Source organism: Symphalangus syndactylus, chromosome 11 (genome assembly GCF_028878055.3).
Source record: "Symphalangus syndactylus isolate Jambi chromosome 11, NHGRI_mSymSyn1-v2.1_pri, whole genome shotgun sequence".
Classification (NCBI taxonomy): Eukaryota; Metazoa; Chordata; class Mammalia; order Primates; family Hylobatidae; genus Symphalangus; species Symphalangus syndactylus.
The window spans coordinates 120490300-120735717 of NC_072433.2; the positions used below are offsets into that span (position 1 = coordinate 120490300).

Sequence of the window (245418 nt, forward strand, 5' to 3'; positions counted from 1 at the left end):
CTGGAGTGCAGTGGCACAATCTCGGCTCACTGCAACCTCCGCCTCCCAGGTTCACACCATTCTCCTGCCTCAGCCTCCCAAGTAACTGGGACTATAGGCGCCCGCCACCACTCCCGGCTAATTTTTTGTATTTTTAGTAGAGACAGGGTTTCACCATGTTGGCCAGGATTGTCTCGATCTCTTGACCTCGGGATCTGCCTGCCTCAGCGGGCAGTGCTAGGATTACAGGCGTGAGCCACCACGCCCGGCCTGCCCAGGGGTTTTCAAACCATGAAAAGATCAAGTGAATTCTTTGCAGAGCACAAGAGACTCAGCTGGGGATCAAGCCCGGGGATGCTGGACTCAGCCCCTGGAGGCCCCTGCCCAAGCCTGGGCCTGGAGGAGAAAGGCAATGGTCAAAGGCCACCTGGGTTAGCCCGGCTCAGCTAAGGCCACAGCTGCTGCCATCCCAGGCTCCCTGGCCAGCCCTGCAGCGACACATCTTGCCCACTCCCAGGGAAGGGATTATCGCCCCGAGGTCTCCAGATAATAGCAGGCGCACAGGGCTATAACGGGGACCCGCAGACAGGTGTCCCACACCTCCTGCCAGCGGCACCATGGCTTTCCTCTGGCTCCTCTCCTGCTGGGCCCTCCTGGGCACCGCCTTCGGTGAGTGTCAGGTCCTGCAGAGGCAGAGGGGTTGTCTTCTCTCACTCCCAGCCCCGAGGCCAGCAAATGGCAGCAGGGTCCCAGCTCCCAGTTCAGCTGTGCACCACAGCGTGGGCCTGGGCGAGTCACCAGCTCCATCTCTGCCGTGGGCGCTGCGAGGCCTGGACCAGGTCACAACCTCCCTCCCAGGCTGAGCTGCCGCCTCCAAGCTCAGGAGCTGGGGAGTCCCGCTCCCCTTCCTCACCCCCAGCCCACCTGAGGCTCCCAGGGGAGGAGGCGGGGGGAGGAGGCGGGTGTCCCAGGGCTGAGGCCTTCAGGAAACCCCCCAACAGTCAGTGGCCCCAGCACAGGCTTGGGTGGTGAGCGTGTGTGCAGCTGGGGCTTGGCACCGTTCAGTCCAAATCTTTCAGAACCTTGAGCCTCACCCTCTTAAACTCCCGCTCACGGAGCACTTCCCGGGTGCCAGGCCCAGAGCTGGCGCTCTGCCTGCTCACTCTACCAAACCTGTGACATCAGAAACAGCGCGATCCCCACTTTGCTGATAGGGACACTGAGTGGCTTAGCTGGGCAGGGAGGGAGCCCGGTTCAAACCCACAGAGTCTGGCCTCCCAGCCTGAGCGCCAGGGCTGCCGCCCACCACACACTCCACCTGTGTGACTTCTCTGAACTGAGGTGGGGCCAACACCCCATTCCTCAGCAGCCCACAGCCCAGTTCATTGGACTCAGTTGTACCCGGGGATTCCAGCGCTGGGGAGAGGAGAGCCAGGGCCAGCTTCTCAGAGGAGGGGATGTGGGAGCCAGCCTAGGTCCCAGACGCTGGACAAGAGTTGGGAGTGAGAGGAGGCTGGAGCACTGGGACCTGGGTGGGTGGTACACACCCCTCAGCCCACTCCCGCCCCCAGGCTGCGGGGTCCCCGACATCCACCCCGTGCTCAGCGGCCTGTCCAGGATCGTGAATGGGGAGGACGCTGTCCCCGGCTCCTGGCCCTGGCAGGTGTCCCTGCAGGTGAGGGGGGTTCTGCAAGGCGGGGGGCACCCTGGGTAGGGGCCCGGCTGGGGGTGCCTCCAGGTGGGAGTTGCTGACCCTCCCCATCTTCCTCCCAGGACAAAACCGGCTTCCACTTCTGCGGAGGCTCCCTCATCAGCGAGGACTGGGTGGTCACCGCCGCCCACTGCGGGGTCGGGTGAGGACTGGGCAGCCTCGGGCTCCGCTTCCAGCCCCAGTCGGGTGGGAGGGGAGCAGGACATGTTCTCTCACCCACAACGCTCTGCCCAGGACCTCCGACGCGGTCGTGGCTGGGGAGTTTGACCAGGGCTCTGACGAGGAGAACATCCAGGTCCTGAAGATCGCCAAGGTACCCAGGCCCTGTGCAGCAGAGGGCAGGGGTGTGGGCATGGGGGTAGGCCCCTCGGCTGCTTCAGGGACAGGCGCCCGGTGGGGCCGGGCCGGCCTCGCGGTTCCCATTCCAGCCCTGGGGATGGACTGCTCCTTAATGGGCACCAGGGAAGGAGTCTGTGTCCTCGAAACCTGCAGGTCCTGCCTCCTCCCAGGGCCTCACCCCCGCACTCTGGCCCCCACCCCCAGGTCTTCAAGAACCCCCAGTTCAGCATTCTGACCGTTCGCAATGACATCACCCTGCTGAAGCTGGCCACACCTGCCCGCTTCTCCCAGACGGTGTCCGCCGTGTGCCTGCCCAGCGCCGACGACGACTTCCCCGCGGGGACACTGTGTGCCACCACAGGCTGGGGCAAGACCAAGTACAACGGTGAGGGGCCGCGGGGCTGCCTCTGGGGTCGGGGCTGCCCAGCCATGGAGTTCCCCCGTGACCATTTGGCTTTTCTTGTTTGGCTCTAAATTCCAACACGCTCCTAAGTGCCCGTTCTTTATGGAAAATCCTCTGAATTTAAAATCCCCCAAATGCAAATAAAATCCAGGTCGGATCATGAGGAGCCTGTACAGGGGTCTTCCGAGCAACGCCCAGCCGGGTGAGCCCTGCCCTGGCTGACCTGCCTGGAGTCGAAGGGCGGGGATCCCACCGGGGCAGGGCCGAGGCCCCCTTGTCCCACAGGCACTTCTGAGGCTCCAGGGGCTGTACCCAGTATCGTGGTGATGGTGCAGGGGAGGGCAGGCGTGTCGGCCCCGGGTCTCTCCCTCCTCTCTTGCTGAGTGAGCCCAGGGGCCCTGACCCTCCTCCTGTCCTGCAGCCAACAAGACCCCCGACAAGCTGCAGCAGGCGGCCCTGCCCCTCCTGTCCAATGCCGAATGCCAGAAGTTCTGGGGCAGAAAGATCACCGACGTGATGATCTGTGCTGGGGCCAGTGGCGTCTCCTCCTGCATGGTGAGGCTGGCCCTGCCCAGGCCCTGGCCAGGCGAGCAGGGTGCAGGGGAGGTCTGGGCTTTCCACCCCTCTCTGCTCTCATCTACTAACCCCACTCCTTCCTGGTGTCAGAGTCGCCTTGTTGCAAAATTCCATGGCCAATGTCAGAGCCAATGGCTCTTGGAGTTATGCAGTGCACAATCTGGACAGTGGATCCCAGCAGGCCAGCGGGCTCCAGCAGCCCTCCCGCCCTCACACGGACCCCTTGGCCAGCCCCACCATGCTCTTCCTCCTATTGGTCAAACCAGCTTTACTGAGCTTCCATTAAAGTGTCCCATTCCGGGGCTGGCTCAGGCTTCCAGGGGCATGAACCACATAAGCAGCTCGTGGGGTCTTTCATAACCCAGGCAACAGCACATGCTGAGCCTCTGCTGCATGTGGGGTCCTGGATTGGACTCTGGGAACAATGTCCAGCGGCCCCTGGGACCAGTCTGTCTGGGCTGCCAGATCCAAGCCCCTTCTCCCTCTCCCACAGGGCGACTCCGGCGGCCCCCTGGTCTGCCAGAAGGATGAAGTCTGGACCCTGGTGGGCATTGTGTCCTGGGGCAGCAACACCTGCTCCACCTCCAGCCCTGGTGTGTACGCCCGTGTCACCAAGCTCATACCCTGGGTGCAGAAGATCCTGGCTGCCAACTGATCCCGCGGCTCCCTCTGACCCTGCTCCCCACAGAGCCTCAATAAACCCATGGAGCACACATTGGTACTGTCCGTCTTCTGTTTTGGGGCCTCCAAGGCCTCACTCCACTCCAGAACTTGGCCCCCACTGGGCTGGACTGGGCTGGGCCAGGCATGGGCGGCCTCTGGGAGGACCCTTCCTTAGTCCCCTTTCCCACCACTCAGGCTCCTGCTTCCCAGAGAGTGGCCAGGAACACACGGGCAGATGAAAAGGAGCGCAGAGAGAGACAGGGGATCTGGCTGGTGGGGACCAGGTGGACCTTGGCCCCAATCCTCAGCACCTGCCCCCAGGCGACAGGTTCTTGCCACCCACCCTTCCTCCCTTGCTCTGGGTCCTGCAAGAGGGCGTGGGCAGCGCGGGGGCGGGGGACAAACTCACTCCTGCCGCACACACCTGCAGCTCCAAGGAATCTTCCCACGGCCACTCCTAGGGCTGCCAGACATATGCTGGAGCCGGGAGCATTATCAACGCAAGGACTGGTGATGAGTCAGGTGGTGGCGAGGTGGGCCGTGATTGGTGGGTTCAGGGGACAGGATGGGGACCCTCTGACATCCCATGGCCGTTCTCTGGATCGCTGGGCTTCCCTCTGACAGTGATTTTTTTTTTTTTTTTTTTTTTTTTTGAGACGGAGTCTCGCTCTGTCGCCCAGGCTGGGGGGCAGTGGTGCAATCTCACCTCCCGAGTAGCTGGGACTACAGGCGCCCGCCACCACGCCCGGCTAATTTTTTTGTATTTTTTTAGTAGAGACGTGGTTTCACCGTGTTAACCAGGATGGTCTTGATCTCCTGACCTCGTGATCCGCCTGCCTCAGCCTCCCAAAGTGCTGGGATTACAGGCGTGAGCCACTGCATCCAGCCACATGGCAGTGACTCTTGAAAGTTCGAGGCTCAGGCAGGCTGGGATCCCCAGGTCAAACATGCCCATCTCCAGCCCCAAATGCCCAGAAGCAAAAAGCCCACCGTGCCATGTTTCATCAGGGGCACCACATCCTCTGTGGCCAGATCGTCCTCCCCTTCCTCCTCACACCCTGCCAGCTGGCCCCCGCCCCTCTGGCCGCTACCCTCACCCCATCGGCCGTGCTTGGGGCATCTGTTTCCTCCCTTCCTTAGCCCCCGCACCCTCAGACCCTCCACACCCTGCGATTCTGCCTCCTGAGGGGCTCCTGCATCCACGCCTTTTGCCCACCCCCCACCCCCAGCCCCTGCACTCTCTGGACTTGGGCAGACTCCTGGGTTTGTGTGCCCCCGGGCCCCACACCCCAATCCACCCCAGCCACTGACTCAGAGCCCACAAGAGCACAGGGACCCAGGGAGAGCCAGCCACCATGTCCCAGCACCCTGGGCTCAGAGGGGGACTGACACTCCCTTGGGTGCACAGCAGTCAGGGGAGGGGGCTGAGGACACTGCAGTGGCACCTCAGGACACTATCAACTGCCAGCTGTCCTGCCCCAACCCCAGGCTGCGGGGTCCCCACCATCCACCCCGTGCTCAGCGGCCTCTCCAGGACGTCAATTGGGAGGATGCCATTCCCAGCTCCCAGGCCTGGCAGGTATCCCTGCAGATCAGAGGGGTCCTGCCCATGCGGTGGGGGGGGGGGCCTGGGTGGTGGGCAGGCTAGAGGTGGGGGGAAGTTTAAAACAATTTTTATTAATATATAAATAGAGACTTGGGTCTCACTAAGTGGCGCGACTGGTCTTGAACTTTGGCCTCAAGTGATCCTCCTGCCTCAGCCTCCCAAAGTGCTGGGATTACACAGCCCTCGCCCCTCGGGTCCCCCCTGCCCTTGTGGGAGTTGCCAGTCCTCCTATCCTCCCAGTACAAAGCTGGCTTCCACTTCTGCGGGGGCTACCACATCAGCGAGGACTGGGTGGTCACCACTGCCCACTAGGGGTCAGGTGAGGCTCGAGCTTGAGGAGTTGGGGCCCACCAGGTGTCAGGGAATGACACTCATCCCCCTTCCCAACCCCAACTACACCCTGCAACCAACAAGAAAAGGGCCGGAAATGAACTGCAGGCTGGGGAACCAGCACCCACATCCCCCGGCCACAGGCAGAGCCGCCTCTGCAGGAGACGCCCACCCCGGGCCGTGCACCCCACCTCCACCTTCGCAGGCCACCCGGATGGCAGCTTGGGGAAACCTGAGAGGTCCTGTGCCCTCACTGTGCAGGTGGGGAAACTGAGACCCTGAGAAAGGGATGCCCTGAGATCACCATGAGATTCAGTGGCCAAGCGGGGCTCACCCCGACTGGCTCACTTCCCAGGCACCCCCACGAGCCCAGGTACCGTCTGCCACCCTCACTCTCCAGGAATAGCCACCCTGTGGTGGCCGGGACCGTGCGGTGGCCGGGGCATCTGACCTTGGCTCTCACCCGGAGGCCATCTAGGTGCTGAGGATGGCTGACGCAAGGCCACACAGGCAGGCAGAGGAGGTGGCTCTTGACACCATGATGGGACACACCCGTCTCTGGGAGAGGAGGTGAGTGGGCACAAGGGCCCCTGCCCAGCTGGCCCAGGCCTTGCCCTGCACTCTCGGCTGCCACGGCCCATGGGCACCTGCCTCTCCCAGCTTTTTCCGTCCCAACTAGTAAAGCTCCTGAAAGCACCCTGACAGGTGTCTTCGATGATAAAGTTTTGCTCATTGTAGAAAAACGTGGAAAGATAATAATTAAAAATCACCACGGGCCACGGGCTATTCTCCATCCATCTTCATAGACTCACCTGTCCAGTCCCATTCCTGTTTCTTTCTCAGTGTACCCCAGCACTCTCCAGTCCACTCATGGAGGCCTGGGCTCTTCACTCCTCTCTGCCCTCCTTCCCTAGGCCTTACATGGGCCAGGGCTCAGGCTTCCTGAACCAGGCAGGCGAGGCTGCCTGGGGACTTCCTCCTCTCCCCAGCCACCTGAGCTGGAAGCGTCAGCTCATGGGATGAATGGCGCCCTGGCACGGATGAAAGCCACTTCGCCCAGCTCCCTCCAGGAGTGTGCATGGCGGAGCTGTGGCTACCAAGTGAACCCAGGCCTGAGGACCCTGGCACAGCCCCTGCACCCATGCTCGCCATTTCTCTGCACCCCTCCCTAGACTCCGCCAGGTTTGGGTCTCCCAGGCCCTGGCACCCAGTTCCGGCCTGGAGACACCTCCTCTTCTCCCTGCAGGGTGACTCGGACAGCCCTTGCCTGCCAGGATGGAGCCTGGACCCTGGAGGGCATCGTGTCCTGGAGCAGCAGCAGCACCTCCTGTTGTCACCAGGCGTGGATGCCCACACCATGAAATTCATGCCTGGGAAGGTGTGGAGGCCGAGACCCCCCCTACCCCTCATCTGTGTAAAACACAAATAAAGCCACTGAGAGCAACTGCATACACCTTTACTTCTGTGTCCTCCCCAAGGCGGGTGGGCTGAGCATGATGTGGCTGAGCTAGGGGGACAGATGCTGTCACGGGGACCTCTGTAGAGGTAAGATCAGGAGGGCTTGCGGATCACCCAGCACTACTCCCTTCTTCATACAGATGGGGAAACCAAGGCCCATGTTCACATGCAGAACGGTCAGGGCTGGGAGCAGCACCAGGGGTTCCAGGCACCCTGGAGCTTCCATTTGGGCTGCAGCCTGCTGGGTGGGGGAGCCACGGAGGGGACACACTTGCCCAGGGCAAGGGTCTTCTCCAGGCCCCTCCCTCCCAACTCAGAGGCCAGGTCCACGTATAATTCCATGTGCGCTTCGGGAGTTCCGCAGGCTGGGACGAGATTCTTTTAAGCAGAGCTCTGGATGCAGCCCCCGGCGGTGCCCTCGGCTCACAGGAACCCGTCCCCTTCTGCAGCTGTTCCTGCCCCAATCTGCCCTCGCTCCAGATGCCAGCTGTGGGCATGGGCAGGTGCTCACTGTAGCAGCTCCCTAGGGCTTGAGGGGGCCACGCCCAGGCTGTGCTTTCTGGGCCCCAGACCCTGCAGCTCCAAAACTGCCCCCTTTCTTGGGCCCAGGCTCTGCCCTGGCTCCCAGGGCCCTGTGGCCAGCTGCAGGCCTCACCCACCTGCAGGAGACACCCAGCCTTGGCGTTCCTTGGTTTTCTTCTGGAGACACCCACTCTTCATGCGCCCTCCCGGGAGATGCCACACATGGCCCTTGCCCTCGGGTGCCTTCCCCAGAACTGTCACCCACCCCGGGCTGCTCTCATCTGCCACCCTCAGGCAGCTGCTGTTCATTTTAAAAACTTTATTTAAACGGAGACTATTAGTCAAATGATTGGAAAACCAATAATGAAAAATAGTTCTTCAGGGTCTTCTTCTGGTAAGGTGGAGGACACACCAAACTCCACTGGCCCTGTCAGGGGACATGGCACCCTCGTGGGGCCAGGCTCAGCCCTTGGGGCGGCACGAGGTCCTGCAGGCTGTCGGGCCCTCACACTCCAGCCCCCTGCCTGGTGACCCGCCCCGGGCCCGTGGTGCATGCTGGGGAAGGCCACTGGCTGGCCCATGGGCTTCGGCTCCGGAGGAGGCACGGCCCCACACCCTGCCCGGCCATAAATATATACAGATTCCTGGGCATCCAGGGCACCAGGACCTAGGCAGAGCTGGGGTCCTGTCCCTAAGCCGGTGGCACAGCGACTCTCGAGATGGGGGCCAGGGAGCTGGGACCACCGCGCCCCTCCCCTGCCTCCCTCCTGGGGTCACCACCCTCAGGCGGCTGCCAGCTGGCCTAGGACACGGCGGAACTGCTGCGTGCTGTGTCCCAGCTCCTTGACCCTCTCAACCATGTCCTGGGCAGCAGAAGGCGATGGGTACTGCAAGGCAGCGGCCTTGGTGGTGGCCACGATGCCACGCAGGAGGTCGCACAGCAGGTTGCTGTAGTGGGTCACCTGGCTGCGCACGTCAGCAGCCTTGGCCTGCCGTGACAGTGTGTCCCCGATGAACACCAGCTTGTGGGCGCTGAGGATGACGAACTTGCTGTGCGCCACAAAGATCTTGGGTGGCTGGTTGGTGGCCACGGCGGTGAAGAAGGCGTCCACGGCATTGGTCAGTGTGGTCAGGTTGGCCTCACACTGCTCCAGGTAGAAGAGCAGCAGCTGCCGGTCCGAGGGCCCCAGGCCTCCTGTTCGTCCCGGGGCCAGGGGTTGGGCTGGCGTCCAGTTGGCCAGGTCGTGGTCTATGGGCCGCGACACCTCCTGTTCCAGTCGTTCAAACTGCTTCAGCTGGGGCAGGAGGGAAGAAGGAGCAGGGTTAGGCTCTCGGGCGAGTTGGAACCACAGGCCGAGACCTGGGCACCCTGGGCTGGGCTTCTCTAAAAGGGCCGCTACTCAGAGTGCATGGGACAGTGGGGAAACGGGCAGTCTCCTCTCCCGGGGACAGGCCCAGGAACCATGGCAGGCCTTCTGGAGGTTGTTCAGTTACCTTTCCACCAATCTCAAAAGGTCAGACTCCGTGCCCTGAACATTTTTGAAATGACAAGATGGACAACAGAAAAGTGGCTGCCTGGGGTCGGGGAGTCACCGTCCTGGCTTGGGTACTGTCCCACGTGACTTGAGATGTGGCACTGGAGAAACTGCCTGAAGGGCACTGAAGACCCCTCGGCCCTATCTTTGCAACTTCCTGTGAATCTATAAATATTTCAAAATGGAAAGTTAAAAAACTTTTCTCCTTAGTTCAAAAGTAACATACACATTATGAAAAGATTCAAATATATCAAACAGAAAAAAGGAAGATGTCACCTGTAATCCAATGCCCCTAAATAGAACCTCATCTTCCAGAACCACACGCAAGTTAACACTTCCACTCCCGTGCCTAGGAGTCAGCTGAAGGGGACGATGTGTCCTCACTAGAGCCACTCTGGCCCTGGAAGTGACCAGCCACACCCAGACTCAGGACAGGTAAGCTCTGTCCCACCCTAGGCGCAAAGATCCAAGCCACAATGAGCAAAACCAATAGGAAACCTCCCCTTCCTAACACTTAGAACCTCGCACTGTCCCCCTTAGGCAGCCACTCAGTGAAATCCTTTATCTCTCCATTCTCTTAGCCAGTGAGATACATACTCCGCTTTTTTTCTTTGAAAAGCTCTGGTGAGGCAGGGTGAGGTGGCTCATGCCTGTGATCCCAGCACTTTGGGAGGCTGAGGCAGGTGAATCACTTGAGTCTGGGAAGTCGAGGCTGCAGTGAGCCCTGACAGAGCACAGGCAACAAGCTCTGTGGGTTTTTTTTTTTTTTTCTTCAATACTATTTTTATTTTTATAAAGAACGAGTCTTGCTCTGTCACCCAGGCTAATCTTTTTTTTTTTTTTTTTTTTGAGATGGAGTCTTGCTCTATCGCCCAGGCTGAAGTGAACTGGCACAATCTCGGCTCGCTGCAACCTCCGCCTCCTGGGTTCAAGCGATTCTCCTGCCTCAGCTGGGATTACAGGCCTGCGCCACCACCCCTGGCTAATTTTTCTATTTTTGGTAAAGATGGGGTTTCACCACGTTGGTGAGGCTGGTCTCAAACTCCTGACCTCAGATGATCCTCCCGCCTCTGCCTCCCAAAGTGATGGGATTACAGGCGTGAGCCACTGCACCTAGCCCTTTTTATTCTTTGACAACTCTTAATAGTTATATAATATCCTACTGCACAAATGTCCATACTTTATTGAACCAATACTCTCCTATTAGACACTTTGTGGGTGGAGATTTCAGATTCTTCACCGATACAAAAATGGGGCAACAGATGTTCTCATCACTAAGTTTTCATGGGCTTGCATTTAACATGGATTTATATCCTTGGCCTTGGAATTCTACATCTTTAGAGTTCTTCACATATATTCTTGACCTTTAATCCAGCTTCTAGCAAGTTATCTAAGTAATTCATCAGATATGTGTAAAGACCTGTATTCATCACAGCGTTGTTCACAAAAGTAAAACTCTGGGAACAGCGTAAGTGTCCAACAGCAGAGGACTGGTGAAGTCAGCGCTGGAGGCACACAGAAGAAGGATAAAGTACATGACCACTTCTGAAAACACGGCGATCCCACAGAGTTGTCTCTCTATAGACAGAGATATAGACCTATATATTGTTGATATTTCAGGAGGTTTTTTTTTTTTTTTGAGACGGAGTTTCACTCTTGTTGCCCAGGCTAGAGTGCAGTGGTGCGATCTCGGCTCACTGCAACCTCCACCTCCTGGGTTCAAGAGATTCTCCTGCCTCAGCCTCCCAAGTAGCTAGGATTACAGGCATGTGCCACCATGCCCAGCTAATTGTTTTACATTTTTAGTAGAGATGGGGTTTCTCCATGTTGGTCAGGCTGGTCTCGAACTCCCGACCTCAGGTGATCCACCCGCCTCGGCACCCAGGAGGTTTTTAAAACAATTTTTTTTTTTTTGAGACGGAATCTCACCCTGTCGCCCAGGCTGGAGTGCAATGGCGCAATCTCGGCTCACTGCAAGCTCCACCTCCTGGGTTCAAATGATTCTCCTGCCTCAGCCTCCCAAGTAGTTGGGACTACAGGCGTGTGCCACCATGCCGGCTAATTTTTGTATTTTTAGTAGAGATGGAGTTTTGCCATGTTGGCCAGGCTGGTCTCAAACTCGTGACCTCAAGTGATCTGCCCGCCTTGGCCTCCCAGACTGCTGGGATTACAGGTGTGAGCCACTGTGCCTGGCCACAATTTGTATTAATATATAGAGACTTGGGTCTCATTATGTGGCCTGGCTGGTCTCAAACCCTTGGCCTCAAGTGATCCTCCTGCCTCAGCCTCCTAAAGTGTTAGGACTACAGGTGTGACATTTGTTCTTTTCTTGGGTGTTCTCTTTAGTAGATTTAACAGGGGTACAGGTGCGGTTTTGTTATGTGGGTACACTGTACCCATTAGGTAATTTCTCAGCCCCCACCCCCTCCCACCCTGCCACCGTTCTGAGATGTCAATGTCTAGCCTCTCCTGAGTGTCTCTATGGGCCAGTTACTTCCCGGGCATCTTCCACTTTTCAGTGATTCTCACCGAGCTCTCATGAGGCGGCTGCAGCCTCAGTGCTGTGCGTCAAGGGTCTCAGGCCCCTGCCTCTGCCACCTCCTTGGTGCCCAGAAGGTGGGCGAGGGAGATTTGACAGGTGACATTTTTATGTTCACTTCGTGCTATCCTGTATTTTCACTTTTAAAATTATCTTCATAATCAGAATAAAGCTCCCTTAGTGTTTTTTTACATACCTCTTTCCTACCCTCAGGAAATGATTCAAAATATGAGGAAAATTCATTAATATGTCTGCATATAAACATAGCAGTCTATTTATAATAAGGAGCCAGATGTGTTGGCTCACACTGTAATCCCAGCACTTTGGGAGGCCAAGGCAGGTGGATCGTTGAGCCCAGGTGTTTGAGACCAGCTTGGGCAACGTGGTGAAACCTTTGTCTCTATAAAAATCAGCCAGGTGTGGTGGCAGGTGCCTGTAATCCCAACTACTGGGGAGGCTGAGGCAGGAGAATCGCTTGAGCCCAGAAGGTTGAGGCTGCAATGAGTCGAGATCACACCACTATACTCTAGCCTGTGTGACAAAACAAGACTCTGTCTCAAAAAAATAAAATAATACTAAAGAAGTGTGGGTATAATACAAACATTCAACAGATGCTACGTGGTCTTTGAAAAAATCCACAAAGAATGCTTAATGCCATGGCAGATGCTGGGACAGAAGAGTCGAATGGCCACAGGACACCATCCCGGACATGCAGGGAGCAGCTTGAAGGAAGGAGCAGGGCAGAGCCAGCCCCATGCTGAGCCTATGGCAGCTGTGAGGGATCTATTTTCTGCTCTCACCCTACTCTCTAACTCCCTAAATGTCTCCAACAATTACTCTTGAAAACTTTAAAATAAACCAAGTGAAAAGATGAAGATGGTCAAGGAGGCAGGGGGGTGGCGGGCCGGTCCCAGCTCTGAGCACTGTCAGACTACGTGAGAAGCTGGGGACCTGGGGTCGGCCCTGTGGGGCAAGAGCTGGGGGCTCAGGGGGTCTGTGGGCAAGGCTGGGCCTTGCTCTGCTCCGGGGCCTCACCTGCTGCAGCTCCAGCTGGCTCTTGCCCTGCCGCGTGATGCTGCCCTTTTCCAGCAGCTCCTTCTGGGTCTTCTCAAACTCCTCCTTCCCCTGGGGGGGAGAGACAGGGGCTGCGCTGAGGCCAGTTCTCTTCTGAGCCAGAAGCGCAGGCCAGCCCTGTGGGGGCGCAGTGAGCTGAGTGGCCACCAGGTGGTGCTGTGCACACACGCACATGCGGACACACACACAGACTGGCACGTGCAGGGGCAGACACACACACGCAGACACAAACGCAGACTGGCACGTGCAGGGGCAGACACACACACACAAACCCTCCAGGCTGGCACGTGGGGACACAGCGCCCCCAGGCTGGCACATGAGGGGACAACCCTGCCCCCCCAGGGTGGCCCATGTGGGGACACAGCCCCACATACACATACCCAGGCTGGCACATGCAGGGACACACAGAGAAGGTGGCTTCCTAGGAAGCAGCCCTGGCAGCCCCTTTCACCGCCTGCCAGCCCAGGAAGAGACTGGGCAGAGGGTGGGACACCTGCAGAAAGGCCGCAAGCTCCACCCTGCCTTCCCAGGCTCCCACACCAGGAATCAAACCCAATCCCTCCCCCTTGGCCTAAAGGCCTGCCCACCTGGTCCCTGCCCCTGGACGCCTCCCTGGCCCAGCTCAGCCTGGAATGTTCCTCACTGGGACTCCCACCCGGTTGGCACCCAGGCCTCTGCTCCAGGGCCCAGCCTGAGAGGAGCAGTCCTAGTCATCTCCCACCGCCTCCTGCTGCTCCCCCACGCTCAGAGCATCTTTGTGTGTGTGCACATTTCCGAAGGTCTGTCTCTCCACAAAGAACAGAGTCACTCCTGCTGGTCACCAGAGATACCAGCCCGAGGGACTCAACAAAAGACTCGATGACGTGGCCACCCCAGCACATGTGGCCAATGTGGGGTGAGAAGGTCAAAGTGAGAGGAGGGTGCAGGGCCTTGCCACGGACCAGGCCCCAGCTGACAACAAATCTCCCCCTAAGCACAGGAGCCCAGCATGGCAGAAGAGGAGCCGGGGCTGGGCAGGCGGCACCCACCTGCAGGTGGACGTAGTCATAGTCCTCCATCCAGCCCCCCTCACTGTTCTCGTACTGCCCATCTGGCGAGTCCTGGGAGGTGAACTTAGGGGGTGAGGGCAAGGGCCTTGACTGGATGCTGCTGGTCTTGTCAGTGGGGTTGGGGTGCAGGGTGCCACCCCCCTCAGGCCCCAGGGCAGGGGCCTTGGTCCGTCTGAAGAGCAGCGAGGCATTGCCGTGCAGGAAGGAGGCCAGCTGCTTGGCGTCCTCGGGCACAGCCCGCGAGCAGGCCACCAGCCGGTCCAGGTCCTCAGAGGTGGCTCCAGAGCCTCCCCGGCCAGCGTCGAGGGCCTGACCATGTGCCACCAGCGTCTGGTGCACGTCCTCCATCTTCTGCAGTTGCCGGCTAAGCTTGGCATGCAGGGCACGGTCAGATGTGTGGGCAGCATTGCCCACGGCGCTCCGGGCAAACTCCAACAGCTCGTGGACGGCACTCTGGACAGCGGCCACAGCAGCCTGCAGGTCCTGCACCAGTGGCTCCTGTGGCTCAGATGGGCTACGCCAGCTCCCAGTCCCACCGGCGCTGCCTGCCAGGTCCAGAAGGTGGGCAACGGTGGCGCTCACACCCTGCTGCAGCCGTGCCAGGGCCTCCACGGCAACTTCCAGCTCCAGAGGTTCCCGGCCCGGCCCTGCCACCTCCAAAGAGGACGCAGACTGGCTGCTGCGTGTGCTGCCGGTGCTGGAGGCCGACAGGCGCTTGCCTTCCGCCGGGGCTTCACGTTCAGCTGGGGGAGGCACCGCATACACACCATTGTCGACCACGCCACCATCAGCCACCTCAGGAGGAAGCACCCGTTCACGGGGCACATCGTACAGGGTGCCTGGGCCAGGCCGCCGCAAGCCAGGGGGCACGTCGTAGAGGTCAGGAGCTGGGGGCGGCACATCATACACATCCTCAGCCGGCGGGGAGTCTGGAGGGGGCGCAGCCAGGACCAGTGGGGTGCGGGCCGGGTCAAAGGGCTTGGCCTTGGTGAAGGCGGGGGGCACGTCGTAGGTCTCCTCACGCAGCAGTGGGCCGTCGGGCACATCCTTGCTCACCGATGGAGGAACGTCATAGACCTGGGGGAAAAACGGCAGTCAAGGCTGTCCATCCATCCATCTGCCCGCCCCAGGGACTGGGGGCAGCACCCAGCCACACACACACATACACGTACACACACATACAAACACACACACACGCACACGTGCGCGCACACACACAGAGGCGCGCACACACACACAGGCACACATACAAACGCAGAGGCACGCACACACAGGCACACACACACGTACACAGACGCACACACACAGGCACACACACACACACACACGCAGCCCCAGCGCACACATCCTTCACGATTCCTATCCATGACAGTTCTGGGACGAGCTGGCTCTGGAGCCAGGTGCCCACCCCTGTGCCTGACGGTGGGAGAGCTTCCTCCCAAAGAATTGCACGTGTCGATTCACATAATTGGGTCACTGCAGACACTCACTGAAAGGTTAGCTATGATATTGCCACTGCCACCACCATCATACAATGATTTCATCACCATCACCGCCGCCACCACCTCATCACTACCATCACTGTTACCACCCAGCACCACCACCACGTGTGAACTTTCTACTCTGCAGCAGGTGTGCAACTGAGCTTTGTGTGTATTATCAGGGGACCAAATTCTGGTTTGCCCAGGACAGTGCTGGTTTGTCCCTGATGCCCCCACATAATTACTGGTCCCCCCTTCACTCTTGAAGTATCCCGGGTGAGATAACACACCCCACGGTCACCTTGCGGATACCCTCTCGGGAGCTCATGGAGAAGGCCTTGCAACAGGCAGTTCTGCAGACGAAGAACCTGAGGCTCAGAGGACAGCTTGGTTTCCTCATCTGTCAACCATCCAGAACCAGGGTCTGGAGCCAGGCTCTTCCTGCCCACCACCCCTAGCCCTGCAGACAATGGTCAGCACCCCAGTGCACACATCCAGACTCCCCACAGCCTCAGCCTGGCCCTGGCATTGCCCTGGCATTTGCTCACCGCGTGGTGGCTGGACGGTGGCAGGCCCTTCTCCACGCTGGGGGGCACGTCATACACCTCCAGCAACGGGTCTCGGCCATTGGGACCCTTGACAGCCATGGGGGGTGTGTCATACACCTGGGGGCAGAAACAATGCCGGGTTAACGGCGCCAGGGCCACTTGGGGGAATGGGAAAGGTGGGAACCCCGCAGCACCGCCCCAGGCCTGGCCGGGGCTGAGAAGATGCAGATCCCGCCCCAGGGCCTAGCCGCCCTGCCCTCCCCGCGCTGCACACCCGACACCTACCTCCTGGCCATACTGGCTGGGAAGCAGCCCCCGAACTGGGGGCACATCATAGATGTCCTGTGGCCCTGGGGCCAGCAGGTGTCGCGGGATGTCGTATTCATCCTGCTCCGGCTGGGCGGCCTCGTATACATAGCCCTGCCCCACGCGGGTGGGCACCACCACCTGGGGGCAGAGAGCCGACTTCACTGCTGCCCTCGAACCGGCCCTCAGGGAGGCTCCACTCACACCTGGGAGCCACGTCCTTTTGGGAGGTGGACAGGGCACACCAGGTGGAAGGGATGGGGCTCCCCAAGGATGCCAGTTCTCACTCCCTCTGCACCATCTGACCTTCTTCTAGCAGAACGCAGTGCCAGCTACAGCAAGAACACTGGGTTTTATCCTGGGCCAGGACACCAACGTCTCTACAGCCTGTTGACCCAGAAGGCTCCACAGAGGAGCATGGGTGTGAGCTGATGACACTGGTGGGGTGAGGTGCTAAGGCCCTGGCTCCGGAGGGCACTACCCACAGGCAAGGAACCCCCCGTGACAGGGGCATCTAGCCCCGCAGGACGAGAGGCCACGTTGGAGGCCTCGGAGCCTGCTGCCCACACCACTTAGCTGTAGCCTACTTAGAAGGGTTGACCCAGCAGGGGACTGCGTCCAGCCCAGGACCAGACAGAGCCTAGCACCCCCTGCCCCACAGCGCAGCAATGGGGAGACTCTGGAGGACAGGGCCAGAGGGGCAGGTAGGGTGTGTGCTGGGGGGCGCAGCAGCTGGGACCAAGGCCCCCTCCCTGTTGCGCCTACCCCGGAGGGAGCTGCATGCAGCGGGTAAGATCCCCAGCGACCTGAAAGGATGAGGCTTAGTGGGGGAGGCAGGTCCAGGGCCAGCCCTCCCCTCCGCAGGTGCTTTTACTGTGACCCAGAGCCCAGGGCAGCCAAGGCCCGCACGGTGCAGAGGCAGGCAGCACAAGGGCCTGCCCAGGGCCACAGTGCCCCTCACCAGCACCAGCCTGAAGCGGGTAAGGGCCATGCCAGGCAGCCTCCTTCCCCGAAGGCTCCCTGCCTTGGGGAGGACAAGGCCTCCCTGGTGGGATTCTCCAGCCCCCGGGCACACTGCGCCCACACGCCTCCACCACCAGGCTCCCTGTTCAGCTCTCTCCACTGAAAGACCTTTTGTTCCCTCATCAAAGGGGATGTCTGGGACAGGGTTGACTCAGGGCCTCCCTCCACATCCCCCAGGGCAGCAGCGCCAAAGCAGCCCCTCCCCCGGGCCCAGTGCCCCTGAACCCCTAGAGGCCCTCCCAATGCAGGCAGACAGCCAGCCCTGCTCGCTGAGGGTGCCGTGAGGGGGGTGCTGGGCATGGGGGCGGCAGAGGCGCCCAGCGCCCCCCAGCAGCCCCAGGCCTGGCACAGCCCCCAGCAGCACAGCAGAGCTGGGCCCAATGGGTCTCCAGCACGCCTGGTAGCAGAGCCCTGCAGGCTGGGGGCCTCCGTGGGGTGTCCCCGCCCCCTTCCAGTTCGTCTGGGAGTGGATTTGGCAGCCGCCACTCCAGACTCATCTCCCTCCACGCGCCCCAGACTTGAGTCTCCTCCAGAACTATTTTTAGATGCAGGGACCTGCCAACAGCGGGGCAGGCGGGGCGGAGGGACGTGGCAGGTTGGCTGGGCCTCGAGGCACGGCCTGAGGCTTCTCCAGGCCTCCCAGCCTCCCAAAGGCAGGTGGGGACCCAGCCTCAAGGCTCAGCCAGGACCCAGCACCAGCAGGAGGGATGAGCATCCTCCAAGGGCACCCCGCTGGTGGCCGTCCCAACCTCATGCGGTGAGGCCCGGGGTGCAGCTGGACCCAGTCCTGCCTCCCCAGGCAAATGGCCGCCTGCCACTCTTGGAGCTGAGTCGGGTGGCAGTAGGCAGCCACAGTGACCAAATGTTTCTGTTAGAAAAACAGAGCAACGCAGCCACCAGGGGGAAAAGCTCGTTAGAGGAATGACTCAGTCCCACTGCTAATCACAGGCCACCCTGCTGCACACCTGAGACCCCACTAGCAGGGCGTGGAGGTCCCACGGGGGTTAGGGGAACACAGCCAGAGCCCAGGAGGAGGGGACAGAGGCACAGACACTGACATAAGACCCACACGGTCTCTGACACACATGCCTCATACAATGCAGAGAAAACACAGCACAGGCCCACTGCCAGGTGCACGCACAGAACCCAGGCAGCCCCAGGGCCAGGGTGCTGCCCCTCTCCTCCCCTACGATCAGGCATCAAGCGGGGGGACAAGTGAACTCAGGAATACATCCCAGCCTCCCAGACAGGGCCCCAGAGGCAGGCATCAGGTCGGAGGAAGGGGACAAGGTGGGCCCCCGCCCTGGAGCTCAGTGGCTGGTCTCCTCCTTCCGCAAAATGGGTGTTGCCCCTGACATGGGCTGCCTCCCGGCTCTGGCACTCCCAGGTCCCAATCCAGGAGCCTCGTTTCCTCCTCGGGAAATGGAGCACCACAGGAGCGCTGTGACCACGGCCACCAGGACACACCCAAGCATGAGGGGCTCACCCGACCTGGGTCAGGGTGGCCTGAGGGGCCAGCACCACAGCCCGCTCCCCTCCCTCCCCAGCTCCAGGCACCCCGGCCTGAGGTCCCAGCACAGGGGAGCCTGGGGCAAGATGAAGCTTCTAGGGCGAGGAGGGTGAAACGCAGGCCCAACAGGACCATGTGCATGCCTGACCTCACACCACGGCTGTCTCCTTGGGCACTGACCAGGGGCACTACCTGAGTGACCTCCCACAGACGCCTTCCCCTGGGGGTCCCACCTGCCCATGAAAGAGCCTCTGCCCTCAGATTCCTACAGCCCACACCCGGCCCAAAGACTCTTGGTGCCAGTGTGGCCCTCACCTCTCCCCCAGCCATACAGGCCACCAGGCTCCCACCTTAGCACCCGCTGGACCCTGCTCCTGGCCCCAGGATTCTGACCCTCCTGGCCACCACCCTTGTCACTCACCCTTTTGGCTTCCTGACAGCCAGTGTCCCTCCCGCCCACACGCAGTCCTGGCAAGGGCTCCTCCTCAGCCCAGCCAACCAATACCCTAGAATTGGGAGACTCAGTTTCCCAGGCATTTGAGGGGCAGGCCTGAGGCTTAGAGGGGAGGACCTGGAGGTTCAGACACAGATGTCCCGCAGCCAGGTGTTACCGCCGTGCCACTGTAATGAATACACGAGCAATCGGAAACTGCCCAGGGCCCGCCCCAGCAGAGGGGGCAACCCAGCGAAGTCCAAGGCGGCTCAGGGACAAGCTTTAAGAATGCAACAAAATGCTTTTGATATCTCATGTTGGATTTACAACTTTGAAATGCAAAACTACATGTACAAATCTGTGAAACACAGGGCAGATGCTAGATAAAATATGCCAGAATTTCCCAGTGATTACCTCGATTGGAAAATTTCATCTCCAGACTTTTCCATACATTATGCATTTTCCACAGCAAAAAAGCATTGCTTTTGTGATCATAAAATACAAGCAGACACAATCAAGACTGGGGGAGGTTTCCTGGGGGAGAGCAGCCAGGCCCAGGACGCAGGGCTCTCCTTCCGGGGCCATCAGCCAGGTCAGGGCCCTTGGGGCACAGGTCTGGGCAGCTCTACCAGTGGGCATAGGCAGAGAAGGACCCAGCTGGTTGAGCCCCTGATGCAATTGAGAGCAGGCCCTTTGCCGGAGAGGGAAACAGAACAGCTGCCAAAACACAGCCTCGAGGCCAGGCTCTGTCTGGGGGTCTCGATGCTGCTCCCCAGCCCACAGGGCTTCCAGCCGCACCAGGACAAGCTTCGCTGCAAAGGCGGGAGAGGAGAGGAGGGGGTGTGCCTGACCTTGGGGCGTGTGCAGTGTGGACTGTGTGCCCATGTGCATACGCACGTGCATTTGTACGTTTGTGGGATACTGGTGGGTGCACACGCTTTGCATGTGTGGACGTACACGTGTCTGTGTGTGGAGTGTGTATGCATGTGTGTTTATACATATGGGGTTTGAGTGTGCGCGTGTTCATGCATATGATATGCGCATGTGTGGGCATATACGTGTGTCCGTTTATGGGGTATGGGATGCATATGTGCATGTATTCATGCACATTCATGTAGCGCATGTGTGTGTTCGTGCATATGGTATGTGCATGGGTGTTTGTACCTGTGGGGTACAGGTATCACGCACATGTGTTCATCTGTGTGGGGTGTGGGTACACGTGGACTGTGACCTGAGGCTCCTCCACAGGACATTGCTCCCTGCCGCCTCCCCAGGGGATAACAGGACCCTGCTCCTCTTGCTCAAGCCAGTTTGGGAGCAGCCCCACCCAGGCAGCCCCAGGCCAGCCAGGTTCGCCTCTGACCAGATGGCTGAAGGAGCAGGTAGAGCAGGAAGTGGAAGCCAGTGACCCAGGTTCCCCTGGTGGCCAGGCTTGGTGGCCCATGTCCATGGAGTCCCCCACCTGCCAATGACCTCCGGCCACGCCTCCTGGGTACCAGGCCACCCATGGGTGGGGCTGGGGTAACTCCCTGCTGACTCGCTGCCCAGCTGGCACCAATGAGGTCTCCACCTCAGCCCTGGGCTGAGTGTCCAGTACTGACTCCTTCCTACAGGCAGGTGAGCTTGGGAGGCAGGGGCCCTGTGGACTTGGGGAGCGGGCTCAGGGTTTGGAGGCCAGAGGTCTTGCCCCCAGGCCCGGCATCCCTACGGCAAGAGCCCAGGAGGCTCTCAGGGCAGCCCTCCTCTAGCAATCTCAGGGGCAGCATCCTCCCAGGAGTCACATCCAGATCACCATACGCACCCACTGGCCCCTAGCATGTCCCACAAGTGGAGAGGGGTTGGCCTGTGGAGGCAGGGACGGCCAGAAGATGTGCTGGAACCCCATCTAGAGGCTGATACGGAAACTCAGACGGCACAGGAGAGCCTGAGCATGAAGTGGCTGGCCTCTCCCTCGCGGGGGCCCAGCAACTGCTGACCCCATGTGCCAAGCCCCGCCTGCCCGCTGGAACACCTCAACCGGCTGCTCCCTGTGGTGACACCACCACTTGGGTCGGCTTGGCTGAGGCCAGCGGAGCATCTCCCCTCTGGGTCCATTCACATCCATCTTCCCCGGACAAATGAACACTCCCCAAACACTCACTTCCCACTTTGACCCCAGACCAAACACACAGCCACTCCTGGAGTGCCGGTGACTGAGGGTGGCTGGGCCCTTCTGTGCCCACAAATCAGGGCTGGGCTATACCTGTGGAGCTGCACGACTGTGCCAGGACAGCCTTACCTTTGCCGGGGGCTTCGTGCCCTCCCAGCTGCGTGTGTCCATGGACGGGGGGACCTGGTAGATGTCATGTCCCATCCCAGCAGAAGGTGGCACCTGGTAAATATCCTGGGCGGGGCCTCCAGGCCCTGCGGGCACCTGGTACAGGTCTGTGGCCGGGCTGGGAAACGGGTGATGGGGCGTCTGCTTCGAGAAGGTGGACGTCTGCTTGGCTGGGGGCGACTGGAACTGAGGGCTGGGACCCGGGACTTGGTAGAGGCCTTGCTGAGCCTTGCTGGGAGTGGGCACCAGGTAGACGCTGTCGGGCTGGGGCTGGTAGGTGTTGGGGAGCATGGGCGTGTACTGGGAGGCCGGAGGCGCTGGGGCATGGAGGCCAGGCTGAGGCTGGGCCGGGGTGGCGGGGGGGCCGGGGCCAGGCCCTGCTGGCTTCTTATCATACATGCCCACCAAGATCTTGAGGCGGTTCCCAGGCACAATGCCCTGGCGCCCGTGCAGCGAGCAGAGCCACCAGCCGTCCAGGCCCTGCGTGTCCTGCTCCAGCACCGTCATGATGTCGCCCTTGCGGAAGGAGAGCTCATCCGGGGACTCGGCCACGTTGTCATAGAGGGCTTTGGCCAGCACGTTCTGGGGAGAGAGGACACAGGTGTGAGAACAGGAGGATGTGCATGGGGCATCGGGGGCTTCCCAGCTCCTGCCCTGCTCTGGGGAGGTGCCCAGCTTTGACACTGGGAACTCAGTGGAGTTTGGTGACATCATTGTGCCTTTGCCTCCACTGTCCCCACCTGTTCCCCAGCAGAAAGGCCCAGCTGATCCTGGCCTTTCTTTCAACTGCACCTGTATAGCACCTCAAAATCCTCTTGACCACTGTCACCACCAAAACTCCAGGGATGACCCTCAAGATACCCCTAAAAGCCCCAACCAAGGCCACTCTGCTACCTGGACCAACACAAGGAGAGCGGGAGTAATCACGACAATGCTGCCAAGTTAAAACAAATAGCAAATGGTTCTCTCTTGAGATGCACGAAAATAATCTGACAAAAAGGACAGCTTCTTAGGATAAAGAAATGAACAAAAATGAGACGGAGCTTCCTTAACAAAGTCCATCTACCCAAAATCCAAAAAGTCAGTAATTAATTTAGAAACTTCAAACACCTTCCCAAAGGCTGGGAAGGAAACAGGAGGCACACCCTCCCTGTCCTGGCCCCGTCGCCCTCAGCAAACCCTTGCAAAGCAGGGCATGTGCTCCATGTGGCCCAGGAGCCAACCAGTCTGAGAGGGACTTGGAGGAGGCTGTGGGATCAGAGGCATGAGTGCCGTGGCGAGGGCAGGCACAGAGCCTCGCTGGGACACTAGAGACCAGGCAGGGAGGCCTCGAAGTTTCCCACCACACTCATGCGTCCTCGCCCCTGCTGCTGCTGCCCCATCGAGGTGCCAGGCACAGGATGGGCCCAGAGAGACAGAGGGTCCCTGGCTGGAGGGTGTGGTCGGTTGCAGCAGAAGGCAGGTGTGAGGGAGGCACGGGGTGAGATAAGGCCAGGGCTGTGGCCCCTCCTAGGGCTGCAGAAGGCTGCATGGGTTCCACAGGGGCCCCAGACTTCACACACAGGGAAGCCGGGTGTGAGAACAGTGCCAGGCCAGCTGGACAGTGACCGGCACTGGGCTCCAGCCACCCACCAGCCTGGCCTCAGCTCTGGGCTGCCCTGCAAGGTCCCTCCTCGGAGTCTCCTGGGGTCTTAGATGTGCAGCCTGGTTGAGACTCTGACTCGGAAATGGGACCTGGGTTCTGGCCAGCCAGTAGCTGTGTGACCATCCCCACTTGGGCCCAAGTACCACTTTCTGGACTCCATCTGCAAGGAGTGAAACAAGGAAGAAAGGGCCACACCCCTTTGGGCAGAAACAGGAAGCAGGAGCCTGTGCCTTGGGGCAGAGGAGTGGGGGTGAGGTCTCTTTCAAGTCCCTAGGGCCCACCCTCCTCCCCTATACCAGCAGGGGCTGGACAGTGCCCCTCTGAGCTCCATCTACCTGGCCGGCATCAGAGGGCGATGGCATACCAGGCAGCGACCTGGGTAGGCAGTAGTTGCCCCAGATCCCAGGATCAGACATTCAGACCCCACGGCTCATTTGCCCTGGGTGGACATCATCAGCTGGGAGCCCATTTTCTCCAGTCCCTAAAAGGGCCAGAGGCTGCAGTGTGGGGAGCCAGGAGGAGCAACGGCCAAGGGAGGGGCCAGGGGGCAGCTAGGAGAGGGCAGGCCCAGGTGGAGTCATATTGGGGCCAAGGTGAGCATAAGGGCAGAGGCCCTGGATGGCTGCAACACTGTCCACACCACAATTACAACAGACGAAGGCACTCAAGTGAAAAGCACGCCTCAAGAAAACGTCCTGTGAAACATAAAGACAGGAGAGGGTCAGGACGCCACCAGAGATGTCTGAGACAATGGAGACACTTTCTCTTCCTGTTTTTCAGGAATGAGTGCTTCTTGCTTTGGGGCTGAAAAACTACACAAAAAGAAAAAAAAAAGAAAACGGTGGACTATGTCCCAGGCTCTGAGGCAGGACGGGACAGGCACTGCGGCGGGTCTAGGGGCCAGAGCCCCACAGAGGAGCGGGAGGGCGGGGGCTGTCCTGCAGCCCACCCGGGCTCAGGGCCCCCATCCCAGGCGGCCAGCAAGACAAGCATTTCCCAAATATGGTCTGCAGCCTGCCTCTGGGAATCACAGCCCATCAGGGGGCGGGCCACCCTTCCCTAGTGACCCTACACACCACAGAGCTGCCCCTCCGGGTCCCCCAGCCCCTGCCCTGGTGACCACAGGAAGTGCCAGCAGAGTGAGTCACAGGAAAATTCCCCTCCAGCCAAGTCAGAGAAGGTGGGGGTTTAGACAGAGGGGACCGCCCCGCGAAGGCCCCTCACCTCCTAGGAGGATGGCCCAGGAAAGGCTGGCAGAGGCCCCGCCAGGCAGGACCAGGCACTCAGGGAGGCTGAGGGAGCACAGGCAGGGAGGCCGGAGGCTCTGTGGAGGGAAGGGCCCGGCAGGGTGGGAAAGCCCGGCCCAGGTGAGCGGCTGGGGCCTCTGGCCTCACAGCCCAACCCCTCCCGGCATGAGCTCACTGATCGGCCGCAGCCCAGTCTGGGGCCGCTGAAGCCAGGCTGGGAAGCATCTCACAGGCTGGGCACGTGGCACCAGGCGCCTGGCACCAGGAGCTTCCCCGCCTGCGTCAGCTGCTGTGCCCCCGCCCAGCCTGAGCTCTGGACGCTGCTGGTACACAACCGACCACTCCAGCTGGCCAGGGCTCCGCCTCTCTGGGCCTCTCTGCCTCCTGTTCTGTTCCCTAAGGACACGCACTCCTTCTTCCTCACTGGGCAGTCTCAGACCTGGGCCCAGCTGTGGGACTTTGGGCAAATTCCTTAGCCTCTCTGAGCACCTAGATCCTCTCTGCTGGATGACAGCCCTCGTTTCATAGGATTGTTCTTTTTTTTTTTTTTTTTTTTTTTTGAGACTGGGTTCTGCTCTATTGCCCAGTAGTGCAATCATGGCTCTCACTGCAACAACCTCCCAGGCTCAAGTGATCCTCCCACCTCAGCCACCTCCCACCTTAGCCTCCCAAATAGCTAGGACTACAGGCACACACCACCACGCCCAGCTAATTTTGTGCAGAGATGGGGTCTCCTTATGTTGCCCAGGGTGGTCTCAAACTCTTGGGCTCAAGCGATCCTCCAGCTTCAGAATCAAAAAGTGCTGGGATTACAGGCGTGAGCCACTATGCCTGGCGCGCATTGTTCTTTTAACAAAAGATTCGCCTGGCCCCTGCTTTGGCTGGGCTCCGCAGAGACAGCACAGGCCTAGTGGACAAGGCCTCTGTCTGAACCGGGCCTATACTGTAGTGGGACAGAAAGACACCAAACAATTTGCTTTCATGGGGAAGAAAGTGGGGTGCCCAAAATAATGTGGGAGAAGGCCTTTGCATACAGGGTCAGAGACAGCCTCCCCAAAGAGATGACATTCTATAGGATTCCTGTCTGAGAAGAGCATGGGGCAGAGGAAGGGCCTCAGCCAGGGGGCTGGAGCAGGGAGGCAGGCTGTGACTCTGGAGCAGCAGAAGGACTCACACCGCAGACTCCATGGATGATGCGCGCACAGCTCAGTGAATGTCATCCACACAACCAGCTTCCCAAGGCCAGATAAGCCCAGACGAGCAAAGCACTCACCACCCCAAGTATTCCTGCTCTGGACATGCTCGCAGGCCCCCCAGCAGCCTCCCCCAGAACCCCTGCCATGATCCAAACTGGAGGAGAGGCCAGCCTCCCCAAGCCTACTTTCCTGGCCTCCCGCACTGCTGGGCCTGGGGCATGACCCAAGCTGGGCCAGTCAGGTGCTCTTGCCCAAGTTTTCAAGGGACACAACTGTGACCTCAGAAGGGGTGCAAAGCCAGTCCAGGTGCACACTGTCAGCCACCTGTGTCCAAGGCACAGTGGAGGCTGCTGCCTCACTAATTCTCTGGTACCTTACTCCTGCCGCACCCTACTGCCACTTCAGAACATGCTAGACTATCATCCCCTCCAGGAAGGCTCCTCCTGGGACACCTCCTCCCCTCTGCCCCCACCTCACAGTACTGCCCAGCATGTCTTGATATAGCCCAATTCACACCCCTGGACCCCAGGCACCCAGGACAGGAGGACAAGTCTACCTCCTTACAAGGGTAACTCCACGGCATGTGCACCAGAGGAACCCAGGAAGGCCCTTGGGGGCTTGCTCATTCCAGAGGGCAGGGCCAGAGGAGGAGAGCCCCAGCCTGATGCCAGCACTCCCCAAACAATATCCCAGCTGTTGCACATGGGACTGACAGGACTGCCCCACAGGCTCTGCCTGGCTCTGAGAGTGGCCCTCATTGTGTCCCCGGGGCCCGCCTGGGCACCATATCCACCCGGGCTGGACAGGCAGGCCCTGAGAAGCAGAGCGGCTAGGACCAGGGCTGCGGGTGCCACACGTGAGGGAGAGCTGCAGCCGTCGGACTGGTGTTGAAGTCTCCTCATTGGCTCTGCCAGCTGCCTTGGGAGCCCTGGATGTGCTGTGGCTGTCCCCAAACTCCTTCTCTGGGTTGGGCGGAAGCTGGTGTCAGGGAGTGGTAAGGGGAGATGCTGCTGCTCCAAGGAGCCTTCCCTGGTTGCCTGAAGGGGCAACCCAGGAGTTCTCAGGAGCAGGGCCAGCCCGAGCCAACTGTAGAGAACACTGCAGGTATCACTGCTGACCAAAACTCTCTCTGCCAGGCCTGGCTCACATCTGGCCTGCACCCTTTCACCCAGCAAATCTGACCTCAGCACCCACAAGCCAGCACAAGGTGGGAGCTGGGAGAAAATGGCAAGAACTCCTGGTCTCTGCCCAAGACCCCAGGGTTGGGGGCAGACAAGGAAATGCCTAATAGTGCCACACTTGTCACTAAGTTCACAACAATAAGAACAGCACAGTTCCTCCCTGCTGGAGGCAGAGCTCTTTCCCACACAGCCACCAGCTCATTTAACCCTCAAAACAACCCCATAAGACACGATTACCTCCATCTTACTAGACAGGAAAACCAAGGCTCAGAAGCTCCCTGACAGCCCAGGGTCACTGAGTCCAGAAGCAGCAGAGGCCGACCCCAGGCTGAGACACAGTGGAGCTGGATGGCTCCACTTTATCTCCACCCAGGGGTCATGCCTGGGTTCGTGGAAACCACGAGAGGAAATGTCACAGGCCTTTCCCACCCCTCCTGTCCACGCCCCGAACACACACATGCACCCGCCCCAGCACAGAGCCTCGCACATAGCAGGCACTTGGGAAACACTGACTTCTTTCATACCCAGAACCGTCGCAAACTTGGGCCAAGTTTATTTCTGGGGCATTCTATTTGCTTGTCCCAAAGAGCCTCCGTGGTCAACAGATGCAGGCCCAATAAGCGTGCGCCCGACTGGCCATCCGCACCCGGGACCTGCCTGGAGGGGTCCTGATCACCCCACTTGGTCCTGGCCTCAGGCTGAGGGGCACCTCCTCTTCCCTCCCCCATGTCCCCATCCTGGGTGGAACTCCAGGACCTGCCAGCCTTAGTGGCATCTTCCCCTAATACTCCCACAGATAACTGGGTAGCCAAGGTCTGGGCTCAAGTCCTGGGTGCCCAGGTGGCAGGCAGCAAGTGTGTGGGCAGACTACATAGCCTGTGCGCAGGGCCCACGTTCCAGAGCCACCCCAGGGGAGCACGGCTCCTATCCTGTCAGCCTTAGGAGGGTGTGAATCGTCGGAGAGGATGAGGCAGGGAAGGCGTGCGGGCCCTCAGCCCCACGAGTGACACTCAGCAGCAGGAGGTTTTAAAAAGCCACCCGTGGGGTGGCCACTGCCAAATGCTCCCCGACACAAGCACAGAGCACAGCCTGCCCTTGGCTGCAACACCACAGCAGATGCCTTTATGCCCAGGGTCAGCTATGGGCTGGAAGCACGCCCCAGTCCCCACTCCAGCCAGGGCATCCCAGGCACTGTCCCTAAGAGGCTGGGCAGAGGAGGTGGCATGGGGAGGGCCCTCCTGCTTCAGGACATGGAACCTGCAACCCAAAACACCCCGTGGACAGTGGGGACGGCTGGCAGGCCCCAGGCCTGTACCCCTGCAGGCAGGATCAGCGGGGTTCACTCAAGCGGACCTGCTGGAGCTCATGCTTGTGATCCGGGGTTTTGGCAGAGAGCTCAGCGTGAGGCTGACCCCTGACTTCAGGGACAGCACCAGGCCCAGAATAGGGGTAGCCCCCACCTCCAACCCCAACTGTGTCATCAAGGAGGCTAGACCCACCCTCCACCCTAGTTCTGCCCCAGGCTAGAACCTAGAGGTGGGAGGAAGTCAGAGAAGCAAGACACAGGTGGAGCCAGGGCCTCTCCTGTGCTGGGAGGGCCAGGAAGGGCCTGACAGAGGGCAGAGCCCCATCCTCTTACAGGGAGACTACCCTGCAGCCCCTTATCTGGGGGCCGAGGAAGAGGCTTGCCCAGTGTCTTTGCTGAAGAAACTTCCCTATCACCCAACCCCATGCCCCACACTTCAACTCTGACTCCAATACTGCCTCCTCCAAGAAGGCCCCCTGGAGCGCACCTCCCCTGCTGGTTGGTTCTAGCTGACCAGTTGGTTCAGCTGGCTGTGGGCTCCTGGGGGCAAGGTAAGGAGTTGTGCAGGCTCAGAAGAAAAGGGTGGTAGGACCTCCTAAAGGGACAGCAGATGCCAGGAGAGGGCCACAAAGGCACAGCCTTGGAACCAGAGGGTTCCTACCAAGTTGACAACTCCAAAAGAGCATGGTGGTCCCCCAAGGACCAAAGCTCGCCCAATCCCAGACTGGGAATTCGGAGGCCACATATGGTGCTGCACTGGGGGCCATGCCAGGAGACGAGGTTCTGGATCCAGTTCTGAGGACAACTGACTGTCTCTCTGTACCTCACTGTCCCCATCTGCATGCACCACCCGTATAATGGGAAAGGGGTTTGAGGAGCTGTCTCAGGGCCCTTCCTGCACAGACAGGAGGCCCTAGTGGCACTGTCCTTATTTCCATCCCTCGCCGAGACCTGGGGCCATGGTACCAGTCCACAGTGCTCACCCTCCTGCTCAGACAAACAGTAACGGCCAGAGGCTCCAAACCTCCTGCCCCAGCCCAAGGTGACTTTCCTGGCAGAACCTGGGACTGCCCTGCCCTGCCCTGCCTCCACCCAGCTCCTGGGCAAGCAGTGCCAGGAGGAAGTGTCAGCAGCTCCTCCCCAAAGCTCCTTTCCCCACAGCCCCACCACCCCCGTACCTGGGCCCCGATTCTCCAGGTACCCCGACACCTGCTCTCACAGGCCGGCCAGCCCCCACCACCCAACTCAGCACCGAAGGAAAGGAATGGGCACAAGAGGGGGCGTGCCCCGGCCCAGGGCGATGGGAAACATCTCACTAGCAAAGAAGAGATCAACCCATGGTCATTCTGAGAAGCTGACCAAAGCTGCGGCGGGCCCCGGGAGGGGTGTGGGAAAGGAAACCAGGGACTCTCAGGAGGGAACGGGAGCCTTGTGGTGGAAAAGGAGCTGCTGTCCCCGATCTGAAACTCGAAACCCCAACATCTTCCAGGCCTTAAGCCCCTCACCCCGCACCCCTAGGCAAATCTCAGCTTTCCCAACTCCCTCACCTCGGCCCAGCGATCAGCCTCTCGGACCCTCGAGAGGCAGCCCCGCCCCTGCTCTAGCTCTGCGGGTCCCCCAACCATGGACTCCAAAGCCTTCATGTCCACACTGCAGAATCCGGCCTGGCCCCCTCCCGCGACACTCGTGTGCGGCTAGGACTCCTGTGTCCAGGACCCGGCTTCCACCGGCGCTCGGCGAGCGGGGCTGCAAAGCCCGCGGCGCACCCGCCCCCACCCCCCGCTCCGCTCCCGGAACCCGGCGCCGGCGGCTGGAGTGAATCATTAACCGGAGCCGGGTGCTCCGGCCGCGCAGCCTTCCCCGCTGGCGCCACGCACTTGCCCGCCCGGCCTCGGTCCCCTGGAGCTCCTCCCTCTCCGGGAGCGGTGGGCAGTCCCCACGCCACACCAGCCGGACCATCCGCCCGAGGCTCAACGGCCCCTCCTCGCAGCCGAGGAAACTGAGGCTCCGGAGGCAGAGCGCAGAGGCCCAAGGTGACACAGCAGGCGGCCGTCGGCCGGGGATCTAAGGCCCCGCCAGCCACTTTCCCGACACAGGAACTCTCCTGCCGGCTGCAGGCCCCCGTGCCCGGCCCCGCCAACGCCCCCGAGGCGCACAGGCTCCGGAGCCCCCGCCGTTCCTGCCTCCCGGCTTCCCGGCCAGGGCAGAAGGAGGTCCCGGGGCCGCGGACCCTGGCCAGCGGTTCCCAGGCCCCGTAGGTCCGGCAGGAAATGCCGCTCGCTTAACCCCTTCCAGCCCGCGCCCGCCCCGCAGGCGGCAGGGCTGCCGCCTCGAAGCCCGGACGCGGCCCGGCCCCGCCTGGCGCCCTCACCAGGTGGTTCATGGTGTCCGGCGGGCCTGGGGCCCTGGCTCCCGCGGGGGCGCACACCGAGCTGCCCGGGCCGCCTGCCCTCTGGGCTCCGAGTGCGCGGTAGCCGCCCCGGTGCCGCCGCGCAGCTGCCGCCTCGGCCACCCAGAGCCGGTCCAGCCGCACTCCGCCCGCCGCCGCGGCCCAGCCGGCCCAGCCCGATCCCAGCATGCCCGGCCGCGCGCGCCCATTGGCCGCCACCGCTCTCCATGCAAATAAGCCGCCTGTCGGGGGCGCGGGCGCGCAGACAGAAGCCCGCCCAGTAGGGGCCGCCCCCCCGCCCCGCCCCCCACCTCCCACCCCGAGGCTCCAGGCCCCTGCCCGAGGCCAGGCTTCCAGCCTAGGGCGCAGGACACCGCTTTCCAACAAATGCACGTCCCCGCCTTCCACCCAGGCGAGAACGCACCGAAGGCCTACGCAAACGCCTCCACTTCTGGGAAGGCTGCCCGGTTTGCCTTCCTCCTCCAGAGGCGAGACACGGCCTCAAGTCGACTTCTGTCCTTCCCGCTAACCAACCCCAGGGCATTCATCGCGTGTCCATGGGCCGTGGGATTCAGATCTGAATCTGGAGGGAAAGGGGAGGGGGCGTGCCCCAGCCTGCAGAAGAACCACCACCACCACAGCTCCGACTGTAGACGGTGCCACCGTGTAAGGACCCCAGGAAATGAAGCCCTCAAGCAGGGAGGCTGGCGAGCTCTCGACCCAGCGCTTTTCACGGGCAGCACCTACCTTCCCCTGCATTGTGCCGACATCTGGGGACTCGCGCTGGTCCTCTAGCTGATCTGACTCCTCTCATTACTCATTCCTAGGTTCAGCCTAAAACCTGGGCCCAGTACCCTCCTGAGTCCTGCTCCAACTCATCTGCTTCGGCGACATGGGGTAGGAGAGCGGCACTGGGGGAATGCGGGAGACAGAAGGAAGAATCACCCGGGGGGAAACCAGGTGGAGACAACCTTGGGTCTCCTGAGTCGCCCCTCGCTCAGTTGCAGGTTAGTGACTGTCACCCCATGCAGCAGAACCAGGGTGCCAAAGCCCCTGGGCCGGGCCAGACCAGGGATGCACGATCTGCAGGGAGATCATAGGACCGAGCCTGGTCCAGACCAGACAGGACCCTCAGTCAACAATCCTGGGCCACTGGCTGAGCAATGGGATGCCACGAGGCAGCTCCGGTGGCAGGGAAGCAGCGGGGTAGACCCGGCTTCACGCAGCAGAGAATTCTCAAGCACGGCCTATGAAAGACACAAGCCCAGGTGGGCCTGCAGCTGCCCCTCTGCCTGACGCCCAGGGCTCAGCCTACCCAGCGCCTGGCCAGATGTGCCGCCTTGGCAGGCCCTCTCCCCTCTCTGGGCTCCTTTCTCATCTGAAAAGGGGCTAGGACAGCCCAGGTTTGGCTGCTCAGGTGCTCTGGGGAGCTTGTTAAAAAACAGACTCCTGTGTCCCACCCCTCCCAAAAAACTGGACGTCTGCATTTCCTCAATATTTGGCTTGGGAAGCATTGGCCACAACTCACAGCACAGCGGGTGAGGAAGGAGCAGTGGGATGAGACAGAGCATGACCCAAAGTCCTCAGGAGGAACTGAACAGCTAGCCAACACCCTGTGCCTCCCCGACACAGCCCACCTCGCCTCAGAAGAGGAGCCAGCCTTCAGGGAAACTGCCTGGAGCATCTCCTCCTGCTTGTTCCCAAGAGCTGTGCCGGGCCCCTCCTGCACCCTGACCCTGTCCAGCTACCCATTCCTCAGCCTGGCTGGCACGCCAGCTTCCCAGAGAGCAAGTCTGAACCAGCGGGACCCTCAGGAGCCTGAGGTCATCCCTGGGCCTCCACTTCTGTGGAGGGGAGACCAGGCCTCATGGGCAGGCAGTGGCCTGCTGGCAGGGCTGCAGGCAGCAGTCTCTGCAGGGACGGGCAGGGACACAAAAGGCCTGGCCCTCAAGGGAGCTGGCCCCTGCTCCCTCCTAGTTGGCCAAGGAGTGCGGTGCAGAGAGGAGGTGGATGGCTGGAACCTTGGGGGATGAGACCCTCCTCCCCCAGGAGCTGAATTAGAACAGCACTGGGGGTGGGGCTGCTGATGTGAGCGGGAGGCAGCAAGGGGAACAGGCTCCGACACAGGCATTTCAAAAATTTGCTCCTTTTCCCCTTAAATTCCCTCCCCTCAAAGCCTGTGCCTCCCAGAATGGCATTTCCGCTTTGGAAACAAGGCCCCAGGAGTTAAGCCCCACAGTGTTGAAGGGGATGTAGCTGGGGGGTGGGGGAGGAGCACCCACTGGGCAAGCTCTGGCTGGGGTATATGGGGGCAGAACCTCACCCCACCCCCAGTCCAGCCTCCTGGACCTCCGCTGTCAAGGACAGGGATGCAGCCCCACATACCCAGCACAGCCTCCACGCCCAGCCAGTGCCGGGGGCCCTATGCCCATGCACTTATTTTGTGCACACAGCAATCCTGCAAAGCAGGCTCATCATTAGCCCCAATTTTTTTTTTTTTTTTTTTTTGAGATGGGTTTTCACCATATTGGTCAGGCTGGTCTCGAACTCCTGACCTCAAGTGATTCACCCGCCTCAGCCTCCCAAAGTGCTGGGATTATAGGCATGAGCCACTGCACCCAGCCAAGCCCCATTTTTCACATGAAGAGACCGAGACCCAGTCTACCAACCCCTGCCCCATCCCACACATTTCGGGGCACAGAAGGGACAGGGCCAGGGAAGAAATGGGGCTGCTAGACCTCAGCCCACCCCGCAGCAGGAAGGGAATCTAGGGGCAGGGACAGCAGCACTCCAGGCTCAGAAAGCCAAAGACCCCTGTCACACTCAGACTGCAAAAGGACAGGCAACTGACACCTAAGCACCCTCCTCCCCAGTAAAACTGAGCTCAGCACTGGGGCCAGCACCACCCCCACCCCACTAAGTTTAGCCCCATTGGTGAGAAGGGGTGCAGTCAACATTTGTTGACTGGGTGGGACCTCAGAGGTGGCCCTCATGGGATAGGCTGGCCTGGGTGAAGAAATCTGAGGCTGCCCCAGTCTGGAGGATGGGGGTGGTTAAGTCACGCCTAAGTGCAGAGGCACACACTTGCATACACACAGCACACACGCATGCGTTTACACACAGTGGGACTGGCAGCAAGGAGAGAGGCCCTGAATAAGGAGGAGCTGGGAGAGGTTGTTGCCGGACCAAGGGAGACAGCTGCAGATACGTGGCCGGGGCACCAGCACAGGGCCCTCCCAGACAGTTGTGTCATCCCAGGAGTGGCCTGGCACCTCCAGCCAGGTTGAAGATGAGCTCACAGGCTGGAAGGGATGTCTCCAACCCCTCAGGGCCTGGAATAGCTGTTTGTACAGAAAACAGGTGGATCCAGCACACCAGGACACTAAGTGTCTGGAGTGGAGGGGGTTATACTGGACCCGAGTGGAAAGATAAGCCTGGGATAGGGTTCCTGCTCTTTGGGCTTTCTGAGGTCTGCCTTCAGGACAGACCGACTGCACAGAAGAACTTTTCTTGCTCGATGCTCACCAATGTCCACTGCAGCATTTATGACAGCAATGACAGCAAAACATGGAGCAAAACAGGCCCACCTATCAATGCCAATTCTAGGGGACCGGTGAGACAAACCACAGCCCCTCAGTAGAATAGCTTGCAGCTATTAGATGGCCTCTTCCAAAGACTGAAATAATGCAAGAAAATGCTTACAACAAACTAAAGTGAAAAGAGCAGGCTAAAACTGGTTTGCACAGTGTAAAGGCACACAGCCCCTTCCCCTCCTGAAGCCTCAGCCTCCCAGCAGCGGTGAGGGTGGGCTCGGCTGATGGCCGGCTCTGGGAGCGGCAGCAGGAGAGGATTTCCTGAGGCCGGAGGTGAGCACTGCCAGCCCCAGGAACAGGAAGAAACGGTATCTCTGGAGGGCCAATGAGAGCTGACGCCATCCCCCTAGGCTGGACACTCACAGTGGCAAGCTCAAAACCAAGGTGAGGCCGGGCGAGGTGGCTCATGCCTGTAATCTCAGCACTTTAGGAGGCCGAGACTAGCCTGTCCAACATGGCGAAAATCCGTGTCTACTAAAAATACAAAAATTAGCTGGCCATGGTGGCGGGCACCTGTAATCCCAGCTAATCAAGAGGATGAGGCAGGATAATTGCTTGAACCAGGAGATGGATGAAGCAGTGAGCTGAAATCATGCTACTTTACTCCAGCCTGGGCGATAGAGCAAGGCTCCATCTCAAAAAAAAAAAAAAAAAAAAAAAAAAAAAAAAAAAAAAAAACAGCTGAGTGCGGTGGCTCACGCCTGTAACCCCAGCACTTTGGGAGGTCAAGGCGGGCAGATCATCTGAGGTCAAGAGTTCAAGACCAGCCTAACCAACATGGTGAGACCCCGTCTCTACTAAAAATACAAAATTAGCCGGGCGTGGTGGCACATGCCTGTAATCCCAGCTACTCAGGAGGCTGAGGCAGGAGAGTCACTTGAACCCGGGAGGCAGAGGTTCCAGTGAGCCAAGATGGCGCCATTGCACTCTAGCCTGGGTGAGAGCGAAACTCTGTCTCAAACAAACAAACAAAACAAAACCCAGACGAAGGCACGGAACCTTTGTGGGTAGCACAGAGGTGAGCCTACTGTCACACACAGAACGGACAGCCCACACCCCAACACCAGTCATTCCTCACTGCTGCCCTGGGACCAGGACAGAATGATGGCTACCTGGAGGCAGAGAGAGGGGCAGTGCCCCACGCAGCTCCCATGGCCAGCAGAGCTCGCACCCTCCACCTCATAACCGAGGCGTGTGCCTATCAGAAAGCACCCCAGGTGACCCCAGACCGCAGAGCGTGCACTCAGGACTCAAGCTGGAGCTGTTACCATAAAGGGCTTCCCATCCTCCCCTGCTCTCGAGGGTGGAGTGACTGCGGGGCAGTGTTTGTCATTACAGTAGTGGCTCTGACTGTGGGAAGGTGGGCGTGCCCTACAACCTGAAGCCAAATCCTTCCAGTGGTCATCCCCTTTGGCATGCCCAAGGCCAGTCCCCAAAGACCCGGGGGCAGGGGCCGTATCCAAGGTGTGTGGGCAGAGCTGCCAGGTAAGGGACACAGCACAGGGGTGGGGTGGGGCCTGCCTGCACTCCAAGTCCTGGCCTGCATCCCAGTAAATCCAGCCCTACGCCTCCACTTCAGGCCTGTCAGAAACAGGACTGGAAGAGGCAGCACAACCTTCCAAATTATCTGGAAATTAACAAGCAGCAGAGGCCCCTGCCGTTGGTGCCTGCCTCAGAGAGAGGCTCAGCTCACAGCGGCCCGAGGCCGGAGTGGGCCAGCAAGGCAGCCCCAGGGTGCTGTTCAGAGGCTCTCCACCCACCCCAGCGACCCCTTCCTCTTCTGTACTCTCCTCCCTCAGCTCTCCCCTCCTGCCCAGCCTCCTGGGGCTGGCAGGTGGGGCAGGCACCAGCACAGGGCCCTCCCAGACAGGTCCTCCTGGACCAGTGGCGCCCCTAAGTGCAATGAAGAGGGGCCATGTGCACTCTGCCCCACTGCTGACCACGACCACCATGTCCCCCTCCTGAATCTGCGCCCTATGGCAGAGGCAGCCCCTCAGCACTGCCTGGGGGAGGGGGAAGAGAGGGGCTCAGTCCTGGCTGGAAGGGGGAAAGAGGGGCAAAGGGGCAGCCTCTGTCCTTGTCCTCAGAGAGGAAGCTCCATGGCTGGGGGCTGCCCAGCTCTCCACTGACTGGCCGGGTGGGCAGGGATGAGGGTGTGGTCAGGAGGCCTCCCCAGCCCAACCCAGCCCAGCCATCTGCTCTCCCATGGCAACCAACCCCAGTGTACTGGGCGGAGGGGGGTGACTTCACACATCATCTGCTGCCCACTCCGGGCTGCTTTCATAGAATACAGGTGCCCACACCCACAGATACCCACCCGGCCACTCTGCTGCGGTCAGCAGGCCAGGGGCCAGTGGAATCACAAGAGGGGACCCTGGGGGCTCTGGGTGGCAGTGACGGAAAGAGTGGATACAGGGAAGACAGAGCTGTGGCAGCCACAGGGAAAGCAATGCTTTTTTTTCTTTTTTTAAAGACAAGGTCTCTGTCACCCAGGCTGGAGTGCAGTGGCACAGTCACAGCTCACTGCAACCTCAACCTCCTAAGCTCAAACAATCCTCCCACCTCAGCCTCTTGACTAGCTGGGTCTACAGGTGTGCATCACCATGTCTGGCTAATTTTTTTATTTTTTGTAGAAATGTTGTTTCACTATATTGCCCAGGCTCGTCTCCAACTCCTGAGCTCAAGTGATCCTCCCGCCTTGACTTCCCAAAGTGCTGGGATTATAAGCCTAAGCCACTGTGCCTGGTGGAAAAGCAATGCTTTTTCTCCCTCCTTGCACAGCATCGTGGGGCTAGGCTGGGTGTCCCACTGGAGCCTACGCCGGCCTACAAATAAAGGTTCCTTTGCCCTGGGAGACCCAGGCTCAGGCTCTCACCCAGGCTTAGACTAGAGGAAGGGAGCAGATATTAATGACTCCAACTTGCCATGGGCCTTCAGCCAGTCACTGTACTGCTCAGGTCTCAGTTTGCCCATCTGTTAAATGAACCCACCACCAGCAGCCCTGCCTGCCCTGGGGCCGTAAGACTGATGGCACAGGCGGCTGGCAAGCACATGGTGGCACCCTAGTATCCCACTGCCCGCAGCACAGCCACACCCTGCGCCATCACACACTGGCCCCACCCCGCTGGGCACCAGGGCGCACCCTCCCTCGGCCTACCCCATGTGCTAAGCCCATCCCGCAACCAAGCCCTCCCTGCTCTCCCTACAGCCTGCGCAGACACCGCTCCTCAGATGCCCTGAGCATCCCTCACCTTCCCGGAAACCTTGTCTGAGAGACTGGGGCAAAATCTTTCCTTGGAGTTCTGCTGCCCCCAGATCCACCCGCCAACACTGGAGGCAGGCAGGGTCTCCTCTTGGACTGCCCTGGGGAAAGTAGGAAGTGGCTGGTTGCGGTCCCTTTCACTATGCATGTTATAAGGCAACACTCACGCATCTGCGCCTCCTGACTGAGGTCTAACTGTTGGCAGCACTGCTGTGTAAAAGCACAGCTGTGTCCTCAGGGAACTCACACTCCAAGGTGTGTGTTAAGGGGCACAAACATAAACGCTTGCAAAGCAGACAGCAGAGGGATGGGGGAGGCTGTTCTACACGAGGTGCTTGGGGGCTTCTCTGCGGAGATGACATTTGAGCAGATGTGTGAATCTTTTGCTAAGACTCGTTATGCAGAAAAAAATAACAGCAAAGATTTGTAAAAATAGCACAGGCAAGCCAACTCCTTCAGTGTGAAGAGCCAGTGTGGCCGCAGGAGCACACAGAAGAAACCCAGATGCTGGGGGCCAGGGACGCAGGGAGTCTCCCTCTACCCTCCTCAGTCTTGGCTCAGTGGTGCGTGCCTCCTGGGCTTAGGGCTTCCAGCACTGGGGCAGGAGCAGCAAGGAGTGTCTGCCTGGAGGGGTGCCTTGGCAGATGGCCAGGGAAAAAAAGAGAGAGCCCAGGAATCTGTGTGGGCTGGGAAGGAGGAGGAGGAGGGATGCAGGTAGCTTCTGCTCCATCCTCTCCCGCCTCCTGCTCTCCTTAGAAACCTCCCAACCAGGACCTCTGGAGTGGTCACAGGCCCTGGCAGAAACACAGATGACTCTACAGCCTAAGACACTTAACCTCCCACAGAACCTGCGAAGAGGCAGTTTAAACTCTAAGACACCTGGTGAGGTCTGGGACAGGGAGGAGTGTGGTCATACCACTTTCTGGGCAAACAAGTAACTTTGGTAGATCCAGGATTTGGGGGCACAGATCTCTAGGCATGCCTCAAGGCATACAATTGGATATCAGGTTTTATAAAATACTTAAATGGGGTATTTTGCCAACAACAGTGCCAGTGTTCCAGTACTTAATAACACACAGCACAAGCTGGCTTCAGTGGCTCATGCCTATAGTCCCAGCTACTGGGGAGGCTGAGGCAGGAGGATCGTTTGAGTCTAGGAGGCCAGGCTGGGCAACACAGCAAGATTCAGACTCAGACACAGCACACTAAAGGTAGAGATAGATATCCATCCACAAGGAATGGATAAATATCTTGTGGCACATCCATTACTGGAACATTACTCAGCAACAAAAAAGAATAAACTGGCTGGGCGCGGTGGCTCACACCTGTAATCCTAGCACTTTGGGAGGCGAAGGCGGGCGGATCACGAGGTCAGGAGATTGAGACCATCCTGGCTAACACGGTGAAACCCCATCTCTACTAAAAACACAAAAAATTAGCTGGGTATGGTGGTGGGCGCCTGTAATCCCAGCTACTTGGGAGGCTGAGGCAGGAGAATCGCTTGAACCTAGGTGGTGGAGGTTGCAGTGGGCCAAGATCGTGCCCAGCTTGGGCGACAGAATGAGACTCCAACCAAAAAAAAAAAAAAAAAAGAATAAAACCAATATGCTCGAGGAATAAAGCCAGTCCTGGCCTGGCTCAGTGGCTCACACCTGTAATCCTAGCACTTTGGGGGGCCAAGGTGGGTGGATCACCTGAGGTCAGGAGTTTGAAACCAGTCTGGCCAACATGGTGAAACCCTGTCTCTACTAAAAATACAAAAATTAGCTGGGAATAGCGGGGGACACCTATAATCTCAGCTGTTCAGGAGGCTGAGGCAGGAGAATCACTTGACCCCGGGAGGAAGAGGTTACAGTGAGCCAAGATCCTACCACTGCACTCCAGCCTGGGTGACAGAGCGAGATTCTGTCTCAGAAAAAAAAAAAGCCAGACCCCAAAGTGCATCTACTGTAGGCTTCCAGCTGCAGAAAGTTTAAGAACAGGCAAACTTAAGCCAGGGTGATAGAGTCTTGACTGTAAAGGGGCTTTTGAGAACTTTCTGAGGTGATGGAGATATTTGTTATTTTGATTCGATTGATGGCTACATGAAGGTCTATATTAATCAAAACTCATCCAACTGCCAGGCGTGGTGGCTCACGCCTGTAATCCCAGCACTTTGGGAGGCCGAGGCAGACAGATGAGGTCAGGTGTTCGAGACCAGCCTGGCCAACATGGTGAAACCGTGTCTCTACTAAAAATACAAAAATTAGCTGGACATGGTGGCACATGCCTGTAATCCCAGCTACTCGGGAGGCTGAGGCAGGAGAATCACTTGAACCCAGGAGACAGAGGTTGCAGTGAGCTGATATCAGGCCACTGCACTCCAGCCTGGGTGACAGAGTGAGACTCCATCTCAAAAAAAAAAAAACAACTCATCCAGCTAACTGTATGTTTAACATCTGCACATTTCACAACATGTAAAATTTACCTCAATAAGAGTTTCGACTGGTAAAAAATAAAACAAAGCAAAGAAAAAATACATGGCATTACAAATACCAAAAATAGATACTGCAAGCCTAAACTCACCATGCTACTCTTTTTGCCCTGACCATCAGGGAGCTTCAAGTTAAATTTGGATGCCTACTGAGCCTAGGCTTTCTGGGATAATTCTTCCTCCTTCCCCATACATTACATAATTCCAGATCTTTTCATGATCCCAGACTATTTGTGTCTTCTGCTATAATCTGCTTCAAATCCTTCTTGGAATTTGGTAGGGCTTAAATAATAAATTAAAACGACTGAAAAACCTTCCCAGCCTCTAATCTCCCTTGGAGAAGAGATTAACTTTAGAGCCGCAACTTGTGACCATCTCACCAGAGCAAGCATCCCTTCCGCAGCTCTACCGAGGTCCCCAACCTGTCCCCAGAACTCTTTTTCTTTTTTCCTGCAGAGAGGGAGACAATGGCCCAGCACACAAGGACTGAGAGTGAGCCACAGAAATAATGGGGCTTGACCCGGAGGACACACGCAGGGCTGCAGTGAGGTCAAGTCCAAGGCCAGGGGTGAAGATAAGCAGACAGAGGGAAGGTGGTGTGGGCCCCAGAAGACCAGGGCACCAGTGGTAGGAAATGGGGAGGTCTGCCGGTATCACCCAGGCCCCCCACTCACCCTCCCGGCTGTAGGCCCCTCCCTTAAGGAGCCATGATCCCCAGGCAGGGGTGGAACCAGCCTCCCTCAGAGGCCCTGCCTACCCCGTGCTGGCCCGGCTGCTGCAGACCACACCTGACCAGAGGCCTGCACCACTGCAGCGGCTCCCACAGCCTGCAGTGCGGCCTCATTCCTGGGGGCACTTGGAGCAGGGGAGCAGCTGCCTAGATGCGATGGGCCAGCTGGTCGCCCCAATGCAGGTCACTCTCGGTGGAGTGAAAACAAGTACCTGACCATCCAAGGCTCAAGAAGCCAGGGTCCTGCAGGCCACGCCCAGGCAGGGGAGAGGCCAGGGTCATCCCACCACCAAGGCCTTGGCAGAAACTACACTGACCGTAAAGAAAGGGCCACAGAACCCTAGGGGCAGAGGGCAATCAGCCTGGGCCCAGCCCAGCCTCCTCCCCACGCTGGCTGCCCAGGAGTCAGGAACGGGTCTGAGCCACTGCACTAGCCAACCACCACCACGTAAAGACAATAATCTCCACAGCAGTAGCGGCTGTTACTTAATCACCCTCCTTCTAACAGTTCTGGTCGCCCGTCACCAAATTCTCACAAAATCCCAGGAGCTCTGTGCCGTTAACATCCCCATGACACAGAAGAGGAAACTGAGGCTCAGGGAGGTTCAGTAACTCACTCAACGCACAGAGCCAACACTGTTCACTCTAGAGCCCTTGCCCTTGACCCACCAAAACACTCTCCCCACCCCGAAGCAGCCTCTCCAGGAACCCCTTTCAGCCCCAAGCAAGGCTCTGAGGAGAGTGGCTGACCCCAGGCTCTGCATGGGGATGCAACCACTGGCCGGTGAGGCTCCATGATACTCCTGGGGCCACACACTCAGCAGGCGGCCAGGGGCAAGCTGCAGCCGGAAGGCAGAGAGAGCGGGGCAAGCAGTCATGGATTCTGCAGTGTGAAGAGAGAGCCTGACATAACCACATCACCCCACCAACAAATGGACAATGGCAGACGGGGCCGGGAAGGCTTCCTATGGATGATGGCGCAGAGCTTGAGGTGAATGGGAATGACCTGGTGAACGAGGCAGCTGGCTGGAGATCACTTTCTACAGAGGGACGGACAGGCTGAGCCAAGGCCCAGCGGCAGGAGAGGGTGTGGCAGGGGCAGTGGGGCCTAAGCTGCGGACTTTGAACCCGGACACTGCCTCTTCGCACTCTCTCTGTCCACTGCCTGGCTGCCCAGGCCAGCTATGAACCCCCGGGCAGACCCTCATGGCTCCTTGGGCAGCTCCCCCACTCACACCACTGCCTAGCACAGAGCCAGTCCCAGGATTGCTGGCCAAGGTTTCAACCAGATGCCAAGCTGGTCTACTCATCTCCATCTACCACTGCTGGGGATAGACCCAGCCTGCTGCACAGCCCTGGGTGCTACCTGCTCTGAGCCCAAGGTGCTTTGCCTCTCAGGGACGCAGAAGAGGTGACACAAACTCATGTTTGGGAAGCCATAGGTAGAGGGTTGGCTGCTGTCCACAGCTCAACAGGCTGCAGCCCCCACAAGTAGAGGCCATGCAGGATGATGTTCATTTTATGGCTTTGGATCCTGCCACATTCGGCTCCCACCCTGGCTCCACCTCTCACTGGCCATGTGACCCTGGCAAGACACAGGCCCTCTGTGGGCCTGTGAGGCCCTGAGCCCAGTGCCTAGCACACAGGGCAGCATCCCTGAAAGGAGCCATCCCTCAACGAAGGAGCACAGGAGGAGCTGGAGGGGCCGCACTCACTTCACAGATGGGAAGCAAGAGGCAGAACAGACAGCAGGGAGGCCTCCCCGCAGCTGGAAGCTGGCCTCTTACCTGGCAGGGCCGGGGGTGGCCAGCACCTGCCACCCCTAAACATGGACTCCCAAGCCAATGCCAGCCAGAGGTCTGAGGTGGGTGGCACATTTCCTTCCAAATGTGTCCTCTCAGCTGCAGGAAGAGACAGGCCCAGGGCTCTGGGCAAGAGGAAGGCATGGGAACACGCACAGGGTGTCCAGGCACCATCCAAGCACTGCACTGCTCTACGCCTGGAGCAGAGGAAGGGGCACTGAGCAGGTAGCTGGGACGCCCTGGCTCCTTCCCCTCTCTGGGTCCGGGACTCCATGTGAGTCAAATGAAAAGGTGACACCAGCTGACCCCCCGCATCTCCCCTCCCCCAACACTCAGGGGGTCACTCCCCGCACATCCAGCCCAGCAACCTCTCACCCTGCTTCCCTCCCAGCCCCTTCTGAAGCATCTTATAATTTCTGTGGGCCAAAGTGCCTGCGTCAGCCCATCTAGGAAAAGACTGCCCAAATGAATGGGTGTGCTTAAAACCCAGATGTGTCCCTAAGCAGTCGCCACTCTGGGTTCCAAGGGCAGGGCTTGAGCAGGCAGCTCGGTCTCGAAGCCTCCGCAGGGCCTCCTCAGCACGTGAAAGCAATTTCCGAACACTTCAAGACTGTTCCAAAAATGAATTCTCCTCTTGGCCCCACCACCTCACACACTGCCCAAGGTCCCAGGAGAGAGAGCCACGGTGATCTGCCAGCCAGCCACGTAGGGGGCAGATGGCAAAGACCTCTGCCCACCCCCAGCAGAACTCTCCTGGGCTGTGACTACAAGGGAGAGGGTAGGAGGTGACTCGGGGCCCATGATGGCGTGGCCAGGCTGCAGGTCCCCACAACAGTGCCTATGTGTCCAAGTCCTACCCAGCCCGCTGTCCCTCTCTTGTTACAGATGAGGCACAGTGCCAAAGAAGGCTGCCCAAAGTCCTATAAGGCAAGGGGTCAGGGTGCCATCCCAGACTCCATGTCCAGAGCTTGGCTCTGACTGTGGACAAGCAAACCAAATCAAACGGGGACCTCCCCACAGAGGCCCGCCCAGGCTCGGATGTGGCCAGAGTGACATTCCCTAATCACTACTGCCCTGGGACACTGGCCCTCCAGCAGGCTCAGGTGGTCCACCTTGTCCCTCTGCCCAGTGCCCACAGGAGCGGGGCTGGCCGGTCCCCTGAGGCCCTGGGCCAGAGAAGTCCAGAACTTTCCAGGAGAGCAGAGCAGAAGAGAGGAAGGGCTTGGCAGGCATGCTCTGTCTTTCTTTCTGAAGACGAGACAATTATGCTCTGAACCAGAACGGATGGCGGGGCTCACATCAGCACAGTCTGGAAGCCCTCATTTTTTCATCTGTAACTGCATTACCACTTCTGGAGGCGGGCGGGAGCGGGCTCTTTAATTCTGCAATAACAATGCTTTGCACTTGGCCAGCCTCCCCTCCGGTCATCTGGACACACTCTGGGATAGTTAATGAAGAGGCCAATTGCCAGGAAGCCCCCACTGCCTGCTTCACGGAAAGGATGGGGTCCTCCGGGTGAGGAGCAGTTCCAGAAACAAGGCCAGAGTGGACAGGGCTCTGGAGGGAAAAGTCCCTAACTAGGCAGGGAAACGATGGCTGGAGGCCACAGCTCGCCAGGTGCAGATGGTGTCCCTTCCTGGCAGGACGCCGGGGTGTCCGCCTCCCACCTCCCACTTCAGTCTGTCCATCTGTCATGTGGGGCCTGCACCTGAGGCCTGGTTACCCGGGGTAGCCAGGATCACTTGCTGTCCTCAGGAGGTGAGACCGAGATGCTCAGAGATGCCAGTGCCTAAGTGTGGAACCATGGCCCGGGGGTCTGCCGAAGCCAGGCTGCCCGGCCAGGAAGAGGGGGTGTCGGACAGAAAACCCCTACGGCCAGCGGGGAGGACGCAGCCAGTCAGGGCCCCGGGTGTTCCGCGGCGGGAGGAAAACTTCACAGGAAAGTGAGCCCATCGGCCGTGGAGGGCAGGCAGGGCTCCCATCCAGCCAAGCCGTCCTGGAGGAGGGGTGGCTCCGGCGACTGGCAGAGACCGCGCCCCAACCTGGCCACCCCGGGGAAGTCCCGGGAGCGCCGCAGGGCAGCAATCCGAAGGAGGTCGTGGGGAACAGCACAGGCCTCCCACCCCCTCATTCGGCCCAGCAGTCCCAGAGGGGAGTCCCGGGAGCGGCAGAGAGCCCTCCCTGCTAGGCCTAGCCGTCCTGGTGCGGGGTCCTGGCGGGCAGCAGACTCCCGCCTGGCCCAGCTGTCCCAGGGGTTTCCCGGGGACCAACAAAGAGTCTTCCCGACCCAGCCATCTTGGGGGGCTCCCCGAGGCGACAGCACGGACCCCAGCTCGATCCAGCTCTCCTAAAAGAGGATGGAAAGGAGGGGACAGAGAGGCCGGCTTGGGGGAGGCTCCCCCAGCCTGTGCGCTCTCCCCCGGAGCCAAGTAGGCCCCAGTGAGGCGACCCTCAGTCCGGGAGCCAACGCGGCATCAGGCCCTCGGCGGGCGGGGCGAGGTCGCAGCCGGGCGGCGGGCAGCCGGCCTGGAGTCCCGGGCGGCGCGGTACTCACCGGCACGGACATCTTGGCCACCGCCCCCGGGACCTGGCGGGCAGCGGCGCCGGCGGGCTGGGGGCTCGGGTCCGCCCGCGCCGCTCAGGGGCCCCGCGAGGGGTCCCGGCGCTTTCCGGCTCCTGCGGCTCCTGAGCGTTCCCGGACGCCGGACGGTCCGGCCGCTCCAGCCGCGCCGCGCATGCGCCACCCGCGCCGCCCCTCCCCACCGTCTCCGCGGCCAGGGACGCGTTAAAGGTGAGGACCCCGGACCTCGGCCTTTTTCTGTCGGCCCAACGCGGCGGGGAGGCGCGGTCTCCTCCGCTCTTCGCCCATCTCTCGCGGGCCACCTCCAGTCGCACCAGCTCCGGGTCGCCCAACCAGTCCCCTCCCCCAACACTGCAAGTCTCCGGGAGCTGGGCTCCTGCCCTGTGGCCCTGGCCGGGCTCCTAGTCCCTGGGTCCGGGCGCAGACCGGGGAGGGCTCGGCCGGCGGAAGGCGATCGCGGGGCAGCACAGCAGGCCTCTTGGAGCCCCTCTGCCCTCCCCCAGCTGAGAGCGAGCCCCGAGACCCCCAGGGAAGAGGAGCTCCCCACTCCCCGGAAACAGTCTAGCTCATCCTGAGGTCGCCCTGACAGTGACATCTGACCTGGCTTCTAGGGAGGATCCTGTGTCCCTGTAACCCCCACTCCTGGGCCCACCCGCAGCCCACCGTCCTCCCAGAGGCTGGAAGACGAGACTTCGTGGGCCTGAGACTTCCTTTCCCCAGGCTAAACACCCCCAATTTCAGCTGTTTCGTATCTACCATGGTGCCCACACATGGCACCTGCAGCCACTGGACACGTGCGTGTTCGTCCCCATCGCTCCACTCCTGCCAGGCAGGCCTTGCTGCTGCCCCATTACATTTTATAGGCCCAGGCACTGAGATCCCTCACCCACTCAAAGGAAGGACCAGGGGTCCGACCCCTCTGTTCTGCTACCTGGGGACGGTGGGTGAACATCTAGAGCAAGTGGGGCTGGGGTCCAGAGCAGTGTCCCAGAGGTCAGCGCTGCCCACCCCAGGGAGGAAAGACGGAGCCAGCTCCATGAGGCTGGTTGGCCGCAGCCCGGGCTCATGGCGGGGACCTGGGGGCAGACAGAGAGCTCCAGCTGCCTGGGGAATCTCTGCGTGGGTGCCCATGTGGGGGGTGGGCCCTTCTGTCTGCCAGGGATGCTGTGCCAGGAGGCCACGGTGGCTGGATGGAGGAAGCAGAGCCAGGCAGCAGGCTGACTTCCCCCAGCTCCCAAAAGCCCCCAGTAGCAGGTCACCGACTGGATTTTCAGCCTTTTTCCCCAAGGGACGCGCAGCCTTGATCTTTTCTCCAGGAGTGTCCCGGGGAGGATCCCAAGAGGCCAGCAGCAATGAGGGGGTATGAGGTATGCGAGAAAGAGGGAAATCCAGGCCTCCCAGAAGAGACCCAAGTCCCTGTTCTGGCAGTGATGAGGGCTCCCTCCCTGCTCAGGTTGAGTATGGTTGCCCCTTCACCTCTTGAGTGGGGTTCCCAACTGTGCACATCAGCGTCTGCAGCCCAGTGCTCAGCAAGGCATTGTTGGAGGGGCCAAGCAGGGCCACAGCAAGCGGAGGGGGGGCCTGGACCGACAGCTGCCACCTCCTCAAAGGACGCTCTGTGCATGTCTGGAACGTGGCCCTGCCCGTGCCCGCCCGCCCACATCCAGCTGGCACAGGGGCTCCTGAGCTGGGAGCAGCAGCTCAGCCTGGTTCCCCGGGCTCCTGGCCACACGCCCCGCTGTCTCTGATGCCCCCACCCACCACCACCCTGGCCCTCTCCTTTGCTCCTCGCCCAGACCCCACCTCTCTCCCTTGCTCCTACTTGGGTCCCACTGTTTCTGTCTCCTTTCCCATCTCCCCCATTTCTAGGTGCCCCGGCCAGAATGGGGCAGGCGGCGGAGAAAGATCCCTTCCACCTGCCTGGGCACAGGGAAAGGAGGGCCCAATCGGGAGGGGCGCAGATGGAGCTGGACCCTCCAATCCATCTCGTCCTGCCTCTGACCGCCCCAGGGGCTGCTTATTTAGGGCATCACTAACTCAGCCCTTAGCAGGGAGAGAGGGGATCCTGGCTAGAGCTCTCACTTACTCTGAGGCAGGGATCCTTGGGTGTGGGCCTGGGGGCAGCCAGAGGAGCCTCACCAGGGCAGTGCATGCCCTCTCCTGACACTACCAGGTGTCTGTGAAGGCGGCGGCTGCTCCTCCCTCACCCACTGCTGGCAGGCAAATGATCCCAGGATGACTCACTCCGTCCTATAGGGAACAGTCTCTGGGGCTTCAAGGCTGGCAGTTCCAACCAGAAGCAACAGCTGGGCTGCCAGAGCAGGCGCCAGCGCCCTGAGAGGTCCTTGAGAGCTGAGCGAGGCCCTCACACCGGGACTATTGTTGTCCCTGGCCTCTGGAGGGAAAGGAATTTGGACCTGGCCATGGAGTAAATCTATGCAGAGACAAGCTTCACACCCAGCTCTTCTGACACCCAAGCTGGCCTCTGTCCCCAGGGACTTGCCATGTCTGGAGGGGCTGAGGGCTGGGAAGTGGCTCTTTTTCTCCCTGTGCCCCCCTTCAGGTGACCAGGGACTTCTCTGGCAAAGGAGCTCCTGCCCTGGGAGAGTGCAGTGATTACCAGGCACTAGTAATAATCACCTGTCAGGCGGGGCGCGGTGGCTCATGCCTGTAATCCCAGCACTTTGGGAGGCCAAGGTGGGCAGATCACCTGAGGTCAGGCATTCAAGACCAGCCTGACCAACATGGTGGTGAAACCCCATCTCTACTAAAAATACAAAAATTAGCTGGGCATGGTGGTGCGCACCTGTAATCCCAGCTGTTTGGGAGGCTGAGGCCAGAGAATCACTTGAACTCTGGAGCTGGAGGTTGCAGTGAGCCAAGATCTCACCACTGCACTCCAGCCTGGGCGACAGAGGGAGACTCCATCTCAAAAAAAAAAAAAACAAAAAAAACTCAGCATGGAACGTGTGGCATTAGTAATGAACCAATACTGATACATCTTTGTTAACTGAAGTCCACACTTGATTCAGATTTCTCTCTTTTTTTTTTTTTTTTTAAAAAGACTTTTGCTCTTCTTGCCCAGGCTGGACCGCAGTGGCACGATCTTGGTTCACTGCAACCTCTGCCTCCCAGGTTCAAGCGATTCTCCTGCCTCAGCCTCCCAAGTAGCTGACATTACAGGGGTATACCACCATGCCCAGCTAATTTTTTTTGTTGTTGAGATAGAGTCTCCCTCTGTCTCCCAGGCTGGAGTGCAGTGGCTCCATCTCTGCTCACTGCAACCTCTGCCTCCTGGGTTCAAGGGATTCTCCTGCCTCAGCCTCCTGAGTAGCTGGGATTACAGGCGTGTGCCACCATGCGTGGGTAATTTTTTTTTTTTTTTTTTTTTTTTTTTTTTTGTATTTTTAGAAGAGATGGGGTTTCAGCATGTTGGTCAGGCTGGTCTCAAACTCCTGACCTCATGATCCGCCCGCCTCAGCCTCCCAAAGTGCTGGGATTACAGGCATGAGCCACCGCACCCGGCCAATTTTTTTCTTATATTTTTAGTAAAGATGCGGTTTCACCATCTTGGTCAGGCTGGTCTTGAACTACTGACCTCAAGTGATCCACTTGCCTCAGCCTTCCAAAGTACTGGGATTACAGGCATGAGCCACTGCACCTGGCCAAAGATTTCTCCAGTTTTTACCTAATGTCCTTTTTCTGTTCTGGGATCCCATCCAAGATCTCAACATCTCCTTGGGTTCCTCTGGGCTGTGACAGTTTCTCAGACTTTGTTTTTGATGACCTTGACAGTTTAGAGGTGTGCGGGAAACATTTACAGAATGAAATAAAACATTTATAGATGTCCCTCAATTAGGATTTGTCTGACGTTTTTCTTACGATTAGACTGGGTTGTGGGTTTCGGGCAGGAAAACCCCAGAGGTCAAGTGCCGTTTTCATCCCATCATATCGGGGTGCATACTGACAACAGGACGTATGATCACTGTTGACGCTCACCCTGACCACCTGGCTGAGGGAGTGTTTGTCAGGGGTCTCCACTGTAGGGCGACTCTTTTTCCCCCTGCTTTCTGTAGGGTACTTCTTGGAAGGAAGTCCCTGTGCGCCATCCACAGCCAAGGAGGAGGGAGTTCCTATGTTCCACCTCCTGAGGGTGGACTCTATAGAGATGACTTGGAATTCTTCTGGATGAGAGATTGCCTGTTCTCACTCATTTATTTATTTATTCAATCATTTATTTAAATCAGTATGGACTTATGAATTTTTATTTTATTTTATTTTATTTTTTTGAGACAGAGGCTCACTGTGTCACCCAGGCTGGAGTGCAGTGGCGTAAGCTTGGCTCACTGCAACCTCTGACGCCTGGGTTCAAGTGATTCTCCTGCCTCATCCTCCCGAATAGCTGGGATTACAGGCACCTGCTATCATGCCCAGGTAATTTTTGTATTTTTAGTAGAGATGGGGTTTCACCATGTTGGCCAGGCTGGTCTTGAACTCCTGACCTCGTGATCCACCCGCCTTGGCCTCCCAAAGTGCTGAGATTACAGGCATGAGCCACCCCGCCCAGCCTATTTTTATTTTTTTGAGACAGGGTCTAACTCTGTCTCCCAAGCTGGAGTGCAGTGGTGCCTTCATAGCTCACTGCAGCCTCCACCTCCTGGGCTCAAGTGATCCTCCCACCCCAGCCTCCCAAGTAGCTGAGACTACAGGCATGTATCACCACCCTCCGCTAATTTTTGTATTTTTTTTTCTTTTTTTGGTAGAGATGGAGTTTCACTATTTTGCCCAGGCTGGTCTCAAACTCCTGAGCTCAAGTGATCCTCCCTCCTCAGGCTTCCCAAAGTGCTAGGATTACAGGCATGCACCAGTGCACCAGGCCACTTGTGCAATTTTTGTTTGTTTGTTTGTTTTGTTTTTTTGGGGTTTTTTTTGCTTTTTTTTTGTTTTTGTTTTTTTTGTTTTTTGTTTTTGTTTTTTTTTTTTTTGAGAGAGTCTGGCTCTGTCGCCCAGGCTAGAGTGCAGTGGCACAATCTCGGCTCACTGCAAGCTCCGCCTCCCAGGTTCACGCCATTCTCCTGCCTCAGCCTCCTGAGTAGCTGGGACTACAGGTGTCCGCCACCATGACCGGCTAATTTTTTGTATTTTTAGTAGAGACAGGGTTTCACCTTGTTAGCCAGGATGGCCTCAATCTCCTGACCTCGTGATCCACCCGTCTCGGCCTCCCAAAGTGCTGGGATTACAGGCGTGAGCCACCGCCCCTGGCCCAGTTTTTTGTTTTTACAGTAAACATACTTTTAAAGTTGTGATAAAATATACATAACAGAATTTACCATTTTCACCATTTTTAAGTGTACAATTCCATGGCATTGAGTACATTCACAATGTTGTGCAACCATCACTGTCCATTTCCAGACATTTTCATCTCTAAACAGAATGCTATAGTCATTAAATGAAAACTCCCTGCTTCCAGGCCCCTCAGTTCCTAGTAATCCCCATTCTACTTCTGTCTCTATAAATTTGCTTATTCTCTGTACCTTGGATAAGTGCAATCATATATTATTTGTCTTTTTGTGTCTGGATAATTTAACTTAACATCATGTTTTCAAGTGTAATTTTTTTAAAGAACAATTTTTGTTTTTTTGGTCTTTTTTGAGACGTGGTCTCACTCTGTCGCCCAGGTTGGAATGCAGTGGTGTCATAGCACACTGCAACCTCAACTCCGATGAGCTCAAGCGATCCTCCCATCTCAGCCTCCCAAGTAGCTGGGATCCCAGGCACACACCCCTGGCTAATTTTGTTTTTTTATTTTTTGTAGAGGCAGGGTCTCACTATGTTGCCCAGGCTGATCTCAAACTCCTGGGCTCAAGCAAGCCTCCTGCCACAGCCTTCCAAAGTGCTGGGACTATAGGCCACCAAGCCAGCAAAGAATAATTTTTTTTTTTTAGGGAAAAATGCAATTGCCAAGTTTTAGGAACTGCAAGTGTCTTGGAAAGGTTCCCATGGACCCTCTGGGGACTGGTGCAAGAGTCTTTCCCAGGGGCTGACATGGGGGGAGGCTAGGGTCAGGGGCGCAGCTAGACATCAAATGCAAATGTGGAGCCACACACACCAGTCTGTGCAGTCACCTCTCTCTCCGCCACAAGCAAGAGGCAGGGGGAAAGGGATTTGCAGGAAGGCCCATCTTTGGACAGCTGAGCTGGGGCAGACCCTCAAGCTCCTGGGACGCTGGCTGCCGGCCTCCTGTCTTCTAGGATGTTCGCAAACACCCAGAGACCAGAGCCCCTTCCAGGAACAGGCTCACATCCTCGGTCACTGTGACAAGTGGAATTTCACTCTTCGCTGGAAGCAATCCCCAGGGCATTGTGTTTCTGAACCCAGAGATGAAACTGCCCGCTGAATTGTATGCATTCTCTAAATTATTAAAGAGCCGAAAGAGCGGCTGCCACATTGGGGTCACCAGTGCGAGTCCCCAGAGCAACAGTTTCATGTTCTCAGCAAGGCTTGAATGCCAGGCACCCCCGGCAGCTGCCCTGTGATGTTGCCCGAGGCCAAGGGTCCACCCAGGGTTGAAGTGGGGGGTGGGGAGCACTAGGAAAATCTCCCTGTTACCTGGGAGTGAGACTGATCCTTGTGAAAACAGGAAGGAACTCACTGTGGGCAGTGAGGTCTGCGCTTTGGCAAGAACGCAGGCTCCTGTTGCCATTGACCACCAGTGGCAGGGCAGGGCAGGGTGGGGCTGACCTGGGTTCTGGTCCTGCCGTGTGAGCTTCAGCATGATCTTCATACTGTCTAAGCATGTCTCCTCTCCATCTGTAAAACAGGATCCATAAAGCAGTGAAGCCAGGCGTGGTGGCTCATGCTTGTAATCCCAACATTTTGGGAGGCTGGAATGGGCAGATCACCTGAGATCAGGAGTTCAAGACAGCTTGGCCAACATGGTGAAACCCCGTCTCTACTAAAAATACAAAAATTGGCCAGGTGTGGTGGTGTGCACCTGTAATCCCAGTTACTCAGGAGGCTGAGGCACGAGGATAGCTTAAACGCAGGAGGCGGAGGTTGCAGTGAGCCGAGATCGCACCAGGCACTCCAGCCTGGGTGACAAAGCGAGACTCGGTAAGAAAGAAGGAAAGAAAGAGAGAAAAGAGAAGGAGAAAGAGAAAGAGAGAGGGAGAGAAGAAGAGGGAGAGAGAGGGAGAGAGGAAGGGAGAGAGGGAGGGAGGAAGGAGAAAGCAGCAAAGTACCTCACATTGCGGGGAGCGGCCACTCTATTTTGCTCTGTGAATGGTGCCCCTGCAGTTGTGCACCACCATGGCCCTGATTGGGATAATGGCATCCACTTCCCGCAGCCCTGGAAGGACTCAGGTATAAGGTGTATGGGGCTGTCTCGGCACCTGGTATGCAGGAAGCTCTCAGTTAAACGCTGATGCTGTGGGGGTCACGGTCTGACTCAGTCTCTCCAGCCTCACACCACCAGCCTGCATTTCTGCCTCTGGAGCTCCGCTATGGCAGCAGACAGCCCTGCTCCTTCAGAAGGATGCCCGTGCGTTTTTCCATGGGGCTGAACAGACGACAGACTAGTTAGGATGCTGGAGGCTGGCCCAGGTTCTGGTATCTTGGATAACCTAGGGCAGGGCCTTTATACAAGGCCCTTGGGCTCAGTGTTCGACAGTGGAATGTCTGGCAGAAGATTCCAGACAGAGCTGTACGTTTTCCAGATGACAGACCTCCTGATGCAATGGAGCGACGCTCACTGAGGTCTTCCTGATCCATCTGGGAAACATCTCCGTGAAAGTCAGGATAAAGCCTGGATATGCGGAGATCGACTCCGACAGAGTAGCCGGAGTTGTGGGGCCTTTCCTCCTGGCCTGCCAGGGATTGGCAGAGGCTTCTTGAAGGAGGTGGCCCTGGAACAGGAGTTTAAACCATGAGTCAGGGGCGACTCACCTCCCAGGGTCTACCTCAAAGTAGATCAAGAATCTGGCTGCTTCTCCCCACCTCCGTGTCTACACCCTGGTACAAGCCACCTCAGATCATGACAGTGACCTCCAACTGGCCTTCATGCCTTCACCTGGGCCCCTAAAACTGCTTTTCTGCAGAGCCTTTAAGTAATTTCTTCTTCTTTTTTTTTTTTCTTTGAGACGGAGTTTTGCTCTTGTTGCCCAGTCTAAAGTACAATGGCACAATCTCGACTCACCGCAACCTCTGCCTCCCAGGTTCAAGCAATTCTACTGCCTCAGCCTCCTGAGTAGCAGGGATTACAGGCATGTGCCACCATGCCTGGCTAATTTTTACTTTTAGTAGAGACGGGGTTTCTCCATGTTGGTCAGCCTGGTCTCAAACTCCCGGCCTCAGGTGATCTGCCTGCCTCGGCCTCCCAAAGTGCTGGGATTACAGATGTGAGCCACCCTGCCCGGCCACCTTTAAGTAATTTAAAAAAAAAGAAAAATTATAGGCCATGTCCCTTTCCTGCTGAAACTGTCAAATGTCTTCTTTGTCCACTCAGAACAAAACCCAGAGATCTACAAGGCCTGACATGTGTGTTTCCCAGCCCCAGGCTGCATGTTAAAATCACTGGGGCATTTTAGACACGTTCAGAGGTGTTCTGATTAAGTGGGACTGGAAGTAGGATTCAGCCATCAATTTCTTCTTCTTATTCTCCTTCTCCTTCTTTTAAATAGGCCCTTGCTCTATCACCCAGACTGGAGTGCAGTGGTGTGATCATAGCTCACTGCAGCCTTGAACTCCTGTGCTGAAGTGATCCTTCTACCTCAGCCTCCTGAGTAGCTGGGACTACATGTGTGCACCACTAAATCCGGCTAATTAAAAAAAATTTTTTTGTAGAGACAGGGTCTACTATGTTGTCAAGCTGGTCTCTAACTCCTGGGCTCAAGCAATCCTCCCACCTCAGCCTCCTTAAGTGCTGGGATTACAGGCAGGAGCCACCACACACAGCTAGCCATCAATATTTTAAATAATAATAATATAGTTCCCTGGCTGGGTGCTTCTCATGTGCAGCCAGGGTTGCAAACTCCACTCTTCATGGCTTAGCCTTGCTAGCTTGAACCGTGCTGGCTCCAAGTTGGTGCCTTCCTGCCCCAGGGCCTTTGCACTGCTCTTCTGCCCTTCATACAGGCCCCCAGAGCCTCCTCTGATGCAACCTTTCCTTCCTTCAAGGTCTGCTCAAGGTTGCCTTCTCAGGAGGGCTTCCCTGATTTATTTTTGGTCATAATGGAAATATTATCTCGTCATAGGTTGCTGTGAAGATTAAATGAGATAATCTAGGTAAAACTTTTAGAACAGGGCTGGGTACATGGAAATCAACAAATGGGAGGAATTTTTATTTGTGATATTTATGACTTCCTGATATTATATATTTACTTGTGTATTCAATAGCTGTCTGTCTGCTCCTGTGAACTATAAACTCCATGAGGGCTGAAATAATCTTGGCAAATAGTAGGGGCTCAATGAATAACTTTCATTTTTATTTTTTATTTTTAGAGACAGGGTCTCACTCTTTCACTCAGGCTGGAATGCAGTGGTGCAGTTGTAGTTCACTGCAGCCTCAGGTTCCTGGCCTCAAGCAATCCTCCCGCCTTAGCCTTCCGAAGTGCTAGGATTATAGGCCTGAGCCAATGCACCTGGCCTCAAAGGCTGTAAAATAATCAATCATTCATTGTACCGGATTCCCACACCTGATTTAACCATTCTCTGCATGTGGGTGTTGCGGTTCTTTCCATTTTGGGCCAAATTATGTACCAATAATGCCGAGATGAGTATACTTGTAAGTGGATCTTTCTCTGCAATCTGATTACTGTATTTTCTGATAATAAATTCCTGGACATTGAATTACTGGGTCAAAAGTACGAATTTTTTTAAAAGTAGCAAACCATTTAATAACCTGTCTTTTGTTTTCATAAGTAACAAAAAGGCCCTAAATTCTTCAAAGTTTAAAACTATAATACAAAGTGGGTGGATCACTTGAGGTCAGGAGTTAGAGACCAGCCTGGGCAACATGATAAAATCCCGTCCCTACAAAAAATACCAAAAAAATTAGCTGGGTGTCAGGGCTGGGCGTGGTGGCTCACGCCTGTAATCCTAGCACTTTCAGAGGCCAAGGCGGGCAGATCACCTGAGGTCAGGAGTTCGAGATCAGCATGACCAACATGGAGAAATATTGTCTCTACTAAAAAAATACAAAATTAGCAGGGCATGGTGGTGCATGCCTGTAATCCCAGCTACTCGGGAGGTTGATGCAGGAGAATTGCTTGAACCCGGGAAGCAGAGGTTGCGGTGAGCCAAGATCGCACTATTGCACTCCAGCCTGGGCAACAAGAGCGAAACTTCATCTCAAAAATAAATGAATAAATAAATAAAATTAGCTGGGTGTCATGGTGCATGCCTATAGTCCCAGCTACTTCGGGGGCTGAGGCGGGAGGATCTCTTGAGCCTGACAGGTCGAGGCTGCAGTGAGCCAAGATCACACCACTGCACTCCAGTCTGGGTGACAAAGTGAGACCTTGTCTCAAACAAACAAAAAGCCTATAATACAATTCAGAGAAACGGGTGGCAACTTTAATTTATTCAAATAGCAGTTTCTCTTTTTCTTTTGGGAAGTTAAAACACCTCTCTTGGAAAATCTTTTTTTTTTTTTTTTTTTTGGTTCCATTCCATGGCTATAATGTAGGGTATGATTTTTTTTTTTTTTTTTTTTTTGGCGGGCGTGGACTGAGTTTTGTTCTTGTTGCCCGGGCTGGAGTGCAATGGTGTGATCTTGGCTCACCACAACCTCCACCTTCCAGGTTCGAGCGATTCTCCTGCCTCAGCCTCCTGAGTAGCTGGGATTACAGGCATGCACCACCATGCTCGGCTAATTTTGTATTTTTAGTAGGGACGGGGTTTCTCTGTGTTGGTCAGGCTGGTCTCGAACTCCCGACCTCAGGTGATCCGCCCACCTCGGCCTCCCAAAGTGCTGGGATTACAGGCATGAGCCACCATGCCAGAGTCTCGCTCTGTCGCCAAGGCTGGAGTGCAGTGGCACGATCTCTGCTCACTGCAACCTTCGCCTCCCAGATTTAAGCAATTCTTGTGCCTCAGCCTCCTGAGTAGCTGGAATTACAGGTGTGCACCACCACACCCGGCTGATATTTGTTTTTGGTAGAGACAGGGTTTTGCCATGTTGCTCAGGCTAGTCTTGAACTCTAGGGCTTAAGTGATCCACCTGCCTCGGCATCTCAGAGTGCTGGTATTACAGGCGTGAGCCACCGTGCCTGGCCAAATCCCACTTCTTCTTTTTTTTTTTTTTTTTTTGAGACGGAGTTTCGCTCTGTCGCCCAGGCTGGAGTGCAGTGCTGCGATCTGGGCTCACCACAACCTCTGCCTCCCGGGTTTAAGTGATTCTCCTGCTTCAGCCTCTCGAGTAGCTGGGATTACAGGTACACGCCACCATGCCTGGCGAATTTTTGTATTTTTAGTAGAGACGGGGTTTCACCATGTTGGTCAGGCTGGTCTCGAACTCCTGACCTTGTGATCCTCCTGCCTCAGCCTCCCAAAGTGTTGGGATTACAGGCGTGAGCCACCCAGCCTGGAAAACCCCCCTTTTTAATGGAACTGAACTCACTTACCCCGAGAGGTGAGAGGTTAGAGGGATTCAGAAAGCACATTCACAGCAACTCACAGATGAATGCACCACAAGGCTGGGCTTGAATGATGCCGGGTCCTTGGGGCAGCATATCCCTCCCCTGTCCAGATGCTGCCTTCAGAGACAGAGCTCTGGGCTGATATGGCAGAAGGTTCTGGAATTCAGGGACAATCTAGTCCAGTCTGTTCCTTGGATGGCCATTCTCCTCCTAGTTCAGGCAGGTCTCTCCCAAAGCACTGGGCTCTCTGCTCAGACAGGCAGGCAGGGCTTCCTCGATGAGTCCTCTCCTCTCAGAGGGTTCACATAAGAAGAGAGGGGCACACCTGCCCTGTCCAAGTGAGAGAACTCTTTCTGGGAGGTAGCTGGGCATTCCATTTTGTGGCCTTGAAAATACGTGCCCTGCCCAACACAACAAACTCACTCACAGAAGTAATCTAGAAAGAATCAGGGATGTGGATGGCTGGGCACGGTGGCTCATGCCTGTAATCCCAGCACTTTGGGAGGCCAAGGTGGGTGGATCACAAGGTCAGGAGATCGAGACCATCCTGGCTAACATGGTAAAAACCCGTCTGCACTAAAAATACAAAAAATTAGCTGGGCATGGTGGCGGGTGCCTGTAGCCCCAGCGACTCGGGAAGCTGAGGCAGGAGAATGGCGTAAACCCGGGAGGTGGAGCTTGCAGTGAGAAGAGATTGCACCACTGCACTCCAGCCTGGGCGACAGAGCAAGCCTCCGTCTCAAAAAAAAAAAAAAAAAATCAGGGATGTGGAAAATGATCTAAGGGCTAAAGCAGTGCACCACAGCATCATTCATAATCACAACAGTGGGTGACCTGAATGGCCAATGGTGGAAGATCGGTAAAATAAACCATGGCACAACCGCAAATGGCATATGCTCTGCAGCCCTTAAAAACCGTGTGCTCGGCCAGATGCAGTGGCTCACACCTGTAATTCTAGCACTTTGGGAGGGTGGATCACTTAAGGTCAGGAGTTTGAGACCAACCTGGCCAACATGGTGAAACTCCGTCTCTACTCAAAATACAAAAATTAGCCCGGCGTGGTGGTGCATGCCTGTAATCCCAGCTACTCAGGAGGCTGAGGTGGGAGAATCGCTTGAACCTGGGAGGCAGAGGTTGTGGTGAGCTGAGATCATGCCGCTGCACTCCAGCTTGGGCGACAGAGCAAGACCCTCCCTCAAAATAATAATAATAATAATGTACTCAAAGAATGTTGAGAATGTTTAATAGGAAAATGCTCGGTGCGTAACATTTGGTTAAAACTGCACACACCAGTGCAGGCTGATGGGACTGTGATAATGGAAACGTTCTGCACCTGCCTGGTCCCTTATTCCATAGAAAATAACCATAGGCCACTAATGAACACATGAGGTCTTGGGCTAGCACAACTGAAGAACTGAATTTTACATTTTAACAAATTTAACTTTTAAAGAGCTGCACGTGGTTAGTGACTTCTGTATTGAATTGCACAGGTACACTAAATCCCAAGTATGTTAAGAAAAGGTGTGGGTGGCTGGGCGTGGTGGCTCATGCCTGTAATCCTAGCACTTTGGGAGGCCAGGGCAGGCAGATCGCTTGAGACCAGGAGTTCAAGCCTGGGCAACATGGCAAAACCTCGTTCTACAAAAAAATACAAACACTAGCTGGGCGTGGTGGTGCACACCTATAGTCCCAGCTACTCAGGAGGGTGAGGTAAGAGAGTCGCTTGAGCTAAGGTCGAGGATGCGTGAGCTATGATTGCAGCACTGCACTGCAGCCCAGGTGACAGACTCTGTCTCAAAAAACACAAACAAAAACAGAAAAAGAAAGAGGTATGAAAAACACATTAAACACATAAAAAGTGGCTGAATATTCCAAAGTGTATACAGTGGTTTTCTCTGTTAGGAAGGCTATAGATTTAAATTTTCTTTCATTTTTCTGCTTTCAAATTCTCAGACAATGAATAGATTTCTTCTCCATCAGAACACTACAGGAATATCAGGAGGAGAGAGAAGGAGGTAAGAGGAGAGCCCGTAGAACTCAGGTTGGCAGGAAGAGCCCAGCGGGGCTGCCCTGGCTGAGCTGGCAGGAGCGAGAGCCGGGAGAATCCACCTAGCACAGGGCTTGTTTTGACAGGAGTGTGGTGCGTGGGGGTTGGGTCTTTTCCAAGAGGCAGGGCAACCTAGCTGACACACGGCAAACTCAGCTTCGCTGGTGTGAGTGTGGTCCTACCATCTGTTGCCCACCTGGCAGGAAAGTGTTGTCTCTTCAGCTGTATTTGTTGGGTCTTCGGTGGATTTTGTTGTCTGAATTTCTCACTTGCTTCTTAGGCCTGACTTCAGCTGTTTCTCCAAGTTACCAACACCTTTTTTTTATAAAAACATTTGAGACACAGTCTCACTGTGTCGCCCAGGTTGGAGTGCAGTGGGGCAATATTGGCTCACTGCAACCTCCACCTCCTAGCTTAAGTGATCTTCCCACCTCAGCCTCCCAAGTAGCCAGGACTACAGGTGTGTGCCACCATGCCTGGCTAATTTTTTTTTTTTTTTTTTCTTGAGACAGGATTTCATTCCTCTCACTCAGGCTGGAGTGCAGTGGTGTGCTCTTGGCTCACTACAACTTCTGCCTCCCGGGCTCAAGCGATCCTTCTGCCTCAGCCTTCTGAGCAGCCGGGACTACAAGCAAACACCACCATGCCTGGCTAATTTTTGTATTTTTAGTAGAGATGGAGTTTCACCATATTGGCCAGGCTGGTCTTGAACTCCTGACCTCAGGTGATCCACTGGTCTCCCAAAGTGCTGGAATTACAGGCATGAGCCACTGCACTCGACCTAATTTTTGTATTTTTTTGTAGAAACAGGGTCTCACTATGTTGCTCAGGCTGGTCTTGAATTCCTAGACTCAAGTGATCAGCCTACTTTGGCCTCCCAAAATGCTGGGATTACAGGCATTAACCATTATGCCCGGGCGCCAACCCCAACAACTTTTAGGAGACTTCAGCCAAGCTCTTCGCAAAATAGGAGGAAGTTCCTGCAGGTGAGTCTCAGCAGATATCGGGGATGGAACCTAGGCTGGCTTATTCAATGTGGCTTTGCTGGTGCAGCAGCTTAGGAATTTGAGTTATTTGAAGTGGCAAGGATAAAGATGTAATTTTCCTAAATACATAGCTGGAGGCCTTTCAATTATTTTACTGCTAAGGAGGTCATAAGCACTGGTTCTCAAGCGTTGGACTGCCGAAGAATCACCTGGCTGCTTGTTAGAAGTGGAGATTCCTAGTGTTAAGCCCCAGGGTTAATTTAATCAATCCCCTCATTTTATAGACAGGCCAGGGGAAGCAGAGGGCCAAGCCATGTGCCTAAGGGCACCAGCTGGTCAGCAGCGCCGGGATTAGGATCTGGGCATCTGATGTGGGTGTCTTTCACTAATTGCCTTGCTTCTCATTTCGCCTGTGTCAGTTGTTTGCCTTAAAGGAACAGTTAGACAAAAGTGGGCTGCGAGTTTTTTTTCCCACAACCAACCAATTCTCCATCACCAACTGGATGTCCAACAATTCAATTCTGACACTACCTAGAATTAGCATACACCCCACAGGTTAAGGACTTGGTCCCACAAGACTGCCCACACTTCTGACACCAGCTACAAATGGGGTGTCCAGGCTACCCATACTTCTGCCCAGCTGACTATAAATTTGGAGGTTCCCATGAACCCTTCTTCCTATTGGGTTTTTTGTTTTGTTTTGTTTGAGACAGGGTCTTGCTCTATTGCCCAGGCTAGAGTGCAATGGTACAATCTCGGCTCACCGCAACCTCCACCTCCTGGGCTCAAGCAATCCTCCCATCTCAGCCTCCTGAGTAGCTGGGACCAGACAGCTACCATGCTTAGCTAATTTTTAAGTTTTTTTTAAGAGACAGGGTCTCACTATATTGCCCAGGCTGGTCTTGAACTCCTGGACTCAAGCTGATCCTCCTGCGTTGGCCTCCCAAAGTGCTGGGATTACAGACATGGGCCACTGTGCCCACACTCCTATCAAGTTTGACAATTTACTAGAATAACTCACAGACTCAGGAAAGTGCTCTACTCACCATTGCAGTTTATTATACAGGATGAGAATGAACAGCCAGATGAAGTATACAGGTGAGGTCTGGAAGGGTCCTGAGGGCAGTAGCCTTTGTCCCCATGGACTTGGGGGTGCAAGGGGGTTTGGGGTTTTTGTGAGGTTTCATTACACAGGTATGATAGATTAAATCACTAGTCTGTGGTGACTGAGCTCCATCTCTGGCCCTTCTCCCCACCCTGGAGGCTGGGAGGGGAGGGCTGAAACTCCTGTCCCCCTAATCATGTGGTTGGTTTTCTGGCACCCAGTCCCCATCCTGAAGCTATCGAGGGCTCCCCTATGATAAGCCATGGTCCCTCATTAGCACACAAAAGACAGTAAATTCCAAGGGTTTTAGGAGCTCTGTGCCAGAAACACAAAAGCTAAATAATTAATTAGTAGTTAATTAATTGAGACAGGATCTTGCTTTTGCACACCCAGGCTGGAGTGCAATGGCATGATCCCAGCTCACGCCAGCCTTGACCTCCCAGCCGTGATTCCCCTGCCTCAGCTGCCCGAGTAGCTGGAACCACAGGCACGCGACACTATGCTCGGCCAATTTTTTGATTTTTTAGAGACGGGATCTTAGTATGTCACCCAGGCTGGTCTTGAACTCCCGGGCTAGAATGATCCTCCTGCCTCAGGCTCCCAAAGTGCTGGGATTACAGGGGTGAGTCATATTTTTTTATCATAACACATGGGATATTTGCAATGTTTTTTTGGAAAATACTACTGCATTGCAAAGACAAAATAAGCCTTTATAATGATAATGCTTATTCTGGTTGTCTCTAGCTCAGTTGTCTATAGGTGGCTCAAGGGCACACATCGGACCCTGTTGGAACAGGAGGGCTGGGATGTGGGGGGAATGGTGACTGTGAGATGGGCAGGTTTTCCTTCCCATGACTCAGGACCCTGAACCTCAAATTCAAGGATCCAATAATGGAACTCAATGGCAGAGTGGTAACAAAATTGTGAGCCTGCTAGAGACAACTTGACAGGGTGTCCGGTACAGAGAGGGTTCAGCCTGCTGCAGACAGTGCCCTTAGGCACCCAATGAGCTTAAAGAATGTGTTCCATTTGTCAGTTGGGGTGCCTCAAACTCTGGCAGGCCCAGGTTATAATGCAAATGTGTTCAGTGGAAGAAGGCATGAAATCATTCACAGAGATGAATGGGGCTGCTCAGTGGACCTGGGAGAGGAGGGCTCTGCCCAGTAAGACTCCTGCACATCCTCAGGAGATCTGGCCATACCTCCCACTGAGAGAAAGTACTCACAGGAGGTTCAAGGCACAGCCTGGGCCTAAGGGCCCAGGGACAGCTCATGACACCGGGCAGTTTGAAGACAGGCAGCCCCATAACTTCTGCCAGAAAATCCAGACATTGAATGTAATTCGTTTCGGTGTCTTCACATTTCAAGCTCATTTATCCAGGTCAGGAACCACTTATTTTGCATCTAACAAGTCAAGGCCTGTGCAGCATCCTTCTAACATATGGCCTGTTCATGTCCTGCCTCTGAGCATCTGTCACAGCCATGTTTTGGGAGGAGGCTGACTCGGCCAGTTTCGCATCGTCAGCTGGCAGGGGCAATCCCACTGTGCAGCTGCGTGACGAGGGGCACATGGCCTGGCCCAGCCCCTTGGCTTCCCCAGCCCCCCAAAACCTGCTTTTTAGAGAAAGAAAGGGGGGCACCTGGCAGGCCACTTGTGAGTCACTCATCTCCTGGGAAACGTTCCAGGTGCCACTTGGAGGAGATCACTCTGGAAAGCTCTCTGATGCCCAGCAAGCCCATCACCATGGCAACCTATCCATCCTGAGCTGCTCCTCCCTTGGGACTCCAGAAGGGAGGCTGACTGAGGTGATGCAAGTTTCTCGGAGGTGAGGCTCATCTCTCATCGAAACAAAGCTATCTTGAAATATTTCAGATAAATAGATACAATGAATAATATAAGAAATACCTGCGCCGCGGCCGAGCGCAGTGGCTAATGCCTGTAATCCCAGCACTTTGGGAGGCCGAGGTGGGCGGATCACTTGAGGTCGGAAGTTCGAGATCAGCCTGACCAACATGGAGAAACCCCGTCTCTACTAAAAATACAAAAAACTAGTCGGCCGTGGTAGCCCATGCCTGTAATACCAGCTACTCAGGAGGCTGAGGCAGGAGAATCGCTTGAACTCGGGAGGCGGAGGTTGTGGTGAGACGTTATCGTGCCATTGCACTCCAGCCTGGGCAACAAGAGCGAAACTCCATCTCAAAACGAAAAAAAAATAAATTGTATCGCTACCTCCCAATTTAAGATATAAAACCACAGCTGTAAATAAAGCTCCTTTTTTGTTTAACAGAGGGTCTGGCTCTGTTGCCCAGGCTGGAGGGCAGTGGTGTGATCTCAGCTCACTGCAACCTCCGCCTCCTGGACTCAAGCCATCCTCCCACCTCAGCCTCCCCAGCAGCTGGGACTACAGGCACACACCACCATGCCTAGCGAATTTTTTTTTTTTTTGTATTTTTTTGTAGAGATGGGGTTTTGCTATGTTACCCAGGCTGGTCTCAAACTCCTGAGCTCAAGGGATCCTCCTGCCTCAGCCTCCAAAAGTGCTGGAATTACAGGTGTGAGCCACCGTGCCTGGCCCAGAGCTCCTTTATTTAGGGGGGACAGGGTCTTGCTCTGTTGCCCAGGCTGGAGTACAGTGGCATGATCTTGGCTCACTGCAACCTCCACCTTCTGGGCTCAAGCCATCCTCCCACTTCACCCTCCTTTTGTACCTGGGACTACAGGTGTGCACCACCATGCCCAGCTCATTTTTTTTTTCTATTTTTTGTAGAGACGGAGTTTCACTATGTTGCCCAGGCTGGTTTTGAACTCCTGAGCTCAAGGGATCCTCTTGCCTTGGCCTCCCAAAGTGCTGGGATTACAGGCGTGAGCCACACGCCTGGCCCAAAGCTCTTTTTTGATCTCTTATCATATGGCCTTCCTTACCCCACAAGAGGCTTCCTCTATGCTGAGCTTAAGGTTTATCACTATATATATATGCATGTTCTGAACCACAGAACACAAAACCATTTTAAAGTGTATTGAATTATACATCACAAGGGTGGGCAACCAATACCTCTATATTTGCATGTTTTAAAATCTGGACAACTGGGATTGTATGACAGGTCTTTTGCAATTTGATTTTTGCATCAATGCTGCTTACAAGGTTCATCTGTGTTGATGCAGATAGCTGCCAGCTTGTGCATTTCACTGCCAAATCGTATACCATTGTGTGACTACTTTACAATTGACCCATTCTCCTGGCAAGCATTGGGCTGTGAACATGCCACCCCAAAATATGCCACTCTGGCCTATTAACTATTTTGAGTTAAAGGCACCTATGGCCTGGTGAGGTGGCTCATGCCTGTAGTCCCAGCACTTTGGGAGGCCGAGGTGGGAGGATTGCTTGAGTTTGAGACCAGCCTGGCCAACATGGTGAGACCCTGTCATTAAAAAGAACAAAAAAATTATCTGGACTTGGTGATATGCGCCTATAGTCTTAGCTACTCAGGAGGCTGAATGTGAAGATCACTTGAGCACAGGAAGTTGAGGCTGCAGTGACCTATGATTCCACCACTGCACTCAAGCCTAGGAGACAGAGTAAGAACCTGTCTCTAAAAAAAGGCACCTGAAAAACAGGTGTAAGAAGGACACTCTGACTGTCCTTTTTCTTTAAAAACAGATGAAATTGTCATGTGAAATGTATCCTTGATTTTTTTTGATATGGAGTCTTGCTCTATTACCCAGGCTGGAGTGCAGTGGCACAATCTCAGCTCACTGCAACCTCTGCCTCCTGGGTTCAAGCGATGCTCCTGCCTCGGCCTCCCAAGTAGCTGGGATTACAGGCGTGTGCCACCACGCCCAGCTAATTTTTATGTATTTGGTAAATATGGGGGTTTCACGATGTTGGCCAGGCTGGTCTCAAACTCCCGACCTCAGGTGATCTGCCTGCCTCAGCCTCCCAAAGTTCTGGGATTACAGGCATGAGCCACCATGCCTAGCCAATGTATCCTTCCTTTTTTTTTTTTTTTTTCTTTGAGACAGAATCTCACTCTGTTGCCCAGGCTGGAGTGCAGTGGCACAATCTCAGCTCACTGCAAGCTCTGCCTCCCGGGTTCACACCATTATCCTGCCTCAGCCCCCCGAATGGCTGGGACTACAGGTGCCTGCCACCATGCCCGGCTAATTTTTTTGTATTTTCAGTACAGACAGGGTTTTACCCTGTTAGCCAGGATGGTCTCGATCTCCTGACCTCATGATCCACCTGTCTCGGCCTCCCAAAGTGCTGGGATTAAAGATGTGAGCCACAGCTCCTGGCCCAATATACCCTTCTTATACCAGAAGGAAAGAGATGCTTTTATCACCAAGGAGGGGAAGTTAATTCTGAGAGAAATCTGTACGAACCTTGTTAACAAACCTGCATCCTCCCACTTTTCCAACCAATGTAACTCCCCTAGCTCAAGCCCTTTCACCTTGTCACACTTACTACTCTTTGCCCAACTCAGTATATAAGCTTTCAACTCTTGTTTCTTTGGGTCTTCATGTTTCCTGTGAGGACTCCCATGTACATGTAAAAAAATAAAAAAAATAGAGTAGAAGATAAATTTTTCCTCCTCTACAGTGGTTTCCAAATTTTTAATAATTACCAATACAGGTTAAGCTTTCAAATCCAAAATGCTCCAAAATATGAAACTTTTTGAGTGCCGACCTGATGCTAAAAGGAAATGCTAATTGGAGCATGTTAGATTTCAGATTTTTGGATTTGGGATGCTGGATCAGTCTAACGCAAATATTCCAAAATCCAAAGAAATCTGAAATCTGAAACACTTCTTGTCCAAAGCATTTCAGATAAGGGATACTTTTTCTTTTCTTTTTTTAAATAGAATGCTTCACGAATTTGCATGACATCCTTTATTAGTCCATTTTCACACTGCTGATAAAGACACATGCGAGACTGGGAAGAAAAAGGGGTTTAATTGGACTTAACAGTTCCACATGGCTGGGGAGGCCTGAGAATCATGGCAGTGGGCGAAAGGCACTTCTTACATGGCGGAGCCAAGAGAAAATGAGGAAGATGCAAAAGTGGAAACCCCTGATAAATCCACCAGATCTCCTGAGACTTATTCACTACCACGAGAACAGTATGGGGGAAACCGTCACCATGATTCAAGTATCTCCCACCAGGTCCCTCCCATACACGTGGGAATTAAGGGAGTACAATTCAAGATGACATTTGACTGGGGACACAGCCAAACCACATCACATTCTTGTGCAGAGGCCATGCTAATCTTCTCTGCATCATTTTTTTTTTTTTTTTTTAGTATATGTGCTGCCAAAGTGAGCACCAGATGAGGGGTACTTAACCTGTACTCCTGTCTCTTTGTGCATGTGCTGATGCTTCTCCAAGATGTATCTCGGGAGTACAGTTGCTGCGTCTGGGGCCAGGTACAGCTCCGGATTTATTAGACATTGCCAAAGTGCTCTGTAAAGTGGCACTAATTTATACTCCTGTAAGTTTGGTTGTCTTGGGGAAGGAGAAGCCAGGGGCACAATTTAATTATAGCAACATGGATGGTGTATTTCACTTAATAAAGTGTTGTGAGGTAGGCAGAGCAGGATTATTCACCATCCTCAGCAACCTTTCAAAGGTGAGGAATCCGAGACGCAGGGGTTGAGGCATTTAGCCAGATCCCAGAGATAGGAGGGTTAGAAGCAGGATGTCAAGCCACGTGTCTGACCCGACAGTGCTCTCATTGTTAGTTTCTCTCCCTCCTCCTCCCTAGCACAGCCACCTTGTACCTTACAGGAGCACAGACTCAGCCTACTCATCAGCTTTCTGAGACCACAAACAACGAAAGTTGTCTGCATAGGAGGGAGAGAGGCCCCAAGGAGGGGCTCTGTGGTGCGACCCTGCTGGACTTCTCCATCCCAGTTTCCTTGCTGGAGTCAACTTGCCTGTGTACAAAGATTGCATCTGGTAGTATTTTTGGACTTAAGTTGCTCTAGGAGGGCATAAATAAAAGCAATAGTAAAAAAGACTTAGCAGGCTGGGCGTGGTGGCTCACACCGACTGCTTGAGCTCAGGAGTTGGAGACCAGCCTGGGCAACATGGTGAAGCCCCGTCTCTACCAAAAATATAAAACTTGGCCAGGCGTGGTGGTGCATGCCTGTAGTCCCAACTACTCAAGAGGCTGACGTGGGGGGATTGCTTAAGCCCAGAGAGGCTGAGGCTGCAGTGAGCTATCACCCCACTGTACTCCAGCCTGGGTGACAGAGCGAGACCCTGTCTCAAATAAAGAAGAAGCAGAAGAGGCCAAGATGGGAATCTCCAGCCCAGAGAAGGCGGGGCAGGGGAGTGGCACTCAATGTCCCTGAGTTGCTGAACCTCCCACACACCAAGTGGCTGCAGTCATCTGGGCACCTCCTCCCTTCACTCCCTAACCCCAGGCAGTGTCTCAAAGAGGGAAACACCCTCCACTCAGAAATGCTCAGCACAGAAACGTGACCACGGAACAGACCTTAGACATGGGTGACACCGGCCACCAGGCCTGTATGAAGCAGGGCTTAAGTCCTAGGTAAGGACTTCTCAGCAGTACTCCCTCTCCCCTGCAAAGAGTGGGTAAGAAGCTGCCCTAGACTGGGCGGTACCAGAGCTGAGGCCAGGGTGCCCACATCTCAGTGAACTCTTGACACAAAAATTCGGTACCAGAAGGCAGCTCTTCATCTGCAAGAACCTTCCCAACCTTTGATTTTTCTGTCTCCTTGCCCTCGGGTCTTTCCTTTCCAACATGGCGCTGGGATCCAGGGGGTGATGAGAGGCTGTTCAATCTTGCTGCCTCCCACATCCTGCCCTCCAGCCATGCCATGTGGGTGCGGCCCTGGCTGTGTTACCGGATGACCTCAGGCAAGTTTCCTCCTCTGAAAGGGCAGAGGATCTAACAAGATAGCATGCCAGGAAGCACCTGGCACGCAGGACCAACTGATCGTTTGCTGATGAAGCTAAAAGCTTCTGATCCTTCCCAGAAACGCACCATTCTCAGCCCAATTCCTGTTTATTCACCTGTGCTTTTTGGTAATTAAAAAAGTCCTAAGTCTCACCCAACATGCCTGAGCAATTCCAGATCTGGCTAAGGACTGACACCAAAAAGCAGAAGACTGCTCTTGAGAGCCTGTTCTAGCCCTTTCCACCACCCCGTATCAGACCGCAGACCACATCACACCACACCATGCTAACTACGACACACCACATACTCCCATCTCGCCACACCAACCACATCGCCTTGTTCTGCTGCCACGTTCTGTTCGCCATTGTTCTGCTGCCACGAGGCAGCATAGCACCTGGAGAGCCTGTCACTGGCCTTCCTGGTCCCTGCCCGGATGCCAGAAGCACCATCACTCCACTCCTGCCCAGGAGGTCTCCTGGCCTTCGCGGTGCCAGCCACTCAGCTAACCTGCACTACCCAGTTCTGAAGTCAGGTGACAGCTAAGTGTCTGTCAGGCCTTAGTCCAGCGCCTCCATATGGGCGCTGACAGTGTACAGCTCACTCAGGATTTCCTTCTTAATGTGTCCCCTTTTGCCCCTAGAGACCTTATGCAGAGTTCCTAATTAGAGCACTGTGTTCCTCAGGAAATAGGTGAACAGAGCACATCAAGAGGCTTATTTTATTTTTGACATTATCCTGTTTTAGGGCAGTTTTTTTCAGTAATGAGAAGGTACCAGATGCCCTGGAAATCTGACACACCCATTTGGGCCTTGGACAGGACAAGAGCAAGGCCAGGAAAGTCAACTCCAGGGGAGTCTCTAGACTCCGCAGGACCAGCTAAGGCGTCCTTGGACTGTCCTTGTCAGCCATTCACACCACAGAGGGGACAAGCACTGTGCCCTGCAGAAGGCTGCCAAACACCTCTTAGCACTGACTCACTCTTTCTACTTCCCCCTTCCTGCAAACAGTTTCCTTGACAATTTCCAACTCCTGGATAAAGGGACATCACTTCCTTTGGGAGTTAGACAGATGAGTTTTCACTAAATGTGGATGTGAGAGCTAGATAAAATATTAAGTCACTTGTTCTTAAAACCTGTGGGCAGGATAGTCTGTCATGGTTCAAATCAGACTTGTAATTTAAAAAAAGGTAATTTTGTTGTTGTTTGTTTGTTTTGAGACAGGGTCTTGCTCTGTCGCCCAGGCTGGAGGGCAAGGGCACAATCACAGCTTATTGCAACCTTGACTCCCTGGGCTCAAGTGATCCTCCCACCTCAGTCTCCCAAGTAGCTGGGATCACAGCCATGCACCACTATGTCCAGCTAATTTTTAAATTTTTTGCAGAGATAGGGTCTCGCTATATGTTGCCCAGGCTGGTCTCAAACTCCTGGCCTCAAGGGATCTGCCTGCCTCAGCCTCTCAAAGTACTGGGATTACAGGTGTGAGCCACTGTGCCTGGCTGAAAAGGTGATTCTTGATTGAAGGCAAACACACTTTAATCAGTCCCACCCACCAGCCTGGTCTCGGTGGGTCCACTGAGAAAGGCTAGACATTTGCTGAGGAGGCTCAGTTCTTTGAGCATGAGGTAGGAAGAGGACGGGACAGGTAGCAATGCTGGCTGAGAAGGCAGGTCCTACTGAGGGCACAGATGGGCTCAGGCAGCACAGATGACCAAGAGGAATACCCAAGAGTGGTCCATCCCCGTCTTAGGCACCCCCATGGACACCCACCTGCTTGGTCCTCTGCCTGGGTCACTGGCTGGTGCCAAAGGCCTGCTCCATTTTGCAGCCACAGCACCCAGCCCATGGGGATGGTCAGGCAGGGCTTGAGAAGACTCCTGCTTCCTGGGGCCTGGCTTACACCTACAAGAAACAGCCACCCATTTGCAGATACCCACTGCTAATGCCCAAGGACCCTGTCTTGCTGGCCAGTTCTCCTGTCCCTTGAACTTGATCCACAACAGTAAGGAGTAAAAAGGGTCAGAGGAGGCCCTTAAGAGTTTGAGAAGATGAGGTGTCAGAATCTGCAAAGCTTGGTTTCCAAGTTGTTAATATAGGCATAGTTAAGACCAGCCTGGGCAACACAGTGAGTGCCCAGCTCTACAAAAAATTACAAAGTTAGCTAAGTGCAGTGGCGTATACCTGTGGTCCCAGCTGCTTGGGAGGCTGAGATGAAAGGATCTCTTGAGCCCAAGAGGTTGAGGCTACAGTGAACCATGATCATGTCACTGCAGTAATTGGGCAACAGAGCAAGACTCTGTCTCAAAAAAAAAAAAAAAGAAAGAAAGAAAGAAAAGAAAAACAGGCACAGGATCTTAGGAGGCAGAGAGGACCTCCTTCCTGTACCAGGGTCCCCTCTACCACACTCATGGCCATTGTAATCCCAACACTTTGGAAGGCCAAGGTGGGTGGTTCACCTGAGGTCAGGAGTTTGAGACCAGCCTGACATACATGGTGAAACCCCATCTCTACTAAAAATACAAAAATTAGCCAGATGTGGTTGTGCACACCTGTAATCCCAGCAACTTGGGAGGCTGAGGCAGGAAAATCACTTGAACCCAAGAGGTGGAGGCTGCAGTGAGCCAAGATTGCACCACTGCACTCCAGCCTGGGCAACAAAGTGAGACTCCATCTCAAAAAAAAAAAAAAAAAGAAATTGTCAGAGGCTCTAAGGAAGGACTTTGATGTGCTCAGGCTGTTCTAGGAGAGTGTGGGCAGCCCCCCAGGGCTCACCTCCCCACCCTGCCTTGCCTGTTTTCCATGACACTCACTTTTCCAGCCTTCCCTACAGCTAGAGGTAGTTCAGTGACCCAGCTATGGCCAGTGAGACATAAATGAAAGTCTGATATGAACCCTCATTGTAAGATGACACATGTGTACATAATACATACACACAGATGCACATGTATCAGTCAGAGGAAGTGGTTTATCAGTGAGATGAAGTGAGGTCAGTACAGGAGGCTTTTAAAGAGGTTCCATGTAGACCAAGAGAGTGACAGCTGAAGTCAAGGCAACCAGCATAGTTTAAAGTGGGAAAGTGTGAGACTCCTAAGCATGGATCTACAAATTGGGAAACAAGCCACCTGTAACAGGATCGATGCAAATAGCCATGTATTCCCTGACAGGCAGCCAGAATCTGTCAAAAAAGACTAGACTAGAGGGGCTTTCTAAAAGATTCATGGAGAGGTAATGGGTGATTGTGTGGAGGTCACATGTGGGCAGCAACCCTGCTGGGAAAAGGGGCACCAATCAAGAGACAGCAGAAAGGAACCGACCTTTCTCCAGAATTGTGACATTAACTTAACACAGGTACAGATGGAGAAACCTGTGTGAGGGCTGGATCCTGACAAGACAAGCAGGGCCCAAGCACACAGTTACAACTTTCACTGACACATCTGACTTCTCCTTTCATGGCTTGGAGCAAAACAGGAACAGCAAACCCACCTGTGAGAAGAACCCAGCAGGCTTTGCAGCTTTTGTCTTAATCCCTTAGGCTTCACAGGTGTTAACATTTGTTAAAAAGAAAAACCCTAACTTACTATGAACTCAGCACCATTCATTCTATTGGATTCCAGATCATTTTTCAAATAGGGAGAGAGCCAGCTCACGTGTTGCTGAGACACTGGCTGCTGAGATGAAGAACTTTGTGAAACGCAATGGAAGAGGGACTCAGAACTCCAGAGAAAAGTTAGGGAAACAGTTGCCAAATGGTGGTGAATGACGGATGATGAGCCAGAGAGTACCACGTGGGAGGACATTCACATCAAATCTTGGCTGCTACCTCCTGAAGGTCTGGATGTCCTCTAATCAAAATACTGGCAGCTCTTAGGTTATTCTTTTTTTTGTTTTTGAGACAGTGTCTCACTCCCTTTGCCCAGGCCGGAGTGAAATGGCACGATCTTGGCTAACTGCAGCCTCAACTTCCAGGGCTTAAGTGATCCTCCCACCTTAGTCTCCTGAGTAGCTGGGACTACAGGCATGCACCACCATGCGTGGCTAATTTCTTTTTGTATTTTTGGTGAAGACAGGGTTTCATCATGTTGCCCAGGCTGATCTTGAACTCCTGAGCTCAAGCAATCCACCTGCCTCGGCCTCCCAAAGTGCTGGGATTACAGGCATGAGCCACCTCACCCACCTTCCTCAGTTATTATGTCCCATTTGGGACCATAACTAAGACCTCGCAGGCCGCCTGTTGTGACGCTGGCCTGAAATGCTCTATAATCACTTAGAATTATTTATCAGAGGGGATGTGAATAGACATTGTGTTCAAATTTAGCTTGTAAACTACCTTTCTGAGTAATAAGGCCCATAGCCCATAACCATCTAGTGTTGACAGTCGGGTCTTTGTTGCTATGAGTTCCCACCACATTAGAGGCCTAGAGTGGGAGATCTGCCATAAACTAGTACTCACACCTGACAGGTGTGTCATTAGCTTACTCTATCCCTTGGAGATACTGGTGTTATTCATGCCATTTGCAGACCAGAAAATGGAGGCACAGAAAAATGACCTGTGGTCAGGGCCACAAAGCTGGTATAGCAAGAAATGGAATGCAGTCTTAGGGATCCTGTCATCACCCAAACCTGTCATGTTACTCGGTAACACACGTGCACATGCAGGCACACACACCAGGAGCAGGTTGTGGGGTTTCCTGCTTTATTAATATGAATGGTCTCTATCCCTCTTTCCCTCTTCACTGAAGATGTTACTCTCTTACTCTCCTCCCCACTGTTCTGCAAAGAATGTCTGACTCTAAGCAGGAAGTTTGGAATTCACATTTTCTTATGAGTATAAAAAAGAAAATCCTTCAGAATATTCTTTGACAAACTAAAAATTAATGAATTATTGAAGTAGGAGCATATCTGAATTTAACTTTTCTTTGGGAAGAGGAAAAAGGCTGAAGGGAAAAAACAGCTAATTCAGCAATAATATATCCTTATTTTCAGCCTTACATCCCCTCAGTAGGAATCCATTCAGGAGAGAGATCAGAAGAGAAGCCCAACTGGAAATGAGAACAAGCTGCGAAGGGGCCTGGCGTTCCAGTCACTCTAGGGAGCCGCCTCCTCTAGGTCTTCGGGGCAAGGCTGGCTGCAGAAAGAGCCTCTTGGCCCCAGAAAATTCACACCCAGGTTGGTCAGCTGTCTTCACCATGCCTGGCAAGACCTCTGCCAGCCTGGACAGACCTGGAATGTGCTGTCTTGAACTGGGTGGGACTTTGCAGCAGAATAAAGGGAAGGTGAGTGAGGTCATCATCTTCATCATCCTCTCACAGGACCAACTTTTATTTTATTTACTCATTTAAGGACAAATTTTTAAAAGTAAAGTGAATGAAACCATTTGTGATTAAGATACATAGACAGAACTTCAATGTAGAAAAAAAAAGACCTTGCTGGGAAACAGATGATAAGAAACACTGTAAAACATTTCACAGACGCACAAAAAGCTCACATTGTAAACAGGATTAAGCTGCTCTTGATTTTGCCCGTAACATCAAGGTTTCATTTTGCTCAGCCTGAGATCTCGCTCAATTTCAAACTGCCTGTGATCCACTCGGTCGAGGAAGGCTTTCCGTTCAATGTACCTAGAAGAAGATGAAAACAGTGTTTGTCAGTAGAATCCAGGAGGAGAAACTCCTCCCCTGCATGGTCCTGTCCCCCAGGGATAAACTAAGTTACAGTAAATGGTGCCGAGAGTGACCACCCATGACTCTTCCAGTACAATCCAAACCACTCACATTTGGTCTAAACAAGGATGGTGAAAATAAAAGGAAGGCAACAGCTTATCAATGGGAAAGTATATTAGAGGCTGGGTGGCAGGAAGATCTTGCAATTTTCTAAAAAGACTTTAAGAGAAGAAGAACGAACACCGGTTTACACAAGCATGGGTTGAAGTCCTAGCTCTAGCTCACTGATTAGCTGGGCAAAGGAATGAACATCTTTGAGCCTCACTTTTCTCTACGGCAGCATGGTGATGCTGTATTTCTTGGCTTTAGTGGTGTGTTGAATTGGTGGGTAAGAGAAAGCTACACCTGCTGCATACATACATCAAAACGTGAAAAGGGGGCATGTGGTAATGAAGGAAAGAAGACAGTAAAAATGACCTCACAGGGCTGCTCTGAAGGTGAAGTGAGCTGAGGTTCATAAAGTGCACACTTTAGAAGCGATTTAACTGCTTTGAGCTCTTTTCTTCCCCCCATCCTTTTCTCCTCTCTGCGGTATCCTCCACCCTGTTTGGGTCTAGGTTGCTTCTGCTGACAGGAGAACTCTTCCCCTAAATGCCTCTAAGAGAATGAGGTTAAGGGCCTCTGATCTCTCCTTTCAAGGATCCCCTTGAAAGGTGGACACTCTGCTCCCTAATCTGGTTGGGTTCAGCAAACTTTCCCTTTGTCCTCCAGGCAGGACAGGAAAGCAGCAAGGGCTGAAGCACAGGCTGGCTGCTTAATGAGACACAGCTGCATCTTAATGCACCTCCTCACCATAAAGTGTGCCGCGATTGGCCTGGGGGGAGGAGATCTCTGCTGCTAATTAATCTATTGAGAGAGCAAAAATTGCCACCGAAAATGGGAGACATAATTGAATCTCTGCACTAATTTTTTTGTTGCACTGTGGAAAATATGCATCTGTCATTACAAAGTCATTACATTTATAGTGAGAATGCTACCAGGTTCAGAAACCTGTGTTCCCCTGCTGAGTCCAGGGCCTTGCTTTCCCTTCCAACAGCATCCTAGGAAGTACCATCCATCCTACCTCATTTCCAGCTAGGCCTGACTACCCTGACCCTTCTGGAGGGCTGGCCAGAAATGTACAGGCTCTGAGGCCAGATGGCTGGAGGTTTGAGTCCTGTCATTTGCTGTCTGTGACTCTGCAAGTCACTTAACCTTGCTAGTTCTGTTTCCTAATCTGTAATAATGATAATAAATAATGGCTAGTCATCTCCACTCTGAAGGACTGTTGTGTGGATTAAATAAAATAGTGTCTACATCACACGGGGCACAGAGCAGGTGCTCAATAAAATGGTAGGTAATGTTGTTATCATGGTTTTAGGAAGCCAGCTTCCAACAGGCTCCTAAGGACAGTATATGGCCCAAGTCTGGACTTATGGTTTCACCAGTGAGGAACCAAAACACCTGGTCTGGCTCAGGTACTAAGCTGCTGTGTCAAAACTGTCAATGAGGCCAGAATGGCTGGAAACACAATGACAGGGCCTGCTCTTAGGTTTGATAAAAGCCCTTGGGGTCAGGGTTGTCAGATTTAACAAATAAAAATACAGGCTGCCTGGTTGAATTCGCATTTCAGAGTCCCTGACAGTCAGGGAAGCTGCAGACAGCATGGACCCCTTTAGATAAAAAGAGAAAAAGGGAAGATAGGTAGGTAAGTGTAGACATCTAACAACAAACTCACTTCCCACCTCCCACTAAGAGACCCGTTATTCTCAAGGGGGGGCTGCTAACCAAAATGGCCTCAGAAGCATGTTCACTACAGCTGGTCATCTTTCCACTCCAGCCCCACCAGCCCAAGGGAGGCTCACTACCACGGGGACCAGGATTTTGACAGCACTGCACTTTAACTGTCCCTTGGAAGTGCTAGCAGAAAAAAGAGAGGTGAGCCTCAGCATGAGATCTTGCTGTGCTGTTGTTGGCCCGGGGGTGTAAGAGGAATTTAGGGTATGTTTCAAGAGCCATCTTCCAGTGCTACCTGTCTGGGAGATCAGGTGGAGGGAAGGAGTAAGTATGTGGCTTTAAGCATTTGGGGTCTTTCTTCCTGACTTTATTTTTTTGAGACAGGGTCTTGCTTTGTGGCTCAGGCTGGAGTGCAGTGGTGCAAACACAGTTCACTGCAGCCTTGACCTCTCAGGCTCAAACAATCCTCCTGCTTCAGCCTCTCAGATAGCTGGGACCACAGGCACACACCACCACACCTGGCTAATTTTAAATCTTTTGTAAAGATAGGGTCTCTCCACGTTGCCCACGCTGGTCTCAAACTCCTGGGCTCAAGCGATCCTCCCACCTTGGCCTCCCAAGTGCTAGGATTACAGGTGAGAGCCATCAGGCCCAGCCCTGACTTTCCTGTAAATAAGAAGTGACACTTAAATGAGGATGCTAACTGGGTATGAATAAAGGTCCTGCACGTTTCCAGAAGCTGTGTTGGGTCCAGCTGACTTTGAGACTATCAAGAGTGAAGCCCAGGTTGGGTGTTAAACAGGCAGGTGCAGTCGGAGTTTAGGTTTAGGGACGCCTCAGGCAGCAGTGAGGGGAACACATGCAGGATGCAACTGAATTCTCAAGGGCAACCCAGACAAAGGCCATCAAGGCAGGTCTGGTGACTATTCCCCGATTCACAGCCATCTGCAGGTGCTAACAGGATGCCTGTGATGGCCTTGGTTTACTGCCAAGAGCTGACCATGAACAAAACTACTTGATATGGACTCTCCCACTGCCAAGAGACAGAAAAGGTGCTAAGAATGACAGTAGCTCTGACATTTAGTTTTTGTGTGACTTTGGGCAAGATACTTAATTTTCTGTGCCTTTTTTTCCTTCTCTGTAAAACAGAATAACAATTACAATAACCCTCTGGCAATACAATGAAACTGTGAGAAGTGCTTTGTATACAATAAAACAAAAAATAGCTATGGGAGTTGTCATGGGCTTGGGGTTCTTGCTTCCCATTTCTTTTGTGTGTGTGTGTGTGTGTGTGTGTGTGTGTGTGTGTGTGTGTGTATGTGTGTTTTTAGTAGAGATGGGGTTTTGCCATGTTGGTCAGGCTGGTCTTGAACTCCTGGCCTCAAGTGATCTGCCCGCCTCAGCCTTCCGAAGTGCTGGGATTACAGGCGTGAACCACTCTGCCCGGTCTTGCTTCACATTTCTTCTGACTTGACTTTACCTCTACAGAACCTCAAAACCCAGGGCAACTGGAACAGAGACCAAGAGACTAAATGTCCCTGAAGGAGGATGGGCTCATTAGGAAGGCCACCTCCTCAAAGGTGGCCACTGAGACTCAGGACATTTTCATGCACTTTAAGTGGGTCACGGTCCCAGAACAGACCCACCTGAGGAAAAGTGCAATGGGAATCAAGGCTCTTGCTCTTGATGTATCCGGGTGCTTTTCTGGCCTGTGTGCAGCCCTTTTGGGGGCCCAGCATGACTCAGCCCAGTCCACAGAGAAGCCCAGTGGTGGGGGGTGCCTCATCCCTTTCTGCTCCCATTGCCTTCTGTGGCCCATTTAAGAGGCTCTTCACTTTCTTTAATAAAATATGCTAAGAACCTAAGGGATTTTCTAGTTTTTCCTTTTAGAACCAGGTTAGGCACAACAGGCTCTGACATCTTTTGAATCTTCCAACCCAAATTATTTATCTGTCACCAATTTCCCTGAGATCTAGGCCAATGAAAAGGGAGGGAGAAATGGAAGAAGAGGACAAGAGAAGGGTAGAAAATGCTACTAGGGAACATGTCAGTACAAGGCGAGCATCCCAAATCCAAAAATCTGAAATCTGAAGTCCTCCAAAATCAGAAACTTTTAAAGCACTGACAAGACACAAGTGGAAAATTCCACACCTGACGTCTTTGCTTTCTGATGGTTCAACGTACACAAACTTTGTTTCAAGCACAAAATTATTTAAAATACTGCATAAAATTACCTCCAGGCTTTGTGTATAAGGTACATATAAAACAAATGAATTCTGTGTTTGTTTAGACTTAGGTCCCATCCCCAAGATTGCTGATGATGTGAAAGCAAATATTTCAAAATTGAAAACGGTCTGAAATCCAAAACACTTCCAGTCCCGAGCATTTCAGATAAGGGATATTCAACCTGTATCTAGAACCCACCCTGCAGGAGGACAGAGGGCCTTTGAGGGTGGTAAGGCCCAACGGAGCGCTGACCCGACGTGGTCACCCTGGCTGAAGTCCCTCAGATGCCTCCTGCACCGCTGGTCAGGAAGAGGGAGAGCACAGGGAAGTGCAGGGAAACCTGAGGCAGTCACTGAGGACACTCCAAAGCTGCATTACTATCATGCTGCCCAGACAAAGCCAGCATTCTGTTCCCCAAGTGAGCATTCAAGGCAGCACAGATACAGGACAAAAAGTGGGTAAATGCATTTGCCAACACCACAAAGCAATGGGCTACGGAAGCACTCTGAGGCTAGAATAAAGCTCTGGGAATGATGTACAGAGATATGGACTTTGCTGCCTCGAGAAATGCAATTGAAAGAAGCAGTTTGCCCAATAGTACACCTACCCCCTTCCACAGAATTTAACTTGCAAACATCTCAAGGGTTAGACTGGAAGGGCAGTTTCTAATTAAGTTTCTTCTCCACTGCCTTCTTCCCCTATCACCTCCAGGTTGTGCTGGTTCTGAAAGAGTGACCCTGAGAGGTCATGAAAATAGATTTTTTTGGAGAAAGAAAATTATTTTCTCCAGTCCCTCCTTCATGCCTCTCCAACTCACAAAAACACCTGGTCTCCAATTGTAACCTTCAATTGATTGGTCAGACAGCAGCAGCTGGCACTAGCCAGCGTTTCTCTTCTCTACGCATGGATTCCTCCCCCAAGTCAGTTTGCCCCCGCCTTAGCACTGCTAGATGCCAAGCTGCCGCTGCTGATCACCACCAAGAAACCTGTGTAATGGGTTACAGGACTGCAGGGCTGATCCTGGAATGCTGTACTGGGCCCTGGGAGTCTGGAGCTCAGAAGAAAAGCAGCAATTCTTTGCTGGACAGATGACTGTCTCTGGTACAGGCACTTCAACCAACTCTGCTGACTGAAATGACGCCTGGATGGAAACATCATTCTGACATATTATGCTCTTCTTTTCTGGGTGATTAATTCTAATCCTACTTGGCCGGGTGTGGTGGCTCACGCCTGTAATCCCAGCACTTTGGGAAGCTGAGGTGGGTGGATCACGTGGTCGGGAGATCCAAACCATCCTGGTTAACATGGTGAAACCCCATCTCTACTAAAAAAAACAAAAAACAAAAAAAACAAAAAACAAAACAAAACAAAAAACAAAAAAAAACAAAAAATTAGCCAGGTGTGGTGGCGGGCACCTGTAGTCCCAGCTACTAGGGAGGCTGAGGCAGGAGAATGGCGTGAACCCGGAAGGCAGAGTTTGCAGTGAGCTGAGATCGCACTACTGCACTCCAGCCTGGGGGACACAGCGAGACTCCGTCTCGAAAAAAAAAAAAAAAAAAAATTCTAATCCTACTAGACCGCCAAACAAAAGCCATGACTATCTGCTAGCTAATGGGATGGGTGTTTAGACACTGCCATGGTGCAGCACCTGCTCTGGGCTGGTAACAGAATAGGGAACAAGATGTTGCCCTCAGGGGCTTACCATAGATGAACAAAACATGACAACATGCATCAGATGATAGTGTCATGGAGAAAATCAAACAGGGTAATGTGACTGAGGGTTCCTTGGGTGGGGGTACTCTAGAATGCCATCCGCATAGAGCCCTGGATGACAAACCAGAGCCTCCTGGGGGAAGAGCACTACACAGAGACAGTGAGGCTGGGCTGCAGCGAGCTGGGGGAGAAGGGGACAGAGGTAGGCAGGGAACAGCTCGGGGAGGGCCTGGTTAACACTGATTTGAAGGGCCACCGGGGAGTGTTCCGCAGGGAAGAGATGAAAAATGGTATTTTTAAATGACTGCTTCCGCTGCTGGATGGAGAATGGATGAACGGGTACAGAGGTAGAAGCAGGGAGCGGAGCAGATGTCTGCGGCCTGTACTGGGGTGGTGGTAGTGGGGCTGCACGAATAGAAATAAGCTGAAGTATTTTGTGATGAAACCATCAATTGGACTTGTGGGATGTTGGTGGAAAGACAGGAAATCAAGGATGAAGCCCAAGTTTTTCTTTTTTTTGAGACAGAGTTTCGCTCTTGTTGCCCAGGCTGGAGTGCAACGGCATGATCTCGGCTCATTGCAACCTCCGCCTCCCGGGTTCAAGCAATTCTCTAGCCTCAGCCTCCCAAGAAGCTGGGATTACAGGTGCCCACCACCACGCCCGGCTAATTTTTGTATTTCAGTAGAGACGGGGTTTCACCATGTGGGCCAGGCTGGTCTCAAACTCCTGACCTCAGGTTATCTGCCTGCCTCGGCCTCCCAAAGTGTTGGGATTACAGGCGTGAGCCACCATGCCTGGCCCCAAGTTTTTCTTTTAACAGTAGGGTAGACAGTGATGTGCCATTTTCTAAGAATTCTGAGGAATGAGGGTTCTGTTTATGAAGGGAAAGCAAGTATTTGGTTTTGAAAGTTAAGTTTGATGTGTCTTGGACAACCAGAAGGAGATGTCAACTAACAGCTGAAATGTAAGCCTGGAGCTCAGTGGAATGGTCAGGGCAGGGGATACTTTTTTTTTTTTTTGAGTCTTCGGTAGAGAATGGTAGCTGCAACTTGCAACTAGTGAGCTTTCCTGGGGAGGAAGACATGACTGCCTAGGGCCCAGCCCTGGGATTTCCCAAGTTTAAAGGCCCAGGGAAGGAAAAAAAGCCAGCCAGGGATTCTGGGAGGAGATGCCACCAAGCTCTACTTCCCACCACTGTGGAAAATATTCCTGAAGAGTTGGCAGGAACACATCAGGAAGAAACTTAAAGGAATAAAGCATCTAGCTTTCCAGTAAGGCCCGAGGCGTGGTGGTCAGTAACGGCAGGTGGGAGAAGAAAAGCGAGCACAGGACTCATGGAAAAGGGAGAGGACTCCTATTGATAAACATGCCCAGCCTTTCCTCTACTTATTTAATTCCCGCAATAATCACGAGAGGTATATTAAAATGTTTGTACTTTATATATGAGGAAAATGGGGCTAGTACCTATGGTATGGGAAGAGCCAAGATTTGAATTGTTTATTGTAAAACATAATATAAATACAGAAGAGTGCATGAACTGGGCAAGGGCAATGAATCATTATAAAACAAGTGCTCGTGTGGCTCTGACTTGGTTAGAAGTAGAAGGCTGGAGCCTGGAGGAGGTGCCTGTGTAATTCTTCCCCAAAAACCTGCAGCTCACTCAGGTGACAGCCTGCCCAGAGCCTGTGTCTGTGTCTTCATTTCCTTGCTTTAAGTTTCTTTTTTCTCAACATTAGAGTTTTGTTGTGTCTTTTTTTTTTTTTTTTTTTTTTGTAAAGAGACAGGGTCTTTCTCTGTTATCCAGGCTGGAGTGCAGTGAGTAGCTGGGACTACGGGTGCGTGTCACTGTACCTGTCTTATGCCTCTAGAATTTTGAACCTGTGGTCTAGTGATTCTCAACCTTGGCTGTGCATGAGAATCACCTGAGAAGTAAAATTTAAAGATGCAGATATTTGTGACCTACCTGTTCTAGACTCTTGATTCAGCAGCTCTGTACAGAGGTGGTCACCTGAACTTTGGAAAATGTCACCAGAGGATTCTCATGCTCAGCCAAGGTGAGGAACAGAGCACCAGTCCCTTCGCTGGCCTAGGGGCTGGGCTCCTTTAATCCATCTGCAGGAGCCAGAAAAGGATAGTGAGTGGAGATGTGGGGCTGGGCACTGAAGAAGGCAGGTGAGAAGGGCTGAGGCAGAGCACAGAGACAGTAGATCTGCACTGGAAGCATCACATCTGTGGAATCTGGCTGGGCGAATGAGGGGAGAAGCCTCAAGCAAAGGAGGGAAAAGCAGAGCATAAAGGAGGATGATATTAGTTAGTTGTTCCCTAACCCAGTTATGTGACTTTGCACTGCCTGAAAAGTTCTCACTAGGCAGATGTTCTTTTTAATCTTGTTTTCTCTTCCAGTCTACATTTTGTTAACTCTTCCTATCTTTAACAGCACCACTCCTTACTTTTTTTTTAATTGAAAATTTTTATTTTTTGGGACAGGGTCTCACTCTTTCGCCCAGGCTGGAATGCACTGGTGCGATCAGAGCTCACTGCAGCCTCAATCTTCTGGAGGTGAGCGATCCTCACGCCTAAGCCTCCCAAGTAACTGGGACTACAGGTGTGTACCACGCCCAACTAATGTTTTTGATTTTTAGTAGAGGCAAGGTCTTGCTATGTTGCCCAGGCTGGTCCTGAGCTCAAGCAATCCTCCTGCCTTGGCCTCCCAAAGTGCTGGGATTGCAGGAGTGAGCCACTGCTCCCAGCACTCCTTACTTTTCTAAGACTTCTATTAACTCAAAGCAGAGTGAACACTGTCCAACTCATATAATCAATATTCAGAGAAGCAATAATGTGTAGCACACACTGATAGTTCCTCTGCTGTCTCAGATCACTGTGCAAGAGTGGAGAACAGGACGGAGCTGCGAGTTAGTGGAGCTGAATCTGAATGGAGAAGTATGGGGCGCATGTCAGAGCTGCCACTCGTGAAGAGACAACACTGCACTTCATCCGGGGTCTTCCCCTGATCACTCTGGCTCCCTCTCCCTGTCCTGTAGCATTCCAGCTTAGACTGATCTAGAAGTCTGCTAGTTAAACAGCTCAGGAAGCTGTTTAAAATGTTTTTTTTTGGGCTGGGCATGGTGGCTCACGCCTGTAATCCCAGAACTTTGGGGGGCCGAGGCGGGTGGATCACGACGCCAGGAGTTTGAGACTAGCCTGCCCAACACGGTGAAACCCCATCTCTACTAAAAATACAAAAATTAGTTGGGCGTGTAGGCGCGTGCCTGTAATCCCAGCTACTGGGGAGGCTGAGGCAGAAGAATCGCTTGAACCCGGCAGGCAGAGGCTGCAGTGAGCCAAGGTCATGCCATTGCACTCCAGCCTGGGTGACAGGGTGAGACTCCGTCTCCCAATAAATAAATACATAAATAAATGTTTAGGAAAAAAAAAACCATACTGGTCAGCTTCCAGGTTCATTTAGATAATCTTGAAGCCTAATTTAGAAATATGACCCCCCCAAATAAATCCTTTGCCTGTCATTAATAACCTGAATGAGCTGGGTGCAGGGGTGTGCCCCTGTAGTCCTAGCTACACAGGAGGCCGAGGCAGGAGGATCATTTGAGCCCAAAAGTTTGAGACCAGCCTGGGCAACATAATGAGACCCTGTCTCTTAAAAAAAACTTGAATGACTTGGACTTAATGCAAGCCTTTATGTGACAGGTGTTCTGTAAAGTGCTTTATGTATATTACATATACGTAAGCAATACATATATTATCTCATGAGATTATCACAACCACATAGTGAGGATGGTATCATTATCCCAGTTGTATTGGTAAAGGAGCTGAGCCTCAGAGGTGTCCAGTATGCTGGTGGAGAAGAGCTTACTGGTAAGCAGCAGAGCTGCCGAGCAGCCAGGGCTCTCTGGTGGGACACTCAACATTTCCTTTCATGGCTAGGGGTGAGGACTGTTGATTTTGAGCCATGAAGCCATTTCTGTGGTAACTTCCTTAGTGCCTCCTGAGGTCCGTAAGTACTTATGAACACCTTTTCTTTCTTTTCTTTTCCTTTCTCTCTCTCTCTCTCTCTTACTTTCTTGAGACAGAGTCTTGCTCTGTCACCCAGGCTGGAGTGCAGTGGTTCAATCTTGGCTCACTGCAACCTCCACCTACCGGGTTCAAGTGATCCTCCTGCCCCAGCCTCCCAAGTAACTGGGATTACAAGCGTGCACCACTATGCCTGGCTAATTCTTGTATTTTTAGTAGGATGGGGTTTTGCCAGGTTGGCTAGGCTGGTCTCGAACTCCTGACCTCAAGTGATCTGCCCGCCTCGGCCTCCGAAAGTGCCGTGATTACAGGTGTGAACCACCATGCCTGGCCACCATTTCTTTCTTGATTTTTTGTTTAATCACCAGTAAGACAAATATGACAAGGAAAGGACCCTTTTTACAACTGAATACATAGGTTATGAACATCCTCTTTGTATTCCACAGCAAAGAGAAAGAGGTGCAAGTGATGGCCTGGGGTGCTGTCTGAGGGCGTGGCCTATCACACAGGCTATAGCCAAGGGTAAAGCCCCACCCTGGGCCATAATGACACAGACAAAAAAAAATTCACAATAATGCAACATCTAGGCATTCCATTGGCTCAGTTTTTGATGGATTTGAACTAGTTTGGCTTCTCAGAAGGAAAAATGATTCAGATAAGGCCAAGGCTGCTACCGTGGGCCAGATCCAACCACTAGGCAACTTACAGTTCATTGGAGCTGTAATTCAGCAAATTTAGCTTGGCAGACATGACTGGCCCTGAGAGTACTCCTCATATGCCCCGCCTTCCCTCCACCCGCAGTGGCCTTCCCAGTGACAGGCCCTGCCCCACACTGGAACAGAGCCTTACTGACAAACCAAAGTGCTCACATTTTTAGTTCCATCATGAAAAGCTCCTGCTTGCTTACAGTGGGCAGTTTGTCTCCAATAAATCATTTGATTTCAGGGTTCTGAGGATTTTCCAAGGCATATAACCTACTTCTTCTTACCCCTCTTTCCCTCGATTATGGATAGCCAGTTCTTCACCAATTCCCTCTTCCTCCTTGAAGTTCTCCCAGTCCAGTTTGGACTTCTCAAGGGTGCTCATTTTCTGCTTCTTGGCACCAATTTTCCCCAAAAGGCTGCTCATGCCACTTGATCTTTTTAACCTAAGGAAAGAAAATATGAAAGATGTAGCAGGTAAAAACTCTGATCTCTAGATTAACAGTTTTTTTGATGCAAATGGGAATCCCCTAGATTGGAGCCATTTACCTTAGTGGAAGCCATGTTCATATTTGGGGCATTTCCTTCCTGGTGTGGAGGGCACTGTAAGTAAACTGGAACTCTAATGTGCTTTTCCTGCTTAACACCACTGTCTGCTCTCCTGACCTGCGAACAGGAAATCCTGCCTCCTTCAGACCTCTGTGGGCTCTGTGTGGCAGGTCTCTGCTTGCAAGGAGGGGAGGAGCAGCGCTTCAGGCAGGGCTTTGGAGTCACATGCCAAGGTCCAACTTCCAGCTTAACTGTGTGACTCTAGGCCAGTTATTTACTGCATGTTCCTTGGTTTCCTAATCTACAAAGCAAATGCTTACTCACAGGCTGTGGTGTATCTTACACGTAAAGGGCTAAAACAGCATTTGGCACAGCGTCAAGGTGCAATAAGCATGAGCTACTCTGAGTCACTCTCATCGTTTAAGCTTAAAGCCCCAGGGGGTTCTTTTAAGAGAAAGAGAACCAGTTCCCAACACTGATGAGTGAAAAGTCACAGTACTGTAAGAGGGTTCTAAAATCAGTTTCCTTTCAACTCCTGTGAGTTGAGCCCTGGTTTTTTCCAGGAGGTGGAGAACATTCCTCACTCCGAACGCTCACACGGGGAATGTACAGCCTGTGCTCCACTTGCTGGTGATGCTATCATGGACAGTGGGAGAAACCCCAGATGCCCAAATTCAAGTCTTGGCAGGTCAAATGTTTCCAGTCATTGTTAAACATATGAGATAAAATAAGAAAAGCAAAATGCAGGTAAGATGGTATGAGGGAAGGTTTGGTCTCTTTATGAAATGAAACGAAATCATCTACCAGCATGTAGGAACTTGGAAGTTATTTTCAGCCTCATGGGGATATGCAAGAAAGTTAAACATTTTTTAAAAACTATGAGCTAATGTCACATGGTCTACTGATAATAATACCTTTACTTGTCTAGAATGTTTGCTCTCCAAGTGCTTTTGTAACCATGATCTCATCTAACTCTCACTAAGGCCTGTGACACAGGACCCAGTCTCAGAGTTGGAAGGGATCATCTTCGAAATAACCTAGTATCACCCTAACCCATTCCGAAACCCCACGTCCCTGCCGCACAGCAAGGTGAACGACTACTCACCCCTGTGCCTGGGGTGAGCCAACAGGCCAACGTCCACACTGAACACCAGACTGCTGGGACTGAACAACGACCCTAAACATTCTCATTCTATTAACTTTAGTAGAGAGGATGTCAGCTTCCCTGTTTGTGTCACACGCCAGTACATGCTGAGCTTAAGATCAACTCAGAATAGGCTGGGCAAGCTTCATCATTGTTGTATTAAGTTGGACAAATAAACAAAGTTCAGAGAGGTTAAATGATAAAACAAGGGTCAAAGCAATAGACAATGCAGATCCGGGACAAAGCAAGATCTCTCTCTCAACTCTCAGAGTGGTGCACTGCGCTATCTCGCCTCCAGATGAGAAGTGACTTGAGAGATTTTCTCATTAGTTACTTTACTTCCCAGTTTGCTTAAGAGAACTCCAAATAGCTCTTTATGAGCTTTCAATTCACATCTTCTAAGCACTGTTTTCCAGACAACTCAACCCTTATAATGTCATATGTGCGCGTGAGCGCACGCACACACACACACTCTTTCTCTTTCACCATTTTACCAGGAACGGAGCATGAGTGGGGATATGGAAACTTACTGTGTCTCAAATCTTTTTCCTTCTCATCTTCCTTACTGCTACTGCCCGACTTCTCATTTTTATATCACCTGGATAATTGAACAGCCTCTTTACTGGTCTCCCTGACCTGTTTTTCCCCATCCTCACTCAATGGCCCTATCCTGGTATCTACTGACATGCTGTAATTAGACTGAATTTTCCAAAACACAAAGCTTATCATGTCTTTCTGCTTAAATGTCTCTTCACTGACCCCTTTTTATTTTTATTTATTTTTATTTTTTGAGACAGAGTTTCTCTCTTGTTGCCCAGGCTGGAGTGCATTGGTGTGATCTCGGCTCACTGCAACCTCTGCCTCCCGGGTTCAAGCGATTCTCCTGTCTCAGTCCCCCAAGTAGCCGGGATTACAGGCGCCTGCCACCACACCTGCCTAATTTTTTGTATTTTTAGTAGAGACAGGGTTTTGTCATGTTGGGCAGGCTGTTCTCAAACTCCTGATCTTGGGTGATCTGCCCACCTCGGCCTCCCAAAGTGCTGGGATTACAGGTGTGAGCCGCTGCGCCGAGGCCCACTGACCCCTTTTTAAAACATAATAATTAAAATAAATTTTTATGTATTTACTTTTTTAGAGACAGGTTATCACTCTGTTACCCAGGCTAGAGTACAGCAGTGAAACCACAGCTTACTACAGCCTCAACCTCCCTGGGTCAAGTGATCCTCCCACCTCAGTCTCCTGAGTTGCAGAGACTACAGGTGTGTGCCACCACGTTCAACTATCTTTTTTATGTTTTGTAGAGACAGGGTCTTGCTATGTTGCCCAAGGCTGGTCTCAAACTCTTGGACTCAAGCAATCCTCCTGCCTTGGCCTCCCGAAGTACTGGGATTATAGGCACGAGCCACCATATTAAGCCTTATCTCAGCTTTAAAACCACTTCCTCCAGGAAGCCTTCCCTAACCTCTGGATTAGGTGCCCCTGGTGGTATTTCTATCATACCAGTTCTTTTCATATGGGAACATTGATCTTTTCTTTAGATGCTTGTGAACTCTTATTTCAGCTGCAGCTGCACTAAATGGTTCTGGGCAAGTGCAGACTCACTGTTGACAACACCCCAACAAAAGCATATGCCTGAGGACTTTCCATTTCTGGCTGCAGGGTCTCCTCTGAGCCTGCCTGCATGCCACAAGTACTGCCCGGACAGGTGGTGGAGCTCAAGCCACTGGGGCTAGCCTGAAGGAACACAAAAGCTGGTGGTTAAATGGCCAGCCTCCTACCCTCACAAGGTAGTTGTAGGAGGTGGAATGCTTCTCAGAAGTTCTGGTGGCATCAAGCCCTCATGGCCTTGGCATTGTACTCTTATATTGACTTTTCCTCCTTCCTTGTCTCATTCTTTCCACCACTCACACCTGCTTCCTGGGATCACTTCCCAAATAAACTCCCTGCACTCAAAATCCTTGTCTTACGTTCTGCTTTGAGGGGACTCTAACTAAGGCTTTTAGGAGAAAAATTATTTTCCTCGGGTAATCTTTATCTTTCTGTGGCTATTTAAGTCCCTGTGTCTCCAAACCTCTCTACCCATTGATAGAGTTCTGCGAACAGTGAGCACTCAATTAAGTCAACAATGTCACCTGGATTACAGAACCAACTCATGGAAGAGAATCAGATCTTTGTAGAACAAAGTATTTTTTAGAGCACTTCTACACTGGAGATTTTAAGGGGAACAATTCACTTTCATTCTCCCATCAGCTCTCAACAGCCCAGGGTTCCCCATTTAATTTGGGCAGCACCACAGGCTATGTATGCCACCTCTCCCCTTCAGCCTACAGCCCCAGTGGTATTCCTGGGTTGGGCCATCTTTTTGACGAATTACTTTGAGAAGTCTATGAGAAACTTGATTTTTTGATGCACAGCAGTGAGAAGGTTTCCAGAAAAGGAAAAAAACCATAATACCCCTTTGCCTTGCTCACCATTAAACATCAGTAAAATGTCACCTGTGCTATTATGCTTTTGGGGAAGGCTTCCAGCTCTCCTTTCACTGGGTCATTAACAAGGTGTAAGATGTCCTAATGTGACAGTCTCTAAAGCAAAATGATCTGTCTTTTATTTGAGGCTAAATCAAAGTGAATGACACACTGATAGCAACAGCCAGAACACACAGGGGGTTCATCATAACCAGGAGACCAGCAGCTTCTTCCTAGAACCTGGTTGTGGGCTCCCTCAGGGTTCTCAGCCCTCCCACTCACCCTCCCACCCTGAGAGGGGTTTCAGTGTCCTAATCCTGGCGTCATTTCAGCACAGCTTTCAGAAAGGCAGATTTACTGTGATCTTGCCCCTTTCTCTGCCACGAAGGTACAACAACCAGGCTTTCAGGAAGCCCAGGCGGGAGAGAATCAGTCTCTGGGCAGGGGCCGCTGACCCTATTCTGAGAAAGAACACAGGAAAGCCTACTTCAGCCACGCACCTCCCTCTGAGAACTATGGCTAGCAGGGGACAAATCAGCACTGGCTCTCCAGGCATCTGGCAACTGTGTATATTGGAAAACTGTAGAATGGGGAAGTCAGAATTCCCTTGGAGATTTGTTTTCATCAAGAACCAATCCAGCCGGTGCTGTGGCTCACACCTGTAATCCCAGCACTTTGGGAGGCCAAGGTGGGCGGATCACGAGGTCAGGAGATCGAGACCATCCTGGCTAACACGGTGAAACCTCGTCTCTACTAAAAATACAAAAAATTAGCCGGGCGTGGTGGCGGACGCCTGTAGTCCCAGCTACTCGGGAGGCTGAGGCAGGAGAATGGCATGAACCCGGGAGGCGGAGCTTGCAGTGAGCTGAGATCACGCCACTGCACTCCAGCCTGGGTGACAGGGCAAGACTCCATCTCAAAAAAAAAAAAAAAAAAAAAAAAACCCAATCCAGTTCCAGACCAACAGAACCACTGGTTTCTTTGTTCTTTATCCTAAGCCGTAGGGCAAGGTACTGCCAGAAAGTCTGCTTTAACAGACCACTCTCCAGACAACAGTACTTCATTGAGTCAAGAGACTCCTCACCCACCTGTTGCAAGTCAAAGTTCAAAGAAATGCACCATGCATTTGCTCACCCAGATTACATCCAAATGTTATGCTGAGGCACTCTGGAATGTTATTACCAAGATGTTTCCAATGTCACAATGGCATTGCAACCACCTCCTCCTGAACATCACATGACTTTGTTGACCTTACTACCATAAATTTGATGTAAAGACTAATCCTGTTCAAGGAGTGTGGACTTTGCTCTCACCAGCCAGCTTCCGTGCCATAAGAGAGAGTGGCTGAGTGCAGCTCATACTGGTGAAAGAGACACTTATTTTCCAAGCTTATCTTTCTTGCATATTTTGTTCAGTTATCCATCAATCAGCAATTATCTTCAACTCCCTTCCCACCATGCCAGACCAAGACCTATCATAACACCAGACACCAACCAAGACCTTGATTAAGAAACTCAGAAAAGTAAAAGAGACCCAGAATGTAAAATGACAAGTCATCTTTTTCCTTTCTAGGTTCAAAGTTTATAATGAAAATTTTCTAGAACTTATTCTGCTTCTCTTTAGCAAAAGAAATGTAATTTTAACAAAAATGTCATATTAACTAAACAATAAACTTCATCCTGTTGAGTCTGTCATAGAGATATTACGGTAACTTGTTTACTATGCTCCATGTCCATCAGCACTGACTTGGATTTGTCCAACCGATTTATTTTGTAGCAAGAGCACTGTTCTATCTGACCACTCTCAGCAATGCCTGGGATCCTGCTGTTTGTTTAAAAGAGGTACTGGAAAGGAGCTGGGAGAGTAACTTGCCAAGTGGAAAGGCTGACAGGGCTTACCAACTGTTTGTGAAGGATGGTAGAAGATCTTTCCTGGTGATCTTTAAAATCATCCCCAGGTACCCAGCTGTCTCACAGAATAGAATTTTAGGTTTGGAAAGGAATTCAGAGTCATTCATTCATTGTATTCATTCAACAGAGATTACTGAGAACTTACTCTCTACCAGACACTGTGCTCAGAATGGGGATATAAAAATAAACAAAGCTTAATTTTCGGCTTCAAAACAAAAATCTAGTGGAGGACAGATCAACATACAGGCAAACTGTAACCACATATTATGAGCGCACAAAAGAAGAAGAGCTGAAGGCATGTTTAGTCTAATCTCCTTATTTTATAGATCAGTCAACTAAACTCCAAAAGGTAAAGAAACCCGCCCAAGTTTACAGCAGGAGACTTGGGGTTAGTACTCAGTGCTTTTCACGCCCAGACTACTGTCTTTTCCACCTTGCTTGGTGCTAGATTTAAGTCCAAGTAGCTGGGACTATAGACATATGTCACCAAACCCAGATAATTTAAAAAACATCTTTGTACACACGGGGATCTTGCTATTTTGCCCAGGCTGGTCTCGAACTCCTGGCCCCAATCATCCCACTTTGGCCTCTCAACGTGCTGGGATTACAGGTGTGAGCCACTATGCCCAATCTACTACATTTTTAATGAATTAAATCCTCATTATTTGACAATGGACTTACCCAAACACTATTTTTCTCATAACAAAATATTCAACACTACACTTGAACTGACAGACCAGTACCAAAAGTGGACCAGCAAGGATAGGGTTAACATGTGTACAGAAGCACCACTGACCTTTAATCCAAACTTCAACAAGTGAAGGCTGGATTAAGTCTATGCCTTCCATCTAATAGCCTGCATAATCACTAAAATGCAACTTATTTGGAACAAAAATTCTCTGGCAGAGATATGCAGTTTCCTTAGTATTTGTCATCTGCTTACAATGTAGGAACGGACCTTTACAATTTTTTTTTTTTAAAGAAATAGAGTCTTGCTATGTTGCCCAGACTGGTCCCGAACTCCTGGGCTCAAGCAATCCTCCTGCCTCAGTTTCCTAAGTAGCTGAGACTATAGGCTCACATGACTGCATCCATCAGGAATTTTTTTTTTTTTTTTTTTGAGACAGCAATGTCGCCCAGGCTGGAGTGCAGTGGCGCGATCTCGGCTCACTGCAAGCTCCGCCTCCCGGGTTCACGCCATTCTCCCACCTCAGCCTCCCGAGTAGCTGGGACCATAGGCGCCCGCCACCACGCCCGGCTAATTTTTTGTATTTTTAGTAGAGACGTGGTTTCACCGATTTAGACCAGGATGGTGTCGATCTCCTGACTCTGTGATCTGCCCGCCTTGGCCTCCCAAAGTGCTGGGATGACAGGCGTGAGCCATGGTGCCTGGCCCATCAGGAATTTTTGTAGCTCATTCATGAACTATTAACATTGTCCAGAGCCACGGAAGGTCTGACATTGGCCTGGAACTCTGAGAAATAGGAAGAAAGCAAGCTTATGAAGATAATTCTTCGTTGAGGGCTGTCGGTCTTGAACCAATGTTTCTCTTTCACATTTTCTCTGGAGTTAGCTAAAATCTGTAATACTAAAAAGTACAACTCAAATCCCTAGGCAAATTTCACTACCCACCTGTATAAATCTCTAAGTAATCTCCCCAAAGCCCAAGATTAGACCACTCAAGGAAATGGACTGGAAGCCACTGATGGCATATTAGGGAGCTAGTTTAACTCCCATTCACTTCTCAACGCTGTATTGACAGTACTCTACGGGACAACGGCCTCAGGAAAGCAGAAAACCAGAAGTATGACAAGAAGTTCCAAAGATTTTTAAACCTTTTGTGGCTTGAAAAATTGTCAGTACTTTTAGATCTATTAATAAAGTTGATAACAGTGCCAGCAAAAAAAGTGCCATCTATCAGCAAAAGGCAAAAAGAAAAGCTGGCAAGTAGCAACAGCTTTACCATTTTTTTATACAAATAGAAAATGATTTATTCCTCAGTTCTATTGTTCTTTGCTAAGCCAATAATGAAGGGCACTTACAGTTGTCTGATTTGATTTCAGCTGCTCTACATCTTTATAACGTGTGTCTAAAACATACCTGTTTTAGTGACAGAAGTCCTGAATTCTAATATCTCCAGAAACATATTACAGGAAGCCCTTGCCAACCCTTCCTTCCAGGTGTTGTTGAGCAAAGGTGTGTTTTGCCCTGTTCTGGCCTCTCGGCTGACTGTCAGGGAGAACTAAGAAATTTTACCTGACTTTGGTGCTATTTAAATGAAGAGCTCTTCCTATATAAGACACCACCATCCATTTGTAATTACTAAGACATGGACTGTTTTCCCAAAAGCAGTAGAGGTACTCTAAATGCACAGACTCCTAGTCTCCTATTATAATCAAGGACATTCATTCTGAGAATGTCACATAGGTATAGGGGCTCTGAAGTGACAGTGAAACGGACTTTTTCTCTGGGACAAGCTAACTAACCTGCTGGGCAGTCTCAGTACTAGCACCAAGAGAAAGCTAACATTCTGCTCTGTGAAGAACAGTCCTTTACTGGTCTATTGTTCCATTGCAACCAGCCAACTCAGTGGCTTTGTGTCTCTTGCCACAAAGAGTAATGTGTTGTTTGTGTTTATTACTCTGCTTACTTCAGACCTTTCAGAGAAGCTCTACGTTTGATAAGTGTCAGGAAAGTGCAGAGCCTCTTCCACACCCTTCCTTGGTGCACGTAAAACATCTGTGGTGCTTGGTTCATGCATCTAATGCAGAGAGAAATGCTGCAGGAAGATGTAAAAGAACTTGTGCTACCAGGTAGGCATGTGAGAGTTTTTTTCGTTTTTTTGAGACAGGGTCTCGCTCTGTCACCCAGGCTGGAGTGCAGTGGCGTGGTCTCGGCTCACTACAGCCTCTGCTTCCTGGGTTCAAGCGATTCTCCTGCCTCAGCCTCCTGATAGCTGGGATTACAGGCGCCCACCACCACACCCAGCTAATTTATGTATTTTTAGTAGTGATAGGGTTTCACCATGTTGGCCAGGCTGGTCGCCATGAGGCCTGGCCTCAAGTGATCTGCCCGCCTGGGCCTCCCATAGTGCTGGGATTATAGGCATGAGCCTCCCTCCGCGCCTGGTTGGCATGTGAGTTTTAAGGTGTGCGAATGTTCATTCCACTCTTGCTTCTGAGGGATATTATATGGTGAAACATGCCTTAGTTCTTCAGAAAGCAAAATATCATCAAGCTGTCTTCTCTCTTTGCATGTATTCCCTTGAATTACATTAAAAAAAATTCCATAGAGAATCTCAAGTTGAAAGTTTGAGTTGCTGCCCCTAACTAAAGCAAATGAGATGTCTTAAAGTCAAATGAGTGAGTGTTCAGTGTTCATTGCTTTTTTATTTTTTTTAGACGGAGCCTTGCTCTGTTGCCCGAGCTAGAGTGCAGTGGTGCGATCTCGGCTCACTGCAACCTCCGCCACCGGGGTTCAAGCAGTTCTTCTGCTTCAGCCTCCCGAGTAGCTGGGGTTACAGGTGACCGCTACCATGCCTGGCGAATTTTTGCATTTTTAATAGACATGTGGTTTCGCCATGTTGGCCAGTCTGGTCTCGAACTCCCGACCTCAGGTGATCCGCCTGCCTCAGCCTCCCAAAGTGCAGAGATTACAGGCATGAGCCATTGCACCTGGACTTGTTCATGGTTATATTTGTCTATTTGAACAGAAAGAAAAGGAAGTGAATAACTACCTTCAATGGCAGTAAGATAAGTTACTTAATGGGCTACAAAAAGGAATACCAATACATGGAAGTACCAATACCTGCTACAACATGGATGGATCATGAAAACATTACGTTACGCAAGAGAAGCCAGGAACAAACGACCATATATTGTATGATTCCATTGATATGAAATGTCCAGAACAGACAAACCTACACAGACAGAAAGTAGATTAAGGGTTGCCAGGGTCAAGGAGAAATGGGGATAGGAGTTGAGGGTGGTAGCTTCTGACAGCTAATGACAGATAAAGGGTGCAGGGATTCTTTTTGGAGTAATGAATATGTCGTAAGTTGTAGTGATGCACAATTCTGCAAATATACTAAAAGCCATTTAATTGTAGACTGGTATGGGAATTACACCTAAATAAAGCTGTTTTGAAAAATGATAAATGACTACTTTTTCTCTGGGTACTGGATTTATATGCTCAATTTATCTTTTATCATTCAGAAAAATAAAAGGAAATAAAGGAAAATATTTTTATTTATTTATTTTTGACATGGAGTCTCGCTCTGTCACCCAGGCTGGAGGACAGTGGCGCAATCTCAGGTCACTGCCAACGCTGCTTCCTGGATTCAAGCAATTCTCCTGCCTCGGCCTCCCACGTAGCTGGGATTACTGGCACCTGCCACCATGCCTGGCTAACTTTTGTATTTTTAGTAGAGATAGGGTTTCAGCAAGTTGGCCAGGCTGGTCTTGATCTCCTGACCTCAAGTGATCCGCCTGCCTCGGCCTCCCAAAGTGCAGAGATTACAGGTGTGAGCCACCATACCCGGCCAGGAAAATATTATTAAAGGAAAAATGTGTTTCCTGGATTCACAAAAGCATCACAAAATTGGGCCATCATTTGGCCAACCTAAAGAAAGGCTTCAGCCTGGGCGACATGGCAAAACCCCGTCTCTACAAAAAATTTGCCGGGTGTGACGGTGTGTGCCTGTAGTCCCAGCTACTTGGGGGCTGAGGTGGGAGGTTTGCTTGAGAACGGGAGGCGGAGGTTGCAGTGAGCAGAGATCATGCCACTACACACCAGCCTGGGTGACAGAGTGAGACCCTATCTCAAAAAAAAAAAAAAAAAAAAAAGAGAAGGGTTTCCCAGCACAGCAATTTATAATGATGATACTCAATAACGAGAAATGGGGCGCTGGCATTAATGAACCTTGAGGCTGTCTCTTGCTTTTTCTTCTTTGTTTTTGTAACCTTAAGGTGGTAACTCAGAAGGGTTATGTACAAGAATTCCAGTATGGTCTGGTGAGGAATTCCAATATGGTCTGGTGAGAAAATCCCCCCAACTTTATAGTTTGAAAAATGTGAAACTGAAAGAAAAGTTGAAAACAGAACCACTATTTATCTAAATATGCTTCACTTAGATTCAATTGTTAACATTTTGCCACATATAACTTTTCTTTCTATATATAAATTTACTTTTCGGTGGCCGTGTGGAGCCATTGCATCATTTCACCTCTACACACTTTAGCATGTATCTCCCAAGGACACTTTCCAACATACACCCAAGAAATGTAACATTGATATAATGACACAATATATAGTCCAATATAAAGTCCAGGTTCAAATTTCCTTCAACGCACCTCCCAAAATGGCCTCGTCAGTTGTTCCCCATTCTCTCCCATCATGCATCACATTTGAAAGTTTCTTTAGTCTCCTTTAATCTTGTAATCTAGCAGTCTCTTGCCTTTGGTTTTGTTGTTTTGATTTTTGGTCTTCAGTATCTTGTTAATTTTTAAGAGTCCAGTCTGGTTGACCTATTAATGTTGCTCATTGGATTTATCTGTTTCCTATGACTAGATTCAGGTTAAATATTTTTGCCGAGGATGCTAAATAGATGAGGTTGGGTACTTCTTACTGCACCATCATCAGGGGCACTAGTGTCAGGTCAGCCCATCCTGGCAATGCCAAGCATGATCCCTTGGGTAAGGTTGTGACTGCCAGAGCTCTCACTTTAAAGGTACATTTTCCCTCTGTAATTAATTTGTAATTCATGTATAATATGTGAGATAGTACTCTCAGGAAGTTCTGACTACTTATTTCTTATGCCTCACTCTATAACATCTTTGGCTATGTCTACAGACAGAGTAGGGTGAATTAATAGTAAAGAATCCTATTTGAAAGGCCAGGCAGTGTGCTGGCTCAAGCCTACTGGGAGGCCAGGGAGGGAGGATCGCTTGAGCCTAGGAGTTAAAGACTGTAGTAAGCTGTTATCGTGACACTGCGCTCCAGCCTGGGTGACAGGATGAGACCCTGTCTCAAAAACAAACAAACAAACAAAAAAAAAAAGTTCTATTTGAAGGATAAATATACAAATATTCAGGAAATCCCCAAAGGAGAGTAAAGCTGTAGCTGTAAAAAAAAGTCTTTAAAAAGTAAAAGAGGCCGGGCGCGGTGGCTCACACCTGTAATCCTAGCACTTTGGGAGGCCGAAGAGGGCGGATCACCTGTGGTCAGGAGTTCGAGAACAGCCTGACCAACATGGAGAAACCCCGTCTCTACTAAAAACACAAAATTAGCCGGGTGTGGAGGCGCATGCCTGTAATCCCAGCTACTCGGGAGGCTGAGGCAAGAGAATCGCTTGAACCCGGGAGGCAGAGGTTGTGGTGACCCGAGATTGCACCATTGCACTCCAGCCTGGGCAACAAGAGAGAAAACTCCGTCTCAAAAAAAAAAAAAAATAAAATAAAATAAATAAAAATAAAAATAAAAAGTAAAAGAGCAGTTAACTAGAGAAAAGGCAAAAGGCTATGGGATCTTCAGCAGAGTCCTAGATTGGACAGGCATGCGGCGAGGACAGAGGCCTCTCTGGCCAACATGGAGGCCCTCGCCTAGATGAGTGGAGACTTCTCAAGGCCTGGTGCCTGGTACGTATGAGGGTTAAATGACATGAAGTCAGCAGCAAAGAAAACCTCTTCTGACCTGCCGCCAGACCTCTAAGAAAATGATACTTCTGAATTTCCCTTTCCCTTTGTCCACTCAAATGTGGTTTCATCTCCTCCCCGGGAAAGAGATAATGCTGCAGCCCTTCCCACCTCTGCTCTAGCAATTTCCTTCCTTGAACCACTCCCATGGTGGGGGAGTCCTGGCAAAGCAGAGAAGGACACTCCACCATTTCACAGCAGTGTGGGAGTAAAGAAGGCCAGGGGGCTCTCCAAGGAGGAAATGTTGAGTGTAATGGAAACTAGATTCTGCCTGGGGAGGAGATGCTTTGCCCCTGAGGTGCAAATGCTGTTGCTGGGGAGAATAATTTATTGACCAATGCAGACAGACAATTTACATTTCTGAGACACAATTTTAAAGGAATTATTAAATACAGCTTCTAACAAAGACCATAATGACAACTTTCTTTATGCAGAACCCTGTGAGTTCAACAGAGGAAGACACAGCTTATTTTCCAGATACTGGTTCCATATGGGCTCCCACCAGTCACAGCCGCAGAGGCCAAGAAAAGCTGAGGCAGAGTCAGCATCTGGCATTAAAAGTCAATGACCTGGCCAGGTGTGGTAGCTCACCCCTGTAATCCTAGCACTTTGGGAGGCCGAGGTGGGTGGATTACCTAAGGTCAAAAGTTTGAGACCAGTCTGGCCAACATGGTGAGACCCCACCCCGTCTCTACTAAAAAAATACAAAAAATTGGCCAAGCATGGTGGTACACACTTGTAATCCCAGCTACTCAGAAGGCTGAGGCAGGAGAATTGCTTGAACCCGGGAGGCAGAGGTTGCAGTGAGCCGAGATCACGCCACTGCACTCCAGTGTGCCACTGCACTCCAGCCTGGGCGACAGAGCGAGACTCCGTTATCACAAAAAAAAAAAAAAGGTCAATGACCCTTCTCAAGGAGAACTGTGCTGTGCTGTGACTGTGACTGGTCTGTACTGGTCTGATAGCTGGAGCCACACACTCTCATGAACATTCCCATGATCGTTCCCATCAGGGACAACATGGTCAGGCAAATAGCACATCTCTCCAACTAAGTCAACAGGACAGACAAAGCACTGGGCAGATGAGCAATGTGCCTCAGTGGTGTGTTGTTTGGCTGACTGTTGACTACGGAGTTGGCATGCTTTCTTTCTTTTTTTTTTGAGATGGAGTCTCACTCTGTCGCCCAGGCTGGAGTGCAGTGGCGCAATCTCGGCTCACTGCAACCTCCGCCTCCCAGGTTCACACCATTCTCCTGCCTCAGCCTCCCCAGCAGCTGGGACTACAGGCGCACGCTGCCACGCCTAGCTAATTTTTTATATTTTTAGTAGAGACTGGGCTTCACCATGTTAGCCACGATGGTCTCGATCTCCTGACCTTGTGATCCGCCCGCCTCGGCCTCCCAAAGTGCTGGGATTACAGGCGTGAGCCACCGCACCTGGCCGGCATACTTTCTTAAATATCAGCATACTGCTTTTAGACTTTCAGCTTTCTTTTTTCTCCCAGGGATGCATGTCTCTGTCTCTTCATTAAAAAATCTGAGGATGTTAACATAAATTTTAAACTCTTGGGCACCTCTCGGGTTGAGATTAGGCTAAAGTTTCAGGATACAGGGGTGTCCTCAGTCAAATAAGAATAATTCCTTACATCATAGACACCTCTCTTAAAACAAGTCATGCCTGCCCCTTTCTAGAAATGAGTAGGCACATTAAGCACACAGCTTTAAATGAAACTCATATGAGCTGAACACATTTTGCAAAATTACTCCCTCTCAATACCAAACTTTACTTTATTTATTTTTTTGAGATGAAGTCTCCGTTGCCAGACTGGAGTGCAGTGGCACGATCTCGACTCACTGCAACCTCTGCCTCCCGGGTTCAAGCAATTCTCCAGCCTCAGACTCCTGAGTAGCTGGGACTATAGGCGCATGCCACCATGCCCAGCTAATTTTTGTATTTTTAGTAGAGATGGGGTTTCACCATGTTGGCCAGGATGGTCTTGATCTCTTGACCTTGTGATCCACCTACCTCAGCCTCCCAAAGTGCTGGGATTACAGGTGTGAGCCACCACGTCCAGCCCCAAACTTCTAAGTGCTACTAAATAAGCATGCAACATTCCAAATGAGGAGGAGATAGACATTGGACATAGCTGTGATCCTTGACACCTCAAAGTTACATCTGGGGTTGGGGGGGAGCGTGCTTTATGGTCCTTGCATTACACGAGGCTGAAGTGGTGAAGGTCATTTTTCAGCACTTAGCACTCCTGCTAGGGTCCTGACTCCCATATCTATTTTCTCAGTGGCATCCACAACATCGTTTGCTCACTCAGTTGCCAGGGTAGCATCTCTGACCTCCTAGAAGCCACAATTCTACTAACATCAATGGGAAAACTTAATGAGGCTCAGATCCCAACCTGCCCCTCTTCCTCCAGAGGCAGCTCCCACTTCTTCTCACAAAGCTGGGATACGGCATCATCAGTGTTCCCCTGTGGTGCCACCCCTCACAACCCAGGATTTAAAGAGCCCTTAGGAAGCAATCATCTATACAAGGGCGATCACAAGAATGGGGTTACTTAAGCATGAGCCCTAAGTGTCACTTTGCTAAGGCAATACAATGGATTTCAACAAAGAAATATTCGTTCCCATGTAGTTTGATACTGAAAGCAGAAAACTTTCTTTTTACTGCAGGCAGGAAATGGTTTTCATAGAGGCTAACCACAGCTGAGCCATCTGTAAACCACCCACAGCATCACTGACCATCAAAAAGAATTCCCATCCTCCATCTCTAGAGCAAGAGAAAATGGTAAGTAGGGTTTCTTTCCTTAATCTGCTAGCCAGGGGTTGCTAAAACAGCCTTTTCATTCAGAAATGTAGTCTGTCCTCCAAGGTTCATCCCATCCCTACTGCTAGGTGATGTATGAACCCTTAAACAAATCCAGTTTCTTTGCATTCTGAGACCCCCTCGGAGCATGCGCTTTTATGTGACCATGACTCACACTGGGTCATAATGTAAAACGTGTCCTAACTATGATCGAAGGCCAAAAAGTTTGAAAAAGATGCTTTAGCGTTCACTGGCTGGCAGACGAAGAAGGTCTGCTGAAACAAAGTTGGCTGCTCTGCCAGCATAGACCGAAGGAATACTAGTTAAAAAAAAGAAAAAAATCAAGTGCAATCAACTAAAGTAGGGCAGATTCTTCCATTCTTTGATTCTTCCCTGTGTATTAACCATTTGCTTTGGGAAACTTGGCATCACAATCTCCCTGCTGTGAGAGCAAGGCCTCTGACCCGGGGCTCCTCACCCCAGACTGTGAGAGTGTGTGATTAACATCCTCTCCTGGGGGACCAGTGGCTTTATTATGGCCTTCCAGTCACCGTGAGGCTCAGCTGGTAACTCTGCAAGGATTGCATGAGCGTGTTCATTGTTCTCACTGTTCAGATGAAGGAAAGGGGCTCAGAATATGGGACACTGATTGTCTCATGTGAATGAAACAACTGAAACGAGGGGGACTCTTGCAAATAAAAGAACAAAATCAAAAAACATGACTTCAGTCACACCAAGGAATAGTTTCCCTCTAAGAATGAAGAGAAACAAGAACCTAAATATAAGCTGCTAAATGTACTTGTACTCTGGAAGAATGCTGGAAAATCTGATGACTTATTATTTCTTATTCTCAGCTAGTATTTTTTTTTTAAGAGATGGGATCTTGCTGGTTTTGAACTCCTGGGCTCAAGTGATCCTCCTGCCTCAGCTTCCTGAGTAGCTGGGACTCATAGGCACACGCCATCATGCCTCGCTCAGCTAACAGCTAATACTTTAATATTTTAATTAATTAATTATTATTATTATTATTATTATTTTTACAAGACAAGATCTCACTATGTTGTTCAGGCTGATCCTGAACTCCTGGGCTCAAGGGATCCTCCTACCTCGGCATTCCAAAGTGCTGGAATTGCAGGCGTGAGCCACAGCGCCCAGCCTGGCTAATACTTTTTATAATAGCTTTACTGAGATGTAATCCACATTCTAAAGATTTCACCTATTTAAAATGGTACAACTCAGTAGTTTTTAGTATATTCATTACCACAATCTCATTTTAGAAAATTGCCACTCCTGCCAAAAAGCCCCTTATATCCAGTAGCAGTTACTCTTCATTCCCCTCACCAGCTCTTGGCAACTACTAATCTACTTTCTGCCTCAACAGATTTACCTCTCTCTCAGGTAATACTTTAAACCAAGCTTGTCCAACCTGCCTTATTCTGTTGTTATTGTTTTGTTTTGTTTTGGGCTTTTAGCAGCCTGAAGCCACGTTTTTTAGTTTCTGTCTCTAGTGATAAGCAGAAAAGAGGGGTGAGGAAGGGGCTTTATTGGCCCACCCAGAAATAGAAACTAAGAACTCATGACTGTATTCTCTCCCTTGGACACCCCTGCTTTAAACCATAAATTTAAGATTATATATAAGCATCCAGAAGAAACAACACATCTCTCAGTTGGTATCTATCACAACCTCCTTTAGGAAACACATTTAAACTTTCCTAATTTGTTTTCTTTTTCTTTTTTTTTTGAGACCAAGTCTTGCTGTGTCGCCCAAGCTGGAGTGCAGTGGCGTGATCTTGGCTCATGGCAAGCTCCCCCTCCCAGGTTCATGCCATTCTCCTGCCTCAGCCTCCTGAGTAGCTGGGACTACAGGCGCCTGCCACCATACCCAGCTAATTTTTTTGTAATTTTAGTAGAGGTGGGGTTTCACCGTGTTAGCCAGGATGGTCTCGATCTCCTGACCTCATGATCCGCCCGCCTCGGCCTCCCAAAGTGCTGGGGTTACAGGCGTGAGCCACTGCGCCCAGCCTATTAAACTTTCCTAATTTGTTTTCTACATGATGGTCATGTATACATTTTGTAAGAAGAATCAGAAATCTAGTCTTTACACAGGAATATTAGAATATCTGGGCATTGCTTGTAAAGTGAAGTCCCAGATATCATCAACACTATTTCGGATCTGTGTTTTTAAAGCACTTGGGTACAGTGGCTTTGCAGTCAGTGTAGAAATCTGTCCCTCCCACTTAATCAATTTTTATTTATAGTCATGTGTTGCTTATGTTCTGAGAAATGTGTTAGGTGATTTCACTGTTGTGTCCAATACCACAGAGTGTACTTACACAAATTTAGATAGTATAGCCTACTACAGGCTTACGTTGTGTGGTAACGTTTATTGCTCCTAGGCTACAAATCTGTATAGCATGTTACTGTACTAAGTACTGTAGGCAACTGTAACACAATGGTAAGCATCTGTGTCTAAACGCATCTAGACCTAGAAAAGGTACAGTAAAAATATGGTACAGTTGAGCATCCTAAACCCAAAAATCTGAAATCTAAAATGTTCTAAAATCCAAAACATTTTGAGCACTGACATGACACTCAAAGGAACATTTCAAATTTTGAATTTCTAGATTAGGGATGCTCAACCACTAAGTAGAATACAAATATTTAAAAAAAAAAAATCCCAAATCTGAAACACTTCTGGTCCCATGCATTTTGGGTAAGGGATACTTAACCTGTGTATAAAAGATAAAAAAAGGTACAGCTGTACAGGACGTTTACCATGAATGGTGGAGCCCACAGGACTGGAAGTTGCTCTGGGTGAGTCAGTGAGTGAGTGGTGAGTGAATGTGAAGGAAAAGGACATTACTGCACACTACTGTGGATTTTATAACCACTGTACACTTAGGCTACAATACATTTATTTAAAAAATTTTTTTTTCTCTTCAATAAAAATTTAACCTTAGCTTACTGTAACTTTATAAACTTTTTAATCTTTTAAAACTTTTTGACTGTTTTGTAGTAACGCTTAGCTTAAAACATAGCACAGCTGTAGAAAAACTTTCTTTATACCCTGTTTCTGTAAGGTTTTTTCTATTTTAAAATGTTTTCATTGTTTTTACTTTTTAACATTAAAAAAAAAAACTAAGACAAACACACACATTAGTCCAGGCCTACACAGGGTCAGGATCATCAGTATCACTGTCTTTCACCTCTTTATTTTGTCCCATTGGAAAGTCTTCAAGAGCAACGTGTCTGGAGCTGCCATCCCCTGTGATAACAAGGCTTTCTTATGGATTCCTTCCTGAAGGACCTGCCTGAGGCTGTTTTACATTAACTTTTTTTTTTTTTTTAACAAGTAGAAGGAATACACTCTAAAATAACAATTAAAAGTATACCATAGGGCCAGGTGCGGTGGCTCACGCCTGTAATCCCAGCACTTGGGAAGGCAGAGGCAGGTGGATCACCTGAGGCCAGGAGATCAAGACCTGCCTGACTAACATGGTGAAACCCCATCTCTACTGAAAATACAAATTTGCCAGGCCCGGTGGAGTGTGCCTGTAATCCCAGCTACTCCAGAGGCTGAGGCAGGAGAACTGCTTGAATCCAGGAGGTGGAAGTTGCAGTGAGCTGATATTCTGCCATTGCACTCCAGCCTGGGCAACAAGAGCGAAGCTCTGTCTCAAAAAAAAAAAAAAAAAAGTATACTATAAATACATAAAACAGTAACATAGCAGTTTATTCTCTTTTATATGACTGGCAGCACGGTAGGTTTGTTTACACCAGCATCACCGTGAACACACGAGTGGTGTGTGACTGCATTTATTTTTACTCTGGGCAAGTTAATTTCTCGAGTCTCAAGTGAGTAACCAATTAGTAAAATGAAGATAGTAAGAACTACCTTGCAGGGTAATGATTAAATGAGATATTCATCAACTCAGCCCTTATCGTTGAGTGCCTTCAGTGTGCCAGACTCTTTTTTGGCCACTGGAGATAGATTTCTTATACTCATTTAACTTATTCACAAGATACAGATACACAAACAAGCAATTACATTAGGAGAAAACCATTACACAGGAAGTGCAGTAGAGCAAAAGAGTCTGAGATGGGGAAAGCTATAGAGAGGGTAGGGGAGGTGTCTGAGAGTTGAAGGATGAGAAAGAATTTGCCAGGGGGACAAGCTGGGATAGAGAAGTCCACAACGAGGCAATAGGCACTGAGATGTGTGTGAATGCACTCAGCATAATGCCTGGCGCACAGCAGATCATCAATACCTCCTGTCGTCCTCACTCTTATCCTCTTGTGTTATGAAAAAAACTCACTCTAGAATCCAGAAAGAAATTTTAAAAATTGTTGTTGCTGGCTGGGCGCGGTGGCTCATGCCTGTAATCCCAGCACTTTAGGAGGTCGAGGTAGGTGGGTCACCTGAGGTCAGGAGTTTGAGACCAGCCTGGCCAACATGGTGAAACCCCGTCTCTACTAAAAATACAAAAATTAGCCGGGAGCGGTGGCAGGCTCCTGGTAATCTCAGCTACTCGGCAGTCTGAGGCAGGAGAATCACTTGAACCCGGGAGGTGGAGGTTGCAGTGAGTTGAGATCACAGCACTGCACTCCAGCCTGGGCTACAGAGTGAGACTTTGTCTAAAAAAAAAAAAAAAAAAAAAAAAATTGCTGCTGCTAGGAAAGATTAGTGGATCTGGGACTTAGAAATTGCTTGTTCTTTTTTTGAGGCTAAGTGATCTTTGGCAGCAAAGTGTATTTTAAATTTTGGCAGTTTCTTTCCCCACAAACTTTTGATTTTGAGAAATTTCAAGCCAAGAAAAGTTGATCTCCTTTAATCTAGAACAGTCCCCTTACCTGTAGAATGGCCTGCTCTTTGGACTTGTCTGACTGTTAATTTGAGCTTCTTTGATGGCATCTGGGAGTCTTCTAGCATGGAAAAGTCCTTGGACTTTTCTCCATCTATACCTACTCTTTGGGTGACTGCATCCAGTCCCAAGGCTTAAATACTATTTGTATGCCTATGACCCCCAAATGTCTTACCTTCAGCCCAGACTCTAACTCCAGCTTTATATACCCAACAGCCTTGAGTGCCCTAGTCTGCTCTGCCTATAGCCTTGCACATCTTAGTTGTGGGGGACAACATCTGTCCAGTCCTTACCTCCAAGACCTCCTCTCCTAGTACAGCCCCTGGTACAGTCCCCTTCAGGCATGCATCTACCTTACAGGCCTTGCCTCAAGCTATTCCTTCTGCCCAACGACTGTGCCCAGTTATCCTCTTGGCTAACTTCCTGACCTCTTTCAAGTCTGGTCAAATCTCCATTTCTCAACGAGGCTTATGCTGATCATCCTATTTAATACTGCAAGCTTCCTCTTCATCCCACATACCTGGTCCTCCTCCCTTCCTCTGATTGTCTTTTCTCTATCACACTTAGTATTTTCTAATGTATCCCATAATTTATTTGTTATGCTTATTCTTTTACTGTCTATTTCTCTGCTGCAGTGGAAACTCCACAAGGGCTGGAACGAATGTCTATGTTGTTCACTGAGATAGCCCAAGCACCTGGCATGGTGCCTGGCACTTGGTAGGCACTCAAAAAATATTTGTTGAAAGAATGTATGGGATTACAGGTACATGCCACCATGCTCAACTAATTTTTTTTTTTTTTTTGAAACAGAGTTTTGCTCTTGTTGCCCATTCTGCAATGTCATGGTACAACCTCGGCTCACCAGAACCTCCACCTCCTGGGTTCATGAGATTCTCCTGCCTCAGCCTCCCGAGTAGCTGGGATTACCGGCATGTGCCACCACGCCTGGCTAATTTTTTGTATTTTTAGTAGAGACGGGGTTTCTCCATGTTGGTCAGGCTGGTCTCGAACTCCTGACTTCAGGTGATCTGCTTGCCTCGGCCTCCCAAAGTGCTGAGATTACAGGCATGAGAGCCACTGTGCCCAATCAGTTTTTGTATTTTTAGTGGAGACAGGGTTTCCCCATGTTGGCTGGGCTGGTCTTGAACTCCTGACATCAGGTGATCCGCCTGCACTGGCCTCTCAAAGTGCTGGGATTACAGGCATGAAACACCACGACCAGCCCAAGCACAGAATTTTACAATATGGACAAAAATACCAAAAGAAACAGCTAAGAGTTTAAAGTGATTGCCCCTGGCAAGCGGACCCAAGACTGAGTCAGGCAATTGTATAGTACATTCTGACTTTTCAAATTATGCATCTGTGTGACTTTGATGTTAAAAAAAATCCCTGATAACCAGTTTGGCTTAATCGATCTTAGTCTCTTGGCTGCTACTGCTTCTTTTTTTAAGAGACAAGGTCTCACTGTAATCTGGCTGGAGTGCAGTGGCATGATCATAACTCATGGCAGCCTTGAACACCTGAGCTCAAGCAATCCTCCTGCCTCATTGACCTTCCTAATTTTGAACATGTGCTGTTTTATCTCTGCTACTGTTGTCACTTAACATGTTTCTTGTTTATTCCTAATAAAGATTTTCTACATGTGCAATGCTTTTTATGACATCACGGTACCGGAAGAGAACTGTATTTGATAGCACCCTATGTATAGGTCATTTATCCATTTGTTTTAATGAATTTACCCACTCAAAATGTCTTACATTCTTACTCAGTGCTAGCAACCATGCTGATGCCAGGGATACAGAGAGTAAGCATGGTTCCTGTTCTTGGGGAGCTATTGCCCCTGACAGTGCCTGATAAATACCAAGAATGAATTCCTCTTTCCTCCTTCTCCCTCAAACACCTGTTATATTTTTTAGTGTTTTTCAGTGCTAAGAACCACCTGCTTTAGAATCCCCAGAGGTTATTAGAAATGCAAACTCTAGGGTTACTTCCCTGACTCCAAGATTCTCAGGGAACAGAGTCCCAATATTTGCATTTCACTAGCAGCACACTAAGAAGGGTCGAAGGCCACTGCTGTAGTGAAAGTTCCTGATATTCCTCAATGACCCACATGACTACTTCAGTAATTATCCACACATTATGGCTTAGAGATAAACTGAAATGGGCAAGGCTGTGGACTCAGGTTAGGTCAGCTGGATCTAGTCATTAAGACAGCCTGAGGCTAGTTTTCAAAAATAATGATAAGCCTGGGATGGTTGGCTCACGTGAATAATCCCGGCACTTTGGGAGGCCAAGGCGGGTGGATCACTTGAGGTCAGGAGTTCAAGACCAGCCTGACCAACACAGTGAAACCCCATCTCTACTAAAAATACAAAAAAAAATTAGCCAGGTGTGGTGGCGTATGCCTGTAATCCCAGTTACTTGGGAGGCTGAGGCAGGAGAATCACTTGAATCCTGAAGGCGCAGGTTGCAGTGAGCCAAGATAGCACCAGTGCACTCCAGCCTGGGCAACAAGAGTGAAACTCCATCTCAAAACAAAAACAAAAACAAATGATGAAAGTTTGGCTTCAGGACAGAGGTAAGGCCACGACGGAGAGGTCTTTCTTCTACAGCTGGTTTTGAACTCTCTTCCTTAGGAAAAAACACTCAATTTATTGTTCTTTTCCATTGGAAAAGCTACGCAGAATCATATTTATTTCTTGGTAATTCTGTATGCTGTTAAGTAGACTACAAAGAGTTTACAACTCTTGTAAGATGAGAACGTCTTTCATTTTACTAATTATCAAGTTCCACTGTACATCCCCAAGTACACTGAGTCCAAGTAGCACAATTTGCTATTATTCTGAAGGCTGCCTCTGAGGCAGACAGGCCAGTTCTTATGATAAAATGAAGCAAATTCCAATTATTAAAACACACACACACACACACACACACACAAAGTGGGCCTTATTCACCAGGGCTACTTCAATGGGCAATGGGACTTATTTCACAGCTATTCAGGACAGGCCTCCTCTGCCACAAGGCTCTGCTTGCCTCTGCACCTGCCCTGTTCCAGTGGGGTCCAAATGCAGTTTGTGTCCCTCTCTCCACATCAGGATTCGTGCATTGACAGCAGGGGAGAAGGATGAGCAGCCAATGGCTCAGTCATTTTCATCTTTCCCAGGGTCCTCTCCTCCCTTTACTTGGCATCAAAACTTACACACAGTGAAATGCACAGATTTTTTAAAATTTTGATTTTTATTTTTGTAGAGACAGAGTCTTGCTATGTTCCCCAGGCTGGTCTCAAATTCCTGGGCTCAAGCAAACCTCTCATCTCAGCCTCCCAAAGTGCTGGGATTACAGGCGTAAACCACTATGCCTGGCCTGAAATGCACAGATTAAAGGTACTATTTATCTTCCATCAGTTTTGGCAAATGTGTACCCCTATGTAACTCATACCCACAGTCAAAATATAGAACATTTCCACCAGCACAGAAGTTCCCTTCCCAGTCAATTCCCCACCCTCCAGCAACGACTATTCTGACTTTTATAATCATAGATAAGTTCTACCTTGTTTTGAACTTTATATAGATGGAATAATACGGTATTTTTTTCTTTTGTGTCTGGTTTCTTTCATGCAGCACAATGTTTTTGAGTTCATCTATGTTGTGTGTATCATGGGTTGTTCCTTGTTATTGCCACACTTTGTTTATCCATTCTCCTATCGATGGACAACTGGTTGTTTCCAGTTTTACACTATCAGGCTTGTTTGGCTTTTGTAGAGATGTTTTCATTTCTTTTGGATGAAAACTTAGAAGTAGAATTGCTGGGTCATAGAGTAGGCATATATTTAACTTTAATGCCAAACTGTCCTCCAAAGTTAAGAACTCTCATACGTTATAGTCCTACCACCAGCTATGTTTTAAGAGGGTCTGGCTGCTCCATATCCTCACCAACATTTGTTGTTACTCAGCCTGTTTCATTTTAGTCTTTTCAGGGGTATAAACTGAGATTTACTATGATTTTAATTTGCATTTCCCTGTTGTCTAAGATGATGAACACTTTTCATGTGCTTATATCTTCCTTTGTGAAATGTCTGTCAATATTTTTGCCATTTAGAAAACTGAGTTCAGACAGACCCCAGCTGTACAAAAAATAAAATTAGGCCAGGTGTGGTGGCTCACGCCTGTAATCCCAGCACTTTGGGAGGCCGAGGTGGGCGGATCACCTGAGGTCAGGAGTTCGAGACCCACCTGGACAATATGGTGAAACCCTATCTCTACTAAAAATACAAAAATTAGCAGGCTGTAGTGGTGCGCACCTATAATCCCAGCTACTCAGGAGGCTGAGGCAGGAGAATCACTTTAGCCTGACAGGTGGAAGTTGCAGTGAGCAGAGATTGTGCCACTGCACTCCAGCCTGGGTGAGAGAGTGAGACTCCATTACAAAAATAAAAAATAAAATAAAACAAAACAAAATAAAATAAAATAAAAAATAAAATACATTAGCTCGATGTGGTGCTGCTTGTCTGTGGTCCCAGCTACTTGGGAGGCTGAAGTGGGAGTATCCTTTAAGCCCGGGAGGTTGAGGCTGCAGTGAACCATGATTGCACCACTACACCACAGCCTGGGCAACAGAGCAAGAAAACCCTGTCTCGGGGAAGGAGAAAAAAAGGGTTGTCTGTATTTTTTATATAGTCAGTTCTATATATATTTATATATAAAAACATATTTCAGATATATATTTTACAATTTTTTTCTGTCTGTGGCTTGCCTATTCATGTTCTTTTTTTTTTTTTTCCTTTTTTTTTTTTGAGACAGAGTCTTGTTCTGTCACCCAGGCTGGAGTGCAGTGGCGTGATCTCAGCTCACTGCAACCTCCACCTCCCAGGTTCAAGTGATTCTCCTGCATCAGTCTATGGAATAGCTAGGATTACAGGGGACTGCCACCATGCCCGGCTAATTTTTGTATTTTTAGTAGAGACGGGGTTTCACCATGTTAGCCAGGCTGGTCTCAAACTCCTGACCTCAGGTGATGTGCTTGCTTCGGCCTCCCAAAGTGCTGAGATTACAGGCGTGAGCCACTGCGCCCAGCCAGCCGACTCATGTTCTTTTTTTTTTTTTTTTTTTTTTTTTGAGATGGAGTCTCGCTCTGTTGCCCAGGCTGGAGTGCAGTGGCGCGATCTCAGCTCACTGCAAGCTCCGCCTCCCGGGTTCAAGCCATTCTGCCTCAGCCTTCTGAGCAGCTGGGACTACGGGGGCAAGCCACCATGCCCGGCTAATTTTTTGTATTTTTAGTAGAGACGGGGTTTCACCATGTTAGCCAGGATGGTCTGGATCTCCTGACCTCGTGATCCGCCCACCTCGGCCTCCCAAAGTGCTGGGATTACAGGCATGAGCCACCAGACCCGGCCTATTCATGTTCTTAATGACATCTTTCGATGGGCAGAAGGAGGATTATTTGCATGGCTACCAAATCAACAAAAAAGGAAAAAAGTAGTAACGTTACAGATTCGAAGAAACAAAATGATCAGCATTTCTTCTTTATTTGCTTTTAGAAGCCAATTCTCTATCTTAGCAAATGTAGAACCATTATACTTATTGCAGGCTAAATTTTAAAAGACAAAAATATTTGATGGATGCCCCTTTCAGATATATGCTGTTCTGCTGAGCCAACGCTGACCCCAGGAAATGGCTCTGTCAAATGAGAATTAGGAAGGGAAGTCCTGAAATGCCACAGACTGTCATCAAACCAGAAAGTTGTTATTGTTTTTGTGTAATAGAGGGAAGTAAAAAAAGATGAAGAAAGGAAGTCTTTAAAGCCTTTCATACCACATTCTGGTTTTTAAGACAGCCCATTACTTTTTTTGCTCTCTCCACAAGCGATTCAAGAACAAGGAAGGAAGTTATGGTGGTTAGGGCAAGGCGTGAAGATGCCAAGACTTCTGGGCTGCCCCCACCCTGGATAAATCACTCCTTCACATTTTCTACTTCAGTGACTGAGACACAGAGAGACCAATTTAACTCTGTGAGAGGCTGTGAGCATTATTAATCGTGAATGTTCTGCCAGAGCCTCTGTGCAACAGAGGTATGGAAATACCAGCTACCTCAAGATCATCTTCAAGGGCCAATCATTGCCAGCCCCACCCCCTCCCATGCATCCAAGACTTGACTTGTCTCCTCCTCGCAGCACCTTACCCCCTGCAGCTAAGCAAACGTTTGCTTTTTTTTCCCCCTTCTGTAATTAATTAATCCCAACAAAACCCTTTAAAACAACAGACGGGTGAAAAGGACCGGGAAAGACGATGGTAATGAGGATAAAACTGCACAGCAGTCCCACCTGTCGAGACAATCCGGCCAGCCCGAAGTGCTCTAGAGAACATCTGCACTTCCCTGGGATACAAGCCCCAGAAATAGGCTACTAGATGGCCAGCTGACCTAGAGCCAAGCAGAAGCCATCAGCTGGAGGCAGCGCAGAGGGTGGAGGAGGTTTCTATAAAGGAGGGAGGAAAAGAGAAAGGTGACTTAGGCATAAGTCTCTTGCTCCTCTTTTACTATTCATGTTGAAATCTGTCAAAACAAGGCTTACAAAGCAACCAAAGCACAAGCTAAACCTTATGAAATTGAAATCTAGAAGCCAGGTGCAGTGGCTCACATCTGTAATCGCAGCACTTTGGGAGGCTGACGCAGGCGGATAACTGGAGGTGAGGAGTTCAGGACCAACCTGGCCAACATGGCAAAACCCGGTCTCTACTAAAAACACAAACATTAGCCAGGTGTGGTGGTGCATGCCTGTAATCCCTGCTACTTGGGAGGCTGAGGCACAAGAATTGTTTGAACCCCGGAGGTGGAGGTTGCAGTGAGCTGAGATCATGCCACTGCATTCCAGCCTGGGCAACAAAGCAAGACACTCTGCCTCAAAAAAAAAAAAGAAAAAAGAAAAAAAGAAAAGTCTGGAGACAAAGCAAAACATCTATTCAGTACGTCAACTGATAGACTAAGGGCATGTGTGTGGAAGCTGAGAAATGGCTCAGGTACCCCTAAAATTATTCTTCATGTGGGTTACAGTCCAAGGACCTACCTAATCCTGTGATCATTCTATTTCAGCTTGGTCTTGCCAGCTTATAAATGTGGTAAGTTGCCTCCTGGTTGGGCTTCAAATGCCCTCAAGTATCTTGATTTACAATTACGTGTTTGGGCTATTAGAACATGACATAGTAACTTGTTAGATGTCTTGTCAGTGCCCCTTTGCCCTTACGGGGAAAAATAACTTAAACCTTTATTTGGCTTATGTTTATGGTCAAAATTCAAAATGATCAAAAAAGGACCCACTGAAAAAAATCTCCCACCCCTTTCCCTTCTCACCAAATTATTTTTTCTCCAAGGCAATCACTGTTACCAGTTTCTTACGTGTCCATCCAGAGAGATTCTCTGCATATACAATCATTAACAGTTCATAGACTATCTCCCCTTCAACTGATTTCCTACTTGATCTATAAGCATTTACGAGAAATCTCCATTTTTTTTTTTTTTTTTTTTTTTGAGATGGAGTCTCGCTCTGTCGCCCAGGCTGGAGTGCAGTGGCACGATCTCGGCTCACTGCAAGCTCCGCTTCCCGGGTTCACGCCATTCTCCTGCCTCAGCCTCCTGAGTAGCTGGGACTACAGGCGCCCGCCACCACGCCCGGATAATTTTTTGTGTTTTTAGCAGAGACGGGGTTTCACCACGTTAGCCAGGATGGTCTCGATCTCCTGACCTTGTGATCTGCCCACCTCGGCCTCCCAAAGTGCTGGGATTACAGGAGTGAGCCACCGCGCCCAGCCAAATCTCCATATATTTAGCTTACATTTGTGTCTGGAAATAAAGCTCTGCAAGCAAGAGTAAAAAATACCAAGGATATAGTAGCGGTTCGAACTAACACAAAAAATAGATGACTGACTTCAAAATGATGACAGAATTGGGGGGAAGACAATTAGAAGGTGATGAAAATAATCTAAATGAAATTAATATAAGCCTCCCCCAAATAAGTGGGGAAAAAATTGCAGCTGCCCCTCTGCCCTTTTCTTCTTCTTTATTCCTCCTATCATCATCAGAATCAGTATCATTTAGGATTTTAGTTGTTATTAAGCAAACACTGAGCACTTTCTCTGAGCCAGACAGACATTGTTCTAGGAGGTGGAAATAGAGCAGAGAACAAGACACTGCCCTCAAGGAGCCAAATGCTTGTGGTGCAGACAGGTAGCACAGGAACCTGTGTGAAGATGCTAGATCCTGGCAGGCACAGGAGTTAAGGGGGCAGGGAAGTTGTGCTGCAGCTAGAGTGCCTGGGGAGGCCTCTCTGAGAAGGGACAGTTGAGAGCTCAGTGATGAGAGGTAGGGAGCAACACGAAAATTAGAGAGATGAACATTGTAAGCAGCAAGAACGGGCAGTGATCCTGAGCACAATTCGGTCAGAAACAGAAAAGAGAGTTTGGCTTGAGCCAGGAGAAGGCCCTCCACTTCTTCCTTTCCTGCACATACAAACAATGCCTATACCCCTCTTTAACAACTTAAATGGATGTATGCCCCTTCACTATTCTGCTCCTAGCTTTTTCAATTATCTACTATGTATTTCAGGGATCATTCCCGATCAGCACAGAAAACATGTCCTCATTCTGTTAAAGCTGTATGTTATTCCATTGTAGGGAAGAACCATAATTTATTTAATAGTGGTTACTGCTGGACTGCCAATGGCAATCCTGTGCTACTACAAACATGGATAGCCACACCCTTGTCAAAACAGTGTTATTTTAGGATTTCTGCCAATATGGTGAAAAATGTCACCTCCTTGTCATTTAAATTTATCTCTTTATTAGCAAAATTTAGCGTATTTTATACTGTTAAGAGCCATTTGTATTTCCTTTCTCACGAGCTTTTGGTTCTCGCCCTTTAAAAACTGGACAGTTGCTATGTTTATTGATTTGTAGGGGATCTTATGGAAATCTGTACCTTGTTTGGCTCTGAGTTGCAAATAGTTTTCTCCTGGTTTGCTGTCTTTGTTTATGGCAGTCTCTGCCATGCACAAGTTTTAAAAAAAAATTATGAATGTATCATTGTTCTAAGCCTTTGAAGGATGTTGTCTCAGTTAAAATGAACTTCCTACTAAGGCAGGTACTACTCTGCTCTCTGATGCGAATGATCCAGCTGAAAGGGAGAAGACAGCAATGTGAGAGGGACTAAGTGCAGGAATGATGACACTGGGAGAGGGAGCAAGGCCCAGCACAAAGGTGGAGCAGCGGCCACAGGCGGCACCACAAGGCAGGCAAGATCCATGGGTACTGGCACTGGAAGGATGGTGGAGTCGCTGCTTCCAAACTCTCCCTCCTCTTTTCTTAGCCAAACACAGAGCTACTTTGAGGCGCAGGCCCTTAGGCTTTACTGCCCTTTGACCCTCCTTATTGCTGCCACAACTAACTTCTCCAGTCACTCAATCCCCTGTCACTGACTGTATTAGTCCGTTCTCACACTGGTATCAAGAACTACCAGAGACTGGATAATTTATACAAAGAAGAAGTTTAATTGCCTGGTGGTTCCACAGGTTGTACAGAAAGCATGGCTGGGAAGGCCTCAAGAAACTTTCAATCATGGCAGAAGGTGAGGCAAGCACGTCTTACATGGGTGGCGCAGGAGGAAGAGACAGAAGTGGGAGGTGCCACACACTTTTAAACAACTAAATCTCATGAGAACTCTCTATGATGAAAACAGCAAGGGGGAAGTCCACGCCCATGATCCAATCACCTCCCACCGGGCCCCTCCTCCAACGCTGGGGATTATAATTGGACACGAGATTTGGGCGGGGCACTAATCCAAACCGTATCACTGACCAACGACATCAGCACTTAGGAGGAGTTTGCTCTTGTTTTCCCTTTTCCTCTCTTTCAAATGACTTCAGTATCCGCAGATGATCCAAACCTGGCCTCAATTTTTTCAAACTTCTCAGAGCCAATCAACTTTGTCTTTCACCCAGCTCAGCCACTTATTCACACGGCATTCTCTCATACCCAATGAAACTGCCACAACTTTTACTTCAAAGGTTCTGCTCTCTGTTCATTTCCTCTTACCCTTCTTAGCTCGGATACTTTTGTACTTCCACTGAACTCAATGGCAAATCCAGGAGAGAGGGAGAATTTGGAAGCAATGATGGGTTACAAGAGAGACATTTACTTCACCTCTCACTCTTGGGGAATGTGAAGCATGGGGGGTAAAAAGAGCCTCTGCCTGAGGTTGCTGCAGGTGGCATTGGTTCCAGGGGACCACTGGGCCATTTCAGAAAAGGCAAGAAGGTAAAGGGATCATTCATCAAGGAAGTAGAAACTGAAAGGAACCAACGGGTTCTAGTGTGTGCACAGAATGAGAGGATAGGGAGGGGTGGGAGAGGGGTCCATTCAGGGAATGTTCAGGGCAGAGTACAGATGAGCATCTTAAAGATGAGCATGATCTGGAGGACTGGATTTCTGGTGACAACTGCGATGGATATCAGAGCACAGTGTGGATGAGAACTTCTGGGTGGCTGTTTCTGTGTCTAGTGATGTCACTGCTGTTGAGAGCGTGCAGCTGCTCACCTTCCAGAGGGTTACTGACTTAATGCATTTTCTGTTTTTTTGCTCATCTATTCTTTTTGATCCCCCCCTTTCATTTTTATGGACAACATCCCTTGATAATTCTATAAAATAGGGATTATGAATGACAAACTAAGTTCCTGCACACCTGAAAAATGTCTTCATTTGCCCTTGATATCTAAGGGATAGCTTCTGTGGGTACAGACGCTTAGGTTCTGGACTATGCTATTTCAGAACTCTGAATATGTTATTTTATCATCCTCTTACGTGTTACCAGAAGACTCTGATGCCAACTTGACCCTTGATACTTTATAGGCTGGCCAGTTTTCTCTCTCTGGATGCTTCCATTATATGTGTACAATTTGAGTCTTCTTAAACTCCTAACTTCACAGTGGGCACTCAGTGGTCCCTTTCAATCTACAAATTCTTGCTTATGTTCTAGGAAATTTTCTCCCATTATTTCGTTGGGTATTTGCTCCCTCCTCCACTGTCTCTGTCTCCTCCTCCTACAACTCCTACTAGATGAACACTGGAACTTCTGAAATGAGCCTCCTTATTGTATTCACTTTTCTGTCAGCCTTTCTATCTCTTTGTCTTATTTTATATTCTAGGACAATTCTTTGGCTCACTCATCCTGCTCACTTACTTCCTTTAGTTGTATCCATTCTGCTACTCAACCCTTTAATGAGGCTCTAACTAAAGGATCATGTTTTATTTCCAAGGACTAGGAACTAAAAATCATTTTTTTTCTTATTTCATGAGTGTAGCATTCTCTTTTTATCCCTTTGAGGGATAAATTCACTTCCCTTACAGTCTTCTTTAGGTTCTTATTAGGATCCTCCAATGTGAGCTTTTCAGTTTCTTCAGTTTGGTGTTTCTTTTACGATGTTGGTTTCCCGCTAATGTTTGGCGACTGTTGTGTGCTTGCTCATGGCTATCTAGATCCTCGGTGTGTAAATGCTGCATTACTTCACCACTGCCAATCTCCATCGGTTACAGGGGAAGGGCAGGATATGCAGGGCTTCTGGACTCTGACTTCCACCTTTAATCTGATTCCCTCAGCCTTCTGCCCTTTAGGAATTCCTCAGATTTCTAGACTTCTCAGGATGCTTCTTTTCTTCTAGCATTGCCAGGACATATACCTAACATATTAAGGATTTGGGGCATACATGTGACACGTGTTCAGTCTGCCAACTTGAGAGCCATCTTAACAGGAGCCCTTCAGCACTCACCAGGTAGAAGCTGTTCTAGATATGAACCACTAATACCAAGGACCTTATAGTGGAAGACAAAGATTCCTTAAAAATCTTTAAATGGCACATGGAGAAGATGTCTTAAGATGATCAATCCATTTTCTTTGCTTTGCTTACCAAACAAATCTTCCTGTTACTTTTTATGATTTTTCTGGTGTTTTTTTATTATTTTCTCATACTAGTTTTCGCATGCCTCAATAGGACAAACTCCTCTAGTTACTGAAATAGTAATTTTAAGTTAATAAGCATTTGAGTTTTCTAAAACAAATGTAACTCCAGTCTTATGATTGCCATGAATCAATTCATCACAATCTAATTGGCTGAAAAAATCACATTTCCAGGACTGCAGTGCTCCTATGATGATCCTGTAACAGAGGTATCAACAACAACCCTGGAGCCTCCTTCAAATTATGGGACATCACCAACAATCAATCACTAAGAGAAGAAATAATTTAGAAGAAGAAGAATTCATTTTTGGTTACTCAAATATAACCCAATTTAAAGGCGACTGTTATTTCTTTTCTCTAGTAAGCTACAGACAGGATCTGCTCCCTTTAATAAGATGCTTGGTTAATAACATTTATTTACAGAGTAAAATTTTCTCTTTATTTCCCTCCATACTAAAATATTTACATAAACTCAAACCATTTATGTTGCTCTATTCCAACCAGTTTCTTGTCAGAGTGAGTGGGAAAATTCTTACTTAAATGTCATTGCCTTGGGGGTAAACAGAACATAAATTAAAAACCAGTTTTATTAAGGTTCTGCAATAAGAGGAACTATTTTTTGGATGAAATTTCTTTCTGCAAGTGAAGTTACAGTTTTAAGAAACTTAAGAAAGAGAAGCCCATTGACAGACGCTCTACTTCTCTGTCAAGATTCTTTTCTGTCTTCTGTTTTTCATCTGCTGAGTAAGAAAAGAGTTAACTCATAAATGAGAGGAATGTTGTTTCAGCTCTACAGAAAGCTTTTAAGGATGAGGTCAATGCGAGGACTAGCTTCTTCATTAACTCATTAACAAGACAGGTCACTGTGGCCTCAGGGTTCATTTACCAGCAGGAAAACCTCAGCTGGTAATGGCTGGTTGTTTCCTGCACATCTCAAAATTCCAAGCAGAGAAGTAGACTCCATTGTGAGTCTGTTTCCTGACTTGGAAGAAAAAAAAATATTTTCATGATGACCACTCTTTTCTCAGGCTGGCATTATATTTGGCCCAAAGACACACTGGGCATGCACAGTGCTTCCACTCCCAGAGCACTTTCTAATGCTTTTTTTCCCTCTCCAGTTAATTATTCCTAATGATGCTATGTGTATCTCACTGGGTTTTACTGACAAGGCACCAGTTTTTAAATGAATTTTCATGTAAATGTTAATGGCTGTAAATTAGGCAAGTTGCAGCAGTAATTGCCCACCCGTCCACCTGCACCACATACCACCAGCTACAATTCTCCTTGACGGCTGCTATTCTTGACTGGTACCTACTATTCCTAGTCCACAGTGGGATACAAAGTTATTAATAACCCTATGGCAACCTAACAGGCTTTGCTATAATGTTCAGAAAGGTTTTCTTTTGTAATCTTGTTCCTAGCATCTACCTTGGAGGAAGGAAACTACGAAGAGATTATCTTGAGGCTGTCAAGAGAAGATTGGTAGTTTTTCTCCATAATACGAGATTGGCTAGATTAGCAGACAGTTTAAAGCAAAACATCAAGGGAACCCTCTCAGTGAGGGGATTATAAACGGAACTCCTATGTTTGGCACTGCTCTGGCAATTTGGGAAGGCTTCTTTGACAGCAGAAGGTTTCAGCAGAGTGTAGAAAGAAAAAAAAAAAGGCCTCACCCTGCAATGCTGACACACTTTCCACAGCTCCAGCCATAGCATTTCTGGGGGAGGCCAAGCTGTCCTGTTCTCTTTCCCCTTCTTGCTTTTGCATTTTCCACCGTTTCTAGGACTCCCTTTCTATGCTCAATTTCTTGCTGTACTCAAGCAGCCAGGTAATGAGGCAGTGTGGTTCCATGGAAAAGTAACTCTAGCTGGAGCAATCAAAAGACCTAGGTCTTTTGACTCTGTTCTGGTCCTTTGCCTCTCTTAACTTCCCTTTCCTGCAAAAGAAGCAGGTCCCTGTGGTCTCTTTCTCTTCTAAAACTCCAATGGCATTTTATTAATTCCTAATATTTGTATAGTTCACACATTCCAAGTTAAATAGCTTTTTTAAGGATGTACCTCATCCCTGAATATCACAGGCTACACCAACAGATGTTTCCAAAGGCCAGCACGTTGCCAAAAATTCACTGTCAGGATTGATTTGTGGCTTCTGCTATGCCAATGATTTTATAAACCTCTGTTAACATCGAAGTTTACTTTTTACTTTAAGATGCAGAGAACACTGGTGCTTTCGAATTACCATTGCTGGAAAAATCTGGGAGGTATTGTTTTAAAAAATTGCTACTTGCTACAAATCCTTGTTGGCACTCCTGTCTGCACTAGTATCCTTCCTCATTCGCCAGGAAGAAAAAGTCAGTAAAACAGGAACTTATGTATCCAAAACTCTGCCATGTCTCAGCTTCAGAATAGCTTCGGCAAAGGAGATTGTTTGCTTTACCAGCTGACTCATTAACAGAAAGGCTGTAAAAGTTTGTTTACTTGGAACAAGAGGGGCAGGTAGTAAGGAGGTCACTGCTGGCTCATCACTTCCCATCCCTAGTGGTAGCCAAAGCCAAATGCAGAGTTAGAGTTCTGCCTGGCCCTGTATATCCGCACACGTGGGCTCTATCTGCACACTACAGTGGAAAAAACATCCTTTCTCTAGGCTCTTACTTGGGGGAAGAAGAACAAATATTTTGAGGTTAGGTGGCTAGGTTAAGAATCAGGAATCTTCTTCTTGCCTTTGGAAGAAACCACAGGGCAGTGATTCTCAACCTTGGGTCATTCTGCCCTCAGGAAACATTTGGTACAGTCTGGAGAAATTTTTGGTTGCCACAATTTGGGGAAGATATTACAGACATCTAGTGGGTAAAGGCTAGGGATGCTGCTAAACATGCTGTAATGCACAGGACAAAGAATTATCTAGCTCAAATGTCAGTGGTGCTAAGGTTGAGGAGTCTGCCCTAGGTGAGATGGCACCCCCTCAATCCAGTGGGGTCAATGCAGATCTGCTGCATGAAGGATGGCAGTCTCCCTGGTAAGGAACTCTGAGCTCCCTGGAAGAAAACAACTAGATTTAAGATCAGGACTATTGGCGAACAAACGCCATAGGTAACAACTTCTGGTTGTTCTTGGGGAAGACAGAGACTTGCTTTGTCCTCAGAAAAATGGAAAAAAGTCCCTGGGCTAAACTGCAAGACTCTACTACATGACACTAAACATGTTAAAAAATGTTCCAGCAAAAACTCCTTTACATTTTAGCTGTTTATAGAACAAAATGCTGCTGGCACTAGATAGCAGGCTTCTCCGCACATGCATGTTCTCTCTTGCTTAATAGCAGTTCCTTTGTTGAGGATTCCACCTAAGCAGTACTCAAGGGGTCGCACAACAGCCTGGCTATGGTTTCCTTACACTAAATTGTGTTGACTCCATTTTTTTGCAGCAAAAAAGGTGCAGTTAGTTCCACATCATGTAGATGAGAAACAAACACTAACGGAACAGTTTCAAGATGGAAAGGAATTGTAGAGAACATGTACGTGTATGACAAAACAGCTAGGTCAATTCCCAGTCATTTGGGGGGTTGGGGGACACAAGGCCTCAGGGCACCTGGAGAAGCCTGGGAAAGAGTTCATGACTTCATCACTAGCTCAATTATTTTACAAGCTTCCAAAAAGAAACCAGGCAGTAAGTTTCAGAACTGCCTTGGCCAGTAAACTAAAAATGCTCAATATCCTAGCACTGACTAGCCCTAGTCATACCACTCACTGTAACTCAGTTAATCAATGCAGGGTCATCTCGCGCATGAAAGGCTGATTTCCTAAGAAGGCAAAGAAAAGGAAATAATTCTATAGATGATTTGGTAGATGAGCAGACTGGGCAATACATAGGCATGCAACATTTTACGCAGAATTTTTAAAAGGCATTTGCTTGATTGTGACATTTTAAGAATCTCTAGTAGGGTATTCGCTTCCGCAGCATGTATACTAAAATTAGAATCTCTAGTAGGAAATAGTTTCCCCCATTCCCAAATTAAAGCAGCATGAATAATTTTAGAGGTCTTCTTTAGTGCAATTACTGTATGACAACAAGCTGTAATAAACCAGTTACTTAAAACCCAACCAATGAATTGCTTGGCTGCTGGATGAAACTAACTTTTGGCAGTAGTGCATAAATTCTGAAGCTGATGACAAGCTTGCTGTCAGTGCATACAAGGCTTTGAGGGACTATGCATGTTTTTTCACTGCTATACACAAACATAAAAAGGAACCAGAGTGATGGCTACACAACACTGTGTATGTACTAAATGCCAGTGAATTGTAAACTTTAAAATGGTTAATTTTATGTTAGGTGTATTTCACCACAGTAAGAAAACAAAGGAAATCAGGAGTCAAATCACTTTAATTGCTTTAGAAAACAAAATCATGAGACTTAATGCCCATTAGAAAAGTATCTATAAAATAATGGTACAATTCGTGACTGAACAACCATATTATAGCTTATGTTCAGATGTTTTATAGTAGACGTGTATTCACCTAAGAAAAACCAAAACAAGAAGAAAAACTGAATGAAAAGCTACTCAAAACAAATCTTCAGAAAGGGAATAATAACGCTTACAAACAGCCCAGGAGTAACATCATTTAGAAAGAACATCCTGGCTGGGCACGGTGGCTCACACATGTAATCCCAGCACTTTGGGAGGCCAAGGTGGGTGGATCACAAGGTCAGGAGTTTGAGACCAGCCTGGCCAATATGGTGAAACCTCATCTCTACTAAAACTACAAAAATTAGCTGGGCGTGGTGGTGCGTGCCTGTAGTCCCAGCTACTTGGGAGGCTAAGGCAGGAGAATCACTTGAACCCAGTAGGTGGAGGCTGCAGTGAGCTGAGATTGTGCCACTGCACTCCAGCCTGGGCAACAGAGGGAGACTACATCTCAAAAAGAAAGAAAAAAAGAAAGAACATTTTCAGGCTGGGTAAAGTGGCTCATATCTGTAATCCCAGCACTTTGAGAGACTGAAGTGGGAAGATCACTTAAGCCCAAGAGTTTGAGACCAGCCTGGGCAATCCCAGCACTTTGGGAGACTGAGGCAGGAGGATCACTTAAGCCCAAGAGTTTGAGACCAGCCTGGGCAACAAAGCAAGAGCTCATCGCTACAAAAATAAAACAGGCGGGCGCAGTGGCTCACATCTATAATCCAAGCACTTTGGGAGGCCGAGGCAGGTGGATCACCTAAGGTCAGGAGTTTGAGACCAGCCTGGCCACCATAGCAAAACCCTGTCTCTACTAAAAACACAAAAATTAGCTGGGCATGGTGGTATGTGCCTGTAGTCCCAGCCACTCAGGAGGCTAAGACATGAGAATCGCTTGAATGTGGGAAGTGCAAGTTGCAGTGAGCCTAGACTGCACCACTTTACTTCAGCCTGGGTGACAGAGTGAGACTCTGTCTCAAAAACAAAACAAAACAAAACAAAAAACAAAACATTATCCGGGCATGGTGGCTATGCACCTGTAGTCCCAGCTACTTGAGAGGCTGAGCAAGAGGAAGGAGGACTGTTTAAGCCCAGGAGTTCAAGGATGCAGTGAACTATAATCATGTCACTGTTCTCCTCCCTAGATGAGAGAGACCCTGTCTCTAAAAAAGAAAGAAAAGAACATCCCAAAGTCTGCGAGAGAGTTTGGTAATAAGAGATCAAGATCTTATGTTTTTTTCAGGCCATGAGTTGTTAAACAAAAGATCATTTGTTTTCTTACTGTCATCAGTTAGACCACCATGAGGAATATAATTAAGTAAACTTTAAAATCTTGAAAAATGCTGAAAACCTTCAAAAACGTTCAAGGCACATGACAGTGGGTCCTAAGTTGGTGCTCATTTGCTGTAAGACCTAGTCATGTCATCGGTGACTAAGCTGAGGCTGCACCAGAGAACATAATCAAGGTCTTCTAGATATGAGGTCTGAGGCTTCCAGGTCTCTACTCAAGAAGAAATCTGAATGTATGAGAAGTGAAAAATAATAGAATTGGATGGCAGTGTGAGCAACACAGAGCAATGGCTCAAATGTCAATGTTCAGTACTCCCAATGCATCTCCCATGAGCACTTCACTGTGCTGAAATTCTGCTGAATCCTCAGTGCTTACTAGCACATGCGAAGTGAAAATAACAGAAAGGTGGTGAGATTGTGTCCTGGATTCTGATATCAAAGCTGTAGGTAAATGTAAATGAAGTAGGCCAAGGACCAGGAATGTCAATGTGCTGAAGTTCTCTAGGGGTAAACTCTCCACTGTAAAGAGTACCAGGTAGGGCTGGGCATGGTGGCTCACACCTGTAATCCCAGCACTTTGGAAGGCCGAGGCAGGCGGATCAAGAGGTCAGCAGATCAAGACCATCTTGGCGAACACGGTGAAACCCCGTCTCTACTAAAAATACAAAAAATTAGCCGGGTGTGGTGGTGGGCACCTGTAGTCCCAGCTACTCGGGAGGCTAAGGCAGGAGAATGGCGTGAACCTGGGAGACGGAGCTTGCAGTGAGCCGTGATCATGCCACTGCACTCCAGCCTGGGTGGCAGAGCAAGACTCTGTCTCAAAAAAAGAAAGAGTACCAGGTGGACAGACAGGATGAAGGAAGCAACAATAAACAAAGTTTTATATAACTGATATTGGATATACTTTGATTTTCCAAGATAGCTCTAAAATCTTTCACTCAGAAGAAAAAAAAAGTTAACACCTACTACAAGAGATTCATATGCTATCCAAACTCTGGAAGTAACTCTGCCCCGTTCCTCTCCTCTGAGGTGGTATTTTGCTGCCTAATCAAAACTTGAAAATCTAGTTAGTCAACAGGACTTGCCCACCCCACTCCTGAAAAACAATTCTGTTTTGCTTGGGAAAACATAGATGGTCTTGTCTGTCCTTCCATGTGACAGCAAGTAGTTGGTGTGACAACGCATCCTGGGAGCAGGAGTTCAGTAACAAGGGTCAGCATTTTTTTATTAATACCATGAAAATGCATCCCAAGTGATCTTAAAGATAGAAGGAAGAACACGCCAGGCACGGGGACTCACACCTGTAATCCCAGCACTTTGGGAGGCTAAGGCGGGTGAATCATGAGGTCAGAGTTCGACAACAGCCTGGTCAACATGGTGAAACCCTGTCCCTACTAAAAATACAAAAAGTTAGCAAGGCGTAATGGCGGGCACTTGTAATCCCACATACTCAGGAGGCTGACGCAGGAGAATCGCTTGAACCCAGGAGGCGGAGGTTGCAGTGAGCCGAGATCGCGCCACTGCACTCCAGCCCTGGCGACAAAGTGAGACTCCGTCTCCAGAAAAAAAAAGAAAAAAAAAGCAGGTGCGGTGGCTCACGCCTGTAATCCCAGCACTTTGGGAGGCCCAGGCGGGTGGATCACGAAGTCAGGAGATCGAGACCATCCTGGCTAACACGGTGAAACCCTGTCTCTACTAAAAATACAAAAAATTAGCCGGGCGCAGTGGTGGGCGCCTGCAGTCCCAGCTACTCGGGAGGCTGAGGCAGGAGAATGGCATGAACCCGGGAGGCGGAGGTTGCAGTGAGCTGAAATTGCACCACTGCACTCCAGCCTGAGTGAAAGAGCGAGACTCTGTCTCAAAAAAAGGAAGAAACAAGCAATACAAAACCATAAATTTAAAGGGAAAACTTTACAGTGGAGACATCTGACAAAATCCATCTTGACCAAATGATTAAAGTTAACATGAGTAATACATTGATGTATGAGATAAGAAGGGCAAGCCCCCTCTCTGGTGGTCTCTCCAACATCCATAACCTCATTCTAATCATGCGAAATCACGAAGCAAACCCAAATGAAGACATATTCTACAAAATACCTGGCCAGCACTTTCCAAAGGCAATGTCATGAAAAACAAATATAGGCTGAGAAACTGTCATGGGGCGGGAGGAGACTAAGGAGACATGACAACTAACTAAAGGTGAAAAATGGGTTTGGGTCCTGGAACACAAACGGTTATTAGTGGGAAAACTGTCAAAATCTGAAGTCCATCGTTTAGTCAATGGCACTGTACCAATGTTAATTTCTTTCTTTTTTAGAGACAAGGGCTCACTCACTATGTTGCCCAGGCTGGAGTACAGTGGTGATTCACAGGAGTGATCACAGCACACTGCAACTTCAAACTTCTGGCCTCAAGCAGTCCTCCCTCTTCAATCTCCAAAATAGTTGGGACTGCAGGTGTGAACCATGCTTGGCTCCCAATGTTAATTTCTTAGTTTTGATAAATGTACTAAGGTTATATAAGATGTTAGCATTAGAAGAAGCTGGGTGAAGCGCTTATGGGAACTCTGTACTATCTTTACAACACTTCTGTAAATCTAAAGTTATTTCAAAATAAAATTTAAAAACAATAAACAAAAAAATCAATTTTAAGCCCAAAGCCTAAAATTTCTTGGGCTCTGCTTTTGTGGCTCATCTTGAATGGGAAAGAAATGCTCATTTAATATTAAAAACCTGCAGTAGACCGTAAGTTGTTTTTTCCTTTTTTGGCTCACTTTGTATTTTTAACATTCAAATTTTACTGCAGTAATTATTTACTGCAAGCTTTTTTTTGTATTGATATAATTTGCACATCATAAGACACAGCTCTTAAGTGAATCATGTCTGTTGCCATATCTTTCAATCCATGAACATAAATGTCTTTACTCAGAACTCATTAATTTCTTTGAACAGCATTTTGTAGATTTCAGCATACAATCATGCACATCTATTGTCAAACTTATTCCTATTCTTTTTGATGCTTTTGTAAATGGAACTGTCTCCATTTAATTTTTGTTTTCAGAGACAGGGTCTTGCTGTCTGCCACCCAGGCTGGAGTACAGTGGTACCATCACAGCTCACTGCAGCCTCAAACTCCTGGGCTGGAGCGATCCTCCTGCCTCAGCACCCTGAGTAGCTGGGACTACAGGGGCATGCCACCACACCTGGATAACTTTGTTTTTTTGTTTGTTTTCTGGTAGAGATGGAGTCTCTGTTGATCAGGCTGGTTTTAAATTCCTGGCCTCAAGCAATTCAGCCTCTTAAAGCCTCCCAAAGTGCTAGGATTACAGGCATGAGCCACTGCGCCAGAGCTGTCTTCTTAATTTCATTTTTGGATGGTTCACTGCTAGTTTATAGAAATATAGTTCTTAGGCTGGGTGTGGTGGGTCACACCTGTAATCCTAAGGCACTGTGGGAGGCCAAGGCAGGTGGATTGCTTGAGGGCAGTTCAGGACCAGCCAGGCCAAAATGGTGAACTCTCATCTCTACTAAAAATAGAAAAATTAGCCGGGCGTGGTGGTGGGCACCTGTAATCCCAGTTACTCAGGAGGCTGAGGCAGGAGAATCACTTGAACCCGGGAGGTGGAGGTTGCGGTGAGCCAGGATCATGCCACTTCACTCTAGCCTGGGTGACAGAGCAAGACTCTGTCTCAAAAAAAAAAAAAGAAAAGAAATATAGTCCCTAGCACTTTGGGAGGCTAAGGCAGAAAGATTGCTTGACCCCAGGTTGAAGCTGCAGTGACCTGTGTTTGTGCTGCTGTACCCCAACCTGAGTGACAGAGCAAGACTGTCTTTAAAAAATATACACGGTTGATTTTTACATATTGATCTTGTATCTTGTAACCTTGCTGAACTTGTTTATTAGTTCTAATCATTTTTTAGTGGATTGTTAGGATTTTCTACATATTAGAGCATATCATCTGTGAAGAGTTCAACTCCTTTCTCTCCAATTTGGATGCCTCTTGTTTCATTTTCTTGTCTAACTGCCCCGGCTACAAGCTCCAATACAAAGTGGAATAGAGATGGCATGAGTAGACATACTTGTCTTTTTCCTATCTGAGGAGAAAAGCATTTGGTTTTTCATGATTAAGTATGACATTAGTGGTGGGTTTTTCATGGATGTCCTTTATCAGATTGAGGATGTTCCTTCTATTCTTAGTTTGCTAAGTGTACTTTGTTCCTTTTTACAGCTGAATAATATTCTACTGTTTGGACATACATTTTGTTCATCTGTGTTTATCAGTTGAAAGTCACCTGAGTACCTCTACTTTCTGGATGAAAAATGCTGCTATGAACATATGTGTGCAAGTTTTTGTGTGGATATATGTTTTCATTTTTTGTGGGTATATGCATAGAATTGTTAGGTTGTATACAGCTCTATGCTTAACTTTGAGAATCTGCCAAACTCTTTTCCTATGTGGCTACACCATTCTACATCCAACCAGCAAGGTATGAGGGTTTCAACTTCTCCATACCCTTGCCAACACTTGCTATTTCCATCTTTTTAAATTATAACCATCCTAGTGGGTGTGAAGTATTATCTCACTGTGGTTTGATTTGCATCTCTCTAATGAATAATTATGTATTATAAGCTCTTTTAAATTAAGTATTGTTATTTTTAAATTATTACAGACATTTAATCAGACACTTAATTGGCCTAACTTAAGTAGAGGATAGCCTTAAATTACATTGAAATCCTTGCCAGAAACCACAAAAACATACAAGCATAAGACTATTCATTGCAAGACTCTGTAATAACAAAAGACTAGAAGCAACCCAAATGTTATCAAAGAAAACTAATTGAACAAACTCTGGTAATTCATACAATGAAATACTTTGCATCCGAAAACAAAATAAATGAGGAAACTCTCAAATGAAAAAAAGTAGATAAAATTGTATATGGTCTACTACCGTTAATCCAAGAAACGCAAGATAAATAAAAATTTAAATGGAAACAAAAGCAATTCCCAAAAATAAATGAATCTAATGTGTCCAACATTACAACAAACAGAAAAACTACTTCAAGTGACTTTAGAACACAGAAATTTGACTATATATTTCTAGTGAGATAAAATCTAATGACAAAAAAACTGCAAAAACAAAGCACAACAAGCCAATTTAAACGATTTGTACTAATCATACATACAATAGGTGAATGTATGTATTGTGAAATAAAATAAATGGATATTTATATGACATTTCATCATTCCGGTGTTTTGTTCTTAGGAAGGTAGAAGCTTCAGATTTAAGATAACCTGAGAGTTCTAAACTTGATTTGGAAGTAGCTGTATTGTTTCTAAAGTAAAGAAATAAAAATAAGACAAAGCAAAACATAATTATTTACTCTATGTATTGATAAATCCTTGAAACAATGACCAACTCAGTAGCAACTGGCACTCTTATCCCTAATGTCTTGAAATAATGTTTCCCACAGAAAGAAAGCAGGGCTTCCAGATTAGATGACTAATACCAGGTCTGGGACAGGAAATGTACTAAAGGGGCCTGGGATGTTTTGTTATGCCATACACGGATGGAAGCTAGCAAAGACTATTAAAGTCACTATCAAAATAACTTACTAATTTGAAGAACTTATTTGTCAAATATAAAACACTTTGAGAATCAATAAGGATAATGACTGCAATGGACTGAAACAACATCAAATGTTTAAATTCATAAGTTCATAATAAAAAAATATGAATTGGTTACTATGGAAGAGGTTAGTGTACCAATTCATTTTGAAAATAAAAGGAAAAATATTTATCTTTCCTAAATGAATTGGAAAAATAAAAGGATATGAAAAGGTAAATAGCCAAGTGTGGTGGCTCACGCCTGTAATTCCAGAACTTTCGGAGGCTGAGGGAGGTGGATCATTTGAGGTCAGGAGTTCGAGACCAGCCTGGCCAACATAGTGAAACCCCGTCCCTATTAAAAATACAAAAATTAGCCGGGTGTGGTGGCACACGCCTATAATCCCAGCTACTCAGGAGGCTGAGGCAAGAGAATCGCTTGAACCCAGGAGGTAGAGGTTGCAGTAAGCCGAGATCGCACCACTGCACTCCAGAGACTCTGTCTCAAAAAAAAAAAAAAAAGAAAAGAAAAGGTGAATGAAAGAATTTATTCGCTGGGTGCTGTGGCTCATACCTGTAATCCCAGCACTCTGGGAGGCTAAGGTGGGTGGATCACTTGAGGTCAGGAGTTCAAGACCAGCCTGGCAAACATGGCAAAACCCCATCTCTACCAAAAATACAAAAATAAGCCAGGCATGGTGGTGCGTGCCTGTAGTCCCAGCTACTGGGGAAGGTGAGGCAGGAGAATCGCTTGAACCCAGGAGATGGAGGTTGCAGTTAGCCGGGATCACACCACAGCACTCCATCCTGGTCAACAGAGTAAGACTTTGTCTCAAAACAAAACAAAACAAAATTAAAAACCAACAAAAAGACCACCCAATTTAAAAAAAAAGAATTTATTTTCCTATATGAATTGGGAACCAAACAGAGGAGGAGACGAGATTTATTATCTTTAGAAGCATTACAACAAATAAATGAAGAAACGATAAAACTAGACTGCCATCATTTCATAACCATAAGTGTAATAAGTGTATCATAACCATAAGTGTATCTCTATCTTTTTTAAAAAATAATTTTATTACAGGGACGTTTATGTCTTCCTTTAAAGATTCAGAACTTTATGGTTTGACTCACAATTTTTTGCCTTTATCATGGTGTGAAAGTGATACGCATTCAGTACAAACTACTCTGAGTACCCATACACCCATTCTGGTTTTCACTTCCAGTACAGTATTTGATAAATTACATAAAATATTCAACACTTTATTATAAAATAGGCTTTGTGTTAGATGATCCTAGTGTATCTAGGATCATCAACTGCTACTAGCATCACAAAAAAAGAAAACCAGACTTTATGTGTCCCAAAATAGAACATCACCCTAATACAGTCTTGATAAGAAAAACTATATATGTGAAATTGAAATCTGATCAAGTCTTCAGATAAAACTACCAATTTACAAGAAACACACAGGACAGAGGAACATGTTAAACTCTACTATGAGGATGTAACCAGCAAAACCCATGAGTATGTGGGCAACATCCTCAGGTTCTTCAGCTCAGTTTCTTCAACAAATACATTCCAAGTAGTAAAATTAAAAAAAAAGATGGAATAGAAATCTGATGATTAAAAAGGACTAAGAGGCAGTGCCAACCAACTGCCATGTATAGACCTTACTGGATCCAAACAAACTGTAAACAATTAACCAAACTTATTAGACCAATTAGATATTTAAACACTGACTGGGTATTTGGTAATATCATGAAGACATTATTTTTTTTTAGGTATGCAAATAGTATGTAGTTATGTTTAAAAAGAAGAGATACATACTGAAATATTTATGGGTAAATATTTTAGATATATATCAAAAATATATGCGTAAAATTATATACAATATCTCAGATTTGCTTCAAAATCATATGCGGGGGTTAGGAAGGAGTACAGGTGATATATAGTCATTAATTAATGAGGCCGGGGGCGGTGGCTCACGCCTGTAATCCCAGCACTTTGGGAGGCCGAGGTGGGCGGATCACGAGGTCAGGAGATCGAGACCACGGTGAAACCCCGTCTCTACTAAAAATACAAAAAATTAGCTGGGCGCGGTGGCAGGTGCCTGTAGTCCCAGCTACTCGGGAGGCTGAGGCAGGAGAATGACGTGAACCCGGGAGGTGGAGCCTGCAGTGAGCCAAGATCGCGCCACTGCGCTCCAGCCTGGGCGACAGAGTGAGGCTCCGTCTCAAAAAAAAAAAAAAAAAAATAGTCATTAATGGTTAATTACTAAAGCAGATTTAAAAAAATGGACCATGGTATTAAAAGAAATAATGATAAAAAAATTCCTTAACAGAGTTTTCAAACCATTTTTCCCTTCAGTTTTAAAGCTTTCTGTTATTTTACTGAATCTCTGTTCTAAGCCCCTTTCTGGGAACAGAAAAGACTATGTCCCTTACTATAGTTTGACTTACAATTTTTTGCCTTTATCATGGTGTGAAAGTGATATGCATTCAGCACAAGCTACTCTGAGTACCCATACACCCATTCTGGTTTTCACTTCCAGTACAGTATTTGATAAATTACATAAGATATTCAACACTGTATTATAAAATAGACTTTGTGTTACATGATTTTGTCCAACTACAGGCTAATATAAGGGTTGTGAGCACATTTAAGGTAGGCTAGGCCAAGCTTTGATGTTTGGTAGGGTGGGTGAATTATATGCATTTTCAACCTATATTTTCAACTTACAATGCATTTATTGGGACATAACCCCATCATATGTCAAGGAACACGTGTAGTAACTTCCTGAGTGCCTGCCACATACCCGCACATTCTCTCATGGCTCTGCATTCACTCTTGTGGAGAAGAAAGTTGAAAGAGATCACAGAGCAGGATATGGCCAGGGAGGAATGTGAAGTCCTGGTCTGCCTAACACCAGCCTTAAAGTCATATGAGCATGAGGTTCACAGCCTTGGTGTTCAAAGAAAAAATCCAAGACATATCTCCAAGAGAAGTGACCTCATGATGTATAAAAACATGGTGGCACTGTGAGTCTCTCAGTTCTGACAAATGCACCATGGCTATGCAAGATGTTGCGTAAAAGTACATGGCACTCTCTGTTCCATCTTTCCAACTCTTCTGTAAGTCTAAAATGTACTTGTTTTCTTAAATGTAGTGGGGAAAGGGAAAAAGTGCTGTTTTAAAAGTTACTGCTTAAATGCAACAGGGTATCCTGAACTGGATCCTGGAATAACATGCTAAAAGACACTTGTGGGAAAATGTGATATTATAATAAAGAGTGGAGTTTGGATAATAGTACCGTCCCATTGTTAATCTCTTAATTTTGACAAATGTACCACTGCCAAATCTAAGACGTTAACATCAAAGAAAGCTGGGTGACACATGCAGGCACACCTAGGACATATTTTGGGTTCAGTTCCAGACCACAGCAATGAAGGAAATATCACAGTAAAGCAAGCCACATAAATTTTTTGGTTTCCCAATGTATATGTAAGTTATGTTTACACTGCACTGTAGTCTATTAAGTGTGTAATAGCATTATGTCTAAGAAAAACAATGTACAGATCTTCATTTTAAAATACTGCTAAAAATGCTGATGATCATCTGAGCCTTCAGTGAATCAAAATCATTTTGTTGGAAGAAGGTCTAGCTTCAGTGTTGATGGCTGATGACTGATCAGGGTAGTGGTTGCTGAAGGCTGGGGTAATTGTGGCAATTTCTTAAAATAAAACAACAATGAAGTCTGTCACATTGACTCCTCTTTCACGAAAGATTTCTCTGTAGCATGCAATGCTGTTTGATAGCATTTTACTCAGAGTAAAACTTCTTTCAAAACTGAACTCAATCCTCTCAAACCCTGCTGTTGCTTTATCAACTAAATATATACCATTCTAAATCCTTTGCTGTCATTTCAACAATGTTGACAGCATCTTCACCAGGAGTAGATTCCATCTTAGGAAACCACTTTCTTTGCTCATCCTAAGAAGCAACTCCTCACCTGTCAAAGTTTTATCATAAAATTGAAGCAATTCAGTCACATCTTCAGGTTCTGATATGGTTTGACTCTGTATCCCCATCTGAATCTCACCTTGAATTACAATAATCTCCACGTGTCAAAGGCAGGACAAGGTGGAGGTAATTGAATCATGGGGGCAGTTCCCCCATGCTGTTCTCATGATAATGAGTGAGTCTCCTGACATCTGATGGTTTTATAAGCATCTGGCATTTCCCTTGCTTGCACTCATTCCTTCTCCTGCCACCCTGTGAAGAGGTGCCTTCCGCTATGATTGTAAGTTTCCTGAGGCTTCCCCACCTATGCGGAACTGAGAGTCAATTAAATCTCTTTTCTTTACAAATTACCCAGTCTCGGCTATTTCTTCATAGCAGTGTGAGAATGGATTAATACAGGCTATACTTCTCATAGTAGCTCTCTTGATATTACTTCCTCTACTGAAGTCTTGGACCCCTCAAAGTTACCCATAAGTTGGAATAAACTTCTTCTAAACTCCTGTTCCTGTGGATATTTTGGCCTCCTCCTATGAATCACAGATGTTCTTAATGGCATCTAGGATAGTGAATTCTTTCCAGAAGGTTTTCAATAAACTCTGTCCACATTCATCAGATAAATCACTATCTACGGCAGCTATAGCCTTATTAAATGTATTTAAGTAATAAGACCATCACAGCTTTCCAGGAGTGAAAATAAACAAATAAACAAGTAACACTTCAAAGTTGAAATTACTTCTTGATCCATGGGCTGCAGAATGGATGTTAACAGTAAACAACACAATATTAATCTTCTTGCACACATCCATCAGAGCATATGGATGACTGGGTACACTGTCGATGAGCAGGAACATTTTGAAAGGAATCTTTCTGTCTAAGCGGTATGTCTCAAAAGTGGGTTTAAAATATTCAGGAAACTATGCTGCAAACAGATGTGCTGTCATCTATGTTTTGTTGTTTCGCTTAAAAAACACAGAGTAGATTATAATTCTTAAGGGCCCTAGGACTTTTAGGATGGCAAATGAACACTGACTTCAACTTAAAGTCACCAGCTACATTAGCCCTTAACAAGAGAGCCGGCCTATCACTCGAAGTTTTGAAGCCAAGCATTGACTTCTCCTTCCGAGCTAACTGAAGTCCTAGATGGCATCTTCTTACAATAGAAAGCTATTTAAAAAAATAATAAGAAGAAAGGAAAAAGAAAAGGCTGTTTCATTTACAGGGAAAATCTGTTGTCTAGTGTATCCACCTTCATCAATTATCTTAGCCGGATCTTCTGAATAACTTACTGCAGCTTCCGCATCCGAACTTGCTGCTTCATGTTGTACTTCCATGTTATGGAAACAGCTACTTTTTTTTTTTTTGAGGCAGAGTCTTGCTCTGTTTCCCAGGTTGGAATGCAGTGGTGTGATCCTGACTCACTGCAACCTCTACCTCCCAGCTTTAAGCAGTTCTCCTGCCTCAGCCTCCCAAGTGCTGGGACTACAGTCGTGTGCCACCATGCCTGGCTAATTTTTGTATTTTTAGTAGAGATGGGCTTTTGCCATGTTGGTGAGGCTGGCCTTGAACTTCTGGCCTCAAGTGATCCACCCGCCTTGGCCTCCCAAAGTGCTGGGATGACAGATGTGAGCCACCTCGACCAGCCTGGAAACAGCTTCTTTTTAAAAATTATTTTATTTATTTTTAATTTTTATTTTTTTGAGATGAAGTCTCACCCTGTCACCCAGGATGGAGTGTAGTGGCACGATCTCAGCTCACTGCAACGCCCACCTCCCGAGTTCAAGCGATTCTCCTGCCTCAGCCTCCTAAGTAGCTGGGACTACAGGCATGCACCACCATGACCAGCTAATTTTTGTATTTTTAGTAGAGACGGGGTTTCACCATATTGGCCAGGCTGGTCTCGAACTCCTGACCTCAAGTGATCCACCTGCCTCGACTTCCAAAGTGCTGGGATTACAGCTGTAAGCTCCTGCAGCTGATGAAACAGCTTCTTTCTAAGGAAATAATCTCATGAACAACCTCTGCTAACTTCAAACTTTTCTCCTGCAGCTTCCTCTCCTCCCTCAGCCTTCATAGAATTGAAGGGTTAAGGCCTTACTCTGGATTATGCTTTGGCTTAAGGGAATGTTGTGTGGTTGGTTTGATCTTCTTATTCAGACCATTCAAGCTGTCTTCAGATCAGCAATAAAGCTATTTCACTTTCTTATCATTTGTGTGTTCACTGGAGTAGCACTCTTAGCTTCCTTCAAGAACTTTTCTTTTGCATTTACAACTTGGCTAAATGTTTGGTACAAGAGGCCTAGCTTTTAGTCTGTCTTGGCTTTCAACATGCTTTTCTTACTAACCTTAAATCATTTCTAGCTTTTGGTTTAAAGTGAGAGATGTGACTCTTCCTTTTACTTGAACACTTAGAGGTCACTGTAGGGTTACTAACTAGCCTAATTTCAATATTTTTTTGTCTCAGGGAATACAACATTTACCAATTAAGTTTGTTATCCTATGTGGGTGTGGCTCATGGTGCTCCAAAACAATTACAATAGTACCACCAAGGATTACTGATTGCAGACCGCCATAATAATAATAATGAAAAAATTTGAGATATTATGAGAATTACCAAAATAGGACAGAGACATGAAGTGAATACAAGCTGCTGGAAAAATGGCACGGGTAGACATGCTCAACTCAAACCTTCAATGTGTAAGAAACACAGTATCTGTGAAGTACAGTAAAGCACAGTGCCATCAAATGAGGCATGCCTACATATGGGAACTCTCCATGTCATTTTAGCAGCTTTTCTGAAATAATAATCTCTTCAGATATTCAATACAACATTATTCTAAAGCTTTTTTTTAAAAAAAAAAAAAGAATGAAGCAGCAAGTTATTAAGTAAAATAAATATTTTACATAAAATGAAGTAATTTATTAAATCTTGATTCTGTACTAGGTATCTTTTAAATATTTTTTATGAAAATGAAAGTGATCACAAAGCACTTCTGCCAAGAGTGGGAGTCTTCAGGAAGAGCATTTGTACAACCAAATTACAAGCTGAATTATCTACTTTTCCCCCATGAACACCATTTTTACCCGAAAAAATGACTGGCAGATAGACTATGGTTATTCATACTTAAGTATTCGACAGATATTTTCTCTTTTCTCGAAACTGAACAATGTCTGTCTGTCCAAGACATGACAGTATCTGCTGGCAGTGATAAATTCTGAGCTTTAGAATTTTGGAAAACTTGTTGCCTACCACCGTGAACTAGACAGCTTCCTTGTGAAGACTTTTCTGATTGGCACTGCTATTAATGAATGTGACTTGTTGAGAATGTCTAATGAAATCAGTCAACATTAGAAAAGCTGTATAACCCACTAATCAGTAGTTCTGAAATGATTAATGCATGCTGTTACATCACTGTTCACATTTTGGCGTAGTATCACAAAAGGATAACCAAAATTAACAAAACAGCTAGTAAAATACTCCTTCCTTTTCCAACTACATATTTGAGTGAGACTAAATTTTCTTCATATAATTCAGGCAAAACAACTGATTAAAATAGACTGAATGGAAAAGCAGATCTGACACTCCAGCTATCTTCGATTAAGCCAGACATTAAAGAAATTTACAAAATCACAATGCTATTCTAAATTTTAAAAATATACTAGATTTTTTAAATTTCTTATACTATAAAGAACAACAGTTATAACCCAGTCAATAATTTTGAAGAGCGTAAAGAGGTCCTGAGAACAAAAAGTTTGAGAACTACTGAATCAGAGTAACATGCACACAAGCCTCTTTTCCAACAGGAAAAGAAAGCCAGATTCTTATTAACAGAGAATAATTCACACCACTGGTTCCAAAATAGCAAAGTTCTGCAGAGGCTAATATGCTGTGAAGGGGATTAAGTGCTGAATTTTTAACTAGTCTATTCAATGATGCTGTTTTCCCCTAAGACTCTTAAAGGGTGGAAAAATAAGACGAAACAACAAAACCACCCAAAACTCATGCCTTGGACTTGCCAAATCACTAAACCAATCTTTCCTGAGACTCCAATGCAGTCATGACCTGTATGCAATTGCCCTAACCATGATGACCTCCACCTTGCACTAAGTATCAGTGCCCACCTTCTATCAGATTCTCTTTTCCAGGATAACAACCCTAAGCAAATTTGGAAACATATCAGGTTTTGAATTCGGAGCAAAACAGTAACAGCCTCTGGCCCAACAGGGATATGCTTCACTGTCTTCTTGACCAAACCCAATTTATCTGAGTGCCAGTGTTTTATAAGTAACATCTATAGTTTTCAGTGTTTTATTTATTGTGCTGTCAAACTTCTCATTTGCATTGCTAATGGCTACTCTCCAAAGAAAGCTGAAAATGATCTGCCGAGAGACAACAGCAGTGCAGCGGCACCTTCTTAGCTCACTGTAGCCTCGAACTCCTGGGCTCAAATGATCCTCCTGCCTCAGCCTTCCCAATAGCTAGGACTACAGATGCATGCTCATTTTTAAAATTTTGGTAGAGAAGGGGGTCTCACTATGTTGGGCAGCCTGTCTTGAACTTCTGGCCTCAAGGAATCCTCCCATCCTGGCCTCCCAAAAAGTGCTGGGATTACAGGCATGAGCCACGGCGCCCAGCCCAGATTTTGGTTTCTAATATTACTTTCCACTAAAGGAACCAGGAACCTAGATGGGAGATGACTCCATGTCTTGGGGCAAAAACACAATAAAGACCATTCTGGTATTTTCTAGCACTGCCAGAAAGTAAGAATACTTTTCAGACTGCCAGAGTTAGTGACAAAAGGACAAAGGAATCAGCTCAAAGACAATGCCATTAGCCAATCTACGACAATCTGAGCTTCAAAAAGAAAATAACTATGGTTAACCGAAAGAAAGCGAAACAAAACTAATTTTGTAAAAATAATTTAGCACCAGAGGGTCCAAAACGGGTTTTTGTACATGGAAAGGAATACCACCCCTCTTCTTACATCTCAATAACCCCCAATGGGAGCATAAGTTAAAGACAAAAACAGAGCATATATAACAATAACCTTTCTGTGGCTGAATAAAATCCCTTCTACTAGAAATTGTTGAAAATCAAGATAATTGGAAATTTGCCACTAGTTTACCCCAAACCACACAGAATAAGTCTTATTAATAATTGTATTTACGTTTTATCTGTTAAGATGTTTAATGTGCTTAAAAGAACAAGCTACCTTAATTTATATGTAATATTTAAGCAACATTAATTTTCAATAGACAAATTTAACAACTGACCATTAAACAAACCATAAAAATATTACAGGTAAGATGTTAACAAGATTCACATAAGAATTCTCTTTTAAAAAGAAATAGTAAGAAACAGCAGTTGATCTTCCACACTACCTCTAGAAACATCACCCAATGTTAAGATACATTTTTGGCTATTCTTTCAAACATTCCACCTATTCACCAATTTTCTTTTCTTTTCTTTTTTTCTGAGGCAGGGTCTTACTCTGTGGCCCAGGCTGGATTGTAGTGGTGTGATCTTGGCTTACTACAACCTCCACCTCCTGGGTTCAAGTGATTCTCCTGCCTCAGCCTCTGCAGTAGCTGGGAATGCAGGCATGCACCACCACACTCAGCTAATTTTTGTATTTTTTAGTAGAGATGGGGTTTTGCCATGTTAGCCAGGCTGCTCTTGATCACCTGGCCTCAAGCGATCCACCCGCCACAGTCTCCCAAAGTGCTGTGATTACAGGCATGAGTAACTGCACCCAGGCAAGTCAGATATTGTTTAAACTTAAAGCCGGGCCCGGTGGCTCACACCTGTAATCCCAGCACTCTGGGAGGCTGAGGCAGGTGGATCACTTGAAGTCAGGAGTTCAAGACCATCCTAGCCAACATAGTGAATCCCCACGTATACTAAAAATACAATAATTAGCCAAGTGTGGTGCCACACGCCTGTAATCCCAGCTACTCAGGAGGCTGAGGCATGAGAATCGCTTAAACCTGGGAGGCGGACGTTGCTGTGAGCTGAGATCGTGCCACTGCACTCCAGCCTGGGCAACACAGCAAGACTCTGTCTCGAAAAACAAAACCAAAAAAACACACAAATCAACTTAGGAAGGGATAAGCATGTAAAAAGCTCAAAGAATTAAAAAATGTTTTCTTACAATACACAATAGAACTGTCAAAAGGCACTAGTACCCTCCATAAATACACTGTAGAAAACAACTCTGAACACATGAACATGTTCTCTCCTTGTCTGGTTTCTTTTTGAATTTCTCAACGTCTGTTTCCTCTTTGGGTCCCAGGTTTCCTTGTATTTGTTTTCAGAATTTTTTTTATTATTTTTTGCTCTCTTCCTTCTTCTATTCTGCAGTATTCTGCTATGGCATGAGCTGAAAGCGTGGCCTCAGGAAAACAAGCAAAAGAGCCTATCTTGACCAGTAATTCCCATACCTACAGGAAGTCATTTGTACAAAATGAAGGAACTCAGAAAAACTCAAGAATTCAATGAAGTTATTCATTCGGAGATGCTTTTGCCAAAATCGAATGCTTGCTAGTTCCTAGACTGCATGATCTACACAAATTGGGTAATAAGTCAGATGGGACAGTCCTGGGTCAGTACTGTCATTTCCTTTTCCATGTCTGCACTACAGGCTTCAAGGCCAGGCAAAAAATATCCTTCATACTAAAAATCAAGTCTCCATACAGATCAGTGGTCTTGCCTATGGCCTGTGGTGTAGCATCCTACTTTGGGTAGAAAGGCAGGCCCAGCTGCAGCTCTAGGAGGGCTGATATCAACACTGTGCTGAAAGGCAAGTGGAGTCAAGTTTAAAGTTCAGCATACTTCGCCTTTGAGGAGTGAACCTCCTGTCTTCCAGGCAAGGCATCCCTATGTTCTGGGTTTTCCTGGACAGTCTCAACTTTTAATTTTACTTCTAAATGTATAATTACATTTGACTTAAAAAATACTGTCAGAATAGCTGTGCTGATTTTTGGTTTGGAAAATAGGCTCACCATAGCTCAACAAACCATGTAACATAATAATGCAGCCAATCTCGACCTACAACACAAGCTGTAAGTTAAGGTACCCTCGAGAACACTACTCTTTGCTCTTCCATTCCTTCAGTTGCTATAAAAGCAAGCCTCACTTAAAGTTCTATTTCCTAAGAGGGAAAATAATGGCTTTTCAATGAAACTGTAGTTCGCGGTGGCCCCTCTTACTAATGACTGCAAAGCTTCTGCCCCACAGTGTTGTTTTATACAGAACAGACACTAATTCTTTTTATAAACAATGATATTACATGGAACCAGAAGCGAAAGCAGGAGGCCTATGCATAGACCTCAATGGCTGCAGCAGAAGTTCCAGCTGAGGTTTTCTTATTACGGCACTGGCAGATCTTATGGCAATGGAGGGTCTTGCAGCTTAAAAGCAAACTGTTGGCTCTGAAATCCAGATACTTGTCTTCTGATGACCCAGTGGCATGTGAACTGAGAATACTGAAGGAATCACCACCAGGAAACATATGTAAGCATTTGGCCAACTTCATTCAGACACAAGCAAGTGTTAAGTTAGTATAATGCTCTTTATTCTGGCACTAGAGTCAGGTTTGACAAATCCAACATGGTCTTTAAAAAAAAAATGCTATTTTGTTTTTCTATAGAAAAATGTAACAACCAAAGAATGACAAAGAAATCTTTGAAATACTAAAAAGACTTAATGTATGAAAGTCTGAGCACCAAAAAAAAAAAAAAAAAAAAATTTGGCCATCCCCTCTTGTGACACTCCTAATTGGATTATTAATACTTACTGCTCATCTAGTGCACAATCTATGAGGAATGAGAACAAATGCAGGAAGCATTTTACCTTTTTTTTTTTTTTCCTGAGATGGTGTCTCGCTCTGTCGCCCAGGCTGGAGTGCAGTGGCGCAATCTCGGCTCACTGCAACCTCCGCCTCCTGGGTTCAAGGGATTCTCCTGCCTCAGCCTCCCGAGTAGCTGGGATTATAGGTGCCCACCATCACACCCGGCTAATTTTTTTATTTTTAGTCAAGACAGGGTTTCACCATGTTGGCCAGGCTGGTCTCAAACTCCTGACCTCAAATGATCCACCCACCTTGGCTTCCTAAAGTGCTGCGATTACAGGTGTGAGCCACGATGTCTGGCCAAGAAGCATTTTATCTATGCAAAAAAAGGTGTTTGGTCAAGAACTGTCTTCTGGCAACTGTCCAGAACTGCTCAGCACTGACATAAGAAATCGATAGGAGTTTCCCAAAGATCTTCATTCATTCATTCAGTAAATATTTACTAACAAACTATTATGAACCAAGTACTGAACTGAGAATAGTGAACAAAACAGATTTGATTCATGCCCTCAGGAAGTTAATAGTCTAGTGGGGGAGAAAAGAGGTGAAACACACACACACACACACACATAGCCATGCAATTACAAATTGAGGTAAGTGCTACAGAAAAGAATTAGGGGCTGTGAAGGTTCATACTAGTGGGAACCTAATTTAGATTGGAGATGTGTCCTCTGAGGTACCTCTCCCCTCTAGATCTATGTGTTTAAAGTGAAATTAAAAAACAAACAAACAAACAAAAAACTATTACTTTAAGCACCTTTCTGCCAGAAAGAAAATAAGGGCTTTATTTAACAATTCACTTTTTAAAAAAATGGTAATTAATGTACCAAGTAAAATACTCAAAAGGTATTTTAAAATAAGCCTCCATTCTACCCTTTGCTGTCTTTTAGCTACCAAATTCCCCTTTCCCCAAGGCCAACACTGTTCTTAGTTGCTTGAGTATCCTTCCAGAGATATATTAAACCTGCAGTTCTCAGTGTGGTTCAGGGACCCCAGAGAGACGGGAGACTTTTTCAGGGACCTGAAAAGGTTAAAACTATTTTCATGACAACACGAAGACATTATTTGCCTTTTTCTCTTGTATTCTGTCACAAGTGGATTTTTCCAGAGGCTACATGGTGGGTGACGGTATTATTGCCCTGACAGCTAATGGAATGTGTGAAGAAGATAGAGTCGGTTATCTTCAATTAAGACAGATATTTAAAAGATTTTAAAAATGTAAAACAATGCCACTCTTCTCACTACATTTTTTTGTATTGGAAAATATACTTATTTTTCACAAAAATATGCTATTTATGTTAACATGTAATAAGTTATTTGAAAATAAGTTAATCTTTTAAATTTCTCAGTTTTAATTTCTACTACTGTAAATATCAGTAGGTATTAAGAGCTCTTTGGAGTCTTCAATCATTGATATGGATATAAAGAAGTCCTACGACCAAAGAGTATGAGAACCACTAAACATTTATAAATGTATGTCAAGTGCTAAACACTGCTAAACACTGGCCATTAACTGCATCATTCTGGTGGATGTTTTTTAGTGTATTTTAAATAGATGGGTGCTGAGAAGGAAACCAAGTTACTTATTTGTGGCTATAATGTGTTGTGGATTATTTGGCTATCAACACAACACAGATTTCACCATGGTGACTGGCTAGTTGTTTTTCCATAGCATCTTAAATATTTGGTATATTAATATGTGGAGTTACTCTAAGCCCATAAACAGCTTACAAATCGGAAAGTAATTATAACTTTTATGTGATAACTGAAGTTGAATGGCAAGGTTAAATACATCTGTGTTGAGTGAAAAAAGAAGCTATTATTAAATGGAATAACATAGTAATAAAGCAGCTTTTTGGGACTAACCCTCCCTCAGACAGATAACAACTGTACACTCTGGCCAATACACAGAAAATTCTTGCCTATTTGAAGGCACTGGAGAGCAACCAAAGCCAGGCAGAAATTGGAGTGGATTTAACCTTTGAGAGAAGAGGACTGACTGTGCGAGATTAGTCAGTCTCTGTGGCACAGACAGACTAAAACTTAAGCTGAAAGATGCTTCTCCATGGGTTAAGGAGACAGTACTAAGTCTGGCTGTCAGAACAGCTGGAAAGTGAAGGAGGAAGCCCCAACTCAATAAGATACACAGTCAGGCATAGTAGCCTGTGCTTGTAGCACTAGCTACTCAGGAGGCTAGGGTGGGAGGATCACTTGAGGCCAGGGATTCAAGGCCATTGTGCCTCACTATACTCCAGCTTGGGCAATACAGTGAAACCCTGTCTCAAAAAACAAACAAAAAACAAAGAAGATATACAACTCATAATTCATCAGAGAAGATATGCAAATAGCCAGTAAGTACATGAAAAGATACTCAACATCATTAGGCATTAAGGGAATGTAAATTAAATACAGTGAAGTACCACTACCCATCTGCTAGATCAAAAAGGCCAACACTACCAGCTGTTCATGAGGAAGTGGACAAACGGGAACCCTCATGCACTGCTGGGAGGAATGTAAAATGGTGTGACCACTTCGGAAAACAATGAGCAATTCCTTAAAATTTCTTTGAAAATAATTTACCAGCCAGCGTATTTCACTCCTAGGTATCAATCCTAGAAAATGAAAACATGTCCACATAAAGACCTGTACACAAAATGCTCAAAGCAGCATTATTTAAAAAGCCAAAAAGTAAAAACAATCCAATGTCCATCAACTGATGAATGGGACAAGTATAATGTGGTATAGCTATAAAGTAGAATATTTTTTAGCAATAAAAAGGAATGAATTATTGATATATACTACACAAGAAAACATTTGTCTTCTGGCAATTGTCCGGAACTGCTCAGCACTAACAAATGGGAAACTGATGAGTTCCCCAAAGATCCTCATTCATTCATTTTTGGATGAACTTCAAAAACACCTTATAGGGAGGCCAGGCACAGTGGCTCACACCTGTAATTTCAGCACTTTGGGAGGGTGAGGCAGGCAGATCACTTGAGGTTGGGAGCTCGAGATCAGCCTGGCCAACACGGTGAAACGCTGTCTCTACTAAAAATGCAAAAATTAGCCAGGTGTGGTGGCACACGCCTGTAATCCCAGCTACTGGGGAGGCTGAGGCAAGACAATCGCTTGAATGTGGGAGGCGGAAGTTGTGGTGAGCCGAGATCGTGCCACTGTACTCCAACCTGGAGTGGACAGAGTGAGTGAGACTCTGTCTCAAAAACAAACAAACAAAAAAAATCATTATAGGGAGATAGATACTGAAAGACTATGTAGTGAAATTTCCAGACAAGGCAAATCTACGGAGACAGAAAGCAGATCAGTGGTTGTCTGGAGGGCTCCCATCTTCTGGGGCTGAAGATGGGAGCAGCAATTGACTGCAAATGGGCAGCAGGAAACTTTTTGGGTGATGAAGTGTTCTAAAATGAAATTGTACACGATGAAAGTTACCACTTTAAAAAATTTACTATAGGCTGGGCGTGGTGGCTCACACCTGTAATCCTAGCACTTTGGGAGGCCAAGGCAGGTGGATCAAGTGAGTTCATGAGTTCAAGACCAACCTGGCCAACATGGCAAAACCTTGTCTCTACTAAAAATACAAAAATTAGCTGGGTGTGGTGGCAGCCACCTGTAATCCCAGCTACTTGGGAGGCTGAGGAAGGGGAACCACTTGAACCTGGGAGACAAAGGTTGCAGTGAGCCTAGATGGCACCACTGCATTCCAGCCTGAGCGACATGAGCGAGATTCCATCTCAAAAAACAAACAAAAAAAATTACTATAAATTATTAAACTATACATTTGCATTTGGATGAATTTTATGGTACGATAAATCCCCACCACCACCCAAAAACCTGTTTAAAACAATAGAAAAATTTAGGGAGAGTATTAGGAAAAATAGCTAATGCATGCTGGGCTTAAAACCTAGGTGGTGGATGGGTTGACAGGTGCAGCAAACCACTATGGCACACATTTACCTATGTGACAAACCTGCACATTCTGCACATGTACTCCAGAACTAAAAAAAAAAAAAAAAATTGCTAGGGATAAGGGGGCAGGGTGGGAGAGATAAAATGAGACTTAAAAGACTTAACAGTCGGCTAGGTGCAGCGGCTCCCATCTGTAATCCCAGCACTGTGGGAGGCCGAGGTGGGCAGATCACCTGAGGATAGAAGCTCAAGACCAGCCTGACCAACATGGTGAAACCCTATCTCTACTAAAAATACAAAAATTAGCCGGTCGTGGTGGCAGGTGCCTGTAATCCCAGCTACTCAGGAGGCTGAGGCAGGAGAATCACTTGAACCCAGGAGGCGGAGATTGCGGTGAGCCAAGATCCTGCCATTGTACTCCAGCCTGGGCGACAGAGTGAGACTCCATCTCAAAAAAAAAAACAAAAAAAAACTTAACAGCCAGACCGGATACGGCAGCTCACGCCTGTAATTCCAGCACTTTGGAAGGCCGAGGCAGGTGGATCACTTGAGGTCAGGAGTTCGAGACCAGCCTGGGCAACATGGTGAAACTCTGCCTCTACTAAAAATACAAAAATTAACTGGACGTGGTGGTGGGCACCTGTAATCCCAGCTACTCAAGGGGCTGAGGCAGGAGAATCGCTTGAACATGGGAGGCAGAGGTTGCAGTGAGCCAAGATTGCACCATTGCCCTCTGGCCACAGAGAAGACTCCATCTCAAACAAGTAAAACAAAACAAAAAGATTTAACAGTCAAGGCCGGGCGCGGTGGCTCAGGCTTGTAATCTCAGCACTTCGGGAGGCCGAGGCGGGAGGATCACGAGGTCAGGAGATCGAGACCACGGTGAAACCCCGTCTCTACTAAAAATACAAAAAAAATTAGCCGGGCGTGGTGGCGGGCGCCTGTAGTCCCAGCTACTCGGAGAGGCTGAGGCAGGAGAATGGCGTGAACCCGGGAGGCGGAGCTTGCAGTGAGCCGAGATTGTGCCACTGCACTCCAGCCTGGGGGACAGAGCAAGACTGTCTCAAAAAATAAAAGATTTAACAGTCAAATGGAATATGTGGACCTTGTTTACATCCTGACTCAAGGAAAGTAGCTATAACAAAAAACTTATGATACAATTAAGGAAATATGAACACTGACTAAACACTTGATATCAAGAAATTATCATTATTTTTAGATGTAATAATGGTAATTGCTTTTAAAAGAATACTTACTTTTAAGAGATATAAACTTAAATATTTACAGCTAAAATGACAGCACGTTAAAGTTTTGCTTCAAAATATTCAGTGGAGGTTTTGGTGGTGGAGCGGATGGAGAGCTATCATAGATGATGTAAAATGGGACATGTGTTAAATACTGAAGATTGGTTACATGCACATGGAGAGTCATTATACTACTCTCTATTGAATGAAATTTTCCACAATAAAAAATAAAATGGGTTTAGTAATGTCTACCCGCAAAGATATGAGTATTCAACTTGATAACACATATAAAGGATTTAATATAAAAGATTGGCAAAATACTGATAACTGTTGAAGTTTAGTGATGGGTAAAGGGATTCATTATACCTTACACTTTACTTTTGTGTGTATGTTTGATATTTTCTTTTTTTTTTTTTTTTTAGACAGGGTCTCACTCTGTCAGCCTCAACCTCCTAGGCTCATGCAATCCTCCCACTTCAGCCTTCTGAGTACTACACGCACGTGCCACTACGCCCAGGTAATCTGCGCATTTTTTGTAGAGATGGAGTTTCGCCATGTGCCCAGGCTGGTGCAATTTTTCATAATAAAAAGTTTTTTTTTTTTTTAAGGAGTCTGATACTTACACATTTTCATTATGGGTATCAACACTTTCCTTTTTACATTTTTCAATAACTTAAAGTAAGGATAAAATGGAATAAAATATTCCAGTACTTGCACAAACATGTCTTGCTTTATGAAGACCAAAACATTTATGTGGTCAATCAGCTAATGTATCAAATTCAAGGTTTGGTTAAAAATAGGCACATCAGAAATGTAAGTGTAATATGTGTAAATGAGTTGCTCAAAAGTCCAAAGTAAATACAGTCCTCCTCTCCTCAGTATAGTTTTTGAACGTAAATAAGACTGATTTCATCAGGCATAGGAGAAATTATTTTTATTTAGGGAACAATAAAAAAAAGTAGCTTAAAATACATATTGCAGGCCAGGCGCAGTAGCTCATGCCTGTAATCCAAGCACTTTACGAGGTTGAGCCCAGGAGTTCAAGACCAGCGTTAGTATTATAGCAAAAGTTCACTTCAAAAAAACAAAAACAAAACAACCCACAAAAAAACAAAAAGCCAAAAAACCCACATACTGCTATATAGAATTCTAGCTAGATGCAGGCTTCTGCTTTAACTATTATATACATTTAGACACATGGCTTTGCAGTGGGTTGCCTATTTATTCTCCAATAATCTAAACAGTGTATCGATAGAGACGTGTGCGTCCACACGTTTCTTCTGATGAAACTGGAAAAGCAATTTGCAAATCTGTCTACCAGAAACAAAGAAAACTAAGTAAGACCAGGTTATTCTCTACTGCTCAGAGTCTCAACAACAGGTTAAGGAACCAGAGTTTCCAAACTGGCCTCCTTTTGTTTGACCCACACTTTACTTACTTACTTACTGTATTTATTTATTTATGAGACAGAGTCTCCCTCTGTCACCCAGGCTGGAGTGCAGTGGAGCGATATTGGCTCACTAAAACCTCCGCCTCCCAGGTTCAGGTTCAAGTGATTCTCATGCTACAGCCTCCCCAGTGGCTGCAACTACAGGCCTGCACCACCAAGCTCAGCTAATTTTTCTATTATTATTATTTTTTTTTAGTAGAGACAGGGTTTCACCAGGTCGTCCAGGCTGTTCTCAAACTCCTTACCTCAAGTGATCTGCCCACCTTGGCTCTCAAAGTGTTGGGATTACAGGCGTGAGCCACCATGCCTGGCCTTGAATTTTTTCTATTATTTATTTATTTATTTTTGAGACAGAGTTTCGCTGTTGTTGCCCAGGCTGGAGTGCAATGGTGTGATCTCGGCTCACTGCAACCTCTGCCTCCCAGGTTCAAGTGATTCTCCTGCCTTGGCCTCCCGAGTAACTGGGATTACAGGTGCCTGCCACCATGCCCAGCTAATTTTCGTATTTTTAGTAGAGATGGGGTTTCACCACGTTGGCCAGGCTGGTCTCGAACTTCTGACCTCAGGTAATCCATTCACCTTGGCCTCCCAAAGTGCTGGGATTACCAACATGAGCCACCACGCTCGGCCAAATTTTTTCTATTTTAAAAATAATGTGGAGGGAGGGATAGCATTAGGAGATATACCTCATGTAAATGATGAGTTGATGGGTGCAGCACACCAACATGGCACATGTATACATATGTAACAAACCTGCACGTTGTGCACCTGTACCCTAGAACTTAAAGTATAATAAAATAATAATAATAATAATGTGTGGCAGGGTGCAGTAGCTGACGCCTGTAATTCCAGCACTTTAGGAAGCTGAGGAGGACGGATCACCTGAGGTCAGGAGTTCCAGACCAGCCTGGCCAACATGGCAAAACCCCGTCTCTACTAAAAATACAAAAATTAGCTGGCGTGGTGGCATGTGCCTGTAATCCCAGCTATTTGGGAAGCTGAGGCACAAGAATCACTTGAACCCAGGAGACAGAGGCTGCAATGAGCCAAGATTGTACCACTGCACTCCAGCCTGGGTGAGAGAGCAAGACTGTCTCAAAAATTTAAAAAAAGAATTAAAAAAAACTTAAAAGATCCATTTGCAGAAATCAACTCACTTGCAAAAGGACTTGCTTACTACAAAATTCAGGTTGGGATCTATCTCACTTTGTTAGTTTATTCATTTATCAAATATGCCCTATATGAGCATATACTGTGCCAAGTGCAGAAAAAAGCCAATTCCAGAATTGTAAAAAACAAACTATCACACGTTCATGTGGACTTCACTGTAGTGTTCCGCAGGGTTTCTTAACTTGGGAACTACTAACATTTTGAATACGCCAATTCTTTGTTTCGAGGAGCTGTCCTTTGTACCGCAAGATGTTCAGCAGCATCTCAAACTTTTTACCCCTCTAAATGCCAGTAGCATCCCCTGCCTTGCCCAGGTTATACAACCAGAAATGTCTCTAGACACTACCAAAAGTCCCCTAGGACAAATACAAGTTAAAACATTTTAAGTAATGTCAACATAATATGATACAACTTCATAATTAATTATATATCTCTCTCTACACATGATTAAACACTGGCTGTCTTAAGTAAATAAAACTGTGGACATTAAAAAAAAATAGTGATGTCAGGCCGGGCGCGGTGGCTCACGCTTGTAATCCCAGCACTTTGGGAGGCCGAGGCGGGCGGATCACAAGGTCAGGAGATCGAGACCACGGTGAAACCCCGTCTCTACTAAAAAATACAAAAAAAAATTAGCCGGGCGTGGTGGCGGGCGCCTGTAGTCCCAGCTACTCGGAGAGGCTGAGGCAGGAGAATGGCGTGAACCCGGCAGGCGGAGCTTGCAGTGAGCCGAGATTGCGCCACTGCACTCCAGCCTGGGCGAAAGAGCAAGACTCCGTCTCAAAAAAAAAAAAAAAAAAAAAAAAAAAAAAAAAAAAAAAATAGTGATGTCAAAGCAGATTAAGAAACCTCAATGGGGGTGGGGTTAAAAAAACTGAACAAAGTTCTTATATATTCAAATGTTTTTTAAAAACTAACCTCTAAGCCCTTTGGTTAAGCTTCTTTTTTGGTTGGGAAATTCCTGTTCTGCTAATTCAGGCTCTTTTCTGAATACAGGTTTATATATTTTAGTACATAAAAATATTACTGTAGCCTAACATTCATAGGAAGAATCTCTTGGTCTTTTCTGAGAACCTCTAAAGTGTTTTGTTACATATTAGAATAATCAGAGGAAAGAAGAGTAAGTGAATTTCAGTCTTGGTGTATTCTCCTCTAACTCAAAGGTTTCATTTAGTAGGAAGAGGATGAAAATATTGATTAAATCTATATAGGTTTTTAATAGTTTTTTTTTTGAGAAGGAGTTTCACTCTTGTTGCCCAGGCTGGAGTGCAATGGCACGATCGCAGCTCACCGCAACCTCCACCTCCCAGGTTCAAGCGATTCTCCTGCCTCAGCCTCCCTAGTAGCTGGGATTATAGGCATGTGCCACCATGCCCGGCTAATTTTTTGTATTTTTAGTAGAGACGGTGTTTCTCCATGTTGGTCAGGCTGTTCTCGAACTCCCGACCTCAGGTGATCCGCCCGCCTCAGCCTCCCAAAGTGCTGGGATTACAGGCGTGAGCCACCGCGCCCGGCCCCATTTATTTGTTAAGTCTGCTGTTTCCTTGATGATTTTACAATTTCCTTGTCCTAATATGAACTAGTAAGTGAAGATCAACCTTGTTATTTAAAAAAGGGAAAAGTGAAAAACTACTAATTTTCATTGAGTCCTTCGGTGCTAGGAACTGTAGTAAGACACCTTATCTCATTTCATTCTCAAAACAGCTCTATGAAGTAGGAATTATGATCCCTGTTTTACAGCTAAAAGAACTAAGTAAAACTATTATTTGCACCAGGCAAGCCTGTTCAAGTCAAAAGCATATACAATACTCTACCTATTTCTAAAAAAGGAGCCAGCAATAACCATGACAGCTTTCTCTTCCCTATACTGTAAAATATAAGAAGGCCAAAGCAATAGCTATAAGAAGGGTTTTAATCTGAAGAGTTTGACAAAGAACTAAGAATCCCCCAAATAATCAAAAAGAAAAACTCATCACATCTAGTGGTAACAAAATTCGGATATATATGGTTTTCATATCTGTTCATGAATAACTCAACAATGGGCAGCAAAAACACACCCACAATTTCAAGACTCCGGCCGGGAGTGCTGACCAGCCTCAATAAAATGTCAGCTTGCTGCCAAAGGATCCAGATCAGGGGAATTGTCCAGTTCTCTAAGGAGACAATGCAGAGTTGCCTGCAGACTGGTTCCGAAATCGAACCAGAACTAGAACTTAAAAACAAAAAGCAGATCAAGCTCTAGGCATCAAATTTCTTCTTCCTGAAAGAATAAACACCAAACCTAAGTGAGTTATTCTAGCTGTACCTCACTCCAGGGTTTAGTATGGAAGCCAATCTACTTGCTCAACTGCTTGTAAAGTTCATTCAACTCTTCCTCCCAGGTTTTGTTTCATGAGAGAAAAATAAAACCATCATCTTTTGGCAAGATGGAGTATTAACTTTTCTCATTGTATTGCTGTCACTCACAGAGGTAAAAGAAAACGCACGCAGACACAAATACATACCCTTTAAATGTCTAATTTAAATCCTAAATAAGCTAGAGTACATGTGAGGGAGGGGAAAATAAAAGCCTTAGCAAGGAATATTTTAGTTCCAAAATTCTAAAGGCAAACTGCTAACTGAAAAGGGACATTAACTTTATCAACTGTAAAAGAAAAAAATTCAACATCTTGTTTTAAAGGAGTTCCCCGGCATGGAAGCAGATCATACACTTGATTCCTGGTGTAGGAACTGAAACAACTATGGCCCAGAGATAAAAGAGTGACAATTTGCTTGACACACCTATGCTGGAGTAACTACTCCCATCTGTCTACTTTCCCTCCTTCGCCTAAAAGCTACTTAAGTCTCAGTTTATCCAGTTACATGTGCTAAGTGAAAAGAAGGCATAATTCCCAAGCCACGTTTTTGGAAATAACATGGTGACCCATTTCAACACTTACACACACAGATGTTAAATTGGCCAAAGCATATTTAAATAATCTCATCTCATTCATTCTTGCTAATGCTCACAGATTCATTCTCTTATTGGACTTTCTTCCCACAAAATGACTGGCCTTATACCAAGTTTTATAAATATTAAAAAGGTTGTTTTGTACTAAAAAAAGAAAATAACTGGAGAGGGAAGCTTCTCAAAAGAACCTTCACATGGTGGGCAATATAAATGTCGCTAAGATAAGACACAGAACACTGGATTCTTTTTCTCTGTGACCCCTGCCCACCCCCCGTTCTACCTAAACTTACTGTGTAACTAATCACGAACCAAAGAGAGGTACAGTTTAAATTTCAGCTAGAGATACACACTATATTCAAAGGGTTTGCTTCCCTAAAGACTGTATTCTTTTTATTTTTATTTATTTATTTATTTATTTTGGTATGAACGGGGTCTCCGTATGTTGCCCTGGCTGGTCTGAAACTCCTGGCTACAAGACTGTATTCTGCTCTAGATATGAAGCCATTTTGTCCTTGACAAGAGAAGCCTTGACTTCCTCTACACAATTTACTAATCCTAGTTGTAATAAGCATTTCCATTTGAGAAAAAAATTCTGATAGGAATTGTATCATCTTTCTAAACATGAGGAAATATTTACAAACAAACTGTTTCTCAGACAGAAAATGATAAATAACCTAAATGTCTCTATAGGGAGTTAGTTTTGAAAATTATAGAACTCGTCAAGCACGGTGGCTCACACCTGTAATCCCAGCACTTTGGGAGGCCGAGCCAGGTGGATCACCTGAGGTAAGGAGTTCAAGACCAGCCTGGCCAACATGATGAAATCCCATCTCTATTAAAAATACAAAAAACAGCCAGGCATGGTGGTAGGTGCCTACAGTCCCAGCTACTTGGAAGGCTGAGACATGAGAATCGCTTGAACCCGGGAGGTGGAGGTTGCAATGAACCGAGATTGCTCCACTGCACTCCCAAGACTGTCTCAAAAAAAAAAAATAAAATATAGAATATTCAAAGTAGAACACTATGCTAGCCATTAACAAGAATCAGATAAATATATAGGCAATAAGATGAAATACATTAGTATACATATTTTTGTATTTTCAAGCAAAAAATACAAACTTCAGGATAATAGGCTTAGATTACTCCATTTATATAAATGAAAAACACTTATATGTGAACAAAAAAGTATCTCATACAGATATACATTCATATACATAGATTACTAAATGCTTAGGGAAAGGTCTAGAACACAGCTGTCAAATAGAAATAAAATGGGCGGGGCATAGTGGCTCACGTCTGTAATCCCAGCACTTTAGGAGGCTGAGAAGGGAGGATCACTTGATCCCCAGAGTTCGAGACCAGCCTAGGCAACATAGTGAGACCTCATCTCTTAAAATAAAAAAAAAAAACAACACGGAAATAAAATGGGAACCACATACATAGTTTGAAAACATATTTTAGCCCTATTAAATATAAAAAGAAACCAGTGAAATTATTTTTAATACATTTAACCCAATGTCAGAAATGTTACTATTTCAACAATGTAACTGAAATAAAAATTGACTGCTTATTTTTTCTTACTAATTCTTCAAAATTTAGTGTGTATTTATACCATCTCAATTCAGACTGACCACATTTCAAGTGTTCAACAGCCACATATAGCTAGTGACTACTCTACTGAACAGTGGAGACCTTACAAAAACCCCACCAAATTATTAACTTTCATTTTGTCTTCTATATCTCTGTGTTGCTTGAATTTTTAGAAGAACATGCATATATTATTTCTATGTTTCTAAAAAAGAAAACCTAAATGTGTCCATATATGAAAATTAATTCAACGTACATCAAAAACCTAAACATAAAAGGCAGGACCATTAAAAAAAGGCAAAATCTTCTCAATCTTACAGGCAGATTTCTTAGGACACAAAAAGCACTAACTGTAAAAGACGAACTGAACATCAAAATTAAAAACTCTGCTCATCTAAACACACAACCAAAAAAATGAATAAGCAAGACAAACACTAAGAAAAATTCACAGCATTTACATCTCACAAACTATATTCAGAATATATGAAGAACTCCTATAAACCAATAACACAGCATGAAACAACCCAATAAAAATGGATAAGACTGGAAGAGTCACTTTACACATGAAAAGATGTCATTATTATTGGTTTTCAGAGCAATGCAAACTAAAATCAGAGGAGATACCATTTCACACTTACCAAAATAAAAAAGACAGACAAGGCTGAGCACGGTGGCTCATGCTTGTAATCCCAGCACTTTGGGAGGCCAAGGCGGGTGGATCACCTGAGGTCAGGAGTTCAAGACCAGCCTGGCTAATATGATGAAACCCCATCTCTACAAAAATTAGCCAGGTGTGGTGGCATCCACCGTAGTCCCAACTACTCCAAGGCTGAGACAGGAGAATCGTTTGAATCCCGGAGTTGGAGGTTGCAGTGAGCTGAGATCACGCCACTGTGCTCCAGCCTGGATGACAGAGCGAGACTCCGCCTCAAAAAAAAAAAAAACAAAAAAAAAAACACTGACAACATCACATGTGAACAAGGATATGTATGGACCAAGTAGAACCCTCACACGTCACTGGCAGAAATGTAAAATGCTACAACCATCTTGGGGAACTGTTTGGCACTTTCTTATAACATTAAGACTGAGCATTGTGGCTCATGCCTATAATCCTTGCAGTTTGGGAGGCTGCAGCAGGTGGACTGCTTGAGCCTAGGAGTTTGAGACCAGCCTGCAACATGGGGAGACCCCATCTCTACAAAAAAATTAAAAACTAGCCAGGCATAGTGGTGTGCACCTGTAATCCCAGCTACTCAGGAGGCTGAGGTGGGAAGATCTTTTGAGCCCCAGAGTTCGAGGCTGCAGTGAGCCGTGATTATGCCATTGCATTCCAGCCTGAGTGACAGAGCAAGACCCTGTCTCAGAAAAACCAAATAAAAACCAAAACAAAAACATTAAACACACATCTACTCCATGACCTAGCAATTCCATTCCAAGGTATTTAGGCCCAAGATAAATAAAAACATGTCTTCAAAAAGATTTGGAAATAACCCATATGTTTATCAGCAGGATAGATGGATAAACTGTGGTATATATGAACAATTTATAAAAAGCAATGAACCACTGATATACACAGCAACATGATGAGTCTCAAATACATGTTCTTTCACTGTAGGTAAAAGAATCCAGGCACAAAAAGTTAAAAAATGTATGCTTTGATTTCCATGACGTTCTGGAAAAGCAAAACTAATCTATCATGATAAAAATCAGTAGTTGCCTGGGGCAAAGAGCATAGGGCAAAAAAGCAACTGGAAAGAGGCATGAGGGAACTTTCTGGAGTGATGGAATCATACTATACCTTATCTTGGATAGTGGCTATGAAGTAGTAGGCAGGACAGGACTCCAGAGGCAGGGCTTGGACACCAAACCAAATTGATGACTAGCTAAAACAGGTATGGGGCAGAAGCGGCTTTCTGTAAGACACACCCACCAGTGTGCTATGTCAGTTTACTGTTGCTATGACAACACCTGAGAGTTACCGCCCCTTCCCATGGCAATGACCTCACAATCCAGAAGTTATTACCCTTTTCCTAGAAATTTCTGCATAAACTGCCCCTTAATCTGCATGTAATTAAAAGTAGGTATAAATATGACTGCAGAACTGCCCTGAGCTGCTACTCTCAGCACAATGCCTATGCAGTAACCCTGCTCTGCAGGAGCAGTCAAGGAGCTGTTAACACTTCCGCTTCAATAAAGCTGTTTCTTCTACCACCACCTAGCTCTTGAATTACTTCCTGAGCAAAGCCAAGACCCTCCAGGGCTAAGCCCCAACTGGGAGCTTGGCTGTGCCCTGTATCAGTTATATGGATTATACAATTGTGAAAACTCATTGAATTGAACACTTAAGGCCCCTATGATAATGAACCTACCTCCTGTCATAAAAGTCAAATGCTATGGGAACCAAAAAGCAGTACTTAATGAATGCTGTTTGATACATGATGAATAGATGAATACATGAAGACTGAGAAAATATTCAAGTGTGGAGTATAATTATCATTAAAATGCTCTCCATCATTCCCCTACCACTATATTGGTGTGAGTCCACACAAATCTCTTCAATTTATTGACCAATCACAATTAAGATGATAACCTTGTCTCTCCGAAATTCTGCTCTATTTATAACTCATCTCTTTCTTGAACATTTCCAAAGAATGTCCATATAACAAGGCTTCCAGCTGAAGTAATAAAAGAAATAAAGAAAAGAAAAAGGTGGCAAAGAAGAAACTAAGTGTGAGAGAAGATATGAAAAAGACTTCTTGTGTTCAGGTACAATCTAGTCAATTTAGTTCCAAAGGAAGAAAAACATGAAGTCACTAAATATGCTCCTAGTTGAAGGTCAGGGAAACCACTCAGAAAGGCCAACAGTTTCTTTCTCCACTTCTCCAGGTTCACTCAGTTCTATTGTGTTCTCATAGGCAGTAAAAACCATAAGAAAATCATCCAAAGCAACAAACAGGCAGTTGCCCCAAACTGCCTTAGCAATAAATAGAATTTCATGCTGAGTGGCAGACTGTTTAGCTCACATTCCTGTAACATCCCTACATCTATTCCACGCAGCAACTTTGCTAGCAGTCACCAGCCACAGCCTGAACACTGTAGTAACAGGGCACATTATACATCAAAATCTCTTAGATACATTATTAACCCAGCATCTACGGTAGAAAACAACCAAGATTTTCTTGTTATCCACAACGCAAGCCAAAGTTAAGTGCAGGAAAGGCTGAGGGAATACCATGTGCTTCCTTTCTGACTGGAAAACTAGGCTTCCAGGCAACACAGCAGGGTTTCTGTGCACTCTGACAGGGATGTGCGTTGTAAACTGCATTGCTGTGGAAACAACACTTCTACAACTAGAGAACAAGTCAACCTGAAATAAACGAAATAGCAGGAGTTGCAAAATAGGTCTTGTGGAATGAGTAGGGAACTTCTCACATGTCTCTGCTTGAACTATGGCATGATTAAGCTGAAATAAAATGTCATTCCAATCATATAATAGACATTTACAGTCTGTTTCTGGGGTCAGTTACTTACTGAACACAAGCTATGAAACCAAAACCACCCTGCTTTTAAGATGAAAACTGACAAAATATACAAAACTGAAAAGATAAGAATTAAATCTCCACAGATCAAAGTTTTTAAAAATGGTGATCATGAATAAAAGCTATTCATTTACTCCTTAATCAAACACTATAAATTCTTTGCCACGTACCAGGCTGGACGCATACAAAAAAGACAAAATCTATGCCTTCAAGCTTACAGTGTAGTGATGGAGACTAAGGTGTAAACTGACGATTAGGGAGTATGGGATAGTTAGTGCTACAATAAAGGCTAATAAACAAATGCAGTTGCAAAGGGGTAGTAGTTAGAGTTCAGATGCAAGACACAGACACTGGCTGACAGAAAAGGAATTTATTTAAAAGATATTGGGGTAAAAACAAAGATACTGGTCTTTCCAAGTGTCCACAGAGTATACAAGACAGACCATGTCCTGGCCCATAAAATTAATATCAATTTAAAAGAAGTGAAATCACAAAGATTGTATTTACCAACAACATGATCAAACTAGAAAGCAACAACAGAAAGACAACAGAAAACTCTCCGAACACTTGGAAATGAAACAATACACTTCTAAATAACGCATGGGTCAAAAAGAAAGTCTTAAGGGAATTAAAAAATAATGAACGGAATAAAACCATACATGTATCAAAAATTGTTGAACATAGCTAAAGCAGTGTGTGAGGGAAATGTGTAGTAAGAAATACATACAGTGTAAAGAGGAAAAGTCTCAAACAATAATCTAAGCTCCAACTTCAAGAATCTAGTAAAAAAAAAGAACAAATAGGCAAACCAAGCAGAAGCAAGGAAATAATTAAGGAAGTGAATGAAATTGAAAACAAAGACAATAGGGAAAGATCAACGAAACAAAGAGCTGGTTCTTTGAAGAGATCAATAAAATCGACAAATGTCTAGCAAGACTGACCAAAAAAAAGAGAGAGAAGGCACAAATTACCAATATCAGAGGTAATGAAATGGGATATCACTACAGGTATCAAAAGGATAAGAGAATATTATGCAGAATTCTACCCAAATAAATTTGACAACGTAGACTAATTACTCAAAAAAGACAAACGATAAGACACTCAATATGAAAGAGCCCTGTAACTATTAAGGAAACAATAGTTTGTCATTTAAAAACTCCAAAAAAGGAAATCTCTAGATTAGTGATTACCAGAGGTTAAGGAGGGGGTGAGGGCAGGAGGAAAGTGTATGTAGCTATACAGAACATGAGGAATCTTAGCAGATATGAAAATGTTCTGTATCTTGACTATATCTGTCAATGTCAATATCCCAGTTGCAATATTATAAGATAGTACCATAGGGGGAAACTGGGTCAAAGGTACAAGGAATCTCTGCATTAGTTTATATGACTACACCTGAGTATAAACCTCTCAAAATGAAAGGTTTATTTTTTTTAAGGTAAAGGGATCGCTGGGCAGAGCGGCTCATGCCTGTAATCCAAGCACTTTGGGAGGCCGAGATGGGCATATCACTTGAGCCCAGGAGTTTGTGACCAGCCTGGGCAACATGGTGGAACTCTGTCTCTACTAAAAATACAAAAATTAGACAGGCATGCAGGTACTCATTTGTAGTCCCAGCTACTTAGGAAGCTGAGGCGGGAAAATCGCTTGAACTCAGGAGGTGGAGGTTGCAGTGAGCTGAGATTGTGCCACTGCACTCCAGCCTGGGCACCAGCGAAATTCCATCTCAAAAAAGAGAAAGAAAAGCTACATAGGGTATCTGCACTTAAAGCCAGTGAACTTCCATTTTAGGCAAGAGGAATGCTTAAGATAACCTAAACATTTTCCAGATAAAGACCTAGAAATGCTAGATAAAATAAACCAAAAATTATTTTAAGTGTATAGCTAAACTCATAAGAAAGAATGGGCAACCTCTGGGTGTTTGGATCAAAGAAGGAACTGAAAACCACAGTAGAGCACATGAGCTGATACAGTGGTTACAGCGGGCAGGGTGGGGTGGGGGAAGACAGTTTCAATAACTTCCAGTCTGGGTTTTATTTGCCACGTGATAATAAAAATGGTCTTCAGCTTACAGGCAGTAGATAACTAGAACTAAGACTGAAAGTGGAAAGTCTATGCATCCTCAATGAAAGGACTGAGTTAGGAAAAAAAAAATCACATAACAGCCCAAGGAACAGAGAAGAAAGTGTATCTAAGCTTTGGGCTGTAGGGGGTAGGAAGAAAGCTCTCTCTTAAGAATCGGAACGAATCCTGGGCCTGCAACCCACATAGATTTGGGCTTCAAAATTATACTTTCAATTATAATATCTGAATGTTTCAGGCACTCCAAACCAAAGAATTAACATAAAAATTGGCCCAGGCAAGAGCATCTAGAAAAAGCAAATTTATCCCCACTTTTAAGAAAAACAACTTAACCCCAGGTCATATAAGATCACACCACAGATAAAACCTCGCTAAAGAGTAAAAACGTATTAAACATAAAAGGAAATACTGACAGTGAACTGAAGGATTTTTTTGAGAGTTAGCAATCGACAGTAGCAGTTCAATCAACTAGAACTTACTAACACACAGCAAAGATAAAATTTTTGAGCATGTGACACTATCTAAGCTAAATCTCTGCCAAATTACCCCAGCAGTGGCACGTAGAGTAGAGAGAGGGTGACTACAGGCTTTATGTAAACTTAGGAAATGATTACAATAGTCCAAGCCTTTCAAAAGATTTTAGAAAATATTCTAATTACATAGTGACAGATGCTTCAGAATGTAAGACCCAGGGCCAGGAGCAATGGCCCATACCTGTAATCCCAGCACTTTCAGAGGCCAACATGGGAGGAATGCCTGAAGGCAGGAGTTAGAGACCAGCCTGGGCAACAAAGTGAGACCCCGTCTCAATAAAAAATTAAAATTAAAATAGTTTTTTAAAAAAGAAAGAAAGAATGTAAGACCCAGAAAAAAGGCAATGAGAGTGGAGATAAAATGAGGGAGGGGGATATGAATGAATACTTAGAGACATTTTGGAAGTAGAGTTAAAAGGACTCACTGCATTGGGCAGTTAGGGGCTAGGGGGAAAGATAAGAAAGGGAAAAACTAAAGGTGACACTGAGGTTGGGGCTCAACTACTACTGAGGAAAATAGTGGTACATTCTCCCTCTACCAATGACAGGAAGTTTTGGCCCAGCAGATGAGAACACTAGACTGGAAAGAAGCCTCAGATTTCTAGTCCAGGTTCTCTCTCTTTGGCAAGCTACTTAATTTCACAGGTTTGGTTTCTTCACTTCTGTAATATGGGAGGATTTAGGGAAAATGAGTTAAATGTTGGACAAGTTGTGGAGTCAAGGGGATTCAGAATAAACTGCTTGCAAGCAGCAAGAGATATGGGTCTGGAGCTCAGGAGAAAAGCAGTACAAAAAGTACTGAAAGGACACTGAAAGCAGTACTGAAAGGACAGAGCAGAGAGAGAATCATCAGTGTTGAAAAGATGGTTAAAGCTGTAGCAGTAGATGACATTATTAGATGCATAAAGACAAGAGGCCTATGAATCTTGGGAAAACCCTAAACAAATATAGAAAAGGTAGCAGTAGAAAGCTCAGAGACAATTAGCCAGGCATGGTGGTGCATGCCTGCAGTCCCAGCTACACAGGAGGCTGAGGCAGGAAGATCACTTGAGGCAGAATGCAGAGGTTGTAGTGAGCTGAGATCTTGTCACTGCACTCCAGCCTGGGCGACAGGAGTGAAGCCCTGTCTCAAAAAAAAAAAAAAAAAAAGCTCAGAGGCATACCAGTCTTACCAAGAAGGGGTATTCTGAGATAGGGTACCATAATTAGATGACATACTATATTGGGATAGAGTTGTGTTCCATTTTCCATTGCCAACTAATTTCCTGAGTGATTGATAAAATATAAGGAAAATAAAAGTCTTTGTCACAGACCTTCCCTAGTATCCCTCAAAAACACTGATCCTTTGCTTTCATTATGGTGTTAAAAGTTCTACTTCAAAGGGTTTAAAAAATATATTCTATAAAGACAGATAGATACTTCATAATCTAAGCCTTTACACAGCTGAAATTCTGCCTGGCTCAGGCTTGCAGGATACTGTGAAACACACTGCTGACCCAAGTTAGCCCAATAGGAAAGGTGGTTTCAAGACCTCAAGACAGAGAAATTGAGGTCAGACTGGTGCAACACAGGCTAAATCAGCCCTTGGATTTAGTTAACCCCACAGCGCAACACAGAAACATGGCTGAAAAGCAGACGTGATGCTTTGTGGTTACTGTTCTAAAGGAAACTTTTCCTCCAAGTTTTGCTTTGAAGCAAGTAACACCATACAAGAGACCAAGATCGAGAGCGTTTTGTACATGATATTCCTTGGATCTTCCTAATTCTCACTTCTGGCCAAACAAGTCATGTCATGCTCTATTTGACTGTGGCGAAAACTCTTCACCTTTTGTTTCCACTTCCTACAGGCACATCATCTCAAAAGCAGCTAGGACTACAGGATCTCAGTTTAAAGCGGAAGCCAATGCAAAGCATGAGTTTTTCCTGCACATTCTCAAATTAGCAACTATTGAAATTGTACTAATTTCAAATTAAAGGAAATGCTAATAATCAAAAGGTTACGTTTTATGGTCTTAAGCATCCAGAATTACTAGGTCTAAAGATGAATGTTTGATTAGAATCTTCCATTTCCTCAATGATGGGAAAATATTAGCCTAGCTTTAAATTATTTCAGCTTAAATTTATCATAGATTCACTTGGGTAATAGGGTTGTGGCAGAATCCAAAATTCAAGTAACTGAATATAGTTAAGTGCTGGACTTCAGACCAGCCGATTTTCAATCCTTGACCAAAATAATGAGAACACAGCTGCTCAGCCTCTCCCAAATGAAAAATTCTTCAATCCAAATTGTATTTATCTAATATGAATCTTTCTGTACAATCAGAACCATTCAGGAAATGGCAGCAAGTTGCCTTTATAAGAACTTTAATCAGAACTTAAAAATCACTTAGTGCTATGATTAGGACGAATGACATTCTTCCCTGATGTTAAAACATTTTGAAACAGTACCTTCCAACACAAAGAACCTAAGAGTGAAGCAGTACATAGCATTTGCAAAGGATCAATAAGATACAGCCCCAGCTGGGCGTGGTGGCTCACGCCTGTAATCCCAGCACTTTGGGAGGCCAAGAGGCGGGCAGACCATGAGGTCAAGTGATAGAGACCATCCTTGCCAACATGGTGAAACCCTGTCTCTACTAAAAATACAAAAATTAGCTGGGCGTGGTGGCGGGCGCCTGTAGTCCCAGCTACTCGGGAGGCTGAGGCAGGAGAATTGCTTGGACCCGGGAGGTGGAGGTTGCAGTGAGCCGAGATCATGCCACTGCACTCTAGCCTGGCAAAACAGAGAGACTCCATCTTAAAAAAGCAAACAAACAAAAAAAACAACAAAAAAAAACATAACAGCCCCAAATTTGGCTCATAATTTATCTCAGTGTTTATAAAATTTGGATTTTTTACCTGATCTCTTAAATGGCTGAGGATTAACTTTGGTAGTTTGATACAATATGGAAACTACCTACAGATAATATGCAAACCTTAATTTATCCATTCCGTAACACTTGACAAATGCACAAAATAGTATTAGTTTAATAAAAAGTCTGTTTTGGTAACGGTTTTCAAAAGGGGAAATATTTTGGCTGGGCGCGGTGGCTCACACCTGTAATCCTAGCACTTTGTGAGGCTGAGGCGGGCAGATCACCTGAGGTCAGGAGAGCAGCCTGGCCAACATGGCGAAACCCCATCTCTGCTAAAAATACGAAAATTAGTTGGGCATGGTGGCGCATGCCTGTAATTCCAGTTACTTGGGAGGCTAAGGCAGGAGAATTCCTTGAACCCAGGAGGCGGAGGTTGCAGTAAGCCGAGATCGCACCACTGCACTCCAGCCTGGGCGACAGAGTGAGGCTCCGTCTCAAAAAAAAAAAAAAAAAAAAAAAAGAGGCCGGGCGCGGTGTCTCGGCTCACGCTTGTAATCCTAGCACTTTGGGAAGCTGAGGCGGGCAGATCACGAGGTCAGGAGATCGAGACCACGGTGAAACCCCGTCTCTACTAAAAAATACAAAAAATTAGCCGGGCGTGGTGGCGGGCGCCTGTAGTCCCAGCTACTCGGAGAGGCTGAGGCAGGAGAATGGCGTGAACCCGGGAGGCGGAGCTTGCAGTGAGCCGAGATGGCGCCACTGCAGTCCAGCCTGGGCGACAGAACGACACTCCGTCTCAAAAAAAAAAAAAAAAAAGAGGGAAAATTTTAAACCACCACAGAAACCAGCAGGTTATAAAGATACAGTTAGTTACTACAATGATTGTGGAGAAATGCAGATAAATACATATTGGTAATTGTATGGAAACTGGTCGTCTCACGTAATACTGGCATGACTTCAAATTGCTACTGCCTATTTAGCAGCAGCTATTAGAATTTAAGATGCACATACCCACTGACCCAGCAATCCCACTTCTAAAATTCTGTCCTTCAGAAATAACAGCATGAGAACATAAAAAACATATGTGTAAGGATTACCACAGAATTATTAATAGCTGTAAAATTTGGAAAACTGTAAATGTTCATCAATAACAGAAGGGGCACTCAAATTATGGAACAGTCACCAAAGGGAGTACCAGGCAGGCATAAAAAAAAATACATGTTTATAGCCGGGCGCGGTGGCTCACGCTTGTAATCCCAGCACTTTGGGAGGCCGAGGCGGGCGGATCACGAGGTCAGGAGATCGAGACCATGGTGAAACCCCGTCTCTACTAAAAAATACAAAAAATTAGCCGGGCGTGGTGGCGGGCGCCTGTAGTCCCAGCTACTTGGAGAGGCTGAGGCAGGAGAATGGCGTGAACCCGGGAGGCGGAGCTTGCAGTGAGCCAAGATTGCGCCACTGCACTCCAGCCTGGGTGACAGAGCGAGACTCTGTCTCAAAAAAAAAAAAAAAAAAAAAACACATGTTTATAATGAACCTGGAGAGATGCCCAAGATAGACTGTTAAGTAAAAATATAGGTTGCAAGAAGAAACTTAAATTTTATATATATATATATATATCAGACCAGTACAGACAGGGTAAGTCCACTTTTGTTTTAAGTATACACGAATGCAATACATATATATGCATACAATATATGTGTAGATATTGTTTTCCCTGATCATTGATTTTAACTTATTCTTAATTTATTTTTAAATAAACTTTGATAGGTATTGCAGGTACAGAGTAAATAGATAAGAAATTGAATAAGGAAAATAATTTTTAAAAGATTTTCCCATGAATACTTGGAATATTTTGAATCTATTAAAGGCAATTTCATTCACATTCTTGATTCAAAGATATTATTCAAGGCCAAGCTAGTAACTGAGATAAGTATGAATGGAGAATCTTGTGACTAATATTAATATATATGAATACAATATATTATCATAGCACAGGGAAGGATCTGCACAAAACTGATCATCAGTTAATAGCTATCAGCTTCTAGGGATGAGAATTAACAATCGACAGGCAGAAAGGAACTTTCACTGCCTTCTCTCTGAAAAAAATTTAAGTGATGGGACTACAGGTCATTTTTACTTTCTTATGTGTAATTAAAAAAAAAAAGTTTTTGTATCCCAAGGAAAAAAATGAGAGAAGAAAAATCATTTCTCACTTTCTAAGCACAATAGTAGAGTTGAAAAAAATTATAATAAAAGAAAAAAGTAGAAACTGCATAGTACATAGAAATCTCATACCAAGAGACGAATCTAATCAGGCAAAGAAAAATGTACAACACTCTTTTACCCAATCTTAAGAATGCTGCTTAATGCTTTCTGGGATCTTGCCAAAGACAAGCTATCTTTTCAGGTGGAATTCTGCCCTCTAGTGTACAGTTAAAGCCCCATGAAGCAATAATAAATTACTGTTTTAAAGTTAACCAAAATATTTTCACTTCATTCCTAGAGTATCATAATCATCTTCTTAAACGAAGGTCTTCGTTTCCTTGTTCCCAAATCAATTTATATTATCATACTAAATAAACTGTATGACTATCATAACTTCACATACCTATTCTTCCCTACACATCCAAGAAGCACCTAAAGCATTTAACTGACTCACTTTTCGCACCAAGACAATTTGGCACAACCAAGGGTACAGGAATACGGCAAAATAAAGTTTTAACAGTCTGTGATCCTAGCAAACCACCATGGCACATGTATTCCTATGTAACAAACCTGCACATTCTGCATATGTATCCCGGAACTTAAAGCAAAATTAAAAAAAAAAAAAAAAAAGTTTGTGATCCTGATAGACATCTGGCTCTTAAAATCATAGATGTTTGAAACTTGTTGGCACTATAATTTGAGGCTAAGAGCAAAGGAAAAAGGCTGTTATGTGTAATAAAGTTCATCTCTTCATAGAATTTTCTAAGAACACTAGAATTTATTTAACTTCAGGCAACCTTGAAAATCATTATAGATAATTCCTAGGTTCAGAGTATTTGCTGTAGGTATTCAATCCGAACTAACAGAGGTTACATCATCCTGGTGACCACAAATGAAAAAAGTTTTTGCTTTGAAAACTTTCTGGCCGGGCACAGTGGCTCACGCTTGTAATCCCAGCACTTTGGGAGGCCGAGGCAGGTGGATTGCTTGAGGTCAGGTGTTTGAAACCAGCCTGGCCAACAAGGTGAAACCCCATCTCTACTAAAAATACAAAAATTAGCCGGGCATGGTGGCAGGCTCCTGTAATTCCAGCTACTTGGGAGGCTGAGGCAGGAGAATCACTTGAACCTGGGAGGTGAAGGCTGCAGTGAGCTGAGATCCCCACAGTGCACTTCAGCTGGGGCAACAGAGTGAGACTTCGTCTCAACAAAAAAAAAAGAGAAAGCTTCTCTCTGTTTACAGTCTCATTTAGATGCTCAGATTGGCAAGGACTTTATTTCATGACCCGAACTGTGAGATATCCTCTTCCCTCCCAAAAGGATATCACTAGACTCTCCATTCATATTTATCTCAGTTACTAGCTTAGCCTGGAATAAAACCTTTGAATCAACAATGTGAATGAAACTGCCTTTAATAGATTCAAAATACTCCAAATATTCATGGGAAAATATTTTAAAAATTATTTTCCTTATTCAATTTCTAATCTGTTTACTCTGTACCTCCAATACCTATAAAGCCTTATTTTAAAACAAGTTAAGAATAAGTTAAAAACAAATGAAGCAGGGTATTAGCATCCACTGAAGAACATGAAGGTGAAAAGTCAGGTACAGGGTATTCTTGCTTCTACACAAACCATGTCATTCTGGAGCCAATAAGTAAGGTAACACCAGTACCACCAGAGCTGCCAAAATCAATCATTTCCATTGTCACCACTAGTTCCTGAAACACCCTATTAAAAGCTATCTCTAGCTAGTCCTATCCTGGAACAAATGGCCACCAGAAGAAATGCACTTGACACAAGCTGGGCAATGATACTCCTACCTGGCTCTCCGTCAACATATAACCTGTCCACAATGTAGGATTCATACTTCAGTAGGAATTGATTACCCTCTAGAAACAGTAATAGCCATTATTCCCCACATCACATCTTGTCCACAGCTTCACTGTTGCTGCTGACAGGTATCAATGTACAAATACACCTGGAACTCATTTTTTAAAATGTGCTAGACCTTCACTTTCTTGAGACAGGAATGAAACAAAAGTATAGAAAATGGTTATATTAATGAGGAAAAGCTTACAAAGGAAAAGGGGGAAACAGTCCTCTCACTTTCTTCAAAAATAACAAAACAGCAATTCTCCGGGCGTTGTTGTGGGCGCCTGTAGTCCCAGCTACTCCGGAGGCTGAGGGAGGAGAATGGCGTGAGCCCGGGAGGCGGAGCTTGCAGTGAGCCAAGATCGTGCCACTGCACTCCAGCCTGGGCAATAGAGCGAGACCCCGTCTCAAAATAAATAAATAAATAAAAAATAACAAAATGGCTTTCAAAGAGTCCCTCATCAGTTATGAAATTGAGGAGAGACTCTTTAAAAAAAAAAAAACACCTATCAGGAGAATAAGAAAGAGCAGTGGCAATGGCAAAGTGGCTGAGAGCCCAGGCTTTGGTCTCAAATAGATTTGGGCTGGAATCCGAGTTCGACCAATCATTAACTATGTAACTTCAACAAGTTAAGGATGCCTCTCTGAACCTCAGTGTCCTGATCTGTGAAATGGGCACAAAGTTAGTGCCTACGTCTTGGAATGTTTATGTGGGTTAAGTGAAATAATACATGTAAAACATTTAGCCTTGTGCCTTAAATGTGGTGAAGCAGTCAATATAGGAGTTATTTATTCTTTAAAAAGGGGTAAAGAATATTTAACCTGTAATCTGAGAAGACAGTTATGTTTGGTATTTAATCTAGAGAACAAATTGTTTCCAAAATGAAATTAACATGGTCATCAAAGGGAAACATGTTACCCTAGAGTGGGAAAAGCAGTTGCCTACAGGAACCATGCAGGTAACATAAATGAGTAAAGCCAATGAGTAGGGACCATAAAAAGGCAAATCCCATCTACTCTGTGCTACCCCAGTGTTACCATAGGTGAAGAGGGAAGGTAGTGGCAGAAATTTTCATTTCTCAGGAAAAGCCAGTAATCCAGATTTTTATGTCAACTTTCCAGAGTTTTAAATATTGGCCAAATGAGGAGACTGGGAGAGATCACATCGTTAACTGCTCAGACAGGAAGACTCTGCTGAACAAACCGAAGATTGCTGGTGACTGATCCGGGCCTTGTGGTGGGATCAGTCACAACTGAATTTTGGCAAACCACAATGGTCAGCATTACTGTCTTCTCAGTCCTTAGTCTGAGTCTTGTATCTTCAGGATGGTACTGTGAGGGATTCTGTGTCTTCTACCTTTGGGGAAAACATTGCTACACTGATATCACCTACGATGTTGTTTGACACTCAACATTAAGGTCTTCTTTTTTTTTTTCACTCCATAGATCAAGAAAACAAGGCTAAAACTACATGGGAAAATGATGTCTTTCCCTCTTAAGTTATATTGCTTTAGGTCATTCTTAACCTATAAAGAGGCAGCTAAACAGTAGGCCCTTAATTAAACAAGTCAATGCGTAAGGGTAGGATTACAAATTTTAATGACACTGATGGTGACCCGCTGTTGGACTGAAGTAAATAGTAAATGTTGGCTTGAAAATAGGTAGTAAATGTGGGGTTGAAGCCTGGCCAGCCAGATACCAGCAAATGCTGAGAAAACTGGATGCAAATAGCTAACAGTACTGGTAGTAAGGACTGGGGAGTGAGGGAAGAGGCGGATCAAGAGCATGGAATGACAAGACCATGAGAATTTAGACACACTAAGCTTTGTGCTTTGCTACCAAATGTAGGAGAGTAATTTTTGTAGTTTGATTCCTGCCTCTAATTAAAATTGGGCTTATTCCATTCCCAAAACATAAACTTCGGCTTTTTATAGCCTAAGCAGTGTGCTATTTTAAACACATGGAGGAAATGCATTTTCGGTTACAAGCATTTGCTCCTCTAAATCTGTTCTTATTTCTGAATCTGTGCTTATCTTAGCAAAAGATGTGGGACAGGATGTTTTACTCTCCTGCTCTGGTTTTCCTGTATTGCTTAAATCTGTTTAGAGAGAGGAAAATAAACAAATAAAGTGTTTCTGCAAGACAACTTCTATAAACTGAAGCATCTCCCAAAATGAAAAAAGTCTGTGGGAAAAAAATATGACTGCATTAAGATAATTTTTTAAAAAAATACTAGAGTATTCCTATAGATCCTTCCCTTGAAAAGACTTTCTATACCCTGCATATGGAGTCTGCTGACAGATACCAATATTTGCACTGATAAAGTGTGCCCACTCAGATACCCCAGATCAGGTGAATTCCTCTTGGCCCCATCTTTTCCCAAGCACAGTTGTAATTGTAAAGCTTTTTGAGATGTATTTCATAAAAATGAGCATATCAACCTTGAAAGTCATTCTGGATTTACTCAGAAATCCAAGGTTCACAGTATCATAATAAAACACATACATTTTCATGTACAACTCTAAGGACTTTTATTCAGGCACTTGGCAGACATATCCTTGTAATGTGTTATGTTCCATCAGGGCTTTCAAAGAAACTGATTTTGGTCAAATTTCACTTTACCCTGTTTATAAGGGAGTCAGCACTCTTTACTGAAAAATATTTCACTTGTATAGCTCCCAAGGTAGCTCCTGGTTGGCCCTTAGATTCCCTCTATACCCTTCCCCACATGGCTCTCTGCTCTAGGAGCTGCTCTGTGAGGACAGCCTGATGAAGACTCTCCTTAAACCAAACTTTAGTCAGACTCCACTGAGCCCTCTTCTCAACTAAGGCTTGAAATTGGCCCCTGCCCTTGCTGGCCTGCACAGCCCAGTTTTAGAAAGAATTCTGTACTAAGTCAGTTTAGAGAGAATCCCCTACCCTTGATATCTGATCACACTACCCTGCCTTGAGCAAGAATCACCCTATCCTTGATGTCTCCTCTTAGTAATTTTCCATCCACTGACCACCTGCCTCCTGATTCTGCTAAAAATCCCCAGCTGTCTTTGCTGTATTCGGAGTTGAGCCCTCTCTCTCTCCCCTAGAGATAGTCTTGACACCCACTGCAATAGTTTTGGATAAAGTGTTCTCATAGTTTTTTTTTTTTTTTTTTTTTGAGACGGAGTCTTGCTCTGTCGCCCAGGCTGGAGTGCAGTGGCGCGATCTCGGCTCACTGCAAGCTCCGCCTCCCAGGTTCACGCCATTCTCCTGCCTCAGCTGCTCCGAGTAGCTGGGACTACAGGCGCCCGCCACCACGCCAGGCTAATTTTTTTGTATTTTTAGTAGAGACGGGGTTTTACCGTGGTCTCGATCTCCTTACCTCGTGATCCGCCCGCCTCGTCCTCCCAAAGTGCTGGGATTACAAGCGTGGGCCACCGCGCCCGGCCTAAGTGTTCTCACAGTTTTAACAAGTGTCGGAATATTCTTTAATAAGCCCCAGAGGGCAATGGAGTGCCCTAAGAGGCTGCAGAGAGAGAAGAAACAGATCTGGGTATTTATTCCCTTGGCCTCCCTCTGGGGGAAGTCCATCACTTAACAGAAGGTCTCAGCTCATGTCAGGAGGTCCATTCCACCTAACCCTGTCTTCCCCTGCCATTAACTGCTCCCACTCTTGCCCTTTCAGGCCTAGGGGTAGTAATAGAGTCTTATTATTACCAGCCCCAGGGAGGCCACACCAATATTTGTATCCCTGTGGTTTTCCACCACTTTGTGAGTTATTAAACTCTCCTCAAAGTATCGTATTTGAGAATGCCATCTGTTTCCCGCTGGATCTCCCTAATGCAGATATCATCTCAGCAGATTTCTTATTCTAAAAAGGATATTAGCTCTAAGAAACGCAGGCATGGATATGACAAGCAGTTAGATTTCTACATGAGTGACTTAAATAAGCTGATTTTAAGCTGCCATTTCTCCATTCTTTAGTTATTTTCATAATTATAGTTGCAAAGAGTATTTTCTGAAACATACAGTTTCCAAGTAGAACCTCTAAGCATCAACAGGGATTATTTTAAGAAGAAATATCCAAGGAAACTAGAAGTAAAAACTGCGTTAGCTGAAACTAACCAGAAACCTAAGAAGAACTTCTTTGCCTTTATTTCCATCTGGTGGTTATATCCAGAGGTAACTTTCATAGTAATACTTTTAATAAGTGCAAGAAACACTGTAATAATACCACATACAAACCTGGCAACTCTTAATCACCTGCTGAAGACTAATTCCATACGTTGTCTACAGCAGTATTTGTCAAATTCAGGTTGTTGATTGTGAAATCAGTTCAGCAGACCATAACAGTTTTTTAAATGACATATATATACACAATAATGTAAAACAGAAAATCAGAGCATATTATACATAAGGGTAAATATTTCACCAAATTTTTATCTCACCTTTTTACATACCTATTTTTATAGATGTACAAGGGCATAATGTAAAATGTATTCCTTATGATGGGTGGCAGTCAAGAAAGTTTGAAAGCTACTGGTCTGGGTGGCCAGGTGTGGTGGCTCACACCCGTAATGCCAGCACCTTGGGAGGTCGAGGCAGGTGGCCGAGGTCAGGAGTTCAAGACCAGCCTGGACAACATGGTGAAACCCCGTCTCTACTAAAAACACAAAAATCAGCCGGGCGTGGTGGCGGGCGCCTGTAATCCCAGCTACTCAGGAGGCTGAGGCTGGGAACTGCTTAAACCCGGGAGGTGGAGGTTGCAGTGGGCCGAGATCGTGCCACTGCACTCCAGCCTGGACGACAGAGCAAGACTCCGTCTCAAAAAATAAATAAATAAATAAATAAATAAATAAAAATAAACAAATAAAGCTACTGGTCTGAAGAGAGCCCCCTTTAAACAATACAATAAATATAAAGCCAAAAACATGTTGTTTCAGCCTATAGTTTCAAATTTTAAAAATCCTAACCTTGATTAAAAATACAGCTTGTTGGATGGGCGCGGTGGCTCACACCTGTAATGCCAGCACTTTGGGAGGCTGACGGGGGTGGAGACAGGGTCTTACTGTATTGCCCAGGCTGGTCACAAACTCCTGGGCTCAAGCAATCCTCCTAAGAAAGTTACGGCTAATTTTCCTTTGCATCTTCCATTCTAGTAAATACTGGCAAATTAAGGCAAAATAAAGGCAAAGCAGCATCATAATTCTCTCTCTCTGGCAAGGAGTTTGATCTGCAGCGAAAGCAGGTATTTGCACTGAAAGCTTCTCCAAAGTGCCAAGTACATCAGGGACTGAGACTCAAATACTCACCCTGACCCGGCAGGGAGTGACGGCAGAGCTGAAGGGACATTAGCCTGTGGTTTTTCTTTCTCATTCTGCTTGAAAAAGGATTTGGCCTCTTTAGATGTAGCATCCACTTCCTTAGTTACCCTGTGACAAGGAAAAAGACATCAAGCTTACAAGAAGAACAAAGAGAAAGAAACAAGCTAGAAAAGGGAATAAAGACAACTAGAAAAAGATCCAATGGGCTTTCAATAAATTCTGGATGCTCAGCATTATGATAAAAGTTTACTACAACTTTCTTTTTTTTTTTTTTTTGAGACAGAGTCTCGCTGTTGCCCAGGCTGGAGTGCAGTGGCGTGATCTCGGCTCACTGCAGGCTCCGCCCCCCGGGGTTCACGCCATTCTCCTGCCTCAGCCTTCCGAGTAGCTGGGACTACAGGCACCCGCCATCTCGCCCGGCTAATTTTTTGTATTTTTAGTAGAGACGAGGTTTCACTGTGTTAGCCAGGATGGTCTCGATCTCCTGACCTCGTGATCCGCCCACCTTGGCCTCCCAAAGTGCTGGGATTACAGGCGTGAGCCACCGCGCCCGGCCTACTACAACTTTCAATAAAGACATTTTCCCAGCCAGGCGTGGTGGCTCACGCCTGTAATCCCAGCACTTTGGGAGGCCGAGGCGGGTGGATCACAAGGTCAAGAGATCGAGACCATCTTGGCCAGCATGGTGAAATCCCGTCTCTATTAAAAATACAAAAATTAGCTGGGCGTGGTGGCGGGCGCCTATAGTCTCAGCTACTTGGGAGGCTGAGGCAGGAGAATCACTTGAACCTGGGAGGCAGATGTTGCAGTGAGCCGAGATCACGCCATTGCACTCCAGCCTGGGCAACAGCACAAGATGCCATCTCAAAAAAATAAAAAAATAAAAAACATTTTCCCTCACTAAAATTAACAAACGAAACAACAATGTGTATAAATTTTATCACCCTATAACAACCCAAAGATGAAACAAAATCCCTTAAAACTGGCTAAATTAGCAATAATTTGGGAATGGACGAAAGCAACATGACTGAGAATTTTGTATAATTTCAAATCTGAAACAACTATCCTCACTAAAACTGAGTCCTAAAGGCTCAAATAAAGGTATTTATAGTAGCTGAGAATTCAGATAGAGAAGGAGAAATGTCTCATCTCTGCCTAGGCTTTCCAGGTTAACAAACACACCTGAGAAATGTTGTTTAAATGCAGTCCATCTCCCCTCAATGACTTCTCAGCATGAAACACACTGCAGCAGTCAGTACTAAATCTCCATGCTGGGTTACTGATGTGAAGGCTGAAAAAGGCCCTCACACTGCACCCCACATGCAGATTATCACTCAGCCTTGAAAGCTGAGATGGGGAGATGGAATATCGGGAGTACAGGTTATAGAATTGTGAAATAATGCCTAGGTTGGCACTATTTCAAGGAGAAAAACAAGAGTTAAAAAAAAATAATAATAAATTGAGGAGGCCAGGCACAGTGGCTCACGCCTGTAATCCCAGCACTTTGGGAGGCCAAGGCAGGCGGACCACGAGGTCAGGAGTTCGAGACCAGCCTGGCCAACATGGTGAAACCCTGCCTCTACTAAAAATACAAAAAATTAGCCGGGCATAGTGGCAGGCACCTGTAATCCCAGCTGCTCGGGAGGCTGAGGCAGGAGAATTGCTGGAACCCAGGAGGTGGAGATTGCAGTGAGCTCAGATCACGCCACTGTACTCCAGCCTGGGCAACAGAGTAAGACTCTTGTCTCAAAAATAAATAAACGAATTGAGAAGACTCTGCAGAAGGCTCCTGTTTTACATCCAAAACAACCCAAAGATGAAACAAAAACTGGCTAAATTAGCAATAATTTGGGAATGGACGAAAGCAACATGACTGAGAATTTTGTGTAACTTCAAATCTGAAAAAATTATCTTCACTAAAACTGAGTCCTAAAAGCTCAAATAAAGGTACTTATGGTACCTGAGAATTCAGATAAAGACAGAAGGAGAAATGTTTAATCCCTGCCTAGGCTTTCCAGGTTAACAAAAACAACTGAGGAATTTTGTTTAAATGCAGTCTATTATGGCCAGCCGCAGTGGCCTCTTTTGTAGCCCTCTGATAAGTTTTTTCTTGTTTTTTGTTTGTTTGTTTGTTTTCGTTTGAGACGAAGTCGCTCTGTCGCCTAGGCTGGAGTGCAGTGGCGCAATCTTGGCTCACTGCAACCTCTGCCTCCTGGATTCATGCCATTCTCCTGCCTCAGCCTCCCAAGTAACTGGGACTACAGGTGCCCGCCACCACGCCTGGCTAATTTTTTTGTATTTTTAGTAGAGATGGGGTTTCACCGTGTTAGCCAGGATGGTCTTAATCTCCTCACCTCATGATCCGCCCGCCTTGGCCTTCCAAAGTGCTAGGATTACAGGCGTGAGCCACCACGCCCAGAGTTTTTTTGTTTTAAAACCAGGCCGGGTACAGTGGCTCACGCCTGTAATCCCAGCACTTTGGGAAGCCAAAGTAGGTAGATCATTTGAGGTCAGGAGTTCGAGACCAGCCTGGCCAAAATGATGAAACCCCATCTCTACTAAAAATACAAAAATTAACTGGGTGTGGTGGTGCGTGCCTGTAACCCCAGCTACTTAGGAGGCTGAATCGCTTGAACCTGGGAGGCTGCGGTTGCAGTGAGCCGAGATAGCATCACTGCACTCCAGCCCGGATAAGAGAGCAAGACTCCGTCTCAAAAAGAAAAAAACAGGCCGGGTGCAGTGGCTCATGCCAGTAATCCCAGCACTTTGGGAGGCTGACGCGGGCAGATCATGAGGTCAGGAGTTCGAGACCAGCCTGGCCAACATGGTGAAATGCTGTCTCTACTAAAAAAAGTAAAAAAAATTAGCTGCGCATAGTGGCGGATGCCTGTATCCTAGCTACTTGGGAGGGTGAGGCAGGAGAACCACATGAACCTGGGAGGCAGAGGTTGCAGTAAGCCGAGATCCCACCACTGCACTCCAGCCTGGGCGACAGCGAGACTCCGTCTCAAAAAATAAATAAATAAATAAATAAACAAACAAAACAAAACAAATACTTCCCTACTCCACTGATGCTGAGCTTGGATACATGACTTGCTTCAAAGGCCAATGAAGTATTAGCTGATCTGAGAGGAAGAGAAGCTTAAAAATGTTTGTGCTGTTTCTGTTGCCCCGTGAATTCGTCCCTTCAGTCATAAGGAGAATACATCTCAACTGGCTGCTGGTCCAAGATGGCAGAAAGACACATGCTGCAGACCTGAACCCAACAAACAAGCAGCTTGGAGCTGAGCTGAGCTGAGTCTAAATCACTCAATCTCAGATACTCAGAGGCACACAGGCAACAAGTAAACGCTTATCATTTATCACAGCACTACTGTAGCCAAGAGCTGACTGACACATTTACATTTTGTAAGAAAACTGAAATATAAAGTTGTGTTACTTATTCAAGGCTATCCTGAGATTAAGCAGCAATGCTACAGAGAACCCTATAGCAGATAGTATATTCCAAAGATGGTTGCCACAAATTTCCTATCCCCACATGCTCTTCCAGAACCCTGATACTGCCCCAGTTAGAGGGGTAGTCTGTGTCATCACCCCTTGAAAGTGAATGGGCCTTCGTGGCTGTCTCAACTCAGAGAGTTCTGTGGAAGTGGCACAACATGACTTCTCAGGCTAGCGAATAAAAGATGATACAGCTTCCACCTGGCACGCTCTGTCTGTCTGTCCCCGTCTCTGTCTCTGTCTCTCTCAAGAATGTACCTTTGAAACTCCAAGTTACCACAAAAGAAGTCTGGCTACTCTGCAGCCACTATGTTGGAGAGATCATATAGGAAGATCATACAGAGACAGACGTCTGAGAAGCCTGTACCAACCCCTAGGTGTTTGAGCCTTCCTAGCTCTGGCATCAGACATGGGAGTAAGAAAACCTGTGAAGGACGGGCGCGGGGGCTCACGCCTGTAATCCCAGCACTTTGGGAGGCCGAGGTGGGCAGATCACGAGGTCAGGAGATCGAGACCATCCTGGCTAACACGGTGAAACCCCGTCTCTACTAAAAAATACAAAAAAAATTAGCTGGGCGCGGTGGCGGGCGCCTGTAGTCCCAGCTACTCAGGAGGCTGAGGCAGGAGAATACCGGGAACCCGGGAGGTGGAGCTTGCAGTGAGCCGAGATTGCGCCACTGCACTCCAGCCTGGGAGACAGAGCAAGACTCCGTCTCAAAAAAAAAAAAAAAAAAAAAAGAAAACCTTTGAAGTGGTTCCACACTTAGCCACTGTCTGATTACAACTATACAAGAGACCCTGAGTAAGAACTGCCTAGCTGAGCCCAGCTACTCCTGGAACCAAGAGAAATTATAATAAAACAATTATTTTTTAAAGCCACTAAATTTTGAGGTGCTTTCTTACACTGTTTTAAAAATAACCAAAATAAACCCACATCCAAATCTCAGGATTAATGCAGGGTTCTGGAGTACTAAACTAGAACGGGTAACTTTAAATTTCCTTGCTCTGGGTAGAATTTGGGGCAGACCAGCTAATGAAGAACAAGTAGAAACTGCCACTTATATACAGTAATCTGAACACATGCTTTATTCCAGTCCTGCCAAAACCCTACTAAATAGTGGTAAATAAATTTAAAAAGATGAAACTACGTAAGGATAATGAGAAGAAGTGTTAACAGAAAAGGGATGCCAATAGAATTTTCTTTTTTTTTTTTGTTTTAAAGACAGGATCTCACCATGTTGCCTGGGCTAGATTCAAACTCCTGGGCTCAAGTGGTCCTCCTGCCTTGGCCTCCCAGTGCTGGGATTACAGGCATGAGCCACTATGCCCAGCCCAAATTTTCCGACAGTAGAAAGCAGCCAGATGCAGTAGCTCAGGCCTTTAATTCCAGCACTTTGGGAGGCAAAAGGCGGGAGGATTACTTGAGCCCTGGGCAACATGACAAGACCCTGTCTCTACGAAAATTTTTTAAGAATTGGCTGGGCGCGGTGGCTTATGCCTGTAATCCCAGCATTTTGGGAGGCTGAAGCAGGTGGATCACCTGAGGTCAGGAGTTCGAGACCAGCCTGATCAAGACGGAGAAACCCCGTCTCTACTAAAAATACAAAATTAGCCGGGTGTGGTGACACATGCCTGTAATGCCAGCTGCTTAGGAGGCTGAGGCAGGAGAATCGCTTGAACCCAGGAGGTGGAGGTTGCAGTGAGCTGAGATCGTGCCATTGCACTCCAGCCTAGGCAACAAGAGCAAAACTCCGTCTCAAAAAAAAAAAAAAAAAAAAAAATCAGCCAGGCATCAGGGTGTGCACCTATAGTCCCAGCTGCGTGGGAGGCTGAGGCAAGAGGATCACTTGAAGCCAGGAGTTCAAGATTACAGTAAGCTATTATCGTGGAACTATATAGCCTGGGCAACAGAGTGAGACCCTATCTCAAAAAAAAAAAAAAAAAAAAAAAGAAAGTAGAAAGCAAGTAGACATTTAATAACTGGCTTTGGTTTTTGTTTTCTCTGATCTCCTAAGCCTACAGCCATGTGGAATGGCCAGAAACAGGCAAGCCAATGCGTACTACAGTACCCTAGAAAGGCTCATTAAATTGAGATACCAGGAACCTTTCGAGGTAGAGGAAAGGAATAGGGCTAAAACCAGTTGGAATTCTCCATCAGAAGCAACTAGGCCCCAGATCCCCTTCAGCAGCACCTCATACTACAGGCTACTGCTCTACCCATCCCCAATCCAGCAGAACCCATTACTCTGGAGAAATGAAAACCATGGAAGTTCCAGACTCAAAAGACATGGCTGAAATCCATTCTGAAAAATGAGGAATTACATGAAAATCTATGTATTCATTCTTCCTTTGTCAGAGCAACCCTGAAGCCTAGGTGTTCTGTACAACTGAGTTACAAGATGGAGTGCTACAAAACTCATATTGGACTTTACACCAGTAAGCAATAATGTACTGTATTATGCTACTGAGTTTCTGAGTTTGTTACCTCAGCCTAGCCTGCCCTGGCCTGTCATATCAATTCTACTAATATGAATCTCACAAAAAAAGAAAATAGGGGGAAGTTACCAACAATAACAGAAAATGTCCTAGAAGTGAAGGATAGGCTTCCATAAAAAGAGCCATAGAACACTGGATGCAGCTAATTTAAAAGCATCCGGCCAGACGCAGTGGCTCACACCTGTAATCCTAGCACTCTGGGTGGCCGAGGTTGGCAGATCATGAGGCCAGGAGTTCCAGACCAGCCTGGTAACATGGTGAAACCCTGTCTCTATTGAAAAATACAAAAATTGGCTGGGTGCAGTGGCTCACGCATGTAATCCCAGCACTTTGGAAAGTCGAGGCGGGTGGGTCACGAGGTCAGGAGATCGAGGCCATCCTGGCTAACACAGTGAAACCCCGTCTCTGCTAAAAATTCAAAATATTAGCCAGGCTTGGTGGCGAGCGCCTGTAGTCCCTGCTACTCGGGAGGCTGAGGCAGGAGAAAGGCGTGAACCGGGGAGGTGGAGCTTGCAGTGAGCCAAGATTGCACCACTGCACTCCAGCCTGGGCAACAAAGCAAGACTCCGTCTCAAAAAAAAAAAAAAAATCAGCTGGGCGTGGTAGCAGGTGCCTGTAATCCCAGCTGCTTGGGAGACTGAGCCAGGAGATTCGTTTGAACCCAGGAGGCAGAGGTTGCATTGAGCTGAGACAGCGCCATTGCACTCCAGTCTGGGCAACAAGGTGCGACTCCGTCTCAAAAAAATAAAAAATAAAAAGATTCACATCAAGGCAAATCACTGTGTAGTTTTAGAATGTTGGTGACACAGAAGATGAAATCAAATGGCCTAAGTGATAGCTTAAGGAAAAGTAGCCTCTAGGTAATGCATGTTTGGTTTTGTTTTTTTACTATCTTTATAGAAATGACAAACCTGGAAAGAGTCACCTAACACAATTAGGTCAACATTTTCTGAAAAGCAACCTAGATCCAAGCACTGTTAGATGCTGAACATATAAAAAAATATGGCATGGCCTTTGTTCTTAAGGAGCTCACAGTTCAGCAGAACAGCCAACCATGAAAGCAAGTCATGATAACACATGATATATAGTAAGTGGCATAAAAGCAGCATAGAAAAAGTATAAACTGTAGGAGTATCTCTCATAATTTCTTAGTGCCAAAGTCCTATCTATATTCACTAGGAAACACTGGTATATTTTTCTCAGGAACTTTAGTAATTGACAGCAAGTAATATTAGCAGATTACTCTTCATTGACAGCATGCCTAGAACAACTCCACTCTTAACAAGTAATAAGGGATTCAACTATCAAAATATCTTCAAGTAGGAGAACAGTTAAATTATAGACCACCTCTAATGCACAAGAGGCAACCCTGACAGGAAAAGGTCTATTATTAGTAATAGTTAGTTCAAGTGTTCTCAGCAGAAATTCCATTTTAACTTTATTTTCACTTACTCAGAACTTCCTGAAAGTCTTTATTTGGGCAGAAACTTTCCATGACTGGCTTTTTCCAAAAGGTGAATCATTTAGGAAAGTCTGAGCTAACTGGCTCAGCTGGTTATGTGATAGAGCAGAATACAAAATACTATATTCCCCCATTCCCCTAGGTTCATAAGCTAAACATTTTTCAAGTAGGGACAAAAACAAAATGAAATGACCAAAGCCCAAAATTTAACATTAAAATACAGTTAGAAAACCTAAGACTAACTTTGTGCTAACACTACCTTACACTTAGACCTACAAATTCCTTCCTGTCATCACTAGCTCTTCTCACATTTCTTAAAGATGTAGTAATGCTCTTAACTTGATACAGAGACAAAAAGGAGAATAATGACATGAAGAAATTAAAAGATCCATACAACAAATTTGCATCTGTTATCAAATCCATACAACAAATTTGCATCTGTTATCAATGAAAATTCAGATCTCGTAAGTCCCCTCATGAGAATTCCTTATAATGCCTAAATTTAAGTATAAATAAATTAAGTTAAAAAAAAAAATCCTGTCAACATGCCCACTATTAACAGGGTTTGTGTTTTCTTTAGGGGAAGGGAGTTACAGAACTTTCACTTTTCATGTTATATATGTTATATATCTCTGTAAAGTATGATTTTTAAACCAATAAGCATGTATTATTTTGAAATATAAAATGTATGTGACACTATGTAATTCATATGAAAAAAGAGCTTCCATACTCATTTCTGTGTTTTGTTTTTTTATAGACATGGTGCTGCCCTCTTCTGACAAATTGTGAAAACAGCAGACTCCCTGAATACCCATCAAGTACATTTAAAATTGCCATCCACTTGTTTTCAAAAATGAAATAGGAAATTTGTGGCACACAACTATATTAGTATTTACTAACAAGTCCACAACACTTAATTTGACCGAAAATTTATGACATTTTTTGAGACAGGGTCTCACTCTGTCACCCAGGCTGGAGTTCAGTGGCACGATCTTGGCACACAGCAACCTCTGCCTCCTGGTCTCAAGGGATACTCCTACTTCAGCCTCCCGAGTAGCTGGGACTACAGACACACACCACAATGACTGGCTAATTTTTATATTTTTTGTAGAAATGGAGTTTCTCCATGTTGCCCAGCCTGGTCTTCAACTCCTGGACTGAAGCAGTCCTCCCGCCTCAGCCTCCCAAAGTGCTGGGATTACAGGCATGTGCCACTGCACCCAGCCTAATGACTTCTTACAGCAACAGTTATTTATCAGCTTTTGGTACACTCCATGTGAGGGCCACTGGTGAATTTATACATAAGTCTTTCTTAGATAGTCTACATAACACATAGAAAATAATTCAAGCCAAAAAAGACTTCAAAAAACTTTTAAACCTATATTCCTAATGGTACACTAATATACTTTCTATATTATCTTTATAGGACTTTCAAACTATTAAAAGTTTATACCATCAGCGTTCTGCTGGTCCCCTACTGGATGGACAACTCAACAGCTTCCAGAATAATTTCAGGCAGTAAAATATATTACTAATTCATATCATCAATAATTATTTATGGGGCCAGGCATGGTGGCTCACACCTGTAATCCCAGCACTTTGAGAGGCCGAAGTGGGCAGGTGATTTGAGGTCACGAGTTGGAGAACAGCCTGGCCAACATGATGAAACCCTGTCTCTAGTAAAAATAAAAAACTTGACTGGGCGCAGTGGCAGGTGCCTGTAATCCCAGCTACTCGGGAGGCTGAGGCAGGAGAATCGCTTGAACTCAGGAGGCGGAGGTTGCAGTGAGCCAAGATTGCACCACTGCACTCCAGCCTGGGCAACAGAGTAAGACCTTGTCTCGAAATAATAATAGTTATTATTATTATTATTATTTATGGATCCCAAAAACAACTAATTACCAACGAAAAGGTTGCCTTACAATGAAGAATTCTGGAAGGTACTGTCCCTTTTTTTTTTTTTTTTTTTTTTTGAGACAGAGTCTTGCTCTGTCGCCCAGGCTGGAGTGCAGTGGTACGATCTTGGCTCACTGCAAGCTCCGCCTCCCGGGTTCACGCCATTCTCCTGCCTCAGCCTCCTGAGTAGCTGGGACTACAGGCACCCGCCACCACATCCAGCTAATTTTTTGTATTTTTAGTAGAGACGGGGTTTCACTGTGTTAGCCAGGATGGTCTGGATCTCCTGATCCCATGATCCGCCTACCTTGGCCTCCCAAAGTGCTGGGATTACAGGCGTGAGCCACCGTGCCCGGCCACAAAGGTACTGTCTTAAAATACTGGTGGCCTAACTTATCCCCATCAATGTTGAGTGTCATGATGCATGAGAAGCATCATCAATGTAGTATTTTTGTCTAACATAATTAATCTGAAGCTCATCATAAACAATGCAGCAATCCAAATTGAGGGACATTATGCAATACAAATGGCCTGGACTCTTAAAAAAAAAAAAAAAAAGCTTAAAACCAATGCTGTGAAATACAGAAAAGGCATGAAAAACACCTCTAAGTACAAGGAGTTTAAAAAGACCAAATGCAAAATCAACAACAACAACAAAAGACCAATTATAGTTTTCATCTTAGATTGGATCTTAAAGGTGGCTTTGCAGCACAATGGATAGCACACTGGACTTCTAGATTGGATCTTAGATTGAACAAGAAATACAGCTATAAAGTACATTATTGGGATAACTGGGGAAAAACTGAATGGAATCATTTGTATATAGTGCTATTAAAGTTTTGACTGCAAAACTACCTGTTATTGGTCCAAGATGAGATGGGCACAGAAACCGTGAGTATTTAGAAACTTGTACAGCAATTTGACAATGTCACAATACTTAAGACATGAGCAGTGGGCCCTTCCATTAAACAGAGTATAAATTCAGTTATGTCAGATTTGCAAGGTGAGTCACGTGATATGAATTATCAGTCACACGCAGTAGGACATTACAATGTGTGTCATACTTTAGAATTATCTTGTCAACTAAAGCCCAAAAATGTAATAAAATGTAAGCATTTACTTTTATAACTTATTTTTACAATCATTTTAATTGTTATTCAATTGTAATTTTTAAAATATATATAGGTGCCAGGCATGGTGGCTCATGCCTGTAATCCCAACACTTTGGGAGGCCGAGCAGGCAGATGCTTGAGCCCAGGAGTTTGAGACCAGGCTGGGTAAATCCATCTATATAAAAAACACAACAGGCTGGGCGTGGTGGCTCATGCCTGTAATCCTAGCACTTTTGGGAGGCTGAGGTGGGCAGACCATTTGAGGTTGGGAGTTCCAGACCAGCCTGACCAAAAAGGTGAAACCTCATCTCCACTAAACATACAAGAAAAATTTAGACGGGCATGGTGGTGCGCACCTGTAGTCCAGCTACTCAGGAAGCTGAGGCAGGAGAATTGCTTGAACCCAGGAGGTGAACTTACAGTGAGCTGAGATTATGTCACTGTACTCCAGCCTGGGTGACAGAGTGAGACTCCGTCTCAAAAACAGATGAGCCAGGTGTGCTGGTATGCACCTGCAGTCCTAGCTACTAAGGAGGCTGAGGTGACAGGATTGCCTGAGCCCAGGAGGCAGGGGCTGCAGTGAGCCAAAACTGTGCCACTGCAGTCCAGCCTGGGTGACAGAGCAAAACCCTGTCTAAAAAAAAAAAAAAAAAGAAAAAAGAAAAAAAAAAATTATGTAGATGGTCAGGCATGGTGGTTCACACCTGTAATCCCAGCACTGTGGGAGGCCAAAGCAGGAGGATCACTTGAGGACAAGAGGTCAAGACCACCCTGGGAAACATATCAAGACCCCATCTCTACAAAAAAATAAAATAGGCCAGGTACAGTGGCTCATACCTGTAATCGCAACACTTTGGGAGGCTAAGGCAGGAGGATCACTTGACCCCAGGAGTTCAAGACCAGCCTAAGCAACACAGGGAAATCTCATCTCTAAAAAAATAAAAACGAATTAGCTAGGCATGGGTGGCCAATGCCTATATTCCCAGGTATCAGGGACGCTGAGATGAAAGGATCTCTTGAGACTGGGAAATCATGGCTGTAGTGGGCCATGAGGGTGCCACTATATTCCAGCCTGGACAACAGAGTGAGACCCTGTCGCAAAAAAATTTAATAAATAAAATATTAAAAATAAACAAATAAACAAATAGGCCGGGCGCGGTGGCTCATGACTGTAATCCCAGCATTTTGGGAGGCCAAGGTGGGTGGATCACGAGGTCAGGAGTTCAAGATCAGCCTAGCCAACATGGTGAAACCCCATCTCTACTCAAAATATAAAAATTAGCTTGGCGTGGTGACATGCACCTGTAATCCCAGCTACTCGGGAGGCTGAGGCAGGAGAATGGTCTGAACCCGGGAGGCGTAGGTTGTGGTGAGCCGAGATCGTGCCACTGCACTCCAGCCTGGGTGACAGAGTGAGATTCCATCTCAAAAAATAAAAATAAATAAAATAAATAAAAATAAACAAATGGGCCAGGCGCAGTAGCTCACACCTGTAATCCCAGTACTTTGGGAGGCCCAGGCGGGAGCATCACTTGAGGTCAGGAGTTCGAGATCAGTCTGATCAACATGGTGACCATCTCTACTAAAAATACAAAAATTAGCCAGGCGTGGTGGCAGATGCCTGTAATCCCAACTACTTGAGAGACTGAGGCGGGAGAATCGCCTGAACCTGGGAGGTGGAGGTTGCAGTGAACCAAGATCATGCCACTGCACTCCAGCTTGGGTGACAGAGACTCCGTCTCAAATAAATAAATAAACAAGCAAAAAATAAATGAAATAAAATAATTAGCTAGGTGTGGTGATGTTCATTTGGGAGGCTGCGGTGGGAGGCTGACGTAGGAGGATCACTTGAGCCCATGATTTCAAGGTTACGGTAAGCAATGATTGCACAACCAAACTCCAACCTGAGTGACAGAGTGAGATGGCTCCTGTCTCTCAAAAACAAAAAATAATCCTAGTACTTCCAGGCAAGAAAGCAATTTAACATGTTTTTTCAGTAGCAAATAAATCATAAGAGTAAAAATGCAAGTTAGAAGCCTAGAAAAACAGTGTTTCTACAAATTAACACATTTCACAGAATGTTTTGAATTGTATTTTCTATTAAAAAAATATTCACACATGACTGGGTGTGGTGGCTCACACCTGTAATCCCAGCACTTTGGGGGGCCAAGGCAGCAGGATCACTTGTGCCCAGGAGTTCAAAAGCAGCCTGGGCAACACAGTGAGATGACATTGCTACAAAAAAAATTTTAAAAGTTAGATGGGCATGGTGGCATATGCCTGTAGCTCCAGTTACTCAGGAGGCTGAGGTCAGGGGAAATCAACTGAGCCTCGTAGGTTGGTTGAGGCTAGCGTGAATGACAGAGCAAGACCCTGCCTCAAAAAAAAAAAAAAAGAAAGAAAAGAAAAAGAATTCATGTATAGGAAATTCGGGCTTCCAGAATTCCTTTTTCCAAAATAACTTTAATTATAACTTGACGGGATAAATGATTGAAAATGGATACTAATGAAGCATTTAATACAAACTTTGAAAACATAGTATCACATTGCAGGCTCACACCTGCAATCCAAGCACTTTGGGAGGCGAAGGCAGGAGGATCACTTCAGCCCAGAAGTTCGAGACCAGCTTAGGCAAAATGGTGAAACCCATCTCTACAAAAAATACAAAAATAAGCCAAGCGTGGTGTATGCCTGTAGTCCCATGCACTCGGCAGGCTGAGCTGGGAGAATGACTTGAGTCCTGGAGATTGAGGCTGTACTGAGCTGAAATTGTGTCACTGCACTCCAGCCTGGGTGACAAAGAGAGACTCTGTCTCAAAAAAGGAAGGAAGGAAGGAAGGGAGGGAAGGACGGGAGAGGAGAGAGAGAACGCACACACAGTATATCTTTTACTTTTATCCAGATTCTTTCTGGATAAAGGCAAAAAATGAAAACCCTAAACTAAATGAAACTGCTTTAAAATGTATACTTCTGATCCCATGAAAATATCTCTGTGTTACACCCTGGAAGATCCCATGTTAAAAAAAAAAATCTGTGTGAAGGATGGAAGGGTGGACGGAAGGCAGGAAGGAGAAAACCAACAAAGAAATAATTTACATATAAATTATCCCCCAGGAGGAGTACAGTCATCAATACAATTTAGATTAACAAGAAAGAAACAAGCTCTTTCATCACAATAAAAACTTTAAATATTAATATAAACAGTGGGCTGGGTGCAGTGGCTCACACCTGCAATTCCAGCACTTTGGGAGGCCGAGGAGGGTGGATCATAAGGTCAAGATTTCAAGATCAGCCTGGCCAACATGATGAAACCCCATATCTACTAAAAATACAAAAATTAGCCGGGCACGGTGGCAGGCACCTGTAATCCCAGCCACTCGGGAGGCTGAGGCAGGAGAATCACTTGAATCAGGGAGGCGGAGGTTGCAGAGAGCCGAGATCATGCCACTGTACTCTAGCCTGGGTGACAGATCAAGACTCTGTCTCAAAATAATAATAATAATAATGATAAAAATAGTGTTTATTCAAAGTGTGTGTCTGACATTTAATACTGAGAATTGATATTTTACTCAGCTTTTTGTTTTTTTGTTTTGAGACAGAGTCTCGCTCTGTTGCCAAGGCTGGAGTGCAGTGGTACGATCTCGGCTCACTGCAACCTCTGTCCACTGGATTCAAGCGATTCTCCTGCCTCAGCCTCCCAAGTAGCTGGGATTACAGACGTGCAACACCACACCTGGCTAATTTTTGTATTTTTAGTAGAGACAGGGTTTCATCATGTTGTTCAGGCTGGTCTCCAACTCCTGACCTAAAGCAATCTGCCCACCTTCGCCTCCCAAAGTGCTGGGATTACAGGCATGAGCCACAATGCCAGGCCAGCTTTTTGTTTTAATAATAGAATAAAAGATAACAGTAATTCCCTGTATATTAACACTTTCAATGAACAGCCTGTATAATTACAAAATTCTTTCCTTTTTCCTGTCTGCGGTTCATTTTGACCACACGCATTGAAATGTAATGTTATGTCTGTTAAATCTTTTTTTCCCCCACACCTGTCGAAAGAGGTTAAAAGGCCCACACTTAGAAGGGGCAGGTGGCCCCAGTTATACACACACACAGTGCTGTGGTGCTGCAGCCTGAGCCCCGCGGCCACAAAGAGAGGCAGTAGGGTATCTGTTGAATCTTAGTAAAAATTTAGTTATCTTTTATATTTGTTTTTCTAGTAATTCCTTTTTATTGTGTTTTTAGAAAAGTACTGGTCTGCAATAGATTGAAAATTTTAAGTTGGGGTCCTTCACTATAGATAGTAATCTGCTCTAATATTAACTTTACTGAATATGAGAGTTATATTGTGTTACAATGGAGAATGCCCTTGGTGGTAGCAGACACGTGCTAAAGTATTAAAGGCTGATGTGTCACAATGTCTACAAGTAATTCTCAAATGGTTCAGCCAAAACAAAAGAAAAACCCAGATATAGATGGCGAGAGAGAGGCAATACATTAACCACTGGTGAATCTGGATGATAGGTATGTAGGTGTTTGTTGTAATACTATTCTTGCAACATTTCTATAAGTGTGACATTTTTCAGAAGAAGAAGTTAGAGACAAATTTTTAATAATAAAAAGTTTTGGCTGGGCGCGGCGGCTCACGCCTGTAATCCCAGCACTTTGGGAGGCCGAGGCAGGCAGATCACGGGGTCAGGAGATCGAGACCATCCTGGCTAAAGCGGTGAAACCCCGTCTCTACTAAAAATACAAAAAAAATTAGCCAGGCATGGTGGCGAGCACCTGTAGTCCCAGCTACTCGGGAGGCTGATGCAGGAGAATGGCGTGAACCCGGGAGGTGGAGCTTGCAGTGAGCCAAGACTGAGCCGCTGCACTCTAGCTTGGGCGACAGAGCAAGACTCTATCTCAAAAAAAGAAAAAAAAAGGCCAGGCGTGGCAGCTCACGCCTGTAATCCTAGCACTCTGGGAGGCCAAGGCGGGTGGATCACCTGAGGTCAGGAGTTCAAGACCAGCCTGGCCAACATGGAAAAACCCCGTCTCTACTAAAAACACGGAAATAACAGGGCATGGTGGCACAGGCCTGCAATCCCATCTACTCAGGAGGCTGAGGAAGGAGAATCACTTGAACCTGGGAGGTGGAGGTTGCAATGAGCCAAGATCGCACCCTGTACTCCAGCCTGCACAACGGGAGCGAGACTCCATCTAAAAAAAAACAAAAACAAAAACAAAACAAAAAAACTGTAAGAGAATTAGCTGGGTATGGTGGCGTGTGCCTGTAACCCCAGCTACTCGGGAGGCTGAAGCAGGAGAATTGCTTGAACTGGGACCCAGGAGGCAGAGGTTGCAGTGAGCCAAGATCATGCCACTGCATTCCATCCTGGGCTACAGAGCAAGACTCCGTCCTCAGAAAAAGAAAATAATATTGAAACCAAATTCCTCTCCTTGTATTTTCAATTCTTACCTGATTTCTGAGACTTCAATGTGGCTCATATTGCAGTCAAGGAGAGTAATAAAGGGAGACATGACTTACCAAAAGTCACAAAACATGGCAATCATCAAGTGGAACAAAATACTTAACTCTTATATTCCCTTGCTTCTGTTCAGCTGACCACTTCGTAAAGCTCAAAAACTACACTGCTATATGTGAAAGGACCTTTCTCACGCTCCCTGATAATTTACAGAGCCAGTTTTCCTTGAGTTCAAATATAACTCTCCAAAAATATTATGATGGATTGAAACGAGGATAGATGGCTAACACCAGTTACAGAGAGACGCTCATTTTTAAAAACACTAGTTTCAAAGTTTGTGAATGTTCTCTTACCTTACTTCTTCACCAGCAAAATCAAACACCTTGGTGATTTTAACTTTTTCTGTTTCTTTAGGTTTCTCTAGCTCTTCTGCTTTTACCAACAATTTACTTGAACTTGTCTCTTCAGTCTCCTCTCCTTTCTATAAAAAAACAAGAAATGTAATCAGTTTCACCAAAAAATGAACCATATTGTTTATAGCTATTTTTTATTTTTTTTTTCTTTGAGATAGTGTCTCACTCTGTCGCCCGAGCTGGAGTGCAGTAACACAATCTTGGCTCACTGCAACCTCCCCACCTCCCAGGTTAAAGCGATTCTCCTTGCTTCAGCGTCCAAAGTAGCTGGGATTACAGGCAACTGCCACCACACCCAGCTAATTTTTGTATTTTTAGTAGAGACAGGGTTTCGCCATGTTGGCCAGGCTGGTCTGGAACTCCTGACCTCAAATGACCCACCTGCCTCAGCCTCCCAAAGTGCAGGGATTGTTGGTATGTGGCACTGCACTCAGCCTATAGCTACTCTTCAATGTTTCATCTCTAACCAGTTAAAGGCCTATTGGAAACTTATACGATTAGAGAAGCTTATTCTCCTACCATAGGAAATGCTTTGCTTTTCACTTAGTACAATTGTATCAAAAGGCATCTGGTCGATTTTCGTAGGCTTCAAATCTCAGTAATGTATGGTATTTCTGGAGAGGCATTCACCTCATTAATGTCTCAACTTACCTTAACTTGTGTACTTGGGGGCACTTTTGATTTTGGTCCCACATCATTGAGGAAGCTGGCCCAGAGTTCGTCCTCCTTCTTTTTCCTGGCATCCTCTGATCCAATGCCTTTTTCCTGCTCTGCAGCTTCATCTTCCTCCTCACTACTGCTTCCCTCAGATTCTGAATTGGCATCCTCCTCTTCCTCTTCTTCTAATGAGAGGCCACCTTGTCTTCTCTTCCTAATCACCAGAAGTCACAGGGAAAAGGAAAGACAGCACAAAATGATTTCAGTTATCCCTCTCCCAATCCCGAAGGTAATCTTACAAACCCAAGAACATTTTAAATTCTGGGACTACTGATTAATATACTGAAGTGAGTAGAAGAGGTAAGCTGAAATTCTGTAGAAGAAAAAAAAGAATTGAAAAAAAAAAAACAGAACTGAGCTCTTACTGCTAACTTTTCTCCAATCACTTAAAATCAAAGTATAGCATTCTCCTTCTAAATCAGGACCAGCTGTTTTCACAAAGAAAACATCCAAATCACCTAATCACAGAATTAATCTACCCAGAAAGAATATTCTAAGAACATATTATATGTGCCAGACATTGTTGACTTTTTAAAGCTACTCCATTTGTAGAACAAGTTCTATTTAGAAGAGCCTCAACTTTATTTGCACTATTTCTTCCAAGAGTTCTCAAGGAAAAAGAAAAAAACCCATTGTTTCTTCCCACTTTCGGAAGAAATGAGAGCTGGAATATACAAAAATTCAAGGACAGGCCAGGCGCGGTGGCTCACACCTGTAATTCCAGCACTCTGGGAGGCCGAGGCCCACACAGAGATTCCACCAGCTTTTTTCTCTTTTACTTCATATAAACTTTCATCACAACAAGATGAGAAAACTAGCCAGGCGTGTTGGTGGGTGCCTATAATCCCAGCTACTTGGAGGCTGAGGCAGGGAATTCAACCCAGGAGGCGGAGGTTGCAGTGAGCAGAGATCACGCCACTGCACTCCAGCATGGGCAACAGGGCGAGACTCTGTCTCAAAAAAAAAAGAAAAAAAAAATTCAGGGACAAAAAAACTGGGCCCAAGACTTATAAGAGTATATTGCTTCTTAGACTATTTTGACTTTAGGTGACTAATACCTACAATTCTTTTTTCCTTTTCATAAATGATAATCTGCTTTTTGCTTCAATGCCCAAGAAGACAGAAACACCCAAGTGAGGTAAAAGACTTCTATGGAAGATGCCCTTATCTAAGTTAAATAACCTGTCAGAATTTTCATAATTTTCATGGGAAAAGAAGCCCATACCAGGCCTATGCCAGGCAATGTGCTAATATCTGTATTTTTAAAATTTAATTGCATATATAACCTTAGATCAAACAATTCTCCTTCTAAATGTTACATTTACAGATATATTTATGCACGTATACATTATATACATTTATATATTTATGTATACTTTGTATACATGTATACAAAGAATATTCACTGCAGTCTTGTTTGTTGTAGTAAAGACTAGATACAATCTAAACATCCCTCAATACAGGAAAGCCTAAATAAAGTAAGGCCTATTCACATAATGTAATACTATGAAAAGGAGGAGATACTGCCATGGTACTATCTCCAAGATGTGAAATAAAGAGAAATGAAAATGAGAAAGTGGGTACGCTACTATTTATATTTTTTTCTAAAAAAAAAAATGAAGAAAGAAAATATAGACATATATGCATTTGCATGCACAGACTATCTCTGGTAGCATAGTTCTTTAGCGGCAAAACAACAAGGGCTAGGAACAGGGTAAACATCTTTTTAGGGACTGAATTTTCTGTTTTAACCATACGTACATATTACCTATTAACATTTTCTTTACATTAAAGTTCAAAATTTTTAAAGCTTTCCAGAGACCAAGAAGTTAATCCTAAAATAACAGCAAATGTTTCCCTCAAAGAGAAAAGGGTTAGAAACCCTGGCTTCATTAAATCTATCATGAGACCAATCTTAGCAATCAGGATGGTTGTGACAATAGCCCCTAACTTCTAAGGGCCTTGAGGGCAGCATCACCTGGCTGGAATGCTCTGGGCCTTTCTTTTTTTCCCTTGGGTTTTCTGTGTCTGCTCTTCACCATCCACTTCATCTTCCTTCACTAATTCATTTACATCATCTTCACTATACTCTCCACCTGAAATCACATAACAGGGTGATCAGACAGGAATGAAGGTTTTCACATCACGATGAGACATTTTCATTAATACAAGCTTTCACACCGAGACATTTTCATGAAGAAAAAGTGAATTTTCCCCTATTCTTCACCTAACGAAAACATCATATCCTTGGGGAAGTCTTCTCTGCCCCTGAAGACTACCCTATGTTCTTCTATCCTAGGCTTCCATGGCAGTCTCTATTTCCCCTCCATAACTCATCCCACTTATATTTAGTGTTGGTAATTTCTGCTGTGCTCTATACTCCAAGAGGACATAAACCCTGTTCATCTTGACTTTTAAGTATTCACTAAATGAATGAATGAATGAACAGAAATTTCAATTCTACTAATGTGTTTCTCAAAGAAGAAACTGATGCACTACCTCATCTTGGGTATCTTTCAAATCTGATTTAAAAAACACTTTGTCTTCTCAATAAAAGAGGTTTAAAAGGAAACCTAAAGACTTCCAGTTAAACACAGCAGAAAGAACAAACACACCCATGTCCCATCTTCAGACACTGACATTCAACAGTCCCCAATAAAAGAGTGTTGCCTGGATGTCTGACCACATGCTGTGGGTACCAGTCAATAAACCAACCCTGCCCATACAGAGATTCCATTATCTTTTTCCTCTTTTACTTCATATAAACTTTCAATTGAAGTGTACATACCAAAAAGTACACAAATCTAATATACAGTTCAATGGAATGACACACAGTGAACAAGCTTGCATAACCAGGGCCCCAGCTCGAGGAAATGAACATTACCAGCATCCCAGAAGGCCCCTTGTGCTCCCTTCCAGTCACTAACCACTGCCCTACCCCTAAAGGGAACCAATATCCTGACTTCTAACGTCACGGGTTAGTTTTGCCTGCTTTAGAACTTTCAACAGAAGCCCCCAGTGTGTACTATTCTGTGTCTGGCTTCTTTTATTCAACATTAGGTTTGTGAGAGTCACCCAGGTTGTTGCAGTGTAGTGTAGTTGATTCATTCTCAATCCTAAATAGTAAATAGTATTTCACTGTATGACTATACCATAAACCGTTTATTCATTCTACTGTTGATGCACAACTAGGTTGTTTCCAGTTTGGAGTCATTACAAACAGTACTGTTTTGATACTCCTGTGCATCCAATCAGCTTTATTTATTTATTTATTGAGACAGAGTCTCGCACTGTCACCTAGGCTGGAGTGCAGTGGCGCGATCTTGGCTCACCACAACCTCTGCCTCCCAGGTTCAGGCAATTCTCCTGCCTCGGCCTCCTAAGTAGCTGACATTACAGGAGTGTGCCACCACACCCAGATGATTTTATATATTTTTAGTAGAAATGGAGTTTTACCATGTTGGCCAGGCTGGTTTTGAATCCTGACCTCAGGTGATCCACCTGCCTTGGCCTCCCAAAGTGCTGGGATTACAGACATGAGCGACCACACAACCGCCTCCAATCAGCTTTTAAATACTTCACTCATAATGTACCAAGGACCACCAAACACTTGAGAAAAGCCTCCAATATGAAAGGCAAGATTCAAGACAAACAGAAAGGAATTCAGAGGAAACAAAATTAGTGCAGAAAGAGGGGGTGGGGAGGGGACAGATTAAAAACTTAAGGAAAAACGCTTTGTAATTAATATCCTCAAAGAGATAAGAGAAACTGTGGCATCCGTGGAATAAAAATAAGACTTTTAAAATAATTCAGAAAAACAAAACAAAAAAGCTCATAAAAACTAAAACAATGATAAAAGAGATTAAAAAAAAAAAGGTAGACCAGTGGCTCACACCTATAATCTCAGCCCTTTGGGAGGCCGAGGCAGGTGGTTCGCCTGAGCCCAGGAGTTCAAGACCAGCGTGGGCAACTGTGAAACCCTGTCTCTACAAAAAAATACAAAAATAAGCTGGGCTTGGTGGTACACACCTCTAGTCTAAGCTGAGGCAGAAAGATCACTTGAGCCTGGGAGGTCAAGGCTGGAGTGAGCCAAGATCACACCACTGCACTCCAGCCTGGGTAACAGAGCAAGACCCTGTCTCAAAAAAATAAATACATAAATTAAAAATTTTTTTAAAGGTGATGAGAAGGAGCCACCTGTGTGAAAATCTGGAGAATAAGCATTTGAGGCTGAAGTGGAAACAATCAACATCCAAAATGGAATTCTGTTTGACATCCCAAACACCAAGGGCTAAGTGACAGTGTTTCATGAAGAGAGCGGTGAGTTCTTGGTTAAGACAGCAATCTGAACACACAAATGTAATTTTACTTCCTCCTGAACCTAGTGAGACCCCATATCTACAAAAAATTTTTAAACATTAGCCAGGCATGGTGGGGCACGCCTATGGTCCCAGCTACTTGGGAGGCTGAGGGGAGGATCACTTGAACCCAGGAGGTCAAGGCTGAAGGGAGCCATGAACATTCTACTGCATTCCAGCCTGGGTGACAGTGAGACCCTGTCTCAAAAACAAAAACAAAAACAAATACCACCCAAAAATACAAAGAAACACAAATGTATTTACCTTTTTATACAGCAGTCCCACTTCTATTCCAGAATATATAACACATTATTCACTCAGTACTGTTTGTAATAACAAAAAATTAGAAACATCTCAAGTTGTCTCACAGTAAGTGACTGGCTGAAAAGACTATGGTCCATCTAAATAATGGAATACCACAGTCATTACAATGCAATGTGTAAAATTTCTATGTATTTACCTCCAAGATATACTCTTAAGTTAAAGAGAAAAAAAAAAGGAGAGGAAAAGCAAAAGAACAGTGTATGAAACACGCCAGCTTTGGATGAGGAAAAAGGAAGAATTAAGAATATGCTTATATTTGTTTGTATATAGAAAAAGCAACACTAGAAGGATAAACAAGAAACTAATGAGAACAGCTCCTTATAAGGGTTAGGATAAAACAGAGTAGAAGCAAGAGTTCACTGTGTTTATCTCTCTACAGAACTTTGAAAATCCCTTAAATTCAAAAGTTTGAATAAATAAACATAACTGTATACCAAAATGATAACATAACCATATAAACAAAAGATCTATTCCCAGGACTTTAAAAACAGTATTCTGACTATACATCTTCATCAAGATGCATTCCAAAGACAAAAAAAAACTTCTACTCTGCGTAGTAACATCAATGTTGGTATTTTGAAACTATTTCCTTTATATCATAGGTTAAAGCAAGTAATTAATCATGTTAGGAATCTAGATCTTCAGAATAAGAGAAATGACACAATCGTAAAATCAAAGAAATTGGCCGGCAGCGGTGGCTCACGCCTGTAATCCCAGCACTTTGGGAGGCTGAGGTGGGTGGATCGCCTGAAGTCAGGAGTTCGAGACCAGCCTGGCCAACATGGTGAAACCCCATCTCTACTAAAACCACAAAATTAGCTGGGTGTGGTGACGCATGCCTGTAATTCCAGCTACTCAGGGAGCTGAGGCAGGAGAATTGCTTGAACCTGGGGGGCGGAGGTTGCAATGAGCTGAGACGTACCACTGCACTCCAGCCTGGGCAACAAGAGTGAAACTCTGTCTCAAAAAAAAAAAAAAAAAAAAAAGAATTAAGAATATCAATATGAACTCTAACCCTTTTTTTGTTTGTTTGTTTTGAGACGGAGGTCTCACTCTGTCGCCCAGGCTGGAGTGCAGTGGCACGATCTTGGCTCACTGCAAGCTCCGCCTCCCGGGTTTTATGCCATTCTCCTGCCTCAGCCTCCCGAGTAGCTGGGACTACAGACGTGCACCACCTATGCCTGGCTAATTTTTTTTGTATTTTAGTAGAGATGGGGTTTCACCATGTTAGCCAGGATGGTCTCGAACTCCTGACCTTGTGATCTGCCCACCTTGGCCTCCCAAAGTGCTGGGATTACAGGCATGAGCCACCACGCCCGGCTACCCCTTTTTAAGTATTTCCTAGTTTTGTCCACTAGACAAACGGCATACAAACTCATCATTCTGGTAACATCGAGCATCTCTGAAGTTCAAAGTTGAGACCATTTACCACAAAAAGGCTCCCTGAAAAAAAAAAAAAACTCATTTCAGGTCTGAGGCAAAGAAAGCACAAGGTAAAACCAGGACATTTTTCCGTGCCAGAAAGCCAGGAAGCTATTTAAAAATAATAGATAAAGGCCACGTGCAGTGGCTCATGCCTGTAATCCCGCCACTTTAGGAGGCCAAGGTGGGTGAGTATGGGGGGGGAATGCTTGAGCCCGTGAGTTCGAGACCAGCCTGGGCAAAAGAGCCTGTTTCTACAAAAGATTTTTTAAAAATTAGTCAGGCATGGTGGCACGCACCTGTAGTTCCATCTACTGGTGAGGCTGAGGCAGGAGGATCACTTGAGCCCAGGAATTGAAGGCTACAGTAAGCAAGACACCGACTCATAAAAAATAAATAATAATAAAAAAGATCAAATTAAAAGGATACAAGATCCAGCTTGAAAGAATTCCTACTGGCCAAAGCAGTGAAGACCTGAACATTAAAATAGGTAATTGTTAGAAAATGAAAACACACTGAATCAATAAAAATCTGTGAGCCCCTCATATTAAAAGACAGAAAAAAAACTGTGCCATTTTAGACTGCTATTTAAAATTACTACCTATTTTGAAAACTGTAATTAAGGGAAAAGAATTAAACATTTATACTGTTCCGACTGATAAAGGAAAGCTATACTTTACAGAAAAACGTCAACTAATAAATACAGAAGAACCACAGAATTAGAAAGACATCACTTCTCAAACTCTAATGACAGTAGTAGTTTAGGCAAGGGTTATCAAGTAATGCCAAAAAGCAATTTAAGAAGCTGGGTGTGCCAGAGGCATTTGAACCAGAGCAACTCCATCCTGAATAGCGACTGGGTAAAACGAAGCTGAAACCTGCTGGGATGCATTCCCAGGAGGTTAAGGCATTCTAAGTCACAGGATAAGCTAAAAGGTTGGCAGAAGATACAGGTCATAAAGACCTTGCTGATAAAACAGCCTGCTGTAAAGAAGCTTGCTAAAACCCACCAAAACCAGTGCCATGACAGCTTACAAATGCCATGGCAACGTCAGGAAGTTACTCTAAATGGTCTGAAAAGGGGAGGCATGAATAATCCACCCCTTGTTTAGCATATAATCAAGAAATAACCCAGCCGGGCGCGGTGGCTCACGCTTGTAATCCCAGCACTTTGGGAGGCCGAGGCGGGTGGATCACGAGGTCAGGAAATCGAGACCACGGTGAAACCCTGTCTCTACTAAAAATACAAAAAATTAGCCGGGCGTGGTGGCGGGCGCCTGTAGTCCCAGCTGCTCGGAGAGGCTGAGGCAGGAGAATGGCGTGACCCCGGGAGGCGGAGCTTGCAGTGAGCCGAGATTGCGCCACTGCACTCCACCCTGGGTGCCTGGGTGACAGAGCGAGACTCCATCTCAAAAAATAAAAAAAAACCATAAAAATGGGCAAAGAGCAGCCCTTGGGTCTGCTCTGTCTATGGAGTAGACATTCTTTATTCCTCTACTTTCTTAATAAACTTGTTTTTACTTTTCTGTATGGATTTCCCTCGAATTCTTTCTTGTTCCAGATCCAAGAACCCTCTCTTGGGGTCTGGGTCTGGATCCCCTTTCAGGTAACAGGTAGTCTCAGCTACCTCAGAGGCTCTCTTGAGCCCAGGAATTTGAGTCCAGACTGAACAACACAGTGACACCTCCATCTCAAAAAAAAAAAAAAAAATTAAAAAGCAATTTATGTTTTAACCGTTAAGTATACTGTCACATGGAATACTTTCCAGTTCTAAAAGTCCCGAAGGAAAAAAACAAGTATACGAGAGGGATCAGACTGTTACCACCCTGATTTAGTAGTCACCATTATAGTTATCAACCAGATATTGTGTCTTCTGATACTATTTAAACATCAGACGTCCAACGATAATGCATTCTAGCCAAAGTATTTCATTGGAACCCATCAAGCATTTAGATCTAACTTCTGATTTACAGAGAACTGAAGGAACAGGAACAACTAAAACAACGCCATGAGGGAAGAACCAGACAAATCCAAGAGGTGAGACATGCTGCAGGACGTATGGCTTGATCTTTTCAGCAATCTATGTCATTATAGAAACGGGAGTGTGCTAGATTAAAAGAGACTCAAGGATGGAACAACAGGATAATATGTGTAGTCTTGAACTCAACTGTGATTTGGACACACAAGCTACAACCATTTTGGAAAATTTGAGTATGATCTATATATAAGATAAAACATTTACTAAAATAAATGGGTAGAGACCGTCCACTGAAAAGAGCAGGTTGAAAAGTGATGTGAGTAAATACAATTGCAGGCTGAGGAAAAAATTCAAATATCTATACCTAGGTGTAGAAAAAAATCAGAGTGACTATTCACTAAGGGATTGACATGATCGTCTCTAGGTAGTTCAACTATTTTTATTTTTTTATTTTTAAGTGATTTTTAATTTAACTGTCTGCATTTTCTAATTTTCTACAAAGCTCTGCACTACTTTTGAAAACTTTTGCCTGTTTTCATCATAAAAACAGGCAAATGTTGTAGACAGTTCAGACAAGTAGATGCACATGGCTCTGGATCTTAAACAAGTAAAAAGATGCTTAATCTCATTAATAATGAGACAGCCATGTGGGAGGGGGTCCCTGGAGAATCTCTAGCCAGCCAGCAGACTGGGAGGAATGCGCACTGGGGTGGAGCCACAGAGGTTCCTGCTGTTTGCAGCAGGGAGGAGCCTGGCCCCTCTTCTTCCTGTGTGCAACCTGGGATTCAAAGCTGCGAGGCAGGAAGCACAGCAGCAGGAACTCTGGCCTTGCAGAGTCCCTGTTCCCCCATTTTTCCCTTTTCACCCAATAAAACCCTGCTTTACTCAAGCTTCAAATTGTGAGCCTAAATTATCGTGGCTGTGCGACAAGGATTCCGTCTTTAGCTAAACTATGGAAAAGTCCTGCAACAGCAAAAGATAAGCAAATTTTAAATTATACATACAAAACCCCCTAAAAACTCAAGATCAAATTCCATGCAGTTACTATGAGGGAAAAAAAATAGTAAGAATCAGAATAACATCCCTGTAGACAATGCAGGCACAAAAGGAACAAATCTTGTCCAAAGACTCAGAGCTTCCAATCACCCTTTTAGTGCCCCAAGCGTAAATATGAGCCAAAACAACTAAGAATCACTATAAATCCGAGAAAGCCCCTTACATAATAAAACCCTCCACAAGCACACAGGGTAAATAAAAAATCACCCTAGAAGAAACAAAGCCTGTATTTCCTCATTTTATGAGGCTTGCATTATCTGATACTAAAATCACACAAGGAAATTTCCAAAAAACTACAGATCAATATCCCTCATAAACACAGATGCAAAAATCCTCAACAAAATACAGCTGTCCCTCCATATTTCTGGGGAATTGGTTCCAAGATCTCCCCCACCCCACACCAAAACCCACAGATGTTCAAGCCCCTGATATAAAATGATGTCATATTTGCATATAATCTACGTACATCCTCTGCATACTTTAAGTCATCTCTAGATTACTTACGACACCTAATATAACATAAGTGCTATATGAATAGTTGTTATACCGTATTGTTTAGGAAATAATGACAAGGAAAAAAGTTTGTACACATTCAGTACAGATATAACCACCCATTTTTTTTCCCAAATACTTTCTCTCTTTTTTTTTTTTTTTTGTTGAGACAGAGTTTCACTCTTTTTGCCCAGGCTGGAGTGCAATGGTGCGATCTTGGCTCACCGCAACCTCCGCCTCCCGTGTTCAAGCTATTCTCCTGCCTCAGACTCTCAAGTAGCTGGGATTACAGGCGCTTGCCACCACGCCCAGCTAATGTTTTGTATTTTTAGTAGAGACAGGATTTCACCCTGTTGCCAGGATGGTCTCTATCTCTTGACCTCGTGATCCACCCGCCTCGGCCTCCCAAAGTGCTGGGATTACAGGCATGAGCCACTGCGCCCAGCCTTTTTTTTTTTTTTTTTTGAGACAGAGTCTCGCTCTGTTGCCCAAGCTGGAGTGCAGTGGCACCATCTTGGCTCACTACGATCCTCCCAGGTTCAAGGGATTCTCCTGCCTCAGCCTCAGGAATAGCTGAGACTACAGGTGCGCACCACCACTCCCAGCTGATTCTTGTATTTTTGGTAGAGATGGGATTCGCCATGTTCGTCAGACTGGTCTTGAACTCCTGGCGTCAAGTGATCCACCCACCTCGGCCTCCCAAAGTGCTGGGATTACAGGTCACAGCCACCACATCCAGCCTCTTAGAAAGTCTCAAAACTGTGAATCAAAAAAAAAAAACGTTTTCAGAGGTTAAGGCAGGAGGATCGCTTGAGGCCAGGAGTTCAACGCATCACTGAGCTGTGATCTTCCCACTGCACTCCAGCCTGGATGACAGAGCAAAACCCTGTTTCTTTTAAAAACAAACAAATCCAGGTTTTCTCACACCTGTAATCCCAGCACTTTGGGAGGCTAAGGCAGGAAGATTGCTCAAAGCCAGGTGCTTGAGACCAGCCTGGGCAACATGGTGAGAGACCTCGTCTCTACAAACATAAAAAATTCGATGGGCATGATGGTGTGCATTTGTAGTCCCAGGTACTGGGGAGGGTGAGGTGGGAGGATCACTTGAGCCCAGGAGTTTTAGGCTGCAGTGAGCTGTGATTGCGCCACTGCACTCCAGTCTGGGTAATCAAGCGATTCTCGTGCCTCAGTCCAGTAGCTGGGACTAATTTTTGTATTTTTAGTAGAGACTGGGTTTCACCATGTTGGCCAGGTTGGTCTTTTTTTTTTTTTTCTGAGACGGAGTCTCACTCTGTCACCCAGGCTGGAGTGCAGTGACGCAATCTCGGCTCACTGCAACCTCCACCTCCCGGGTTCACACCATTCTCCTGCCTCAGCCTCCCGAGTAGCTGGGACTACAGGCACCTGCCACCTCGCCCGGCTAATTTTTTGTATTTTTAGTTGAGATGGGGTTTCACCACGTTAGCCAGGATGGTCTCGATCTCATGACCTCGAGATCCGCCCGCCTCGGCCTCCCAGGTTGGTCTTTAACTCCTGGCTTCAAGTGATCCGCACTCCTTGGCCTCCCAAAGTGCTGGGATGACAGGCGTGAGCAACTGCACCCAGCCTTTTTCCAAATATTTTCTATCTGCAGTTGGTTGAATCCATGGCTGTGGAAACTACAGATACAGAAGGCTGACTATATTAGCAAACCAAATTCAGCAACGTATAAATATATCCTGACCAAGTGAGCTGTCTCCCAGAAATAAGTCTGTCAGAAGTTTGAAAAGCAAACATTGTAATCCACCATACTAACAGACAAAAAAAAGAAAATCCACATGTAATTAAATCAACAGATGGAGAAAAAGCATTTGACAAAATTCACCTCTCTGAAATTAGGAACGGACGGCCGAGCGCGGTGGCTCACGCTTGTAATCCCAGCACTTTGGGAGGCCGAGGCGGGCGAATCACGAGGTCAGGAGATCGAGACCATGGTGAAACCCCGTCTCTACTAGAAAATACAAAAAAAAAAAAAAAAAAAATTAGCCGGGCGTGGTGGCGGGCGCCTATAGTCCCAGCTACTCGGAGAGGCTGAGGCAGGAGAATGGCGTGAACCTGGGAGGCGGAGCTTGCAGTGAGCCGAGATTGCGCCACTGCACTCCAGCCTGGGCGACAGAGCGAGACTCTGTCTCAAAAAAAAAAAAAAAAAAAAAAAATTAGGAACGGAGGGGAACTTATTTAACATGATAAAAGGAGTCTCTGAGGGATAATATATGCAGACTGCCAAGGTTAACATTCCAGCTCAGTTACCATCTAACTGGATGAATTTCAGCAATTTGCTTAGACGTCGTGCCTCAGTTTTTTCATTAGTAAAATGCGGAGCACAATTAGCACATAGTAGTGTTAGGTGACTGAGTTGGTAATAAGTTACTCAATGCTAAAGTGTTTAAACGGCAGGCAGACAGACACACACGCCACCTGTGAAAAACCTACAGCTAACACCACATCAAGTGGTAAAACACTGATTTCTTTTCCCCCTTAATTGGGAAAAAGGCTGCCAGACGTGGTGGCTCATGCCTGTAATCCCAGCACTTTGGGAGGCTGAGGCGAGCGGATCACGAGGTCAGGAGATCAAGACCATCCTGGCTAACACGGTGAAACCCTCTCTCTACTAAAAACACAAAAACTTAGCGGGCGTGGTGGTGGGCGCCTATAGTCCCAGCTACTCGGGAGGCTGAGGCAGGAGAATGGCATGAACCCAGGAGGCAGAGTTCGCAGTGACCCAAGATCGTGCCACTGCACACTCCAGCCTGGGCGACAGAGGAGACTCCGCCTCAAAAAAAAAAAAAAAAAAAAGATTGGGAAAAAGGCAAAGACGTCCCCTCTCACCACTCCTATTCAACATCATATTGGAAGTATAAAGTACAACAAGGCAAGCAAAATAAATATAAAAGGTAAACATATTGGACAGGAAGAAATAAAATTCTTTCTATTCACATTTGACATCACTGTCCGTGTGGAAAATCCCACAGAATCTACAAAAACCTCCAGAAGTGGTAAATGAGTTTAGCAAGGTTGTAGAATACAAGGTTAGTATGCAGAACCTGTATTGCATTTCCATATACTAGTTACAAACAATTAGAAATAAAAACTTTTTAGACCTAAAAAAAAAAGATACAGACTGTATTCAAAGACTAAAACATAAGATCGTTAAACCGTCAATTCTTCTCAAAATGGTCTACAGATTCAATGCAATTCCAAACAAAATCAAAATAGGATACTTTTTCGAGAGACGAACAAAGTGATTCTGCAATGCATATGGTGGCCAGGCCTGGTGGCACATGTCTGTAGTACCAGCTACACAGGAGGCTGAGGCAGGAGAATCACTTGAACCTGGGAGGTAGAGGTTGCAGTGAGCCGAGATCGCACCACTGCACTCCAGCCTGGGCAACAGAATCCATCCCAAAAAAAAAAAAAATCTATGTGGAAAGGCAAAGGAACAAGAGCAGCCAAAACTATTTTGAAAAAGAATAAAGTTGGAGTACTCTCTCTACCTATTTCAACACTTAAATCAAAAACAGTAAATGAAACTGTGGAAATAGAGGTCCAGAAATAAACCTATATAAGTATGGCCAGTTCACTTTACAAAAATGCAAAGGGAAGTCGATGGAGAAGGAATAATCTTTTCAACAAATAATGAAAGAACTGGACATCCAGATGCAAAAAAAAAAAAAAAAAAAAAAGAAAATCCTTAACTCGTATCTTACGCAAAAATTAACTGAAAATAAATAATGATAACTGATTTTTTAAAAAAGTAAAGGCTGGTCAGGCATGGTGGCTCACTCCTGTAATCCCAGCACTTTGGGAGGCCGGGGCGGGTGGATCACCTGAGAGGTCAGGAGTTCGAGACCAGCCTGGCCAACATGGTGAAATGCCATCTCCACCAAAAATACAAAAATTAGCCAGGCGTGGTGGCAGGCGCCTATAATCCCAACTACTCGGGAAGGTGAGGTAGGAGAATCGCTTGAACCTGGGAGGCAGACGTTGCAGTGAGCTGAGATCATGCCATTGCACTCAAGCCTGCGCAACAGAGCAACACTCTGTCTCAAAAAAAAAAAAAAAAAAAAAAAAAAGTAAAGGCCAGGCACAGTGGCTTATGCCTGTAATCCCAACACTTTGGGAGGCTGAGGTGGGTGGATCACCTGAGGTCGGGAGTTCAAGACCAGCCTGATCAACATGGAGAAACCCTGTCTCTACTAAAAATACAAAATTAGCCAGGCGTAGTGGCACATGCCTGCAATCCCAGCTACTCAGGAGGCTGAGGCAGGAGAATCGCTTGAACTCAGGAGGCGGAGGTTGCAGTGAGCCAAGATCATGCCATTGCACTCCAGCCCGGGCAACAAGAGCAAAACTCTATCTCAAAAAAAAAAAAAAAAAAAGGAAAACTATGTAACTTTTACATAGGAAAATACAGTATCTTTGTCATCCTGAGTCAGGCAAAAAAGAGTTTTTAGATATGATTCCAAAAGCACAATCCATAATAGAAAAATTTGACAAACTGGATTTTATCAAAGTTTAAAAATTTTACTCTGCAGGCCAGGCATGGTGGCTCATGCCTATAGTCCCAGCTATTACAGAGGCTGAGGCGGGAAAATTGCTTGAGCCCAGGAAGTAAAGGTTGCAGTGAGATGAAATTGTGCCACTGCATTCCAGCCTGGGCAACACAGCAAGACTCTGTTTCAGAAAAACAACAAAAAAAAATTGCTCTGCAAACACTATTAAGAGAATGAAAAGACAAGCACAGAGACAAACCACGGCAAAACAAATATCTGACAAACATCCGGGCACGGTGACTCACGCCTGTATTCCCAGCACTTTGGGAGGCCAAGGTGGGTGGATCACTTGAGGTTGGGAGTTAGAGACCAGCCTGGCCAACACGGTGAAACCCCATCTCTACTAAAAATAGAAAAATTAGCTGGGTGTGGTGGCGAGTGCTCGTAATCCCAGCTACTCAGGAGGCTGAGGCAGGAGAATCGCTTGAACCCGGGAGGTGGAGGTTGTGGTGAGCCAAGATTATGCCACTGTACTCCAGCCTGGGGGACAGCGAGACTGTCTCAAAAAAAAAAAACAAAAAAAACAAATATCTGACAAAGGACTATATCCAGAATATATAATTCCAAAACTGAAAACAACCCAATGTTTTAAATGGACAAAGACTTCAAAAGACACACCGAAGAAGATAAAATGATGGCAAACAGGAACATGAAAAGAGAATCAACATCCTTAGGGAAATGCAAACTAAAGGAGAAATTAGCTATTTTTTTTTCTTTTTTTTTTTGACACAGTGTCTCGCTCTCTTGCCCAGGCTGGAGTGCAGTGGCACAATCCCGGCTCACTGCAACCTCTGCCTCTTGGGTTCAAGCAATTCTCCTTCCTCATCGTCCCGAGTAGCTGGGACTACAGGAGTGCACCACTACGCCCGGCTAATTCTTTGTATTTTTTAGTAGAGACAGGGTTTCAACATACTGGCCAGGCTGGTCTTGGACTCCTGACCTTGTGATCCGCCTGCCTTGGCCTCCCAAAGTGCTGGGATTACAGGCATGAGCCACCACGCCTGGCCCCAAATTAGCTAATATTAAAAAAAAAAAAAAGAAAGAAAGAAAACCTGACCACCCCAACTGTTGCTGAGGATGAAGAGCAACTCGAACTCTCAAACTTGTTGCCAACAGCAATCACACCACAAAAAAATATAGCAGCTTCTTGTAAAGTTAAATACACACATACTATAAAATCCAGTAATCCCACTCCTAGATATTGACCCAAGTGAAATGAAAACCCATGTTCACAGAAAAATCTGTGTGTAAATATTTATAAACAGCTTTATTTGTAATCATAAAAAATTGCAAACAACCCAGTGTCCTTCAAATGCAGAATAAACTGTGGTATATCCATATAATGGACTACCACACAAAAACAGGAGCTAATTACTGACATGTGCAACAACGCAGGTGAATCTCAAATGCATTATGCTAAGCGGAAGAAACCAGACACAAAAAGCTGCCTACTGTTACGGTTCCATTTAGATTATATTCTGAAAAAGGCAAAACTATAAAGATGGAAAACAGACCAGTGGTTGCTACTGGCTGGGGCCGGGGGTGAGGGAGAGTTGTTTGACTATAAAGAGTAGCAGGGGGAATTTGTTTTTTTTTTTTAAAGGGTTGGAGGCTTGAAACTGTTCATTTTGGTGGAGGTTACACAACACTAGGCATTTAACAAAAATCAGAAAACAGTACATTGAAAACAATAAATTGTATGTAAGTTAAAAATTGTATGTTAAATGCTGATACTGCATTTACAAAAGAACATAATACTATAAAAATATTTAAAGTTAGCTGGGCTCAGTGGCTCATGCCTGTAATCCCAGCACTTTGGGATGCTGAGGCAGGTGGATCACAAGGTCAGAAGATCGAGACCTTCTTGACCAACAAGGTGAAGCCCCGTCTCTATTAAAATACAAAAAAAAATTAGCCAGGTGTGGTGGCGCGTGCCTGTATCCCAGCTACTCGAGAGGCTGAGGCAGGGGAATCACTTGAACCCAGAAGGCGGAAGTTGCAGTGAGCCGAGATGGCGCCACTGCACTCCAGCCTGGGTGACAGAGCTATACTCCGTCTCAAAAATAAATAAAGAGAGAGAGAGAAAAAGAAGGGCGGAGAGTGAGAGAGAGAGAAAGAAAAAAAAGAAAGGAAGGAAAGGAAAAGAAAAGAGAAAGAAAGAGGAAAGAAAAGGAAAAAATTATAGGAAAAAAAGTTCTCAGAAGGCTCAGCAAAATGGCTGAAAACACTCATACCAAGATATATCATGGTGATATATTAGAAAATGGGAACAGCCCAGGCATAGAGGCTCACACCTGTAATCCCAGCACTTTGGGAGGCCGAGGCAGGCAGATCATGAGGTCAGGAGTTCGAGACCAGGCTGGCTAACACGGTGAAATCCCGTCTCCACTATAAAAATACAAAAAATAGCCAGGGGTGGTGGCATGCACCTGTAGACCCAGCCACTCTGGAGGCTAACGCAGGAGAGGTGCTTAAACCCGGAAGGTGGAGGTTGCAGGGAGCCTAGATGCCACCACTGCACTCTAGCCTGGACAACAGAGCCAGAGTCCGTCTCGAAAAAAAAGAAAAAAGAAAATGGGAACAAAGAGAATATTCTACCAGCTTCCGGAGATAAACAGATCTTATACATTGAGCAGAAATCAGTAACAAAACATTTATTAATAGCAACATGGCAATCTAGAAAGTAATGAAGCAACACCTTTAAAATTCTGATGGAAAATTATTTCCAACCTAGAATTCTATATTAAACAGACAATCAATTACGTCTGAGGGGCATGGTTACTTTTAGGCATTCAAGGTCTCATAAGAATGTTCCTGACCGGGCGCGGTGGCTCACGCTTGTAATCCCAGCACTTTGGGAGGCCGAGGCAGGTGGATCACGAGGTCAGGAGATCGAGACCACGGTGAAACCCCGTCTCTACTAAAAATACAAAAAATTAGCCGGGCGTGGTGGCGGGGCGCCTGTAGTCCCAGCTACTCGGAGAGGCTGAGGCAGGAGAATGGTGTGAACCCGGGAGGCGGGGAGCTTGCAGTGAGCCGAGATAGCACCACTGCACTCCAGCCTGGGTGAAAGAGCAAGACTCCGTCTCAAAAAAAAAAAAAAAAAAAAGAATGTTCCTGACCGGGCGTGGTGGCTCACGCCTGTAATCCCAGCAGTTTGGGAAGTTGAGGAGGGCGGATCACCTGAGGTCAGGAGTTCAATACCAGCCTGGCCAACATGGTGAAACCCCGTCTCTACTAAAAATACAAAAATTAGCCGGGTATGGTGGTGGGCACCTGTATCCCAGCTACTTGGGAGGCTAAGGCAAGAGAATCGCTCAAACCCGGGAGGTGGAGGTTGCAGTGAGCCGAGATCACGCTACTGCACTCCAGCCTGGGCGACAAGAGCAAGACTCTATCTCTAAATAAATAAGTAAATACACTGGAGCACTCATAGGAGGTAACCAAGACAAAGTGGAGGCCAGAAGGCAAAGACTGTTTCAGAAGATTAAAGTAAAAATCTAATGAATGTAAATATTTTGGGAGATGATTTATACAATTCTAAAAGTTTAGAGTCAAATCAGCAGTGTCGACGAAAAGAGTCAAACTCTGTCAAGTATTTGAAGAGACTTACTCTGTGCCAGATATGAGTAACCATAGCCCATGATGCAGCCCTCAAGAGGTCCTGAGAGCACGTGCCCAAGGTGGTTAGGGTGCAGCTTGGTTTTACATATTTTAGGGAGGCATGAGACATCAATCAAATACATTTGAGAAATATACCGGTTTGGTCCATTAAGACGCGACAACTGGGGGGTGGGAGTGCTTCCAGGCTACAGGTAAATTTAAAAATTTTCTTGTTGGCAACAGGTTGAGTTTGTCTAAACAGAGGAATGTCTGGGTTAAGACAGAGATTGAGGAGACCAGACGTTTTTTGGTTTTTTTTTTTTTTTTTTTTTTTGAGACGGAGTCTTGCTCTATCACCCAGGCTGGAGTGCAGTGGCCCGATCTCGGCTCACTGCAAGCTCCGCCTCCCGGGTTCACGCCATTCTCCTGCCTCAGCCTCTCCGAGTAGCTGGGACTACAGGCGCCCGCCACCACGCCCGGCTAATTTTTTTGTATTTTTAGTAGAGACGGGGTTTCACTGTGGTCTCGATCTCCTGACCTCGTGATCCGCCCGCCTCGGCCTCCCAAAGTGCTGGGATTACAAGCGTGAGCCACCGCGCCCGGCCTTTTTTTCTTTTTTTCAAGATGGAGTCTCACTCTGTTGCCCAGGCTGGAGTGCAGTGGCGCAATCTCGGCTCACTGCAACCCCACACCCCTGGTTCAAGCAATTCCCCTGCCCCAAGCAATTCCCTGCCCCAGCCTCCCAAGTAGCTGGGATTACAGGTGCACGCCACCACACCCGGCTAATTTTTTTGTATCTTTAGTAGAGACAGAGTTTCACTATGTTGGCCAGACTGGTCTCGAACTCCTGACCTCAGGCAATCCGCCCACCACAGCCTCCCAAAATGCTGGGATTAAAGATGTGAGCCACCGCATCTGGCCACTTTTTTTTTTTAAATGGAGTCTTGCTCTGTTACCCAGGCTGGAGTGCAGAAGCACAATCTTGGCTCACTGCAACCGCCACCTCTTGGGTTCAAGAGGTTCTCGTGCCTCAGCCTTCCCAGTAGCTAGGATTACAGGCACCCGTCACCATGCCTGGCTAATTTTTATATTTTCAGTAGAGATGGGGTTACACCACGTTGGCCAGGCTGGTCTTGAACTCCTGACCTCAAATGATCCACCAGCCTCTGCCTCCCTAAGTGATGGGATTATAGGCTCGAGCCACTGCTTGGGTGAGAACAGAGTTTTATCATACAGATGAAGCTTTTAGCTGACAGGCTTCAGAGAGAATAGGTTGCAAAATGTTTATTATCAGACTTAAAGTCTGCGTCGATGTTAATGTCAGAGACATACAATGAGGCAGGTTCAGCCCCCACTTCCCATCATGGCCCAAAACAGTCTCTCAGGTTAAATGTTAAGAGCCCTGGCTAAGGAGGAAGTCCATTCAGATGGTTGGGGGCGCCTTAGAACTTTATTTTTGGTTTACAGCAGTAAGTACATAGACAGCTAAGTAGCAACAAAAAATGGCAATTATTAGCACCGGGGAAAACAAGAAGTGCAGGAAAAGTAATCTGTGTAACATACGGTTCAGCTGTCAACATGATGTTTATTCACACTGTCATTATGGGCCTGGCACGGTGGCTCACCCCTGTAATCCCAGCACTTAGGGAGGCCGAGGCAGGCAGATCATTTGAGGTCAGGAGTTTGAAACAAGCCTGGCCAACATGGTGAAACTTCGTCTTTACTAAAAATACAAAAAAATCAGTCAGGTGTGCTGGCGGGCGCCTGTAGTCCCAGCCACTTGAGAGGCTGAGGCAGGAGAATGGCGTGAACCCGGGAGGCAGAGCTTGCAGTTGAGACGAGATCCCGCCACTGCACTCCAGCCTGGGCGACAGAGCGAGACTCGTCTCAAAAAAACAAACAAACAAACAAACAAAATCGGTAGGGTGTGCTGGCGGGCGCCTGTAATCCCACCTACTTAGGAGGCTGAGGCAGAACTGCTTGAATCGGCAAGGCAGAGGCTGCATTAAACAGAGTGCGCCACTGCACTCCAGCCTGAGCAACAGAGCGAGACACTGTCTCAAAAAAATTAAAACAAAAAAGAAAAGAAAAAAAACACTGAATACTGATCTAACTAAAATTGGACACAGGTTCAACGGCAGACTAGGGAGTTGGGGAGGCCCCGAAGGTGGAAGTGTGTGTGTGTGTGTTTGGGGTGAGGGGAAGGAGGTCAGGGGGTACTAAAAATGATACCTACTGTATTAGGTTTAAATCAACAGACAACAGAAATACAACACCAAATTCAAAAGGTGGAAAGAAGTTTCTCCTGAGGAATATTAAATTAAATAGGGATGAGGGGTAATGGAAATGGCTAGCTTTTTTTTTTTTTTTTTTTTTTGAGACGGAGTCTCGCTCTGTCACCCAGGCTGGAGTACAGTGGTGTGATCTCGGCTCACTGCAACCTCCGCCTCCCGAGTTCAAGCGATTCTCCTGCCCCAGTCTCCTGAGGAGCTGGGACTACAAGCGCGTGCCACCATGCCTAGCTAATTTTTGTGTTTTTAGTACAGACGGGGTTTTACCATGTTGTCCAGGATGGTCTCGATCTCTTGACCTCGTGATCCACCCACCTCAGCCTCCCAAAGTGTTGGGATTAGAAGCATGAGCCACCGCCCAGGAATGGAATGGCTAGTTTTCAACGTGCCTTTTAGAAATACTTCACTAACCGGGGCGCGGTGGCTCATGCCTGTAATCCCAGCACTTTGGGTGGCCGAGGTGGGAGGATCACTTGAACCCACGAGTTCGAGACCAGCCTGGGCAACAATAGCAAGATGCCATTTCTACAAAAAAAAAAAAAAGAACTTTAAAAAATCAGCGGGCGTAGCAGCCTGCACCTGTAGTCCCAGCTACTCCAGAAGCTGAGACGGGAGGATCGCTTGAGCACAGGAGTTTGAGGTTGCAGTGAGCGAAGATCGCGTCACTGCACTCCAGCCTAGGCAACAGCAAGACCCTGTCTTTAAATAAAACAGAACAGAACCAACTAAAACAAAGAGAATAGGGACGACTCCTGAGTTGGGTTTTGTTAGTTTGTTTCTTGTTTAGTCTTTCAACTGAAGATGTGAATGGGTGAAGATACTTTCAACGAGATGGTTTGTCTGGGGAAGACCAAGAAGAGGGAACAGGTAGGTTTATTCAGTAAGATTCATTCTCGCCCCGTTCGGGTTGAGATCCCTAAGGAAAGAAAGTTCTAAGAGGAGAGGATGGGTGGACGTCACAATGAGGCAAAAGGCATCAAAGGAGGAACTTTCTATCAGAACTTTCTAACAACCAGGCGCAGAGCGGACAGCTCTATGTTGGACGGGGTGGTGGCCAGCAGCTCTGTCGGGCCAGGGCTGAAGAAAACCTCCAACGCTCGGACTGCCTCCCCGACTTCTGAAGCAGCGGTGTCGTTCGGGGCTGACCGACGAGCGTTCCTAGGGACAGGGGCCGTGTTCAGGTGCCGGTTCCCGCGCTGCAAGAGGGGGCGGCGGCCGAAGCTGCCCAAAGGAAGGGCAGCACAGAACCGCCACGCGCACACGCCTCGGGCCGGAGCGGCCGAGGATGAGGGGCCTGAGGGAGCGGACGCTCGAGAACTGGCGCGCCCGGGACCACCTGGGCCACGGGGCCGACGCCCGCGGGGGCAGAGCGCGCCTCACGTGAGGCGTGGGGCGGGGCAACCGCTTCTCGCCTCAGGCGGGATCGCTCACCCGACGGCACGTAGTCCTCGTCCTCCTCCGACGTGGAGAAGTCTTCGGAATCGAATTCCTCCATGCTGCTGCCGCTCGACGCTGATCAAACTCGCAACACCGCAGCAGCTGCCTCCAACGGCAAAGCTCTAGGGAGAGACCATAGAGCCCCGGCAGCGGCGACGGCAGCTAAGGCGGCCCCGATAGCGCTTTGCACATGCGCAGAGAGTACTACGTGGTTGCCCTACGACACTTCCGGCCGATGCCTCCGGGCTAGCGTCCCTGAGGCCCTCGCTGGGAGCCGGAACCCGCCCGGACTCGGTGCATGCTGGAACTTGTAGTCTTCGGCGCTGTCTCGCCGCCTTAATATAATAAATCTGCTTAAATAAAATTACATATCTATGGAAATACAGGTGACCTTCATTAATTATTAATTCGTAATGTCAAATTCACCTACTTGCTAAAAAGTATTTGTAACCCTAAAATCAATCATAACGGTACTTTCTGGGTTCTTCCCGGGCATGCGCAATGGGTGAAAATTTGGAGTTGGTGGAGGTAAGGTTCCCAGCTGAGGTTTGAACTAGGGAGAAGCGCCGCCTTCTAGTTGCAGCTCCTGTGCTGTAAACAAAGAGTTCTTTCCGCAGTCTATTTACTGACACTTTTTTTTTTCTGCCTTTTGTGGGTGGTTCTGCTGTTTAAAATGGCCCCCAAGCGTAGTGCTGAAGCTCTGCCCAGTGTTCCTAAGCGAAAGAAGACCGTGATGTGCCTTACGGAGAAAGTCCGCGTGTTGGATAAGCTCCGATCAGGCATGAGTTACAGTGCTGTTGGCCATGAGCTCAATGTTAACGAGTCGAGAATCCGGTACATCAAGAAAAAGGAAAAGGAAATTCACCTATCTCTCCGTGAGGCCGCTCCGGATAGTGCTGAAGTGACCTCCATCGTGCGTAATGAAGCTATGGAAAAGATGGAAAAGCGGCTAAATTTGTGGATTCATGAGATGTCGATCGATAAAAAAAAAACATAGTGGACAGCATTGTTGTGAAGCTGAAAGCCAAAGATATCTATGGTCACGTTACCCAGGGTCAGAGAAATGCTAAGCCCTTCTCGGCGAGTGCTGGCTGGCTAGCGCGTTTCAAAAGGCAATACGGGGTGAAAAATGTTAAACTTGCAGGTGAGGCGAGTTCTGCAGATCAGGAGGCTGCGGAAGAATTTTAAAATACTTGCTAAGTGTTATACAGGAAAAGGGTTATGTGGAAGAGCAGGTTTTCAATGCGGATGAGACTGGCTTATTTTACAAGGATGTTGGCAAACGAATCTATATAATGTAAACGGCCTCCAAAGCCCCTGGCTTTAAATCATGCCAGGATCATGCACCCTTGTTATTGCGCGCCAATGCCAAGGGCGACTTTACGTGCAAACCCCTAATGGTGTACGGAACCCAAAATCCACAAGCACTTAACGGGAAACACGTGAACCATCTCAGTCCATTGGAGGTGGAACAAAAAAGTGTGGATGATGTCTGATTGGTTCCACAACCAATTCATCCCAGAAGCTGAACACTATCTCCAGGGCAGAAACCTTGCCTTCAAGGTTTTTTTGTTTGTTTGTTTTGTTTTGTTTTTTGTTTATTTGGGTTTGTTTTGGTTTGGTTTTGAAACGGAGTCTCGCTCTGTCGCCCAGGCTGGAGTGCAATGGCACGATCTCCGCTCACTGCAAGCTCCGCCTCCCGGGTTCACGCCATTCTCCTGCCTCAGCCTCCCGAGTAGCTGGGACTACAGGCGCCCGCCACCACGCCCAGATAATTTTTTGTATTTACAGTAGAGACGGGGTTTCACCGTGTTAGCCAACATGGTCTCGATCTCCTGACCTCATGATCTGACCGCCTCAGCCTCCCAAAGTGCTGGGATTACAGGCGTGAGCCACTGCGCGCCCGGCACCTTCAAGGTTTTGTTAATTTTGGATAATGCTACAATCCATTGCTGCAAAGATCTCCAAAATGCACACGCCAACATAGAAGTTCTTTTTATGCCCCCAAACACTAAGTCTCTCATCCAACCCCTCAATCAGGGCATAATAAAAGCATTCAAGGCACACTACACAAGGGAGCTTTATATGAAGGCCTGTGAGGCTCTCAGGACCAGCAAGGAAAGCACCATGCTGGACTATTGGAAGTTGGTCACTATACCCAATGTTATTGATTATGTCGGCACAGCCTGGGAGAGCATTGGTCAGGCTACTACCAATAACTGTTGGGAAAATGTTTGGCCAGACTGCATGGAGAATTTTGAAGGCTTTGAAGGCGTTACAGAAAATATAAAGAACACTGTCAGAGACATAATGCATATGGCACAGCAGATAAGTGGAGAGGGCTTTGATGACATTAAGGAAGGAGATGTGGAGTAAATTTTGGCAGAGAAGGCAGTGGAACCAACCAACGAAGACCTGGATGACATGGCAAAACAAGGCATTGGAGTTGATGAAGAGGATGGCCATGAAAGTCGGCCCAAGACTTCCAGAATTGTCCCTCTCGTAGCAGCCAAAATACCAGAATAGAGTTCTGCCTTGGAAGAAATTTTTAGCGACGTGGAAGAGTGTGACCTACGCTTGATCGAAGCCTCAAATTTAAACGCCTCGCCTCCACTGCGTTTGCCCCTTATACCGAGATGCTTAAAGATTTCAGGCAGAAAACCCAAGCAGGCAAGCCTAATGCAATTTCTCCAGCTGCGTTGGGAGGGAAGATTGCCCACTCCTTCAACAAGTGTAAAGAGCCAGACTCCTAAGATAGAAATGCCAGAGGTTGACCTGCCACCCTCTTCCTCTTCTGCAGAATAAATTTCACTCACCCTCCCCTGGTTTCTGTGGGACAAGCCAAGGTTGAGAGGTTTAGTCACACTGTGCAGCTCCATCAACTGTAAGATTTTAGTTGATATTTTTATAAAACTTAGGATGCTCCATCTTTGAACTTTTTCGCTTTATTTGTATTGCTGTACTGTAGGGTATACAGTATGTGTGCAAAGTAGTGTATGTGTTTACTGTGGGAACTGTACAGTGTGTTATACTGTTTACTGTATATGGGTACTATATGTGTGTACTCTGTGTGTGCCAATGAAAAGGTAGTACAGGCCGGGCACGGTGGTTCACACCTGTAATCCCAGCACTTTGGGAGGCTGAGGTGGGCGGATCACAAGGTCAGGAGTTCAAGACCATCCTGGCCAACATGGTGAAACCCTGTCTCTACTAAAAATACAAAAAAATAGCTGGGACCGGGCATGCTGGCTCACACCTGTAATCCCAGCACTTTGGGAGACTGAGGTGAGCAGATCGCCTGAGGTCAGGAGTTCGAGACCAGCCTGGAGAACATGGCGAAACCCCATCTCTACTTAAAAAAAAAAAAAAAAATAGCTGGGCATGGTGGCGGGCGCCTGTAATCCCAGCTACTCGGGAGGCTGAAACAGGAAAGTCGTTTGAACCTGGGAGTCAGAGGTGGCAGTGAGCCGAGATCATGCCATTGCACTCCAGCCTAGACAAAAGGGCAAGACTCCGACGCAAAAAAAAAAAAGTAGTGCAATCTCAGTACACTAGAGTACATTACACCAAACTACTGTCATTGAAATTTTATTGTAAATACTGCAGATTATTTCTAAGAAATACATATTAAATAAGGTGTCTTTGAACAGAAACACACATAAAACAAAGTTACATACTGATCAGTTGACAAAAGTGTTGACCAGAGGTTCACAGGAACCTAACCCTGTATTTCTCCCAGGAGCCATGGTTCAGTTTTTGCTAATTCAATGTTCTCAACAACTTTATACACATAACTACTGTGAATACAAAGAATTGACTATTCAGGAATGCAGCTATCATCCACAGGAACCCTTCAAGTTAAACCATATGGAACTACAACCATATATAATCTTTACCATTTCTTCAGATTAAAACATTTTAATGATCTATTTATGAGGTAACAATCAGAAGCAAATTCAGAAGAGACACCAATGACTACCACACTATTTGGTTTTGTTTGTTTTTGAGATGGAGTCTCGCTCTGTCACCCAGGCTGGAGTGCAGTGGCGCGATCTCGGCTCAATGCAACCCCCACCTCCCTAGTTCAAGCAATTCCCCTGCCTCAGCCTCCCAAGTAGCTGGGATTACAGGTGCATGCCACCACGCCCGGCTATTTTTTTTTTTTTTTTTGTATTTTTAGTAGAGACAGGGTTTCACCATGTTAGCTAGACTGGTCTCAAACTCTTGACCTCAGGCAATCCACCTGCCTCGACCTCCCAAAGTGCTGGGATTACAGGCGTGAGCCACCGTGCCCAGCAACTATTTGTTTATCTTGTATACAAATATGAGTTTTTGTCAGCTGAAATTGCTCCTCATTGATACTCTGGACTAGACTGGGTCTGTAAATCCAGGAAATCAAGAAATAAATCTTTTGTGAATAAAGGAATAGATGAGACATGCATGTGATTAATAAGACATTACAATGGCTCTATACCAGCAAACTTTTAAAAATAGCCTTATTGATTGGGAGGCCGACGCGGGCGGATCACGATGTCAGGAGATCGAGACCATCCTGGCTAACACGGTGAAACCCCATCTCTACTAAAAAATATAAAAAATTAGCCGGGCGTGGTGGCGGGCACCTGTAGTCCCAGCTACTCGGGAGGCTGAGGCAGGAGAATGGCGTGAACCTAGGAGGTGGAGCTTGCAGTGAGCCGAGATCGCGCCACTGCACTCCAGCCTGGGTGACAGAGCGAGACTCTGTCTCAAAAAAAAAAAAAAAAAAAAAAATTAATAGCCTTATTGAGACACAATTCACATACCATAAAATGTACCCATTTAAGTGCACAACTCAGGCCAGGCGCAGTGGCTCACGCCTGTAATCCCAGCACTTTAGGAGGCTGAGGCAGGTGGACTACCTGAGGTCAGGAGTTCAAGACCAGCCTGGCCAACATAGTGAAACCCCGTCTCTACAAAAATACAAAAATTAGCTGGGCATGATGGCATGTGCCTGTAATCCCAGGTACTCGGGAGACTGAGGTGGGAGAATTGCTTGAACCCAGGAGGCAGAGGTTGCAGTGAGCCAAGATTATGCCATTGCACTCTAGCCTGGGTGACAGAGTGAGACTCCGTCTCAATAAAATAAAATAAAATTTAAAAATGCACAATCCAATAGTTTTTGGTATATTCAGACTTGCAAGATCATCACTAAATCCATTTACGACATTTTCATTGCCCCAAAAATAAACCCTTTCTCATTCCCCATTCGTGCTCATTCTTTGTTTCTCCTCAAAGACCAACTTCTATAGATTTGCTTATTCTGAACATTTATTTCATATAAATGGAATCAGACAATATGTGGTCTTTGGGGTCTGGCTTCTTTCACTTAGCATGACATTTTCAAAGCTCATTTCTCTTAGGTATATCCTAAGTGGGATTGCCTGATCATATAATAACTTTTTTAAAAAAAGTTTTTGAGGCCAGGCGTGGTGGCTCACGCCTGTAATCCCAGCACTTTGGGAGGCCGAGGCGGGCAGATCACCTGAGGTCAGGAGTTTAAGACCAGCCTGGCCAACATGGTGAAACCTCATCTCTACTAAAAATACAAAAATTAGCCAGGTGTGGTGGTGTGCGCCTGTAATCCCAGCTACCCAGGAGGCCGAAGCAGGAGAATTGCTGGAACCCAGAGGCAGCAGCTGCAATGAGCTGAGATTGCGCCACTGCACTCCAGCCTGGGCAACAGAGCAAGACTCCGTCTCAAAACAAAAAACAAAACCTTTTGAAGAACTGCCAAACTGTTTTCCAAAGCAGTTGTACCATTTTATATTCTCACCAGCAGCATATGAGGGTTACATTTTCTCTACCCCCTTGCCAATACCCTCTTTTATTCTAGCCGTCCTAGTGGGTGTGAAGTGGCATCCCACTGTAGTTTTGATTTGCACTTCCCTGATGACTAATGGAGTTAAGCATCTTTTCATGTCCTAATTGGCCACTGTATATGTTCGTTGGAGAAATATCTTTTGAGATGTTTTTCCCTTTTTTATTTTTATTTTTATTTTTTTGAGATGGAGTCTTGCTCTGCTGCCCAGGCTGGAGTGCAGTGGCATGATCTCAGCTTATTGCAAGCTCCACCTCCCGGGTTGCAGTGATTCACCTGCCTCAGCCTCCCGAGTAGCTGGGACCACAGGTGTGAGCCACCAGGCATGGCTAATTTTTGTATTTTTAGTAGAGATGGTGTTTCATCATGTTGGTCAGGCTGGTCTCGAACTCCTGACCTCAAGTGATCCACCCACCTCAGCCTCCCAAAGTGCTGGGATTACAGGTGTGAGCCACTGTGCCTGTTTTGCCTATTTTATCTTTTATTTTATTTTATTTTATTATTTTACTTTATTTTTGAGACAGAGTCTCGTTTTGTTGCCCAGGCTGGAGTGCAGTGGCATGATCTCGGCTCACTGCAAGCTCTGCCTCCCGGGTTCATGCCATTCTCCTGCCTCAGCCTCCTGAGTAGCTGGGACTACAGGCGCCCGCCACCACAACCGGCTATTTTTTTTGTATTTTTAGTAGAGACGGGGTTTCACCGTGTTAGCCAGGATGGTCTCGATCTCTTGACCTCGTGATCTGCCCACCTCGGCCTCCCAAAGTGCTGGGATTACAGGCGTGAGCCACTGCATCCGGCCTTTGCCCATTTTAAAATTGGGTTCTTTTTGTTGATGTTTAAGTTTTTCTGTTTGTTTTGAAATGGGTTCTCACTGTTGCTCACGCTGGAGTGTAGTAGTGCCATCACGGCTCACTACAGCCTCGACCTCCCTGGTCTCAAGCAATCCTCCCACCTCAGCTTCCTGAGTAGCTGGGACTACAGGGACGCACCATCACACCTAGCTAATTTTTTTTTTTTTTTTTTTTTTTTGAGACTGAGTCTCGCTGTTGTTGCCCAGGCTGGAGTGCAATGGCACAATCTTGGCTCACCACAACCTCCACCTCCCAGGTTCAAGCAATTCTCCTGCCTCAGCCTCCCGAGTAGCTGGGATTACAGGTATGGGCCACCACGACTGGCTAATTTTTGTATTATTAGTAGAGACAGGGTTTCACCATGTTGGCCAGGCTGGTCTGGATCTCCTGACCTTGTGATCCGCCAGCCTCAGCCTCCCAAAGTGCTGGGATTACAGGTGTGAGCCACTGCGCCCAGCCACGCCTAGCTAACTTTTATACCTTTTGTAAAGATGGGGTTTCACCATGTTGGTCCAGTTGGTCCACCACCAGGCTGGTCCAGTCCTTTGTGACTTGAACATATTTCCTCATGTTTTGTGGGGTTTGCACTTTTTTTTGAAAGACAGCATCCTGCTCTATTTGGAGTGCAGTGGTGCATAGCCCCACTGTAGCCTCCAACTCCTGGGTTCAAGCAATCCTCCCACCTCAGCCTCCTGAGTAGCTAGAACTTCAGGTGCACACAACCACACCCAGCTAACTTTTAAAAATATATTTTGTAAAGATAGGGTCTTGCTATGTTACCCAGGCTGATCTCAAACTCATGACCTAAACCAGTCCTCCCACCCGGGTCTCCCAAATTGCTGGGATTACAGGCATGAGCCACCATGTCTGGCTATTCACACTTTCTTGAAGTTGTCCTTCAAAGTCGTTTTTAATTTTGATGAAGTCCAATTTATCTATTTTTGTTTATTTTCCCTTGTGCTTTTGGAATTGTATCTAAAAAAGCTTTACCTAAGCCAAGATCATAAAATTTACGCTTGTTTTCTTCTAAGAGTTTTAGTTCTTGCGTTTAGGTTTATGATCCATTTAAGCACACTTTTTTTTTTTTTTTTTTGAGACAGAGTTTCACTCTTGTTGCCCAGGCTAGAGCGCCATAGTGTGATCTGGGCTCACCGCAACCTCCGCCTCCTGGGTTCAAGCGATTCTCCGGCCTCAGCCTCCCAAGTAGCTGGGATTACAGGCATACACCACCACGTGTGGCTCATTTTGTATTTTTAGTATAGACATGGTTTCTCCATGTTGGTCAGTCTGATCTCAAACTCCTGACCTCAGGTGATCTGCCCGCCTCGGGCTCCCAAAGTGCTGGGATTACAGGCATGAGCCACAGCACCTGGCCTAAGCACACTTTTCTTATGGGAGAGTAATAGAAAAATAGATGTAAAACTTGAACCCAGTATTTGGAAGTTGACCATTCTTGGCCTCATTTACCTTGGGCAGCATAAATGGTGTCCTACAGCAACAAATCAGGATGTACCCTTTTGCCCTATCACTGGGGGTGAGTCTGGGGAACAGGAGCCATTGTGTTCTCTGGCAGACACTCCCCAGCATCCATTTCTCCTAGCACTCCATGTGATGGTTCAGATTTACAGCTAGAGTTTCTGACCACTTTAAGGGTAATCAGAGTGGGAATTACTTTCTAATAGTTGAGATGGAAAACAAAAATGGTAGTGAGCAGGCCAAATCCAGCTTAAAATCATGTATTGTTTGACTTAAAAGTGTTTTACGGCCAGGCGCACAATTACAGGTGGCTCGCGGCTGTAATCCCAGCACTTTGGGAGGCCAAGGTGGGCGGATCATTTGAGGTCAGGAGTTCGAGACCATCCTGGCCAACACGGTGAAGCCTCGTCTCTACCAAAAATACAAAAATTAGCCAGGTTGGGGGGTGCACATCTGTAATCCCAGCTACTCGGGAGGCTGAGGCAGGAGAATCACTTGAACCTGGGAGGTGAAGGTTGCAGTGAGCCAAGATCACGCCACTATACTCCAGCCTGGGCAACACAGTGAGACTATCTCAAAATAAATAAATAAATAAATAAATAAATAAATAAATAAAGTGTTTTACGCAAGTTTAAATTAGTTGCTAACACTTAAAAATGGAGAGATTTCAAACAGTAACCTAGATTTCCAGCTTCTCTTGAAAATGAGTATCTGGCAAGATTGGGTTAATCATCGAACAAAGCAGCAACAGGCTGGAGCCAGGCAATAGCTGACTCCTTCGGACAGGGCTCTCCACTTGGCCACAGCACAAATCCCTCCAACTCCCTAAAGATTCCTGGCTCACTGTTCTGTTTTCTCGGCATAATTTAGGGTGTCCTCCCTGCCAATCTCAGCACCTTTGGTCCCCATCTTCCACGTCTCTTTCCACTGTCCAGCCTTAGGTTATCACCATTTTTTGGAAACAAATTCCTCCTCTTTTGGGTCTCAGATACATATAGTCTTGGGATCTTCTGGCTGAACTCTGCACGTATCTTTCCGGGGTGCTAGAAACATTCTGTCTCTTGATCTGTTAGTCACGGAAGTATATATATATATGTGTAAAATTCATTAAGCTATACATTTTAAGATTTGTACACTTTACTGCATGTTAAACCTCAATTTTAGAAAATTAGAAGGAATGAATGGGCAATCTCCTGCCAGACATTGTAGGTGTCTGCAATGGCTGGAACTGCAGCAATCTTGTGACCATGAGGTAAACTACCCAACTTAGTCCCATTTGTTGAAAATGGCAGAACAGTGAGATTTATGATGTCACCAAGGGTATTAAATTAACCAAACACGAAGCTTCTTTTCATGTGGACTTACTATTAAAATAATACATTTTCACACACTGTATCAATACTCACCAATTCCTGCACAGAATCAAACAAAAGCTTCTTGATGGGAATATATGGCCCAGCAGGTAGAGTTAATAAGAATTTCAAGTTCACATGTTAAGTACTGTTTAATCACAACTTTGAACAAGAATTTTATCATAAATTAGTAAGAAGTAGAACATAAAAAAGGTTACACATGCTAGATATTATTTAAAAAATGAAAACTCAAGTCAATTTTATTACAAAAGATTAAACTCATTAGCCACCAAAAAGAAATATAATTCCAACTCAGAATTGAAAGTAATTTTTTATTGATAAACATTTACACTAGAATTAGAAATGTCAGTAGAAAAATAAAATTTAAATAATTTTCTATTGTACAAAGATTTGATCATTTTGACTGTAGCAGTTAGTGAAATAACATAATATAAAAAGTTAAGCTGATTTTAGTCACAACCAGCCTTACAGAGTGCACAAAAAAGAAATGCAAGTACACGACATTTCTGCATACGGTCTGCCAATGGCACCGATGCTTCACATTCCAGGAAATGGTTACTTAGGGAAGGCTGATGTGTGCTGCAGCATAATAGGAACTTAATTCAAACTGGAGCAACCAGAAAGGATACTGGAGGCAAAAGCCAAAATACAATTTAAAATCTTAAAAAAATAAGGAACGGTTTAAAGGTAATTAATGAACTTTTCCTCACCTAGTGTAAACATTTCATAAGAAGTAATATTTTTGGCCAGAAAAAAAAAGCACAGACACCTCTTTTAGGATATTCATGATGCTCTTGTCTATGAACTTAAGTTTTCATGAAATGCTTTCACCTCAAAACCCCATATTCAAGAATCAAGAAGGCCAAGCACGATGGCTCATGTCTGTAGTCCCATCATGTTGGGAGGCCGAGGCGGGTGGATCACTTGAAGTCAGGAGTTTGAGACCAGCCTGTTCAACATGATGAAACCCTGTCTCTACTAAAAATACAGAAATTAGCTGGGCCTTGTGGCAGGTGCCAGTAATACTAGTTACTCAGCGGCCAAGGCAGGAGAATCACTTGAACCCACGAAACGGAGGCTGCAGTGAGCCGAGACCACGCCACTGCACTCCAGCCTTGGAGACAGAGCAAGACTCCATTTCAAAAAAAAAAAAAAAAAAAATCAAGAAATCAGCTTTTATGGTCAGGAGGCTGCCTCCCTCCCTCTCTTGCACTTTTTTTTTTTTTTTTTTAAAAACAAAGCATAGGCCGGGCGTGGTGGCTCATGCCTGTAATCCCAGCACTTTGGGAGGTGGAGGCGGGCGGATCACAAGGTCAGGAGATCGAGACCATCCTGGCTAACACGGTGAAACCCCGCCTCTACTAAAAATACAAAAAATTAGCTGGGCATAGTGGCGGACGCCTGTAGTCCCAGCTACTTGGGAGGCTGAGGCAGGAGAATGGCGTGAACCCGGGAGGTGAAGCTTGCAGTAAGCCGAGATCACGCCACTGCACTCCAGCCTGGGCAACAAAGCAAGACTCCATCTCAAAACAAAAAAACAAAAAAAGCAAAGCATAGCTGGGGAAGGATATTTCTAAGAAATCAGTTTTTGGCAAAAATTCTCAAAACTATGTAAGGTAAAATGTTCAACACAATTGCCAATATTCTTCCATCTGAGTGACCACCCCCAAATAATTCTATATTTGAGACATAAAAAAGAAAATCAAAGCTATTCCTTATGATTCAAATAGTCTTTCCCTGAAAACATTTCAAGCTACAGTGCTCAAGCTATTTAAAGTCTATATATATATATTTATTCACTGGAGAATACTTCACCTACTAGGATGCATGAAACACTCGGTAATTTGAAGATACCTTTTATATGTGAAGTTTTTAAAAAGAGTAGATAATCAAAGTATATCAAACAAGAGAAACAAATACACCTTTCAAAATGCCCTAATTTTATGTCTTAGCTCCAGTGAAAAATATCTAACATTTTAATCATGTATCAGTACTTCAAAAGTTAGTATGTAAGAGGAGGGGCCCACTAACTACTGGCCCATATGTTTAGTGTATGAAATTATATCCAAAGAATGCTTTAGGCGAGAACTCCTTCAAAAGACATTTTTCAGTAAGAGGCATCCTTCAGTAGAGATGATGGCAATCATTTCCCATAAGAAAAGTTACCTGGCCCGGCGCGGTGGCTCACGCTTGTAATCCCAGCACTTTGGGAGGCCGAGGCGGGCAGACCACGAGCTCAGGAGATCAAGGCCATCCTGTCTAAACAGTGAAACCCCGTCTCTACTAAAAATACAAAAAATTAGCCGGGCGAGATGGCGGGCGCCTGTAGTCCCAGCTACTCGGGAGGCTGAGGCAGGAGAATGGCGTGAATCCTGGGGGGCGGAGCCTGCAGTGAGCCGAGATTGCGCCACTGCACTCCAGCCTGGGCGACAGCGAGACTCTGTCTCAAAAAAAAAAAAAAAAACAAAAGTTACCAATTCCCCAGATTTCTTAAACTGAAGGGATACTTTTGAAAATCACAGCTCTTTAAACAAAAAACTAGAATTTTTACAATTTGCCTGTAAGAAAGATCTGAGCTTCTTGTTAGGGCATTTGTAAGAATATTTGACTGCATTACAACTCTACTTATAAGTTTCTGCCTGTGTATATGTCACTATAGTTTTGATAAGTTAATTACCAAAATTAATAATATTAAGACAAGGTCTTGCCCTGTGGCCTAAGCTGGAGTTCAGTGGCGTGATCTCGGCTCACAGCAGCCTGAACCTCCCAGGCACAAGTGATTCTCCCACTTTAGGCTCTTGAGTAGTTGGGGCCACGCCCAGCTAATTTTTTTTTATTTTGTAGTAGAGACGAGGTCTCACTATGTTGCCCAGGCCAGTCTTGAACTCTTGGGCTCAAGCAATCCTCCCACATCGACCTCCCAAAGTGCTGGGATTATAGGTGTGAGCCACTGCGCCCAGCCATAAGTGGTCTAATTAGTCAAAAGAATATGTCCAATTTTTGTAATCTCTTTGTAATTCTTTTCTATGAGTTTCCCTGGCAAATTAGTCCTCCTGACTTTTTTTTCTTTCTCTTTTTTTTTTTTTTCAAATTGGGCAGACTCCAGAATCACAGTAGATTCGGAGACTCTCCTCCTGGCTATTTTTAATCAGAAGCCAGATAGGCCGGGCGCGGTGGCTCACGCTTGTAATCCCAGCACTTTGGGAGGCCGAGGCGGGTGGATCACAAGGTCAGGAGATCGAGACCACGGTGAAACCCCGTCTCTACTAAAAAATACAAAAAATTAGCCGGGCGTGGTGGCGGGCGCCTGTAGTCCCAGCTACTCAGAGAGGCTGAGGCAGGAGAATGGCGTGAACCCAGCAGGCGGAGCTTGCAGTGAGCCGAGATTGCGCCACTGCACTCCACCCCGGGCGACAGAGCGAGACTCCGTCTCAAAAAAAAAAAAAAGAAGCCAGAGTGCGTATTGCTTTAAATGGAATAGATAACGTTCATGTGCATATGACCTCATGGGCTGTTAAGCCTTAATCTCACAATGAAAACTTTCCTTTAAAGATGTCAGACATGGCCAGGCGCGGTGGCTCACGCCTGTAATCCCAGCACTTTGGGAGGCTGAGGCGGGTGAATCACGAGGTCAGGAGTTCATAGACCAGCCTGGCCAATACCAAAATTAGCCGGGCACGGTGGCAGATGCCTGTAATCCCAGCTACTCAGGGGATTGAGGCAGGAGAATTGCTTGAACCTGGGTGGCAGAGGTTGGAGTCAGCTGAGATTGCACCACTGCACTCTAGCCTGGGCAAGAGAGTGAGACTCCGTCTCATTTAAAAAAAAAAAAAAAAAAAAAAAAAAGTCAGATTTAATCACCAGAAAGTATTTTGCAGATAACCACCACCACTACCACCACACTGATTGTATTCCATACAAAACAGTTTAGGTGGAAAGGATCACATTAGATACTTAATTTCTGCGATTCTTTCCCTTTCAAAAAGTCACAGTTTTCAGGCCTTTTAATGAAAAAGAAAGTTGGGCAGTAGAATAAAAATTTAAATAGCTAAAATTAAGTTTAAAAAAAACTCTTTATATTTAAATCTCTTTAAAGATATAAATTCTTTTGAATAAAAATGTAAAGAGAGTGGGTACATATCTGAACATTAAACTTTAGGCACTTTCTGGGAGTTGATACCCAATACTGTAAAAGTGGGCTGAAGAGTCACCACTAGGTAAACACATTAAGCTAAAAAAGCAATAACCACTAACTCTAGTTTCAGATGCACTTCTATAGTTTCTCAAGGGTCATTAGTATACCAAAGTCACTAAGAAAAACTATGACAGAATGCTTAAAGTATCTTATGTGTGCCTCAATGTCCAAACCAATCTGGCTTGAAATTTCCAACTCAAGTCATTTAATAGGGTATGTATGTTTCCAATTAAATGAAATAAAATTAAGAGAATTAAAAGTGATAGGGAAAGGTGGTACAGAAAATCTAAAAAGTCTAAATTAGCTAGCTTATTTTGATAAAACATACAAAATAACAAATTCACATCTCTTAAAATATCTTAATCAGAGGTCAAGACAGTTGTCCAGAAAATGTCACATTATTCATTGTTACCTACTTTTTCTTTATAAACAGTGGAACCAAAGCCACTACTTGAGTTATACTTAAATTTTTTTTCCTGCTTTATTTCACCAACTTTGTTTTCAAAACTATACTCAACCAAAACCTATCTGGCATTTATTGTCACTAAGATGTAGCAAAGAAAAGAGTTTGCCAAATTTTAATCAAGATTAGATAAGATTTTAATACAACATACTCTGCTCATTTGAAATAAACCAGTATCTTCCATGGTTTCTTCAAAATATGCAACATCTCACAGAATACTGTAAATTTCAGTGCAAAGGATGCCACCCCAGAGACACTGTTGACTTGGCTTGGGTAAAGGTACACGTGAAAACTGCTTAAATTAAATATCTACAAAAAAGAAAGCCAAAAGACTTGTTTTGGTTGAGAACGATGAGTCCACAGAAGTCTTCAATTCTAGGAGCTTCAAAATGAAGAAAAGGCTGAGATGTGTTGTCCTTCACGTTCCTGTTCATCCAAGTTGCTTCCCTTTGTAGAACTAAGAAAACACTACACTCCATAATGTATTCTTTTGGAGGATTCCATAAAGTTTAAGTTCAACATCTCAGCATAAAGATGTATGCTATAGAGTAGCTAAAATCCGTAAAAAGGAGACCACCACGATGCAAAACGTCTGTCCAGTGCCCAAAGTGAGGGCTTCAAATGGTATCATTTCCTTCCCTGCTGCTCGGTAAACTCCAGCAATAGCTGCACCTGATTTAAAATGCAAGAATGTTAAACAAAAACAAAAAACCAAGGTTAACAAACTCATGAATATACAACATTTAAAATACTACTGTAAGTAGAATGTTCCAGATTTTATATTGAAATTTAAATCTTACAGAAATGTTAGGTTTTCCCTATTCTTTCTGTGGACTACTGTACACTTTGAGTATTCATTGCATGGCTGGCAAGATGACTTTTAGATGCTGACTCCTTAAAACCCAGAGTCTCCTAGATTTATTGAATAAAATAATCTGGAAGAAATAATCAAAATCACAAAGATAGCAATTCCCACATGACCAGATTATGAACTCAAAAATATCTGTGTATTCCCCTACCAGTTACCCCATGCCTAGCCTTTAACAGGGACCTAATACATTTTTGGTAACAAATGAAAAAGAATCTTTTGAGTTATACTAAGCAAGAAATGTTTCAGGCCACAGGGAATCCCCGCTCCACCTTCTATCATACTCATAGTTCCCTTCAAGAAATGGATGGAGGAGGGAATAGAGGGGTGAAAGGGGAAGACAGGAGGACTCTAAGCCATAAAATTGTTATTCATTCACAGGGCATGACAGGAGAGATACTCAGGGATTCCTTTCTGTCTCCCAAGTCATTGATTGTTTTTATTATGTTAGTCACTATAACTTCCTGCAAATTGAGAAAACAAAATGAAAACTCCTGTATCTATGCAGATACCCATTTGAGTTACTATACGAGTTCAGCATTATACCAAGAAAGTTAACATTCCATTCGTTTGAAAAGAATAGATCCGGCCAGGCACGGTGGCTCACGCCTGTAATCCCAGCACTTTGGGAGGCCGAGGTGGGTGGATCATCTGAGCTCAGGAGTTTGAGACCAGCCTGGGCAACATGGTGAAACCCCATCTCTACTAAAAATACAAAAAATTAGCCAAATGTGGCAGCATGCGCCTATAATCCCTACTACCCGGGAGGCTGAGGCAGGAGAGTTGCTTGAACCCAGGAGGCGGAGGTTGTTGTGAGCTGAAATTGCGACACTGTACTCAAGCCTGGGCAACGGAACAAGATCCTGTCTCAAAAAAAAAAAAAAAAAAAAGAACCGGCCAAGTACAGTGGCTCAAGCCTATAATCCCAGCATTTTGGAAGGCCGAGGCAGGAGGATCACTTGAGCCCAGGAGTTTGAGACCGGCCTGGGTAACATGACAAAACCTTGTCTTTACAAAAAATACAAAAATTAGCTGGGTGTGGTGAACGTGCCTGTAATCCTAGTTGCTTGGATGGCTGAGGTAGGGGGATCACTTGAGCTTGGGAGGTCAAGGCTGCAGTGAGCTGTGACTATGCCACTGCACTCCAGCCTGGGTGACAGAACAAGACCCTGTTCTCAAATAAAAATAAATATATAAATAATAAAAATTTTAAAAAGAAAAGAGTAGATCCAGATTTCCCAGATGACCCTCCCCACAAAATGCTCCAAACAAAATTCTTCTTGGTCATAGTGTGTTCATTCAGTCAAATTTTCATCTGCAGAACACTTCTGTGTTTTATAAGGTATGATCCCTATTCTCAAGGTACTTGGAATCTAGCTGGGGACACAAAACAGATTTGCAATAATGCAAAATAACATACAGTGTCTCAATCACGTTTACAATTTTTTTTTTCTGGGACAGTGTCTCACTCTTTCACCTAGGCTGGAATGCGGTGGCATGATCACGGCTCCCTGCAGCCTCAACCTCCTGGGCTCAAGTGATCCTCCTGAGCAGCTGGGACTACAGGCACATGCCACCACACCTGGCTATTTATTTATTTTTTGTAGAGACAGGGTCTCACTATGTTGCCCAGGCTGGTTTTGAACTCTTGGACTTAAGCAATCCTCCCAAGCTGGCTTCCCAAAGTGCTGGGATTACAGGCATAAGCCACGATGCCTGGCACATTTCACAAATGTGATATGAAGGTATATTAACATATTTTAACAAGAAGAAAGAACAATATTAACCAAAGGTTGGCTGCCTTGAACATTTAGTGATTTAAAATGCCCACCTCCACTGGCAATGCATACATTTTGTTACTAACATCTGAAAGACATGTTTCATTGGGCCCCTCCAAAATTTAGGTACACAAGAAAGACTGGGTTGGGTAGAAAGAAGCTTAAGGAACTTGAACTGGGCCCTAAAGTGGGATTGGGATAATGAAGCGAAGAAAGGAAAAAGTATAGCCAAGGGAGCAGCAAATGGAAATGGAACAGACTATTCATAGAGCCTTAAAGACAGAAATGAATACAACATTTATTTGATAATTACTATGTGTCAGGTATTATGTTTAAGTACATCATATACACATCAGCTCAATCATGCAAGGGTATGAGGTGGGTAGTATTACCCCTATTTTACTGAGGAACAAACTAAGACAGGCCCTAGGAGCCAGTCATCCTGGGGCAGAGGGTCTCCAAAGCAGCAGTACGTGATACAGTTAGAACACAGAGAAACTAGGCCACTTACTCTCAAAAAAAAACAAAAACAAAAACAAAAACAAAAAACCCTCAAGTCAAAGACACAGAGGGCGATTTCTGCTTGATGCTAAGGTTTCAATTCACAGTGAAAAAAAGTTACAAATCAGTAGGAATATTACATTTCTATATTATAAAAATGTACTTATGTTGACATCTATACCTAAAAAAAGAAATACACACCAAGATGTAAACTGTGGCTATTATTTAGGGACGAGAAAATGGAGGATTTTACATTTTAATTGCTTAGAATTTGCAATTTATATAAAATACATTTATATTTATGCATGAGCTTTAAAATGATTTAAACTGTCTGATCCCATAAGCAAGAGCCGTAACAAAACAAACGCCACAAAAACAGGCCTGAAAATAATTTATAACATCATGTTACTCCAATTCTTATTCAGGAAGTCTTAAGGGGAAAAAAATAACCAGAGCACTAATGCGGTACTTTTCTAAGCAAGAATTCTTTTTTTTTCCCCCGGGTCTTGCTCTGTGGCCCAGGCTGGAGTGCTGTGGAGTGATCACGACTCACTGCAGCCCAGCCTGAACCTCCTGGCTCCAGCAATCCTCCCATTTCACACTACCACACTCAGCTAAATGTTTTATTTTTATTTGTAGAGATGGGGTCTTGCTATGTTGCTGAGGCTAGTCTCAATTTCCAGGGCTGCAGCACGCCTCCCATCTCTGCCTCCCAAAGTGCTGGGATTACAGTCATGAGCCACTACACCTGGCAAAGAATTCTTGTCATCAGAATTTGTCTTCTATCTTTACAGCAACCACACCCACATGAGTGGAAGTAATTCACCAACCATCTTGCAGGGCCAATGCTCACGTGATAGCTGATCAGAGAGGAGAAGTAGCTTCCAAAAAGATAAATTTTCCTCTTGCTGGTGGCCTCTCTCACAAGATGTATCTCACAAAGTTTAACACGACTTCCCTGAATCCACTGAGATGAACTCTGATTCAAGAAGCCAAAGAGGTTAGCCAAGTAATAGGACCTTGGGGGTGGAAAAAAAAAAACAATACATTAAAAAAACTGGGCCAGGCACAGTGGCTCATGCCTGTAATCCCAGCATTTTGGGAGGCCGAGGTGGGCAGATCGCTTGAGCTCAGGAGTTTGAGACCTGGGCAACATGACAAAACCCTGTCTCTACAAAAAATACAAAAAAATTAGCCAGGCATGGTGGCACACCCCTGTAGTCCAAGCTTCTTGGGAGGCTGATGTGGGAGGATTACTTGAGCCCAAGAGGTCAAGGCTGCAGTGAGCCAAGATTGCAACCACTGCACTCCAGCCTTGGTGACATAGGGAGACCCTGTCTGGACTTGTGGTTAAAAGCCACTCTTTCCTTCATCCTACTCAGATATGTTTTCTAAAATACGTCCTGAAATTGACTAGTCATATTAAACATTTTTGACTGGTATTTTAATGTCTAACATACTTGTCAAGATTCCAGCAGTAATTGGTCCCACGATGCCCATCAACAGGATGCTTACAGACATGAACCTACCATATTTGTGATGTCTGAGGGTGAAGAGGGCCAGTAATCCAGCAGGGACATGAAAGAAGAGAGAAGACACTAGTGCCCACAGGAACACACCATACCACATCTCTGTGAGGGAAGAGAAAGAAAGGTTGTGAATCACTGCCTTTCCCAGGACAATCATTGCAGAGGGTACTCATCATACCCGTGATTTCATTTTCAACACCACTTCTTTTTTCCTTTTTTTTGAAAAATTTTTATTTTTTTTATTTTTTATTTTTTTGAGACGGAGTCTCGCTCTGTCACCCAGGCTGGAGAGCAGTGGCGCGATCTCGGCTCACTGCAAGCTCTGCCTCCCGGGTTCACACCATTCTCCTGCCTCAGCCTCCCTAGTAGCTGGGACTACAGGTGCCTGCCACCATGCCTGGCTAGTTTCTGGTATTGTTAGTAGGGACGGGGTTTCACCATGTTAGCCAGGATGGTCTCGGTCTCCTGACCTCGTGATCCGCCCGCCTTGGCCTCCCAAAGTGCTGGGATTACAGGTGTGAGCAACCATGCCCGGCCAAAAATTTTTATTTTTAAAGACAGGGTCTCACTCTGTCACCCAGGCTGCAGTGCAGTGGCACCATCATGGCTCACTGCAGCCTTGACCTCCTAGGTCTGGGTGTTCTCCCACCTCAGCCTCTGGAGTAGCTGGAACTACAGATGTGTGCTACCACGCCTGGCAAAATTTTTTTTTTTTTTGGATTTTCTTTTTTTATGAGACAGGGTCTCACTACTCTGTTGCCCAGGATGGAGTGCAGTAGGAGTTTGACCAGGCTGGTCTCAAACTCCTGACCTCAGGTGATCTGCCCACCTTGGCCTCCCAAAGTGCTAGGATAACAGGCATGAGCCACTGCGCCTGGCCTGTATTTTCTTTAGAGATGGGGTCTCACTGTGTTGCCCAGGCTGGTCTTGACTGCCTCGGCTCAAACGATCCGCCCACCTTGGCCTCCTAAAGGGCAGGGATTACAGGTGTGAGGCCACCGCACCCGGCCTTCAACATCATTTACTTGCAAAGTAGGGTTCATCAGTCAAATATCCAAATATTGACGATTTTAGAGGGTTCAACAAACTACTGCCCACAGACCCACCACCTGTTTTTTACACAGACTTATCTGAACCCATTCATAATACTTTTATACATACACACTTATCTGAAACCATTTACAAGAGTTTTGTACACACATACTTATTCAACCCATGCCCTTTTATTTAAGTATTGTTTATGGCTGCTTTCCAGCTTCAAGGGCAAAGCTGCTAACAGTGACACAGACCACATGACCCATAAAGCCTAAAATATTTACTATCTGGCCCTTCACAGAAAAAGCTGACCAATCCCTGTACCCTCAAACTGAAAAAAAAAGGTTCACCTAGATTTCAAAATTGACCTAAATAATGTCCCCCGACCATGGCTGGGCACGGCGGCTCACGACTGTAATCCTAACATTTTAGGTGGCCAAGGTGGGCAGGTCGCTTGAGCCCAGGAGTTCGAGACTAGCTTGGGCAATACAGCGAAACCCTGTCTCTATAAAAATATAAAAATTAGCCTGGCATGGTATTGCATACCTGTAGTCCTAGCTACTCGAGAGGCTGAGGTGGGAGGATTGCTTGAGCCTGGGAGGCAGAGGCTGCAGTGAGTCAAGATCATGCTACTGCACTCCTGCCTGGGCAACAGGGTGAGACGGTCTCAAAAAACCCCCCAAAAACCAAAAAACCCAAACAAAAATAATTCCCCCATAAGAGGCACAAGCTCAAGTGCTAACTGGCAGGGTACTATGCAGTCAATGCCTGTTGATCTTTCCTGACCTTTTGATCACTCAGTCTTCTAAAATGGAAAGGTATACAATTATATCCATTCCACAATCATTTTAAAGACAATGCAGTAAACATCAAGGCATCACCTCCTATTAGGATTTCAAAGCTCTTTCGGATATGAAATAAATACCAGAAAATATAAATGTTTGGCTTGAAGGCAAATGGCAGGTAAACAACAGTGCAGGTTAGGAGAGCTGGCTCCTACAGAACTCTAATCACTCTTAAGGTGTCTGTAATTCAGGCAACATTAAGGATACATATAATCATCAACTATGTATGAAAAAATATGCATGAGGTACCCTGGAAAATATAAAGAAAACAAAACCATCCTGCTGGAATGTGACTTTACAATTTGTTAAATGGCCCATGTAGCATTTCCCCTCAGTGAACCCAAGGCAAGGCCTTAGAATCCTCAAGGTAGCTCTCTAGCTACCCATAGGGAGGGATTGGCGGTAACACATTCAATAAAACTCACTGTCCATCCTTGGCTAGAGGCAGGTAAGTAGCAAGTGATTTTTGAGATCAGTGAAGAGCTTTCTTGACCACCGCCCTCCGCCCTACTGACATTTGGACCAGGTAACTTTTCATTGTGGGAGCTGCACTGTGCACTGTAGGATATGAAGAGGCACCTCTGGCCCGCAGCACTCTAAACCCAGTTATGTCAACCAAAAATATTTCCAGACATTGTCAAATGTCCCCAGGGGGGCAAAACTACGCTGATTAAAAACCACGGGCTTTACCAAAGCGCAGAGGCTTTATAAGAGCCATGATGGCTGGGCATGGTAGCTCACGCCTGTAATCCCACCACTTTAGGAGGGCGAGCTGGGCTAATCAAGAGGTCAGGAGTTCAAGACCAGCCTGGCCAACATAGTGAAACCCTGTCTCTACTAAAAATACAAAAAAAAAAAAAAAAATAGCCGGGCATGGTGGCGGGCAGCTGTAGTCCCAGCTACTTGGGAGGCTGAGGCAGGAGAATCGCTTGAACCCAGGAGGCAGAGGTTACAGTGAGCTGAGATCACATCACTGCACTCCAGTCTGGGTGACAGAATGACACTCCGTCTCAAAAAAAAAAAAAAAAAAAGAGCAATAACAGTTAAAGCTACAAAGACAGATGAGGGACACCCTTTGGGGAATTTGACACCAGACTAAGGACTTAACAAAAGATCTGAAATGCCAGTGTAGGTTGTGAGCAGTAACGGTTGTCACGACATTGTTCCACAGGCCCGACCTGACACTCCTAGTTGGAATACAAACTGGAAAACCACCTTTTTGCAGGGTAATTTTCAAGTCAAATGTGCATGGCCCTTGCTGCAACAATTTTACTTCCAGGGATACACCCTACAGAAAAGCATAGGTAGGCAAGGACAGAGGTAACAAGAAGGTCCCAACAGCATTGTCTATAATAGCAAAAACTAGAAGTCACCTGCATGGCTATCACTGTAGGATTTGGAAAACACATTCTGTGCACCCACGTAATACTACAAAGTCCCATTAAAATATGCAATAGATGGGCCGGGCGCAGCGGCTCACACCTGTAATCCCAGCATTCTGGGAGGCCGAGGCGGGCAGATCACGAGGTCAGGAGATCGAGACCATCCTGGCTAACATGGTGAAACCCTGTCTACTAAAAATACAAAAAATTAGCTGGGCAAGGTGGCGGGCACCTGTAGTCCCAGCTGCTTGGGAGGCTGAGGCAGGAGAATGGCGTGAACCCGGGAGGCGGAGCTTGCAGTGAGCCGAGATCGCCCCACTGCACTCCAGCCTGGGCGACAGAGTGAGACTCCATCTCAAAACAAACAAACAAAAAATGCAATAGATGTATATATACTGAAGGGGCAAGATGCCCAAGCCACATTGTGAAGTAACAAAAGCCAGGTGCATGTAGAATAAGATCCTGTTTTTGAGAAAACAAACACAATAAACACGTATGTGGAAAGGCTTCTATGTACTGAGCATGTTTATTTAATAAATATTTATTAGACAGGCCAGCAATGATGCTCATGCCTGTAATCCCAGCACTTGAAGCTGGGAGTTCAAGACCAGCCTGGCCAACATGGTGAAACACTGTCTCTCCTAAAAATACACAAAAATTAGCCGGGCATGGTGGCAAATGCCTGTAATCCCAGCTACTCAGGAGGCTGAAGCACAAGAATCTTGAACCCAGGAGGCAGAGGTCGCAATGAGCCGAGGGCAAGAGAACTAGACTTAAAAAAAAGAAAAAAGGGCCGGGCGCGGTGGCTCACGCTTGTAATCCCAGCACTATGGGAGGCCGAGGCGGGCGGATCACGAGGTCAGGAGATCGAGACCACGGTGAAACCCCGTCTCTACTAAAAATACAAAAAATTAGCCGGGCGTGGTGGCGGGCGCCTGTAGTCCCAGCTACTCGGAGAGGCTGAGGCAGGAGAATGGCGGGAACCTGGGAGGCGGAGCTTGCAGTGAGCCGAGATTGCGCCACTGCACTCCAGCCTGGGCGACAGAGCGAGACTCCGTCTCAAAAAAAAAAAAAAAAAAAAAAAAAAGAAAAAAGAAAAAAAAAGAAAAAAAACAAAGCTTTTGTTTTCACAGGAACTGCTCAGGAAGAATGAGCCTATTGGGATAAACGATTTAAAAGAGACCAGTCAGGGGCGTCAATCCGCTTGAGGGGATTAGAAACCGGAGGAGACGAGGACCAGAAGCTTTACTGAAGCTGTATTAGCACTGTAAGGACACTGTTAGTGTGTGTGTTTTTTTCCCCAGATCAATGAAAACCACAGTTTTATGAAGGTATTTTTATTCCCTTTACACAGGCTTCTTAATCTTGTTGAGAAGCTGGACTTAAGGGGCTACTGGAGACAGGGGTGGAGCCAAAGCCCCTTAACCCACTCTTGGCACTGTCACAGATGACTGCTCAAATTCTTTGCTCATTTTGATATAATAAAGCTTTAATTCAGAGCATATTCTGAATACTTCCAGTGAGAGTGCTCAGGTCTTGTTTTGGATAAATGGTTCTCGGTGAAAACATCAAGGATGCCCCAATTAGGTCTCAATGCTTATTAAAAATAACAAATGAGGCCAGGCACAGTAGGTCACATCTGTAATATCAGCACTTTGGAGGCTGAGGCGGGTGGATCATCTGAGGTTAGGAGTTTCAGATCAGCCAGGCCAACACGGTGAAACCGTCTCTACCAAAAAATACAAAAATTAGCTAGGTGGGGTGGCGCACGCCTGTAATCCTGGCGACTCGGGAAGATAAGGAATGAGTCTTCCTCCACCAACGAAAAAGGTCACCTTTAGTCAATAGTGTCAATCAGAAATTGAGGGCAGGATTCTTGGTCCTCAGGGTTTCAGGCCCCACCTCTTCCACAACAACCCATATCCTCCTGAAGTTTCTTTTCTAGCCGCCATTAGGCCAGGAGCTATTCCTGCCTTTCGCTGCCCAGAGACGCACCCTCCCTGGCTGGCAGCAGCTCCAGAGGGAGCAGTGCCTGTGTCTGGATACTGTTCCTCCCTAACAAACGTGACCTGCCAGAGCTCCGGCGCCCACACAAATCCCTCCTGCCTGGGCTGCTACTGTGGCCCCCGGCTCAGTCAAGAGCAGCCTGGTGGCCTCCCAGCTGAGGCCCCCTGTCCAGCACCCACCACCAGCTCATCCCCAAGCCACAGCACAGCACCATGCTTCTCTTCCAAAGCAGAAAGACCATCTTCTATCCCGAGTCCTCACCTGCCACTCCCAAATCAATCTGACCCTCTGACCACCCCAACACCTAGTCTACAGAAAGTTCTATGATGGCATCAGGAATTCACTGGTCCAAAGTGGACAAATGGGATGCAAACCTGCCTCCAAGAACTCAGAACAATCTTCACTTGGCTGCTGTCTGCCCCTACTGACCTGAGACCACCCTGGGCCCCTGCTATCCAGGGCTTCTGCTGGAGCTGCCAGAGTTTCAGAGATAAGCTCTGCTTTCTGCAGTAATTCAAGGCACTGCTGGAGCCTGGCTTCCTACCAGCTGCCGCAGAACCACTGAGGCCTTGAACTGGGAGGCAAAGCCTTAATACGCCGGAAACACACGAAGCTGGTAATTTCCAGGAAAGCAGGTTGGAACACAGGGATGCCATTCAACTGCTAAGGGCTGAATTATGTGCCCCTACTATTCCTGTGTTAAACCCAACAGGACTGTGGTCTTATGAGACGAAGAGATTCTCAATCTCTTGATACCTCTCTCTGTCTGCCATGTGAAGGCAGCCATCTGCAAGTCAAGAAGAGGGTCTTCACCAGAACCCAACCATCCTGCACCCTAATCCCAGCCTTCCAGCCTCCAGAACTGAGGAGATAATGTCTGTTATTTAAGACAGCTAGTCTGTGGTATTTTGTTATGGCAGCCTATGCTGAGACAAAAATGTCACCCATCCCCACTTGCCTAGGAGCACAGCCCCTGCCCCAGGAGGCCTGCTAAGTCACCAACCCACATCTCAATTTTCCAAAAAGCTTAAAGGCCAATTTTTAAACAGCGTCTGGCATACATAGCAGGCCAACACCTCTGTGAGGTTCTAAGAAAGGGTGGAGGCACTGCACCCCCTACAACCCTGAGCCACATCCATTAGCTCCTTCACTATGTATTTTATATAGCATCACTAAAGTCATGTCAAGTAGGAAAAAAAGGTTTTATTATAGATGAGTAGAGGAATACAGCTTATAAAACACTTTCACATGAGGTTATTACAGGACTCTAAATAGCAAAGGCAAACCTGGATCTAAAACGCTTTTTAAAAAACTAAGTGATTTCCCTTTAACCTACTGCATCTTAATTTGCCATCTATTTAATAGCTATCCATCGATTGTCATACAGTACTTTTCATTTCGCTGGCTCAAAACTCTCTCAGAAATCTTTGTCTACATATCCTACGGTAGTTATTCGTTCACTGCTTTAAAGCAAGTATATTACTTCAGCTTTGTTTACTTTGGCAGCTAAAGGCACATCATCTCCCTATGGTGAAGTTAAATCAGGTAATTAATCTGTAATACAATATGATATTGGAAAATGAGATTAAGCATTGTGGTAGAATGGGCTCCCAAAGGTGTTTGCATCTCCATCTCCAAAACCTGTGAATAGATTACCTTACATGGGAAAAGGGACATTGTGGTGGCTAAAGTAAGGATCTTGCAAAAGGAGATTGTCTTGGATTTTCCAGTTAGGTCTAATGTAATCACAGGGTCTTTGTAAGAGGAAGGTAAGAGGTAAGAGTCAGAGAGATTTGAAGATGTTATGCTGCTGGCTATGAAGAAGAGGAAGCGGCCAAGCATCAGGGATTGTATGTGGCCTCTAAATGCTGGAAGAGGCAAGGAAAAAAGTTCTTACTAGAGGCTCCATAAGGAACACAGGCTGCTAAACCTCGGTTTTAGCCCACACACACCCAGCTTGCACTTCTGACCTTCATAACTGTAAGACAATAAAATCTGTATGGCTTTAAACTGCTAAATTTATGGAATTAATTACAGTAGCAATAGCAGAGTCATAAAAACACTAAGAAGTTAATCACTGATCAATCAAGTATATATTGACCTCGTTCTATATGCTGACATATCAGTAAAAAGACTAAGATCCCTATCCTAAAAGATATTTGAGGATTTCCTTGAGGATATATTTTTAGAGAGACATATCCTTTTTTTTTTTTTTTTTTTTTTTTTTTTTGAGACAGTCTCACTCTGTTGCCCAGGCTGAAGTGCAGTGGCGTGATCTCGACTCACTGCAACCTCTGCCTCCTGGGTTTAAGCAATTCTTCTGCCTCAGCCTCCCAAGTAGCTAGGACTACAGGTGCATGCCACCACGCCCGGCTAATTTTTGTATTTTTAGTAGAGATGGGGTTTCACCATATTGGCCAGGCTGGTCTCGAACTCCTGAGCTCAGGTGATCCACCCGCCTTGGCCTCCCAAAATGCTGGGATTACAGGCATGAGCCACTGCGCCTGGCCTACACAGAGATATCTTTAAGATACACATTCAGAAAGATACTGCAGTGAAAAAGGACAGAGAGCAGAATCCTCTAGTGGATTCTGTATTAACAAAAGGGGTCTATAATGGCTGGCTCCCTGGCCTCTAATCACCACAGCAGAGTCACCTAACTCTCAACCAAGGCCTCATGACCAACCTGGCCCCAAATGGCAGCAATGTAAAGAACCTGAGCGAAGTGGGCAGCCTGAGGCTCAGCACTCAGCCCTCCTTCCAGCTGGCCCCACTCTCATCTTGTGTTCCAGTGAACAACTGGGTCAACACAGCCAGTTCCTCTGAAGCTGGGGTTCTAAGCAGACCACGAGTCCTCCTGGGGATTAAGAGTGTTATGTAGTCTTGGCAGGGCGTGGTGGCTCACGCCTGTAATCCCGGCACTTTAGGAGGCCGAGGTAGGAGGATCACCTGAGGTCAGGAGTTCAAGACCAGCCTGGCCAACATAGTGAAACCCCATTTCTACTAAAAGTACAAAATTTAGCCAGGTGTGGTGGCGCCTGCCTGCAATCCCAGCTACTCAAGAGGCTGAGGGAGGAGAATCACTTGATCCTGCAAGGCAGAGGCTGCAGTGAGCCAAGATCATGCCATTGCACTCCACCCTGGGGGACAGAGCGAAACTCCATCTCAAAAAAAAAAAAAAAAAAAGAGTCTTACGCAGTCCTGCAACTCCACGCTGAAGTTGGGCTATCTTGATACTAATCACCCATCAGCCTGCAGCCCTGCACCCTCTCTTGCCAAATCCCACCTCCCTGCCTGGAGGTCCAACTGTCCTCTCCACTCCTCCCTAACAAGATGATGTGCCCACTGAACTACCAACTGGAGTCAACCACCTCTCTCCGGATACTGCCTGCCTGCTCCTCCCTGGTTCTTGGGTGTGCCCCTGGCCTGCCTCACCTCAGTGGTCTCTGCGTCCCAGCCTGAGCAGACCTTGTCTGTCCTGATGGGGCCTTCCATCTACTCTCCATGCAAAGCCGGTAAGTTTCTTAAGTTTCTTCTTTGTACAAAGAAGGTTTCTTCTCAGGATGATGCAAATATTTTGAAATTAATTGTGATAGTTGTATAACTCTGTAAATATACTAAAACCCACTGGATTGTACACTTTTTAAAAAAGTCAGAATCATCCCATCTCTGTTCAAAATTCCCCAGTAGAGCCCTCCAGGATCTGCCCTCCCCTCCTCCTCTGTGCCTTGCCCACACAGTCCCTCCAAGCACCCTGGGCTCCTCAAGTGTTTCTTCTGCAAGCTCCTGTTTCAGGGCCTCTGAATCTGCCGCTCCCTGGCCTAGAACACACGCTCTTCCCCCAGTAGCTGTTGGCTCATTACTCACTTTCTTCAGATTTTGACTCCAATATCATCACCATCCAGGGTGGCCCCATCACTTTACAGCAAACAGCATTCCACCCCCACCATACAGGCCCTGCCCCTTCCTAGGCCCCTCACCACCAGCTGTTTTGTTTGTTTTCTCTCTCCCTATTGGAATGAAAGTTCCACGTGGGAAGGGGCTTTGTTTTGTTACTATGGCATCTTGACTTGGTGCCTAGAAAACAACAGGCACACAATCAACACTGAGCAAGTATTTTTTGAGTGAATGAATAAATGACTGGTCCAAGTGTGACCAGTTTTGATTCCTGCAAGGACGACACAAAAACATTAGTGGGTTTTTCCTTTTTTAATTATCACTAGATCTAATTTGACACTGATTTAGTGAAATCTGTATCTTCCGAAGATGAATGTCATTCTTGATACAAGATGAAGATCTCAGTTTCTTGGTTTTGAGTTTAAAAATGGCAACAACAAAGGAAAAAATTTTAACCTGCATTTGCAGTTTAGCAATTTACTTATATTTATTTATTTATTTTTGAGACAGTCTCGCTCTGTGGCCCAGGCTGGAGTGCAGTGGCATGATGTCAGCTCACTGCAACCTCTCCCTCCCAGGTTCAAGCAATTCTCTTGCCTCAGCCTCCCGAGTAGCTGGAATTACAGGCATGCACCACCATGCCCCGCAAATTTTTGTATTTTTAGTACAGATGGGGTGTCACCATGTTGGCCAGGCTAGTCTCGAACTCCTGACCTCAGATGATCCGCCTGCTTCAGCCTCCCAAAGTGCTGGGATTACAGGTGTGAGCCACCGCAACCGGGCAATTTAGTCATTTAGATGTCTACCTAACCCTTCTTAGGTAAATGGCTAAACCGCAAATACAGGTAATAAAGAAAAAATCAATTCAGTACTTCCTCGTATACATAAATATGTCAAAATACTTCAGAACAATGATTCTGCCATAATGAGTTCGCATAAACTGTAAGTAACATTTTCTGTGGGGCCAAAATAGCAATACAACAGATTCAGGACAATGAATGCAACTCCTGTTAAGCAGACTTTGGTGTCTCAAATAGAATATAACTTCATGTATTTATTATACCCATTATTCCTGCTAAAGACGAGACACAGCAGGGAGGTTATGTGTTTACTACCAAATTCTGATCTACTTGGGGTCAAGGGCTATGCCTCATACCTGCTCATACCACCAGACCAGAGTTTGCACTTGGCCAAATGTACTTACTGAATAAACGATCTCCGGTAATCGACACCCCAGGTTACATACCCATAACAGTAATCATAAACTCAAGAACATACTGAAGTTTAATATTTTCAGAAAAAAGTTCTGAAAGTAAAACAATTCACATGGCTACAGATTATCTACTGTGATGTATTAAACCTATCCCAAATCCACTTATCTCAATCTTTTCTTAACGAAAGGGAACTAAAAGCCAGAGACTCAACAGACTATTCAGTTCCAACTTATGACCCTACATATGACGTTTAATTAAGAGAGGAAGCAGGTACCCTTACAGTAGAGTTTTCATAGACACCATCTTCACCAAATGATCAAACTTAGTAGTATCAATGAGGATACAAATTGACATTCAATGTCTCTTTTTTTGTTGAGAAGAAGCCTCCCTCTGTCACCCAGGCTGAAGTGCAGTGGCGCAATCCTGGGTCACTGCAACCTCTGCCTCCTGGGTTCAAGAGATTCTCGTGCCTCGGCCTCCCCAGTAGATGGGATTACAGGCACACACCACTGTGCCTGACTTTTTAGTAGAGACAAGGTTTTGCCATGTTGGCCAGGCTGGTCTTGAACTCCTGACTTCAGGTGATACGCCTGCCTCAGCCTCCCAAAGTGCTGGGATTACAAGTGTGAGCCACCGAGCCGGGCTGACATTCAGTGTCTCTTGATGTGATGTACTGGTGAGTGGACATCACCTAGGTAGGTAGCGTTCTGACCAAAAATGTTTAATCTGAATCTAATCATGAAGACAAACTAATGAACCTAGATTGTAAAACAGTCTATAAAACAACTCACATGGACTCTTCCAAAATGTCCATCTTAAAAAACTCAAACAAGGAAGGAACCGTTTTAGCTAAATGAAACTAAAGAGGCGGACAACTTAACGCAATGTGTGAACCTTAGATCATGGAATATATATATATTTTTTAAGGAAAAAAATCTATGTGGACAATTGGGGAAATTTAAACAAGGCCCATAAATTAGGTAACATTATTCTATCATGTTCAATTTCTTAGATGTGATATGGTTTTGCGGATAGAAAATGGTTTTTAGGGCCGGGCGCAGTGGCTCACGCTTGTAATCCCAGCACTTTGGGAGGCCGAGGCGGGTGGATCGCGAGGTCAGGAGATCGATACCACGGTGAAACCCCGTCACTACTAAAAATACAAAAAATTAGCCGGGCGTGGTGGCAGGCGCCTGTAGTCCCAGCTACTCGGGAGGCTGAGGCAGGAGAATGGTGTGAAGCCGGGAGGCGGAGCTCGCAGGGAGCCGAGATTGCGCCACTGCACTCCAGCCTGGGTAACAGAGCGAGACTCCGTCTCAAAAAAAAAAAAAAAAGAAAAAAGAAAATGGTTTTTAGAAGATATATGCTAAGATTATCAGGCATCAAGTTAAGTGTTACGACTTCTGCAACTTCCTATTGAATAACTCGAGTTGAAATGGGACATGTGACCTATATCTAAGTGTGATATATATGTAATACATGTGGTTATATATATAGAGAGAGAGAGAAAGAGAGACAGAGAAAGAGAAAGCCAAAGAATCAAAATATTACTGAGTCTAAGTAAAGGGTACATGGGTATTTGTTGTACTGTTCTCTCAACTGTTCGGCAGGCTTGAAACTTTTCAGGAAAGGGGAAAATTAAGGAAACAAAGATTAATTTGGTCTCAATAGTGCCTCCAGATTGCACGAACATTTCATTTTTCACACAGGGTACCCAGAATACCATCAATTTTTTGTTATCACTGTCAAAAGTGATCCTAGCACCTTCTGAAATAACGTGAGCTGCCAGATTCTCATTTCAGGCATGACCACAAGCGAACATCTGAATCTGACCCCAACTTGCCTGATGACCTTACCCGCTACTTCACAATCCCGTCCGGGAAAATCCCTGGGCACATAACACTGCAAGTCCCAGGTGTCCGCTGAACGGCGCCTGGCAGTCGCTGCCCAGGGGATGAGAAATCACAAGTGCCTTGTTTGGAACTAGAGTCTGGAATCTCGTCCTCCTTCCCTCTGCTCTGGTCCCTCATTGTTTACGAAGATATCAGTCCCCTCTGCTGGGAGCCCCACCTCCCCTTCCAGGGCCACGGGCCCCAGTCTTCCTGCCTTTCAAGGACCACACAAATAACTGTGCCTCCCCTCCAAGCCTTTCTCCTCCTTCCCAGGTGAAGTCCTCTCTCCTCCCTCCAGCTTTCCGGGCACGGAGCGTTATTCCTGGCATTAGAGTTCTGAGCAACCCTCCTAGCAGGCCCAGCTCAAGCCGCAGCGGGGAGGAAGAGTTCAAAGGAAGCTGTGCCAAAGATCTGGAAGGCTTAGTGGGAGACACAGCAACAGGTCGCACCAGGTCCGGGAAAGAGATTCCTAGAAAGCGGAGCGGGTCTCGGAGGGGGTGAATTTGGCCCGAGGCGCCCGCGATCAGCGAACGAGCGCCCGCGCGGAGGGGCCGGGCTGCAGTCCCCGGGCAAGGGGAGCGCGAGCTCTGACTCCTCAGCCGGGCCGGGCCGCTCCGAGGCCCCTCATAGGAGGCCGGGCGCCGTGGGGCAACCCAGGCAGGGCGGGGACCACCACCTCACGGGCTCGAGGGGTGCAGCTCTGAACCTGAGGCGCTCGGAAGCTCAAGGCCAAGACCCGCTCGGGTGGCGGCCGAGCGCGCTCCAGCCCCGGGCCCACCTGCGGCCGCTCCCTGCATCTCGCGCCTAGCAAGACTCCGGGGCTCCGCCTCAGGGACCGCCGAAGAAGTGATGGGGAAAGGGGCTCTAGGCGAGCAGCAGGGCCCCCCTCCCGGAGGACAGCGCCCACGCCGCCATGCGGCGGCGCACCTGGTACCCCGCCCAGACTCGGGGCGCCCACAGCCCGGCCAAGGCGACGGTGGGGCGCGCAGTGCGCAGGCGCGGGGCGGGCCGTACCTGGGAAGGAGCAGAGGGAAGTGGAGTTGGGGCACAGGGTCCCGTTGCCCACCCGCGGCACAACTTTCAGGCTCAGGATCTGCTGCAGGAGCCCGGCCGACCCGCCGCTGCCGCCGCTCCCCTCGCGCTCCATCCCGTCGCCATTCACCACAGAGAAATGAGGGACGAGCACCCGAAGTGCGGCAGCAGCCGGCCCAGACTCACCCTCACCGCCTCAGCGTCACCTCCAGCCGGGGCTCTCTTCCCCCAATCCCAACGGCGCTGCCAAGTGACCGTTGCCTCCTCCAATCACAAGGCGCCGCAGCGCTCGGCGTAGGGCCAGGGTTGTTCCCGCCCCCAACGTTGCGCAGGGCTCGCACAGACCCAGCCCCCCGGACGCGCCCCCTCCTGAACGGCGCGCTCTGGGACCGCGCGCTCTGCTCTGCCCTTGTCTGCAGCGCCCCCTGTGAGAAAGTAGGGAATTGCATGCGCCCCACCAGATCCGAGATACGGATTTACCAGGGATCTGGAAAAATACAGTGGTGGAACGGATATGTGAAGTTCTAGTTATGACTGAACTCCAGCATTTATGAAACCTTCATGAACAGAACAAGAACGTTTCTATTTAAAGCTGATAGTAGAAAGAGCCCATGCAAAGGCTGGTGTGGGACCGGAATGGGAGGGAAGCTATATAGCCTCTATAGAGCTCGACTTAGTTTTTTTTTTGTTTTTTTTTTTTTTTTTTTGAGACGGAGTCTCGCTCTGTCGCCCAGGCTGGAGTGCAGTGGCGCAATCTCGGCTCACTGCAAGCTCCGCCTCCTGGGTTCACGCCATTCTCCTGCCTCAGCCTCTCCGAGTAGCTGGGACTACAGGCGCCCGCCACCACGCCCGGCTAACTTTTTGTATTTTTAGTAGAGACGGGGTTTCACCGTGGTCTCGATCTCCTGACCTCGTGATCCGCCCGCCTCGGCCTCCCAAAGTGCTGGGATTACAAGCGTGAGCCACCGCGCCCGGCCTCGACTTAGTTTTAAATAAAATAAAATGTAAAGAGATTCAGTTCAGAGCAACAAAATTGGATCACACTTTTTTTTTTCTTTTTTTGAGACGGAGTCTCGCTGTGTGACCCAGGCTGGAGTGTAGTGGCGCGATCTCGGTTCACTGCAAGCTCCGCCTCCCGGGTTCAAGCCATTCTCCTGCCTCAGCCTCCCGAGTCGCTGGGACTACAGGCGCCCCCCACCACGCCCGGCTAATTTTTTGTAGTTTTAGTAGAGACGGGGTTTCATCGTGTTAGCCAGGATGGTCTCGATCTGCTGACCTCGTGGATCACACATTTTTGTCTTACCTCCCTTCAGAGAGCCTGTTAAAATAAAGGCAGACAAATCGTAAAAAGGAATAAGCTAATGTTCAGTCTGTTTGCACTGCTGTAACAAAGTACCTGAGAGTGGGCAAATTATTAAGAACAGAAATTTATTTCCTCACAGTTCTGGAAGCTGGGAGGTCCAAGATCAAGGTCACAGCAGGTTCCATGTCTGAGGACGGCCCGTTCCTCACTGATAGCACCGCCCAGGCGTCCTCACATGTTAACAAAGGGTGCGCACTCTCCAAATCCCTTTTATAAGAGTCCTAATCCCATAATGGGGGCTCCGCTCTTCTGACTTTAATCGTCTTCTAAAGGCCCCTCCTCTCAATACTATCGCATTCCCATGAAGTTTCAGGATATGAATTTGGGGGAACACATTCAGACCATAGCAGCCAATAACAATAGTGTTCTGGAACGGAAGTTACCAAGGATAAGTAATGTCCACAAGGTTCCAGGTGATGAAGAGGCTTTTGACGAATAATGTTTTTGTTTGATTGGTTTGTTTTGAGACAGAGTCTCACTTTGTTGCCCAGGCTGGAGTGCAGTGTCGAAATCTCAGCTCACCGCAACCTCCACCTCCCGGGTTCAAGCGATTCTCCTGCCTCAGCCTCCCCAGTAGCTGGGATTCCAGGCGCGTGCCACCAGGCCCGGCTAATTTTTGTATTTTTAGTAGAGACAGGGTTTTGCCATGTTATCCAGGTTGGTCTTGTTCCTGACCTCAAGCGATCCACCTGACTTCGCCTCCCAAAGTGCTGGGATTACAGGCGTGAGCCACTGCACCCGGCTGGTAAATTTTTTTTGTTTGTTTGTTTGAGACAGAGTTTTGTTCTGTCGCCCAGGCTGGAGTGGAGTGGAGTAGCGCAATCTCGGCTCACTGCAACCTTTCGCCTCCTGGATTCAAGCAATTCTCCTGCCTCAGCCTCCCAAGTAGCTGGGATTACGGGCACGTGCCACCATGCCCAGCTAATTTTTGTATTTTTAGCAGAGATGAGATTTCACCATATTGGTCAGGTTTGTCTCAAACTCCTGACCTCAGGTGATCCGTCCACCTCGGCCTCCCAAAGTGCTGGGATTACAGGCATGAGCCACAGTGCCCAGCCTGAAAACTTCTTTAAAAATCATTGAATTGGCCGGGCGCGGTGGCTCACGCTTGTAATCCTAGCACTTTGGGAGGCCGAGGCGGGCGGATCACGAGGTCAGGAGATCGAGACCACGGTGAAACCCCGTCTCTACTAAAAAATACAAAAAATTAGCCGGGCGTAGTGGCGGGCGCCTGTAGTCCCAGCTACTTGGAGAGGCTGAGGCAGGAGAATGGCGTGAACCCAGGAGGCGGAGCTTGCAGTGAGCCGAGATCATGCCACTGCACTCCAGCCTGGGTGACAGAGCGAGACTCCGTCTCAAAAAAAAAAAAAAAAAAAAAAAAAAAAAAAAAAAAAATCATTGAATTGAGCAGTTAAAATAAATGAATTTTATGCTACATAAATCATACCTTTTAAAATCTTTTTAAAAAGTGACCAATTCATCAATCTGCCAAGCAAGGTGGCTCATGCCTGTAAACCCAACACTTTCGGGAGGCCAAGGCTGGAGAATTACTTGAGCCCAGGAGTTTGAGACCAGCCTGGGCAACATAGGGAAACCTTCTCTCTACTAAAAATTCAAAAATTAGTGGGGTGTAGTGGCACACACCTATAGTCCCAGCTAACTCCAGAGGCTGAGGTGGGAGGATCCCTTGAGCCCCAGAGGTCAAGGCTGCAGTGAGTTATCATTGCTCCACTGTACTCCAGCCTGGGCAACAGAAGAAGGCCCTGTCTCAAAAAACAAACAAATAAACAAAAAACCCCACAAGACTTTAAAGATGGCTCAGGAATTTAGTAAATAATTAAAGCTGAAACTTTTTGTCATATAAGTTGAAATGGAAAAACCTGTGATTTACAGGTATTTTCTGGTGCAGCTAGACTTCTTGTTGGCATTTCAGATTCTGTAGGATTTTTTTTGTGACAGTGATTAGTGCTGACAGCCTTCTTCCATAATTGTGCTATATCCAATGCTGGCCCTGGAAATAAATGGTGTTGCTTCACCAAATTAATCATAATAAAGAAAGAAAGGAAAAGAAAAATAAATAGAACAAGAAGAAAAAGATAGAAATAAGAAATTCTACCGAGCACAGTGGCTCACGACTATCAACACTTTGGGAGGCCAAGGTGGGTGGATCACCAGGTCAGGAGTTGGAGGCCAACCTGGCCAACATGGTGAAAACTGTCTCTACTAAAAATACAAAAATTAGCCGGGCGTGGTGGCGGGCGCCTGTAATCCCAGCTACTCAAGAGGCTGAGGCGGGGGAATCGCTTGAACCTGGGAGGCAGAGGTTGCAGTGAGCCGAGATCTCGCCATTGCACTTCAGCCTGCGCAACAAGGGCAAAACTCCATCTCAAAAAAAAAAAAAAAAAAAAAAAAGAAAGAAAGAAAGAAAAAAGAAATTCCTAAAACAGAGGGAATCTATAGATCACCTACAAAGAAATGAGAATCAAATGGTTCAGTAGCCAACTGAAGAAGAAGGCTGGATGACAATGTACCAACACCTTCAGTATTTGCAGACAAAATGATTTTGTTAAAGCTTTTTTTTTAAATTTTTTTTAAGAGACAGGGTCTCACTATGTTGCCCAGGCTGGCCTCAAACTCGTGGGCTCAAGCAATCCTCCCGCCTTGGCCTCCCAAAGTGCTGGGATTACAAATGTGAGCCACTGCACCCGGCCATTAACTTATTTTACACTCAAAAGTATTGTTTACAAAATACATATTTTCCATTTTTGTTTCTTTGTTTGTTTGAGACAGAATCTTGCTCAGTCACCCAGGCTGGAGTGCAACAGCGCGATCTCAGTTCATTACAACATCTGCCTCCCGGGTTCAAGCAATTCTCCTGCCTCAGCCTCCTGAGTAGCTGGGATTACAGGTGCCCACCACCATGCTCAGCTAATTTTTGTATTTTTAGTAGAGACAGGGTTTCACCATCTTGGCCAGGCTGGTCTCAAACCCCCGACTTCGAGATCCACCCACCTCGCGCTCCCAAAGTGCTGGGATTACAGGCATGAGCCACCACACCCAACCCATATTTTCCTTTTAATTCAAGAACATTAGCAAGACTGTTTATTAGAATTTTCTCTTGAGCCGGGCGCAGTGGCTCACACCTGTAATTCTGGCACTTTGGGAGGCCAAAGCAGGCAAATTGCCTGAGCTCAGGAGTTCGAGACCAACCTGAGCAACATGGTGAAACCCCGTCTTTACTAAAATAGAAAAAATTAACTGGGAATGGTGCTGTGT

At 46.9% G+C, this 245418-nt stretch overlaps 5 protein-coding genes, 1 long non-coding RNA gene and 1 other non-coding gene across 24 annotated transcripts; 1 reads left to right on the forward strand and 6 right to left on the reverse strand.

Annotated features, from left to right (window-relative positions):
- The first annotated feature begins 575 nt into the window (after nucleotides 1–575).
- On the forward strand, nucleotides 576–3721 carry LOC129493262 (chymotrypsinogen B2). Its single transcript, XM_055299217.1, has 7 exons — nucleotides 576–648; nucleotides 1551–1654; nucleotides 1753–1832; nucleotides 1925–2003; nucleotides 2234–2414; nucleotides 2854–2987; nucleotides 3502–3721. The coding sequence occupies exons 1-7, from the start codon at nucleotides 597–599 to the stop codon at nucleotides 3661–3663; spliced, it is 792 nt and encodes a 263-aa protein (XP_055155192.1). The 5' UTR covers nucleotides 576–596; the 3' UTR covers nucleotides 3664–3721.
- Nucleotides 3722–7891: 4170 nt separating this feature from the next.
- BCAR1 (BCAR1 scaffold protein, Cas family member) lies at nucleotides 7892–46987 on the reverse strand. Of its 9 annotated transcripts, none has more exons than XM_055299552.1 (7): nucleotides 46894–46987; nucleotides 21364–21984; nucleotides 16099–16260; nucleotides 15814–15930; nucleotides 13764–14861; nucleotides 12697–12786; nucleotides 7892–8882 (listed from the first exon to the last, which is right to left on the reverse strand). In XM_055299552.1, the coding sequence occupies exons 1-7, from the start codon at nucleotides 46957–46959 to the stop codon at nucleotides 8370–8372; spliced, it is 2667 nt and encodes an 888-aa protein (XP_055155527.1). In that variant the 5' UTR covers nucleotides 46960–46987; the 3' UTR covers nucleotides 7892–8369. The 9 variants fall into 9 exon arrangements, with proteins under 9 accessions (XP_055155527.1, XP_055155528.1, XP_055155529.1 ...); XM_055299553.1 differs by lacking the exon at nucleotides 46894–46987 and adding an exon at nucleotides 45694–45886; XM_055299554.2 differs by lacking the exon at nucleotides 46894–46987 and adding an exon at nucleotides 44781–44973.
- A 25796-nt stretch (nucleotides 46988–72783) lies between these two features.
- CFDP1 (craniofacial development protein 1) lies at nucleotides 72784–208816 on the reverse strand. Its single transcript, XM_055299595.2, has 7 exons — nucleotides 208579–208816; nucleotides 189010–189127; nucleotides 186966–187185; nucleotides 186255–186382; nucleotides 169952–170071; nucleotides 83891–84049; nucleotides 72784–73115 (listed from the first exon to the last, which is right to left on the reverse strand). The coding sequence occupies exons 1-7, from the start codon at nucleotides 208640–208642 to the stop codon at nucleotides 73025–73027; spliced, it is 900 nt and encodes a 299-aa protein (XP_055155570.1). The 5' UTR covers nucleotides 208643–208816; the 3' UTR covers nucleotides 72784–73024.
- LOC134731753 (uncharacterized) lies at nucleotides 134250–155578 on the reverse strand. Its single transcript, XR_010114338.1, has 2 exons — nucleotides 153372–155578; nucleotides 134250–138880 (listed from the first exon to the last, which is right to left on the reverse strand). It is a non-coding gene; the product is annotated as an uncharacterized lncRNA (long non-coding RNA).
- On the reverse strand, nucleotides 174901–180910 carry LOC134731751 (protein GVQW1-like). Its single transcript, XM_063612465.1, has 2 exons — nucleotides 180662–180910; nucleotides 174901–175194 (listed from the first exon to the last, which is right to left on the reverse strand). Exons 1-2 carry the CDS (start codon nucleotides 180749–180751, stop codon nucleotides 174919–174921), a joined length of 366 nt encoding a protein of 121 aa, XP_063468535.1. The 5' UTR covers nucleotides 180752–180910; the 3' UTR covers nucleotides 174901–174918.
- LOC129457924 (small nucleolar RNA SNORA76) lies at nucleotides 184478–184595 on the reverse strand. The gene has a single exon (XR_008649461.1). It is a non-coding gene; the product is annotated as a small nucleolar RNA SNORA76 (small nucleolar RNA).
- Nucleotides 208817–218432: 9616 nt separating the features above from the next.
- TMEM170A (transmembrane protein 170A) lies at nucleotides 218433–241048 on the reverse strand. 10 transcript variants are annotated; one of them, XR_010114337.1, is made up of 4 exons: nucleotides 240762–241046; nucleotides 227476–227577; nucleotides 222951–223471; nucleotides 218433–220581 (listed from the first exon to the last, which is right to left on the reverse strand). XR_010114337.1 is itself a non-coding variant. In XM_055299598.2 (3 exons), the coding sequence occupies exons 1-3, from the start codon at nucleotides 240892–240894 to the stop codon at nucleotides 223341–223343; spliced, it is 435 nt and encodes a 144-aa protein (XP_055155573.1). In that variant the 5' UTR covers nucleotides 240895–241048; the 3' UTR covers nucleotides 218433–223340. The 10 variants fall into 10 exon arrangements, 8 of the variants coding, with proteins under 8 accessions (XP_055155573.1, XP_055155574.1, XP_055155578.1 ...); XR_010114336.1 differs by having other exon boundaries at nucleotides 227407–227577; nucleotides 240762–241031; XM_055299598.2 differs by having other exon boundaries at nucleotides 218433–223471; nucleotides 227407–227577; nucleotides 240762–241048.
- Nucleotides 241049–245418: the final 4370 nt, after the last annotated feature.

Bases quoted from the DNA above. Each gene is read 5' to 3' on its own strand.
- LOC134731751 (XM_063612465.1), bottom strand. From the start codon at position 180,751: ATGTTTAGTGGAGATGAGGTTTCACCTTTTTGGTCAGGCTGGTCTGGA. The intron at 175,195-180,661 runs GTGCTAGGATTA...CTTGTTGCCTAG, and splicing joins CCCACCTCAGCCTCCCAAAA to GCTGGAGTGCAATGGCACGA.
- TMEM170A (XM_055299598.2), bottom strand. From the start codon at position 240,894: ATGGAGCGCGAGGGGAGCGGCGGCAGCGGCGGGTCGGCCGGGCTCCTG. The intron at 227,578-240,761 runs GTACGGCCCGCC...CTTCCCTCACAG, and splicing joins TTCCCTCTGCTCCTTCCCAG to AGATGTGGTATGGTGTGTTC. The intron at 223,472-227,406 runs GTATGTTAGACA...ATTTTAAATCAG, and splicing joins TACTGCTGGAATCTTGACAA to GTGCAGCTATTGCTGGAGTT.
- LOC129493262 (XM_055299217.1), top strand. From the start codon at position 597: ATGGCTTTCCTCTGGCTCCTCTCCTGCTGGGCCCTCCTGGGCACCGCC. The intron at 1,833-1,924 runs GTGAGGACTGGG...CGCTCTGCCCAG, and splicing joins GCCGCCCACTGCGGGGTCGG to GACCTCCGACGCGGTCGTGG. The intron at 2,988-3,501 runs GTGAGGCTGGCC...CCTCTCCCACAG, and splicing joins GTGGCGTCTCCTCCTGCATG to GGCGACTCCGGCGGCCCCCT.
- CFDP1 (XM_055299595.2), bottom strand. From the start codon at position 208,642: ATGGAGGAATTCGATTCCGAAGACTTCTCCACGTCGGAGGAGGACGAG. The intron at 186,383-186,965 runs GTAAGTTGAGAC...GTTTTTTTATAG, and splicing joins CCCCAAGTACACAAGTTAAG to AAAGGAGAGGAGACTGAAGA. The intron at 84,050-169,951 runs GTGAGTATTTGA...TTCTTTCCTTAG, and splicing joins TCACTCCCTGCCGGGTCAGG to GTTAAAAAGATCAAGTGGCA.
- BCAR1 (XM_063612428.1), bottom strand. From the start codon at position 30,555: ATGCTGGGATCGGGCTGGGCCGGCTGGGCCGCGGCGGCGGGCGGAGTG. The intron at 16,261-21,363 runs GTAAGGCTGTCC...CTCTGCCCCCAG, and splicing joins GCACGAAGCCCCCGGCAAAG to GTGGTGGTGCCCACCCGCGT. The intron at 14,862-15,753 runs GCACTGGGGTGC...TTTTTCCCCCAG, and splicing joins TGTGGGGAGTCTGGATGTGT to GTCTATGACGTTCCTCCATC.